Consider the following 288,358-nt stretch of genomic DNA (forward strand, 5'->3'; position numbering starts at 1 on the left):
ATTTCTTTTTTTGGAATGTGATTATGAAAAGTATTTTTTTAAAGAAATGTTTTGGATTGTTTTCTCTGTTACTACACAAATTGAAAGACAGATAGAAATATAATTAGTGAGATAGATAAACAGAGGTTGGAAGAAATAGACAGAGACAATTATATGGAGAGAAAATGAGATAGAGAGAGAGAGAGAGAGAGAGAGAGAGAGAGAGAGAGAGAGAGAGAGAGAGAGAGTTGGCTTTTAAAAATGCCTTTGGATGTAGTTGGATTTGGACAGGTGAGTTGTTTGACAGGATCTGCAGGTATTGTTAGCCAACAGGGTACCGGTGAAAATTCGGTACCCTGGAGAAGTAGAGGAGGAAGACGTCTACAGAGACAGCAGAGAAAGGAAAAGTGTAGAACAGTGGAGGTTTGGGTGGGTTCTTTAAATGTTGGTACTATGACTGGTAAAGGGAGAGAGATAGCTGATATGGTGGAGAGTCAAGTCAAGTCAAGTTTATTTGTATAGCGCTTTTCACAACAGACATTGTCTCAAAGCAGCTTTACAGAAATCAACAGTCAAGGTGAATGGTGTGCATTTATCCCTGATGAGCAAGCCATGGCGACTGTGGCAAGGAAAAACTCCCTTAGATGTAATGAGAAAGAAACCTTGAGAGGAACCAGACTCAAAAGGGGAACCCATCCTCATTTGGGTGACATCAAGAGTTTGATCATAAATCTTTCAACAATACAGAACACTGGAGAGTGAGAACTAACATAAGCACTGGAGTATAAGATTATAAGTAAATGTTCTTTCAACAGTCTTTGGTATAAAAGTAGGAGCTACTGAGCTCAACATTTGTGATCATCACAGATCCAGCATCAGCTTCTCCATGCCAGAGCCTTTAAACACTTCAGGAAGTCCAATGGCAAACTCCACACATGCAGTGGGATCCAATTGGCACTGGTACGTCTCTAGATGGTTCAGGATGTTTGCGAGTTTGGCATCTACTTCTTTAAAGTCCATAATCTTCTTGAGGAGGGACGTGACTGGAGCTGGCCAAACCTCAGGAAGCCTCGGGATGGGGAGAGAAAGAGAAGCAGTGGAGAGGAATTAGCGTAGCTGCTGTTCATGATATTAACAGCACAAGTTGATAATGTGCATGTGATCAGATGTTCTGGAGCACAAGGTTATGATGCAATGTGTGTTATGTGTAGGCTTTGCTAAAAAGATATGTTTTTAATCTGCACTTAAACTGGGTGAGTGTGTCTGAGCCCCGAACACTGTCAGGAAGACTATTCCAGAGTTTAGCAGCTAAATGTGAAAACGCTCTACCACCTTTAGTGGACTTTGCTATTCTAGGAACTACTAGAAGCCCAGAGTTTTGAGATCTCAGGGAGCGTGACGGATTGTAGCGTGTTAGAGGACTGGAGAGATACATGGGAGCCAATCCATTTAGTGCTTTATAAGTGAGTAGCAGTAGTTTGTAGTCTATTCGAAACTTAACCGGAAGCCAATGTAGGGACGATAAGATCGGGGTTATGTGGTCAAATTTTCTTGACCTTGTCGGAATTCTGGCTGCCGCATTCTGAACTAACTGAAGCTTGTTTATTAATGACGCAGGACATCCACCTAGTAACGCATTACAGTAGTCTATTTTGGAGGTCATAAACGCATGGACAAGCTTCTCTGAATCGGAGAGGAGAAATGTAGATATGTTGTGTGTTAGGAAGACCAAGTGGAAAGGGAGTAAGGCCAGAGTAAAGGAGTAAAGGCTTTGGAGATGGGTTTAAACTGTTCTTTCATGGTGTGGATGGAAAGAGAAATGGTGTAGGGGTGATACTGAAGGAAGAGTATAGTAAAAGTGTAGTAAAGGTGAAGAGAATTTCTGATAGGGTGATGAACATGAAGCTGGAAGTTGAAGGGGTGATGATAAATGTCATCAGTGCTTATGCTCCACAAGTGGGTTGTGAGATAGAGGAAAAGAAAAATTTCTAACATGAGTTAGATTAAGTGGTAGAAATTGAACCTAGGAATGAAAGATTGGTGATTGAGGCAGACTTTAATGGGCATGGAGGTGAAGGAAAGAGAGGTGATGGGGAGATGATGGGTAAGTATGGCCCTAAGGAGAGTAATGTGGAAGATGGTGGTAGATTTTGCTATAAGGATGGAAATGGCAGTGGCGAATACTTATTTTAAGAAGAAGTAGGATCATGGGGTGATGTATAAGAGTGGAGGAAGGGGCACACAGGTGGACTTTCTATGCAGGAGATGCAACCTGAAAGAGATTGGAGACTGTAAGGTGTTGGCAGAGGACAGTGTAGCTAGACAGCATCAGATGGTGGTCTGTAGGATGGTTTTGGAGGTGAAGAATAAGAGGATAGTAAGGAATAAAAGAAGAATAAGATGGTGGAAACTAAAGGAGGAAGACTGGTGAAGGTGGTGAAGAGGTGCTGGATGATTGGGCAACTACTGCAGACGTGATAAGGAAGACAGCTATAAAAGTACTTAGTGTAACATCTGGAAAGAGAAACAAAGAAAAGAGAAACAAAGGAAAGAAATGTGGTGATGGAATGAGGAAGTGCAGAAATGCATAGGTAGAAAGAGGTTGGACAAACAGGATTTTGATCAACAGAGAGATGAGAAAAGCAGACAGGGGTACAAGAAGATAAAGCAGCAGCTGAAGAGGGATGTGGCGAAAGCCAAGGAAAAGGCATATGAGGAGCTGTATGAGAAGTTCGACACTAAGAAAAGAGAAAAAGATGTGTACCGATTGGCCAAGCAGAGGGACTGAGCTGGGAAGGATGTGATGCAAGTTAGAGCAATAAAGGATGGAAATGTGTTGACTAGTGAGGAGAGTGTGTTGAGAAGATGGATTGAGTTTTTTTAAATGAGTGAGAGAGAAGGTTGGGTAGTGTGGATATGGTGAAGCAGGAAGTGTATGGGATTAGTAAGAAAGAAGTGAGAACAGCGATTAAGAGGATGAAGAGTGGAAAGTCGGTTGGACCAGATGACATACCAGTAGAAGCATGGAGATGTTTAGGAGAGATGGCAGTTGACTTTTTAAGCAGATTGTGTAATAAGATTCTGGAAGGATCTTATTCTGGAAGGATTCTGGAGGATGCCTGAGGAATGGAGAAGGAGTGTGCTGGTACCGATCTTTAAGAATAAGGGAGATATGCAGACCTGCAGTAACTACAGGGGAATAAAACTGTAAATTAATTAAACTGTAAATCTATTTGTTACTTAAAGAGACCTGTTTAAAAGATTGCTTTAATTCTTTGTCTTTTTTGAAAGACTTGTTTGGCATACTTTTTTTTAATGAGTTACATGGTGGTGAAGTATAGGAAAAGAAGTCATGTTGGTTCATTAGGCCCATTGACTGCTTGCATACGAGAGGCAAGGTGGTGGTTTACTAATCAGCAGGTCCCCACAAGATTAGGGGTTCAAACCCATGCAGCGCCGAAGTTACATTTTTATTTCTCTTTTGAAATCTAATAGTTTGTCTACTTTCTGAAATTAAACTGTAAATCTATTTGTTAATTAAAGAGACCTGTTTAAAAGATTGCTTAATTTCTTTGTCTTTTTTGAAAGACTTGTTTGGCCTACTTTTAACTCTTTAGGCTTCGTTGTTGCATGAGCGCAACAAATAGCCTATTGTACTCAGGTGTTAATGTTTAGCAATAGATTAAATAAATAGGGAGAAGAGTAACCATGACTAAATATACATCATTCTAAAGCTCTAAATCTCAACCAGCGATTTCATATTTCACTGTTTTTCAATGGAAAACATAAAACAAATGTATTTGCTGAATTTGTGTGAGCAGTACACAACAAAATGCATTAAAAAAACGCACTACTTACATTATTATTGTAATAACGAGTCACAAACACATCCACTGCTGTTAATCCCGGTTTATTAGGAAAGATAAGGGTCCAGTGAACAACATGCTGTAAAGCATTTCTGCTCCAAACAAACAAAAGTGTTGTAATTTAGATGTTGATTGCTTTGTTTACGTCACAGAACTTCGGCTGGTGTTTGTGTTTATATATTTCCAAATAACTTTCACATAAAAAACATCTTACTGGTAAAAAAAAAAAAAAACTAATATGGCTGGTAGAATATAGTGTTAAAAAAATGGTTGAGACCACACAAAAAAAAAAAAAAAAAAGTAAAAAGTAAAAGAGGAGAAATCTTTGGTTGAGTCTCTACTCTCTCTGCAGGTGTCGTAATGTTTTTTTATGCGTCGCCTCTCATTTCAAACCTTTTCTTTCCAGCCAGTAGCATTATGGAAACAAAATGATTGATGGAAAATGTAGCCAATAAGTGCAGGATTCTAACGATATACAGTGAGGAAAATAAGTATTTAAACACCCTGCTATTTTTTCATCGTAGGTGCATGTCAACTGTGAGAGACATAATATTAAAAAAAATCCAGAAATCACAATGTATGATTTTTTAACTATTTATTTGTATGATACAGCTGCAAATAAGTATTTGAACACCTGTCTATCAGCTGGAATTCCCTCAAAGACCTGTTAGTCTGCCTTTAAAATGTCCACCTCCACTACATTTATTATCCTAAATTAGATGCACCTGTTTGAGGTCGTTAGCTGCATAAAGACACCTGTCCACCCCATACAATCAGTAAGAATCCAACTACTAACATGGCCAAAATTGTACACCTCCACAAGGCTGAAAAGGGCTACGGGGAAATTGGCAAGCAGCCTGGTGAAAAAAGGTCCACTGTTGGAGCAATCATTAGAAAATGGAAGAAGCTAAACATGACTGTCAATCTCCCTCGGACTGGGGCTCCATGCAAGATCTCACCTCGTGGGGTCTCAATGATCCTAAGGAGGGTGAGAAATCAGCTCAGAACTACACGGGAGGAGCTGGTCAATGACCTGAAAAGAGCTGGGACCTTCGTTTCCAAGGTTACTGTTGGTAATACACTAAGACGTCATGGTTTGAAGTCATGCATGGCACGGAAGGTTCCCCTGCCTAAACCAGCACATGTCCAGGCATGTCTTAAGTTTGCCATTGACCATTTGGATGATCCAGAGGAGTCATGGGAGAAAGTCATGTGGTCAGATGAGACCAAAATAGAACTTTTGGGTCATAATTCCACTAAACGTGTTTGAGGAAGAAGAATGATGAGTACCATCCAAAAAACACCATCCCTACTGTGGAGCATGGGGGTGGTAGCATCATGCTTTGGGGGTGTTTTTCTGCACATGGGACAGGGCGACTGCACTGTATTGAGGAGAGGATGACCGGGGCCATGTATTGCGAGATTTTGGGGAACAACCTCCTTCCCTTAGTTAGAGCATTGAAGATGGGTCGAGGCTGGGTCTTCCAACATGACAATGACCCGAAGCACACAGCCAGGATAACCAAGGAGTGGCTCTGTAATAAGCATATCAAGGTTTTGCCATGGCCTAGCCAGTCTCCAGACCTAAACCCAATAGAGAATCTTTGGAGGGAGCTCAAACTCCGTGTTTCTCAGCGACAGGCCAGAAACCTGACTGGCTAGAGAAGATCTGTGTGGAGGAGTGGGCCAAAATCCCTCCTGCAGTGTGTGCAAACCTGGTGAAAAACTACAGGAAACGTTTGACCTCTGTAATTGCAAACAAATGCTACTGTACCAAATATTAACATTGACTTTCTCAGGTGTTCAAATACTTATTTGCAGCTGTATCATACAAATAAATAGTACATACATTGTGATTTCTGGATTTTTTTTTTTTTTATTATGTCTCTCACAGTGGACATGCACCTACGATGACAATTTCAGACCCTTCCATGATTTCTAAGTGGGAGAACTTGCAAAATAGCAGGGTGTTCAAATACTTATTTTCCTCACTGTATGTCAGGCTTTTATTCTTCACGTGTGTGAATCTTAGTTTTATTACTCTTTACACACTTAGATTGGTCGAAGCAGCACGTGCGTAGTGACGAATCAGGAAGTGATGCAGCTCTCAGGTCAACACAAACTTGCTAACTGGACTTTGTTTACAAAAACCAAAGAAAACAAGGGAAAAAATGGACAATCAAAAAAGTTGTTTTATATGTGTGTATTGTTGAGATTGGAATGGCCACACATCAATATAAATGGCCATGACTGTAAAACAATAGCTTGTCTGGCTACCTGGCCATCAATATGAATGCAAAATCAACATCAATAGCCCCAAACATGTATAACAAAAGCCTTTAATGGTCGGCAATTCATTAATATGCAGACTGTTTGAATAGAGTATGAATGGCCACCTGAGTTTAGCGGGTGACAGTATGACGCTGCAGTTTCAGGATTTCTTGATATAAATCAAATCAAAATCAAATCAAATTTTATTCATCACATACACATACATACAGGGTACGACATGTAGTGAAATGTTTTATACGATGGTCCGGCATGAGGGAATAGGATGGGGGAAAGAAAAGGAGGCAGATAAATAAGTATAAGGTATAAGAAAAACTATTAAAATAAAATAAAATAAATAAAATAAAATAAAAGAATATAAGGTATAAAGATATATAAAAGGATAATGTATGAAACAAATATACATATAAACAGTAAACAATGTGTAGTAAAAAATGTAAACAAAATAAAAATGTAAACAATAGGCAATTTGTGGTGGGTTGTCTAAAGTGTCCGTGCGCGGTATGGTGTGGTGTAAAGGTCCGTAAAGTGTCCATGTGCAATATGGTGCAATATGGTCCATGTGGTATGAATAAAATAAAAAGCGCGCTGTGCAAGTCCAGAGTTTAAAGTGTCGTGGTGCGAACGGTGAGATATGTTTAAAGTGACGTGGTGCGAAGGTGAATATATGTACAGAGAAGTGTGATGATGATGGTGGAGAGAGTGGGCCAGTTCTAGATCCTGGGTGTTTCCTGGTTTAAACACCGGATGGCCTGCGGGAAGAAGCTCCTCCTCATTCTCTCTGTGTTCGCTTTCAGGGAGCGGAAGCGTTTTCCTGAACGCAACAGAGAAAAGAGTCCATTGTTGGGATGGCTGAGGTCCTTCATAATCTTCCTGGCTCTGGTCCTGCACCGCGTGCTATAGATGTCCTGCAGGTTAGGGAGCTCAGTGTGGATGGTACGTTCAGCTGAACGCACCACCCTCTGGAGGGCTCGTCTGTCCTGCATGGTGCTGTCCCCGAACCAGGAAGTAATGCTACCCGCTCCCGCTTTGTGCTGTAGTCCACGATCAACTCCTTAGTCTTGCTGACGTTCAGGAGAAGGTTGTTCTCCTGGCACCATCTCTCCAGGTTTTTAACCTCCTGTAGGTAGGCCGTCTCGTCGTTGTTGGAGATCAGACCCACCACAACAGTGTCGTCAGCAAACTTGATGATGGTGGTGGAGTTGGATGTGGCCACACAGTCATGTGTGTACATTGAGTAAAGCAGGGGGCTCAGAACACAACCCTGGGGGGCGCCAGTGCTGAGGGTGAGGGTGGATGAGGTGTGTTTTCCCACCCGTACGGCTTGTGGTCTGTCTGTCAGCGGCTGGCTGAGTCCCAGGACCTCCAACTTAGAGGTGAGTGTGGAGGGAATTATGGTGTTAAACGCTGAACTGTAGTCCACGAACAACATCTTTGCATAATTCCCATTTCTTTGGTCCAGGTGGCTCATCGTGGTGTGGAGAAGATGAGCAATGGCGTCCTTAGTAGAGCGGTTCTGACGGTACGCAAACTGTAGTGGGTCCAGTGTGTCTGGTAGTGATGCAGTGATGAAGTCTCTGACCAGTCTCTCTAAGCACTTCATCACTACTGAGGTCAAGGCTACAGGGCGGTAGTCGTTAAGGCAGGCGGGCTGGGGTTTCTTCGGGACAGGAACAATGGTGGACTGTTTGAAACATGAGGGGACAACAGACTGTTCCAGTGAGAGGTTGAATATCTCAGTGAACACCGGTGCTAGCTGGTCAGCGCAGGCTTTCAAAACCCGGCCTGTAATGCCATCTGGTCCTGCTGCCTTCCTGGTATTCACTCTCTTGAAAGCCCTCCTCACGTCATGCTCCGAGATGGTGAACGTGTTTACCTCTCCGGCTCTCTCGGCGTGCACGCTGGTTTTGCCGCTAGCGTGATTAGCTGCAGCCTCGAAACGAGCGTAAAAGGTGTTTAGCTCGTCTGCCAGAGAAGCGTCCGCATTCACCATTTTAGAAGATGGTGTTTTATCGTCTGTTATTGTTCTTAGTCCCTGCCACAGGTTCCTAGAGCCACCATGTTGAAACTGTGACTCTAGTTTCCTCCCGTAGCGCCGTTTTGCTTCCTTCACCGCTTAAGTGAGACGCAGCCTTTGTACTCGTCCATGTCCCCGGTGGTGAGCCCCGTGTTGTAGGCAGCGGAGCGGGATTTTAGAGCGTCGCGGATGGTTTTATCCACCCACGGCTTCTGGTTGGGAAACGTTCTGATAGTGGTTTTCTGCACTGTATCATCAGCTAGTTTCCCGATTAATCCCACAACCGCTTCCGTAAACATGTTGACGTCATCAGAGCTGCGCCGGAACATGTCCCAGTCTGCGTCATCCAAAGCGTCCTGCAAAGCGGCCACCGATTGGTCAGTCCAGCGCGCGACCTCCCTCTGAACCGGAGCTTCCTGTTTCAGCCTTTGTTTGTAAACAGGCATGAGGAAGATGGCGGCATGGTCCGATTTCCCAAACGGTGGACGTGATTGTGCCTTGTAGCTGTTCTTGAATGGCTTGTAACAGTGGTCCAGTGTTCTTTCGCCCCTGGTAGGGCAGGTGATGTGCTGATGAAAGTTCGGTATTGCGCGCTTGAGGTTGGCACTGTTAAAATCTCTGACCACAATGAGCGCAGCGTCCCGATGCTGTGTTTGGTAAAGAGTTATTGTCTCATGTAAATCCCATACTGCAGTGTCCGTGTCCGCTTGAGGTGGAATATAAACGGCACTGACAATGACCGAACTGAATTCCCGAGGTAGATAGAAGGGCCGACATTTGATGGTCAGTAGTTCCAGATTTGGTGTGCAGGAGCGTGAAAGAGGAACGATGCTCACGCTGTCGCACCAGTGGTTGTTCACCATCAGACACACTCCACCTCCTCTTGACTTCCCCGACTCCAGTGTTCTGTCCATGCGGTAAACCGAGAAGAACTCGGCCGGCTGGATGGCGTGGTCCGGTACCGCTGGGTTCAGCCATGTCTCGGTGAAGCAGAGAAGGTTGCAGTCCCGAATGTCTCTCTGGAACTTGACCCTTGCCCTGAGGTCGTCGAGCTTGTTCTCCAGTGACTGGACGTTGGCTAACAGGATACTAGGTAAGGGAGCGCGGTGTGCGCGTGCCCTCAGCCTGTTCCTGACGCCGGCTCGTTTCCCTTTAGTGGACGCCGGTACAGGTCGCGTCCTTTGTTCACCCTCAGGATCTCGCTCGGCCAGCATGGGTCCGGGTTTAAAAAACGGCGAAAGGTGAGTGCATTGTACACCAATAGATATAAGAGTGTCTCTGTCATATCTAATGATGTCCATCTTGTGTAGATGGAAGTGTAACTACTTAAATAAAAGTATAAAATAAACAAAAAAAGAGAAAACGTAGCCGGAGCAGTCGTGACGGCAGCCGACCTCACCGGCGTCATCTTGAATCTCTAAACTATAAACTATGGTTTGGATTGCAGTGATTAAAAATGCACAAAATTTACTTCCTTCTGTTTGACATCTATAAATTTCAGCAGCACAAATGTATTTATTTGACTGCATATTTGATTTATATTGAGTACAAGAAACTAGACAGGATTCACACTTTTACAGTGCTGTACTAGTGTTTGTTCATTTCCTGTTTGTTTATCCATTTTCAGAATGTATAATTTTTTGTTTTGCTCTGTCTGTATAAACCCACCAATTAAAGGTTCATAAGATTTACCTTTGACCTGTTTTAGAGAACTAGTTAGTAGAGAATAGAAATTTTATATGACAGATGATGACCACGGGTTTAACCATTTTGCATTCAATGATTTATACGATGAACAGATTATTCATGTGAAACCAGTACAATATATTTTGATCAACATGAACATAAACAACTGATAAATGTAGGAAACAGCAGACACTTGAACACGATCGATTGAATTAATGTACAAAAGCGTTTGCAATTTGATCAAAGCAACAAGAAATATGCTTATGATGAGCACAAATGACTTAATGATGTGGAGACTGAACAAGTAGTTTAGAGAATTTCATTTATGATCTGAGAAATGCTCCAAAGCAACTGAGAAAAACTTTAAATGCCTAAATTAATGCATATGCATACCCATATTATATAATTGTAAGCATTTTTTAAGCATTACCACAACAGGATCCAGAGCTTTATTAGCATATTTTTAACTTCCTGCAAAAATAAAATAAAACTATTTATACTGTACTTGAAAACTCAACTTTTAAAACGAGGGTCCAACAATGAATCAGGTCAATGATTCGCTCAGGAAAAACAAACCCGCTGCTGTCATAAATAGGGGAGGACATGGCTGTGACATGTTTCCTGTATCAGCGCTGCTTAGAAAGCCATGATGTAATCCTGCTTACATGTAATTGCTTGTGATTATCTGTTGCTATGACAACAACTCCAGGCTGAGTTTCAAAGAACCAAGCAATCGTGGATCATGTCAAACCATCAACAATAAAATTTAGTGAATTAAGTAGTTCATGTACAAAAAAAAATGGTCCACAGGTAAAAAAAAAATCAGAAAAGTACAATCTGGGGGGAAAATTGCTTCCTTTCAGTGCTTTATTTCTTTAAATATTAGAACCTGAATTTAAATGAGTGTGAGGTTTATTCAGGGTCTTGGAGAACGAGACATTTTTACGAGATTTAGCACTTTATTATAATTTTTTTTATTTATCGTACAGCTGCTGTTATTTCCTCTCCAACAGTCAGCCAGTCACAAGATTAACAGAAAGAAAGAAAGAAAGAAAGAAAGAAAGAAAGAAAGAAAGAAAGAAAGAAAGAAAGAAAGAAAGAAAGAAAGAAAGAAAAAAAGAGCTGAACAAGTAAATCTGTTACACAGGCATCACTGTAACTGCACCACTGATGAGATGAAAATAAATCCTAATCAAGCTGCACTACATGTACAACAATACAAACATTTACAGACACTCAAAAGAGAAGATACACAGATACATTAAAGAGAAAGAGAGAGTCTAAAAAGGTATAAACAATATACACTGATACAGTACAAGCTAGTTAAGAGAAATATTTACACTCTCCAGAATAAATTAGGCATGTGGCTTTCGTACAGTTCTTTCATATATTCATGTTATGTACAACAAAAACACGTAGCCAACCCGGGCTATGGTTTTTTCATAAATAATAATATTTATAAAAAATAAGAATAATAAGGAAAAAGAAAGAAAGAAAGAAAGAAAGAAAAGTTATGTTTCCAATCTTCATGCAGAAGATTTTTACATTTAATAAGCAGTAAAAGGTTGAGTACATTAGATTAGAGAACAGGAAAGTGTTATACTTTAAGGCTCCACGAGTTAGCAGAGGTAGTCAAATGTACACGTGGGGAGTTGACTTAAAAACGAGGGAGTAAGTGCAACGGACACGTTTGTGCAACATGCAAAAACATTAAACACGATCAAGAAATAATGTGGAAATCTTTAAGGGAACAAATGTATTTTTTTCCACAAATGATCCCACAAGCAAATTCATGTAATTGACAGTAAAGTATTTGTACTTACTGGTGTCATAAAATTAAATAAGTTTAATTGTTAAAAAAAAAGAAAAGAAAAAAAAAGCATTAATAAGAAAAATACAGAAAGGAAAAAAAAATTGCACGAAATATAAAGTGAAGTGGAAATCTGTAGTGCCTTTTCGGTTGGTCGTCTAAATAAACGTAGGAAAACTGTACCTTTCAAAACCTGGCTGTGTTTACTTCTGAGACCGAATAAAACCAGAGCAGCCATTTAAACATTTGGACAATAAATATACTTCTATTAATCTACTCCTATTATTAAAAGCATTTTTTTCAAAGAAAAACCAATGTAGCGTTAGTGTGATGTCAGAGTGTGCTACTTTTCTGTCTATTCAACTGCATGTTAAACAAAAGAAAAGTCAAATAAATATGAATTAAATAAGAATACATGGTGACCAAAATCCAACTGTAGTAGAATAAAAAAAAAATGTGCAAAATATCATCATGCAGTACATAAATATGCGTTTCTCGAGGACAGTACTGTGAAAGATCAGAACTTCAAGATAAACGATTGAGCGACACCAGCGACCACATGCTCACTTCAAGGGTTTAAGCGGCGAAGAGAAAGTAAAGGTGGAGACGGAAGTGGCCCGGAGGTAGTGCGCTTTAATCGATCGTTACACGTCCTAGAACCAGTGTGGACCCTGCTGCAGTGCTCCGTGTTCTGCTCGGTCACTGTGGGCTTCGTGCTGTATACACTCCAACAGCTTGGAGCATAACAGGTGCCTCTATCTGTCCCATGATGCTCATCACTCAGTGTGTGAGAGGTCAAGAAAGGTCAAAGCATGTCGTTTCAGGCTTGATGCTCATTTCGGCAACTTCCGGTTCCACAGCAGGGGAAAGGACCAGGCCGAGGGGGCCGGTGGGGACACAGGGGCAAAACCCAGACATGCCTCTGCCACCCAGGCCTTCAGTCCCAGCGCCAACACAGAACCTGCGGGCACGCACCCACACACACACACACACACACGCATGTTATGTAATGATAAAGAGCACTGCACTTTCTTCAGGGTTTCATAGCACAGAATGTAGGTTATTGGCTCATATTTCATATCGGAGCACAATTACTGTTCATTAATAAGATTAGCGTTGCATCACAAATGTGCTGCAGGGTTAAACATACATCACTCTTTACTCAAGACTTCTGAGGGGTGAGTTAGAGATGCAGTCTGTCTTTTTTATACCATGGCTTTGTTAAATTCTCGATTCTGATCCAGATGGGAATATTTCAGTCAGTATATTTGAATATAATTATATATTAATATTATTTAATTTTATATAATTTTAGTCCAAGGTTATTATTTTCATAGCAACAACCAATAAGAAATGCTGAACTGTGGCCACATAAGTGACGTTTTAAAAAAGTGTAATTGTCGACATGCTTCCTGTGAAGGAATCTGTATGTAATCTAATTATTTTTTATGCATTTATTATTTTTTTGTGTGGAAAAAAAGCATTTTGAGGTAAAGCTGTCATGTTTTCACTCTTCGAGATTGGACTTATTTGTGCTTTCCGTTTTCTCAGTAACTTGACAAGCTGCATATTTCTGTCTTATTTAAAGGAAGAGAGTCTGGTACATTATACTTACTAACTCTTCCCAGAAAAGTGGAGGTTACAATAACAGCAAATAAGGACTAGATTTTAATGGAATGTTCATAAAGCTGCTATGGTCAGGTGTCCACAAATAATTTTTTTTTAAATTAGGGGTTTTTTTTTTTTATAATTTTTTTATGCGATTACCCTAAACTCAAGATCAAACTAACCTCAAGTTATGTTTTTTTTTTTTACAGAACTTAACAAGTAAAGTTCAGCTAATCAAGTTGTTCCAATAAAAAGCACAAAGAAAAGAAAAAAGTAGCTACTAAGCTGTTTGATCTGTGCCTGGTGTCGACGTTCTGAAGCTGCCCTACCTGGCCAAGACTCCATGCACTGCACACACAAACACACACACATCGTCAGGCGTGCGTTCAGTCCAAGGCATCAGGTGGAGGTGGAGCACCGCGCTCCTCCTTACTGTGTGCTGCCTCACTCGAGGCGGGCCCGTTCATCGTCACGCTGCGACTGCGGCCCGTCAGCTTCCAAAGCTCGCTGGCGAACGACACGCACTTCCTCTTGTCCTCACGCCCAATCTAGATCACACACACCCACACATATATACACCCCAATCAGTAAAGAGAAAGAGGAAAAAGCTCTTACATGTATATAATTGACCATGCCATTTGAATTACTTATAGTGAAAGTCATAAAGTGTAATAGAGTACAGGTCAGCAGTATAGTCTCTTGTTTTATACCTGCTCCTTAAGTTTGAGGATGAACTTGCCAGGGCCCTTCCACTTGCTCTGGGCCTGGAACACACACTCATGATCAGGCAGCACTCGCTGAGAGGGTTTAACTGAAGACACCTTCTTCCCAGGAGCTTCACGACCCACCTCCTCCATCAGCACGTAATCGCTGGGGTTCGGGTTGCTCAAGATGCTGACCGAGTACTTTGCTTTGCACAGTGCCTGTGATCAGAGATGCAAACAACAGAGTGCAGATAGGTTTAAAACAGAGACAGAGAATTGACTAAATAATGAATTGACAGGGTCTTTACTATATGTGGAACTCGCAAACCAACCCACATTCTCATTATAGTGCACTAAATTTACATACAGCTATTTCTAATAAGAGCGTAGAAATAATATATTGAACTAGTACAGTCGGCCAGCACTTCTTTTTTTAAATCGCTGATCAACTTATGAACAATAGCCTACAAAAAAAACGTATTCTCTTACAAATAGAATTATAAACCATTAGCTGTTTACCATTATAAACATATTAAATGGTTTCCATTATTATTAAGCCAAATACACTAATGGACACTAATAGGGACCATCTTCACATCTTAATGGTCCCTATTAGGTGTCCAGTAAATGACAAATATGTGAACTAAAAGTTGTCAAAAGATATCAAACATTCCACCAATTAAAAGCAACAAATTATCAGTAGGGACCCACAGAGTTACACTATTACAGTTTCCATTAAAACCAATATAATCTCATATTTGAACCATTACAAATTCTATGAGGTTTTTTATCGTTCTTTGGTTTCAGGAAGGGAGTTCTGACCTGCTGGATGATGTCCTGTGAAGTGCTGTAGCGTGGTGCTTTAATGACCGTTCGCGGTTGCTCTGGAGAAACATCATGAACCTGAACAAAGAACACGTCCTCGTCTCCTCCGCTGTTCACTTCCTCTGCTCTGTCCATTACTGAATTCTTCTCATTCAAGTTCTGTCAAATACAGCACGTTTTATTCACAGCAGGGGCAGTTTGTAATTCAGTAACCATCCAGCAGGGGGAGCAAATAAAGCACTAGTCACAAATAAACCGCAGACAGATAAACAAATACTTCTTACGTTTTCCCCCAGTTTAAACAAATACAAATTATTTTTCCCTTTAAATTTAAATGTAACTAAAAATGTAATACTTATTATAAAAATGCAAGGAATATCTGGTCTTTTTAATGAGCGAATATGAGGAGATTTCCGTGTTGCTCATGTATCAATGCTGAATTATATGTATCAATGCTGAATTATATGATGAAGAACTTTCATTTTTAATGTTACATCCCAGCTTAGTTAGGCCACACAAACAACTCAAATTCTCATTTTCAGATCTACAGCAAAAGCAAATTCCTCAATAGAGTTTTTCTCTTCTCATTTAATATTTAATGAAACAATATTAGATGATATTGAATTAATGAATAGAATAAATCTATTCTGCATGTATTGTATTGTTGCTTATACTAGTAAACATTGTAAAAACACTGTTATAGTTCAAATATACATGTAAATTATCCTTTTTTTCTTCTAATCGGCACAAGAGACACTCTAGTCAGCAGATTTTTTTAGAACAAAGCAAAGATTAAGGGGAAACTAATTAATACCTTTTAATAGACATCATTGTATCTTTAATTATATAGTGGTCCTAAAACTACCACATTTCTTTTTTTTATTTCAGGGTATCATGATCATTTGATATGTGCCGTGAGTCTCCTGAATGAATACAAAGAACCATACTGGAGTGATGCTATTTAAGTAATCAGAAATAAATTCACAGATAGTGCCACAGAGCTTGATTTAGTCAAGTCAAGTCAAGTCAAGTTTATTTGTATAGCGCTTTTCACAACAGACATTGTCTCAAATTTAGCTACAACCTTCTCACACTTTCACCTCAAACCTGCATCTATAAGGGACTATACAGAAAAGGGAGAATATTAAATGTTCATTGGTCGTTAATCATTAATACCCCCATTCACAACTCCAAACTTGTGCATTATTAATGTTTTATAAAATACTGCTATTTGACCGGTTTCAAGCTAATTATTCCATTGATTTGTGCAATTTTTCTAATTGCTTATGCTTTTAGATAGAGTTATTACTTTGCCTAGTGGTCACAAATGAGAACTGCAACAAGAGCTACTAGAGCAGGGTTCCCCAACCACTAAGCCGCAGACCAGTACTGGGCTAGAGAGCAAATAATAACTTGTTTTTGTATTTATTTCATTTCCATTTTATTCACTATCACTGTCTGCAGGGTGTTTTCATTTTAAAAATGACCACTTCTGCCTATGCCAATTTCCCCCATTCATTTCAATTGCAGTTTTTTTAATGCATCAATAACGAAAGCCTCCAAAACCACCCCGTCTCCTTTCGTGAAAAAATTGTCTGCTGTGAAACTGGTCCATAGTGATTGCGTTCCCAAATATGCTGTGGTTAATACCTTCCAAAAATCGTCCAAAAAAAAAAAAAAAAAAAGACAGCCGGAAAAACAGTGACAGTTGAGCTAATTTACAAATACTCCATAACTCCATGTCTTTTAGAGCAAAACAATAAAAATCTGAATTCAATGTAATATGTTTAGCAAACAAAGCCATTAGCTGTCTATGATGTGCTGTATGATCTAAAATGACTGGGCGAGAGAAAGGGAGATTATGGAGTGAATAATAACTGTATATCAGCTATGCTTCTCAAGCCAAGTCTGAGGAAAGAAATGTCTCACTTTTCCAATGCTTGATTTTTTGGGGCTAGATTAGGGCCTTTTTCAAGATGGAAGAACACCAGCTGGATCAAACACGGTTGAACTGAGGTAAGTTTAAACCCACTGAAAATGAGCTACAATCATAAGTTGTCATATCACAGCTGCCATTTATCAGGGTTAAAATTTTGCTTAAAATTGCCAATATCATAGGCACGGCACATGGAGGCACGGCACACTAATTGGCTAAAGCATAGGAAAATAGCGTTCCTTAAATAAAATTAGTTCAACATCGATGTCATGGTTATCATTCTGTCCCACCAAAATCTATAGTGATCAACCTCTGTTCAGTACACAGTTCCACTAAAATACATTAAACATTACTATGATAATGTAAAAAAAAATAATTGTCTTTTATCTAAATTAAACCTTTGTTTACCTCCTCCTTGGCTTTCATGCATATACGGCCCACAAAGCCCTCCTCAGGTTGCCAGCTGTGCAGAACTTTGAGAACCCTCTCGTCAGAAACTAGAGGGCGTTGTTGAGGAACTTTCTTTGCATCACACTTTTCCTTTGACAATGGTATCTTCTCTTCCATCAAGATGTAGTCAGCAGCAGCATTTGGAACCAGCTGGTGGAAGAAAATAAAAGAAAAAAACAGTTATTGTTTCTAGATATCTATACATGAGTCATCCATTCATCCATCTGTGTATGTGTATGTGATTCACCATGTTCAGCAACTGCTTTGCTGTAGTGTGCTCTTTCACGCTGATCACAGTAAAAGGTTCGGGTCCTGGAGCTCCGTGCACGGTCACTTTGTGCTGCTGTGCCGCTCGCCGCTCCTCTGAGCTAAACAGCTGAGGAAAAACAAGTGAACGGCAATAGTTCATTACCAAACACCTCACTGCTAACTTAAAAGGACAGATTGAGCTCAGCAAAGCAATAACAGTGTGAGGAATGCGGAATTATTAGAGCACATGCCATGCAGGTCTTTATGACTTCCTGTTTACATTCAGGCACAGTCATGTAATAATGGGGATTTGGGGTTAAGTCACGTTCGTAAGATGTTAAAATCCAAACACACCGTCCTGTCCCCTGGACATGTTCCATGGCCCTAGACACTAGAGCTCTGACTTCAGTGAGTTGAACTCCACTAATACACAAAATGAATGAAAACCATTTCAGGAATTTTGCTGGTTAAAATTAATGCGCATTAAGGCCTATTGACTTACGCTACTTCTGCTTTTACTACATAATTACCACTTAAACTGTAAAGAGACGAGGTCAAGCAATTGCACCCAGTAAAGGAAAATAATAAGGGCTGTAAATAGGAACGTAATTTGTAATAATTAGTGGAAAGGGAATTAATTGAAATAAGGATTAAACAAAAAATAATTTTCAGGATGCATGTTACACTTATAGAATAAACTCTCTTTCTTACCACCGCCGCCGGTCGTGCTCCACCATCAGGACTCTCCTCCATCCTGCGGCTAAACAGGAAGAGAGTGGAGACCTCCAGTGCCTCATTGTGCTGATTCCTCAGCTGCAGGTGTCTGTAGCCTAAAGCAAAAACGCATGAGGAGAGATGTCACAAGTTAATGCTAAATCTGATTTGGATTTTCTGGAGCCATTTGTATTGCAATAACATTTTCCATCCTGCATCATTATATAAAGCAAACTAATACGGAAGCTCTTGCGACAACCTTAAAAAAATAATAATTAAAAAGGCGCTCTGGTAGAGGTGGTGGAGTTCCTGACCAGGTTTGAGTGCCTTCAGTGGCAGGATCCTCTGCGCGGTGACCTGCGAACTGTTGTTCTCCACTACAGCCAGACGTAGAAATGCCAGGTCTTCAAAGTGCACCTGGAAGGTGAAGCTCTCATTCCACATCGGGTTAAGTGTGTTCCGGTGGATGGGTTTAGTGCGGAAGTGGCAATTGTCAGCTGGCAAGCCGAATACCTCGACCTCCAAGCACGGGCTGCCACTGCTGTTCCCCGGGCACACGTTCTGCCCAGATACCACCTGATAAACAGGAAAGGACAGCAAAAGTGAAGTTACTGCCCACAGCTGTGGACGACAATGTTAAATAAACATAAACAAGTGCATTGCCCTTATGTGCCTAAGGAATAACACAGAACGATTCTAAACTGTAGAGCTTCATATGCATAACCGTGTTTACACAAACTAAAATGTGTATATGGCACCACATAGAAAATCCCATTAGTATTCCTCATTGGTGAGAGAGTGATGGACTGGTTTGTATTCATACTACCAAATAAGTCCAAGACAATCTAGCAGAGGCACCATTATCTTAAATGATAGCTAAACTAAACAACCCTGGATAAATACAATAGAATTTTATACAGTACTACAACTGCCTAAAATTACAAGCTAAGCTGCTTTGAATTTAAATATTATTGTGTGCATGTTACACGTCCATCCATCTATAATACCCTTAACCCAAGCCAATATCACAGCACTAAAAACTATTTGGCCTGAGTCTCGAAAATGATTGTGAAACTAAGATTATTAGCAATAGCAGAGCGGGCATTACAGGAAACACTCTACCAGATGTATCATGATATAGTCTACCAGATGATAATGATCAGTTGTTTGACAGTGTTGTGAGGAAACCATATTAGTACATGCACACTAATTAGTTAAGGTTATTGTTTTTTGTATTATTACAAGATGTATTTTGTAAAAGAAAAAAAAGCACATTTTGACATACGGACAGATCCATAAATATTTGGAAACAAAGTGTTATTTTATGTGTTATGTGCATTTTGGAGATAAAATTGAAGGGACCATTGAAGGGACCAAAAGTCTAGAATTATAAATTCAATTGTCAGTAAAAGTTGGAATACTGTGTAAAATGTAAATTAAAATACTATTATTAGTAAATAATTATATTGTAATTTCAATAGAACACAAAAAAATAGCAAATGTTAAAACTGAGTAAATGTACAATTTTAAGGGAAAAAAGAGGTTAATTTTGAGGATTAAATGTGTTATTCAAATTAAACAGTTGGAGAAACATTTTACAACTAATTCGGTTAATTAACAAATATTGTATCTTGGAGAGGCCAAGTCGTCAGCCGAATCAAAATATTGGAAACAACGGACACCACATCCTTCAGACTAAAGAGGAGGGGGACCATCTGGCTTGTTATCAGTGCCTAGTTCAGAATGATTGTATGGGATTGCATTATTGCCTGTGAAATAGGCGCCTTTCCTATTTGGAAAGGCTCCATCAATGCTAAATGTTATATACAGGTATGCTTCCATCCAGAAAACATATTTTTCAGAGAAGGCTTAGTATATTTGAGCAATGCTAACTGCAGACTTCATCTATAATAATAGCATTACTTTGTAGTAAAATAGTCTAGGTGCTGAACTGGCTTGCCTGCAGTCTAGACTTTTCACTTTTAGGTGCATCATGTCATGTAAAATACAATAAAAGAACACACAGCACTGTTAAGCAGTTAGAATCCTGTATCAGACAAACATTCCTCTTCCAAAACATCAGCAACTGGTCTCCTCAGTTCCCAAATCTATACCGATTGAAGACGTGATGTTATGCAGTGGTAAATATGGCCCTGTCTCAACTTTTTTGAGAACTGTTGCATCCATCAAATTCAAAATGACCTTTTCGCTCTCTAAAATGGTGTGTATTCTCTGTTTTAACTTTTTCATGGCAAACAAGTGGAATAAAAATGGCTAAGTCAGTCACCTGTCCAATGTCAAGTTGAGCTACATTTCACTGAGCTACTGTGTCACAGACATTACCAGACACTGTCTTTAGTTCCTGCTTGTTTTCATTCTGCTATCAGTGTTATGTTTAGCAAATAAAATCTAGCTCAACTTGACATAGGTCAGGTGACTGACAGCCATTTTTATTGCACTTGTTTGCCATAAAAAAAAAGTCGGGTTGCATTTGAAGTAGGATTTAGTTAAATGTACATCTGCACTGTTAAGCTGATGAGTTGAAGCATTTGGCTGATTTTCAAGTAGATAATACATCGCTATGCACTTCAATGTCAACATTTACATCAGTTAATACGAGAATAAGTCAAATTTGCAGCCATACATGGTCATGCATGCTTTACATCATGAATATTTCACTCCCTTCTCCATATTCTTCTGTCTTATCTGTCTATATGAGGTTCTTTCAGAACTTTTTTGGAAACTCTAAACTGGTCTTTTTGTTTGCTTCTTAATGGTTTACAATTTGTGGTAAGCCCTCAATATTTACTCTAATAAAGTTTTTATTGTTGACTTTGACAGATATTGTATAACAGATATTTAATGGACATTGTACCAAAGTAGGTTTACTGAAATACATAGATTACAAATATAACAAGAATTCACCACATGTATAATCATATTTTAGACCTTATTATGACATCTTTTAGTAAAAAATACAACTAATGAATACATTTAGTTACCAATGTTAAGGTTAGGGTTAGATTTAGATGTAGAATAGTGTGTGTTCTTACAGTCAGTGAGTAGAATGTAGGGCTGATATGCTCCAGGTCTCGCTCCAGTGGGCTAAACTGCTGGTACATATGGCAGGTGCGATCCCATAACACAGGTGGCTTCAGGACAAAGCCACAGTGACCATTCACCTCGAATAGAGCAGTGTTCAGCTGCATGGGCAGATCTGCAATTACAATATTTGAATTTACAAATTTTGTCATTTGTCAGTATACACCCCCTGGCTAGATCTCCCCTATTGCATGAAGATTACAATCTGGTGAGAGTAAAGTCTAGTACAAGTCTAGCACATGTTTGTTCTAAGACACACGTCAGCCATTGCATCTTATCTTACTGTTCATGTGGAATCACAGCATAGAGGGAAATTTTAATGGCCCTCTTCCACATACAAGAGCTCCAAGACTGCTACATCCGGTTACTGTTGCTGTCATTGACAGTGTTGAGAGTAACGCCAACATTGCCACCCCAGATCATTGTGCTTTCTTGGATTCCTAGACGTGTTCATGATAAGGTAAAGATCCCACCATTCTCTATTTCACAAATTTTCATTGCGGGACTTTAGATTCTTGAGGAACCCGATTGCATCATTCACTTCTAACCCAACTACATTCCTGCTGGTAATTGCAAATTATAGCTACTAAACATCAATTCAGTAGGCAGAAAGATTTTTAAAAAGGACATAAATGTTCTACCCAGACCTGTTAATATTTCAGCAGTTGTAAAAAGCTCATTGATCAAGAGTGAATTATTAATAATAGTCAAATCTCAGAGTTTAATGTCTGATATAATGTCTGATACTTTTAGTTAAAAAAAAAAAAAAAAAGAAAAAAAAAAGTCATTGCTACGAGTGTGTCAATTTACTGTAATCCTGTTTAAGGAGTAAGATTTTTGTGGTAGGTGGGTCGCTTACCATCAGTCTGATAGTTAAGGGCGACGAGTTGGATGCCGTGCAGCCAGAAGTAGAGGGGGTTGGGGTTTGCGGAGTCGATGCGTGTAGCAGCAGGGTAGGTACGCAGCAACTGGCGCTCTGTATGGCCAATCAATTTGGCCGAATATCGACGACACAAACGCTTAGCAGCGTTCTCGTTCACCGACGAGATGTGGTAACACTTGGGTGTGCGAATAATTGCGCTCAGTGAAGGTGTTGTGCCTGTTGCTGGCATCGTCTGGTCCTCCCAACTCGCCCTTGTGCCATCCATGCCAGCTGCAAGGAAACGTGACGCAGAAAAGAGTTGTAATGAAATTATAATTCTAGACTTTTGGTCCCTTCAATGGTCCCTTCAATTTTATCTCCAAAATGCACATAACACATAAAATAACACTTTGTTTCCAAATATTTATGGATCTGTCCGTATGTCAAAATGTGCTTTTTTTTCTTTTACAAAATACATCTTGTAATAATACAAAAAACAATAACTTTAACTAATTAGTGTGCATGTACTAATATGGTTTCCTCACAACACTGTCAATTCATTATCATCTGGTAGACTATATCATGATACATCTGGTAGAGTGTTTCCTGTAATGCCCGCTCTGCTATTGCTAATAATCTTAGTTTCACAATCATTTTCGAGACTCAGGCCAAATAGTTTTTAGGGCTGTGATATTGGCTTGGGTTAAGGGTATTATAGATGAATGGACGTGTAACATGCACACAATAATATTTAAATTCAAAGCAGCTTAGCTTGTAATTTTAGGCAGTTGTAGTACTGTATAAAATTCTATTGTATTTATCCAGGGTTGTTTAGTTTAGCTATCATTTAAGATAATGGTGCCTCTGCTAGATTGTCTTGGACTTATTTGGTAGTATGAATACAAACCAGTCCATCACTCTCTCACCAATGAGGAATACTATGTAACGTATATACCATTCCTTTGGTCAGATTTTCCATTATATAGCTCTAAAAACTGTGGAATTTCCTGAAATAAAATGCTTCAAAATTATATGTATGTAATGTTTGGTTTTCCACAGATATGTGAGAGGACAATTTGGCCATTCATGTATATGAGTGCTACAGTAAGTTGCTCCCTTTCTGCTATGAACAGCTGAAGCATTTACGGAACACTAACATGTTTGATAAACTATAAATCATATCAACACAATCCTTTGCACTCCTGGGTGCAAAGCTGAGCTGGCACTACGCAGGTCAAGTGGTTAACTACTGCGTTGTAGTCTCCTGAGCACATAAACGGACTGAATGCTGATGTCCAAAACAGGATCAAGTGCATCTGAATTCCTATCTGCGCGTTCACTCGTGCCAAGAACCACTTCCTGGAGCATGCTGTGAGAGAAGACTTTTTTTAATGTGCTTTTGGGGGACTTTTAAAGGGGTGGAAAAGTTAAGCGGCCTTTTCCCAGGAGTGTTCTAAGTGGGTGTTCTGTTTCCTGTGTGAGCCGTGTACAGAGCTGCACTACCTTTCCCCGAGCCGCGCACCAGCGTCACCGGTTCACCAGGGCTCCCACGAACTGGGGCGTTGCCAAAGATGGATTTTCGACTTTTGCGCTCCTTTCCTCTGCTAGAGCCCGAAGGGGAGAGAGTTGATAGGCCTGGTTCCCACACACACAGACACAGACACAAACACACACACACACACACGCACACACACAAGAATTAGGGTTTGGGCTGAGGGCATTGGTCTCCTCAGGCTCCCACTAGATCGGAGCTGCTTATTTGTTTAGCCTGTGCTCAAGGGATGGATGATATTTCCATTCAAAATGAGCACCTGATTCTAATTTACAATTATGGGAGACTCTACTGTCTTAACATGCTCAATGTGCAGCCAGGGTAAAGGCAATACCAGAACTTTACAGTCTTTGCACAGTGGCTGTTTTCTTAAAATCCGTGCCTCCTATATATAGAAAGAGATCATGTCGGAAATATAGTGTGACATGGAACGTCATTTCTTAATCATTGGGAACATTATTGTGTTTGTTGTCGATAAGCACTCTGACTTTACTAAAAACTATCACTGTAAAGCCTGTGATAGTGATTTTGGTCAGAGTGCTAACTTCCACAATGATAAGTTCAAGACTCTAAAGCTTGTGGCCAGAAAAGTGTAAATATATGAAATGCTCAATAGCCTGAGGCAAATCTCAACATTATGATGCTTCTTGGTATTTCTATTGCTCCAGATAAGTTTTTTCTTTATCATTTTCTAAAGCCTCTATCATTTTGAGAGGTCAAGTGTCAGCAAGTGGGCATTATGACAGTCGAACAACAGAGAGTTACGTTTACATAAGGACTTATTCCAACAATGCAAATACCTGGGAATTTTATTGCCTGGCAGTAGATGACAAGGTCAGAGAGTTCCTGTGCAATCTGCCTGCTTTCTTTCTCATTCTGCGGCAGATAGAACTCCTCCCCCAGCTCCATGTCGAACATCTGCTCAAGCACAGTATAGAAACAGACCGCATGTCATTTTTCACATAAAAAGACTGCAGAATCAGAGAGAGAGAGAGAGAGAGAGAGAGAGAGAGAGAGAGAGAGAGAGAGAGAGAGAGGCTGAAGCTCACCTTTCCTTTACTCCCTGCTTTCTTAACTCTTTTCGGCATCTCGTCATTGGACTCGTATTGGAGCTTTTCGGTCGAAGACTTCCCCTCAGGTTTGTCATCCAGGATGTTATCTGTGCACAAAGACCGAAGATATAACTTGGCATGTCTGCATCACTTAAGCCTCACAAAGGTGCTCTGACACAGACGCAGAAAGCGTAAGCACTGATTACCCTACAACTTAGGAATTGAAGCAATAATGACAGATAAATAACAAAAATTTTTTTTATTTTATTGTGACCGGGTTGCATGCTGGATCAGGTCCCTGGGGTGCGCTGGATGGGAATGGGCAACGTGAAAGGAAAGAATCCCTCATCTCTTTTTCAGAGAAGGAGCACAGAGGGGCCTGAGAAACCAGATGGCTTTGTTTTTTTTCTCAGATGAGCCAGTGCCGCTAGCAAGGTCACATAATTTTCAAAAGAGTGTGGACAGAGGGAAAGGGGAAAGAGAAGGAGAAGGAGAAAGGGGGGTTTAGGGGCAGCTTTATGTTTACACACCACACCAGCCGTTTTAGCGTAGTCACAACACTGCTCTAGCCATTAAACCAAACATACAGGCAATGCGCTTCATTTCATCAGTGACGCAGTTCAGATATACCTTCACCTGCACATATCAAGAGCGAAGCAGACACAGAGTGTGTTAAAAAACTAAGATGCACGCACATGCATTCTCTCTTTCTGACACCAGCACACACACACACACACACACACACACACACACACACACACACACACACGGTTTACCTTCCTGGCTATAAGAGGCAGTGGAAGCATTGAGGACATCAGCTACAAGAAAGGAGAGATGAAAAGAAAGGGAGAAAAAGGAAGGCAGAAAGGAAGACGATTAAGATGAGTAAATCCACATGCTTTGGGTTATAAAGATGTTCTATGTAACCCAGTTTTTAACATGGGAAAGATGGAAGGAAAAAGGAACGGGGTTAGTCAATTCTAAACAATCAAATCAAATCAAATTCTACTCCTACTCTGCTAATTAAGGTTCAGACCAAAAGCCTACCATCAGACAATGACTCATAGTCGTAGTCGTAGTCGTCTTCCTCCTCTTCTTCCTCTTCGTTGTTGCCAATAGAACCAGTGGCAACTGTACAGTTATTGGCTTGAGCTTGCATGTGTGCTAGCTGGAGTGCCTAAAGAAATTAAAGGAGGAGAAAATTAAACACCTTATTGCTCTCATCTATCCTTTTCCGGCGTATCCATGGTCCAAATATTCCTGTGGATATTAAAATTATATTACCAAGTATTCAATTCAAGTCTGAACCTGACTTTACAATTAGCATTCATGAAGCAATTGATGAGCTTTGATTATAGTACTGCTTTGAAAGACAGACGGCGCTACTCAAAATGAAGAATGCCGCATTTCTTAAACTGACTCCTTACATAATATGATTTTTTACAGTAAAATTAAAAAGAGCACAATGTATATTAGAAGAAGAAAGAAATTGCTCAAAACACATTAGCAGCAGTGATGTAAGACAAGACCTCCACACATACATATTTCCAGAAACTACCATCAATCTGAACAGTGCACATATCTCTCCACCTTTTGCTTGAGAATGTCCACAGGTGCTTGATGTGCCTTCAGTTTCTTGTTCTTCAGTAAGATCTTGCCTCTTAGCTGCCATGGGGAGGGGAGCAGCGGGTCATCAGAGAAATCGCTCTCAAAGAGAAATTTAGTTACCAGCTTGTCTCCGAACACCACCTTCAAATCACATAGGAATACAAGTTGGAATTTGTAATATATATATATATATATATATAAACACATATATTAGGCATGATTGTCATGAGATTGTCAACTTGTGATTAATTGCAACTTAATTGCTCATTTTTATCTGTTCTAATTTGACCTTAAATTAATACTTTAAGTTGTTAATACTCTTTTCAACATGAGCATGGACAAATATGGATGCTTTATGAAAATGTATGTTTTTTATTAGTGAAACGATACTCAACATAGAGCATGAAAACTAGACATGTCAAAGGTATGTCTAGGTCACTACTGAACTCTACATTACACCGCTAAATCACCACAAAACAAACACAAAAAAACAAAACAAAACACTGTATATAACCTCTGTACTATACATGTACATATTACATAGTATATCTTTTACTCCTCATTACATTTGCACTATTTTTATCTATATGTATCCTTATATCATTACTGTACATTCTGCCCAACATTTCATTCATTTGTGTATATAACCTGTGTGTATATATATATTTACATATATATATATTTACATATACATTATATATATATATATATATATATATATATATATATATATATATATATATACACAAATATTCAGTAATTGAAAATAATTTTTCGGTAGAATTTTTTTTTATATATATATCTGAGTAATGAAAGGACATCATGAATAAATGTGTTGCGTTAAATTTTTTATTTCGCCTCTTTCATATTTATTTATTCATTTTTTTAAAGAAATTGTCAAACAGAAATGCGCGCTGCATTAAACGTGCGTTAATAAAATTAGTTTTCACAGCGAGATGATGACACACCTTGAAGATCTCGGCCATTTTGCGCTGCTGAGGCAGAGAGCAGTGGTTCTCGATAGACAGGATCACAGGCATCTCGGAGTTCACAAACGCAGAACGATTGATGGCTTCTACCACATCCTTTAGCAGCAAAAAGAGAATTATCAAAAAAGAGTCTACCCAGAATTTCAGACTTTAAGGGGGAAAAAAAGCTAAAAAAAAAAGTTTCCTAAATACAGACCTTGAATGGGATTTTGGTGGTCAGTGTGTGTCCATGGTAAATATCTGGCATGCCATCATCGCCGTCCCAGCAGTCTAACTCGACGCTCCTGCATCCCTGCAACAACACCTGCAAAGAAAAAGCTGTAACTTTTACTGCATGCACAAAGGATTATATATAAATAATATATTCTCATAGTGGGGTCAGAGTGGTGTTCTCATAGTGGGGGAATTTTTGATAAAAAAAAACATAACCTGCCATAATTTTTGGACATCTTATAGTTATTATTAGATTTAAACTAAACCTATAAATGTGAACTTTATTCCTAAAACAATAAGAATATAAATGTGTTTAGTCAGCAAAAATAACACTTATTTCTGAATTATGTAATATTAGAAAATAATATTAGATATTTAGAAAATACATTTGGGCATATGTATTGAAGGATTCCAGCTTTCCAGCATAAATAAACCTCCTTATTTGTTCTCAACACAAACCCAGTAACAGTGATGCAGGCGTGATCTCGTGATTGGTCTTTAAATTGACAGCAATTATCCAGAGTTAAGTCAAATGCATAATATAATGCATGGTCAAAAACGATGCAGACACCTAACACCTATAGTTTTAGTCCATGCCCTGTTATAATAGCTTTTACTCTTCTTTTAGATTGAGGCAGTGTGTATTTAAGGTCATTCAGCCATAAAAGCAATAGTAAGACCTGGGCTGCATTCACTGTTCCAATTCAGCCCTATGGAATTCAATAGTGAGGTCAGTGATCTATAAATCAGTCAAGTTCTTCAACACCAATCTTGGTAAACCATATCTTTATGGAGCTCGCTTTGTGCACAGTATCAAGCATAGTCAGGTTTGGGCCTCTTAGTTCAAGTGAAGTACACAAATTACAGTTCTGTGCTTTCAACCTTGGGAAAAGGTGTATGGTTTGGTAAAGAGCCACACACGGATGTGATGGTCAGGTGTCCACAATCTTTTGGCCATATAGTGTATTTCAAATTTCTTTACGTTGGTCATTTCTTCGTGTACATGCATCTATATCAGTGTACAACAAGATTATACCTTAGCAGTTGATTATATTGGGTGTAATAATAGGGATGATGCAATGCATTACATAAAATGCGCTAGATGTTTCCAGAAATTCCAAAAACAAATCAGCACACTGATCATATTTTAAGCATTGTGTTATACAATAAGGCGTCTAGAAAAAAGCTGATCTCATCCTTCAGAGAGGTTCTTATTTAACAGCAGCTCTGACCTGGCTGTAAAGCTCCACAGAGGACTCTCCTTTCAGCTGGTGGCCGGTGAGGTATGTGTTGTGTGATGATTCAATGTAGTAGTATGAAAGTGGGTATTGCAGCTCATCAGAGTTCACTTGAGACTCTTCGTTTTTGCAGGCAAAGTTTTCCTTATCCATGAGAAACCTTAAATAACAAAACGTCACAATGCATTACTCTGCTTTGGTTTTTGTTTTTTATACACAAGACTGACTTGTAAGTGTTTGGGTTCAGCAATTTTTAATTCATTAGTTATTTCATTTCTGAAATGAGATCGTAAATCATGTGCAGTGTGTGCTGAATTTTTTTTTTAAGTGAGCCAGAGAACAAGCCACAAACCTGGCAAAGCCCTCAAAGGACATCCAGCCCATCTGGCGCATGCTCGAAGAAGGCTCAAATTTCTACAGTTAAAAACGGAAAGAAATTACACTTGCAATGACTTTAGTGTTTAGGTGTTTCGTGTTCCCTAGAGCTTTCTAAAGTAGTGAGAGATTAGTCTAACTGCCAATCTCCTCTATGAAGAGAAAGGCAATAGAACACGATGGTTGAGCATTAAGTAGTATTAAATAGGAGTACTTTCTTCGGTACAGAGTGTTCCTGCACACAATTTCAAAACATTGTGTACGTGTGCTCATTCACATTTAGCTTTCTAACTCATGATTTAAACAGTTTATATTTTAACTTTATCTGCGATGCCCTGAAGAATGCAATTATTCATTCGATTATGATCTTCTTAAAGGTGATCTAGTATTAGATTACCTGGATGATGGTCAGGATCTCATCGTAGGTAAGGTGCTCTCGCTGGCAGTTGACCAGGAAGTCATTAAGTTGTGGGATGGCGAGGCCCAGCACACCTAATGAAGAGTGTTCGACGCCTGTGCCGTTGGTCACGATGCTAGCAGCGGCAATGGCATCGGAAATCTGCTTCTGGTTCTCGGACATCTGCTGGCGAGTGCGGATGAACAGGCCGAGATCGGAGCCATTGCGGGTCAGCAGGTCTGCAGGTGAGGATTGTGCATTAATCAGAGTCAGTTGCCAAATATATGATTATTAATCATGTTTCAAGATTAATAATACAAATAAAATAAGAAACTACAAGCTTGAACAATGTCCAGAGATAGTTTTAATGATCTTAAAATACTATAAACAAGATATTTTCACTTGCAAACATGGCTGTTTTTTTTGCAGAGTGCAATAGATGAGTAATCACAAAAAGGAAAGATTACAGACATTAGCAAAACAAGCAATACATCAGCACAAACCTAGGTCAGGCTGAAGCCCTGTTATTTTGTCATCGATTCTCAGTGTGGTGTAGAGAGGCACCGAATCCGGGCCCGAGCGGATGCAGGGCACGGCGTATGTGTCAAACAATTCTTTTATATCCTTGCGACTACGAATGCTGTGAAATCGATATGTACAATACAAAAATGTATGTATTTATAGTTTTTATGACACTGTAATACTTGTAATAATGTAACACCTCAGAAGATAGGAATGCTCTCACACACCTGAATGACTTAAAGAGCTCCACAAACTCGACAAAGCTCATTATGCTGTCTGAGATCATGAGGTTCTGGAAACCACGGAAGCAGCCTTTTCCCCGACCATGCCAACTTCTGCTGCTCCATGTTCTGAGGAAATAAAAATGCAAAAAAAGTAAAACACTTTATTCCAAATTGAATTCACCTATTGTCTGTTTTAGGTGGTTTATAATTCTGTTTATGCTATGATGCAGAATAGGACCTAAAATAAAATAGGATAAAATAAAGTTACACCTATGTTGTCTTCTTTTTATTACTAAACAGTGAATAGTTTTATGAAATCAACTTAAGCCATGACTTATAACACTTAAATAAGCTCAATGGAATCAGTCATACCCAGGTTGGCCTTTGGCGGTGCAAGGGAGGACAGGGGAGGAGTGTGGACGAATGGGGGTGGAGCTGTTTACAGAAGACGAGCAAGAGGGAGAGGAGAAGGAGGAAGTTCCAGGGGAATGGGTTTTTGTGCTAGATGAGAAGGAGGATCCAGGGGTTCCACTGAGACTGGAGTCATCTGCAGATGTGTACAAGACCAACATCATTTTACCATTATTTCTTTCTTGCACGCTACACTTTTCTGAAGGGAAAAACTTCAACCAGTGTTCTATAAAACTATATGACCTGAAGAACAATGTAATTTAAAATCTGTTTTTCTGAAATATAAAAAAGTAATTTGATTTGTAATTCAGTTAGCATGTAGTTAATAAAATATAAGATTTACATATCGTTAACTTAATCTTTAAACGGCCTGTGCCTGCTGAAACCTATGATTCCTGTTTTTATCAGGATGGCTAATCTGGTACCAAACAACATGCCACGCAAATCAAATACATTTTAATCCAAACCTCAATTTTTAAATTTTAATATGAAATCAGCTGTACATATAAACAATAAACCTGATGCATTTGATATCAGCTAAAAAGTCCTACTTTTCTCACCATTCTCCTCCTGCTCCACACTGTCTAATGGATCAGAAGATCTCCGGCTCAGAACTTCCTTGCAGCTTTTTGTCTTGCGTGAGATCATCTCATCATCAGTTCCATCCCCACTATCTCCCTGAGCACATTATAAAAAAGATTAGTGCCAGCTTAAGCAGTTACATACACAAGAAACGTGCACTGTTACATCTTACCCTCACAAGGGCTTTTTTCTTCTTCTTTGCATTGGAGGTGATGCCCAATGGGCTGTTCTTCTGAGTGGTGGTCTTCTCTGTGCTTCTACTGCCTGAGCTCATGTTCCAACGTCGACCCCCAAACAGCTCTATTGCCTGAGCCAGCGTTGGTCCTTCAAATTTACTATCCTCCTAGAAAGCAATGGAGAAAGAGATTAACAAAAGCAGACAAATACCACAAGCTATTACAAACAGGAGCAAAAAAAACATCCAATCTGTAATAATCTGTGGCAAATTTAATGTTTCTCGAGTTTCTTTAAATTTTACACAGAACACTGCCTTTTCGGTATGAAAAGCACAAAAAAAATCTGCTAATAAAGAGCTATAAAAACCCAATCATATTTTCTAAAATTATATGTCTATTTGGCAAAAGTGAAAAGTACTCAAGCAGTTGAATTATTTTTACTATACTATAAGTTTCTTATTTAAGTACTTATTCAAAAATCCAAAGAATTCTGACTGTTCTGAGCAGATGCGTTCCTTTGCATTTTAGCGTTATTTATTAACAGCCAATCAACACTGACACCTGGAAATCACACCCATTTGTGGTTCTTATCCAAACAATTACAACAAAGCTGGAAGCTCGGAATGGTGTAGAATGCCTTTATATGCTGTAACATTACAATTTTCCTTCACTGGAACCAAGACCCAATCCTGTTCCAACATGATGATTTTGCAAGCTTCATGAAAACATGGTTTAAAGAAGTTGAAGAACTAATGTCCTTGTGCCGTTTATGTTATACCCATTATAACACACTTATTATTTGTTATTTTTCTGCTTTAATTTATTTATTTTGCAACTAGGATTTACACTTCAAATGCAATTCAACTTTAAATGACCTTTTATTCGGGTGCGATTTTTCTTCCAACATTTTTCACTGGAGTTATATGAACTACCAGCAAGTTTATTTGCATAATAATGCCAAATATAAGGTTAAGAATAAGCATAACCATCTAATGTTGTGGTTAAAATGAGACGAACAGGCCCAAATTTGCTAACAATGTCCAAAATGTAGCACCGAAAATAACAGTTAGCAACAGGATTTGAAATTTACATTACGCTGTATAACTCGCTGTTTGCACATTCCTACTACAACCAGCAATGAAAGCTATTCAGCGATCTCACAAATCTAGATCACATTCATACATTGCGGGCAACAAGATTTACGAGAACAAGCTACACTTGTTTAAAGCACAACAAGTGCTTCTGTTGGTATCATACCTGGTAGAGGCTGACATACTGCCTACGCAGCCACTGCAACCTTTGGTCAGGGAAACTCTTCATCTTCCTGATGGCACTGATCAGCTCCTGCAGGCCCTCGTACAGCACAGAGGCAGTGTGCCGCGGTGCCACAAAGTGCAGCAGCCTGTTGTCGGTGGTGTGCAGCCCATAAAGCAGTGTAACTCCATTCTCTTCAGCACTTAGACCACACAGCTTGTGCTGTAGACGTACTACATTGATATCAACCCCTGAATGGCCCATAAACACGGCCTTGACAGCACTCAAGTCAAGGACTCCTTCACTGAGGCCACACATAACTGCCTGGCCCTGAAGCAGAGAATCGGGTACGTTGCCCCTGCTCCGACTACTCGGGGGTTTGATCCATGTCAGGGTGCAGTTGTCAGGTTGTAGGCGCAGCAAGCAGCGGGCAGTAAGGTGACTCTCCTGCTCGTAGTGGATAACTGTGGCACCTTGCAGCAGAAAGCGGTGCATATCAGCAGATAGCGAGAGCACGTACCAAGGAACCAATTCTGTGCCATGACTGAAAGCACCTTCAGGTTCCTCCGGGCTCTGCAGGTCAGACTCTCGTGGCTGCTCGGACAAATCCCCTTCGGAATCGGAAAGGTCCCCAACTACAAATCTATGTGAAAATAGAAATAAAATGCAATTTAGACAAGATGTACGGTCTAGTGGTTAAGATGCAGCGCTCCCACCGCTGCGACCCGGGTTCGATTCCCGGTCAGGGAACCATCCCCAGCCACTCTTAGTGCCGGTCCCAAGCCCAGATAAATTGGGGAGGGTTGCGTTAGGAAGGGCATCCAGCGTAAAACATGTGCCAAATCAAACGTGCAGAGGATCCGCTGTGGCAACCCCTAACGAGAGAAGCCGAAAAGAAAGTACCTCGAAAAAAAAGGAAACAGACATTTTTATCAACTGCTCTCACTAGATTTGTTATATGACATGACCTGCAGATGTGTTAATTAAGGGGAAAAAAAAAGATTAATATAATATCATATGTTGTGTGGACACCCCAAGTATTACACCCCAAGTTGCCACCACTTTTTTTTTTTAAAGATAAATATTAACTTTAAGTTATATTATATTTTAGTTAATATTAAAATATTTATTAATATTAAAATATTAACTAAATATTAACTTAAGTAGCTCGGAAGCAGCTTCAGAAAGATTTCAACACAACAAAAGGTAAATACTCTAACACAAATTTTTATGCATTATAGCAGAACTGTGTGACAGTCTGCCAAAAAAGTGCCCACAATCTTAAAAACACTCAAAAGTACAACAACTTACAGGACATGGCCTGAGTCAGAGGCTCTCCCTACAGGTGCAATGGTGCAACAAGAAGCCAGGAAAAGTATAGAAGAAAAAAAAAAACAATAGTTCATAATCCTCAGCATTAAAGTACCTCGCCTTACACTGCATTTCCACATGGATGAAAGTACAAAGACAGTAAACTTGAACTTAGACATCATTTTTGTCTGCAAGGGAGGATAAACTGTTCTTTAGGAAGAAACGCCAAGACACATAACACACATTTTACAGCAGAGCAAGATGAAGCTCAGTTTAGACCGACACCTTAAGATTGAATTAAGACCCTTTCCTGTGATTTCACAATACCAGGAGCAATGCAACAAACACAAGGAATGACAAAATCCAGCCAGAGCCCCATTCTGACACCACATTAATAACCAGGGTGCACTTCTTCCTCCTAAAGACATGTGAGTATCAGTCCTGAAGACAAACAGAGAACAAACACCAGGGCTCTCTTTTACTGCTGGAGAATAAGATACCTTATAAAATACACTTTCTGTAAAATTATATATTTACTCTTAAATATAAATAATTATTATCATGGACAGCATGATACATTCTCAATTTAGCGTCAGTCACATCTGAATAAAAAGCGTACCTACTTAAAATTGCATGTGTTCTACTAGTTCTGGATCAGCAAACAGTTCAACATGGTAAATGTCAAGCATCCAGGGACGGCGAAATGAATGCACAAACCACATGGCGTGAATGGATGATTAAAATCTAAACAAATGTCCTTTTTTGGTGCCACAGTTTGCAGAGTAGACAGTAGTATACCTATGTCTAGAACTGACAGTAATATTGCAGACACTCACTGGTTCTTGCTCCTGTCCCGAAAGGCGTCCTCTGGCTCGTCGGCCTCCAGGCTGCGATTGCAGCTTCGGATGGTTTGCAAGATGTTGCTGACAGTGGCCTCCTTCTCGGAGTTGTGCAGCCCATCAGCTCCCACTCTCTGCAGGAAATGTTGCTGCCCGTTGTAATCAGACACAAACTATAAACACAGACAAACAAAGTCTTTATTTTATAACTAAAATTATTTGGTATTTTGACAATAGCGTAAAGGCATTTGATTTTGGTGAGGTGAGGACAGCAATAGTTATGACATAGCCTCGCAATATTATAGTCAAAATGCTAAGGCTTGATATATGCTATAGACTGGTATCTAGTTCATATTTAGAGTGACTGGCAGATCACACGTTCATCCAGTATGTAAGTCTAGAAGCACTTTTTGAGCAACTTTAGTCGTAAATTGGTTCCACTGTATTTGATACACCAGGAAAGTAACTGACTATAAACTTTCCATCCCAACTACATCTCAAAAGCAACATCTAAAACGAGCCTAAAAATATGTGCACTGGACAGGGTTAGGGTTACAAGCAACATATCTTACATTATACTCTGTCTGAATACTCGAATCTGATTGGCTGGAAGGTGTCAGTTCTAACAGTTAAAGGCACAGGTAGTTCCAGGCTGTTTAATGACAGTTCTATTATTAATGCACCCTATTTGGTTGTTTATAGAGGTAATCATGTTAACATATAGGCACAGTTACATAGAGACAGAGAGAGCAAGCTACTGTAATGACATGATCTAATGACCATACTGAGCTAGCATTACTTTTGCATGGTAATTAACATGGTGAATATGGCAATTTTGACAAATAGCTATACTAGCAAAGCTAACATAAAAATCAGAAATATGGTGAATAACAGCACCAAGAATGAACCTCAACAGCTTCATTAACAGTAGAGACACACCGCAGACGAATGTATATGATTTACAGTAGGCAGAATTCTGGAGCCTCATATAAAAGAACTAATAAAATGGAACAGTTACTTTTATTAATTAAAACATCAATTGCAGCTTAAACTTGTCAATGCTGGCAAATTACTGTGGTATAAGTTAGCTTATCCAAAGCTAGGTGGGCATTACACAATTTTAATGCACAGCCTTTCACTAATTCAAATCCCACAACCTGCAGTAAAATTGTCCAACGCACCCATAGCTGTGGATTAGCTCTTCAATAAAAATGGTTCTGTAAATTATAGACACACTGACTGCACTTACAAATTGCCCCATTTGTGGCATATTATATTATTATTCAATTCTGACTATTTGCAATATAATTAAATCTTGCTTGTCACAGAACATTTTCAAAACCATTTAAAAACCTATGACCCTGAAACCCCAATCAGTATTTTGCTCTTTTCAAACCACCCCTATGGCTAAGCTTCCTACCAGATGATCATGGCCAAAGCACACTTTGGATGACCAAGTATGTGTTTTTCGGCTAAATAAATTTGGCGGCTTTTAGCTTTATGAACGTGGTAAGAAAATCATCTCTCAACCGCAGCCAGCCATAACAACATTAAGCACTGTTTGATAATGGCTATGGGCTGTTCAGACATTAATTTCATGCAGAGAGATAAAATTTCTTCGAACAGTCATTAACCAGATGAGCCCTTACCTCGATCGAGTCCTCATGAGAATCAAAAGCAGGGCGCAGTCCAATCAAGCTAGCCGCTCCATCAAGAGCTTCGCTAAGCTCCCTGAGGAACACTCCACAAAAGGGCACTACTTTACAGCCGGGAATGTTGAGGGCACGATTCACCACCTTCTTGTATTCTGAAGAGGACTCGTGCTGGGCCATGGCATCTTTTAGGCTTCGCATGGTCTCGATGTCTGCTTGGTCCATGAACTGCCACATCTTCAACACTTTGCGAGATCTAGATGACAGCAAAAATGCTTCTCTTCATATCTTGGCAATTATCATTATTGCAAAGAACAATAAGGAATGTACCTCACTGTACTAAACACCGTGAAGCCGTACCTAAGACCTGCCAGAAACTCCATCACTGCATTGTAGTTGCCCATATTCCAGCAGGATTTGGCTACATGGACAAGGTATGAAAAGACTTCTCTCTTTTCTTCCATTGAGCCAGCAGTCAGGACTAGCCAGGTCACCCACGAACTGACCTACAAACAAACACACAAACAAACACACAAACAAACACACAAACAAACACACAAACAAACACACACACACACACACACACACACACACACACACACACACACACACACACACACACACACACACACACACACACAGATTTAAGTGCATTGCTCTAAACAAAAGAGGTGACATAACTGTAGAGAAGAATGTTTAAACATCTCATCCCTGATGTGCAATCATACCTTAATTTTCATTTTGACAATGACATTTAAAGAACTGGATCATCGTATATTTTTCCCTACTCAAGCTGAAAATCCTCTATTAAATGCCACAAAGGAAACAAGTATAAAAATTAGACCCATTTGTTTTGTAATTGGTGTTCTAAAAGCCATGTTAAAAAATAAATACAGCTAAAAGATGGACAGCTTGTCTGAGAGCTGAAGTGCTTTTCTATCTGATGCTTTATGAGGGAGAAACTTAATGAATGTCTATTGTGCATTTATCTGCCACTGTGGTGCACTGCACATTCCTCAAATATGCTGTTATGAATGTTTGTTGGTTTAGGATACAAATTTGTTGTTCGGTTTCCTGAAAAGAATCTGACGAAACTCCACAACGTCCCTCAAAATGTGAAAGACTAAACTAAAAGTTAATAAAGTTATGACATTCTAGATATCTCTTCAGCTAAAACATCAAATCTTCCATTAAACAGACAAAAAGAGTCAATAAATCAAGCAGCCGCACCAAAAAGTGTAATCCCTTTGAATATTTCATGCGTTCCAAAATATATTAGAAAAATTTAACAAATTCGCTCCCTGGTTACATACAGTTCCGTGGGTGCTGCTTGATGGGAGATGTTTAACCAGGGAGGACCGAGGCAGTCTAAGATCATATTGCCTTAGCAGCATTCCTCTGTTCAGACCCTGCAAGTCTTCAGTTATACCAGAAAATAGTGAAACCTCCCTGACATGCTTAGGATTCCAACTCAGAGGACATAAGCTGCTAGTTTGGAGAGGACATAAGGGGTTTCTGGCATGAAGACTTACTATCATTAAGTGATCTGGCAGATTATTCAGTTGTGCCAATGTTTCACAGGGAGGCTTGTGATTCGGTTCAGTGAGCTTTTATGTCCTGGGTGATATTCAGGAACTCTGGCGCAAGCCTGATTGACAATAGCGTTTTGGGACTGATATACTTTTTATTTTTTTATAAATCTATGTTTAGATTATGGTTTTAAAATCTAAGCAGACAAGGAAAAAAATTGCAATATTTAACCATGACTCGGCTTTTAGCTTTAGGTATAATCTTATATTTAAATTAATATAATTATGACAAAGAAAAAGATTTACCTCCTAAAAACATAGATATAAGATATCAAAGAATATTACAGAACAAAAAATGGGACAATATATCGCTTTTTTGCCTTTCCTACACTTATACATATTTAATGCGCTATATCTGTCATCTGATACTACTGATATTGTTCTGCTTGGATTTTAAAACAATAATCAAACAACAGCTTATGTTTTATTGTTCTATTTCTGCTATGGACAGGGGAAAAAAAATCACCACAATGCACAAAAATTATTTTAGTGCCTAAAAGTCGCTAGTATTTATATTAATTATTAAGGACAATCTGACTAAAATGAAGCAAGATGCTGATTGCCCTGGTGTATATTTTGCTGCCTGGGTTTGTAAGTCCAGCAGCAATGATATGCAATAGAAACTCCTTTTGCTTTGGTTATATTTTAATGAACCCCAGCTGATATACAGGTTTGCAACTTACCCATGATGTCACTCCCACTTCTTGCATGTCCAGATAAAAAATTGAGAGCCCCATTTCTTTGGCCAACACCTTTAACACTTGCCAGTGTTTATAAATGTAATGAATACATGTTTGGATTTATTTGGTGTAAAGAGACTAGGAACAGTTGCCTAAAAATCCAGTACTTCTAGCTCATTTCCTCAGTTACTGCATGCTAGTTAAATCACATTTTCTTAATCCAAACATGCCTGAAACTAAGCTAACTAACAAGCCATTATATTTGAATGTTAAAGCAAAGCTATGCAGACTAAAGAAATATTCAGAGGATCCACTTTGTAGTTGCTGCCACTGGGTTGAAATCCTGCAGAAGCTGTGCTGTATGATGTTAAGGGTCATATTTATGCACAAATATAGAACACTAGAAAGCACTACTTTAAAAACTACTGACATTCAACCATTTATTCGTGAGATATTGCATTACCAAGACTGTCTGACTGACAGACCACCTGAAAACCTGATCATGCCTCCCTCCAGTCCGTGGTAGAGGTTTGTGTGATACATTTTTTTGTTTTAGAGTGTAGGATACACGCTAGGCCTAATGTTAGCTTGCACACTTGCAGAACATGTGAACATGGCAGATCAATACAGATTTGTGTCTTCAGCACTGCACAGGCTCATGTAACACACTTCACTTAAGACAAAACAGCATGAAGAACTATTTCTGCACTGTAGTTACTGCATACAGATGAGGACAAATGTATTGGGAACCCTAGAAAAGAAATGTAAATCACTGGATAGTGATTCAGACTAACTGTGAGTAGTACTTCAGTGGTTGAGATGTTAGATTTTGGATTAAAAGACCATGGGTTCAAATCACTGCATAATCCAGGTGCCACTAATGCTCTGGGTAGGGCCTATATCAAATTCTGCAAATGTAATTAGTTTTTATAAAATTTTGCTAGAATGCATAGTGGCAAGCTACAATATTTCAGAGGGAATGCAATTTGTACAGATTAGACAACATTGCAGCTTTTTGGCAAGATACATCAACTGAATATTTATGGATGCAAGAATTCTTGTCACACCTTGATGATCTCTTATCTTGAACAAAATTCTATGACATAAAAACCTATTCTCCAGGATTATGAACATCCTTTAATTGTAAATTTGAGGTTCATGCAGGAATTAAAATCATAAAGCACATTACCCTCTACTACATTTTTAACAGTCCTGTGAGCTTTTTGTAATCTCTCATCCTCCTGTTGGTGGCTTTAAATAAAAGTGGTAGTGGTAGTTACAGAGTTACATAGATTTTAATCAATCATTCCTGACCCTGGAGGAAATTTCTCATTTGTCAAAACAGCACAAAGCATGCCTCTCAGGGTTCATTTCAACTCGCCAACAAAGAACAGCAAAATCACATTACATCGACCCGACATTTCAACGTTAGCAAAAATTAAGATCTGACCTCGTTGAAGCGTGCAACTAGGTCCTCTACAACATTGTGCTGGGAATTCTGGGTAGGCATGACGGGTGCTGATAGTGAGGCCTTAAGATGCGGGTGGCTCTTGTGGCACTCGGGGCTAGCCAGATCACGAGTGAGAAAACACAGGTAATCGAGTGGGAGCACACGACGGTAAAGCTGCTGTTCTTGCTCAGTCAGGATGCTGGCGATCTCCTCTGGAAACTGAATTAGCTGCCGCAGGTCTGCCAGCTCCTTACTGGTCCCAGTCACACCAGGCGAGAGCAAGCCGGAGCTGGCCATGGAGCCACACAGCTGCCGTTCTGGAAAGAGAAGAGAGAATATCAAAGAAGGTGCACATTACTTAGAAAGAGTACATAGACAGAGACAGAGAGAAAGAGAGAGAGAGAGAGTGAGAGCGAGAGAGAACGAGAGCGAGTATTTTTTATTCCTTGTCCATTAAAAGTAAGTACAGGCAAATGGATCAGTGGTTAAATAATACAAAGGATTTTATTGGTTCTTCTCAGACTCTAATAAGCCTCAGGTTTATATCCTTATATGTGTGAATCCTACTCTTTTCTTTTTTAGTATATCTGATTAAAATCCTTGTACAAACTGTAATTATAAACACTAGTCACTTTGATTCACTACTTCTACTGGACATTTTATAAAAACCTGAAGGACTAGACAGTGTTTAAACAAACGTACTTGACAGACTTTTTTTATTAAATGAAAAATGCATCAAGCGATTTGGATGACTTAAGTAACCGATGCGAATTTTTTTAAAAAGAAGAAGAAAAAAAAAAGCAGGACGAGGCACAACCCTTGTTTATTATGTGCTCTAACAAAACACTGACATTGATGAAGCATTCATAATGTCTCTGCACATAAACATTCTTCATTATGGCATGGGCATATTTACATATCTTCGCTCCTTCCTGCATTTCAGACTGGAGATTAGGATCCCAGAGTTGTTTTGTTGGTATGGTCTGCCATAGGCGACAAAACGGAGCAGGAAAGAAAATAAAACACACACCAGCATGAGATGCCTGGTCAGCATCAGCTGTCATGGTGTACACTGCAAGTTCTTCCTGTAGTATGCAGAGCCATGGAGACCGGAAAAGCAGGTGGAAAATAATGCACAGAGACTGATTTGTGCATCCTCTGGCAGACGTACAGATGTGAGGAAACAAGCAAAACTGAAGAATAAGTATTAAAAAAAAAAAAAAAAAAAAAAAAAGTAAAACAGGTAGGTGGAGCTTAATGCCCATTTATCCTGTGGAGCTTTTTGCTGATCGATATTATGATCTTAGCATAATTAGCTCTTAGCGCTATCATCAGATTGCATTTTATTCTATTAACAATAATCCAATAATCAGCAAATTACATGAATCAGGCATAAACTACCTGTTTGGCACTATAGCCCTTAAAATTGAGCCTCTGCAGAATAAATATATTATGAAATATAGTATGCCCCAAAAAAACAGTCCTAAAAGGCTGGTGTGTAGCCGTCAAGGCACTGCTTAAACACATCATTGAGGTCTTGTTAGCAATCACATGCAGCTGCCCTGTGCTCCACTCCATCTCCGCATGGCACCTTTTGATGTGAGCCAAATGGTCTGGAACTAAACGTGCTTCATTAAACTACATAAAGCAGCGAGCACCATCTTTATTCATGTTCTTTCCAGGGGCATCAGAGAGGGCTCATGGCTTGAAAATCCTGATTTTGTAATAATCAGAGCTGCCTAAGATGGTTTCCTGCTAGGAATTAGGTCTTGGTGTGTGCACATACGGTACATACAATAAAAGAAAATGCACACACATGCACACATAATGCAGTGGCACGATCTGCATATGTTTAGTCATCTAAATGATCAGATCTGTATGTGGATTTATATCTGATGTGGGTGTTTTTTTATTTTGGACATAGTGACATGTAGAAATAGTAATTTTTTTAAATCCTGTTTAAAGAGTTATCGTTTGCACTTCATTGTGACATATTCTAACAAATTCAGATGCCTCTATTTCTTTTTTAATCTGTTAAATCGCTCACATGAAAGTAAAAAAAGTGATATAAATCTCCTGTATCCTGTGCTAAACATTTATCTATTCGATCAGAATAATGTATCCAGTCACAGTTGAACTATACACTTTAAAATTTTCCATAGTAGCAGAAAAAAAAAGCATTTTTACCTGATTTTTATTTACTTTGTTTCAAAAATGTAACACCCAATCAGAGGAATCAGGAGTTGGATTAGACTGTGCTACAATGACCTAAAAAGAAACTAACCAAACTAACCGGCACAATATATTTTGCGCCGTGCATCAAAGACACGTCTAACATCAAGCCACACACAATCATTACCAAATGCCATTAAACGAGAGCATTATGTCGGAACAATAAGATAGCATTATGATAAGTCCCGGGTACAAGCGGCACAAATGACTTTTTTTCCTCCTAAATCATCGACTATTACGCAGAGGTCAGTGTATCTTTCTGTACTAAAGCCTCAGTATAAAAATATGTACTACACTCTGTGTCAGCATCAATTCAACGTGTAGCTATATATTTTTTAAAAAGGTACAGTAGAAAGTGGTGAAATGATCAGGGATTGTTTGCTCTAACACGTATAAAGAAAAACACATCAAACTAGTCAGTAGGGGTCGCGAGGGTCTTGTCTCGACATTCAGGTATCCTAGGAAACACTGACGCCAGATTCTAAATGAATATGTGTCAGCTGAACACGAAGCATTTGAGCTGCGCCTGCAGCGTGCTGTAAGAGGATCTCTGTATTCGGCAGCGAGTGCTTCCAATTCTTAACCTCAAATTAGTCAATGCTTCACACGTTCCTATCCGGCTGTAAAGGCAATACACAGTGGGCTATGACGCAGCACAATCAAACTATTCTCTCTGCACATCATATATATATATATATATATATATATATATATATATATATATATATATATATATATATATATATATATATATATATATATATATATATATGCATATGTATGTTCATTGAGAGAATCTGATTTGGAGTTATAATCACTTGCTATATCATGGATTACAAATTAATATACATAAGGTTAACTGGTAGGTTATCTTCTATGATGTACAAAAACTCATTATTTTTAAAACAGCATATGAATAATTTTTTTCTGTTGACAGTAGTGGGGAGGTGGTAGTTTAGTGTTTAAAGCAAAAGACATTGTATATGAAGGTCAAAATCCAAGCCCACCAAGCTGCCAGTCCTGGGCCCCTAAACAAGGCCCCCTTAACATCATAGATGTTTAGTTGTATGAATGAGATAAATGTAAGTCGTTCTGGATAAAGGCGAATACCATAAATGTTGACAGTTAGAGAAGTCTATCCCACAACTAAACAAAATGTATATGCCACATACTAAATTATATGCCTATAGCTAAAATATACTTCTCCCATAATGTTTGATAATATAAGAAAGATAAAGTATTATGAGACATGCCTCACTAAAGATTCTGTCTACATCTTCCAGTGTTCACCGGTGAACTCTCCTCTTCCGTTTTTTTTTATGCGGTTTCCCACAGAAGATTGCAATGGCCACAATGAACTTGTAGCTTCTAGGCACAGGCAACAAGATTTTAAATCTGATTTAAAATCTCCTGGTACTTCATGGAATTTATGATGCCCTGTAATATAACATGAGAATCTGGAACAAAAACTTAACATTACAGATCCTTATTTAGCACACTTAACATTGCTGATGAGGATCTTTGCTGCATGGTCTTCTAGCTACACAAACTCCACCTTGAGTGTTTGTTGTCAAACTGATCTATTATCTCTAACACCTGTCCAAAGTTCCAGCTACATAAAGTAAACTCAGAGCACACATTTGCGTTTAGAGGGCAGAAGAAAAGGCTTTCTTTACATCCACTCAAAAATATTTTCTTGCTCTGCAACCTCTGCAAGTTTTTACCATGTTGCCACTATAGCCATCTAATAACTATTACGCTTATTAACTACTTTAACCTTAAAAAAAATATATAATAATAATTCAGGTTTTTTTTCCATTGGTATGAATTGTATCAGTGTAAAAGGACCATCTCTGACCAGATATTATCACACCAAAAAAAGCTAAACTGATATTCACAGGAGTACAATTAAGCACTAGCTACACTAGAAGATGGATTGTTACTTAAACAGCCAGTGTCTACGGTTCTGTCTTAGTGAATTACTAGGGTTTTGAATTTGCTATGTCAGAGTCAATGAGAATGGTCCACCACTCCAATCTCATCTGGTCTGTAGAGGTCATGTTATGATCCTGTTCTAATGATTGACGGAGACAGACTGTGCATTGCAACATGCGGGGTAGCATCAAGAACCGTGGCAAAGTTTGTTTACCTGACGAATTGGCCAAAGAGTACAGCTATAAAAAATGTATTTAGTACATTTCTAGTGTAATTCAGTTAGGTATGTACAGCATAAAGTGCCCAGAGGAACAACGTTTTGAACAGTTGTTTTTTTCCTTTCCTGGCTGTATGATGTGTAACCAGCTGATTAGTTTTTCATAAATATTTAAAGCAAAACCATTATTCTACTGATGTATAAAGCCTTGAGAGTGCTAATGAGATTTCTCCTTCATTATTATTCTTTAAATAATCCCTATCAACAGCCAGCAATGCAAACAGAGAACCTACTAATGTTACTTCCATCTGTGTTATGACAGATTTTATGTTTAAATCCACATGTCAATCTTGTGTATTTTCTTCAGGAGATGTAATAAACCTTCATGTGGTTGTTTTAAATACATTTATATTGATCCTTCAGGGTCTTCGATTTCACCATGGGGGTTAATAGATTCAGAGGCGTGCAGCACTGCTCTAATTATTTGACAGATCATTTATTTCACTCTTTCAATGATGTCCAATCGGTGTAAAAAAAAAATATATATTTTATGCAATCTGCTAACTCTGAATATAAACTGCTTCACCTGCCATATTATCAACAGCCTTTTGCTTGAACAGCTGGTGAACCTTTGTTTTCATGAAAACTTTTGCCTCCATTTACACCTTGCAGGTTTTCATGATTGGGTAGCATGTGTCGACATTGAAAACAAAAGAAAAAAAGCATTGGGGTGGACTGTGAATGGAATGCAACTGGATAAGCCAGTGCACCTCTGCACGTCTGTTTTCCATTGTAATCTGACAGGTGTAAATGTACAGTGTGAACATATCGGGCTGGCATTAAAAGAAAAATATTGATTGATCTTATTATTCCTAAAAGCATACACAAAAAAAACTAAATGACCCCCATTCCCTGATGGGTATGTATTAGGCAATTACAGAGGCTCTAATCTTGATAGCTGTTAACAAAAAAAATTGTTTTGTTGTTGAAACAGATGGCATGCACATCAGTGGATGAAACACTTATTCAAAGCAGACAATAAAAAGCAGCCCAATAGGGACATTTATATTAAGAAAGAAACAGCAATCGTTAGTCAATAATGTCTATTGCTAATGAATTCTCTCCCCATTGTAGCAAGAAGTAATAAATCTCCCAACCTCATGGTACAGCTCTGTCTTTCTCTCATCACACACAGAGTATATATATATATATATATATATATATATAATATGTTTGTGTGTGTGTGTGTGTGTATATACACATATACATATCTAGAGTGAATATACACAAGTATATATAATGTATATTCATCTTCACAATAACATATACCACACATCTCAAATAGAGTATAATTCTATTATAAAATGCAATAAATCAGCAGCAATGAACCACACCGAAAGCAATACAAAACTAATTGTAAATAAAGAGCCTATTTATCTTAATGCAAGCAGAACGAGAAATGAAAATCTACACACTCTGATCAGGTGGGGGAACAACGAAAAACATCTAAACCACCAAACCCATGTGACACTTAATTTTTCTCTAGTAGGTTAAAGTCAAGTGCCCTTACTCATCAGCCTGTAGTCCATGGTGTGCGAGTGTGAGTGCTTCATGGTGACGGCTGCTGTGGCTCCAGCTCCTTTCTTGAAGCTGCACCGGCGAGAGTCACTTAACCACATTTAAACTACAGCTGCTCAACGCCTCACTGCCAGCGAATTGACGTGCTGCACTGCTCTTACACACTACATACACAGGCTTGATACTCCAAAACCCCCTCCCTGTTCGGCTCTATCTCTCTTCAGTCGTGTACACGTTCATACCGCACTTTTCCTGCTCGTCTTCTAGATTAAAGCAACAGGGACAGAGCAAAGAAGGGAGGAAGAAACCAAGATCCAAACAGACTCCCAGCGCAAGAGCTGATGGACATACTATAAGCTCTACATGGACAGGAATGACATCCAAACAACAGGTGGACCCTGATACATGTGTTTAAAACGCTCTGACTTTTGATAGACATTATCCAGACTGGTTCCAGAGGCTCATGTAAAACAGTATTCAAGTGCCAGTACTCGAAATATCTTCATTTTGGTCCAAATCCAGGTTTAAACATTTAACAGAGTTGAATGTTTATCATGATCTGTTATGATTACAAAGGGAGGCACCAAATGTATTTCTAAAAGTGATATAATTATAATAGAAATTGATTTCCTATATATTGGATTGATGTATATGTATACAATTGTTTTATGGGGGTTAAATATTTTTATATACATAAAAAAAACATTTCATCAATGGACAAGCCAGACGTGTTTCACATCTGACACACAATTTTGGCATGAGCAGTAGCAAAGGGCCTCACATTCAGAACATAGTAATAGAAAGACAAATTCCTATGACTTGACCTGACCTTTGCTATTCCTGTCCACTTAATGATGTATTGTCACTCGTGCACACACCAGGAGACACAACCAAACAATGTAGACAATTAAAAGGGAAATGTCCAATTGAAACATGAATTATGGACATAGATCAGAATGTGTCCTGTGAAGAGCACCAGCTTCATATTACAATTACTGTTGAGACTATATAGTATATTATATATAAGGGATGTAATTTAATACAAATAGATTATTTGGCTTAAACAAATAATGAGTCATATTTCTTTTCTTTTTTTTAAAAAGCTTGCTAGAATGTTTTTGGGGCCTGGGATCCTGCAGGATGCAAAAAATAGTAACTGAAAATGTTTGTTTTTAACTTCAATGGACAAAGACCAGTCCTTAGCAACTGCATGTTAAGGGCAACACGGGTGAAATAAGCATACTAGTTTGTGTAGATTTTGTAAAATAGAATGCACCAATTAATTTGTTCGAAAATATTATTAGAGAATACATTAAAAAAAAATAATAACCTTAGTGAAAATGGATAAATGTCAGGTGATTAAGAGTTCAAATATTGACAATACCATAGCCATCAGTGGCCAGGAGCCAAATCAACAGAATTAATCTCTCTCTGTTCTGTCAATCACAGTGACACTAGCCAACTGTGGGCATGTGTAAAATCAGGTATGCAAAAGAAGGCAGACCGCATATTCTTTCAAGCATAGGATGCTAGCTTTGATGCATAATGTAGTTGGCTAGCTTCATGTAGTAAGAGTATACTTTAAACAATGAGCATTTTCAAGAACTGTTCCACTATTGCATGTCGGGTGTGTTCTGGCAGCACACAATAAATAAATCTCACTTAATAAATCCAACAGACAATGACAGAGACGAAATATGTGAAGCAAGTAAGACACCCAATTCACATTCACGGCTCATTCTTTTGCAAAAGCCATAAAAGGTAATAAATAAATAAATAAATAAATAAATAAATAAATAAATAAATAAATAAATAAATAAATAAATAAAGGAGCAACGTCCATTAAATAAGCCCATGTTTTGGCTGTGGAGTAAAGCATTTCCCGCAGCACGAAAGTGAAAGAATGCTCTGTAATTAATATTTGGAAGACGGGGATAGCACTGTGAGTGACTCAGCCGGTCAGCTCAGAACTGGAGACGCCACGTCATTTGGCCTGATGCCAGACGACTGGCTGCTATGCTGCCCAAAGGATTGATTTACAGAGCTCAAAGCTCAGCCTGCTAGGGCACATGGCACCCGGGGACACCTGAAGGTTACATCATGCAGGAATCTTATTAAAGCAAGACAATCGAGAGAAAAGCATGTGTTGTGCTGCTCTTCATTTCAGGTTCCAAACAGAGTGACAGCATGCATGTGTATATAGCAAGGACAGGAAAGCTAAGAAATGCCTACCCCTCCTCCCAGACACACAATTCCCCAAAACACAGTGTGATGTCATCATGTGAGATTTACACAAGGTTTTTCTTGGGTTTTTTTTGTTTGTTTGTTTTTTTTTTTACAGTTTTTACTATGCTATCATTAGGATAAAAAAATTTTTTAGACACTGACTAATTTAAAATCTCTTGAAGCAGTCACTTGCTTTTGTTCAACAGTAGTTTTCTGCATTCTCTCATCAAGTCATTGTGATTTTGCATTCCACAGGACAATCCTAGCAACATCTTGGTTAAACTTAACAGTGTGTGTGAGAACATGTTTTCCATATTACAATACATGATGCACGCTACAATACAATACAATAGAAAAATTACTACTATGTCATCATTCAGTGCATTCCGAAATCATGCATTTGAAATAGGGCAGAATAAACAGAAACATAATTCAGTAAGAATTCAGTGAAATTTGAACTAAAAATCTCTTTGTTTTTAAGCTAACTCTAGTTGTAATAAAACTATATTTAGCTAAGCTTAAATCTCAACTAAAGATTTTTTTTATACTATGTGCATCAAAAAATATTAGCCCATGACCTAGTAACTTTGGTTTCAATGGAGATATTTCCATGTCTGTAGCAACAAAATTGATGACAACTTTTTAATGAATGGAAATAGAACATTAGCATTCTCACATTAAAGTTTTAATTTTTATTTATTTTTTGTCTTGTTCTATCGTTACCCATCGGTCAGTCCCCTACGATTTAAATGCCGTCAACTTCACCCATGAGCACACAGATACCAATGATCAGGCAGTCGATGTTAAAAAATCAAAATAAAATAAATCATGGGCATCTAGTGTTACTGTAATTGAAAGTGGGAAATATGATTTAAAAAACAAATTTTGCCCTCTTCAACTCCTGACCACAAATAACTGGGAAATCTATGGGATTTAAACTTGTAATCTCTCAAAAACTGTTCAGTCTCTTGACCTACAATGGATGCAGACAGGTTTGAGTTTGTGTTCCATACCTTTGAACATGGGTGTGCTGCTGCTGATGGCAGCCGTGGCTTCCAGCAGGGCTCCGCTCAGGTGGGCTGCTAAGCTAGTCCGACAGTAGCAGGCACGATATTCAATGTGCTGCACAGCGACTGGCAGACATTCTACTGCCCGAGCCAGCAGCTTCCTGGAGGGGTGCAGGAGGTAAACCTCAGGGTTCAAAGCAGGAAAAGCATGCTGGAGCTGTAAGAAAACGGAGAAAATTGATTAGTAAACCCATAAACAATGTGCCAGAATAGTCTTCTGAGGGAAACATTTTCATGTTGCACTGAATGCACTTTCACTGCTAACTTCCTGCAGCTTGCAGGTCATGTCAATAATTCATATTTTAATGTGCATATCAGGCCCAGCTGGCATGTAATGATAATCTGTGATGTACTAGGATGTTTCAACAGTGGTGTTGTGGATACATTATTACTACCCCAAGTGTGTTTCTAGGGATAGCTGCCTAGTTGGAGAGTTTTCTTTTTTTTTTTTGCCAGAATAAGCACATTCCTAAGACATCATCACAGAGTTGTCTAGCTTAGAGTTAGTTGAAAGTTAGAAAATGGCAACAACAACTGATACAATACTTTATTGTAGGCAAATAACCATATGTTCACTGTCTGAACTTAACCATCTGTTTAGTTCTTATAGATGTCTAATAGTCATTTGGCTGTTTGTAAATGAAATTAATGTCAACCAAACCATTCAAATATAGCTATATTACAGCTGGTCAAGAGACAGTTATAAGCAACAAGTAAACAATGCAAACAGCTACAGCTTTCTAAAGGTTGTGAGGTATAATGGACTCTGTAGAAAGTACCACATATGATGCCTTGCCTGGCTCATTTCCCAAAAAATTGCAACAGAGACCATTAAAAGCATACCACTCGATTTCTTAGTGAAATAAATGTTGATAAAGCATCAAGAAATGCTAAAAAAATTACCTACAGTAAATAAATGGATAAAACATGCAATAAACTGCTCCTGATATTGGAGGAGATCCAGTTAGGATGCTTCCTGTCTACTGCTACAGCTCAAACATCTGCATTCATTATATTTCCTACCAAAGTCAAACCACTTCTGCAGGTCAGTTTCAGGAAGAGTAATTACGCTATGCAGGTGGCATGCTCTTTAAAAGCACTTTGAACTGGGAAAATCAATTTTAGCATTGCTGCATTTTATATACATGGAACACTTTCATTTTCACCATTTCTGATTAATCAGCACAATTATAACATTTATAAAAAGGGATTTAAAAAAAGCTGTATATTATTCATTTATTTTTGTAATACCTTCTAGGAAACAGATTCAATTCTTATTAATTTCCTTATTGAAGCCCATGAAAGTAACAAACTCATCAAGACCGAGTACTCAATGTATTAATTGTGCACAAACATTAGCCAAGATAATAGACCTCTTGAGGCGTTATTTCTTTTAGAAGTAATCTTGGCCTATGAACACCTTTAATGAGTGTGAAGCTGCACATCAAGGGCACAAACAAAACTCATCAGAGATTTCAGCAACATGGTAATGCAAACCATCAAGAGTTTTTGAGGTCTAACTACAGCTGAAAGCCTGGCCATGTCTTTCAGACAAAGCATCGTTTTTGTCTGTGTGTCATGCAAGGGCGGCTGGAATCAAGGAGCAACCCAGGATGAAAGATTCTTATTAGTACTTAGCAAGTCAATTGCATAGTACTCAATCTTTCTCATTTAAAAAAAGGTGGCAGATACAAAATTAGCCAAGGTCACATCTACAATAAAAAAATAAATGTTTGGAAAAATTGCTGTATAAACATATTGATGTTGTTGATTGTTTTATTAATCAGGGCTTAAAATAACACATTTCGTGGTCCTCCCCTTACTTCTATAAAGAAACAAATAACCTCAGGTCACAAAAATATATATATATTTTTAAATAAAGCAGATTAAAATTTTAATAACTGTAAAAGAACATTCAGAAACCAGGTTGGAAAAAATATTAGAACAATTCAGTTTAAGAGGTTCGACAAATTGAGTTGATATTTGTCTACAAGCCGAAATCATTACCATTATACAGTTGCTGTGTAGTGTTTGTAGTGATACGCGGTGCTTGGATTTAACCAAACATGGCCCTGCACATGATGACAAACGTCTCCATCTAGACCTCTTCAGTCCAAATAATATTTTTCTAGAATGTAATTTTGCAAACTTAAAACATGCTGCCATATTCTTTCTAGGGAAAAGGGCCAGTTTCCTAAGTACCATTCCATAAAAGCCTTACTTGTTTAACTATTTTTCTGATGTGCTCTCATAAACAAACATTTAATATGCTGACAAAAGGCCTACAAATTATGTAGGTACTGGGTTTAAAGACTATCTATTTGTAAACAGTCCTTCTTAATTAAAAAAATTATGCATTTTAAATTGTTTGGAGATGGCCTTATAACCATAACTCAATTCAATTCATTTTTATTTGTATAGCGCTTTTAACAATGAACATTGTCTCCAAGCAGCTTTACCAGATACATGAACAGCAACACATGCATCCCGGACATCTTGGCTAATGTTCTTAGAATGATGTAGACACTTAAATGAGTTCTTCAGACATATACAATTATGAAGGTTGTCACACTTTTTATTGATTAACTAATAATGCATTTGGCTGCTAATTGCCCTCTTATTGATTGTGAAATGGTATATTTATTTCCCCGCCTGTTTTATAATTAACAAATTGGAAAGTTAATGAACAGAAGAGAAATCCAAAACAAATCAATATTTAGTGTTTTGAATCAAAACAGCATCAATTATTCTTTCTGTTTGTAGGTACACTTGCACAGTTTTTGAAGGAACTCAGCAGGTAGCTCTTTCCAAACATGTTCTGTAAACTGCTTTAAATACCGCTGTCTCTTCATGTAACCCAAAACAGACTTGACATTGAGATCTGTGGCAGCCAAAACTATCATTTCCAGAACTCCTTGTTCTTCTCTATGCTGAATATAGTTCTCAATGACAAATGTATTTTTCGGGTGGTTTTTCTGCTGCAAAATAAATTTAGAGCCAATCAGATGCCTCCCTGATGGATATTGCGGAATGGATAATTATCTGAACGTATTTTTCATCTTCGAGGGCACTACAAATACTGACCTAATCTCCAAGTCCATTTGCAAAAATGTAGCACCAACCTTACAGGAAAACTCTATGCTTCACTGTTGACTGCAGGCACACCTTATTGTACTGCTCTCCAGCTCTTTGGCAAACAAATCGCATTTTGCCACAGCCAGATATTTAATATTTTGACTAATCAGTCCAGACAAACTGCTGCCATTTTTTTTGCACCCCAGTCCCCATGTTTTCAAGCATTTTTGAGTTTCTGGTGGTACTGCTGGACATCTTCCGATGTCAAAGGAAAATAAGCATGATGTGTCTTTTATCCGTGGCATTAGGTTTCCTTAGCCGACCACTGCATCTACGGTCCTCAACATTGAGTTGCTTTGGCTTCTTTAATAAAGCTTGAACACACATCTTAAATCCTCAGTCTGCTTTAAAATCTTTGAGACCTTGTTGACCTTGCATGTCCTGTGCCATGAAACTAGTTGGAGACTCTGGCTGTTCCTTCACCAAGGTTTCAACCTACATATGAAATTTATGACTATTAGCACCTTATGGTATAATTGGTTAATCATAAACCTGACTCTGATCCCTGAATTTGTGCAAAATGTGTACATGGTGTGCAAAAGTAAGAATTGAAAGCGAAAGAGTGGTCAGACCAAATACTGATTTAATTTGGATTTCTTCTGTTTATTTGCTTTCCATGTTGTAAATAGATAAAAATAACCTTTTATTTTTGAAAGCATTACCACTTTACAAAATTTTATTTCACAAATACCTAAAGCTGTACACACAATTCACTTTAATAGGAATACCTTTATATGCATGCAGGTACTGAATCACTCAAAGATGTCATTTAGATAAAAGGCATGAGCTTTAATCATTGATTTCATTTAATCATTGAATCATTTATTGAATCATTCTTTAACCATGGCGTCTTTTTTTTTTATTTTATTTTTTTTATTCCAAACCAAAAAATGTTTTTGATGTATAGCAAAAAAACTAACAAAAAATATTGTCCTTGATCTGAATGTGGATGTATAAGTACAATACTATATTTGTGGTGCAAAGAAATTTTGAGCTGTAATTTGTATTTGGACCAATCCACTTTCTTGAAACTTAGTCAGATTGATCGAAGTCTTGAGTCAAAATGTTGCCTTAAAATCTAATAAACCAAAAGTGTCTGTTCAGAATATCCAGCTCTGCACTGCATACGTTCTTTCCTTTTATTTAGACTTGTTTTAATGGGATGGGTTTCCTGTTGAGTTCACCATAAAAGCTTGACATCTCCTTGTCAGATTTTAAAATGCTCTACAGGGACCCTAAACACCCTGTGTGCATGTTTGCCCAATGTATTTTGCCCTGCCCCTGCCCACTGCTTTGCTTATAAGATGAAAGTCTGCTGGTTAGGTTTTGCAAATGACTGCATACAGCTCTACTCGGTTTGCTGAACGCAAGCCCTTGGTGCCAAATGAGCTCTGGCCAAAATCCTGTAGAGACAGAGTAGAGCCAGACTAATAAACAGACAGTAACATCACTAAACACTGTGTACAAATGCTAAAGCCAAGCACTGGGGAGGATCATACAGACAGGAACACAGAACAGGTACAGTGTGCTTAACTCACCATGATTCTTAAAGGTTACATCAATTTAAAGGTAATCAACCATGTTCTGATCAGATAAAACCTGAGGCATTAGCCAGGGCAATTAGAAAAGTGCTGCAGTGGAAGAATTAAACTCTAGTAACACTAATCCCACCTGGTTCACTTCTTTAGCCACTTTGTTATGTAAATAATTTAAATATTTCAATTAAATTTAATGGAATTTTTTTGTTTAAAAAAGTAAACTTTTCGGGAATGCTTTTTTAATAACACTATTAGTAAAATAGACAATCAACAACCCTTTGAAATCTGTGCCATGATTGAAAGGTCCTCACAAATCTTGGTCAGTAAATTAAACAAATGCACTCCTGAGACCTTCCGTGCCACCATTTGCTCATTTACTTTTGCTGAAGTAAACTTGTTGGGGGAAGCTAAGAATAGGCAAATTCTCTTATATAGTCTTCTTGTACAAAGGGAAAAAAGATATTGATCAAAATATTGAATGCAAAATCAAAACACGTTTGACTGTACAAATTTGTCCAAAATATTGAATGCAATTATGCTAATTATTGAATGAATAATGAAATTATTTATCTTATGTTATGGTTATTTACATAAATATAGACAAGTTGTGTGTGTGTGTGTGTGTGTGGGGGGGGGGGGTATTTATCTAATTGCTGATTTCTAAAACAATAATTTAATATTAAGACAATTAAAAGCTTAATATTTTGCCATTTAGGACTTTTATGGTCTAGAAGTGTGGGGTCAGTGATGCAACTCTGTATAAACCCTACTAAAAACTGCCAACTTTAATGGCAGTTTCTATGCAAATCCTTAACCAAAATAAATGCAGCAACAGAGGGCCTTTTTAGCATCCTGCATGCATTGCTATCAATCATGAGTGTGGGTGGTAGCCTTTCAGTGAAATAAATGCCCCCGGCAGTGGCAGGGTCAGTGTTACAGGTCTTACAGCAGGTATATATAAAAGCCTTGGTTACTGGGCAGAGCTTACATTTTTGGCTGTGGAAATATTTCTAGGAGACAAAGTACACCATCGTAATGACCAAAAATGAATATTTAATACTTAATATCTTATATAATGTATTGTGCATAATGTTAATGTATTTTTTAAATTTTTCAGCAGCACTGTAAAATGTACAGATCCAATTACAATATGATTAAAAAGCATAATGAACCCTTTAACACATGGGTATTAGAACCATAAATCATTATTTAGCGATTTTGCTTTCCCCAATGCTGTTGCAATAGCAAATACAATAAAACAGCACTTTTAGTTTAAAAAATAGGTTTGTGTCTCTAAGGGAAACTATAAAGAGTCCATGTAGATATTAAGGTTTTGACTTTCTGGAAAGGTTTTCAAATAAAGCCTTTAAAAAGGCACAAAGGAAAATTAGATCTGTTAACAAATTCAAGATTCTTTGCAAAACCTTCCTGATTTTTATTTTTTATTTTATTTTTTTTTGGTTTGATTCTGGATGTGGCAAATGTATCTGTAGTCTTTTGTTTTTTGTCTTTCAAACATGAGACCAAATAAGTGTTTCTGCAAGTAAACAGGTCATCATGAGGAGGGAAATCAGAATACTATCAATCAGGGGCAAAAGCAAAACATTAGGTGTGCCAAAATCAACTGTTTAGTTTAATGTTAACATTATTAAATAGCTCGATCACACGAGTAAGCTTAACTGTGTCAAACAATCTGACAGGCCATAGAAGACCACAGGGAGAATAACTAAAAAATGCTTTCGATCTTGAAGAATGTTGAACAAAAAAAGTAATCAAGACCAAAGCAAGCAGGAACTGGGAATGGGTGCATTGCAGGGTGGCCAAACACTACTAGGACAGATGTGTAGTGCCCATCCAAAAAAAATACTAAGCTGCTGCACTAGGGCAGATACCCACCGCCCATATTGAGGCAAATAACCAGCCCCCCCCCCATGGCATGGCAGATCTCCAGAGCCTGTACCAAGGCAGACCACCATCCCCTGCAGTAGATCTGACTCCCAGCACCCACACTGTGGCAACCTCAGCTCTCAAACCAGGCCAGACCTTTAGTGCCTCTGCGCCCACAACAGGGACACCCAAACATCCATACTATGGGAAACTGCGCACACAAAAGCAGATACTGTGTGTCTGAGAGTTTTACAATAAAACAGACTTTCTCTAATCCTTACCCTCATCTCCAACGGTAAAATAGTTACTTCAGGTACCCTAAAGTTATAGTATTACTTTTTGGACTGTAACAGCAACAGTTTCCTAAAAAAAAAAGGAATAAAAGGTAAAAGTTCTAATATCAACAAGTCTCTAATAGTTATTCTTGTAATGTTTCAGCAGAAACAGCAAAAATAAAAATTACTTTCCTAGTTTATTGAATCCATTGTTGATCAAGTCCCAAATACCTAAAGACATCAAACCAATACATGAATAAGAAGTGACCTGCATCAAGACTGAACCCTGAACAACCTACATTAAAGGGTAAAAACAAACAAAAAAAAGGGCTTTGTACAGTTGTCGGTTTCTCGGCACAGTTATAACGATTATTTCTCAGCGGGGACTAAAGACTACAGACAATTTACAGGAATGAATGAATCACTCCTTTAGAATAAGCCTGAGCACATACTGTTTAGTAAAAGACACATTCACTATCACAGACAGGTTTTCCAAAGGTTTTAAATATACTGAAGGAAACGTGAGTAACAGTGCACCAAAATCAAAATTACATTACTTTCATTTTTCTCCCCCAAAAAAAAGATCTTTTCAAGCTAAGGTGAAGAATTAGAAAAAAACACATTACATTATTTGACCTTTCTAATAGTCTGTTATGAAAAACTATACTGAAAAGGCACTACTTTTTATTTGTTCACTAAATCACTATAATGATTATTTGCTTTTTTGTTTTACGTAAACCACCGTAATGAACAGAAGTTCAGCGTTATCAAGGGTGCGCTTTACTTAGCGTCATTGTGTGTGTGTGTGTGTGTGTGTGTGTGTTTGAGAGAGAGGGGAATGGACACTGGGCAGTTGAGTAAAGTGATCCAGTGAAGTAAATAAACAAACATATGCACATACAAATGCACACAAATATACACACAAACAAGATGATAAATGCATCCTCCATGACGCTACTTTCACAAACTATTTAATTACCTTATTGCCCTGAAATCTAGCAACTGATTGATGCCACGGTATTTCAAATAACCCATAAGCCCTACTTTTAAAATAATTACGGGTTAGCATAGAACAAATTGGCTATAAAAGAAGCCACATCCTTATTCAACAGACTGATTGGACACCAAAAGCAAAGTTTGCATAACAATTTGCTGAAATTTGCATTTTAATTAAAGTTCCTTCTTAGAGATCCCATCAGCGCCTCCCTCCCAGCGTCAACCGATGAGAGTGTGAAAGATCAGAGCAGCACATCTAAAAACAGACCTGGCTCCTGGCACTTGCTTTTATCTCATTCGTTCATTGACAGTAAATGGCATCGCACCTCAGACGTGACTTAGCGCACTAATCCAGCGCTAATGGAGCGCAACCATGTGGATCCTTCCAGCACTCGGGGTCACATGATGCAAACAGCTAGCAGCTGTCAAAAACATGCTCAGATGAAAGGGTGGGATGAGGTGGAAGTGCCACGAGCATGTTTGGCAATAGATTTACAAGACAAATCTGGACCAGAGTTCATTTTATTTCAAAATGATAAATGGCGATGCTTTCAATTCCAGTTAATTGGCATCATATTTTGTATTAATTAACATTATTAATTAACATTAACATTTCCAAAAGCAAGTAATGTTAATGTAGCTACATGTTTTTGAATAAAACCAAATAAGCCAAATAATGTACAATGAACAAATAATAGGCATGATCTGTTTAATGAGAAAAAATAAAATATGTAATGCTGTGAATCTGATATATATATATATATATATGTGTGTGTGTGTGTGTGTGTGTGTGTGTGTGTGTGCGTGTGTGTGTGTGTGTGTGTTTTAATAATTTAAATGTATTTGAATTATGTTTGAAATACAAACTCGATTCCAATAAAGTTGGGACACTGTACAAATAAAAACAGAATGCAATGATGTGGAAGTTTTAAATTTCAATATTTTATTCAGAATACAACATAGATGACATATCAAATGTTTAAACTGAGAAAATTTATCATTTTAAGGGAAAAATAAGTTGATTTTTAATTTCATGGCATCAACACATCTCAAAAAAGTTGGGAAAAGGCCATGTTTACCACTGTGTGGCATCCCCTCTTCTTTTTATAACAGTCTGCAACTGTCTGGGGACTGAGGAGACAAGTTGCTCAAGTTTAGGAATAGAAATGTTGTCCCATTCTTGTCCAATACAGGCTTCTAGTTACTCAACTGTTGTTAGGTCTTCTTTGTCGCATCTTCCTCTTTATGATGCGCCAAATGTTTTCTATGGGTGAAAGATCTGGACTGCAGGCTGGCCATTTCAGTACCCGGATCCAGCCATGATGTTGTAATTGATGCAGTTTGTGGCCTGGCATTGTCAAAGAGACGACGTCTGGATGGGAGCACATGTTGTTCTAGAACTTGGATATACCTTTCAGCATTGATGGTGCCTTTCCAGATGTGTAAGCTGCCCATGCCACACGCACTCATGCAACCCCATACTATCAGAGATGCAGGCTTCTGAACTGAGCACAGATAAAAACTTGGGTTGTCCTTATCCTCTTCAGTCCGGAAGACATGGCGTCCCAGTTTTCCCAAAAGAACTTAAAATTTTGATTCGTCTGACCACAGAACAGTTTTTCACTTTGCCACAGTCCATCTTAAATGAGCCTTGGCGCAGAGAAAACGCCTGCGCTTCTGGATCATGTTTAGATATGGGTTCTTTTTTTACCTATAGAGTTGTAACCGGCCACAGGAATGGCACGGTGGATTGTGTTCACCGACAAGTTTCTGAAAGTATTCCTGAGTCCATGTTGTGATTTCCATTAGAGTAGCATTCCTGTATGTGATGCAGTGCCGTCTAAGGGCCCGAAGATCACAGGCATCCAGTATGGTTTTCCGGCCTTGACCCTTACGCACAGAGATTGTTCCAGAATCTCTGAATCTTTGGATGACATTATGCACTGTAGATGATGATAACTTCAAACTCTTTGCAATTTTTCTCTGAGAAACTCCTTTCTGATATTGCTCCACTATTTTTCGCCACAGCATTTGATGATCCTCTGCCCATCTTTACTTCTGAGAGACACTGCCACTCTGAGAGGCTCTTTTTATACCTAATCATGTTGCCAATTGACCTAATATGTAGCAAATTGGTCCTCCAGCTGTTCCTTATATGTACATTTAACTTTTCCAGCCTCTTATTGCTACCTGTCCCAACTTTTCTGGAATGTGTAGCTGTCATGAAATGCAAAATGAGCCAATATTTGGCAAGACATTTCAAAATGTCTCACTCTCAACATTTGATATGTTATCTATATTCTATTGTGAATAAAATATAAGCAATTGCATTCCTTTTTTATTCACAATTTGAACAGTGTCCCAACTTTTTTGGAATTGGGTTTATATATTCCAATTGATATTAAAAGAAAATATCTTACACACATTTATATAGAGACATAACAATGGAAAAAAACAAAACCCTTATTAGGGTAGTTATACTCTTTGTCCTGTTTTGTCCTGCTGTTGCTAGACTCTGTCAGGCCTGGAAAATATAACCGAAGAAAATCAATCAGAAAATAATTGATTGATTTTCTTCAGTTATCATAACCTTTATATAATTTTTTTAGTCATGTGTAGGGGTGTGCTCAGAAATGTTTTTTTTTAATCCCACTTCAGCCCACCACCCAAAAGATTTTGAATCAATCTCATGTACTGGATGTATTTTTGTGCCTTTTATAGCTAAATAAAATGTTTGTGACTAGTGCTCCATGCAGTTAGTTTAAAGCCCAGCTGACACAGATCGATCCAGAATTGTTTTGAGATCCTACTAAGGTGGAGTGAAACACAACGTTTTGACTTCTTGGATACTGTCAGCCTGAAAAAAACTCCCAGGCGTTGCTATAGCATCCTCCATGCAATTAACATAGTTCATAAATTACAAGGAGCTTGCTAATGATGGACATGAGTTTCTATGCTGTGCAGTTTCTGTTTCAGAATCAACCATTACAGATGAACTACATCATACATGACTGCATTTGTAAATAATATTTAAGTAGATTATTAAATTACATTGCTGTGCAAGTCACAACATATCAAAGAACATAAATACATTTCATTTTTAAACAAAGGTCTTGTTTAAGCAATCATATTGTTAACCTAGGTACAGTATACGTGTTGCTGCATACACCTTACAAACGTGCAGAAAACACTAAAAAACATGAGGCTTCTAATAAATGAGTTCATTGCTATGATCAAAATGGCTCAATCAATGAATTTTGATAATGAACATCACATTTTGGCATGCTACAAGAGTATTTACCAGAAATGGCTTTAGTCATTACTGGCATGGGGCTGGCCCAGATTCAATTTGTATTTGGAGTTTTAAAAATCACACACAGATAATTACCAGGAAATTGAACCAGATTAAATATTTGCCATTAAGTACAATATTCACAGTAAAAACAAGAATGTTCCAGCATTCCAAAGCCGGTTTTTAAGTCACCCACCAACCTAGATGACTTCAGCTATGCAGTAAGCGCTCTGATAAATCTCCAGGAGAATGAGCTCATAGTTAAGGCTATATAAGCAGTTAGCTGCAAAGACATATGATGTAATGACTCAAGTGCAGCTCCAAAATTCTCAAAGTAATCTGATCCTGCATTTTGAATACATTCATTTTTGTTTTCTCTCATTTAACAGTAGTTTTTCTTATATTTCTCATTTGCCTGAATTTAACCAGGCCTCATTTATTTTGGAGTGAAACTGATGAATAAAATTCAATGGCCTGTGTGTTTGAAAGAATTTATTGGCTAAATCTGAAAAAAGGGCAGATTAAATCTAATATGGATCTTTAATGTCCTATTTAAAAACAGCAAGAAGATGAAGGTCAAATAGAGCAACTGAAACGGTCAACAGGATTTTTCAGCCACTGCAATTTCAAAATATTTAAATCATAAAAATAAAAAATAAAAATCATCAGAATAAGGTTCCAGGAAATGCCTCTTAAACAAAGAATTGCAGATGGATTAGCCTATATGTTGCTTAATTTCCCATTTTGTTGATAGATACATCAATAAACTCCTTTATTTCTGCAAAAAATTAAAAAAAGATACATGGGCTGCATTTTAAGGCTGTAATATTGCCCAGATTTTGAGGATGCTGAAGTCGTGCAGCATTCACTGATGCTGCTCAGTGGAAGCTGCAGTAATATTGGCTGTTGCACAGCCACTGCACAAGGACATTCTGTATTCAAGGCCTGCAGTTATTTTCAGCTATTATGCTTAGTAACATACCTACTGTAGTCTGTGTTCTGGAGAACAGAACATGTCTGTACACACAGTCCTTTCAAATGCATAGAGGATAACTAGAGCCTGCAGAATGCAATCCTTACTCTTATAAATCATTACACAGGTCACTGTATAGCTTCCTTCCAATCTAACAAAAGCAACACATGGTCTGTACAGATAACGCTTGAATTTTATACATTGTGTGTTTCCCGACTGGGATCAATAAAGCTATATATCGGTGTCTGTCGGTTTGTCTGTCTAGAAGGCGCAGGATGATGCAATCAACGGTCATTAAATTATCATTTCCATATCAAACTGTGTTACATGAGATTTATCAGTGTGGAAAAAGTAATAAATTAAAGTTTATGTCTTATAGAAAGAGGCACCACAAACTATTAAGAGCTTTACAAAAAGTCACACCAGCTATCTTGAATACATGAATCAGTAGAACATGAAGGAAATTAGTGGAATAACTGACTTTCACTAGTAAATCTACGCTAAAAGGCAAGTTTAAAATTGCCAGCTTGATTAGTTTTGTCATTGGATTTCTGATTGGAAGTTCAAGAGTTGAGACCAAAGCACCCTGGTTTGGAATAAAAAAAAGATGCCACTGCGATCTCTGGGTCAGAGTCAAATACAGCAACTGGTTGTTCTCTGTAAAAATGGTACTTTTGCTTGCCCTTGCAATGCTAAAGACAGTAAGCAATTATCATTATCAGTAAGCCCATGTATGGGGAAAAGGAAGGATAAAGCTTTCCTAAAAGTATGTTCAGCTCAGCTGTGATAGTGCAGTTCGAAAAGGCTTTACTGTGTCAAAGGAAGAATGTGCACAATCAAGGGATACCTTTAGAAATTTCATGTATTCAAAAATCTGACTTAAAAACTACACCACAATGGCTACAAATCAGGTACATCTGTGCAGTTTTTTTCCTTGTAGATTGCACTTTAGTGCAATAAGCAACACTGAATGTGTTGTATGCACCAAACTGCTTTCCAACCCTTTTTATAGTAGACAAATGTTTATTATGTGGAACGTTCACTTCAGTTTTTATTCGCTGGTTTAGTGAATATATAATGCAAACAGCAGTACCGACCATCATATTATTAAAAATAGGCATAGTCACTGTAACCACAACGTGGGTTAATCCAATAAGACAACCTTTAACTCAAACAATCTTAAGAAGTTTGGATTTGAACAGATGTCAGATTGTGTACTGCTGCAGTAGGAATTCTGGCTGAGTATCAATCTGACATTCAGTAAAGCTTTTGCTATGTACTTGAAGGAAAATGTGATATTTGATAACACCACATTAAAGGCACTTTTCTTCCTTGAAATTTTTTTTTACTGAATATCTGCACATTAAATTAAGTGAAAGGCACATACAAGTTTTCAAAAACAGAAGGGCCCATCCAAACACATGCTCTAACACAAAACCTTTACATGGTCAATTCTAAATCCTTCACCTCAATTAGTTTGAACGCCTGGGCTTTTTCAGAACTGACTAAACACTGACAAACAATCTGGACTAAAGGTGAGGCAGCAGAGTTTATGCTTGATCTAACAGAGCTAGAGCGACATAGCTAGCACTCGTAGGAAGGTAATAAGCTTCTTTTCAGCCTGTGAATATGTTAGCATTGAAATCCTGCATCGTGGCTCCAAAGGCTACAGTAGAGAAAGAAGTGCCCCATAAGGACGATCATTATAATGGAATTAATGTATTTAATTATATAGCAGGTTCACAACGGCATAAAACACAACACCAAAGAAACATCACAAAAATACACAACAAAACAGGCACAATGCACTTGATTCCTTTCTAAATGAGTTTTAAATTGCATGCAATAAAGCAAATATTTTGTTGCATTCTTTTGTTGTACTCCAGAAGAACAAACCTTTTTTTATTGTTTTAAACAGTTCACAACACGGCACAAAAAATTGGTGATCAAAATAGATTTTTCTAGCATTGACCCTTCACATAAATGTACAAACAAAACTGGGAGAGAAACATTTCAGAAAGACCAAGTGTGAAGTGGTCTGTCGAAATACACACTTACAAACCTAAACAAACCTACATTCTAGCAGAGGCAGTCTATAGCAGGAGAGGTAAAGAGCTAAATAGAAATTCACCAACATAGATATAAAGCAATTTATAATATTTCTTATTAAAATCAAGTCTCCTGAAAGAGGTTTCTGCCCCACTTTTATGTCAGTACACCTGACATGAGGAGCAGAGCACCACTGAGGCATGGTTGAAAGATAAGTGCTTGGGACTGGCACCTACTTGACAGACCAAACACACAATAAAACTGAATGCTCACAAAGAACAAGAGCTTTCTAACAATATATATATAAAAAAAAGAAATAGCAACCAAAAAAAACAAAGAAGAAATGCCAACTGTGTCACTGTGAGCAAAATCAAACAACTATTGCTGACAAGAGCAACAATGCAAGGGTTTGTTCCCACAATTCAAGCGAGTCACTAGGGGACTTTAAACTGGTCAATGAATAGCACATGTAACAATGATTGCTGAGAGTGTGGCCCATTTTTTTCTGTCAGACAAAAATGTGATAAAGTCTTGTTTAGCCCCTAAAGTCATAAAATACACAGTGTAAACAAATGGCATTTGCATAGAATCTGGACTATACAGTACTACAGTACTGTACATTACAGTACAGTTTTCATTTAAAATTTTACTTTGTGTAGTTTGCATTGAAAAAATAATCTGAAAAATAAATAAATAAATAAATAAATAAATAAATAGATAGATAAAATGAAGAGTCTCAAATATAACAAAAATAAACAGCTAAAACAAAGCAAAGCTTTACTTACGAAGCCAAACCAGATTTGGTCTTTTGTCAGCAAAATCATCTACAAATCCAGCTACATTTGCAAAAACACTAGTGGGTATCCTTCGGAGCTGATGCTTAAAGAGAGCTGAAGCACACATAGACAAACATGACCACACACACGTGCACACACACACACACACACACACACACACACACACACACACACACACACACACACACCTACACACAGGTTCTTAATCTCCTGTTGAATTTCACAATAGACTGTCTCACTAGAGCCCCAGAGTGTACATATACACACTCTACACAGTCTAGCATGGAAACTAAAAGTTAAGGAAAACTCAACAAGCACGCACATGGTGTTTGTGATGCTCACACTCGGAAAAGTCAAGAAGGCCATGGGAAAACAAAACAAACAGAGTTGCAGGAGAGTGCGGGAAAGATACAGAGTTTAATTCGAAGGAATCAGAGGGCGGAACATGGAGCCGAGAGTGACAGAGCAAACCTGGAACCCATTAAAGGAAAAAGTGTTAGGGCAAGTGGAAGACACAGAGGAAGATACTGTTTTCTCATGATGTCACGATGTATTAAATCACTACTTTATCAACCAAAAACTGAATCTATGCTTAATTTTCACAGAATACAAAACATTTTTTATAAGAGGGTTTATATTATTATTTAATATTATTTACTATTATTATCATAATAATCATCCTAATGCAGGTAGTCCCTGACTTATGATGATGATGCTTTCTGATGACCGCATCATAGTAAGTCAATACATGGCCTAACCTTAAAGAATGTATGGGGTAGAATACTGTAATTTGTTAATAATTTAACAAATTAGTACATAATTTAGCAGAACAAAACAGAGCAATTTAATATGTATGTGGCAGCAGACGCGTGGAGAAGGAGCTGCATACATCCCGCAGTGTCCCATCATATCATATGTTTGCCTGCTGAGTGAAACTTATTTTGTGGCATCTTTATTGTCATTGTAAGATCGAAAATTGTATGTAGAACCATCTTGACTCTTGTACTACCTGTATTATAACAATATATTAGATCAATTATATATAATTACATATAATAAATAATTATAATCAGCATTTTAATGTTTATATAATGTCTATGAAGCCAGTGGACTATAAGTTCTATAAGTAGTACTATAATTTAATACAAAACATGAACTTGAGTTTGAACCAGGCCTGAAATTTAAACTAGCAAAGATCTGGCATCCAATCATAGCATATGTGATGAGAACATTTACCAGATATTTTGATTCATTTCACTCCAACTCCATGGCACCTGAGCATGACCGATAACCAACAAACACTTGTTCAAACCCGAGTGACACTGAGGTAACTGGTCAGGTCCTGTCAAGTACAGACCACTATCTGATGCTCTAAATCGCACACACACACATATACAACACACTGATGGATAACAAGCTAAAAGTAGGATAACAACAGTCAGTAAAGTGTGCTAGGATGCTTTTAACCAAAAACTGTTACTACATACATACTGTAGAAAATAATACAGATAATACAAGATATAACTTGGAGGAAATGAGACTCTTTGACAAATTATATTTGACCAAACAGCTTATTGCTACATTTATAATTAATAACCAAGAATAACCAATACCTCAGATCTGTGGTTAAGGGCAAAGCAGTTGTTCATATTAAATTATTTCAGTACTTACTATGTTTAGCCATCAGTATGCAGGCCATAAACTGCAGTATAGAGCTCAGTAGTGTAGTCTCTTAGTGTTCCTCCTCTAGGAGTGAAGATATGTCAATTGCAGAGGCCGGGGGAGTGAAGCAGAGGAGGGACTTGGGGGAGCTCTTAGTCTAGCTTTTGGGCGGGCTCCCCTTATTTGGCTATGAGGCAATCATACAGGGGAGATGCAATCTTGCCCAGGAGTAATCTCTAGACGGCCTCACTGTGGCCTTTATCGACGTTCACATTCATCTAACTTTATCAGCAAAAAAAAAATTAAATGGCTGAAAGATTTGGCCATGACAGCTTTCCTTAAATGTATTATAAGGACGTGTCCCAAAACCTGTCTGAATAAGAGTGTTAGGTTTCAGAAGATATAGTGCTGTTTATAAACCTGACTATATTTAAATCTGTGACAAATAAACCATTCTTCTTATGTGCATGAACTCCTTGGTTAGTTGCCTTATGATCACATTCATTTTTGCTTTATTATGGCTTAATTAAGGGATTAGACCAGTGAGAATTACAGATGAGGACAGCAGCCTGATCCACATCGTTAGCTGTGTCAATCTTTGCTGTTGCCATGCCGGTCATAAGTATAATGAGTACAGATAAACCTCGCTAATACTCAGTGTTATATAATATCTTCACTTACTTTTTACAGTTTCATTGCATTTGTAAAGACCTGTTTGTCTTTTCAACAAAACACATTTTTTATATCATAAAATAACTTTAAATTTGAGTCAACCAGCAACAGTATATTTTTATCCAGGTTATTTTGTTGGTTTACCCTATCGCACCAGAGCTCTGAGGTACATTTGACTGTACACGAGCAAATTACATAAAGAAGCCAAACCCCAACCACCACCACACACGCACAAACACACACACACACACACACACACCCCTTTTAGAAAAGCAACAGCACTCATGAAGAGAATTTAATGAGTAGGACTATTACAAATGCAAAAGACACTGCAGTAAAATCTAAATGATGGCTACAGACAGAGAAGGTTAGCTCAAAACAGGGAAGAGTCAATAACCTTGACTCTGTTTGGATCAATTCCTAAATTGAATCAGTTCATCAGCTGGTTGCAGATCATAATTCCATAGAAATCCTAAAAAACATTGAACCAATCATTCTTATTAAATCATACTAACAAAAATCTCTCAGACAACACAAAAGCATAGTGCCTCCACCACTCAATGGCCTAAGCACAAAATATGTGTTTATTATTAATGTGATAGTTTCCTGTGGGTTCTCCAGTTTCCCTTCACCTCCCTATAAAATAAATATAAGTTGACTAGCTATGCTCTGGGCATTAAAAAAATGTGTGAATGGGTGTGTGAATGTTGCAAGTAAAAAAGTCTTGCTCTGAGAATATAAATAACCTACAAAGTGCTCATGAAGTTTGTAACTGCTATTGGGCGACCCAGTGACTCAGCGGTTAATACATCGGCCTTTGGCTTTCTGAACGGAAGGTCATGAGTTCAAATCTCAGCATCAACAAGCTGCCACTTCTCCACAGTTGTATAAATAAGATCATTCTAAGTCACTTTGAATAAACATAAATGCATTGTACCACATTGCCTCCTACTGGGACAGAAAGAAAACTGCAGCCTAAATGTTCTATGATCTTTGTTAAAAACAGCAGTGTTTCTGGAACATTCTCTACTTTTTAATCTAAAGAGTAATCACTCACTTTAGCCCAACAAGTGATAGGTGTTCTCACAGTAAAGGTAATATTGGCATTAAATCTGTAGTAACTAATACACATGTTTAAATCCTTCTTTGAATGCATGTTGACATTCTTGCTAAAAAAAAAACCCAAAAAAAACTTCCATGCGTTTCAAACCTTCTTGCCACTTACAAATAACAAATATAAGAAACAACACGTTATACCTAATAATATTGTTTTACCAGATAAATGTGCTAACATAAAGTATAAAGATAATTGGAGAAGAATCAAGAGTTTCGAGGAGTGACAAAATCACATCCTTGTGAAACGATAATATAAATACTTTCATAGTGAATGAGCCAAGTGCTGTTGCTTATTCACCATCAAAGCATAACTGGCATTTCCTGGTTTTCGTGTGAAACAGTTGGTTATCAAAAAAATGCAGAGATTTTTATCTATCACTAGTATCAACTTCTTCGTGTCAGGAATACTTTAAATAATCACCTGAGATGGTTCACATTAATTGCATCCCTACATTTTCAGTGTTGCTGTGGGTTCCCCATTCTAGCACATCCCAAAGGTGTTAGATTCAGATCCAGTGAATAGGGAAGGCAAGTGAGAAACAATCAACCCATTGTCATGATCACGAAAACCCTTTGAGACAACTTTCGCCCTGTAGGCATGAGTAGGTGTACAGATTTCTTGAGCACATTCTTAGACAAACACACACGTACTCAGATACTTTACTTTAAGTAGATGCCAACTCTTCATTCCTTATTCAGGATACAGTAAAAGGATCTGTAGATATATAAACTAGATACCGGATATCCTTGACATCCTTTGAGTCTATGGAATCTGGAAAAGCTCCAGCTGTGTAGACAGATCAAACGCTTGGAATACCAACCATTCCTCAGCAGCTTTTTAGAGTCTGAGAGACTAATGTGTAACATGAGATCAAAAGGGGGCAGAACTGAGCAGCATTCACAGTTCTTTAAGGATTATTCATTTCTTTACTATGGAGGTCTTTACATTATGTTACTGCTAAATCAGGTATAATAATCTGAGACGAGCATATTAAAGTATAAATAAAGAACAAGTAACATTACAACTATGTTTACCTTGTTATTGCACTAATGGACTGTTTACACAAAACTATGCTCATTTGCACAATGCTCTTCTTTGTATTGCTGCTCACCATCACCTTATTACAATTGTGTATATATATATATATACATACACACACACACACCTTATGTAATATATTATGTAATATGTAGTGTAATATACACCTACAGTAATATATGTTCACCGTTTACATCCTTCTGCAAATTTCTGCTATAGTAATAGGCATCGGTATATCATGTTCATAGTACATATATACTCATCTGTATATTATTGTTCATAGTACATATATATTCATCTGTACATTATATTCATAGTACATATACATCTGTAAATTACTGTTTATAGTCCTATATTACCATTCTATTTAACTTATGTAAATCATGTAAACACTGTATATCCTGCATTTGCTGATATTGCACTCTGGTTAGACCCAAACTGCATTTCGTTGCCTTGTACATGTTTAATGGCAATAAAAGTTGAATCTAATCTAATCTAATCTAACGTCCACTCAGGAGGACTCATCTGTTCAAACAGACCACAGTATAATATTTTAGAATAAGCCTATCCTAAAATGATTTTCAAATAATTTACAGCATTATATGTATCTTATATTACATACAGTGAGGAAAATAAGTATTTGAACACCCTGCTATTTTGCAAGTTCTCCCACTTAGAAATCATGAAGGGGTCTGAAATTGTCATCGTAGGTGCATGTCCACTGTGAGAGACATAATAAAAAAAAAAAATCCAGAAATCACAATATATGATTTTTTAACTATTTATTTGTATGATACAGCTGCAAATAAGTATTTGAACACCTGAGAAAGTCAATGTTAATATTTGGTACAGGAGCCTTTGTTTGCAATTACAGAGGTCAAACGTTTCCTGTAGTTTTTCACCAGGTTTGCACACACTGCAGGAGGGATTTTGGCCCACTCCTCCACACAGATCTTCTCTAGATCAGTCAGGTTTCTGGACTGTCGCTGAGAAACACTGAGTTTGAGCTCCCTCCAAAGATTCTCTATTGGGTTTAGGTCTGGAGACTGGCTAGGCCATGCCAGAACCTTGATATGCTTCTTACAGAGCCACTCCTTGGGTATCCTGGCTGTGTGCTTCGGGTCATTGTCATGTTGGAAGACCCAGCCTCGACCCATCTACAATGCTCTAACTGAGGGAAGGAGGTTTGGTCCCCAAAATCTCGCATTAATTCTCTCCTTAATACAGTGCAGTCGCCCTGTCCCATGTGCAGAAAACACCCCCAAAAAGCATGATGCTACCACCCCCATGCTTCACAGAAGGAATGGTGTTCTTGGGATGGTGCTCATCACTCTTCTTCCTCCAAACACGTTTAATGGAATTATGACCCAAAAGTTATATTTTGGTCTCATCTGACCACATGACTTTCTCCCATGACTCCTCTGGATCATCCAAATGGTCATTGGCAAACTTAAGACGTGCCTGGACATGTGCTGGTTTAAGCAGGGGAACCTTCCGTGCCATGCATGATTTCAAACCATGACGTCTTAGTGTATTACCAACAGTAACCTTGGAAACGGTGGTCCCAGCTCTTTTCAGGTCATTGACCAGCTCCTCCCGTGTAGTTCTGGGCTGATTTCTCACCTTCCTTAGGATCATTGAGACCCCACGAGGTGAGATCTTGCATGGAGCCCCAGTCCGAGGGAGATTGACAGTCATGTTTAGCTTCTTCCATTTTCTAATGATTGCTCCAACAGTGGACCTTTTTTCACCAAGCTGCTTGGCAATTTCCCCGTAGCCCTTTCCAGCCTTGTGGAGGTGTACAATTTTGTCTCTAGTGTCTTTGGACAGCTCTTTGGTCTTGGCCATGTTAGTAGTTGGATTCTTACTGATTGTATGGGGTGGACAGGTGTCTTTATGCAGCTAACGACCTCAAACAGGTGCATCTAATTTAGGATAATAAATGTAGTGGAGGTGGACATTTTAAAGGCAGACTAACAGGTCTTTGAGGGTCAGAATTCTAGCTGATAGACAGGTGTTCAAATACTTATTTGCAGCTGTATCATACAAATAAAAAGTTTAAAAATCATATATTGTGATTTCTGGATTTTTTTTTTAGATTATGTCTCTCACAGTGGACATGCACCTACGATGACAATTTCAGACCCCTCCATGATTTCTAAGTGGGAGAACTTGCAAAATAGCGGCGTGTTCAAATACTTATTTTCCTCACTGTATATAACCATTTGGAAGATCCACTGGTTTCATTACAGCCTCAGACGCCCTCAGTTAAGGCTGGTGATGAGGAATTTATATCAGTTCTTAATGATTAAATTGTGTTTTTACAATGGTTAATTTATAATAAAATGTCACACGGGCCTAATAAACCACTGTACATACAGGCTTAATAATCATCTCTTATTTAGTTGCTGTTGTCACGTTAATCAAACTCAAAGATCAATCAATATCAATATCAAAATCAATATCATCTCCGTTGTGAGATAGTAGTCAGCAGTCTGTCAGCTTGAATATGATGACATTGCATGATTGATTGCACAAGTGGCTGGTTTATTATATTAAGTTTATCTGCTTATTTAATCTGGATGTTTGTTTATCATGTATCTATATAAATCGAGGACAACACAGCAGTAACAAATGGTTGTACATCACAGAACAACTCATTTACCATTACTGCCTACAGCATATAAATAATTACATTAAAACATTTTGTAATTTTGCTTATAACAATTTAGCTATTTTATGACATTTTATTAATACAGTGCCTTTTTTTAAATTTTTTTTTTTTCATTTTTTACATACTGTATGGGAACTAATTAGCCTTTAGGGTTGCACAAGCCAGTGCACTCTTAGTGCCGGTCCCAAGCCCGGATAAATGGGGAGGGTTTGCTTTAGGAGGGGCATCCAGCGTAAAAACGTGCCAAATCAAACATGCGGATCATGAATACGGATGATCCGCTGTGGCGACCCCTAACGGGAGAAGCCGAAAGAAATTTTTATATGACTTATGCCATATGGGACTTGGAACAAAGGGCAAATTATTTAACAGAACTTTCATCCAGGTATACATACTGTGCAATTAGGAATGCAATAAATACATCTACAAAGATATTTTCACACACACACAATTTTACTGTAATGTGTATGTTTTGTGTGCATTTGTACAAATTTGCATTCTTGTACCCTACATTAGGTATTAAATAATCTTAAAATTATTCACTCAAAAAAGCCTTGTGATTCTGAGCTCTGTATGGCATGTTTTACTGTTGCTCTGCTCCAACACACCCACACTGACTCAGACATGACATATTAACTAGATGATTAGTTGGATTATAGCAGGAGTGATTTGTAGCAGGGAAAACAACATATGCTAAGAAGGGATATCTGGGTTAGAATTTACTAGCCTAGTCCTAAATTTGTTACATGGTTTAGAATTGGAGTTTTTATGTTTAAAATTATGGTTTTAAAATATTATTATTAATAAGAATGACGATTATGATCATAATGATTATTATTGTTTAAATAACCACATCGTAGATGACAAATGTCACATCATTTCAGTGCATTTTAAATAGGACAGAATATATGACGACATTCATTTTTATATTCAGTCATGTTCAATAACTACTTTTTTCCTGGTCAGTTTTCCCGAAATTAGTGGGCATATAATTACACTGAATGGCATCATCAAGGATCTACACTACAGGCTTAATACATATAGGCTTAATGATCATCTTTCTTTCACTTAATGCCGTCACGTCAATCACAAGGTATATACAGTGTATATGTTCAAAAAGGCTTGATTTTGATTGTTTAGATTACTTTCACGACCTGTACAGCAACTAATGTGTTATAACATACAAAGATGTACTATATAGCAGATATGCCACAGTAATGATTTTTAGATACATTTAAATATACATTTAGATAACTATCTAATACAAACAAGGTCCTACACAATAATCCTTGAAATACCATACAAATAAACAGGTAAATTAGCAGCACATAGCAAGAATAAATAGTGAGGTCATATTCATTGTGCGATTTACTGTTATCACTTTCAGATCGGGCTGCACGATTTGGGGAAAATGTCATGTTGCGATTATTGTGGTCAATATTGCGATAACGATATAATAAACAGTATAATGACTGGTTATCAAGAAAAGTGCAAACAGATTGTTGATAATGCTGAAATGTGTATGTATATGTATGTAAAACTAAAGGTTTTCAAATGAAATTTTATTTGCATTATTGTAAACATTTTTTAACTCCAAATGTACAGCTGAATTAAATAAAACAAATAAAAACATACATTGTCATAAAAAAAAATAATAATAAGATATTCGAAACATTATGCCCAAACAAACAGGTAATTCCCTGCCACTGTCCATCCCCATTTCAATTATTTACATGATTTTCTGCTGAAGTTTAAGATGCAGTTTATGTTTTCATACTTGATTTTAGGCAAATTTGCAATCATTATTATTAAATATGTTTAACCTTTTTTTTAATGGAAGATTGTTATTGACGTGTATAGTGTGGGAGTGGAGAATTGTGGTGGGATGGCAGAGTCATGGGGGAGCCATGACAATTGCAATCTTGCCCAGGGTTCAAAAAGGCTAGAAACGGCCCTGTTTACGCAGGATGTAATAGACACCGGAGAGAGAGAGAGAGAGAGAGAGAGAGAGAGAGAGAGAGAGAGAGAGAGAGAGAGAGAGAGAATAGGCAGAACTGACAGCGCGTATGTGGATGTGTGTGGGAAAGCGGAGGTTGCCAGGTGAAGGCGCGCCAATCCCCAAGTGCGCACAGGTTAAGCGTTACCACGAGTGGGTGTGTGTTCCGGAGTGAGTACATTCAAGTGAAAGCGGCAGGGCAAAAGTGAATGAATAATAAAAGAAAGCTCTGTCTGTTGAACCATCGCCTGTCGTCTCTTTCTTCCAACCCGAATCAGTGAGATCTGTTACAGATTTGTCATATTGCCACGTCATGTATCAACTTGAATTGAGCAAATCTTGCACAGTTCTTCTCTCTGCTCAGTGTTGGTGATCTTAAAGCTAAACTTTTGACGTATAACAGAGGTAGCGTTTTTGGGGCGCCAGTTCAGTGTCGGTCTGCTCAGCATCCACCTTCACCTGGTCTCCACTCTGCGCACCAGAATGTCACGTGACCACACACACCACACGTGCACTGCCTAAACCGAGACTATCTGGTCTTTGTTGTTGTTATCGGTGCGGAAAATCTGCAAACTGTTCTCAGAAAGTATGTGTCCAAACATGCACTTATTTATTTTATTAAATCGCAACTTTTGCCGTCATATAATCGCCTAAGCTGACATCAAGATTGCGATACAATTAATCGTGCAGCACTACTTTCCGAAAAATCGTAATGACAATTCCTGGGTGTACCCCCGTAGTACAAACCTCTACTGATCCCTTTTGACTGGTCATGTTGTTCTTAACCAAGCAACACATGCTCCATTAGCTAAAAAGCTTAGAAAATTCCACTCGTCTTCCAAAAACAGTGCATTGTCTTACAGGGCATAAGAAAAGTTTTGTGCTTTAAAAAAAATTTTATTATAAAATTCCATCAACTACCAATAAAACTACATGTAGTTTGTAGAAGCAGATTTTTTAACAGATAAAGCTCAAGGGTGTGCTACATATTGCTGTTGATTTAAATTGAATAAACAGCTAATTTTGGCTTCAGTGGTGACCTAATGTAATCTCTAATGCTGTTTGCTTTCTGTGACACATGAACACACATCCCAGAGAAACCACTTCTGGGAATACTCCATGCCTCAAGGGAATTCGGCAGGGATGTTGCTCTGAACCCTTTGCCTTTTCCCAGGATCCTAGACCTAACCGTGCTCAAACACCATCCTCAAACACTCAAATATCAAAGGCAGAAAACATAGTTTCCTTCACTGCAATGCATTTCTATCTTACTCTTATTAGGCATGTGAGGCCAAAAGTGATTAAAAAGGTCTGAAGCACATTCGGCTGACTACTAGGCAAGTAAACAAATTAGGACATTCAATATTTCCCACATGGTGGCATTATGTTTATGTAAAAGCTTCTGTAGCGTTTGAAAGACTCCCTGCTTTTGGTTTGTCTGTTTAGGAGGGTTTTGTCTTTCCAGAGGATTTTGTGAAAAGCAGCCGGCTAGGCACATTCCTCGACATTCACCACCCTGCACAATAATGCTCATTAGACAACAGTGTCTGAAGTGCTGTTGATTTTAACCAGCTATTCCCATGAGCCTATGCTCGGCATATTTCTGTGATGCCACTGTATTAACTCACTTGATTTGCTTCATCAGCTAATTTTTAACCTCTCCAAAAATAAAGATGAATGCCATTTCAATATAGAAGTAACACTTTAAGCTACACAAAAGCTGCTTCCATATGGTTAAATTATATATTGTTTTAACATGTCATGAGAGGACATGTCTGTTCTTGATGGTAGCAAAATAAAAAACAGATTTCAGCATACCTGATTGAGCCACTCAGCGTCTGGAGAAGCGCCTGAATATCAAATCCAGGTGTGTTCAATTGGTTTGGAACTGCAAACCTGCAGGATGGTACGCTCCCATGAGCAGGGATAATCCTTGGCAACTCTTTTTTTTCCATTTTAACATTAAATGTTCTCCCTTCATTATTTTGTTGTTCTTGACTGCATTATCACTTCTTATTAAGATGACAGTTAATTATTTATGAGGTGATCCCTAAAAAAGATGCAAGCAGCACTTGTATCATTATATTCGTCCCGCAAGCCATCAGGCTCCTCAATACACAGAACTGAAATGGAACTCTCACACACACATAACTGTGTGTTACCGAACTGTACAACCTGAACTTAGCACATACTCATTACTCATCTCATTCCATTCCACCACCATTTATTTATTATATTTATACTTAACCATATCACACTGTTTACATGCTGGTTTTTTGCACCTCTCGACTGCTGCTACTGCTGTTTTTGCACTTCATTGTGTTTGTTTACATAGAATTCTTGGTTATAGTTTTTATAGTCCTCTTTGCACAGTATCAAAGTATACAGTAGGTTTACTGGTCTGTCTGTCTGTACTGTCTGTCTGTACTGTTTTTCGTCTGCACTGTTTGCACTAGGTTGCACGCGATGCACTTTATGTAGCTTTTGTTGTAGCTCTATGTTGCTTAGTGTAGCAACTGGGTTTCTGGAGGAACGTTGTCTCGTTTTTACTGTGTAATGTGTACCACTGTGTATAGTTGAAATGACAATAATAGCCTCTTGACTTGACTTAGTCATTCATTCGTTTATTTAATATATGATTTTTCGGTTTGAGTTTGGGTCAATCCAGGACGTTTACAGCTCCTCCTGGAGGATCCTAAGACATTAACAAGGCAACTGTGAGATATAATCTCTGCAGTAGGCCTTGGGGCTGTTTTGGGGTCCTCATCCAGCTAAGAGCCAAACAGGTAGCATACCCAAACAACCTCAACTGGGGCAACAAGTCTGCTGAAAAGTTCTCCCGGATTGCCAAGCTTCTCACGTTACACACCTTAAATGTACAGGTTAAACTGGTGTGTTTTGTATTTCATTATTCTTATATCTGTGGTGTCTCCAATGCTGACACACAGTGCCCTCAGCTCATAAGGCACCTGAAAGTCCATATAAACAATGCCTTTCCTATTTACAAATTATTGAAAGCAGCTTTTCAAAGAGACATCTGAGTCTGCTCTTCTCATTACCATTCTACCAAATAAACAGTGGTTAATCTCTGCTAGAAAAAATTTAACAGCAGCACAATAAATGGGATGGAGACACGTCTGGCTCCACAAGACCCTTCCAAGAGCACTAGAAAGCTACTGGTTTTTAAAGGATTCTACCCTTTTGATCCATTTTTTCCCCTCAATTTGTTATTTTGGCAAGAGAACTAGCTTTTCAATCACTTCATCACTCAACCAGATACATGAACTGGCATGCCTTCTCTCTCCAGAATTGTTTATAATCGGTGCTGTCCTGCCACGATGACATCCACTCACACATCTGACACACCTCACGTGTGTTTTACATCGTAGCGGATATTTCCCACCGTTTACTAGAATTGAGTCATAGTCTTTCAGTAATGTATTGTTTTAGGGTATTTTCAGATTTGTAATAGAGAGATTTGCTTGGTTGCACACTTCACTTAGCATACAGTGCATGCACAGTTTCCGGGCCAATCATATATAGGGAAAAGAAACAATTTAAAGTAGAGCATAGATATATGTACCTTTGTTCATGCTTCTACAAAAAAATCCAACTAATATACTTCTGTTAAGATGAACTTTCATACCTTACTCACACTCTGTTGAAATGTGCATTGCTGCAGAAAAGGCCAGGAAAGTACTATAGGAACAGCAATTTATATGTTCCATTGACCATAAATATATCAGCCCGTGTTAAATATAAATATTTGCAATTGATCTCATCAAAAGTAAATTGAGCAGAAGTTCACATTTAGTGTGGTCATTACATCACAACACAAGTATACAAAATCTCAAAGTGTCTTACAGACATCATCACCTGAACCATCATTAAGCAAGCCAATGATGACCTGTGGATGGAAGCAAGGAGAGCAAAGAAACTTTGAAGAGAAACTTTTGTAGAAATCTGCAAGTAATGATATATCGTATAGTTTAATATTTCTGCTGCAGCTATTGATTATTTTAGTATTCTACCGATTAGTCTATCGATTAATCGAGCAATCGGATAAGAACTACCTTTTTCTTTATTAAAGAGCAATACTAAATAAACAAGAGAAAATACGTCAGGTCTCTAAAAATGAATGTTTCCTTTTTTTTTTTTTTTTGAAAATTTTTTATTTTTATTTTTTTTTATAATTGCAATCTGTCAATACTAAACCCATTTTGTGCATTTAATTGCCATAATTACATCTTAATGCAAATACAAATATATAAATATATAAAAAATCTATTTAAAATGACTTTAAAAACGGGTAAACACAATGTGTGGTGTTTTCTGTATGTTTTAGTTTAAAATGATCCCAAACTTTCTGTTGTGTACTTTGGCCTGAAACTTCTCCTCACACCTCGCTGTTTTCTCCCATTCATCCATTTTTCATTCTGCAGCGTCTCCTGTGTTTACCCGTCCAGTGGCGTACGCACGTTTTCAGCCTCGTTTTGTGCGCATGACATTGTTCAGGTAAACACAGAAGACACAAGACTTTCATGTATGCCACGTTCCACGCAAAGGTTGTGCACGCTGTGACAAGTTTAATAAGGATACCCAAGAGTGGTCCAGAGTTAAGCGGGTGGTGCGTCAGTAATAATGGTCCATGGAGCGATACAGTGCTTAATGTGTAAATTTTATATAGACTAAAACAAAACAGGCTATTTTTTTGTATTTGAATTATTCAAGCAATCGTTTTAACCCTAATTTCTAAGTTTCATAAAAAATAATTCAGTGCCAATTTAAAACTTAGTTCCCAAGCCTGGTCCTGGAGTACCGTCATCCTTTATATTTAATTTTATTGTCGCTGCTTGCAACTAATCAGCTAATTAACAATGAACTGAGAAGGCTGTGCCTTAGAGCAGGGAAAATATTTAAATGTTCAGGAAAGTGGGTAATCTAGAACAAGGTTTAGGAAACTAATGAAGGTAAAGCAAACATGGTAGTCAAAGAGGGTTACAGATATCAGTTCATGGGTTTACTGATCTCAAAAGAAGGATCTACTTATAAGCATGAGCTACAGTATAAAGGAGAAAAGTTCAAGGGAGACAAAGCATACTCTGTTAATGGATATTGTGGTCCCCACGGTGCCCCCTGTCCTGTCCAATATTGTGTTTGGCACAGAGGTAGCAATGAGTTGTGTGCCCTAGTTCAAATAAGATCAGTCTTATCAACACAGGATGTGACATGGCTCAAGCTGGCAGGTCTGTGAAATTCAAACTGTCGATTATCATATAGTGAGGGATTTGAAAGTGCTGGAATAGTAAAGAAAGTTAAAGGAGCAAATGACGTTCGGTCTTACCTGAATGAATCGTGATTTTACAAATAAAAAGATCATTTAAATACAACCTCCAGTTTTAAAAACTAAGACGGTTCACACCCCTCAAAGGTTCCAGAGACAGCACAGATCATGTAGATGAGTTCAAGTGTGTGAGTTAATCTCAATTCACAACAAAATATTCTGGATTTGTGTCACCTCCTGGGTTTCAGTTTTAATCAGCATTTCTACACACGGGAACTTACTGAGACAAACAACTGAAAAAAATTCCCCAAATCATCCTGCTGCATTTTTATAATTACACAAAGTCCATTTTTTTTCACATGCACAAACACCTGAACTAAGACTATTGTTGTAATTTAAGTCAATTTGATATAATGTATATACTGTTTTAACATTAAGCACTGTCACAAAACAGCTGTACAAAACACAGTCAACAAGAAAAACTTCCTGAGACAACATTGAGGAACCCATCCTTATCTTTGGGATACCAGATATCCTGATTAGGAACTAGAAGATCTTACTGCCATAAGACAAAAAGGAAAAAACTAACACAAATGTGCAGTTTGTTTAAGTATATATTTTTAACAGGCTGTAATAGCTGGCCCCACCCCCATGTTTTACTATCTCACAGGAAAAGCCAAAGGCCTGGACATCTGCTCAGATAGGTCATAGATGTAGCATGTATATGAATTCTGGGTTATGGACAATTTTGGGGGTCATGTATTACAGAAATGTACATTTTTTACATTTCTCAACCTCTTACTAAAAAGTTTAAATTAAGGCGAGTTTCCATTAGGTCAAAAGAAAACTTTGATAATACTGCATTGTAAAATATGCATTGAATATCTTAAAGAGCCATCTTTAAAAAGGTATTTTCTCTGAAATGACAGTTATAAATACATTTCTAATGTTTCTATTTATATTAGATTTCTTAAGCATACACTTGTTGATAGAAACCCTATAACCAAATAGCTAACAACTATACTATAGTTTGGAATAGCGGTTCATGACCTTCCATTGTTGACCATTGTTCATCAAGTTACTGTTAGCATTAAAACTCTCCAACTACCATCACGATCAGCGGCTGCTGATGACGATAAAAAAAACTCTTATCATGCCAGTCATTACTCATTACCTGTTTGGAGAACTATGTCAAAGCTGCCACTGTATAACAGTCACTAATCAGGGAATCGCATACCACTGCTTCGCCTGGGCTGTATTTATCTTCCTGCACTCATTTCCTCTGATGACAAGGAAAGTTACAGAGGTCCCCATTCGGCAGTTTTTTCAGTTCACCCATACTATTACAATGAAGTAAACCATTAGCTACAATCCAGTTGCAGAATACGAGGATTGTTTTGGCATTGTGTTGCCTTGGCTAATTCTAGTCCTTGTAGTCCCATAAGCCCTGCCGAGAAAGCAGGAGAGAAAAAGAATCCCCATGCGTCTTGCTCTGTGCGCCGCTGGGAATGTAGAATAGAGAGCCACGGGCAGGATAGGTCTAGGCTTGAACTCTGTACTTCCTCTCCTATGGCTACTTTATGAGATAGACAATTAGCAGACGCTTCTCAGTTGTGTGTCAAAGGACTTCCCGTTAACACTGAGCCGGAGAGGAGGGAGGTTTGGAGTTGGCAAACATCTGCTGACGGCCAAGTCAATTACTGAGAGCAAACCATGGAGTGGACTAGGCAAACATCTCACGGCCAAATTGAAAGGATGGTTGTCAAGCTAATTGGACGAAGAGCTGTGGGGTTTCATTAAAATGCCAGGTGTGCAATAGTTGAAGAGGTGAATAAAGTAAGTGTGTGTGTGTGTGTGTGTGTGTGTTAGAGAGAGAGAGAGAGAGAGAGAGAGAGAGAGAGAGAGAGAGAGAGAGAGAGAGAGAGAGAGAGAGAGAGAGAGAGAGAGAGAGAGAGAGAGAAAGAAACTGACCTGGACCATCCTCACCAATTAAATCACTTAATAAAAGGCAAGATAAAGCCAAAACCGGGGTAGCTGTAGAATCACTATTTGTTCTTCTACCAGGCAGGAACAGCAAACAAGCCTATAATTAAATTGCACATAACATAAGACAGGCCACATAAATAACAATGTGTCTCACATTTATTCTCCAGTTAAAGGTGATCTGCAAAAACCAACAGGCCAAATCATGTCAACAAGAGCACACAAAGAACCACATTATGGAAAAGCAGCCCGCATAATTTCGGCTGCCCATTAAATTATGTGAATTATTCTGGCCTGGAAACAGCAGGGCTTGTGCGCAATACAACCACCCTAAGCTCACATGGAAAGAATGCTGGCTTGTGTGCACCTTCACTATTGAACTGGAGTCTCTGGAGGCTTCGCATTGGCCTAGTGGAACAGAGCAAATCTCTTTTTCCTTTGGCACGTCCCCATTTCTATCTCTCCCCTTTGTTGAATATGACCTCTTATTGCATCACCACAACAAAAATCGTAAACCTTCAAGACCATGCAGGAGACGCTTGTGATATTTACATCAAGCATCTTTTTGGTATTATTGAAAAACTAATGTCATTGGAATACGTATAACAAAATAGACTTTGCACTTAACAGCACATGGTTGATTTTACTGGTCTCACTCTTACATATGTTAACAATCATGCAATTCTCTTCTTATTTTAATACTATTTAGATAACATATTCCTTGTTCTAGTTACAAGCAAAAAAAAAAATAAATGAGCTTAGTAGTAAAGTATACCACAGTCTGGTGCCACAACGGAGCAATAAAAAACTAATGTGTTTAACTAGTGCGGTGCCACAGCAAGGTCTTAAACAAGGGCCTCCACTGTCTGTAATGATCCTAAGCACAACAAGAAGCAGATTTTACAAGGTCAAAGATCTGCTTCTGCTTATGACTCTGACCTACTACAAAACTTAATGGCACTTTAATGAATCATAATCCTCTATTTTGTGCACCTAAATAAATGGAATCATGTATTGTCTACTCACAATGGGCTTGACACTTATTAGAGGACTGCAAACATATCACTGACTTGTCATATTAGGGGAAAAACCAAGTTGCTGTTTTTCCATTGGGCACTGGATCCACAGACTCACTGTTCCTGTGCCTGTTCCTAATATTCAAATAGTACTGCCAACCATGGAGACAGTATGCTGGAAAAAAAGTCAATGTTTTATAACACTTCATAATGTAGTTATTGAGGGAATAACATCAACTGAGAACAGGCATCCAGGATGCAAGACTATATCATGGGTACAAATGTTCTCATTGTGTTAAACAAGCTGTTTTCCATTGCAAATATACATGAAATCACTCAAAAAAACAAAACTGATGAGTCGCCCACAGTAATACGCCCTATGTGTTACTTACGCAGAGCAAATTAAGACTAAAACTTAAGACAAGGCAGCAAAGATAGAAACATGTCTTCTCTTAAATTGTAGTAGCAGAAACATCAAACCTCAGCAATATTTAGCAATTTTTTTGCATTTATTCGAAATTGAAGACCGGCCCACAGTGCAATCACATAATGTCAAATATCCCTGAAAGTTTCGTTTACTGGTCAGTTTGTGAGTGATTATAACATGCAGTTAAAATAACATGCAGTTATAATCCTTGTGGACCACAGTTACTAAAGCGAAAGCACATTAAACAGCATATTCATCAAAATCAGTTCTGTCTCTATTCACAGTCAAAGAGTTCTGTTCCTATGCATATACAGTATGAAAAATTTTCATTCCTACTATTAATTAGGATGATATTCCAAACGGCATTCTTCTAAGAATTTAGTCACATTAGATTTTATACTGAAAATGCATATTTTCCAAGGTATTTTTTGATTCATCAATAAAGTTGATTAAAAAAATAATGATTATACTCTAGCTTTCAATGGACAAAACCTGACTGTGATGTCTACTTTTTTATTTTCACTTGTAGTGTCTTGCCTAAAATAAACTACTATACACAATATAGTGAACTTTACACAGTCTATGATTAAACTAAAAAAATACAGCTGCATTTGCTCAAAAATGAAAAGCACCTTAATTCAGCTGTGAAAAGCTATGTGAGAGAGGCCTATTCATAATACTCATAACTCCCTGATCACAAAGAAACCATTCATCCTACATGAAGCTATACTATACAGAGCAAACAAATCTTACCTGCTCCAGTCTGACCCCTGAATAGGAGAGAAGAGCTTTGGAGACCTGCATCTGAATGGCCTGGAGCACTCTGCTGTATTCTGTGTCTACAAAGGCCTTGTTTAGCCGACATCTTCTTAGATAAGCAGTCTGCCATGCTCTGTCCGATATATGTCCGGTCCTTACAATCGCTCTGGTACCAGTGCACACCTTTTTCAAGACCTTCTGGTTGTTCTTCAGGTACCGCCGGACAAGTACAGTGGACCGCTCCTTCTTCTGAGCAAACTCGGAAGCTGTAGCCTCGCCATCACTGTGTTGGTAAGCCATAGAAGATTTTGAGGTTGTGGAATCCTGGCAGGGCATCCTCAGGCATTTGACTTTGGACCTCTTGTTGAGCCTTCCCAGGTTTGAGAAGCCCCTGTTGTGGCAAAGGGCTGGACTAAAATTTGCCCGGTCCTGCGTTCCAACCTCCTGCCTTGCAGCACAGGCACACGTGCAGTAAAAGCACGACATAAACGGCTTCGGTAAGCCGATTCTCCTGGTGCCGAGCCTTTCCTCATCCAGGCTTGGCGACTCTCCAGAAAGCCTCGTCGCAGCAGAAGAAAACCCCTCTGTTCTCCTCGGAAACCCTGTTTCCCAGCCTCTACTTTGAAAGGAGGCCTCTTGGCAGCACCCGTCTGTTTCCAATGGTCCACATGTGCTGCACGGCTGGCTGCAACACAATCCCTCCACCCGGCAGCAAGAAACTGTGCTGCAACAACAGTCTTTGTGTACATAGTCCAGGCTGTCCAAGCTCTTAGATCGGGCACTCAAAGGTTTTCTTGCACCACAGTCCACAGGTATCTTATCAGACGATATAGAGTCACAAGAATCCTCTGCTGGATGTAGACGATGTGAATAAGAACAAGGGATCAGAGGCTCGGAGTTCCTTCTCTCGTGTGCCTCATAACCAAGAGATAACATCTGATTTCTGTATTTTGTCAATGAAGAAGAAACTTCTCTTGCCTCCATTCTGACCCCTAGAATCACAACAGCCTTCTCCAAAGGAATTGAGATGCTAGGAAGTCCAATTCCTACCTGTTTCTTCACACAAACCTTCATATCATAAAACACTTAATCACAGACCTTTGGCTGTCAAAGTTGGATAATAGATTTTTTGAAAAAATAGGCAAAAAAAATAACGTTTCAGTTACAAAAGAGTCACTTGTGCTGGAAGTAAATGGAGAATTTTGTTCCAAAATGTAAGCGCCGCTCCCAGGTTGCGTAATGCTCAGTCCGTCTTCTTAAACCATTTCTCTCAAGATTTGATGGTCCTCAAAAGCTAAAAGAGATAGAAAAAACTATTAACTCTAGTATGCCATTAAAGAACATTGTACAAGACCGGTAAAGCAAGGCCTCCAAACAGGTAACACTGTAGGAATCCTGCAGACATTCAATGATATTCTGGCTGTTACTTTGCACCAGGTGAGATTTTTGTGTGTATGTGAGAAATTTTTTTTTTCTGAGAAAATCACAGTTAGCCAAAAAAAATTCTAATTCCTGTATCCCCAGGAAAAATAAAATTGCACTTTAACAATGCGTGGGTCTCTGGAATGTGGGGCCTTGTTGGGGGCAGCCCAAACTAACTAAAAAAGTGTGTGTGTGTGGGGGGGGGATTAGTTCTATTGATTTTGTGTCTCCTTAGCCAGTCAAGGTTCACCACTATAGTTACACCCACATGCATGATTATAAATCTGAGCTAATTTTTTTTTGTATTCAGTGTCTGAGTCATTTAATTTTAATGGCAATGGAAGGACTGTGGGGCCAAGGGGGTCCAGAAGGAAAGTGAATTGGCACCATGATGAAAAATGCCACAACTACTACACAGCAGAGCCACACAGATCAAAGGTCTGTCTATCTAGACCAAGTCAATTCTTACAAGCTTCTTTACTACAATATCCACACCAAAAAAACACATTATCATTTATTATTTCATTAATTTTAACCATTGCCTAGCCTCATCTTTAATATGTAAATCATAACAGTTGTGTTTTGTAAAGTACCTTACCAGTTGTGTGAACAAAGACACACCCTTAGTCTAACAAATACAGTTGACAGGTAACAGTCTTTTACATGACACAAACACAAAAAAAAAGAAAGAAAAAAGTGTCTAAATCTGAAATCTAATTAAAAGAAAAAATTTGCATATTAGAGCTCGATCAGGAACAGATCATTCTATTAGCAATTGTTTTTTTTTTTTTACAAATAAACACTAACATATCACAGTTAAAAGATTGGATACAAAAAATCCCCCTAATACATTTTGAGCCTATTTAAATAGGTGAGAAGTTAATCCTGATTCCATTCTTTTCACCAACATTTCTACCTTCATCAACAGCAACCTGTTTCAACTGTTTCCAGACTGGTGGTGAGGGAGGGTGTGAAGCTGCGTGATTAGCCATGGAAGTTTGGGAATTACGGGAATTTCCTCCCTTCTCCCAAATCCCCCTCAATCACGCACACCCACAAAACACATACAACTAGGCTGAGGCCAAGATTCGAGAGACCACACAGGCTAAATAACTAGAGCAGAGTTCTATCCATGACTAAACCAGGCAAGCAAATCAAAACTGAAAATCAAAACTGCTTTTTATAGAAAACAATTGACATCAAACAACTGACTGTAAAAAAAGACCTGAGAGTCCAAAGTCCAAACAAGACCTTGATCTTGCTAATAAACACAACTTGGTGTAGATGATCATTATTAGTAGAAACTATAGAAGTTCATTCTACAGAATGTACATGTTTTATATTGAAACCTGAATTAATAACTGCATGTGTAGTGATCACCAGGGCCGTAATTTCATTCTGATTTTCAAGCTGATTTTATGACTATGGGTGTGCCATGTGTTGGCCTGATAACTCAGAGCGACCAGTTTTACCACATTAAATGAGGTGTGTGCAAGTTTCATGCATTTATTTTCATGTGTCTTAGCATGAGTAATGTGATTTAATCATTGACTAGGACTTTACACATCACCTCTTTTAGTGTCTGAAAACCAAACTGTCAGTGTAACATGAACATAATATGCTTTACAGCATTTCTGTATCAGTTGAAAAAAAAAATGGACTTGGGTTTGTTTTAGTCCAATTTGTAAAGATAACAACTTGTAGTCAGACCTAAAGTGAGCTGAACCAATTTCTGCCTTTAAAACTGGCAGCAATGGCTTGATCTTATATCCAAAAGGTTCATTGAAGGTCTCATAAGCATGATGTCCTGTGACATCTATTTCCATTGGATCAAATCTTCCATGATGCCACTAAAACCTTGAATGACGATCAGCCCAACTCCAAAACAAAAAAACCAGCTAAATCTCAGCATAATGATTTGCATCACCAAATGTGGACAATTCACAACTCTAGGTTTAAGCGACCTACACACATTTCATCAAGTTTAAAGTTTCAAGTGGTCAATATACTCTATACTGCCTCACACACTTTCTACTGTTCAGACTTCAGCATGCAGATGCCTGTAAATGCATTAAACACAGCCAGGGTCTAATAAACTTATGGTTCATGAACCCCTTAAGGGTTCAGTGGTGGTGGCATTGTAGACCATGTCGCAATGCCACCATACCGGTATCTTTGTTTTGTTGCATTAGAAAATGAAGATTAAGAAAATGTTTTGCCATTTATTATTTAATTGTAAGTATACTGAAAGGAAGGGGTTTGGGAAACCCTGAGCACTAAATTTCTAGAGCATCATCTTTCTATACAGTTTAATCCAATGCAGTTCATTCAACCAAACAGACCAGCCTTATGCATGAACGTCCAAAACAAGGCTTTCAAAAATGAAAACAGCAGATCACTAAAGTTTACTTCTGAAATGTAAAAGTAGCGCGTGCAACAAAAACACAAACACAGAAAACAAAAACAAAGTGTGTGCATTGCAAACACCTAAGAAATACAAACGTGGATCATAAAACAGCGCAGTATTCAGCACGTGGGTATGTATCAGTTTTGCCATATCAGCACCCGGTTTGCAAATAACACTCACCATACAAATAGACGTTTTCTCTGCAAGGCATCCTAAAGCGTCTCCCTGGCGTTCACCTTATGGACCGCTCGAGCGACTTTTACAAAGTTTCACACGACTTTCAAAGTTGTAAAGCGTGCAAGCGAACAGCTAATGGACCAGAGAGCACAGCCTGGAGAGCACACTGCATGCACTGAGAGCGACGTCTGCAGACTGAGAGCCTTTGAGGTGTCACATCATAGGAATGCAGGGAAACAGGCACAACTCTCTCACGCGCGCGCACCGTCAATCCCACCTTCCAGCCTTTGGTACAGTTCTGCGCCATTTTCTTTATTTTTTTTTCTTTTTAAAATGAAAAGTCCTACTGATATAATCTCGATTTATCAACAGTTAATTTGTTTTTATAGCTAAATGACTCAAAACATAATATTTGGTTAAACAATATTAGCAATCCACGTAACCTCCCGAGTCTCGCGCTTATATCCTTCATCTGACGTCACCACCCTCGTTGAACTATCAAAGCGGTTTCCAGCACTGCACACTACTGTATTTATTACACTAGATGGAAAAGTCTCATGGTTTTCACTAAACATGCCTTTGTTGACGTGGTTACTTTCAAAACATTTTACCAAATAGTTTCAGTGTGTCATGTGTCTTTAGAAATTACATTTAAAAAAAGGATGTTTAATTGGGATGCTTAATGATGTCTTAATGGTCCCTATTGGTGTACAGTAGATAACATCATGTGGTCTTCAAGTTGCCAAAAGCCTTCTACTGGTCCTTAATGGTTTCCACTAGGCATAACCTACAGGGACCATTGCATTTTTCAGCAAAAACAATTCCTATTAGAATCATATTAACCATAAAACTCAACAGAGTTGTAGATTTATCTAAAATTTGTAATCTAGCGTACCAGTGTAGATTTATTTATTGCTACAGACTCAAAGCACATTTGTACAATGGCATCTGCTAAATGCCACAAATGAATATGTACATGTACATTTCAAATTCGATAAGGGTCTGTATTAGTCTTCTCAGCAGGGTTGTACATGTAAATGAAATGATGACTTTATTAGAAGATACTATTTATATAGAATGATGTTGGGTAGAACACCAGTACATCATTTTTTTTAGAAGTACATCTTTTTTTTTTTTTAGAGTCATTTAGAGTGAAATCAAGGCAGCTAACAACATGTTTTTGTGCATTGTAGGAGGAAACCAGAAAACCAAGAGGAAACCTCATAGTAACAACAAGCAAAACAAGCAGTTACTCAAGGTCAGGATCAAACTGGGGACCAGGGCTGTTTCTCTCCTCCTTACGCCCGACCTCCCCCACCTTCAAATGACTCCGCCCTCTCACCACAATGCTCCACCCCAAACCATCCAAATAATTTACAACCTTTCTTAAAAAAAGTTAAACATTTTTAATAATCATTGCAATTTTTTTCTGAATTCAACTATTTAAGCATATACTATTTATTAAAATTCAGCAGAAAAACAGGTAAATAATTTAAATGAGCAAGGGCGAGGACAGCGGTGGGGCAGAGGGCGTTCAATGGTGCCCCCCCCCCCATCTGATTGCGCCATAGGCAACCTTCTAGTTTGCCTATGCAAAGAAACGGTGCTGCCGGGGACCCTATATTGGTGATGTTATGCCATTCTGCCAATTCCTTATTATTTGTACCTTTACTATTTATGTTTCACCCAGGAATTGGAATATATTATAACTAAAAAAGATTTAAGGTACATAACTGCACCCTTGTCATCTTTTAGAGTAAAGCATTATAGGTACACGTTGCACAAGTAAATTGCTAAGAAATTTCTAAATAGCACCTCTTCTTGAGAGTATACGGTCACAAGCAGTTTAGAGACAAAATACTTAAATGTTAAACAGCATACATAGCAAAGGTCTAAATTATCATACATTCATATTACAATTAAATTCCTTTTTTAGCCCCTGTTTTGAAACATCATGCTTCCCTAACAGGTCTCAATAAAACCATGTTGTATCAAAATGCTATCCAAATCGTTTCAAAACAAAAACTCACGACTCACCCAGTGACACAAATGAAGCAGACATGCCAGTTCTTCTTTTTTATATTTGTTGCTTAATTATCACCTCTGCCAGCACATTTTTAAAACAGTGTCTCATCTATTGGAATGCCACTTGTCATTCTCAATCGAGGTCAAAGTCAGTTACAGGAACAATCTGTCCCCTTTTTTTGTTTCAGAGTCACTTATGTAGTCTTTTTCTTAATGAGGTCGAGCTTTCAATTTGTTATTTAGGCAGCTGATTGTTTTGATTTTTTTATTAATTAAAGCATAATGTTACAACATGAAGTTTGGATCAATTTGTTTATGGTACAGCAAGGTTTGTGTGAGTTTTGTGTGTTTTAGCATTGGAACTATGGTTCCACAAACAGTTTAGATGTAGTTACAAATTGTAACAAAATTCTCTTTAAACAGTTGCTTCTACTTCTAGAATTGCCTATATCTCTTGTGTTGCAGTGAGTAGGGTTAACAGTTCAATCAAAGGTTTAAATTTCAATCTGTTTGAAACATTGCATGTTTTTCCAAGGTTGCCAGGTCTTCAGAGTTTCTTCCACCTTCCAACTTGTTCATTGGTGACTCTAAATTAACCCTAAATGTGTATGGTGTCCTACATTAAACTGGCACCCAGTGTTTCTATGATAGACTCCGGATCTGGATCAAAACTGGAAAAACATATAAGTATTTACTAAAGAGGAACAAACTAATAAAGAACTGGCTATTCAATTTGCATAGAGTGATTACCACTGAGTAGTTTTGTTTTTCTTTTCTAGGCAATGGACACAACAGCCAGTCAAGTGCCAACAATACAAAACAAAAAAAGGAAAAAAATCATATGGAATATTAAAAGGAAAGTGTTTTATTATTTGCAACATGTACATTAGCACATCCATTATACAGTGTATTTAATGAAATTTAAATATAGTAACTCTATACAATGTAGCTTTATGCTTTATTGTGGTGTATTTATACTTTTTTTTAGCTGTATTTATCATATGTAAATTTCAGTCAAGTTGTAGAAACATCACAACAAAAAATCTAAGAAAGTCAGGAGCTCAGTTTTAAGCCATCAATAGGCAGGTCCTTCTTTTTTGCACAGTGTTAGATTAGCCACAGCAAGCAAAATATTTTACTAAAGAGCCTAATAAGCCTGATCAAATACTTGTACAGTAATATGTAGTTGGCACATTTAATTATTTGTAGAACACTGTTAAGTGCATACGTTTTATCCTGATGCATGCATTAAATGATTTCAGTTTAGTTAACAGTCCTGACCCTCTGCCAGGTAAAATAAATAAATGAAGTGCATGTTAAATATTCAGTGGGAAATTTAAATACATGTGAAATGCATACTCTGTGCCAGTCATGTGCTTTGGGCAGAGTTGTAATGATTTTTCCAAATCCCAGTCCTCCCTTAAATGAGTCTTTATGCCATTCAGAAGGAATGTATGAGTCCAATTGAAGCCAACCTGTTACATTGCATGTATTCCAACAGCATTTATGGGTTTTCCCTCTTTTATACATTTTTTTTAACACTTTAGGAAATATGAGCTTTTACATATTTACTTGACCCCAATCTTTTATGATCGTCCCTTAAAACACAAATGTTTTTTTCTAGGCCTCATTGGGTCTGCCCTTTATACCCATTGGCTGGTGTAATAATTTCAATTTTTACCCCGACCCTGATGCCCTGTAGTTCACATACATACAGTATCTGAGGTCCTGTATGTAAGTTTTAAGGAATTTTACAAGACGTCTTCACTGAGCAGTGTTCATTTTAACAGCTGGATTGAACTTAATTTATTCGTCTTGGCCTGGTAAAAAAAAAAATCACTATCGTTAGTCATATTTGACTTATTTGGTCATTTCTAGTTTTAGACAACTACATTTTTAGCCCTTAAATTTCATTAACGTTTCCAAACCACAATGCAATGATTTTCTAAATTTGAATTCCTTCTTGAATGAAATACCAGATTGTTATATAAATGCATATTGCCATTGCAGGCCTCACTAAAGCCATTCTCCTTCTCTTAATCAAATGAATGTTCTGAAGAGGTGCAAACACTATGTGTCTATCACAGAATCTCCAGTATGCAACAGCTCCCTAAGCAAAGTGCATTTTATAATGTTACTCTAATGTGCACATTTATTTAACTTATACACTTCATAAAAGTACATTTATTTAGTGTATTGAGTAAATGTCATCAGGTATACATTCATATTATCATATCATATCATTATCATATTACTAGTTATAGATGCTATAATGCATATCACAGATTCTCTGATCTAATCTTGGAAAGGATTTCATCAATGAACACTGCTACAGACTGCTAACATAAATGTTTATGTTTCACTTGTTTACAGTAATAGTCATTATTGCTGACAGCTGTTATTTAAACAGAATTGTGGGTTTTACAATAAAAACACTGACACAAATTGTCTTCTTTTTGATTGCACTCATTTTTTGCCGCATTTTACTTGTACTCAGGTGTGTAAAATGTTTAATCTATGGAAAGAATTTAGATTATTTTTGTACTTGTCAGTTTAAAGTTGGGATTCAGATGCCGTGTTCAATATGACATTAAAATCTACATTTACTCTCATTATTTAGAAGTATTAAAGAAATGTTTAAATCTTGGCATATCTGCTAAACCAAAGCAACATTCACAGGCGTCTTCTGCCACCTACTGGTATACAACGCGTAGTGTATTGCAATTTTTCTCGATACACCACAATGAAAAGCAAGTTTTTTTTGCTCAAGCCCTGAACTCAAAGTGCTAAAACAATTTTACAGCACACCTTTTTTATTCGTTATACTCCATTTATTTAGATATTGCATTGGAGAGTAATAAAAATAATCAAATTCTGATTGTAGCACGGGGGAGTGGTGGCTCAAGCGGGAGAAAATGAATGAATGATTGTAGCACTTTTTATAATAACCATCATCAGAAAAGGTGATTTACAGAAATACATCATCATGGATATACATCAGAATTTTTTATACACATTGATCTAATAAGCAAACCGTGATAGGAACCAAAGTGAGAGGGAAACGTCCTCATTTGTGTGACACTGGGTAGCGTTATTATGAATCATTTCTCTTCTATAAATTCCATGGTATATACTGTAGATTTCCTTAAAATAGTAGGTAATCTACAGTATATACAGGATGTAAGCATTCTCAAATTAAGTATAAGTCATTGAGGTTAACAAAAGTCAACAGTGATTTGAGGTAGAAGAGATCTTTCACAATTTAAAGATGTGGTTGCAAGAATCAACCATAGCTCTGTTTAGTTAGAACTTTTTTTTTTTTTACGTAAAGATTACATAAAGTTTTTGTATTCTGTATTGTATTTTTTCTTTTTATTGCTACTTGATGTAAAAGTCTGGAACATAAGCATTTGTTGACCATTGCTTATGCTATATGGACAAATGCTCAGTCCATTTATAAATGATTAAACTGCTATGACTTCTTATTTAAAACACTATAAGAAATTCAGCGACACTAAGTACATTCCAGATGGCTGTTAATTTTGATCCTGAATATAAAGGATGAAGCCGCTGAAGTTAGGCTTTGAAACGACCACTTAAGAAGCGTGATTTCTGATCACTACACTGATTTCACTTGCACACTTGTTTATCTCCTGATCCATTTCCACACCTCAACACAGCCACTTTTTTATTAAGGGTTGTTAATGGCCCTGTGCTTAAATTGGATTTTGTCTCACTTGTAATAGAGAGGAGAGAGAGAGAGAGAGAGAGAGAGAGGAGAGAGAGAGAGAGAGAGAGAGAGAGAGGAGAGAGAGAGAGAGAGAGAGAGAGAGAGAGAGAGAGAGAGAGAGAGAGAGAGAGACTGTATATAAAAGTGCTTTTAAATGTCTTTTATTTAAGACCTTTATATTTATGGTTAACAATGTTTTATGTAAATATGTAAATATAGTTCTACTGCCCTACAACAGTTAGGTAACATTTAGAAGTCGCTAGTGCAGAATAAACACACACACACAATTTGTATACAGTGCCTGAAATTCTTGAAAGTCTTTTGTCATTTTTGAGAGACTTGTGCATGTTTCATTTGTTTATTTGTAGCAAACTAGGCATTTAAACAGTTTGTAGATTTACTTTGTAGATTAACAAATCACATATATAAATGTACAGATGGAAAATTTTATTTTCATTGAAAAATCCTCCCTTAGTATGAATAAAAGCTTTACACACTCTTGGGACCCAGACAGTTTGTTTCTCCAAACATTCAGCTGAAATTTTTTGGCATGTCTTTAAGTAAATAGCTTATAGAGCTTGGATGTATATTTCAGGACATTGATTTGTTTCTATAGTGAAGTTGGTTTCACTCAGAATATGTCTCTAATTTAATAAGTCTTTAATAAGTCTCTTTCCCTGCTTCAAAACAAATCCAAACCATTGAGCTTTCACATTCATGATTGACTGTGGTTGTGAGAAAGGAGAAAGTATGGTAACATCTCATACATATATACATATACATATATATATATATATATATATATATATATATATATATATATATATATATATATATATACACATACACATACACACACACACACACACACACAGAGAAGAGAGAGAGAGAGAGAGAGAGAGAGAGAGAGAGAGAGAGAGAGAGAGAGAGAGAGAGAGAGAGAGGAAGTACAGATATTGCATCTATCAGTGCTTTTTATTACTTTGATTCAGTCAATGCCATGTGCGTCTGTCACAAACATGATAAGCTTTCTTACATCAGAAAAATCCAGAAGAGAATATTAACATGGAGCAACATTGGAGCAAATGGGGAAAAATAGGTGATATAAACAAAGTATATATATATATATATATATATATATATATATATATATATATATATATATATATATGTATGTATTTATATATGAAAAATTGCTTTTTTGTCTTAAGTGCAATACATTTTTTTCATGTACATAAATAAATTAATAAATAAAAGCATAAATCAATTTTTGTCTAGTTAATGTTTGTGCACTAAAATGTCCTACATAAAACTGGGACAAAGTTTATTTCAAGGTTTAAATATTTGTTTAAAGAAATGCTGCCTAAGATTGAATCCAACTTGTACAGTATATGTTAGAATATAGTATATGGTCAATTAAATCAACTTCTTAATGATAAAAGACACCAGGTGTGTCCATGACATTTGATGCCACTTTTTTGTTTGTCTCCAACAAAATAAAATAAAATAAATAAATGGCAACTCAGTAATTGAGTGCAGAAGCACTCTCCTGGTTCACCTTTCAGATTCTGTAGTCTATAATAAGTATTTCTATAAATATACTATATCTTTTTTTATTATATTAATTAAATATAAAAATAAATATACATAAGTATACCTAAATAGAAAGTTAATTGAAGTAGATAATCAAGATAAAGGTGTAATGTATAAAAGTTCTAGAAGCAAAATCTATAGTAATGTATAAAAATGTTCTAAGTCCAGGATCTTTGGTTTAACAGGTACCAAACAAACTGGTGCATAGTATATCATAGTAAACCTCTTTTAGGATACTCAAGCAGAGTAGGACACTATAAAGAGTTGCAGGTTTGTTGCACACACCTAAACCTATAAAAACCTGACTTATAAACTCAAAGTGTACAGAAATTAGAGTTTTGTTGCCAGTGAATAAAGTACTAGAAAGGTGTATGTAATAAAACATCAACTCTGTGTCCTGAGGCATTTTTGCGTGGTATTCAACTTTTATGCCTTGTGCTGTTGAACCATTTTCTGATCGCCACTCCGGTGGTACTACTAATCACGCACAGCGCTCCGCAGATGCTCCACCATGTCGGCTTGCGACTGAGGAAAAGGAATTGCAGTATGAAGGCCAACACCACATCTGTGGTCCTCATGAGTGCAACGGGACCAGCCTTTTCCACCTGTAGTGCTTTGGTAAGGAATGTCTGGCCACCGATGCCCAGCACCCCGATGGCCATCAGGTTCCACCTATCCCAACCGCATGATGGTATTGCCCACTCATCTATGATGAACAACACCACGATACATTCAATAAACCCCAGGACAGCATAATACCACACAGCGAGGTAGTAATGAACATTTTTGCCCATCTTTCTCAGGATAACCATGGTGCATGCTGCCGCAATGGCGCTTGAAAAGGCAGCTATGGCGCCCTTTACATGGTTGCTGTAGTTGCCCTCGATGCCAGAGAGCTCACCTCCAAAGAGGAAGGGTGGCCTCGCTATTAAGACAACTCCGGTGAGGGTGAAGATGGTGAATATGACGTCCCATATAGTGCAGCGCTCTTTGAGGAAGATCCAGGCCAGCAATGATGTGAAGACAGGGTTGCTAAATGTAATGACGGTGGCATCAGCCAGCGGCATCTGGAGCACGGCGTAGTACAGCAGGATCATAGCGTTGGAGCCGAGGAAACCTCGCAGAAAGAGGTACACCCGCATACCTCGAGGTCCCAGGAAACCGATTCTGTAACAAAATTATTTTTTTACAATATTTTTTGAGAAAAGTTATAGCAAAATATATGTTTATACAACATATAGTTACAGTCCACTAATCTGAGTGGATCATTAAACATGTTCCAAGAGTGCTTCTATTTACTATAAATCACACTGGGATGTTTCACTGACAATACTATACAAACACTTGGCTTGTTTGTGTTCACAGCCTAAAAGTTACTACAGTAGTGTTAGAAACATCATCAGATGACATGGCAATGACCCACCACCATGCACATTTGGGTGCATTACAGCATTTACAGTAACAAGCAAAAAAAAAAAAAACTTTCTTAAGGTCCCCGGTTGTGATTTCAGTTATTTCTATTTGTTACTAATTATACTATAACAACTAACGTTTCTCATAAAGACAGAAGCAGCACCTACACCGTTACAAGAGACAAATTACAAGTGACACGTATCACCTCTAATGTAAACGTTGGGTTGTAATTCACAATTCTTTAAATTTTCTGCAAATAAAGTAATCATGTTTTTGATCTGTACTGACTGGAACTTACTTGTAATAAATCATGGCTGGCATGACAAACAGCATCTGAAAAAAGCACCGGATTGCACTGATTTCCACAGCGTGAATCCCATCGATTTTCTTCACAAGTAGAGCAGCAACTGAAAAGAGGACTGAGGCCAGCAGAGTGTAGATGAGGCCCAGACCAGGACAGGCTTTCTTCTCTGATGGAAAACAAAAATTTTAAGAATCAAAACCAACTTAGCTGAACACTGAGCACCATCCCTGAAGAGAATTCAATTTATTCATTGCCTCCTCCAAAACAATAAAAACAGTGACGCAAAAATTCTTTAAATGAACCACAAATAATCATATAGGCTTTGTTAGTGCGTTAATACGGTAAATAATATTTGTCTTTATAGAACAGAAAATCCTGAATTGTGCAATACTTGGCCCACTTTCTGTAAAGTAATCATGCTTGGGGATTTCACTGTGGGATTTGGCTTTGACTCAGTAAGAGGTGTGTGACCAAACAGAGGTATCAGGTGTTATTAAACAGCGGGGTTCACTTGACTACCTGTTTGGTGAGTACACAACTTATCAGGTTCGGGTAATGGGAAAGCCTAGACAAGACACAGGCAAAGTGTATCAACTCTTCTGATCTCATACGAGGCCTGGAAAATAATCTGGTACTGTAAATACCAAGGTCAAGGCTTGGAGCTTTCAAAACAGAGAAATGAGCAGTATTGACTCTTGCATCAGCTTTAAAGGAAATTACTATCAGGAAATACTTGACTGGTACAAACACGGTTGCTTGAAGGAAACGTACAGGAATGGATGATCTGGTGTAAATACATACTGTAATTTCCGGACTATAAAGCGCCCCCTTATATAAGCCGCACCCACTGAATTTGACAAAGATTTTTATTTTAAACATAAATAAGCCGCACCTGTCTATAAGCCATCTACACTGAAACTAATGAACTTTACACAGGCTTTAACGAAAGACAGTGTCTGTTACACGGTGTAATGGGTAAAATATGTTTTGGCTCCTTTAAGAGCAGAGCAGCATTTTGGGAATAGCCTGCCACCGCAATTTTTCCGGTATTACTGCATGTGTGCAAGACCGAGGAATATGTCCTTACTATTTTCTAAAGCTCATTTCTAAGTTTCTTTGACTAACCCGTAACGCTGTTGCCAAGGAAAATAAAAAAGCACGAGTTTTGGAAACCTTTTTTTTTTTCATTCATTCATTTTCTCCCACTTATCCGTAATTCGGGTCGCGGGGGCAGCAGTCTAAGCAGGCCCCCGCCTTCGACTGCTGCCCAATCCTCACAGCACCGTCCCTTACGGTCCCTCCTGCAGGTGGTGAGCCCACAGGAAGGCGGCCCTACGTCACGGACCTTGGTATTTCCCTCGTAAGGGACCCCCGGAGCATAGAGGGTTAAGGACCTTGCTCAAGGGCCCAAGAGCGGCATGGCGATACTGGGGCTTGAACCCCAGACCTTCCGATCGGCAACCCAGCGCCTTAACCGCTGGAGCCAACACTCCCCAGTTTTTTTTTTTTGGAAACCTGTCTGTGCTTATATGATTTCTGTTGCAACTGGAGTTAGTGAGTGAGCAGCAGGTCAAACGTCAGAGGAACCTCATCCATATTTATGATGTGGTGCGGTCTGATTCAGTGGGAGCACGTCTGATTTAATATAAAGAGTTTCTTTGGTTCACCTGAACCTGTTCCGCAATTTCATTGGTCTAATGTTATGGGTCCGAGTTTTTTGGCTTTGAAGTTTGTGAAACCGGGAAAAACCCAGGAAAAATCCATAATCCATAAAATTAGCCACTTAGTTGTTTAAGCCGCAGGGTTCAAAGCGTAGGAAACAAGTAGCGGCTTATAGTCCGAAAAATACAGTAAGATGATTTAAAACTATGATTTTCTGTAGATCACAGTATCTTCATAATAACTGTTAATATGTTTGTGAAAATAATAATAGATATTACATATTATGAAAAGAAGAAAAAAAACACTATAGCAAGAACAAATTAATTATTTAGTGTAGGACTGCTTGAATATAACAGTCTGGTGGTATATAAAAACTCTTTTATTCATCATTTGAATAATTAACCAGTTATTCTTCAGCATATCACACACAGGAAAACACCTCCATGTGGAAACTGCAGAGTCATACTACATATAATGAGTTGCTGGGATTAAGCCATGCAGGCTAAATCTACTTACCTGTGGTCTTATCAGTCTCACAGTGGTATCATACTAATCACTACATATTAAAGTAGAACTGTATGATGGAAAAATAAACAACAACCTGCTTAAGGGACCATGTCCACATAATGATTATTAAGAAAATGATAAGGAATTGTAGGAGAAGATTTTTGGCTGTGTTTCTGTCTAACCCAAAAAGGGGAATTCCAGAAATTCTGCTATAACAATAAAACCTTTTACAAAACTGAAAGCCATAAGTATTTTGGATGGTCACCTTAGAAGTAAAACAAACAGGTTCTGCAATCTACACATTCGTGTTCAAATCACACCATCCGTATCACCGGCCTCTGACTGATCTATTGCAATCAAAGGTGACTCACAGAAAGTTACTCCACTCCACACTAATTATTGACTGGTCGAAGCTATTCGGACATGTCAGTGTTGTCCATTAGATAAATATACTCCATGAGCAGCATATTTAATTCCAGGGAGATAGTTAACCCTTGTGATGAAACAAAATACCATTTAAAATATGGTTACTGCATTCACACAAACCACATGCCAATATCACTGTATAGGTCTTGTTGTTCAGGAAGCTATAAGAAATAACAATCTATACTCTTATGAAAACTCTTATGAGAGTTGATTTCAGTCATTACTGAATTATGCACAAGAGAGAAAAATACTTTTTGGGACAGCCCTGTAGACCTCATCATATGAACAGATGCCTCCTGTTGTGTAAATCTTGGTAATTATTTGCCTATCGAAGCTATTCAGACATGTCCGTTTTAGCCATTGGATAAATATACTTGACAGATGACAGCTTTAATTCTCAGTCGCTGATTAACCTGATTAAAAAATGTTTTGAGGTTCTTCAGCTGTAATGTCTCTCTTTCACATGGTTTTATCACAATGCTAATTGTATTAGTTATATAAACCTGGGTTCTGGCTCAGACCCTAGAGATGCTATAGGAAAATCTGTCATTTTATTAAACATATGAATGGTGCGAAAAATGACAGGAACTGCCTCCTTTGAACTCCAGGCTAGTCAGCGTCAACCAATCAAAATCCACAATTTTAAAACCTGATGTCTCTTTTCCACCTCTTTTTTACCATAGACAACTTGCATATATTTGCTCACAGTGAGAGAACATTTGCCTAATAAAGAACAGTGTAAAGACTGGTGTGAATGAGCTGTGAGTCACGTAAAAAGCCTGAACTGGAAACTATCGGATGGTTACCATGTCTCCATTTCTTAGAACGAAGGAGACGGCTAATGCAGTTCACTGTGTTCTGGAAAATAAAACAAACCTATTAAAAAAAACAGAAACCAGGGCCACATGTGCAGCAGCTTTGCAAAAAATATGTTTAAGACATACGGTTGATTTGAAGTTTTCCACTACAGTTATATAAACAGGATTTAAAATTAAAAACATAATTATAGTCTACGGAGAAGCCACCCACCACTACCTGATCTTGAAAATTAGTGTCAGGTAGTGGTTGTGTTTGTGTGTCGGCATGGGAGTAAATACATGAAATTACAGTCTTTAACTCTCAGGCCAACTGCCTTTCTTTCTTTTTCTTTTTTTTTTTTTTTTTGTAAAATACACTAATGAAAGTTTTCTTATGCTTCCATGGTCGACATAAAGACATTATTAAACAAAATGCTGTTTTAAATACAGCTACTGAAAACAATCTCTCAAACCACACACTAATGTCACTATATAGGCCTTAATTTTCAGGAATCAATATGGAATAACAATCTGTACGCCTCATACGAAATTTAGAAGGTTGATTTCAGTTATAAGTGTTTAGTGCACAAGGGTGAAAACGTTTCAGGACCACCCTTGTAGATCTTAGCATATGAACAGATGCTTCCTGTTTTTTTTTTTTGTTGCCTTGCAACATTTGGTCACGAGCTCAAACCGTGGTTACTCGTGCTGTATGTCAGGTTTGCAAGGTTTATAATGAATATGCTTGTTTTGCTGATGCTCCACATAACCTGAATAATTAGTGTTGGATTACCCTTGATCAGATGATGGAATCTTGGGAAGCATTTTTTTAACCATTATAGACATTTTATGCCACTTGGAGAATATTCAAGGAGAGAAAAGCAAAAGAGAAAAAGAAGAAGAGAGAAAGAAGTGTGATAATAATAATAATAATAATATTAATAATAATAATAAATCAACATCTTTTAACCAATTCGATTCGAAAATACGGCCCGATTGATCGTTACTTACATTTTCTTCAATTTCTGATTTACCGCCTCCTTTGATCTCCAGGTACTCCGCGCTAGCCACTCAGAATCCACAATTGCAAGCATGCATGCTTTTGATTGGTCGGTCTGACTAAAAGGGCGGGGCCTAAACGCTATCAATCGAACTCCATCCTTTACTTTTATGCGCGCAGCTTATCAGTGGATGGTGTTTAAGGAGGAATACAATAATTATAGTATCCGAAATATTGTTCAGATGAAAAAAAAAATTATTTACAATTTTTGAGGGTGTTTTTGGACTTGTTAGTATCTGTTTCAAATGAAAACGAAATAACGGAGGAAGTTCATTGAAGTTGAATATCTCTATATTTTATTTATTAATGTCTGGTTTCCTGAAGTTACCGGTACCATGTGGTCGCTCAGATCCGCTTACCTCCGCGAAGTGCGGCGGCGCGTGACTCCGTGCCGTCCTCGGGCTCGTGTCCGATTCTAAAGCACCAGCACTCCGTCCATTTGCGCGAGTTTTTCCGTGAAATGCGGGAACCTCCATTATCTTCCTCGCCTACTAGGAAACTGCCTCGTAGCTGACTTTCTCCGTCCTCCTCTTCCTCTTCCCCCTTATTGTCGGCAACTTCGGTTAACACCGCGTCCTCGTCTCTGAAGGGGACAACCGACACACCGTCTTCTTCATTTCCCTCTGTTCCATCCCTGCTTCTGAAATCGTCCATATCAAGATGCAACAGGTGCTCATCTCTCTCTAACACTCTTCCCCTGAGCAGTACAAGTTAGTTCAATGATTAACCTTGTACACGCTGACTGTCAACCACTATGTCCTACCACTAGATGGCGAGAGCGAGAGCTTTCGTTCCTGTCCCAATCCACACTCCCCCACACACTACCACTACACACTACCACTACACACACTCACACACACACCACTCAGTAATGTCCATAACTACGAATCAACGTAGTAAACTGCCCATGTTGCTGTTTATTAATCTTTCACAAAAAATACTAGCAAGTACGTGATTTTATGAGTGGATAATAAAGAACACTTAACATGGCGACCGGGTGGATTTTGAAACACGACCTTACCTTACGACCATGGAGAAGACAGTAATAAAGGTGGCCATCCATTGACTTTCCCTGCGTTTTATCACTAATATTCTCTCTTTGCTTACTCATTATGACCTTTCCAATAAGTAATAACACGTGATTCTAAGTGACACGTGAGTATGAATTCTACAATGAAAATGGTTATAATTATAAATACATTTAATGTAATTTTTTAAAAAATAAATACAAGCATTTAGCTTGTATGAGGCCCATGCTGAATGTAATAACGGATATCACATTTATAATAAAATGGTTTATTAGGTCTACACAATCAAGACAAAGAATAAACAATTACATGGCTAAACCTTCTGTCTAAAATGACATACCTACAATATACTGTCACGTCTAAATTCGCTGCATCAATTCACAGATTAGCCTAAACTGAATTATAAAATGCAAAATTGTCCATTCAGTCTACCATAACTAGCATAAAAAATCAACTGGATTAACTTTTTTTTTTGTATAAAAAGTTACAAACTGCTTAGGACCACAGTAAAAATCTGTCAACAATTTCCCGCCCAACATATTACGGTGTCAGTAGTTAATTATTCACTTTGCATTTTTGCATTTTTTATTATATTTCTCAAATGTCCCACTAACTTTTTGTTTGCAGGGAAATAATACATAAACAACGGCTTTTGTTTAGAGGAGAAGAGGTTAAAAAGAGTAAAACTAAAAAGTGCAGACTAGATGATGATAACAATGGTGAAGGACACAAAGGACTTCTAGAGAGGGCGGTCAACTGGAAGCATCATTAGTCCTCTAGATAACGCATGTGAGTTCTGACAGCAAGCTCATCTCCATCGGTCTGTCCCACTGCATTTTCAGCAAAAGCCTTTAAGCAATGCTTCAGTTACTCAAATCAATGATGAGGTGCTCGTAGATCTGTGTCCTCCCTTTGAAACTGGAGGCGAGTAGGAGCTCATGGTTGTCAATGGAAACCAGGGAGAAAGCCCTTGGTGCTTGGACGTTCAGCTCCTGGAAGTGTACAAAGTGGCCCTTCTTGGAGTCCCACTGGTAGACCTGCGTGAGGGAGTAGTCACTGCCAAGGATGGCGTACTGCCAGCTTCCAACTGTCACTGGCTGGAAGACCATAGAGCCACGCGATGGCATACTCTGCACCTCAGTGAACATGGCACCATCCCACCGCATCACCTTCGAGTCACCAATGAAGCGTGTCAGGCAGATATACAGCTCGCCTTTGTCTCTGAAGTGCTTGACTGCATATACATCCTCTGTCTCTGGGATGTCTGTGCGCCGCTCAAACCTCTTCTGCCCCCGGTTCCACTGATACACAACGGGCCGCTGAGAGCTGCTGGACAGAATTAGGTGGGGTTTGCCTCCGATTTCCAGGTACTCCACATCTGTGTCACGGTGCCAAGGGTGTAGAGACTGATGTGAGTAGAAGCCATTGCCATTCCACTTGTACACAGTAGTGGAGCCTGCTTTAGAGGTGTCAGCAATCGCAAAGAACCACTCGCCATCCAAGCGGAACGTCTCAACATCGTTAGGCTTGCGGATCTTCAGAATATCAATGTCTTGGATCTTGATAAACTTGTGGGCTGATGTGTCCCGCTTATAAATGTGTGAGCCACCAAAAAGTTGTGCTACAATAATGAAAATCTGGTCATCAATCACCAATGGCTTACAGACAACGGTTGAGGTGCCTACGATAAAAACAGAAACAAAACCATTTATAAACAGCATCACGTTGTGAGGTGTTAAATAAAGTATCATTTTAATTATCTCAATACTAATTCCAACAAAATGTTTAGTATGTATACAGTATTATCTGGCTCTTACTCTCTATGCTGTCATAAGGTCTAAACTCCATGTTGACGTGGTCCCATTCCATGAAGCTACATGTTCCTGAAAAAGGCTGTGCAAACACTGCATACTGATCGTTCCCAATGGTGAAAGTCTCTACTGAAATTGACTCAAACTTCAGAGTTTTCTTTGAAACGAACTCTATAAAAGAAAGATGATTTTACTTTTTTTTGGATATTTCAGTTTTAAAAGGCAGTTTCAAGTATTTGCTTTGACTGGAGATTTGTAAAATCTTGATTTGGCTTTTTTTTTTTTCGGGATCATAAAATTAATTCACAATCTTGTCAGATTTTACAGTATTACAGTATTAATTCACCTGCAGTTATGCAGTCAAACGCCTGAGGGATCAGCTCATTGATCTTTTTCCCTTGATAAAGTGGTGGCCCACTACAGTGTATCTGGTCCACTGTTGCATTTGTGTTGTGCATCCACTCAACCAGCCATTTAAGTTTACAGTCACAGATGAACATGTTTCCTCGAAGGTCCCTGGTAGCACATATATTTCCAGTAAATATCAATCTTCATCTGGTTATCATAAACTTCCTCATGTCATGATCATTAAATAGATATATTATATTTGTGAACTATATTATAGTTGTGAAACATACACTTTTGTTAAGGCATCCATCCCCTTGAAAACCTCTTTGGGTAATGTCTCAAGGTTATTATATGCAAGGCTCCTGATTAGTGAAAAAAAAAAAAAATATTAACATGTAAACCATTTCACATCCTTTACACATAGTTAATCATTTGTTCTCCCATAATAAATGACACTCTGATATACTCACAGATGGAGCAGAGATTTCAAACCTCTGAAGACCAAAGGTGACATGGACTTGATTTTGTTGTTCTCAATAAACCTGCAATCAGATGCCACCTTTAGTATTAGATGTTGCATTTATTTACTACATTAAAAAATAACAAAGGGCTACAGAACTTACAGGTACTCCAAATGTGGCAGGCCTTGAAATGCATCTTCATCAATAGAATCAAATGTGTTGGATGTAAACAAGCTGTAAACCAAATCAGCATTTTAGTGCCACACACACACACATTTGTGATTGTTTCACTTTTCCCATAACAGCTTGGCATACCACAGTGCTTATCTTTTGCATCTGTAGAGTATGATTACTACAAACAATACTTTCGTCTTGAAGTTGTTGGGGCATCAATAAACATGTCTATTTAAAATATACCTTTTTAGAAATGGGGCTTTTTTGTGTGGAGGTGTAAGAGCGCAAGAACACGTGGTTTGTTGTAAATGGAATAGCCAAAGTACCCATATGCATGCATTACCTAACCACACGAGAGGAAGTGTGAATAACTATTTGTCCTGTATTGCTACACAAGCATTCTCTAATTCTCTGAAGTATAGTTAATCCTAAGTAATTCACTGTAAAATGTTCACAGCTGCAGTTTTAAAATATGCCTGACCAGGTAATGGTATGGTAAATATTAACAAAGACATTTCAGTTGTTGTCCAGTTGTTACTGCAACACAAACACCCATATCCCATATAATAGATAGAATCTTAAATAGATCTTAAAATATCAATTTCAATTTAATATTTTTTCGGTGAACCAGTAATTTTTGCTACTTCTTTCTGGATTGAGTCCTGATTATATTTTACCCCATGCATTTAAAACGTCAAATTTAAGAGTCCTGTGTTACAAGTCATTAATAAGATAGATGCTGCAAAAATCTTCACTTGCTGACATTTGAAAACATCACTTATTGCTACTGATTCTGGGTGTCAAATGTGACTTGAGGGAGACTTATGCACATAGACATATACACTCACCATGTGGCTAAAATGTGCATCAGACCATCTCCTGAAGTGGTTTCAACAAACAGTTTTAAATCTGTTGCAGATGTGTCTTGGATGCATTTACTCATTTTTAATAATCTCCGAATCTGGATATAGTCCTGACACTAAAGGTGCATTAAATAATCAAATGTAAATGTAGTTGCAAAGTCATAGTAATCTGCAATATTTAGTTTTCGCAGCAACTCCGAATGGTTAATGTAATATAAATGTAATGCATAATGGTTGAACAACTCCCATAAATTGCCTGTGCAATTATGATTACTGTTAAAAGTAATCAGGTTTACCTAAAAATCTAATAAATAATTATTCCTTTTATGCAAGATGTACAGTCCTAGGCACTGGGAAAGAAACCTATTAACAACACTGACTGATGTTAAACCATAAAATTTAGAAGACAAGGCCAACAGAGCAGCTGCAATGCATAATTTATATACCACAACACACTGCAGCATTGCCAGATTGGGCAGTTTGTCTTTACTAGAAGTATTTTAATCACATTGGGTTAAACAAAAAAAAATGTAGGCAGCGGTGTATTATAATTTATAGGAAATGGTGGCACTGACTACTTTCAGTCATTATAAAGGAATGTTTGTTATAGTTTATATGTTCCTTGGGGGATTTTGTATGCACATGTGGTTCACTTTATCCCTCATACATTATTTTGGTTTCAGGAACCCTAAAGCAAGCAAATATACTGGAAAATAGAATAATAGACAGACAGAAAGTAAAAACAAAACAAAAAACACAGAAAAAACTACTGGGTCTGAACAATTAAATAAGTTATTTCTAGCCTAATTATTATTTCATTTTAACAAATAATATATTCAAGATTTACTATTTGTCATAATTGTGTTAAAATTGTCTTTACTGGTGCAATTGTAGTGATGGTTCAGAAAATATCTCTATCACAAAACTTGCTATACAGTTCAGGAGCTTTTTTTTAGAGCAAAGAAAACCAATAGTTTAGACTAATCTCTCTATCTCCTTTCTATGACTCATATGTGGACCTTCCTCGAGATATAAGCACACTGTAGTCCAGGAGGACTTGTATATGCTCTATTTTTAACAATTTATCTTCCCTGGAACTAATGGATTAAACCCTGCTTCAGGAACAATGTCCAAAGTGAGCACCATGAAGACATAGTTTGTCAGGGTTGTAGTTGAAGAATTTGAGTGTCCTGTATTAAGACCCAACTTTACCCTAGTATAAAATAATTCATTAAACACAATTCTTTTTGTTGAACCAGGTTTTCAGTGGTTCCCCACACCTCCTCACTTGATAAAATTGCCTGTAACAAATCCTCACAGACACGTGGAAACCAGTGGAAACCATAGTGGGAAGCTTTCTGAGAAGATTAAAGGTTACTGTAACAACAAAGGAGGAACTACAACCAGAAACGTGATGTTCCAATTTGTGTAATGGCCATTTTCGAGCTCCTGTAGTTTAGAGTCTGGTCTAATTGTACTGTTCAATCTGGCAACCCTATTTAAGAGTTTAAAGTAATTAGATACGGAGCTTAATGGTTCCCTTAATATCGCAGTGTTCTGTTGAAGGGACACACAGTACTGGTTTACGGACATTTGCATCGCCAACATTACAATCTAGTCCTCAGTGATAAAGAGCAGACACAAAGTAACACACAGGGCACGCAGTGAAAGCCAAATAAGCATGTTTCAAAACTGGGTTGCCGCTCGTCCGAGCCTGCGTGATTCCCCCCCCCCATTAGAACTGTATCAACCCAGCAGCAGGATTCGAGATTCACATGGATAATAGACAGCTCACAGAAGCTGAAGAGACGGCGTGTGCAGGAAGCTTCCAGGGGCAATCTCAGTGAATCCAGACTTAACAAACGATCTGTTTGGTGAGACAAGGGAAAAGTGCATCAATGTTTTTGTTTGTTTGTTTGTTTGCATGCATGCATAGCCACTTGGTAAATCTCATAAACCCAAACTTACAAGGAGACGACATCGGGAGGGAAGGTGTGCGGAACAGTCCTGATGTTGTCGCACAAGGCGTTATCTTTGGTGCACGTGCATCCAGCCGGGCAACGGGACTGCTTATTGCCCCTGCGGCTCTCCGCCGAGAGAAAGAATGCGGCGGCGCACAGAAGCGTCACCGTGAACCCCAGCGTCCCGCAGCCGCCGCGTCCCATCCTCATCCTGTGCTGGTTCACTTCACAGCCTTGCAGGGAGGAATTACACTCAGTGCAAGAGCTACTCCTGAGAAAAACACGACTGGTGCTGTTGTGAGCTGGACTAGATAGATGAATAAGGCGGGAAAAAAAAGCAAAAGAGTCTCAGAAAGGCATCCAAGCTCCTCGATACGAATATAAAGACGCGCCTGTGCACATCCAAGTCTTCCAAAATGTAAAGCACCCAAGCAGCCTCAATAAAATAAGACAAAAATCACACACACACACACACACACACACACACAAAAAAAGCCCGTCAGCCTTGTGAGACCATGGCACCCCACCAAGGCGACACTGATACAATAAATAAAGATGTGTGCAGGGTCTCAGCCAATGATCTGCTTTCTGGGTTTCCCCCCCTGCGATTGCGCATGAGCGCATCCTGGGAATTAAAGCTCATCAGAATATTCATGAGATAAAAATAATAATAAAAGAAAGCCATGCACCTGAGTCCCAAGCTCGGAGAAAAGGATGCTACTAGGCTTTGAGGCTTCCCTGTGTTTTCTATGACAAATGATGCAAGAATAAATAAGGGGTTTTATTTATGCTCATTGTTATCATATTATTGTAGTATCGTTTAGACACGTTACAATTAATTTTAGATGAATTATCCTGCAAGGGATTGTTATATTATAATAACCTCATGTTATTTGCGCTATATATGCACTTCAATATTTCTGTAAATAAATCAATTTACCATGCAGTAAAGAAATTGACATTTATGGTGAAGTCTGTATAGCTGTGTCATTTTTGTTCCCCTCACTGGGTCTTTTCTTTTTAAAAAAATAATTAAAAACAGTCACTTTTTTGTTTCAGTGTTTGGCTGTTTCAATAAGGCTGACCCTCTCTTCAGTTAATTCATTTTCTTGTTGTTTTTTATTTTAATTTTTTTATAGTAATAGTAGTAGCATTTAGACTCATGACAGTGAATTTGTAATGATTTGTCTTGCGTTTGATATTAATAAACGTATAATAACATGATATAATGATATAATAATTGTTTGTTATTTCTGCTATAAAATGCACTTTAACAGATATTATAAAATGCAGCCATGTGTTGACATTAATGATGTAAGTAAATAATAGGAAGCAACCTTGTCACAAGGTAAATACAAACCAAATTTATATCTAATCTTTATAATCCCTGTTACTGGTATTTCCAAATAGGTAACTATGGAATATGGAATGGCGATTGTTTAATTTATTACGAAAGATGAGCTTGCTTCATTATGTTTATTTAGGATTAATAATTTTCAGATGAGTGTCATTGAGTGATGCTTGAATAACAGGTGTAGGTACCACATACCAGAATAACTATAACAATAGATATTACAGTATTATTATTATTGTTGTTGTTGTTATTATTATTATTATTATTATTATTATTATTATTAATATTATTATTATTATTGTTATTATGATTAAACTGTATTTCCTTTCTACCAGGTGAAAGAAATGCTCTATCAGATTAATCAGTCTGGCCTGTGTATTGACAGCTGGTTCTGGTATGCTGGGTTTTTCCAGCATGGGCACAGGAACCTAAATATTTCTGTTTATTAATCCATTAATCATGCAGTAAATAAAAAATTACTTATAGTGAACTCTGTATGGCAGTGCCATTTTTTGTTCCCTTCCCTGGGGCATTCTTTTCTCAAAAAGATTTTAAAACAGTCAAGTTTTTGTTTCACTGTTTGACCCGCTGCTCCTCTCTGCAGTTCATTCATCTAGAACATTTCACAGAATAACAGACTGGTTGTTATGGCCTGAGGGAAAAAACTGCATCCAGTCCTCCTCCTCTTTCTCCTCTCTGAATATTTTCATTTAGTGATGAAAACAAGGCGAGTCTATGTGGCCATGAGACCTTCTCTTCACATCTTCACAAAGACAATTCCCGTTTGTATATCAAACCAAAGATGTGATATTTATAATTAGGAATAATCATATTTATATGGTTGAGGCATTGGTATTGTTCAAGGAAACATAGGACGTGCTAGAACGAAATCTTCTCGAATAATTATGAGGAAACAACAATGAAGGGTATTAACTGAAATGTAAAAGTGACCCCTTTCCGGAAGTTGTGGGTGGATACAACATGTAGATCAGAGGATGCACACGCTTTGTGGCATGGTCATACGTCATCACTGCGCGCCTCGAACAAATTGCTAACGCTGGCGCGTAAACACAGATGAGGCATGGATCAGAGTGGTCTCAACCTCGTCAAGGTGGTTATTAATGACCGTTAAAGCGTTTACAAGTCATTAGGAAACAACATTAGTATTTTATAAACTGTTTGCTATACATAGGTTTGTGTTTCTTATTGTCTTTGTGTTTCTCGCTACGATTCCCAATTTCCTCTTTACAGATGCTTGGAATATTATAATGGCTTATCTATTATTTAATTTATTTATCTTTATTTCTGCAGTGAAATGAAATACTTTTGAACGTGATTCAAATTGATCCTTGATTGGCTTTTATGCTTCTGTCAAACCCTGTAGTAATTGTTCTGCTACAACACTACTTGCAGCCATTCTTTCATTCATCTTTTGTAGCCACTTTATCTCTTTTAGACTGGTGATAAATCTAGTGTCCATTTTAGAAACACTTTGTGCAGGGCTGCTGATACACCCTGGATGGGATGCCAATCCAGATGCACAATGCGTACAGTCTATAACATCTTAGTGCAATTTAGAATAGGTAAACTAGCCAGCATGCCATTCCTCTTATTAAACCATCTCATGTTATATTCATTTTGGAAAGCAGAACTGAATTTCGGGAATAGACATGTACATTGTTGTTATTTGTAAGTTATGTGTTCTATGTTCAGATATTAGTATTTATTTCCTTCTGACTCAGAATTGATTGCCCTTCACTTTACGCAGATACTGTGCGTACAGTTTCAAATGACAAGGATCAGGTGAACGGTACTTTGCTGAATTGGAGCTGACACTCACTTTTTTTTAAAGATGACGAAGCCTTTTAGCTCATTTGCATTAAATGCAACCCCTTTGACTCCTTCTGTGGATGATGCATATGTCATAAATGATAAATGATCAGGGTACAACAGTTAAGCTGTAAATAAATGACAGATAACTTCATTATTTTTTGTTGCATACAGGAGTCAAATGTCATGTGACATTGCTATTCCACCACTTGTTTAAATTGTCTTGCTATATAGGTTCATGGAGGCGGTGGTTACGACTCAGATTTTAGTGATGATGAGGGTGGAGGAGGGTCATCCCAGCATGGAGGGAAGAGGTGAGGTGTTTTTGTTCTATTTACATGTTGGACAATGATATTTTTGAACACATTTATATTATTTTGCACATATTTATCTATACATGTTTGACATGAAATATACTAAACTTATAGTTATTTTTACATCTGAAACTCTATCTATCTATCTATCTATCTATCTATCTATCTATCTATCTATCTATCTATCTATCTATCTATCTATCTATCTATTTCTATTGAAATACCTACACCTTCAAATCATTTTTAAAGAGAGAAAGAAACAAGTTTCTTGACCTTCAGCATAGTGGTCATAGGGACATCAAACTATTTATTCTTGAATCAACCAATAAATATGTCTTTAAGGGTTAATCAGGATTAATTTCATCTTCTTATTAGAGCCCGTGAAGATGAGCTGCTTCAAAAACCATTCCAGAAAGGGAAACAGTGTAAGGTTGCTCACAGACATGTGGCTACGGATGAATGCGACAGGTACAGGAGACATAATGCAAAGTGTAAAGTTTTGGTTTGTGGCTATGCACTAATGCTGTTTTCTGTTGTGCTACAGAGAGGAGGCCAGAAATCGTCGCCACCACCTCATATCAATGAATGCTGTATCCTTTCAGCGAACTTCTTGTTCTTCATCTTTCAGCTTCTCCCATTAATGGTCTCCACAATGGATCAACCTTCTTCATACCCCCCTGTCCTGTACATCTGCCTCTTTCACCTCAACCACCTGCATGTCTTCCTTCACCACATCCATAAATCTTTTCCTTGGTCTTCCTCATTTCCTTCCTCAGCATTCTCCTACCGATATACACTATGTCCCTCCTCTGCACATGTCTAAACCATCTCAATCTCGCCCCCCTTACTTTGTCTTCAAAACGTCCTACTTGCGCTGTCCCTCTAATAAACTCGTTTCTAATCCTGTCCATTGTCGTCACTCCCAACGAAAACCTCAACATCTTCAGCTCTGCTACCTCCAGATCCACCTTCTGTCTTTTACTCAATGCCACTGTCTCTAAACCGTACAACATCGCAGGTCTCACCACAGTCCTATAAACTTTCCGTTTTACTCTTGCAGACACTCTTCTATCACAAAACACTCCTGCCACTCTTCTCCACCCACTCCACCCTGCCTGCCTCTTTTCTTCACTTCTCTAACACACTCTCCATTACTTTGCACTGTTGACCCCAGGTACCTGAACTCCTCCACCTTCTCCACCTCTTCTCCCTGCAACTGCCCCACTCCACTGCCCTCCCTCTCATTCACACACATGTACTCTGTCTTACTCCTACTGACTTTCATTCCCCTTCTCTCCAGCATATACCTCCAGCTCTCCAGGCTCTTCTCAACCTGCTTCCTACTCTCACCACAAATAACAATATCATCTGCAAACATCATAGTCTATGGAGACTCCTGTCTGACCTCGTCCGTCAACCTGTCCATCACCACTGCAAGGAAAGGGCTCAGAGCCGATCCTTGATGCAATCCAACCTCCACCTTAAACCAGTCTGTCTTTCCTACTGCACACTTCACTGCTGTCACACTGTCCTCATACATGTCCTGCACCACCCTCACATACTTCTCTGACACACCTGACCTACTCATACAATACCACAACTCCTCTCTCGGCACCCTGTTGTACGCTTTTTTTAAATCCACAAACACACAATGTAACTCCTTCTGATCTTCTCTATACTACCCCATCAACATTCTCAAAGCAAAGAATGTGTCTGTGGTGCTCTTCCTCGGCATGAAACCATACTGCTGCTCACAGATGGTCACATCTTCTCTCAGCCTGGCTCCCACTACTCTTTCCCATAACTTCATGGTGTGACTGATCAACTTAATTCCCTTGTAGTTACTGCAGGTCTGCACATCTTCCTTATTCTTAAAGATCGGTACCACCACACTCCTTCTCCATTCCTCAGGCATCTTCTCACCTTCCAAAATCCTGTTAAACAATCTTGTTAAAAACTCCACTGCCATCTCTCCTAAACATCTCCATGCTTCTACAGGTATGTCATTGGGTCCTAACGACTTTCCACTCTTCATCCTCTTAATTGCTAATCTCACTTCCTCCTTACTAATCCTATCCACTTCCTGCTTCACCATCTTCACACCATCCAACCTTCTCTCTCTCTCATTTTCCTCGTTCATCAGCTGCTCTAAATACTCCCCACATCTTTTAAACACACTCTCCTCACTAGTCAACCCATTTCCATCTCCATCCTTTATTGCTCTAACTTGCAGCACATCATTCCCAGCTCGGTCCCTCTGCCTGGCCAATCAGTTTAAATCCTTTTCTCCTTCCTTAGTGTCCAACCTCTCATACAGCTCCTCATATGCCTTTTGCTTGGCTTTCGCCACATCCCTCTTCACCTGCTGCCGCATCTCCTTGTACTCCTGCCTACTTTTCTCATCACCCTGTCGACCCCAATTCTTTTTTGCCAACCTCTTTCGCCTTGTGCTTTTCTGCACTTCCTTATTCCACCACCACGTCTCTTAGTCTTCTTTTCTATTTTCAGATGTCACACCAAGTACCTTTCTAGCTGCCTCCCTTATCACTTCTGCAGTAGTTGCCTAGAATTTAATCCAGCACCTCTTCACCACCACCGAGCCCCTGTCTGACCTCTTCCCTGAACCTCACACTACAGTCTTCCTCCTTCAGTTTCCACCATCTTATTCTTTTTTTAGTCCTCACTCTCCTCTTCTTCTTCACCTCTAAAACCATCCTACAGACCACCATCCGATGCTGTCTAGCTACACTGTCCCCTGCAACACCTTACAGTCTCCAATCTCCTTCAGGTTGCATCTCCTGCATAGAACATAGTCCACCTGTGTGCACCTTCCTCCACTCTTATACGTCACCCTATGATCCCCCTTGAGCAATTCTTAACCAGATATGTTGTGGGTGATGCTTATTATCTTGTTTATAATTCTAAACAATTGGTGTTTATTATTTCAGTAAGCAACCTTGGGTTTACACAAAAAAAGTTCTCTATGTTATCTGAACTGATGATTATCACTTAATATATATGATCATGCAGTTTGATTTTCTCTTTTAAATAATCATTGATTGGTCTTACAGAACAAATTGGTGCAGATCACAGATTAGTGTTTAGAGTCTACAGTGATATAACCTGATATTACAATGTTCCTACACAAGCTGTTGATCCTTGATGTTGTCTTAAAGTTTGACCGGCATAACAAGTTTGTCAGTGATTACATACTTTACTATGGAGGGAAGCTGGAGGACTTCAGAAGATCCACGTGAGTTTGGGACAATCCTCTTTCGCATTAGTATGCCTGTGTCAGTGTTTATAATACAACTGTTTTGTTTTGTTTATTTGTCCTACACTGTCTTGTGTTGTCTACTCTCTTGTCTGTCTTGACTGTTTGCACCAGATTGCACACGATGCACTTTAGCGAGGACACTTCAGCTCTGTGTTTTCTGTTATGTAGCTTTATGTTGTCTATGTAGAACCAGGGTTCAGGAGGAACGTTGTTTCATTTCACTGTGTACTGCGTCAGCTATATATGGTTGAAATGACAATAAAAGCTTTTTGACTTCAACTGCACTAATTCAGTATTGGGTATAAGGAAGAAAATCTGGGTTTGGTTATTTTAAAACACCAAAAGTAAATTAATTTGCTCTTTACCCTGTGCTTGATCCCATTGTTAGGAGTTACCTCTGAGCAATAGGAACTATTTCTCAATAAGGCTATGTGATATGACAATATAATCTTAAACTTGGATAGATTTTAGAATGTATTAAAATAGAATAGAATATATTCCTGTAAAATTACAAACTCATTGGAAGTTGTTAATTTAATGAAACAGAAACATTTAAAAATATTTGACAGATTTTTACTTATACATTTTAGTGTTAAATCATTTCTTTTGTCGACACCAAATAAAAATATTTTTGTCTCATCTCCACCTCCTGTTTAAATGTAATTGTGTGCAGAGTTTATAACATATTGAATGCAACTCAATTGTTTTGTTGCAAGTTTATCTAGTCTTGCATGAATGTGCTCTGTGTACAGAGCAAAAGACAAGAGAGATCTGGACGTGGTGAGAGAAAATCACCGCTTTCTTTGGAGAGATGAGGATGAGGAAGATATGACATGGTACAGTTTCAAATACCCAGCTTATTTGTAGATAAATTGGTTCCTTGGTCACATACATTAATACAATTGGTTATTTCCTCACTGTGGGACTAATAAAGGGTTATCTTCGATCTTTATTTCAGGGAGAAGGAGCTTGCAAAGAAGTACTATGACAAGCTATTCAAGGAGTACTGTATTGCTGACCTCAGCAAATACAAAGAAAACAAAGTAGGTCCCTTTATGACAGTGATGCACTGTCTGACTCACCATTTCAGGATGTGTTGTTATTAACGTTCATCTTTTCACCTTGTAGTTTGGCTTCAGATGGCGCATTGAAAATGAAGTGATATCTGGAAAAGGTCAGTGTATTTTATATTCCTATTTACACTGTCTGGCCACAATCTTGTCCCTGATGTTCTTTGACAGCTCTTTGGTCTTTTCCATGGTGGTGAATAGGTTGAATCTGTGAAGGGTGTCTTTAATACACATAATGAGTTGAGATTTGCAGTTCTTTCTTGAAGGGACACGACTAATTTGGGTGTGTGGGAGTCAGAATTCTTGCTAGTTGGTAGGAGATCGAATAATCACTCGAACAAATACAAATTAATTTTTATATAATATATATAATTTTCCTTGTAAGGGGTAAACTCACAAAATCAGCAGGGATCAAACAATTATTTCCCCAAAATGTTAAATCCTGCCTTCAAAGCTGCCTAGGACAAACTATCAAGTGTAGTTCTGTAATTGTTTTATGTTTCAGTTTAGGATCTGTGTGCCATTATTGTTTAACATTTTATATAACTTCAAACAGAAACGTGTTTTAAATAAATTTGGCATAGGCCTAATTAATATTACCACTAGATGGAGATAGAGCGTCGGACTCCATGCTGTCTCCAAGCAGAAGCAATTAAGTTCAGGGCTGCTTAAGTAATATATATATATATATATATATATATATATATATATATATATATATATATATATATATATATATTTTTTTTTTTTTTTTTTTTTTTTTTTTTTTTCCCTGCCGAGTTACCATCCTAATATCCTAATTTACCTAACCTGTCCAATCCTATTCACACACAAAAATTTTAATTACTGAAATTATATGTTGTAATGATTTGGGCACAGATAAATGAAGAATGGAGATGTATAGTGTAATATACACTGACTACATTTGGATTAAAACACTTATTGGGATTAACCATATTTTATAAATCAGTTTACATGCATCATGTCTCTAAGGTAAACAAAATGATAAAGTGACTACCTGTTTAAGTTCAAGTGAGCTTTATTGTCATTCTGCTATATGTAGAGACATACAAAGTATATGCCTCACAGGACCATGGTGCTACATCTGTTAAGATATATGAGCAAACACAGGAATGTAAATACATGAAAATATAAAGAGGTATATTAACATATAACCTATATAAAGCTATATATTTCTATATAAACACACTATATAGACCTACATATACAACCTACACTTAACTAACTGATTAAAGGAAGTTATCTTACTATACATGTACCTTATATAAATACTTTACATAAAATAGAAACATTCAGGGCAGAACAGTGCAAACAGGGACAGTGCAGGATAAAAGAAAAATAAAGGTGTCCAGTGCACATTGGGGGGAGATGAGTATTACCGAGATATATGGTTTGTAAAGCCCACTCATCCACCTATGCATATTCTACTTTCTCACATAGTGTTGCCCTTACAGGCTACTAGTTTGAATTCCCCTGTCTGCATTTTTTCACTTCAGCTATTTCTTCATTTACTGCTTAAATGGTTGGCTGCATGAATTCTGGATCTCTGGTAAAATGCCATCTTTTGACTTTCAGCCGTCTAGTATAAACAACAGAAATAGTAGGTGGTGCCTGTTTTTGTTGTGTTCCATTTATTTAGGCCCTATGTTCAAGACCATCTGTTGTTAAACTGGGAAAAGCTAGAGGATTGATCTGGCATAAATCCCTCCCCCACCCAATACACACACATGCACACACCATAAAACAAATCATAATGCTTACAAGCACAAACAGAATCTATGGAATAAAACCAGCTGTAAGTAGTTTAGGTGAGATTGATGGTTTGTTCAATTGTGGACCATTGAAGCAGAATACAAAGGAGGCTTATCATAATGTGTTTTTACTTTTCCCTCAAGATGCTTTTTTGTCAAAGCTTTAACAGCTTGATCGCAGCTCACGTGAGCTTAAAAAAAGGGGAACCATGTCACAAACACGTCACTGCAGAGATGAGATAATCCGTGCAACACGAGGATTTGCAGTTAGCTAAGTTACTCTCACTACCTGAAAATCATTGATTAGTTACCAAAGGTCAGCAAGTGAAAGTCAATATGAATACCTGGCCCATATAAATGGAGCCTCTCTGTTTTCCACATGGCCAGTTAGAGTGAGATAGAAGGTTAGGAAAATGTTGACAATATGCAGGCTAAGATAAACACCTCCCTTGGATCACTTTTAACGATGTCAGTCTGTAATCATCCACTCCAAGCTTACATAATTCATATCTATACCAGACCCCTGGGCTGTCTTCTTTCATGTTAGCTTGCCTTAACATGACAACGGTTTCTCACAGGTATCATAAACAAGACTCTTCAGATCCATACTCCTAATGTGTGCAAAACATGCAAGAGTTACTACAATACATCAGCTAGGACTTTGCCTACAGTGATCAGATAGCCATGTGAACAGTAAATGAAAGTCAAGTGACCTTTAAAGCTGATCAAGACGTTTGGGAAAGCCCAGCAGTGGTGTTCTCCCTTATGACGCACTTTGCCCAGCAGCAATCCAGAGGATCCCCTGTTAAGCCTCGTGCAGCTAAAGCCAGCCTGCTGCTGCACTTGGCGTAAAAAAAAAGCTCCAGGGGTATTCAACTAAATTTTGGAAAGGGCCATTTATATAAAAATGTATTTCTGCTAAATATATAAGTATATACCAAATATTATTTTATTGCCACTATTGCAAAAAAAAATCTGTTTTTGTTTATTATTTTGTTTCTATTCCTTTATATTGTAAATTCTTTTATTCCTATAATCTATTTTTATTCTGCAACTTTGGAATTTTACCCTTTAATATATATATATATATATATATATATATATATATATATATATATATATATATATATATATATATATATATAAAAATAACATTTTGTAATAGAGCATTCATAAAAATACAAATAAAAATTCATTGCATATCATATTGTGTATGCTTTTGTATGTGGCAAATCAAATTGGAATTTTCTTCTACCAGCGATCATGACCAAATAGTGACAAGGTTATGTTTGAATCTACTTGTAATTTGTAATTCGCATTGGTGTTCATTATTATCATTTTTGACTTGTGCAGATTCTGAATTGGAAGTGTTTTATCGGATCCTTCCTCAGCAATTTACCCAAAATCAAAACAGCATGAATTTAAAATTAGATGTTTTTTAATTAAATGTATAATATATGTAAATTAACTTCGACCATCTTTTTCCCCCAGTCATCTGGGTTTCCCAATTATTTGTTTGATTATGTATGTATTTATTGTATATTTATTTTTACTGTATCTAATATTATTTAAACCCTATTGCCATTTTGCTGTCCAGGCTTTAAAACACCAAATGAGTAAAGTTATGGTTGGTTGGTTGATTGATTGATTGATTAATTGATTGATTTATTGATTGATAGACAGACAGACCTTTATTGTCATTGCACAGATCCACCGCAACTAAATGCAGATAAATATGTAATAATATAATGTTTATGTTGTTGTTGCTGTGCATACGCATTTTTTTCACAGTGTGTATCCTTATGCATTGCAGGCCAGTTTCTTTGTGGGAATAAGCGCTGTGAGAAGAAGGAGGGCTTGAAGAGCTGGGAAGTAAATTTTGCTTATGTGGAACAGGGCGAGAAGAGGAATGCTCTGGTGAAACTGCGTAAGGCGGCAACCCCCACTGTTTTTAATTTTCCTCTGTGCCATTCTGCTCAGCAGGTCCCACAGTAAACCTAAGCTTATTACATTAGAGGTATAAAAAATAACCCATGTCTGATAAATTACTTTCATACAGACCAACTTTTTTTTTCTTGCAGTGCATTTGAAATTACATTTTAAATCAAGCTATATTAGACTCCAAGCAGAACCTTATTTGTTCAGTTTTATCCACATAGGGTTGCCATGGTTGCAGGTTTAATTGCAACCAGTCAGCTGCTTGATGTAGCCTGATTAGACATCTTACCAATTAAAAAACAAAGAACAATACAAAGAATTCTTGAGAATTTTAATAAAGAACATTGTTTTTGGATGTAAGTGATGTTTTATGTATTTGTTTTTATTCATATTTTGGCTCATTTGCCACTGTGATTCTTCATCTATAGGTCTCTGTCCAGAATGTTCCTTCAAACTTAACTACCATCACAAGTAAGATCTTGCTTATGTAAAAGTCTAAACCTTTTCTGCTATGTGACCTTTATGTTGTGATTATAAATGCTGACATGGCGAATATGGAATGCCAGATTTATCACAATGTAAATGTTTATTTTTGGTTGCAAAGTAATGTTCTTGAAAAAAATGTTTTTATCTGTTTCAGGAGGAAAGAGGTCAAGGTTAAAAAGAAACCCGGACCAAATGCGAATGGAGATGAGATGCAAGCCAAGAAGTTCAAACGGAAAACCAAACAGAAACGCAAAGACAAACCCAAACACAAAAAAAGACGAAAAGGCAACACATTTTTATTTAACAGAGTTGTACATGTGTCACTGAACTTTGAGTCATTGATTGTTCTTGTTCTCAGTAATGGAATGGCATAAGGGTTTGGTACCTGATTTCCAAGGCACACAGTATGAAATGCCTCAAGGGAAGAACCCACAGAGGATTGCATTATAGTTCAGAGCATTCTTTTAAATAATTATTTGAAAAACACTAGCAAGAAAGCATTCCTTTACCTGTCTGTACTTGACGTTCAACATGTTTGCTTGGAGATACAGCTTTCTGGAGCATATTGCTGAACTGCTATTGCATAATGTTATTGCATTCCAGTAATTCAGCAGTATATTATTTCCTAAAATAATATTTAGTTCCTCAAATATTAATGTATGATTCACCAACTAAACTAATTGATAAATTAAACTGATGATCAATCATTCATGTATTGCTTTTGTCAGACATCTATTATGTAACACACTTGTTTGGTTTTTCGTCTCTCCACAGAATATTCTTCTTCAAGTTCTGAGGACTCCAGTGAGTCTGAGAAAGGTTTGTGGTCTTTCTGTTTTACTTGCTACTAAACGCAAATGTTGCAGTGTGTCTTTAGCTAATTCGTGCACCTAGTAAACACGTACGGCATTCACCTTCTACCGTTTTACAATGGGTTGGGTTTGAATCTGTCCATTGTCTTATTGTCAGACTTGGAAAGTGAAGGGGAGGCTGATGGCCCATCAGAGTCAGAGTACTGGAAAGGTCCAGCCCCTGCTCTGGAGGAGAAATCAAGGTGAGCTTACAAGTTCCATTAAAGCTTCCATTTACAAAAAATCTTTCAGAAAACCTTTCATTCTGCAACTTAATGTGTGCATGTAAAAAGCCTGATTGTTTGCCTGTAAATAGTGAACAGGGTCACAGTGATTTTTTTTTCTTCTCATTTCCAGGGAAGAGGAGTTTGATGAATACTTTGAGGGCATGTTTCTCTGATCAGGGGATTCGACCGGCAATCCAATGTTTGTTCCAACAATGCTTATGAGAATAAAATGCTGACTGCTTGGTTTGACAGCCTATGGTCTTATGTAGTTTAAACAATTTAAGATTACAGTGTTCAAAGAATGTCAATTTATACATAATGATGTAATACCTCCACGTTCACCGATTTTGTGTGCTGTAAATATGCTACTAATGTCATGTTAAATGTTCTCTGTTTTATATATTTTTTTTATAATTATTGTTTATTTTTATAAGTAGTAACAGGCTGGAAACATTGTAAAGGGCCACAGTGTCAGATATTTCTCTCATTGAACAGTCAAGAACATCGTTTCTGGTTACACACATTCAAGGTGCTTTTTTAAAAATAATTTTAAATGTCCAGACAACAAACAGACTACATTGAAAGCATTTGCATGGTAATGATTTGTGATTGGAACGGCAAATCTGACCTTTAGAGTAAGAAAGTTTCAGGGTTTGACTAAAACACGCTGCTACAACTCTCGGCCACCAGCCACATGAGCCTCTTTACTGTGAGATGATCCAGCTTTACTAGATAATCCCTGTGAATATAGAGATCTCTTGGTACCTCCCAGGTCTCTGTGTCCTTTAAAGAACCTGACAGAATTAGCTAAGTATACAGTATTTATGAAACGATAAGAAGAATAAGTGGCATAAGTGTCAGAGCGGATTTTATCAGACATCTTTCAATCAGATTTTATATAAAGAAATGATGTGTCAGTCTGTAATATAAAGGGGCATTGGATGTAAATTCTTTGAATATTGCATTGGTTGATCACGTGTTCTGTTCAATCTGGTTTAAGTTCTATTAAAAGCAGTGTTTGAATGTATTCTTGTAAAGGCCTTTGTAACCAAAAGCAGCTTATATAACACAGGTATAGCTCAGGTGATCTGTTTTATATAAGCAGAAACTTGAGGATTAAACTTGAATGAACTCAAGCCCAGCCCAGTATGATATTTCCACATTATTTTGGTTTTGTCAGGACTTGCATCCTACATCCTACTGGGTTTTTTTGCTTTTTCTAAGTAGATCATAAGTCACATACAGACAGGTTCATGAGTATTTGGACAGCAGCACTTTTTTTTTTTTTTACTTTGCTGCTGGATTTAAAAGGAACCACAGGAATTAACCAAATGTATTGCATAATTTGGTTAGCGATTACAGCTATTTATTTACATAGGCTCTCCATTTTCAAAGGCTTAAAAGTAATTCCCCACTTGACTGATTTAAATCATATCACTTATGCCACGTACCAGCTGTTAAACATGGAGGCAATATTATGGTAGTATTGCTGCCAATGACCATTGCCAACTTCTTAAAGAAGTAGCACCAAGAAATGTGGAGCGTAAAAAATTATGCATTTTGCCCAATATGCATTCTGTCAAATACGGCAAAACTGGTAGGATGACGCTTCAAACCATAGGATGATGAGCCAAACCACATTGTGAAAGCAATCAAAGAGCTTCTTAAAGAAAAATATGACAGATTTTTCAATTACTTAAGACAATGCAGTAAAGCATCTAAAAAGGGAAACCCAGCATTTGATGATATCCATGGGTTGCAGATTTTAGGGAGTCATTAACAGCAAATAGTTGAATAGTTAATAAAATATCTTGAATTATAGTGAAGGAAAAAAAACCTAAACATTTCCATTACATCATTAATGCTTGCGTTTAAATGCACGTTGTGGTTTATAGAAGCAAAATACAAAAATGTGTTTTTTCACAATTCAACTACTTAGGTGTATCTGTGTGTGTGTGTGTGTGTGTGTGTGTGTGTGTGTGTGTGTGTGTGTGTGTGTGTGTGTGTGTGTGCGTGTGTGCGCGTGTGTGCGCGTGTGTGCGTGTGCAGTTCAAATAAATGCATATATTTTATATAAATAAATATTTAATATATAAATATGATTGACTTACTATATAAGCATTATTGACAGCTTTTTTATTCAAGCTCTTAAACAATTCCACGTAATAATTTTGCTGCTATACTGCAGCCTTTGCAAAAGTTACTGGAAGAACTGAAATATTTCCATCTTAGTTAAAAACTAAAGAAACATGAAAGAAACAACAAAACAATCACCAGACTGTACATTATATTCAAGTTGTGCTGGTGTTCCTCGTTGACACCCTTCAAAATTTGTTTTCAGAATCAGCCTTTTCTTCAATAGTAGATTTAGAGTGAATCCTGAGGTCCAAAAAGACCTTCCACCGACTTCACTTATAACTAATTGGTCAGACTCTTTTTTTTCCAATGGTTCTTTTTAAAATATGGTGCATGTTTTAGACTTCCCTCCTTCAGTAACTTCGGGTACTGAGAAAGATGGACAGGAAAAAAGAGGGGATTTATTAGAGCAAAAGAATTACGTGCTCTACTATCACACAGAAGCCGTTTGATTAAAAGTATTTTTATGTTTAACCGATACTTTAAAAAGAATTCAATAAAATCATTGGTATGCTGTTAACATGGTGGGCTATTATTTATTCATTGCCACTAAATGAATCATGTTTTTTAGGATTAATCAGTGGCTTTAAACAGACCTTTTTTGTCCTCCTGTTTCTTCTTTTCATTCTCAATCGCATCTAGTTTAGCTTGATATGCATCTGCCAGCTCTTTCCAGTGTGATCTATTGTTGTTCAGTCCATCAAACATGGGAGTGATCTCTTTATGGAATCTAGAAAATTCCTGTATGAGCAAAAAAAAAATTTCAGTTACTCCACAAGCTTTTTTTTTTTTATATATAAAAGTTAATAATAAGCAGGTATTTTAAATGTAGTTTTGCAAGCCTTAACTGAACTGAGACTGCCCAATTTACCACTGAGCAAAAAAAAAAGGCAAATTCACCTTGTACACAAATGAGCAGACAAAATCAATAAAGCCACACTGCATCTTGGGCAGCTCATCTGCCTTCCTCCGATCCATCATGGGCTGAGGAAATATTTTTCAGAAACAAATATTTATGCTGGATAAAACCTGGATAAACTATCCAAATTGAGCTTTTAGTTTTAATATACTTTATAAAATAATGATAACAATTAGGTGGAAAAAAAACATTCAAATTACTCACAATAGGTTCTTGATCAAGTACAGTCCTCTCTAGGTCTCCCTGCTCCCAGAATTCAGCAGCCACCATTAGGGCCACCTTCATAATGATCAATAAAACTATTTATAAAGTTGTTGATAAAACAAGTAAATAATTGGAGTGTATATTATCAGTGACATGCCTTGCTTTGGACCTCCCATGGTTTTGTGATGGCAGACAGGTCACACCCAGTCATCATCATTGCCCTAAGTTTAATCAGAAAGAACAAGATTATTAGCATATGTTAAAATTAATGCCCAGTATATAATATTCAATCCATTCCCAAAATATCTAGCTTTCGGCTTGAACGCAGAAGAAATGTTATTTACATGATGATTTCTTTCCTGATAGGATTGTTGGCAACAAAGTTAATGGCATCTTTTTCATCTGTCATTCCTTCTGTGGCATCAACAATCTTCTGGAACATTGTTCTTTTTCTGTGAGGTATAGAATCATCAGCACATTTAGACTAACCAATTATATTTCGGACAGACTAATGCAAATCATATTAAAAGGAACAAGACCTACTTAAAATACAATGCCAGATCAGTGGCAATGATGCAGACATCGTGTAAATGCTGTACTGTTTCAAACTGCCGTTTCTGTAGACTCTGAAATATGTTTAGGTTCTGCAGGCGAATAAAAAAAAAACATTGAAATGGATCTACATAAATATATTGCCAAACTTTGCCTCAAGGTATGGAGCACACAGGATGGTACTGCTGACTGTAGCATTATAATTTATTTTCAATATAGAGCCTAAACCTGTTCTGGCATGACAATGTCTCTGTGCAAACAAAGTGAGGTCAAAGAAAACATGGAAGAACTCTTTGACCTGCAGGGAATCCTGAACTAAACACCACTGATCACTTTTGAATGAATCAGAATACTAACTGCACCCTAGGCCTTCTTGCCCCGACATCTCACAAATCCCCAATTTGTTAGAAAGCTGTCACAATGGAGTGTTAATAACATTAAAGTGTGATTTAAATTAAGTGTGGACCACAAACCTTTGGCCACAGTGTATATAAATCTTACATTAGCTTTATATACAGAATGTGTAATACATTTTGTGTTTCCAAACCTCGTCTGCCATAAGAGTCTTGCTATATTCAAGGTGGTGCCTCTCCAGAATTGATGATCCATGAAGTCTGGCCAAAGGTGAAGCACTCCTGCAATGGAAATCGTATGATTGTGAGTGAGTCTGTGATAAAAACGGTACATATTTGTGATTAAAACAACATTCAATTTCATACTTAGTCTGATAGAGATTGTTGGTACCCCTGTGGTCAATATCATGGCAAAAAGCAGCCGCCACCATTGCAAAGGCATCAAGGTCTGAGTAATATTTTCTCAGCTTTCCGGTCTGTTTGGAGCCGACAGGTAAAGGACAAAATGACAGTGTCAGAACTAAAAAAAACAATACTTATGTAATTCTACTTAATTTAAATGACCCACCTTATCTTTTAAACTATATTTTATAGATACATCAGGGTGACAGTTTCAACTGATCATTTGAGTACACATTTGCTTGTTCTGACACAGTGTTCTGTACTCATTGTGAACTTGCACCTACTGGGATGGCCATGTGTTTGATGAGATCAAGGTTAACCTTATCCTGATAGTGTTTACATGTCTATTATACTCTGAGAGCTAGGTGGCTGATGCAGCATGACATGACTGACCTTTCTTTTGAAACTAAATAATTGTTTAAATAACACTCCTCAGTAATAACCAAACAATTTAATAAGAACATTTAAACCTGGTCATTGATGCAATTATCCTATCAGCTATTAATTTGGCAACAGCACAATGTGCAAAATCATAGAGATACAGGTAAACAGCTTTAGTTAACGTTCACATCAAACGAATGAGAATTAGGAAAATGTTATCTCAGTGACTGTCATATGTTTGTTAGTGCAAGACAGAGTAGTCCGAATGTATTAGACACTGGTGTTCTTCACACACAGTCTCTACACTTATCTAGGATGGTGTGAATAAACTCACTTAGTGATATTTCTATAAGTGAAAAATAGAAGATACAGAAGTTAAAGTAGTTCAAATAGACTTCGTTAAGCAGATCTGGTACAGCAATAATGGACCACACCAGATTCTTTTCCTATTTGCTAACAACACAAATCTGAGGTTACTATACTAAAGATGGTCTCTTTAGAATTATACAGTTACCTGGTTTGATGAAATTTAGATTTCTTCTCTGACAAAAAAATTAAAGATAAAAATTTGAACAACAGCATTAATCCATTTGATAAATATGTGCAAACCCCTTTAGGGTCACAGTTTAGCCAATATACTTATAGCACTATGTGCACCATGTTACAAAGCAAAATGCATCTAAAACCGTTTCCATGAGCCTGACTATTAGTTCAGTATTCTTCACTGGGCCTTATATTTATTAAATCTAAATACATCTTTTGGATGTGGTTGAAAGCGATTTACATTCAATACTTTTGCTGCAACTGTGTATTCAATCATGTCAACATTGACAAAAATCCCAGAGGAATGTTTTCAACACCTTGTGAAATCCATGCCATGAAGAACTGAAATATTCTGATACCAAATATGATCTTAACACAGTGTAAATAATAACTGGGGAGATAATAAATGGGGAGATTAGGGAATGTATTAAACCAGAGATTATAGAGGTTATATAACTTACCGTCTCTCAGCTGTTAAAGTACAGGTCCTGAAACAAATTAAATCTAACACTGAAAATGAATAAATATTTCTCACCTGCAGTAAACAAAACATTGTCTGACCCACATTGAAGCCATGCCTCCAGTTATGGTAAGTGATGTCTCTGTATCCCTTTCTGACTGTGTACATCCATCTAGTTAGAACCTGTGGTACGTTTTGTGAAACAAGTTACTAGGTGATACAAGCTAGATCTTCTGATTTAAGAAAAAGGAAGAAAATGTAATTCTAAGGATGTTATATAAATCTAACTAGTACAGACTGTACAGCAGTTAAACTTAATTTACTTAAAAATAAATTTAGTATTAAATACGTATTTTGAGCAAATAATCACATGCAATTACTGCTAGTTCATTTACAATCTTTGAATTTGTTCATTACAAAGTACTATGTCACTGCTGTTTTATATTAGATTGATATTATTAACAAAATAATATTATACTTATAATTCCTAACTATCCATATAACCAATTCATAAAGCAGCATGCATTTTTTAATTGTCTTAAGCGGTAAAGTGTGCATGATATTTGGAAATTTAGATTATGTGAAAATGTAACTGACCTCTGGTGGAACTTTGAACTTCTCCACCACACCAAGTTCAAAAAAACAGCGGATGCCACACTTGATAAGATCAACTTCAGACAGAGGAAAGTCACTAAAGTGAAACTCCAGCAGGTCAACATCCTTGGCTTCTGGTATGTTTGCCCTCTGTTTAAGATTATGTACAATATTTTAAACCCACTTCTGAAAATATCGCAAACTACCTTATAATCATGCTGATGAGAAACTGTTGACTAATTATAAGATGCTATAGTGAATGCTATTACTCATTTACTCAATGTAGAAAGACAAAAAAAAAAATTATTTACCAAGAGTTTGTACATTTCTTTTTGATCACATTCCTCTGGTATTTTGTTGAGCTTCTCCTTTGTGTTCTACAAAGCAAGAACAGTGCATGTAAAATGGGAACGAGTTACACTGAACTTTATTGAAAAAAAAATGATTGTACATTTCATAATGTAGTGGGCTCACCAAGATCTCCTGGACCTCATTCATGGTTGCACGCGTTTGATACAAAACCATCTCCTGAGCAATGTCTTTCTTCCACTCCATTCTGTTCAACTTATCATAAGTGTCACAGCTGAGTACAGACCATCCCAGGAATTGTGTGAGGGCCTGTGTTAGAAGATGCTTGTAAGATGAAACCTCAAAACACAGCCCTTTATCTACCAATGTCTGAAGCATTTAATTAATTGAATGGTAATGGTAATGGTAGTGTCTGTTTACCTCAGTGATTTGCTCATCTTGCTCCTCAAATGGCTTGCCATCTTTTCGGTTGAAGAAAGTGGCAATGCCTACAATTTCCTCTTTTTTGTTGACAATCGGAAGAGACAAGACATTCTTAATGACAAAGCCTGTTTCATCCACTGCTGTTTTCTGAGGTCAGAATAAGCAGGCAAAGACATTAGGAAAGTAGATCCAATTTAATAGTAAACCTCATGAGCATGTCTTTCTGTGTAAATAACAATGATCTGGCTTGAGGTTAACGTGGCATGTTTTAGATGACCAATGTCAAGCTTAGGTCAGAATGGCATGCACTGCCTGACGTATTTTGTCCAAAGTCAAAATGATATTAAAATATGCTCAATACCTCAATACCACTGCACACCTGCACTTTTTAAAACTGTATGAAATCCTTTTTATTGTGGAATCAGATGTTGCAAATATTTAATATAATCCCTGTCCCAAAGCGCATAAAGCACAATAGACGTCCCCAAAGCATAACAGAGTCTTGTTTTTGTTTTGTCACACATCTTTATATGTTCTTGTATAGACACTCAAGTATTTCATGTTATAGTTGATACAACTATTATTGTATTCACATCTATTGTGTAATTATAGTATAACAGCTGATTCTGTTCACCATACCTGGAATGTGAAGTACTCATCAGCTGCAACATTCATCATGTTACAAATCTGCAAACAGCAGCAATTTACTATTTTTTTTATTGCACAACACATTCACTTTGCACTATACACCACAGACAACCAAAGATTTTAATATTTTGAACTGTAGATTTGCGGTGATAGACCAAATGGTTACTAACATTTTTAAGAAGTTTGGTGAGTATCATGTGCATGATGTGCATGACAGTGTTGTTTTATAAGATGTGTACTTACAAAGCCATTTTCAGCTACATAGGTAGGGAGTCCACTAACAAGGGCCCAGTGATCTGCAGGAGGTCCCCTGCAAAGAAATTGAAATGCATCACAATACAACTTGGTAGGCAATTCATAGCAGAACACGTTCAGTATGCAGGGTGTACTTTGTTTTTGTTTAAATACAAATAGTACTTACGGTATGACTTTGATTTCTTCCTTAGCTTCTAAAAGATAATCAATGATTTTGTAGAAGTTTATTTCCTGTGAAGCACACAAATAAATATTTCAGTCATACTGACTGCCTAAATCTACATTTTACGTTTTAAATAAGATAAAACTGTAGTGGAAAGACACATACCCTCCCATCAGGTGTCTTGGGCCCCTTGTATGGTTCCACATCTCCCAATTTAATTGGCCACTCATCATAGAATTCCTAAACCAGATCAACACAAAGGTTGGGTTAGAAGAATATTTCAAGACTGGGAAAGATCTATGACAGCTGAGTGATGTGTGTCTGCTATGAATGACATGCCTTTTCTTTGGTCATATCCAGTAGCCCCACAGAGTATCTTTCACACTGCAGGTAGGTTCTTACAGTGTACAACACTTTGTGAAACTGTCTCTCAATGTCTGTCAATTCTTCAAATACTTTGCTGGCAGACCAGAGAAGAACCTGCAATATCAGTTAAAAAGCAATACGTGTGAGGCCTTGCCATTGACTTTATACATCATGGAAGATTTACAGGATGTTCTTGTCCACTGACGAGTTACCTGACTTCTTCTGGATTCCACATTCCACATATAATTGGTGTAATGCTGAATAACAATGACTGAGGCAAAGTTTAGGTACTTGTTGAAGAGCTTTAAAGAGAGCAAAATGTATGTTTTAATAGATTGTCTGTTTATGGCAACTGAAATAACATAAAATCTTATGATAAATGTTTAAATTGGTTTCATTTTACTAACTTGAAAAAACATAGGGAACATTGCAGCATCCCTGAAGACATTTGGTAAACAGTGCAATTGGTGAAGTATGACCGGAAACGTTTAACGGTACTGAATGCATTTCTGAATGCAGCCTGCCCGGAAAATGAGTAAGCAACTTTCCAGTTCCTAGCCTTTAAATAAACGGACTATTGTGTAGGGATGAGGTCATTTCCCAAATGAAATGTATATGACCATTTAGAACAAAGGAAGCTGTAGTTGCAACTGAATCTTCACAATCAATATAATTGCTGTCATATCAGTGTGATCATTTGATTGCAAATAATATATACTGGTGTATCTTTATACCATTAATTACTCCTACTACAATTTTCCTTGCAATTTAGCTTTGTGACAGTAGTGGGACCGTAGCACGCTAGTGTTTTTTTGCGTGTCCCTCAGTTCTTCTTACAAATGTAATATAATGTCAGCTTTGTAATGTGTAATTGTGTGACTGTTCCCAGTGCATAGTACAAACATTTCACACTTACATTTTCATCTGCTTTGGAGAATTCTGTTTCATCGACTTTGTTTATTGCCATGATAATCCCCAGCAGATCCTTTCCACACATGATGGGGGCAGCTATCATGTTTTTGGTGGTGTAGCCTGTTTGTTTGTCTACAAAGTCACTGAACCTGGGATTCTTGTTAAAAGAAAATAGTCAGATGATCATTTACTGAACATAACTGATGGCTTTATCATCACCAGACAGCATACTCAGGTGTTTCTTGTTTGAATAAAACGAATTGTAGTAAATAAACAACTAAATAAATAGAGGAATGAATAATGTGAGAACATTTATTTAACTTTCATAATAATAATTTTTTTAATTTTGATTTGTAAAACAAAATTGTTGTTGCATGCAGTCTACTTTGTTTAATGAGACATATATTGAAGACCATAATCTAAATCAAAGATCTAATGACTATTATTTATGGCTTAACATTGTAAACTAAATAAAATTTCTATTTATATCTTTTAGGATCTATTGGCTATATATGTCCAATTATTGTCTGTAGCTCAAGTAGTGTTTAATATAATTAGCTTTGGCCATTTAATGTTAAAATATTTAAAACATTTTCTAACTTAATGCTTTTATGGGTGGTGTTATATATTATTTTTTATATTTTATAGCAAATAAACATTCTCTAATGCTTTAAAGCCTTATACACTCTTCTACAAGAGTCATTTATTTGTAAAAAATAAAACAAAAAAAAGACCTCTCTAAACGTTGATATTCGAAGTTGATATTACTTCGTAAATAGCACTGTCCTAAAAGTAAAACACACTTACGTATAAGACAAAAACTTCATTTTAATTATGACAATATTTTAACAAAAGCTAGTATCTTCTAATTTTATTCTGAAATTGGAATCCATGGATGTGTAAGAGCTTGGCTTTATTTGAATAGTTTTTTCCTCAACTGGACCTTTACCAGTACAAATAGCATCTAAATTTGATATTAAATGTTCTCACCTAAAATTGCTTCTATTTTTATTTATAAACAAATAGATAAATCATATAACACTATATGTATTTGGATTTAGGTAGTAGACTTTTTTTTCCCTTTTTATGCTATAACACAATTTGTATGTTCTTTTGTTTGGCAAATTACAATCTTATGCTTGCAATTAAAAAATTATAATAATCATTGTTATAAGCATTAAACATCATGGTCAACAAAAAAGAACATTATTTTTATTTTTTGATCCTGCACTCACCTGCTTCACATCAGGTATGTTAACTCCCTTCTTGTTTGTCGCTATTTGCCCAACTATACCGATGTCAGTGGGGAACACAATTTCAGAAGATGGGTTGACCAAATTGCTCTCATATTTGGAGGTAGAAGTAATGTCAAAAAGACATGTGGCCAGCTCTGGGATTCCATTCCTAGCTCGACATATAAAGTAGCTGCATCTATCTGCATTCACTAGCATACATATTCTCTGGAGGACTGTGTGCAAGCTCTTTTCCATTACTGGTTCGCTCTGTAATTCCCTGACCAGATCAAAAATGATGGCCGCTTCTTGGATCTGAGATACATCTTTGTAGGAGGCTGGATCTTTAATATCTAGCTTCTCTGTGAAAGCAGCGGTGATGACCTCAGGCTGCATCTTCTTATCGAAATACTCTTTTGCAAACTGCGGGTTATTCTCCAAGTATTTTTCCACACTGTCCTTGTCTGCCATGTTGTATCAAGTATAATGATGTCCTTAAAAGAGATGCATCACCTGCAAGAATCTAGAAGAAGAAGAAGGAACAGTATTGCTTTCCTAATTGGACCTCTACTTCACCTAATCGCATCCTATACTATAGTGATGAATAAGGAACAAATGGCTCCTGGCCTCCTCTGTCAAGCTGGAAGACTACAGTGGCTTAGAGGCTGAAGGGATCAAAGCAACTGCTAATTAAAGTGACGTCATGACATTAAACCACTTAAGCTTTCTTAACCTACAAATCCCCATACTGATCATTTTACATTTTACAATCCAATCAGTGGCAAGTCTTCTGTTTTTGCAGTAAATGTCATGATGTGGTATGTTACACATCAACAATTTCTCTGGAATAAGGCTTAAATAGTAACAATGATTATACTTAGACCAGGGAAATTAACCTGCTTAAACCAGTTCCTCATTCTATTTCTCTGATCCTACAGGTATGTTCATAACATGTCTGAAATGAGCAATCACAAACAGGAATGCCGTTGAATTTCTTTATTTATCCTGTTAATCACAGCTAACAGTCTTGAATTTATACTAAACATAAAACTAAATCTATTATTTACTATAGAAATTTTTTCCTGGTTTAATATTAATAATTGAAGCAAAATCTGCATTCCTTTAAAGAATTGTAACAATAAAGTTAGTGTACCGTTTTGGCTTTTGCACTACCTTCATAAAAGCCTGCTGTAATTATTCCTTTTGCGCTCAAGGATTAATTTCCAACAATAGGACAAAGACTGACTCCTTATGCTTCTGATTGCAAAAATAAGGGTCGAAACGTTTTTCTATTTTTGAGGGAGGGAAAGAAGATGCTCCAAAATCAGACAGCAGAAAGCTTTGCAACTTTGGTACTTGGCACAGAAAATCCAGGATTAAACAAGAGGTGATTACTAGGATGTCCTTACTTGAATAGGTTTGAACTGGCAATTGGTTACACACTGAATTTACAGGCTGGAGCTACCAAAAATGGTCTAGCATATAAACCAGCATAGAAAAGATTTTGATTTAGGTATTTAATACCTTTCACTATTCTGATGGTCAGTACTGTAATATTAAGGTTTTTGAAAGTTGGACATAGACAATAGCTAATATAGCTAATCAGTGTCTATTGCTGTGTAGACTCCAAATGTCTCCTTTGAAAACTCTGTCTTCCATGCATCATCATTGTTCATGTTTTAGTGTAACAAATTATTCTTTTGTTTCCTTCTATTCATGCTAGTTTTATAGCAATTAAAATGCTAGTACAGTAAACAGCCATGCAGCTTTTGCACCTACAGGTGATTTCTAAAGAAAAACTGCTTAAAACATGTACAAAGCCCATGCAGCAATTACTTGTCTCTGTAATTTGTTTCTTACTTTATTACTGCTGAAGACATATAATGATACATCCCAAAATATTTTTCCCATATTTCCTCCAATAATTTCAGCGTTTGTTTGCCAAACTGCTTTTGTCTTATATCTTGTTACGTATTGCCTGTAAAGTAGTAAGGTGAATTTGACAGTTACTTTAGTACAGAGAACAGTTGGTAATATTATAAATATTTTAGAAAGTAGAACTGCAGTGGATAGCATTGTTGTCTCAGCTCCAATAGCCCTTGTTTGATCTTGTGGTTGGGCTACCATCTGTATGGAGTTCTCCCTGTGTCCAGATGTTCTCTGATACAACCCTACATCTGAAAAACATGTTGGTATGTAAATCAGCTACACTAAATTACTACATCTAATAATTACTTTTTGGTCCTTAATTACATTAAACGTTAACGTACATTAATACGTTTAAAATGTTGTGAGCACCCTTTTGATCTAATACAGCCATGAGTCTTTTTGGGAAAGATGCAACAAGTTTTTCACACCTGGATTTGGGGATCCTCTGCGATTCCTCCTTGCAGATCCTCTCCAGTTCTGTCAGGTTGGATGGTAAACATTGGTGGACAGCCAATTTTAGGTCTCTCCAGAGATGCTCAATTGGGTTTAGGTAAGGGCTGGGCCATTTAAGAACAGTCATGGAGTTGTTGTGAAGCCACTCCTTCGTTATTTTAGTTGTGTACTTAGGGTCATTGTCTTGTTGGAAGGTAAACCTCCGGCCCAGTCTGAGGTCCAGAGCACTCTGGAGAAGGTTTTCGTCCAGGATATTCCTGTACTTGGCCGCATTCATCTTTTCATTGATTGCAACCAGTCGTCCTGTCCTTGCAGCTGAAAAACACCCCCACAGCATGATGCTGCCGCCACCATGCTTCACTTTTGGGACTGTATTGGACAGGTGATGAGCAGTACCTGGTTTTCTCCACACATACCGCTTAGAATTAAGGCCAAAAAGTTCTATCTTGGTCTCATCAGACCAGAGAATCTTATTTCTCACCATCTTGGAGTCCTTCAGTTGTTTTTTAGAAAACTCTCTGCCGGCTTTTCATGCTTCCATCAGGCCACTCTGCCATAAAGCCCCAACTGGTGGAGGGCTGCAGTGATGGTTGACTTTCTACAACTTTCTCCCATCTCCTGATTGCATCTCTGGAGCTCAGCCACAGTGATCTTTGGGTTCTTGTTTACCTCTCTCACCAAGGCTCTTCTCCCCCGATAGCTCAGTTTGGCAAGACGGCCAGCTCTAGGAAGGGTTCTGGTCGTCCCAAATGTCTTCCATTTAAGGATTATGGAGGCCACTGTGCTCTTAGGAACCTTAAGTGCAGCAGAAATATTTTTGTAACCTTGGCCAGATCTGTGCCTTGCCACAATTCTAGTCTCTGAGCTCTTTAGGCAGTTCCTGAGTTAAATATATGAGTGTCACAGCAAGGGGTCTGAATACTTGAATACTCTTTTTTAATAAATATGCAACAATGTCAACAATTCTGTGTTTTTTCTGTCAATATGGGGTGCTATGTGTACATTAATGAGAAAAAAGAAATTAACTTAAATTATTTTAGCAAATTGCTGCAATATAACAAAGAGTGGAAATTTAAGGGGTCTGAATACTTTCCGTACTTTACGAATACTAGCTCACCTGGTTTGAGAACAGGTAATAACGTGCGTGCACCTACATTCCACCACGTAGGTTTCACCATTGTTTAGACACCCTAGGTAGAGGGCAGGTGCCACCCATTGTATTTTTATGACAGCGTAGCCTAGTGTAGTAAGCTAGTCTGTTGCTGTTTGTTAGTTAGGTTAAGCTTCCAAAATACAGTCTAGAGTAGACCTTTTTATTATGTTCATTTCATTGGCACTGTCCATTTCCCCCCCAGCAAATTAAATAAAATAAACTCAGCAATGTTCTGAGACTGCTTGTAAGTATATATGATGTAAAGTAGTCATGAGAAATTTGATTCCAGTATACTTGCAAAGTCTGTAAAACTGGTGTATACAAATGTACATCTGGGGATTTTTGTGCTGGTGGACTGCTGGTGGTCTGCTTAACAACAAGAAAAGACAGTTGTCCCTTCATTGCTTTATGTGTTCCAACATGTTTTATCTTAAAAGGAGGTAAGTATAAGAAATAATATCAAATAAATATAGGGATCATATGTGCAGGAGCGATGGTTAATACATAGTGTTGTTTTTCTAGATGCTTATTACACTTAATGTTTCGTAACAGGGTTGTGCAAGTTCTCCTGGGAGGGACAAAATGAGCAAACATTTTCTTGGATATATGAGACTCTTGCAGTTATGCAAAAAAAAACTGTCCAATGAACAAAATGCTTGGAGTGTGGGTTTTCAGTTACTGGGTGGGATTGTGAAATTCTCTGCAAGTTTGCCTTATATAAGCTCAGTGTGTAACAGTGTTGCACAGATTCTCATCCTGTACGTCTGCTAAGGTATGGTCTTGTCTAATTAATTTTCGTGAAACATCTGGAAAACATCTGCTTGGCTATTTCTTTACTGTTAGAACAAATTGGAAAGAATGTGTATGTAAAATGTTTGTTAGTTATTTAAAAAAAATCTATTTTGTCTTATCTGTCATGCTGCAGATTCTACAAACAGCAATATGCTGAGGTTCACTATTGCCCTTTGTGTCCTGACCATAGCCTGGGCACAAGACTGTCAAGTTAGCAATATCCCAGTAAAAGAGGACTTTGACAGGTACAGGGTAAGCAACATTTTACAGCTTTTAATCTACTCATTGTTTATGTGTTTATGTTTTTTGTTCGATTCTTGCCATTCTGTGGTCACAATTACCTGTGCATGTTACAGTTCCAAGGAACATGGTATGCTGTAGCCAAGAAAGACCCAACAGGACTTTTCCTTTTGGATAATGTTGTGGCAAATTATAAAGTGGAGGAAGATGGAAAAATGACAGCCACTGCATATGGCAGAGTCATCATTCTAAAGTTAGTTAAAGATACTTAAAGTTAAAGGTTACACCTAAAGGAAACATTTTTTTCCAACATTTCAAATGCCATCAATCACTCTTCTAAATTCTCTCTTTATTATTTCACATTTTAGCAACTGGGAGACATGTGCCAACATGTTTTCCACATTCGAAGAAACTGAAAACCCTGCCAAGTTGAAAATAAGATACTGGGGTGCAGCTGCATATCTCCAGAGTGGATGTAAGTGAAACTATAGCTTTTCACTTTGGGGGGAAAGAATCCTATGCAAACAGTCAGAGTGACCGTGTGCAAATGTGTGCAATGTCCAGAAAGTACAAGTGTACACAATGTATGTGTGTACACGTGTACATTCTGGACAAGTGTACACAATGTATAAGTGTGCACAATGTCCAGTGTGTAATATATAACAGAATGGATGGATGTCTATGGTAAACAGTAAGTCCAAAAAATGAAAATGCCTATAGATATGCTGCAGTGACCAATGTGCATTTTGCTCAGCGCAGTGGCTGAATGCGAGTCCAAGGATGTCTGGTATTAGGACTTTTTTCAGTAGAACAAACAAAAAACTTTGACTTTAACCCTATTCTTGGCTCATAGTGAAACTCTTGTCTTGTTTTTGATTGTCCTACAAGATGATGACCACTGGGTCATTGACACTGATTATGACAACTACGCCGTGCACTACGCCTGCAGAGAGCTGGATACAGATGGCACCTGTCTGGATAGCTACTCCTTTATCTTCTCCCGACACCCAAGTGGTTTAAGGCCTGAGGACCAAATGACTGTGACACAGAAGAAGCAAGAAATTTGTCTTCTTGGCAAATACAGGCGGGTTGCCCACACCGGTAAGTGATAGCTTGTGAATGCTGTGACATTGACTTTAAAAATAAAATGCACTCCATAACCTCACACACCACTTAAAGTTATATGTTGCAAATCTACTTGATGACTGCAATTTTCTTTATTTTGCAGGTTTCTGTGATGCCTGATTCCATGATTCTCAAGGCTATTGCCAATAGCTTTTTGTTGCATTTCAATGTCAATACAAGTGTAAATAAACCCAAATATTATTCTGAACATAATTCATTAACCAGAATAGAACCACAGAACTAAAATGAGTGAATAATGACTCTTTTACAATGATTGTTGTATTACATAACCTGAATATTTTTCAATAAAATGTTTAAATTGGATACAGTGAGTCTTATTGCAGATATAATCAACATATAGCACTATGACTTAAGCGATGAAGACTTTAGACAACATTGTCCCTTCAAACCAGAAGTTTATTATAATAAGGTAAGGCTTAGTATATACATTGCTGTTTATTGACTGATTTTCTTATTACATGAATCCCTGAAGTTCTGAACATAATGTTTTAATGTAAATGTTGTGAAGGAACAACAATCAGAAAAAGCATACACAATAGCAAATGGCATCAATTAATGTTTTTGTCAACATGAATACTTTACAAGTAGTAACAGGTTGAGTTATAAAAAATAAAATGTAATAAAAAGGCTTCTTCTGCTTCTTTAACCTTATTTGACAGTTATATACACCCCACCTGGGTGTGTTTTCTAAATTGAGACATCCTAAACCTCCTTCCCCCTGCAGTCTCACTAATCTCCATGCTTTAAATAGGTCTAATACAAGGATTTAATTGCATGTAGCCTAATTCAAGACAGATCTGATTTCGAAAATAAGGACAGAATACTGAACGCGAGTTTATCCTGTGCCACTTCAACACCTTTAAGGCATTGTCATGATAGGAAGGTAAACCTGCCACTGGAAAAATAAGACAACGTGAGTTGAATGTTTTCAAAACAGTTTATGCATAATTAAAAATAAATGAATGAATTGGTACGTACATTTGAGTTAACCCAAAAGAACTAGCATAAATAAAAATTTCCCTTAAATAAGCTTCACATTAATAAAAAAAATATTCAAAATCCACCCAAGCACACAACTAATTAATTCAAAACTCAATGTATTAAACAGTGGAAATATTATTTGAAATAAAAAAATAATCTGATACAAAGATATAAAATGGGGAAGTAAAACAAACAAAAAGATCTTAATGAAAGCAGTAGTCAAGATGTGCAAGAAGCTCTCTGTGTTGACTTGTAGGGTATGAGGTCCTGCAGTTGGGACACTCCAGAAAGCTCTCATCCAATGTGTTGGAGCTTTTTAATGGAGACGTGGGGTTCAGGATGCGGTCCTGAATGGTCATCTTATCCAAATCCAGCCTTGTGTATGAGCTTGGCTCAGAGAACCGAGTTTCTCGCTGTCTCTAAAATAAATAAAAATTTAGATAGATTAAATAAAATTTTTGATTCATTTGTAAAGCAAATTTTACACAAAAAAAAAAAAAAAGGATAGTGGATATAAATGTACACAAAGAAACAACTAAAAAGTTAAGGATCAAGTGTCTTGCTCAAATGACTAACACTGACTTTATTTCTGTCCGATTCAGAACAACTGCTACATTCTGATTAAAATAGCAGATTAACTATTCATCGAATATTTCATTGCTATTCAGCTATGATGTCCTAATCAATTATTTGCATTGAAAAAACTTACGGTCGACTCCAAGCGTGTGATTTGATCTCTAGCCTTGCGAAGCTCTTTAAGCACTTTGTGAAGCTGGTGCTGTAGACTTTGATGGTCTAGTTTCTCATTCTCAAAGTCTCTAGAGGACAAATTAATCTGCCAGATAAATTAGGAAATGTTTTTTAGAAATCATTCCAACATCTTTCTGGTAGTATGAGGTTCATTAAATTTTATACCTGTTGCTCTAAAACAGCAATTCTTTTCTGATCTTCATGCTGAGTCAGTAGAGATTTCTGAAGAAGGTTCACCTTTCAAAAGAGAAAACATCACACTTGTAAGTGAGACAGGGACAAAACAAAAGGTGTACAGCATGGACTGAAAAAATGCTAGAATCCAATGATTGTTTTTCAAACCATTTTAATTTAATAAAATAAATTCTGACTATATTTACAACCAAAAACTGTATTTAGTGCAAATAATAAAAAAAAAAATTTGCCAACATTAACATTACTGTACTTCCCATGCTGCCCTGCCTAGCATACCTGCAGTAGCAGCTCGGCCGCTCTCTTCCTTTCCTCCTCAAGCCTAACATCAGCGGCATCTATCTCACACTGCAGTCTGGCTACTCGCTCCATATTTAGCTTCCGTTCCTCTGCCACAGTCTGTCGGCTGCTTCTCCGCTCCTCTTGTAGCTCCTCCTGGACTCGCACCACCTCACGGCTCTTCTCTTCATACCTGGCCTTGAGCTCTTCAAGCTCGGCCTGTAGGCGGCTCGCTCTTTTGCGTTCCTCCACCCTCTCCCTTTGGCTGTCTTGTAGCTGCTTCTCCTGCTGCACTGATGCAGATGATGGACCTGGACCACAGTTTAAAACATGAACCACCCATTAACCTTAAAAGAAAGGCTTGCGGGTGCTAATGCGATGAACATGCAAGATAATTATGATTAAGTAACATGTTCTTGTTTGTGTATGGCTAACTATTGTGTTTAGATATAGTATGGAATTTTAACATAAACAAATACAGGTCAAGTCTAAATGCCTAATTATACCACATTCCCCATAAGTCCTAGTACTGTCCACTATATCAATTCCATTGATGTAGATGCATGCAAAAAGATACATTTGTCTAATGTTAGCGCAAGTAAATGTCTTTGTTGTACTCTCTGTACCAGCTGAATTGATCTGAAGTTAACATGCTAAATGATCTTTGTGGACCATGTATATATGACAACAGTAGAAAAACAAAAGTAAGTTGAGATGTCAGCTAGAATAATTTATTAACTGACAATGCATTTAAAGAGAACATGGTCACTGCTCACATGACAGATGTAGCAGTGGATGTTTAAAAGCATCTGTGTAGAGTGTAGAGTTTTTAGTGTTCTGTAAAAGAGGTGGATACACTCCAGTGACATCATTTCTTTCTAAAGTATATTTGGTGTGGCCCTACCTTCTGAATTGCCCTCTTTGTGCTGTTGTTGGAGTGTTTGCTTGGCTTGGTTTAACTGCTGCTCAAGCTCTGCAACTCTGGCCAGAATCCCTTGAACAAAGGCCTCTCGTTGTTGGTCATAAAGAAGCCACTGCTGATTTTTTTCCAGAGCCTTGCATTGGGGGAATAAAAAAATAAGTCAGCAGGTAATGCATTTGCCTTTAAAAGTCTCATGGCATTTTTATTAATCTAGTTAATCTATTGATTCTTGTTCATGGACACAAATTTCCCTATCGTTTCGTGTTACTCAGCACGACTGGCTTAATCTGACTCCGTTTGCATAACAGAGACTGAGGATCATGGGTAATGCCGACAGAAATGCCAAACGTGTTTATTTTTCCCCGTTTTTTTCCCCCCGGAGAATAGGCAGAATATATTGGGTTAGAGTTATACTGTAATATCTCCTTAATTAACCGGGAGAATATATTTACTGCATTTTGGAATTAACCAGTGATGGTTGTTTATTGTAGCGAGTAGCTTACAGAATATAAAGCAATTAAAACAAGGATCAAATCTCCTGATTAAGTGTTGAGTAATAGTGCTTAAAGGTTAAAAAAAAAAACAGTTCATTGTATGTGGTACCAAGTAGGCAGAAAGAAAAATGTGGTGGACCCACTGAAAATACTCCCTATTGAAATACATTACCTGGAAAATTGTGCTCAGTGTCATGATAAAAGAGGGAAATTTGTGTCCATGAACACGAGTCAATAGATTAAATTTAATGACTATTACGAAATGCTATGAGACTGGGCTCAAAAGTTATGCTGAAATCAGAGGATTGTGGATTGTGCTTTTGTCGACTCACATCTCGTAGTTGCTCCTGGATCATGGCAGACTCACCTGAAGGAACCTAATGAATACATTACTCATGTAAATCTTCAACTAATGCATAAAAAAAATACAAACCACATATTAAAACATTTTATTTACAATGCTGTTGTATGCTCAAATCTGATCTACAGTCTTAAATGTTCTAGCAAATTTTAGTTGCCACCATGAAAATTCATTCCTCTCCTAAAAACCTACTCAGTCAGAATTATTTACTATCCAGTGGGCTAACCTCTGGAAAAGGGTGAAAGGTTTATGACACAAGGCCTGCTGGCCTCCAATAAGAGTTTAAGTATATTAGTTAAGAGATCAGTTATTTGGATCTGTTCCAGTCATTCACTTTTCTAGCACTATGAGGTACATTTTTTACTTTCTTATTTTGCTGAATTTTATTTATTTAGTCCCACTTCAGAACTCTTATGCAAAGTATTCACCTGAGCATTTAACTCTGCCCTGGGACACTATCAAAGAAGTGAAATTGCTGAGCTACCCCACATATTTAAATCAGATCATACCATCTGGTGATTTGTATTGCATATAGCTGAGTGAAAGCTATACAATTATTAATACAGTTTAGAAACTTTGCTTGTGTACACTGACAAACAGGAACCAAGAAGGGCATGTGTGGCGTTGAAAATTTGTGAGCATTTCTGAAAACACACTACCATCTAGTGGAAGGAAGCTCTACAAAAACCTGAAAAAACTTTGAGCAGCTGCTATTAGGCAAGAATTTGGCATTTGGTAAATCGGTATTTAGAGCAGTGGTCCCCAACCCCCAGACCGCGGACCCGCACTGGTCTGTGGGTCAATTGGTACCGCCCACACAGAAAGAATACATAACTTACATTATTTCCGTTTTATTTACAATCTGATTCTGAACAATGTTTCATTTTGGATTATTACAGCTGTCTATGACTCACTCTTGATGCATGTCATGATGCTTAGCTCGGTCACATGTCTTACCTACATCCGCTACCTTCTTAAAGGGGCTGCTCCGGCTGCTAACACATAATACATTACTGCTAAATTAAAACCCAAAGCTAGCAAAATTGTCTGACATTAAACTGGTCTGTGAAAATATTGTCCGACATTAATCCGGTCTGTGGCTCAAAAAAGGTTGGGTACCACTGATCTAGACATCACACCAAAAACTTTTTTTAGGGGACCAATAATCAGGATCATTTGAATCTGTGAAGACTGAGCAATACTTATTTCTTTTCAATAAGCCTACAAAACATTTTTTGTACAACAACATATGAATTATGGGAAACCTATAAAGTCCATGTATACTGTGAAATCTAGAACTGTTCCACACATGCATCTTCCATAAAATCTGCATATAATTGGCTACCAACAATACCCACACAGAGTCCTTATTTGGTGTAGGTGAAATTTACAAATTTAGTCGTCTTGTCCTCTGTAAGCTGAATTTGCAGGTCAAGCAGGAAGTGTGAGTCCCAAGTCATCCAAGGCATGGGAGCATTTTATATTAAACACAACAAAGACTGTAACTTGCAAGTTATGCAAAGCGGAGTTTATGTGGCATGGAAGTACCACAATGCTGCACGAGCACATGAAATGAAAACACAGGAATGAAGGTGGAACATCAGCAAGGTAAGCAAAATCTGTATAATCTTCATCATGTGAAAATGGTGTAGTTTAATAAAGTGCTATTGTGTAAACTGTTTGTTTGTAACTTCAGGATAGTCGCACTGGATCTGTTCCGTCAGGACTCGCGAGCATCAGGCTGCGCAATCAGTTTGCTTGTGACATTGTGATGGATTCAATTAAAACGGTGCGAACAAACACTACAGCAGTAAACTTCTGACTTCAAATGTGATGTACTGTGGCTTTACAACGTTCAAATGCTTGTTTTAAATGTTTGTATAGTTAATTTATGCATATACAGTATGGAAAATAAGTATTTGAACACCCTGCTATTTTGCAAGTTCTCCCACTTAGAAATCACGGAGGGGTCTGAAATTGTCATCGTAGGTGCATGTCCACTGTGAGAGACATAATCTAAAAAAAATAATCCAGAAATCACAATATGATTTTTTTAACTATTTATTTGTATGAGACAGCTGCAAATAAGTATTTGAACACCTGTCTATCAGCTAGAATTCTGACCCTCAAAGACCTGTTAGTCTGCCTTTAAAATGTCCACCTCCACTACATTTATTATCCTAAATTAGATGCACCTGTTTAACCCAGCCATTAGGGGGGCACAAGCCAGTGTACTCTTAGTGCCGGTCCCAAGCCCGGGTAAATGGGGAGGGTTGCGTTAGGAAGGGCATCCAGCGTAAAACATGTGCCAAATCAAATATGCGGATCACAAATGAGAATTTCATACCGGATCGGTCGAGGCCCGGGTTAACAACGACCGCCACAGGTATCGTTAGCCGACAGGGTACCGGTGGAAATTGGGCTACTGTTGGCCGAAGGAGGAGAAGGAGAGGAGGAAGGCGTCTACAGAGACGGCAGGAAAAGGAGCAGTGTAGGAGAGTAGAGGTTCGGGTTGGTACTTTAAATGTTGGTACTATGACGGGTAAAGGGAGAGAGATAGCTGATATGATGGAGAGGAGAAAGGTAGATGTGTTGTGTGTTCAGGAGACCAAGTGGAAAGGGAGTAAGGCCAGGAACATTGGAGGTGGGTTTAAACTGTTTTATCATGGTGTGGATGGGAAGAGAAATGGTGTAGGGGTGATTCTGAAAGAAGCATACAGTAAGAGTGTAGTGGAGGTGAAGAGAGTTTCTGATAGGGTGATGATCGTGAAGGTGGAAGTTGAAGGGATGATGATAAATGTCATCAGTGCCTATGCTCCACAAGTTGGCTGTGAGATGGAGGAGAAAGAAAGATTCTGGAGTGAATTAGATGAAGTGGTAGATGGTGTACCTAGGAAAGAACGATTGGTGATTGGGGCAGACTTTAATGGGCATGTAGGTGAAGGGAACAGAGGTGATGAGGAGGTGATGGGTAGGTATGGTTTTAAGGAGAGGAATGTGGAAGGGCAGATGGTGGTAGATTTTGCTAAAAGGATGGAAATGGCAGTGGTGAACACGTATTTTAAGAAGAAGGAGGATCATAGGGTGACGTATAAGAGTGGAGGAAGGTGCACACAGGTGGATTATCTTCTGTGTAGGAGATGCAACCTGAAGGAGATTGGAGACTGTAAGGTGTTGGCGGGGGACAGTGTAGCTAGACAGCATCGGATGGTGGTCTGTAGGATGGTTTTGGAGGCGAAGAAGAAGAGGAGGAAAGTAAGGTTTGAAAGAAGAATAAGATGATGGAAACTGAAGGAGGAAGAGTGTAGTGTGAGGTTCAGGGAAGAGGTCAGACAGGGGCTTGGTGGTGGTGAAGAGGTGCCGGATGATTGGGCAACTACTGCAGGAGTGATGAGGGAGGCAGCTAGAAAAGTACTTGGTGTGACATCTGGAAATAGAAAGCAAGACAAGGAGACGTGGTGGTGGAATGAGGAAGTGCAGGAGAGCATTAGGGGAAAGAGATTGGCAAAACAGAAGTGGGATCGACAGAGTGATGAGAAGAGTAGGCAGGAGTACAAGGAGATGCGGCAGCAGGTTAAAAGGGATGTGGCGAAAGCCAAGGAAAAGGCATATGAGGAGCTGTATAAGAGGTTGGACACTAAGGAAGGAGAAAAGGATTTATACCGCTTGGCCAGGCAGAGGGACCGAGCTGGGAAGGATGTACTGCAAGTTAGAGCAATAAAGGATGGAAAGGGAAATGTGTTGACTAGTGAGGAGAGTGTGTTGAGAAGATGGAGGGAGTATTTTGAGCAGCTGATGAATGAGGAAAATCAGAGAGAGAGAAGGTTGGAGGATGTGGAGTTGGTGAAGCAGGATGTAGATAGGATTAGTAAGGAGGAAGTGAGAGCAGCGATTAAGAGGATGAAGAATGGAAAGTCGGTTGGACCAGATGACATACCGGTAGAAGCGTTTAGATGTTTAGGAGAGATGGCAGTGGAGTTTTTAACCAGATTGTTTAACAGGATTCTGGAAGGGGAGAGGATGCCTGAGGAATGGAGAAGGAGTGTGCTGGTACCGATCTTTAAGCATAAGGGAGATGTGCAGACCTGCAGTAACTACAGGGGAATTAAGTTGATCAGTCACACCATGAAGTTATGGGAAAGAGTAGTGGAAGCCAGGCTGAGAGAAGAGGTGACCATCTGTGAGCAACAGTATGGTTTCATGCCGAGGAAGAGCACCACAGATGCCTTATTTGCTTTGAGGATGTTGATGGAGAAGTATAGAGAAGGACAGAAGGAGCTGCATTGTGTATTTGTGGATTTAGAGAAAGCGTACGACAGGGTGCCGAGAGAGGAGTTGTGGTATTGTATGAGGAAGTCAGGTGTGTCAGAGAAGTATGTGAGGGTGGTGCAGGACATGTATGAGGACAGTGTGACAGCAGTAAAGTGTGCAGTAGGTACGACAGACTGGTTCAGGGTGAAGGTTGGACTGCATCAAGGATCGGCCCTGAGCCCTTTCCTGTTTGCAGTGGTGATGGACAGGTTGACGGACGAGGTCAGACAGGAGACTCCCTGGACTATGATGTTTGCAGATGATATTGTGATTTGTGGTGAGAGTAGAGAGCAGGTTGAGAAGATCCTGGAGAGGTGGAGATATGCGCTGGAGAGAAGGGGAATGAAAGTCAGTAGGAGTAAGACAGAGTACATGTGTGTGAATGAGAGGGAGGGCAGTGGAGTGATGCGGTTGCAGGGAGAAGAGGTGGAGAAGGTGGAGGAGTTCAGGTACCTGGGGTCAACAGTGCAAAGTAATGGAGAGTGTGTTAGGGAAGTAAAGAAAAGAGTGCAGGCAGGGTGGAGTGGGTGGAGAAGAGTGACAGGAGTGATTTGTGATAGAAGAGTATCTGCAAGAATGAAAGGGAAAGTTTATAGGACTGTGGTGAGACCTGCGATGTTGTATGGATTAGAGACAGTGGCATTGAGTAAAAAACAGGAGGTGGAGCTGGAGGTAGCAGAGCTGAAGATGTTGAGGTTTTCGTTGGGAGTGACGAGGATGGACAAGATTAGAAATGAGTTTATTAGAGGGACAGCACATGTAGGATGTTTTGGTGACAAGGTGAGGGAGGCGAGATTGAGATGGTTTGGACATGTGCAGAGGAGGGACATGAATTATATTGGTAGAAAAATGCTGAAGATGGAGCCACCAGGTAGGAGGAAAAGAGGAAGGCCAAGGAGGAGGTTCATGGATGTGGTGAGGGAAGACATGCAGGTAGTTGGTGTAAAAGAGGCAGATATAGAGGACAGGGTGGTATGGAGACGGATGATCCGCTGTGGCGACCCCTAATGGGAGCAGCCGAAAGAAGAAGAAGAAGAAGAAGATGCACCTGTTTGAGGTCGTTAGCTGCATAAAGACACCTGTCCACCCCATACAATCAGTAAGAATCCAACTACTAACATGGCCAAGACCAAAGAGCTGTCCAAAGACACTAGAGACAAAATTGTACACCTCCACAAGGCAGGAAAGGGCTACGGGGAAATTGCCAAGCAGCTTGGTGAAAAAAGGTCCACTGTTGGAGCAATCATTAGAAAATGGAAGAAGCTAAACATGACTGTCAATCTCCCTTGGACTGGGGCTCCATACAAGATCTCACCTCGTGGGGTCTCAATGATCCTATGGAAGGTGAGAAATCAGCCCAGAACTACACGGTAGGAGCTGGTCAATGACCTGAAAAGAGCTGGGACCTTCGTTTCCAAGGTTACTGTTGGTAATACACTAAGATTCACGGTTTTGAATTAAGACATGTCCAGGCATGTCTTAAGTTTGCCAATGACCATTTGGATGATCCAGAGGAGACATGGGAGAAAGTCATGTGGTCAGATGAGACCAAAATAGAACTTTTGGGTCATAATTCCACTAAACGTGTTTGGAGGAAGAAGAATGATGAGTACCATCCCAAGAACACCATCCCTACTGTGAAGCATGGGGGTGGTAGCATCATGCTTTGGGGGTGTTCTTCTGCACATGGGACAGGGCGACTGCACTGCATTAAGGAGAGGATGACCGGGGCCATGTATTGCGAGATTTTGGGGAACAACCTCCTTCCCTCAGTTAGAGCATTGAAGATGGGTCGAGGCTGGGTCTTCCAACATGACAATGACCCGAAGCACACAGCCAGGATAACCAAGGAGTGCCTCTGTAAGAAGCATATCAAGGTTCTGGCGTGGCCTAGCCAGTCTCCAGACCTAAACCCAATAGAGAATCTTTGGAGGGAGCTCAAATTTCGTGTTTTTCAGCGACAGGCCAGAAACCTGACTGATCTAGAGAAGATCTGTGTGGAGGAGTGGGACAAAATCCCTCCTGCAGTGTGTGCAAACCTGGTGAAAAACTACAGAAAACGTTTGACCTCTGTAATTGCAAACAAAGGCTACTGTACCAAATATTAACATTGACTTTCTCAGGTGTTCAAATACTTATTTGCAGCTGTATCATACAAATAAATAGTTAAAAAATCATCTATTGTGATTTCTGGATTTTTTTTTTTTTAGATTATGTCTCTCACAGTGGACATGCACCTACGATGACAATTTCAGACCCCTCCATGATTTCTAAGTGGGAGAACTTGCAAAATAGCAGAGTGTTCAAATACTTATTTTCCTCACTGTATCATTAAATTATTATATACAAAATGTAAGCAATTATATATTCAAGATGCTTATATCTTCACAACTGAACAAAATGTCTGTCTATTCTTTAAACAAAAATTGTCAAAACAATGTTTTATATTTTATATTGATTTTGGTACTTTATATTGAGTATGGTTGTCAACTTGCTATCTGCAATTATCATTAAAAACAAATTGCTCTATTTTACTCAAATGATTAAACTTAATATGTGGCATTAGCATTTTTTAAAGTACATTTTATACATACATACCCTGAATTGAGTTGTGTTATATAGGTATAATAGGCAAAACATCTACATGGAAAAAAATTATTTGTAGTCTCTTTCAAAAGCATATCCCTGAAAGATAAAAACATGTTTGAGAGGAATTTATACAGATAAGTAGCGCTGCAACTAACGATTATTTTGATAATCAAATCATCAGATATGTATATACACACACATATACATAAACATACACATACATACACACATTATCAAAATAATCGTTAGTTGCAGCCCTTCTTCTTCTTTTTTTTTTCATTTTGCTTCTCCCATTAGGGGTCTGTATAAATTCCTCTAAAACATGGTTTTATCTTTCGGGGATATGCTTTTGATAGAGACTACAAAGCACCTTCTGGTAATTAGGAAAAAATGTTAAATAAAACTACATATAAATCAAATATATAATTATTATAAAATATCTTAATGCTAGTTCAGTAATTTATCGGTTCGGTGTTTACATATTTTGTTACATGCTACAGATAAAGTATAATTTCTTTAATCAGAAGCATATGTGGCGAGACAGAAAGTCACTCACCTGCATGTCCGCACTACGTTTTTCGAGTGCTTGACACTTCTCAGTGAACGCCACCAATTTGTTTTTTAGGTCCTCAGTCTCCTGCGATACGCTCTGTAAGAGTTTCTCTCTCTGTTCTGCCTCGTGCCTTTTCTGATCCAGCTGGTTCTGCAGCGAGGCAACAAGCTCTCCACCTTCAGCCCGCAGCTGTTGCCTCATAATGTCGATCTCCTGTTCTTTAGCCAGCAGCTGCTTTGTGTTCCTTTCCCTCAGTGTCTCCAATGACAAAATCCTCTAACACACACAGACACAAAAAAAAAAGATTCAGGTGTGTGTGAGAAAAAAAAAAAAAAAAAGTATGGCTGATTAAGTTAGTGCATCATTTACAGTCTGATTAATGAAAAGAGACTTACCTCCAACAGCTTGTCTTTATCTGCATCTGGACATGCAGGAGGATGCCTTAGCTTTCGCTTTGAAAGTTCATCTACAGTCTTCTTCAAATGGGCGTTTTCCTTCTTCAGGTTTTCAAGTTCAGCTTCTAAAGCCTTTGAGCCACTGCTTTTAAATCCTAGTTTATTTGCAAAAGTTTCCTTGGCTCCTTTAGATGCCATTTCTGAATTGTTCCCTGAAAAATAAAAAGTACACAGTATGCAAAGTATTAAATAAGACAGATAAAGATATAAACAAGATTGGATAAAGAGATAGAAATTATTTTATAGATATACAGAAAAGATGATAGCTGCAATCTAGATTAATTGGAAATGGCTACATTTATTAATCTCAGATGATTGAAGGATACACAATATAAATTACGTATTATAGCAACATATGAGTCAGAAGTATAAAAGTGTTTAGCATTATACATTCATTAAAAGTATTACTAAGTGTTTTTACGATGTTATGACCTTTAAAGTTGAAAGGTAACCTTTTTATTATGTAATTTTCTATCAGACCTCCCTACTAGAGAGTAATAGGTTAAGTATATGTTATAGCTCGATAACATAGCTCTCTAACTCACTAGCTTCACTGCTAAAGCTAATGATTTACCCTAACTCAATCTTAAATACCAACAAATAAAAAAATATACATATCACTTACGACTGTGGGCTTTATTTCAGGATTTGTAGTTAATTACAGCATACCATAGCTCACTAACACAAACGGTCTCTCGCTGTCACACTTCCGTGTTGAGAACAAATTTTTAAACGCGCCGCGTCCTGCGTCACTTCCGTATATTTAAATTTCAGGTGTGTTCGAGTGAAGTTTTTTTTTTTTCCCTACCCATATTCCACCAAACTCCGCCTCCTCTCCCAAACAGGACCTTATACCACTTATTTTCTTTTCAGTCCGATGTCAAGTACTTTCAATACCAGTATTTGTTTATATTCATATCAATACCGATACAAATACCAGTACTTCTAAAAGCCATGGTTACTAATATGTAATAAACTACAGCGAATTGGACATCTAATTGAATTACTCATTCATTTATATTAATATATTTTCATGTTTTTTTATACAGTTTATACTTTTTATTTATCTACTTTTTTTGTTTGTTTGTTTGTTTTATAGCCTTTATTCAATTCCTTTTTATGCTTAAATGCTGTTTTTTTTTTAAAACAGTTGTAAAAAAGCATTTTACTGCATGTCGTACTCTGTATGTACTGTATGTGTCATAAAATTTGATAATTGATAATTGATCTATTTATTATTTAGATCTAGAGATAGATAGATAGATAGATAGATAGATAGATAGATAGATAGATAGATAGATAGATAGATAGATAGATAGATAGATAGAACTTTGTCATTGCATAATGAAGGTCCACATCAACAAAATATAATAACTGTTGCCACTGTACTGTTATTGTGCCTTTGGTGATAAAGTTTTCCTGGATGGTATTGCGTAGATATATGTGCTACTGAACTGAGATCCTTAGACGCATTATTGGTTTTATTTCACAATAAGTTCTGTTTGTGCATGTGCATAAAATGTGCAATGTTTTGAACAGTCTACAATTGTAACAAAAGCATGTGTTGGAAGTATTTAGCATAGGTTCAGCAAGGGCAAGTGTAGAAACGTTTTTCAATAAAGTAAAAGTATACATAGAACTGCACAGTAAGCCATAACAACAATATTATAATATTATAATAATTATAACAATAATAACTGTAATTGTAGCTGCTGTTGTCAACATATTTAAAGTATTGTTTCTACAAGGAATTAAACAAAATAAGGTGGAGTTAATAGGGTCAAGTTAAAAGGACAAACAACAAGGACAACAATTTGGAATACTGAAAAGCAGAAAGTCAGTTTATGACTGTCATGGAAACTTCTGGTAGAAAAAAGGTTTCCTTTCTTTTTCAGTTGCCACCCAGAAATGGCACAGAAAAACTGTATACATTATTATGTACACTTATAATGAGAATATATAAAGCAAGGGTGTAGATTGTTCTGACATAAAAAAAAAAAAGAATTGACAAGAAAATCACCTTACATTTTTTTATGCTTTTTATACATTTATGCTTTCATGGTACCTCTAAATATTTCCCCCACCTATGCCATTCATCTATATTTAAAAATTGGTGCAGGATAAAAATGTACTGTTGCTGTCTGCATTAAAACTCTTTCCTCTCTCCAGGTTTTTGTGTTCTGTCCCTTTTTTTTATGCTTCATTGGTAATGACAGGCAGCCTCACCTCCTCCCTTCTGCACCTACCTTGCCCACAATCTCGTGTGTATTCCTACTCTCATGTAAAATCTCCCGAGAGGCTTTTCTCTCCATCCCGATGTGAAGCCTGCTGTGTTTGTTATGAATGTTTTTTTTTAGGTCTTTACTATTTCATTCCCTCTAAAACATATAAAGACATAAAGACTCACACATGCAAACTGACACTCTCCTCTGCTGCCACAACTTCATGTCACTAATATTATTAAATAAACCAACACTTTTTCATCCTCTTGGCAAGTTCTACATGTCAATGTTAAATTTGTGAACCTACACATCTTAACAAAATCTGACAGCATTCCCAGCAAACAAAAAAATTCGATCAGGCAGTCTCAGCATAAGAGAAAAAAAGCAAACAAGAAACAGAAAGACAGCTTCTTAGGCTTAATAACGGATATACACAGCAGTTTATTTATCTTTTCCTTCAGAAACACACTTTCAGGACTTACAAAAAAAGGCCATGCACATATAAGTGCCATGCTTGTTTTATGCAATGCAAAAAAAGAAACAGTTCTACCACACAGACTTCTTAAGCCAGACAGTTACTGCAAGTTAAACAATCAGAAATGTGGGAAAAATACAGCCAGGTCATCAACTTTGTGACTACTCATACTGTTATTTTCATCATACTCATACATTTTAGTCAAATTATCTGTTTATCTGCATTGTCTACTTACAATATTATAACAAAAAATACCACAGTACAGATATGGTTTAAAAAAGACAATCAAATCTCTAATATTAACTGCATCAGGAATTCAACAGTTCCACTGCAGGTAAAGAAAGGGATAAATAATTATTAGCAATGCAATATATAATGTGAAACATGAGGTTTCATTGTTAGTCCACAAGTTTAATATTAAAGGTTACACAGTGCTTATATGTAAATCCTACAATACCTTTTAATACAAAAAGATCACAGCATATAAAGTCTATATACAATGGGTGCTTAACCTGTACGAGACATTGTGTCCTATGAAACCATCCAAAATTTTCTTCAAACCCTTGCATACAAACACGCTACATATGAAGGTTTTTTTTTGTAAGAAAAAAAAAAAGTGGAATTTGTGTAACTGCATTATTGCATTTATAAGGGCCATATTTATGACACTGATGTTTTAAATGATTACAATGATCATTGATAATCAGGTAAAAGCTAAGAAGACACAACGCAAAACATATGATAACCTGACAACGTACAGCAACATACTGTGTGATTGTACAGTCATTACAATTTGTGAACATTGTGTATAAAAAAAAGTGAAATAAGTTAAATTAAATAAGTTAATAAAAAAATAAAATATATTTTTCACCATGTAAAACAACCTATAAACATTTTCTATGACATAAACTTTGTATTAATAAATGAGCTGCCTTCTTTCTGCTTGTACTCCAGCAATGACTCTTCAATGACTACTCAATGATTTTTCACATTTAAACGTTCAGTTTTCATTTTCTGCCAATGTGGCCGTATCGTTTTACACTCTAAAAGTGCAATGTGTATTCTCCTCCTCTTCACATGACAAGGGAAAGTCTCAGGACCTATGGTGCATTTTTCTCACGCAGATTCTCATAAATGTTTTGCATGAAGTGCATTTCTCACAGATGATCTTAAACGTGCATCTTGACCAGGCCATTTTTTTTTTTTTTCCATAATATAGATTGTGTGCGGGTAAGAGCTTCATCATTTTCAACACAAGCACCAAGTGCTTTAAGTTATTTGGCTTTAAAGGTCCAATGCAAACACTGATTCAAACATTCATGCATTTCTTCTTTATTTCTAGTGAAGGGGTTTCAGGTAGAATAAAGACTGCAATTAGTTTTATTGTGTTAGAGAGGAACAAGGTGTAAGCTTATGTATTAACCACCTAGCTAAAACTGTAATCAAGGGAACAAATAGATAGAAGCATGGTCTTCTGGTCAGTAGTCTGATGTGATGCTGAATTTAAGAGGAAAAATCTCAGCTTAGGATTTCACATTAACTGCAAAACACAAAAAATAAAAACAGTTTAGAGGATCAATCCTGCTGAATACCACTGCATATTTTACTTAAAGAAAGCATTAAAAAATGAAAACAATGCCAATAGGGAAAAGCACTTACATAAATCAATATGAAGCCAAACAGTAAATACAAATAGCCTCTCAAAAAATAATCAGATTTCTACTTTAATATTTATGAATGAGTTTTTTTATATACAGTGGGTACGGAAAGTATTCAGACCCCCTTAAATTTTTCACTTTTTGTTATATTGCAGCCATTTGCTAAAATCATTTAAGTTCATTTCTTTTCCTCATGAATGTACACACAGCTCCCCATACTGACAGAAAAACACAGAATTGTTGACCTTTTTGCAGATTTATTAAAAAAGAAAAACTGAAATATCACATGGTCCTAAGTATTCAGACCCTTTGCTGTGACACTCATATATTTAACTCAGGTGCTCTCCATTTCTTCTGATCATCCTTGAGATGGTTCTACACCTTCATTTGAGTCCAGAAATTTTTTTATTATACTGATTGGACTTGATTAGGAAAGCCACACACCTGTTTATATAAGACCTTACAGATCACAATGCATGTCAGAGCAAATGAGAATCATTAAGGTCAAAGGAACTGCCTGAAGAGCTCAGAGACAGAATTGTGGCAAGGCACAGATCTGGCCAAGGTTCCAAAAAAATTTCTGCAGCACTAAAGGTTCCTAAGAGCACAGTGGCCTCCGTAATCCTTAAATGGAAGACGTTTGGGACGACCAGAACCCTTCCTAGAGCTGGCCGTCCGGCCAAACTGAGCTATCGGGGGAGAAGAGCCTTGGTGAGAGAGGTAAAGAAGAACCCAAAGATCACTGTGGCTGAGCTCCAGAGATGCAGTCGGGAGATGGGAGAAAGTTTTAGAAAGTCAACCATCACTGCAGCCCTTCACCAGTGGGGCTTTATAGCAGAGTGGCCCGACGGAAGCCTCTCCTCAGTGCAGGACACATGAAAACCCGCATGGAGTTCTCCAAGATGGTGAGAAATAAGATTCTCTGGTCTGATGAGACCAAGATAGAACTTTTTGGCCTTAATTCTAAGCGGTATGTGTGGAGAAAACCAGGCACTGCTCATCACTTGTCCAATACAGTCTCAACAGTGAAGCATGGTGGTGGCAGCATAATGCTGTGTGGGTGTTTTTCAGCTTCAGGGACAGGACGACTGGTTGCAATCAAGGGAAAGATGAATGCGGCCAAGGACAGGGATATCCTGGACGAAAACCTTCTCCAGAGTGCTTTGGACCTCAGACTGGGCTGAAGGTTTACCTTCCAACAAGACAATGACCCTAAGCACACAGCTAAAATAACGAAGGAGTGGCTTCACAACAACTCCGTGACTGTTCTTAAATGGCCCAGCCAGAGCCCTGACTTAAACCCAATTGAGCATCACTGGAGAGACCTAAAAATAGCTGTCCACCAACGTTTACCGTCCAACCTGACAGAACTGGAGAGGATCTGCAAGGAGGAATGGCAGAGGATCCCCAAATCCAGGTGTGAAAGACTTGTTGCATCTTTCCCAAAAAGACTCCTGGCTGTATTAGATCAAAAGGGGGCTTCTACTAAATACTGAGCAAAGGGTCTGAATACTTAGGACCATGTGATATTTCAGTTTTTCTTTTTTAATAAATCTGCAACAGTGTCAACAATTCTGTGTTTTTCTGTCAGTATGGGGTGCTATGTGTACATTCATGAGGAAAAGAAATGAACTTAAATGATTTTAGCAAATGGCTGCAAAATAAAAAAGAGTGAAAAATTTAAGGGGGTCTGAATACTTTCCGTACCCACTGTATATCACAACATAATGCTAAGTTTTTTTGCAGACAAACAGTCATAGATATACCACACAAACTGCTGCATATTATTGTAAGAAACAAATGTCACTTACTTGATAAATTGACAGCACATGCCACAATGATGACAACCCCACCCACAATTGACACAATGGAAAGTAGCTTAGCTACCCGACCCAGACGTATGGCTCCATCAATATTTCCCTGTTCCAAGCTGTTGCGGGACTAGAGATAGAAAAAAGAAGTCACAGAGTATGTCGATTACTCGTTCTGGCAGACACAAATAACAAGTAAGGCAACAACTAATAATACTGATATCAGATCTGTATATACTCATTGGGCATAAAAATACGGATCTGCTTATGTTAATTTCTGGATTTTAATTTTATTTTTATCTCATGATAAAAAGCAGCAAACAAAAAAAATCAAAAAATGTTCAGCTTCCCATCAAAGTTAATTCTCAATTCTGCTCACCATGACAGAGTAGACAAATCCCACGATGTTAATTGGCCAAACAGGGCAGAAGCAGGCGATAATAGCCAGAATGAGGTAATCTTTGGGTTTGGAGCGATCCAGTGGTGGGTTGGTTGCCAAGCTGGAGTGGCGGGAGATTGAAGGCCGTGGGGAAAATGCTGTGTAAGCAATAGAGCTTGATCTGCTACCTTTTCTCGTGCGTCCAAAATGAGGAGGGTGCGCATGAGGCATGGAATGGTGACGGCGAGGTGGAGAGGAAAGTCTAGGAACTCCTGTTTTTGCTTCAGGAGGAGAGGAGTACACTCCATGACCTGCTGACAAAGATGGAGGTTTCAATAAAGATTACAGATTAAATTTAATTTCTTGAAAAAAATCATTTCTTCCTCATTTTATGAATGGTGCAATGGTTTAGCTGATCTCAATCGACAGATAATAATAAATCGAGACAAACTTTTTCCCTGTATATTTGAATAGATCAAAACATATATCAGTAGCCACAGCTAGCCATTAAAAGGCAGAACTGGAAGCAGTCTGGGTTGATTTAAATGACCCCTTTCCCATGTGACAGTGACAGACGTCTGCACTGGCAGTCCTTGATCATTAAACAAAACTACACAAACAAAACCTTTAATTAATTAGTGCTTTTATAACATTAGGATCTCCCTTGCTAATCATGACAAGACAATCTTACAGCCATTTTTAATTAGAATGCATGAATTTAATTACATTAAGTGTATACACTCAAGGTAGAAAAAAATATATATCTTGCTTTTCCTCAAAATGACCTTATAAACTATGTCTTACTGGCCTTCTTAATAATGAAAATGCTTAACTCAGCAGCCTGTCAAGCTACCACAAACCATGTAAATAGACAGTGGTTCTTTACAATAGATTGTTACTTGGAATGAATGCTGAACTATTTATAGGATGCTACATTGATTTAACAGTTAACCACTGGTTCCATCAGCCTTGACATAAAGTGCTCCCTGAGTAAATCACTGTTGCTTTCAGGTATAAAAAAAAGTGCTTTTGTGGTCAGTCTGGCACGATAATTTATTGCTCGTCTAAAATATGCCTTTTATATAATATTTATCTTTTTCACCAATTTACTGAGAATAAAAGCTTATTGTGGTGGCAAGTATTTATAGATAATTCCAAAATTACATCCTGGGTTCATCAAACTGCCAACGAAACAAGGTTAATGTGAAAAAAGAAAAACAAAAAAAACAATTTCATACACCCCAGACCTAACAATAAAGATCAAACTACTACCATTTGCAGTCTTCGGTTTGATGACTACAACGACCTCTCCAGACTCATGTACCTCTCCCTGGGTTTGCTGGTGCAAAGAGAGGGGTTGCAGGCAGGGGAATGAGTCAGATTTGTGGGCAGAGAAGGCTTTCTCCGTTGGCTGAATTGTAACAGGGCCTGGAGTCTGGCTGCCTGATGGTTCTCTATCTTGGGGTCCAAGCAATGAGTCGGTCAGCGCTTGGTGGTTGTCCATTTTTATGGAAAAAGATGTCAGAATGTCCAAATTGAAGATCGGTGAGGTTTAAACAGGGATAAGATAACCACCTGAAACATAGAACATAACTATATAAGCTTTTTTCTTTCATTAGCACTGATCCGGTCAGAAATGTGAAATGAGTTGCATCATTACATTCTTGGGCTCTGGGTTATTAGGGGAAGAACAACTGGCAAAAAAAAAAAAAACAACAACAACAGCAAAAAACACTTCCTTTATTTTCATTTTCACATCAAAATCCTTTAAAAATTTTTTTTTAGATGATATCAGTTAATGAATTATTTTTCTGTTTATTTTATAGTTCACTGCTTAAAACAGATTCAGATTAATTAAAGCTACAAAATAAAATTAGCAGTAGAATACATGCAATAGAGCACATGCTGACTGGATCGAATAAAGACATTTATTTCTGAGGACCTGAGAACATTAGGGCAAAAGGAACAAAGCCACAGAGATGGAGAGAACCATTTCCAATCAAAATGAGAAGCAGATAGAGCACAAAAAAAAAACTGAAATATTAGGAAAAATAATTAGGTTCTTGAATCAGTAACACCACAGGTAGGTTTCACCTTAGCAGCCTGCAAAACAAGACAAAGAGCCCCCTCCCCCATTACACACACACATACGCCCTCCCCAAAATTCATTTACATTATCCATATGTATTTGATCCTAAAGCTGTTATTAATTGCAGTAAGGGATACAAACATACCTCATTCACATTCTCCGATTGAAGCCCCTCTTGAATTCTCCTGTGTGCGTTTGTTTCTAATTGATATTCGTTAAATATGCGTTAAAACAAAGAAATCACACGTGGTCGTATTTCTCCGACTAGCATATTTTTTCCCCATAGGATCTGAAATTGAGACATGCACAAAGGCAGCATCCATCCCATAGTCAACTAACAGAATGGGAGAAATGGGGGGGGGGGAGAAGACACCAGGGCTACGTCCCATTTCACAGACTCCCTTACTAAGCAGCCTGACAAAGCAGTGCTCCATCACAGCATGCGCACTATTTATGCAGCACAGGAGTGTGCGGTTTGAGACTTAGCCACAAGAGTTGTTTATTTACTGTAGTGAATGATATGGAAGGGCATCTGGTTGATGCCCATGTCACGTGGTTTGCAAAAATACAGCGTGTTGTGCTGTGAAGAAAGGGATCTCTTTGTCCTGTTTGTAATTAATATCCAAATAAAAACATTGCACAACTTTGCAGTATTTAAAATGCCAGTATACAATTTCCCTTTCTCGCCTTGATACTTTGTGTATACATACTGTGCAACACTGTTTAATTCACTTAAATTTCGTTTTATTTGTGTAACGCTTTTAACAATGGACATTTTCCCACTGCAGCTTTACAGGTACCAGAATACATCCTAATTTTGTTCAGTGATCTCGTGCCATGATTTGATTTATTTATTTTTTTTACCTCATCATAAATGCATATCCATAAAGACATCTAAGTGATTTGAGCTCAGTAACAAAATGTATTTTCACTGCAGAAAAAAAAAAAGTATTGTAAGACCAACACCGCCTCTCATGGTGTTTTCCTAAACCCTAGTCCCAAATTGCATGCAAGATCAGTGCGGCAAGGAGCTTGACAACAGACAAGCAAGCACATGCCTATTTAAAAGTAGTTGTAATTTTACGCCCCCCTATGGACACAAATAGTAAACGTGCAGTATGACACGGTCGTCTTTTAATCACAAACATTCCTGAGCAAAAAAAAAAAAAAAAAAAAAGGGAGTTAAAAAAAATTGCAACATTAATCTGTTAATGGTCTTAACAAAAACATCGACATTTCAAAACACAGATTACATCTTTCCACTCATACATCCATACATATATTGCATGTTATGACGACTCGAGGAGGAGGGGGGTGCCATACAATTCTATGCTCTATAATCTTCCATGGGGTTGAGAGGTGTTAACAGCCATAGCAAGTAACTCATTCGTCTGTTTATTGAGCCCTTCTGTTCTACGGAATAAGGTGGGGTTATCATGGAAGAAGCCACACAAATCAGGATATATATTACACATAACAGATTGAAGGTGATTAATAAGTAGTGCTTTGCATCAGGTTTGCATTGACTCCAGTGGATCGAACATACTCAATATCAAGTAATTACAATAATAAATACTCCTTTGATGCATTATTACTTACAGTAGCTTTATGCAATGCTTTGCTGAATTGTATCAAATAAGTCTACATGCTACTTTTTGAATGCTGAATGACAATTTAAAGTTTTTCAGGCTAAAGGCTTCAGCTAGACAGCAAATTACAAACAGTCATGCCTTAAACAGGTGCAAACAAATGTCATGTTAATAAAACAAACAATTTAAAAAATAAAGCAGACAAGGGTAGAGTGGCTGTTCAGCAGCTTTTATTAAAGCAGCATCTTTATCGCTGGATAAAATCAAACCATAAATGTACAGTTAAATACAAGCCCTAAATGCAACAAAATGTACAAAAATACATGAAAAAAAAAAAAAAAGAAAGAAAGTTCTTCAGAAATTCAGTCTGCCTCCCTTTCTCTCACCCACATACACAATCACTTTCCCATCGAACTTAGAATATTGGCCTGTGAAGGAGAAAGAGCACATTTTATAAAAATAAAGTAATGTAATAGAAACAAAGCAATCTTTATTCGTTTGCTGTGGTGTATGATCACCATAACAATGCTTAGTCTTACCTTTATAAAAGACAAAAAGCGTTTATCTGTAATGCCTTCGATTTTCTTTAAATCTTCCACCTAATGAGAGAACAACATTTTCTTAAACAATAATGAAACATGAATTAAAAAACCTGTGTTAACTCTTAGCTTTTTATCTCTAACCTGTGTAAAATTCCCATTGATTTCCCTCCAGCCAAGGATAAGTTTGGCCTTCTTGTCACCTATAAGTTGCAGACTCTTCAGCTCTTTGTGTGAGCCAGAGTTGAGTGTCTGGAGAATCTTTTTCTTTGACTGGTCTAACAATGACGAGTCCAACCTTGACTCCCAGTTGGCTTCTTCCTTGCAGGTTGACTCCAGACTGCTGTTCTCCTTGCCCTCTGAGATCTGGACAGTGAAAAGAACAAAGAAATTTGAAGAAAATTCTTAATATGTACACAGACATAATAAAATAAGACACCTGCCATTTTAAGAGAGAGAAAGATATTCGTATTAAACAAGTTATTGATAATAGTCTGATCCTTTCAGTATTAAGAGTGTGTCAAATTTTGCAATGGCAACTATAACTTCAACAAATTGCCTATGGGATCAATAAAGTATTCTGATTCTAAAAACAGGAACTGAAGGAACATTTGCAAAAATCTGGTTCACTCTGAATTGTGCCCATTCCAGGATGGACAAGAACAGAAGACTGACTAGTTTCTATTCATCACTGCACCTATTGAAAAGGTCATTGCACAAAAATAAATAAAGAAAAAATATTCAAGTGTCAAAAACCCCGAACATTTTGACTTTTACAACAAATGACCAATAGCTAAGCATCCAGATCAATAGAAGTGACTTGCTGCAACCCTCCTGTGAAATCTTCAAGGTGGTGGACAGAAAACAATTAACACACTAATGCTAGTTGGTCTGCATTTGGTCAAACATTAGCATTAGATGGAGAAAGCATGGTTTCAAACCAGGAACCATGTGTATTTTTCCACTCAGCAGGGTGGCCACACACAGCGAGACCACACTCAAACAAGATATGAGCAGCTAAGTTTTTTTTTTTTTTAAATCATGGTCGAAAAAAAAAAAAAAAAAAAACCCACAAAATGCTGACCTCTGTCTTGTGTTTTTTCTTCTTGTGAATAATTTGTGATGTTTTACAGACCACAGCACACTCCTGCAGAGGTTGCATTTGGGACACTAGGCATACAAAAGACAAATATGAATAAACGAAGGACAGAGTTTCACAATAGCGCCACAAACAAAAATCAATTTATGCAGATTATCAGGTTTAAAAGTTTAATAAATAAATATTAAAGTATAGGTCTTACGGACAAATTACATAATTCTACCATGTTATATTTATATTTACACTTTTAGTGCATACATAATTATGACTGTGTGTGTATCTTACCCTGTAATGGGGTGACAATTGCCTGTTGTTTCCTGGGTTTTGCTGAAACTGACTGTTTTCGCTGGAGAGGGGGCAGATCTGTTTTAAAGAGTGATAAGCTGCTAGCTGTGTCCTCACTGTCATCTTTCACTCCACTTTGACCTCCGGTTATTTTGTTCAACATCTCTGCCTTCTCCTCCAGCTCTTTTTGTTTCTCCTTTAACATCTTAAAAAAAAATAAAAAATTTCCGAGGGGACTTTGAGTAATACTACATCTAAGCAATATCAATCTGACTATGTCATAAAGGAATATTTATTAATCAGCAACCTGTATCTCCTTGCGAGACTGGGCAACTGTTTTGAGCAACTTGAGTCTCTCCCTCTCTGGGGTGCCCATCATCAATTTCTCCAGAGCCATAAGTCTATCCAAAACAGAGGAATCCACTGGGCTGAAAAACAAGATTACAAGAGGGAAATGTTATTCTAACTGGAAGTAGTATTACATTATTATACCTTATTATTAATTGGAATAATAATCCCTTAACCCTCAACTATCCTTGGCCAAGTTGTATAAATGAAAACCACAAGTTTTCCACCCTGGATAAGACCATCAGACAAATGGCATAAACATAAATGTAATAATAAAAAGCAACAATAAGCTTCAAGATTTTCTTCCCCACCACAAAGCAGAAATCACTTTGATTGCAGATTAATACATAGTTGTTCAGAGGCAAGCAGACCACACGTTTTGCATGCTTGATTATAGCAAATATCACCAAATGACACTGATGTACCCAGACTCACAATTATTGTAATTGCGTCTTTACGGTTTGTTCTCTGTAATTAACTAATAATGCTATATCATGCCAACTATTAATATAACTTTTGCCAACTGCTTCATATACAGAAATGAATCTATATTCTGTGATAACCACATAAAAAATATGTCTATCCCCATAATGAGCCAAAAGGTACGAAGAACCTCTGGTTTTTCGCAATGGGGATATTTGTTTTAAGCACTAGCTACCAAATCATGGCCTACCAGACAAGGCCAGGACCTGTTAAAGTGCTATCTTTACAATTGAGCTCGACAATCTGCTACAACAGTGGCCACAAACAGGACTGCATTGATCATGGTTTGCATAAAAAAAATAAATAAATAAATACTTGAATAATAGCACATCTGTGTTTAATCTGTTTTACACTTAATCAGGCCTTTCAGAAAAGCAGAAAGAATATACTTGTCCAAATAAACAAGGTTTGATGTGCCCTAATAGGTTAAATATAGTTGTACTCAGTTTTTAAATTTAGTATTTACATAATATTTCCATTTTAGTGCCAATGGCCTGCAATGTACTGTTTTATTTCACCCTTTAAACCCACAAGGATCTACACATCATTACCTATTAGGGTGCGTGAGTGGGGGTGATGATTGCTCTACATTCTTGCCTTCCTTTATCTTCTTATTCTGGTGTTCTCCAGATCCCCCAGCATCTTGCTCCTCTCTTGATCTCTTACCTACAGACATAATAAAATAAAGTCCACACATTATACAATATATAAACATTACACATATATAAAACACAAATGTATATTATATATTAATATCTGACATTTGAAAAAGCTCACCATTCATTGGGGCCAACACTGTCTCTCTGACAAATGGCCTATTTATGATTTGCTTGGATTTGGCAGCAAAGTTAAGAGCAGTGAATGTATCGAAATAGTACGTATATTCAGGGGCAATGTTTGTGATCATGACTGAATGAGCTGAACCACCTAGCGAATCCTGTAAAAGCCGAGTGAGCTTGCTATCCCTGTAGGGTACACGCCCCCCAGTCCCTGTGTTTAGACAGTCCACAACTTTGCTGAGGGTGAAAAGAGACAAGTTGATGGCACCGCTTTCCTTTAAGCGAATACCCTGGTTTCCCGTACGTCTGTTGTCCTCAGAGCCAGCAAGGTCGACAAGATATAGCTTCCCTGTCTGCTGTCGGTGAGGAGGAACACGCTGGCATTTCACTACCTGAGGTAAAAAAACAAGTTTTAATCTGTAACCTTCATACTGGTCACTGCTCCAGAGGGTTTACAAAACTAAATGGTTTTTAAAACAGAAACTGCTAATTATTAAATAATACTATATTTCATTTATAACCAAAAATGTAAAAGTAGAACAGTGAGATTAAAAATTTTTTTTTTGACTAAATATATAGACCATTATTACAGTTTTGAGTAACAAAGCTATTTGCCATTTGGTATTTCAGTGCAAAATTGTTATACCATTTATGTACATTTTCTGATCACAATACTTCGACAATCTTGAACGAGGAAAGAAGGATATAGCAAGAAATGTTTAATTAACAGACAAGTATGTAAAAACATCCTGTATTTTTCCACCCAATTTTTTCCCAGCAGGCACACTAATAGCCAGTGGGTTTTTGTTTTGTAGGGAAAAAATTTATTTCAGCACCAGCTACCAAATCATGGTCTACCACACAGAGACCACAACCTGTTAAGATGCTTTAAGCAAAATCAGCATGCAGCTACAGAAGTCTGATGGTACCTTCATGAGTAGGATTGCATGACTGCGACTGGAACGCTGGTTTAGTTTGGTGGAGGCTGTGGTGCGGTTCAGACTGGCTGGCACAAAGTGGGTGTGAAAATCGGAGAAAGACGAGAGAGGAGTGTGAGTCAAGCCTGGAATGATTATATTTTTATCCTTGTCTTCACGAATTGGCAGATCCTGGGATTTAGGGGACAAAAGGTCCAAAACCTGCAACCGCAAGAGACCTCAGCAGTTAAAACATGATTATAAAAACAATAATATTTAGATATGATATGGTTATCTGTAGGTACATGCTGTATTAGGAGGGTAGGGTAACAATATTTATTTTTACAGGATCAATGCACCATCTATTCAACTGGGCATGAGTGAATACGTGGCAGGTGTGGTTATAATTGATATAAAAGAAAAACAAATATTGGATTCCAGGTAGCTGTAAATCAAACAGAAATATAGGCAACATTACCTTTTCATTGTAGATTTCTAGATAGGACATCCCTACAGAGAATTCCCATTCATTCTGTTCTTTCACTTGTGTGCGCACCAGTTGGAAAACCTCACGAACAGCTCTGGGGATCACACCTGGCCGTTCCTGACTGCCCAGCATTGTGTGTGTCTTTCCTATATTGTAATATTGAAGAGGCAAACATTAGTTTATAATTACTTAGCTTATTATTAAATTTTTTTTACCAATGTTGTCCATCTTGACCTCTTTAACAAATAATTTCACATATACATGAAAACATGGCTTACAAAGATATTAATAGGAAAAGTGCACTTATTTTTGGTGGTGGTGGTGGGGGTGTAAATGTACTGACTTTATAGAAGTTTAAACATTTTGTTCAATCTTTGAATAGACTTAAGCATTTGTCAGACACCTTTATGCTGAAACTGAAATACAGAAATGTGTACATTTATACAACTGAACAGTTGAGGTTTGTTTTTGTTTGTTTATTAAGCTTTAATTTTATGTTAGCTAGCAGTTGAGGGTTGAAGACGGTTACAAATTCAGCAGTGGCGGGTGACTGGGATTTCAACTCAACCTTGAGACCACTAATTCCCTTGAGTGAGCGCTAACACATTATAGCCTATTGCATATCTAACAGAATATCTTTTTATACCATTTCTATTTTTTACCATTATGATGCTGTAACAAACACAGGAGCAACATATTTACATTTTCAGCATTTAGCAGACACCTTTGTCCAGAGCACATAACATTTACACAAACAAATAGTTGAGGTGTGTCACAGATGGGTTGAGGACCTTTTATTGGTGCTGGGATTTTGCTTCTGATCAGAAGTATAACCAATTAGCCTAACCTAAAATTACTTTCAGCTAAAATTGTAGTGTAAAATATTTAAATAATAAATATGCATAATACCAGCTCCAGTAGGTCCATATGCGAAGACACTTGCATTTTGGCCATTAAGAATGTGGGGTATAATTGGCTTTACAGAAGACAAGAAGACTTCCTGTTGAGTGGTCTGCTCTCCATGGAACACATCAAACCTAAAAAAAAAAAAAAATAGAAAAGCATAACAAAATAAGAACCTCAGAACTCTCCAAGAGTTGAGACAGAGAATGCTTAAATGCCAGAAATCCAGCAAAAACAGATTATGTGTTTTCTCCCCTGCTTTCACCAGAAGGCACAGTAAGAACCAGCAGGTTAAATACAGGGAGGAATTTTGATCTCAGCACCAGCTACCAAATCAGGGCCTACCACACAGAGACCAAGACCTGTTAAGATGCTTCAAGTGACAATGACCAGAAGGAAGGTGTGGGAAAGAGAAATAACTAAAATGTAATATATAAATCTCGACTAACTGATATTGCAGTGTCTCTGTCGCATTTCTCCAGTTTACAATTTCTAGAGTTTGAGGTCCAAGTCCACGGACGCAGGGGCCTTCGCTTTTCTCGTCTTGCTTGTCCATGTAGGGCCGAAGCCGCACCGCTACTCGAACCCTGGCGGTCCGTTTGGGTCCAGCGGCATCATTCACGGCAGCACGCTGTGCCATTTCTTACAAAAAAGAGAGAGAAATTTCTAGTAGAGATTTTATCATTTATGTATACAGTGTAGAAGTTGGCATTTACAACAGCTAGTTAGTTTGCTCAAACTGTTTGTTGGCTAACTTATTGTAACGTTACACACCATTGTTACAAGACAGTGTCTGTATATAAACATGCATTTATATATATATATATATATATATATATATATATATATATATATATATATATATATATATATATAGGGATCTTTAAAAAAATAAAAAAGAAACCGCAGCATCCTTTACACTTCCCGGAACAATTATGTCCAATATCAAACCTTTCAGCTAAATTGATATCATAAAAGCAAGGTTTTTTTTTTTTGTAGTATGCTAAGCTAAGCTAGCAAATGTAGCCAGTTTTCCCCACGCGTTTCACGGTACAACATCGAGGTTTAAGGCAATTTCATTCAAACTTACCTTTTATCCAGGACAACTGCGTCTCCAAACTGCAAACAGTCTTAAATGAAATCAGTGAAACTTATTTTATGCATTTATCAGATGAAACGATTTAACCTCCGTAAACTTAATGAGAGGCCGCTATCGCGCGCGCGTCCCCGAACAACAGTTATTTTCAAATCTCGAGTGCCCGCCTACTTCCTGTAAAACGGACCAATAAGCTACCGAGTAACATGCACGCTTACTTCCTCCATTCATGTAATGTGGTTAATATGGATCCATCTGCAAAGAAATAGCGCCAGCTGAAGTATTAGAAGAGCATTGTAATTTTTCCTGCGTCATCATCATCATTATTATTATTATTATTATTATTATTATTATTATTATTATTATTATTATTATTATTATTATTATTATTATGTAGCTTCTACTTTACTGATTACAGTGCCATGCCATGCTTAAATAACAAAAATAAAAAATAGACAGTAGACAATAAAATATAAGAAATATATAAAAAATATATTAGTATATATTAGTATCTTAGTATCTAATAATTATGACTTAGTATCTCATAATTATGACTTAGTATCTCATAATTATGAGATAAGGATCTCATATTTATGACTTAGTATCTCATAATTATGAGATCCTGGCTGTGAATTATTATTTTTTTTTTGTGAATGCAATGCGCTTTCTTAATATTTTTATATTTTTTATATATTTCCTGTATTTTATTGTCTACTGCCTATTTTTTAGTTTTGTAATTTTTTACTGGAAAGTGCCTTGTGCTTCCGTATCTCATAATTATGACTTAGTATCTCATAATTACGAGATCCTTATCTCATAATTATGACTTAGTATCTCATAATTATGAGATAAGTTGGGGCAGTCTGTGGCAAGGGAGCGTTTTAGCGCATAACACTGGATCTAACGTTACTGCATTTTTTGCCCGGAAGCACCTCATTGCGCAACAATGGAGACTCTCTTCCCCATTGTGCAGGCAATCAATGTGCCTAATGAACCAAATTGGCTTCTTTTCCTCTACTTCAACAAAAAAAGAAAAAACTTTCATCGGCGATGCAGGGAATTGGACCCCTAACCGTGTGGGGACCTCCTGATCAATAAACCAACACCTTACCAATTGAGCTATCTCTTCACCGTTGTGCAAGCAGTCAATGTGCCTAATGAACCAAATTGGCTTCTTTTCCTTCAAAAGAGAAAGAAAAAAAATCTTCGATGGTAAGGGGGGGGAATTGAACCCCCAACCTTGTGGGGACCTGCTGATCAATAAATTAACACCTTACCAATTGAGCTATCTCAACTCCTTTGTGCAACTAGTCAATGTGCCTACTTAACCAAATTGGCTTCTTTTTTCTATACTTCAAAAGAGGAAGAAAAAATTTCCATTGGTGATAAGGGGGAACTGAACCACCAACCTTGTGGGGACCTGCTGATCAATAAACCAACACCTTAACAACTGAGCTATTTCTACTCCCTCGTGCACGCAGTCAATGTGCCTAATTACCCAAATTGGCTTCTTTTCCTCTACTTCAAAAGAGAAAGAAAAAACTTTCATCGGCGATGCAGGGAATTGGACCCCTATCCGTGTGGGGACCTGCTGATGAATAAACCAACACCTTTCCAACTACACTATCTCTTCTACCTTACGCAAGCAATCATTGTGCCTAATGAACCAAATTGGCTTCTTTTCCTTCAAAAGAGAAAGAAAAAATCTTAATTTTACAAAGTAGACAAACTATTAGATTTAAAAAAAAAAAAAAAAAAAAATATATTACTTGCCAATGCCTGGGATTGAACCACCAACCTTGTGGGGGCCTGCTAAACGATAAACCAACACCTTACCGACTGAGCTATCTTTTCTCCCTTGTGCTAGCAGTCAATGGGCCTAATGAACCAAAATGGCTTCTTTTCCTATACTTCAACACCATGTAACTCATTAAAAGTAGGCCAAACAAGTCTTTTAAAAAAGACAAAGAAATAAAGCAATCTTTTAAACAGGTCTCTTTAATTAACAAGTAGATTTATAGTTTAATTTTACAAAGTAGACAAACTATTAGATTTAAAAAAAAAAAAAAAAAAAAGTTACTTGGCAATGCCTGGGATTGAACCCCCAACCTTGTGGGGACCTGCGATCGATAAACAAACAACTTACCGACTGAGCTATCTTTTCTCCCTTGTGCAAGCAGTCAATGGGCCTAATGAACCAAAATGGCTTCTTTTTCTATACTTTAACACCATGTAACTCATTAAAAGTAGGCCAAACAAGTCTTTCAAAAAAGACAAAGAAGTAAAGCAATCTTTTAAACAGGTCTCTTTAATTAACAAGTAGATTTATAGTTTAATTTTACAAAGTAGACAAACTATAAGATTTAAAAAAAAAAAAAAAAAGAATTTAATGGCAATGACTGGGATTGAACCCACCACCTTGTGGGGACCTGCGATCGATAAACAAACAACTTACCGACTGAGCTATCTTTTCTCCCTCATGCAAGCAGTCAATGGGCCTAATGAACCAAAATGGCTTCTTTTCCTATACTTCAACACCATGTAACTCATATTAAAAGTAGGCCAAACAAGTCTTTCAAAAAAGACAAAGAAATATAGCAATCTTTTAAACAGGTCTCTTTAATTAACAAGTAGATTTATAGTTTAATTTTACAAAGTAGACAAACTATTAGATTTAAAAAAAAATAAAAAATGTTTGCTTGGCAATGCCTGGGATTGAACCCCTAACCTTGTGGGGACCTGCTGATCGATAAACCAACACCTTACCGACTGAGCTATCTTTTCTCCCTTGTGCAAGCAGTCAATGGGCCTAATGAACCAAAAGAACTTCTTTTCCTATACTTCAACACCATGTAACTCATTAAAAGTAGGCCAAACAATTCTTTTAAAAAAGACAAAGAAATAAAGCAATCTTTTAAACAGGTCTCTTTAATTAACAAGTAGATTTATAGTTTAATTTTACAAAGTAGACAAACTATTAGATTAAAAAAAATAAAATAATAATTTATTTGGCAATGCATGGGATTGAACCCCCAACCTTGTGGGGACCTGCTGATCGATAAACCAACACCTTACCGACTGAGCTATCTTTTCTCCCTTGTGCAAGCAGTCAATAGGCCTAATGAACCAAAATGGCTTCTTTTCCTCTACTTCAACACCATGTAACTCATATTAAAAGTAGGCCAAACAAATCTTTCAAAAAAGACAAAGAAGTAAAGCAATCTTTTAAACAGGTCTCTTTAATTAACAAGTAGATTTATAGTTTAATTTTACAAAGTAGACAAACTATTAGATTAAAAAAAAAATAAAAAAAAATTAACTTGGCAATGCATGGGATTGAACCCCCAACCTTGTGGGGACCTGCTGATCGATAAACCAACACGTTACCGACTGAGCTATCTTTTCTCCCTTATGCAAGCAGTCAATAGGCCTAACGAACCAAAATGGCTTCTTTTCCTATACTTCAACACCATGTAACTCATATTAAAAGTAGGCCAAACAAGTCTTTCAAAAAAGACAAAGAAGTAAAGCAATCTTTTAAACAGGTCTCTTTAATTAACAAGTAGATTTATAGTTTAATTTTACAAAGTAGACAAACTATTAGATAAAAAAAAAAATAATAATAATTTTTTATTAGGCAATGCCTGGGATTGAACCGCCAACCTTGTGGGGACCTGCGATTGATAAACAAACACCTTACCGACTGAGCTATCTTTTCTCCCTTATGCAAGCAGTCAATAGGCCTAACGAACCAAAATGGCTTCTTTTCCTATACTTCAACACCATGTAACTCATATTAAAAGTAGGCCAAACAAGTCTTCCAAAAAAGACAAAGAAGTAAAGCAATCTTTTAAACAGGTCTCTTTAATTAACAAGTAGATTTATAGTTTAATTTTACAAAGTAGACAAACTATTAGATTTAAAAAAAAAAAAAAAAAAAAAAAATATTACTTGCCAATGCCTGGGATTGAACCACCAACCTTGTGGGGGCCTGTTACACGATAAACCAACACCTTACCGACTGAGCTATCTTTTCTCCCTTGTGCTAGCAGTCAATGGGCCTGATGAACCAAAATGGCTTCTTTTCCTATACTTCAACACCATGTAACTCATTAAAAGTAGGCCAAACAAGTCTTTTAAAAAAGACAAAGAAATAAAGCAATCTTTTAAACAGGTCTCTTTAATTAACAAGTAGATTTATAGTTTAATTTTACAAAGTAGACAAACTATTAGATTTAAAAAAAAAAAAAAAAAGTTACTTGGCAATGCCTGGGATTGAATCCCCAACCTTGTGGGGACCTGCGATCGATAAACAAACAACTTACCGACTGAGCTATCTTTTCTCCCTTGTAGAAGCAGTCAATGGGCCTAATGAACCAAAATGGCTTCTTTTTCTATACTTTAACACCATGTAACTCATATTAAAAGTAGGCCAAACAAGTCTTTCAAAAAAGACAAAGAAGTAAAGCAATCTTTTAAACAGGTCTCTTTAATTAACAAGTAGATTTATAGTTTAATTTTACAAAGTAGACAAACTATAAGATTTAAAAAAAAAAAAAAAAAGAATTTAATGGCAATGACTGGAATTGAACCCACCACCTTGTGGGGACCTGCGATCGATAAACAAACAACTTACCGACTGAGCTATCTTTTCTCCCTCGTTCAAGCAGTCAATGGGCCTAATGAACCAAAATAGCTTCTTCTCCTATACTTCAACACGATGTAACTCATATTAAAAGTAGGCCAAACAAGTCTTTCAAAAAAGACAAAGAAATAAAGCAATCTTTTAAACAGGTCTCTTTAATTAACAAGTAGATTTATAGTTTAATTTTACAAAGTAGACAAACTATTAGATTAAAAAAAAAAAAAAAAATTTTTGCTTGGCAATGCCGGGGATTGAACCCCCAACCTTGTGGGGACCTGCTGATCGATAAACCAACACCTTACCGACTGAGCTATCTTTTCTCCCTTGTGCAAGCAGTCAATGCGCCTAATGAACCAAAAGAACTTCTTTTCCTATACTTCAACACCATGTAACTCATTAAAAGTAGGCCAAACAAGTCTTTTAAAAAAGACAAAGAAATAAAGCAATCTTTTAAACAGGTCTCTTTAATTAACAAGTAGATTTATAGTTTAATTTTACAAAGTAGACAAACTATTAGATTAAAAAAAATAAAATAATAATTTACTTGGCAGTGCATGGGATTGAACCCCCAACCTTGTGGGGACCTGCTGATCGATAAACCAACACCTTACCGACTGAGCTATCTTTTCTCCCTTGTGCTAGCAGTCAATGGGCCTAATGAACCAAAATGGCTTCTTTTCCTATACTTCAACACCATGTAACTCATTAAAAGTAGGCCAAACAAGTCTTTTAAAAAAGACAAAGAAATAAAGCAATCTTTTAAACAGGTCTCTTTAATTAACAAGTAGATTTATAGTTTAATTTTACAAAGTAGACAAACTATTAGATTTAAAAAAAAAAAAAAAAAGTTACTTGGCAATGCCTGGGATTGAATCCCCAACCTTGTGGGGACCTGCGATCGATAAACAAACACCTTACCGACTGAGCTATATTTTCTCCCTTGTGCAAGCAGTCAATAGGCCTAATGAACCAAAATGGCTTCTTTTCCTATACTTCAACACCATGTAACTCATATTAAAAGTAGGCCAAACAAGTCTTTCAAAAAATACAAAGAAATAAAGCAATTTTACAAAGTAGACAAATTATTAGATTTAAAAAAAAATTGTAAAAAAATTTTACTTGGCAATGACTGGGATTGAATCCCCAACCTTGTGGGGACCTGCTGAGTGATAAACCAACACCTCACCGACTGAGCTATCTTTTCTCCCGTGTGAAAGCAGTTATTGGGCCTAATGAACCAAAATGGCTTCTTTTCCTATACTTCAACACCATGTAACTCATATTAAAAGTAGGCCAAACAAGTCTTTCAAAAAAGACAAAGAAGTAAAGCAATCTTTTAAACAGGTCTCTTTAATTAACAAGTAGATGTATAGTTTAATTTTACAAAGTAGACAAACTATTAGATTTAAAAAAAAAAAAAAATATTACTTGGCAATGCCTGATATTGAACCCCCAACCTTGTGGGGACCTGCTGATCGATAAACCAACACCTTACCAACTGAGCTATCTTTTCTCCTTTGTGCAAGCAGTCAATGGGCCTAATGAACCAAAATGGCTTCTTTTCCTCTACTTCAACACCATGTAACTCATATTAAAAGTAGGCCAAACAAGTCTTTCAAAAAAGACAAAGAAGTAAAGCAATCTTTTAAACAAGTCTCTTTAATTAACAAGTAGAATTATAGTTTAATTTTACAAAGTAGACAAACTATTAGATTAAAAAAAAAAAAAAAAAAATTTTACTTGGCAATGCCTGGGATTGAACCCATAACCTTGTGGGGACCTGCGATCGATAAACAAACACCTTACAGACTGAGCTATCTTTTTTCCCTTGTGAAAGCAGTCAATGGGCCTAATGAACCAAAATGGCTTCTTTTCCTATACTCTTTAATTAACAAGTAGATTTATAGTTTAATTTTACAAAGTAGACAAACTATTAGATTTAAAAAGAAAATAAAAAAAATTTATTTGGCAATGACTGGGATTGAACCCCCAACCTTGTGGGGACCTGATAAACAATAAACCATCACTTTACCGGCTGAGCTATCTTTTCTCGCTTGTGCAAGCAGTCAATGGGCCTAATGAACCAAAATGGCTTCTTTTCCTATACTTTAACACCATGTAACTCATATTAAAAGTAGGCCAAACAAGTCTTTCAAAAAAGACAAAGAAATAAAGCAATCTTTTAAACAGGTCTCTTTAATTAACAAGTAGATTTATAGTTTAATTTTACAAAGTAGACAAACTATTAGATTAAAAAAAAAAAAAAAAAAAAAAAAAATTTACTTGGCAATGCCTGGGATTGAACACCCAACCTTGTGTGGACCTGCTGATCTATAAACCAACTCCATACCGACTGAGCTATCTTTTCTCCCTTGTGCAAGCAGTCAATGGGCATAATGAACCAAAATGGCTTCTTTTCCTATACTTCAACACCTTCTTCTTCTTCTTTCGGCTGCTCCCATTAGGGGTCGCCACAGCGGATCATCCGTCTCCATACCACCCTGTCCTCTATATCTGCCTCTTTTACACCAACTACCTGCATGTCTTCCCTCACCACATCCATGAACCTCCTCCTTGGCCTTCCTCTTTTCCTCCTACCTGGTGGCTCCATCTTCAGCATTTTTCTACCAATATAATTCATGTCCCTTCTCTGCACATGTCCAAACCATCTCAATCTCGCCTCCCTCACCTTGTCACCAAAACATCCTACATGTGCTGTCCCTCTAATAAACTCATTTCTAATCTTGTCCATCCTCGTCACTCCCAACGAAAACCTCAACATCTTCAGCTCTGCTACCTCCAGCTCCACCTCCTGTCTTTTACTCAATGCCACTGTCTCTAATCCATACAACATCGCAGGTCTCACCACAGTCCTATAAACTTTCCCTTTCATTCTTGCAGATACTCTTTTATCACAAATCACTCCTGTCACTCTTCTCCACCCACTCCACCCTGCCTGCACTCTTTTCTTTACTTCCCTAACACACTCTCCATTACTTTGCACTGTTGACCCCAGGTACTTGAACTCCTCCACCTTCTCCACCTCTTCTCCCTGCAACCGCATCACTCCACTGCCCTCCCTCTCATTCACACACATGTACTCTGTCTTACACCTACTGACTTTCATTCCCCTTCTCTCCAGCGCATATCTCCACCTCTCCAGGCTCTTCTCAACCTGCTCTCTACTCTCACCACAAATCACAATATCATCTGCAAACATCATAGTCCAGGGAGACTCCTGTCTGACCTCGTCCGTCAACCTGTCCATCACCACTGCAAACAGGAAAGGGCTCAGGGCCGATCCTTGATGCAGTCCAACCTTCACCCTGAACCAGTCTGTCGTACCTACTGCACACTTTACTGCCGTCACACTGTCCTTATACATGTCCTGCACCACCCTCACATACTTCTCTGACACACCTGACTTCCTCATACAATACCACAACTCCTCTCTCGGCACCCTGTCGTACGCTTTCTCTAAATCCACAAATACACAATGCAGCTCCTTCTGTCCTTCTCTATACTTCTCCATCAACATCCTTAAAGCAAATAAGGCATCTGTGGTGCTCTTCCTCGGCATGAAACCATACTGTTGCTCACAGATGGTCACCTCTTCTCTCAACCTGGCTTCCACTACTCTTTCCCATAACTTCATGGTGTGACTGATCAACTTAATTCCCCTGTAGTTACTGCAGGTCTGCACATCTCCCTTATGCTTAAAGATCGGTACCAGCACACTCCTTCTCCATTCCTCAGGCATCCTCTCCCCTTCCAGAATCCTGTTAAACAATCTGGTTAAAAACTCCACTGCCATCTCTCCTAAACATCTCCACGCTTCTACCGGTATGTCATCTGGTCCAACCGACTTTCCATTCTTCATCCTCTTAATCGCTGCTCTCACTTCCTCCTTACTAATCCTATCTACATCCTGCTTTACTAACTCCACATCCTCCAACCTTCTCTCTCTCTGATTTTCCTCATTCATCAGCTGCTCAAAATACTCCCTCCATCTTCTCAACACACTCTCCTCACTAGTCAACACATTTCCCTCTCCATCCTTTATTGCTCTAACTTGCAGTACATCCTTCCCAGCTCGGTCCCTCTGCTTGGCCAATCGGTATAAATCCTTTTCTCCTTCCTTAGTGTCCAACCTCTTATACAGTTCCTCATATGCCTTTTCCTTGGCTTTCGCCACATCCCTTTTAACCTGCTGCCGCATCTCCTTGTACTCCTGCCTACTTTTCTCATCACTCTGTCGATCCCACTTCTGTTTTGCCAACCTCTTCCCCCTAATGCTCTCCTGCACTTCCTCATTCCACCACCACGTCTCCTTGTCTTGCTTTCTATTTCCAGATGTCACACCAAGTACTTTTCTAGCTGCCTCCCTCATCACTCCTGCAGTAGTTGCCCAATCATCCGGCACCTCTTCACCTCCACCGAGCCCCTGTCTGACCTCTTCCCTGAACCTCACACTACACTCTTCCTCCTTTAGTTTCCACCATCTTATTCTTCTTTCAAACCTTACTTTCCTCCTCTTCTTCTTCGCCTCCAAAACCATCCTACAGACCACCATCCGATGCTGTCTAGCTACACTGTCCCCCGCCAACACCTTACAGTCTCCAATCTCCTTCAGGTTGCATCTCCTACACAGAAGATAATCCACCTGTGTGCACCTTCCTCCACTCTTATACGTCACCCTATGATCCTCCTTCTTCTTAAAATACGTGTTCACCACTGCCATTTCCATCCTTTTAGCAAAATCTACCACCATCTGACCTTCCACATTCCTCTCCTTAAAACCATACCTACCCATCACCTCCTCATCACCTCTGTTCCCTTCACCTACATGCCCATTAAAGTCTGCCCCAATCACCAATCGTTCTTTCCTAGGTACACCATCTACCACTTCATCTAATTCACTCCAGAATCTTTCTTTCTCCTCCATCTCACAGCCAACTTGTGGAGCATAGGCACTGATGACATTTATCATTATCCCTTCAACTTCCACCTTCACGATCATCACCCTATCAGAAACTCTCTTCACCTCCACTACACTCTTACTGTACGCTTCCTTCAGAATCACCCCTACACCATTTCTCTTCCCATCCACACCATGATAAAACAGTTTAAACCCACCTCCAATGTTCCTGGCCTTACTCCCTTTCCACTTGGTCTCCTGAACACACAACACATCTACCTTTCTCCTCTCCATCATATCAGCTATCTCTCTCCCTTTACCCGTCATAGTACCAACATTTAAAGTACCAACCCGAACCTCTACTCTCCTACACTGCTCCTTTTCCTGCCGTCTCTGTAGACGCCTTCCTCCTCTCCTTCTCCTCCTTCGGCCAACAGTAGCCCAATTTCCACCGGTACCCTGTCGGCTAACGATACCTGTGGCGGTCGTTGTTAACCCGGGCCTCGACCGATCCGGTATGAAATTCTCATTTGTAATCCGCATATTTGATTTGGCACATGTTTTACGCTGGATGCCCTTCCTAACGCAACCCTCCCCATTTACCCGGGCTTGGGACCGGCACTAAGAGTACACTGGCGTGTGCCCCCCTAATGGCTGGGTTCCTATACTTCAACACCATGTAACTCATATTAAAAGTAGGCCAAACAAGTCTTTCAAAAAAGACAAAGAAATAAAGCAATCTTTTAAACAGGTCTCTTTAATTAACAAGTAGATTTATAGTTTAATTTTACAAAGTAGACAAACTATTAGATTTAAAAAAAAATAAATAAATATTTTACTTGCCAATGCCTGGGATTGAACCCCCAACCTTGTGTGGACCTTCAATCGATAAACAAACACCTTACCGACTGAGCTATCTTTTCTCCCTTGTTCAAGCAGTCAATGGGCCTAATGAACCAAAATGGCTTCTTTTACTATACTTCAACAAAATGTAACTCATATTAAAAGTAGGCCAAACAAGTCTTTCAAAAAAGACAAAGAAATAAAGCAATCTTTTAAACAGGTGTCTTTAATTAACAAGTAGATTTATTGTTTAATTTTACAAAGTAGACAAACTTTCAGATTTAAAAAATTTTTTTTTAAAAATTTTACTTGGCAATGACTGGGATTGTACCCCAAACCTTGTGGGGACCTGCGATTGATAAACAAACACCTTACCGACTGAGCTATCTTTTCTCCCTTGTGCAAGCAGTCAAACGGCCTAATGAACCAAAATGGCTTCTTTTCCTATATTTCAACACATTGTAACTCATATTAAAAGTAGGCCAAACAAGTCTTTCAAAAAAGACAAAGAAATAAAGCAATCTTTTAAACAGGTCTCTTTAATTAACAAGTAGATTTATAGTTTAATTTTACAAAGTAGACAAACTATTAGATTTAAAAAAAAAAAAAAATGTTTTACTTGGCAATGGCTGGGATTGAACCCCCAACCTTGTGGGGACCTGCAATCGATAAACAAACACCTTACCGACTGAGCTATCTTTTCTCCCTTGCTCAAGCAGTCAATGGGCCTAATGAACCAAAATGGCTTCTTTTCCTATACTTCAACACCATGTAACTCATATTAAAAGTAGGCCAAACAAGTCTTTCAAAAAAGACAAAGAAATAAAGCAATCTTTTAAACAGGTCTCTTTAATTAACAAGTAGATTTATAGTTTAATTTTACAAAGTAGACAAAATATTAGGTTTAAAAAAAAAAATTAAAAAATTTTTACTTGGCAATGACTGGGATTGAACCCCAAACCTTGTGGGGACCTGCAATCGATAAACAAACACCTTACCGACTGAGCTATCTTTTCTCCCTTGTGCAAGCAGTTATTGGGCCTAATGAACCAAAATGGCTTCTTTTCCTATACTTCAACACAATGTAACTCATATTAAAAGTAGGCCAAACAAGTCTTTCAAAAAAGACAAAGAAATAAAGCAATCTTTTAAACAGGTCTCTTTAATTAACAAGTAGATTTATAGTTTAATTTTACAAAGTAGACAAACTATTAGATTTCAAAAGAAAATAATAAAACAAACTTACTTGGCAATGCCTGGGATTGAACCCCCAACCTTGTGGGGACCTGCAATCGATAAACCAACACCTTACCGACTGAGCTATCTTTTCTCCCTTGTGCAAGCAGTCAATGGGCCTAATGAACCAAAATGGCTTCATTTCCTATACTTCAACACAATGTAACTCATATTAAAAGTAGGCCAAACAAGTCTTTCAAAAAAGACAAAGAAATAAAGCAATCTTTTAAACAGGTCTCTTTAATTAACAAGTAGATTTATAGTTTAATTTTACAAAGTAGACAAACTATTAGATTTTAAAAGAAAATTAAAATATGTTACTTGGCAGTGCCTGGGATTGAACCCCCAACCTTGTGGGGACCTGCTAAACGATAAACCAACACCTTACCGACTGAGCTATCTTTTCTCCCTTGTGCAAGCAGTCAATAGGCCTAATGAACCAAAATGGCTTCTTTTCCTATACTTCAACACCATGTAACTCATTAAAAGTAGGCCAAACAAGTCTTTCAAAAAAGACAAAGAAATAAAGCAATTTTACAAAGTAGACAAATTATTAGATTTAAATTTTTTTTTTAAAAAGATTTCACTTGGCAATGACTGGGATTGAACCCCCAACCTTGTGGGGACCTGCTGAGTGATAAACCAACACCTTACCGACTGAGCTATCTTTTCTCCCGTGTGCAAGCAGTTATTGGGCCTAATGAACCAGAATGGCTTCTTTTCCTATACTTCAACACCATGTAACTCATATTAAAAGTAGGCCAAACAAGTCTTTCAAAAAAGACAAAGAAGTAAAGCAATCTTTTAAACAGGTCTCTTTAATTAACAAGTAGATTTATAGTTTAATTTTACAAAGTAGACAAACTATTAGATTTCAAAAGAAAATTTAAATATTTTACTTGGCAGTGCCTGGGATTGAACCCCCAACCTTGTGGGGACCTGCTGATCTATAAACCAACACCTTACCGACTGAGCTATCTTTTCTCCCTTGTGTAAGCAGTCAATAGGCCTAATGAACCAAAATGGCTTCTTTTTCTATACTTTAACACCATGTAACTCATTAAAAGTAGGCCAAACAAGTCTTTTAAAAAAGACAAAGAAATAAAGCAATCTTTTAAACAGGTCTCTTTAATTAACAAGTAGATTTATAGTTTAATTTTACAAAGTAGACAAACTATTAGATTTAAAAAAAAAAAAAAAAAAAAGTTACTTGGCAATGCCTGGGATTGAACCCCCAACCTTGTGGGGACCTGCGATCGATAAACAAACAACTTACCGACTGAGCTATCTTTTCTCCCTTGTGCAAGCAGTCAATGGGCCTAATGAACCAAAATGGCTTCTTTTTCTATACTTTAACACCATGTAACTCATTAAAAGTAGGCCAAACAGGTCTTTCAAAAAAGACAAAGAAGTAAAGCAATCTTTTAAACAGGTCTCTTTAATTAACAAGTAGATTTATAGTTTAATTTTACAAAGTAGACAAACTATAAGATTTAAAAAAAAAAAAAAAAAGAATTTAATGGCAATGACTGGGATTGAACCCACCACCTTGTGGGGACCTGCGATCGATAAACAAACAACTTACCGACTGAGCTATCTTTTCTCCCTCATGCAAGCAGTCAATGGGCCTAATGAACCAAAATGGCTTCTTTTCCTATACTTCAACACCATGTAACTCATATTAAAAGTAGGCCAAACAAGTCTTTCAAAAAAGACAAAGAAATATAGCAATCTTTTAAACAGGTCTCTTTAATTAACAAGTAGATTTATAGTTTAATTTTACAAAGTAGACAAACTATTAGATTTAAAAAAAAATAAAAAATTTTTGCTTGGCAATGCCTGGGATTGAACCCCTAACCTTGTGGGGACCTGCTGATCGATAAACCAACACCTTACCGACTGAGCTATCTTTTCTCCCTTGTGCAAGCAGTCAATGGGCCTAATGAACCAAAAGAACTTCTTTTCCTATACTTCAACACCATGTAACTCATTAAAAGTAGGCCAAACAAGTCTTTTAAAAAAGACAAAGAAATAAAGCAATCTTTTAAACAGGTCTCTTTAATTAACAAGTAGATTTATAGTTTAATTTTACAAAGTAGACAAACTATTAGATTAAAAAAAATAAAATAATAATTTATTTGGCAATGCATGGGATTGAACCCCCAACCTTGTGGGGACCTGCTGATCGATAAACCAACACCTTACCGACTGAGCTATCTTTTCTCCCTTGTGCAAGCAGTCAATAGGCCTAATGAACCAAAATGGCTTCTTTTCCTCTACTTCAACACCATGTAACTCATATTAAAAGTAGGCCAAACAAATCTTTCAAAAAAGACAAAGAAGTAAAGCAATCTTTTAAACAGGTCTCTTTAATTAACAAGTAGATTTATAGTTTAATTTTACAAAGTAGACAAACTATTAGATTAAAAAAAAAAAAAAAAAAAATTAACTTGGCAATGCATGGGATTGAACCCCCAACCTTGTGGGGACCTGCTGATCGATAAACCAACACGTTATCGACTGAGCTATCTTTTCTCCCTTATGCAAGCAGTCAATAGGCCCAACGAACCAAAATGGCTTCTTTTCCTATACTTCAACACAATGTAACTCATATTAAAAGTAGGCCAAACAAGTCTTTCAAAAAAGACAAAGAAATATAGCAATCTTTTAAACAGGTCTCTTTAATTAACAAGTAGATTTATAGTTTAATTTTACAAAGTAGACAAACTATTAGATTAAAAAAAAAAAATTAAAATAAATATTACTTGGCAATGCCTGGGATTGAACCCCAAACCTTGTGGGGATCTGCTAAACGATAAACCAACACCTTACCGACTGAGCTATCTTTTCTCCCTTGTGCAAGCAGTCAGTAGGCCTAATGAACCAAAATGGCTTCATTTCCTATACTTCAACACCATGTAACTCATATTAAAAGTAGGCCAAACAAGTCTTTCAAAAAAGACAAAGAAATAAAGCAATCTTTTAAACAGGTCTTTTTAATTAACAAGTAGATTTATAGTTTAATTTTACAAAGTAGACAAACTATTAGATTTTAAAAGAAAATTAAAATATGTTACTTGGCAGTGCCTGGGATTGAACCCCAAACCTTGTGGGGACCTGCTAAACGATAAACCAACACCTTACCGACTGAGCTATCTTTTCTCCCTTGTGCAAGCAGTCAGTAGGCCTAATGAACCAAAATGGCTTCTTTTCCTATATTTCAACACCATGTAACTCATATTAAAAGTAGGCCAAACAAGTCTTTCAAAAAAGACAAAGAAATAAAGCAATATTACAAAGAAGACAAATTATTAGATTAAAAAAAAAAATGTAAAAAATTTTTACTTGGCAATGACTGGGATTGAACCCCCAACCTTGTGGGGACCTGCTGAGTGATAAACCAACACCTTACCGACTGAGCTATCTTTTCTCCCGTGTGCAAGCAGTTATTGGGCCTAATGAACCAAAATGGCTTCTTTTCCTATACTTCAACACAATGTAACTCATATTAAAAGTAGGCCAAACAAGTCTTTCAAAAAAGACAAAGAAATAAAGCAATCTTTTAAACAGGTCTCTTTAATTAACAAGTAGATTTATAGTTTAATTTTACAAAGTAGACAAACTATTAGATTTCAAAAGAAAATAATAAAACAAACTTACTTGGCAATGCCTGGGATTGAACCCCCAACCTTGTGGGGACCTGCAATCGATAAACCAACACCTTACCGACTGAGCTATCTTTTCTCCCTTGTGCAAGCAGTCAATGGGCCTAATGAACCAAAATGGCTTCTTTTCCTATACTTCAACACAATGTAACTCATATTAAAAGTAGGCCAAACAAGTCTTTCAAAAAAGACAAAGAAATAAAGCAATCTTTTAAACAGGTCTCTTTAATTAACAAGTAGATTTATAGTTTAATTTTACAAAGTAGACAAACTATTAGATTTTAAAAGAAAATTAAAATATGTTACTTGGCAGTGCCTGGGATTGAACCCCCAACCTTGTGGGGACCTGCTAAACGATAAACCAACACCTTACCGACTGAGCTATCTTTTCTCCCTTGTGCAAGCAGTCAATAGGCCTAATGAACCAAAATGGCTTCTTTTCCTATACTTCAACACCATGTAACTCATTAAAAGTAGGCCAAACAAGTCTTTCAAAAAAGACAAAGAAATAAAGCAATTTTACAAAGTAGACAAATTATTAGATTTAAAATTTTTTTTTAAAAAGATTTCACTTGGCAATGACTGGGATTGAACCCCCAACCTTGTGGGGACCTGCTGAGTGATAAACCAACACCTTACCGACTGAGCTATCTTTTCTCCCGTGTGCAAGCAGTTATTGGGCCTAATGAACCAGAATGGCTTCTTTTCCTATACTTCAACACCATGTAACTCATATTAAAAGTAGGCCAAACAAGTCTTTCAAAAAAGACAAAGAAGTAAAGCAATCTTTTAAACAGGTCTCTTTAATTAACAAGTAGATTTATAGTTTAATTTTACAAAGTAGACAAACTATTAGATTTCAAAAGAAAATTTAAATATTTTACTTGGCAGTGCCTGGGATTGAACCCCCAACCTTGTGGGGACCTGCTGATCTATAAACCAACACCTTACCGACTGAGCTATCTTTTCTCCCTTGTGTAAGCAGTCAATAGGCCTAATGAACCAAAATGGCTTCTTTTTCTATACTTTAACACCATGTAACTCATTAAAAGTAGGCCAAACAGGTCTTTCAAAAAAGACAAAGAAGTAAAGCAATCTTTTAAACAGGTCTCTTTAATTAACAAGTAGATTTATAGTTTAATTTTACAAAGTAGACAAACTATAAGATTTAAAAAAAAAAAAAAAAAGAATTAAATGGCAATGACTGGGATTGAACCCACCACCTTGTGGGGACCTGCGATCGATAAACAAACAACTTACCGACTGAGCTATCTTTTCTCCCTCATGCAAGCAGTCAATGGGCCTAATGAACCAAAATGGCTTCTTTTCCTATACTTCAACACCATGTAACTCATATTAAAAGTAGGCCAAACAAGTCTTTCAAAAAAGACAAAGAAATATAGCAATCTTTTAAACAGGTCTCTTTAATTAACAAGTAGATTTATAGTTTAATTTTACAAAGTAGACAAACTATTAGATTTAAAAAAAAATAAAAAATTTTTGCTTGGCAATGCCTGGGATTGAACCCCTAACCTTGTGGGGACCTGCTGATCGATAAACCAACACCTTACCGACTGAGCTATCTTGTCTCCCTTGTGCAAGCAGTCAATGGGCCTAATGAACCAAAAGAACTTCTTTTCCTATACTTCAACACCATGTAACTCATTAAAAGTAGGCCAAACAAGTCTTTTAAAAAAGACAAAGAAATAAAGCAATCTTTTAAACAGGTCTCTTTAATTAACAAGTAGATTTATAGTTTAATTTTACAAAGTAGACAAACTATTAGATTAAAAAAAATAAAATAATAATTTATTTGGCAATGCATGGGATTGAACCCCCAACCTTGTGGGGACCTGCTGATCGATAAACCAACACCTTACCGACTGAGCTATCTTTTCTCCCTTGTGCAAGCAGTCAATAGGCCTAATGAACCAAAATGGCTTCTTTTCCTCTACTTCAACACCATGTAACTCATATTAAAAGTAGGCCAAACAAATCTTTCAAAAAAGACAAAGAAGTAAAGCAATCTTTTAAACAGGTCTCTTTAATTAACAAGTAGATTTATAGTTTAATTTTACAAAGTAGACAAACTATTAGATTAAAAAAAAAATAAAAAAAAATTAACTTGGCAATGCATGGGATTGAACCCCCAACCTTGTGGGGACCTGCTGATCGATAAACCAACACGTTATCGACTGAGCTATCTTTTCTCCCTTATGCAAGCAGTCAATAGGCCTAACGAACCAAAATGGCTTCTTTTCCTATACTTCAACACCATGTAACTCATATTAAAAGTAGGCCAAACAAGTCTTTCAAAAAAGACAAATAAATAAAGCAAACTTTTAAACAGGTCTCTTTAATTAACAAGTAGATTTATAGTTTAATTTTACAAAGTAGACAAACTATTAGATTAAAAAAAAAAAAAAAGAAAATATTACTTGGCAATGCCTGGGATTGAACCCCCAACCTTGTGGGGACAGCTAAACGATAAACCAACACCTTACCGACTGAGCTATCTTTTCTCCATTGTGCAAGCAGTCAATGGGCCTAATGAACCAAAATAGCTTCTTTTCCTATACTTCACCACCATGTAACTCATATTAAAAGTAGGCCAAACAAGTCTTTCAAAAAAGACAAATAAATAAAGCAAACTTTTAAACAGGTCTCTTTAATTAACAAGTAGATTTATAGTTTAATTTTACAAAGTAGACAAACTATTAGATTAAAAAAAAAAAAAAAAGAAAATATTACTTGGCAATGCCTGGGATTGAACCCCCAACCTTGTGGGGACAGCTAAACGATAAACCAACACCTTACCGACTGAGCTATCTTTTCTCCATTGTGCAAGCAGTCAATGGGCCTAATGAACCAAAATAGCTTCTTTTCCTATACTTCACCACCATGTAACTCATATTAAAAGTAGGCCAAACAAGTCTTTCAAAAAAGACAAAGAAGTAAAGCAATCTTTTAAACAGGTCTCTTTAATTAACAAGTAGATTTATAGTTTAATTTTACAAAGTAGACAAACTATTAGATAAAAAAAAAAATAATAATAATTTTTTATTAGGCAATGCCTGGGATTGAACCCCCAACCTTGTGGGGACCTGCGATTGATAAACAAACACCTTACCGACTGAGCTATCTTTTCTCCCTTGTGCAAGCAGTCAATGGGCCTAATGAACCAAAATGGCTTCTTTTCCTATACTTCAACACCATGTAACTCAAATTAAAGGTAGGCCAAACAAGTCTTCCAAAAAAGACAAAGAAGTAAAGCAATCTTTTAAACAGGTCTCTTTAATTAACAAGTAGATTTATAGTTTAATTTTACAAAGTAGACAAACTATTAGATTTAAAAAAAAAAAAAAAAAAAAATATTACTTGCCAATGCCTGGGATTGAACCACCAACCTTGTGGGGGCCTGTTACACGATAAACCAACACCTTACCGACTGAGCTATCTTTTCTCCCTTGTGCTAGCTGTCAATGGGCCTGATGAACCAAAATGGCTTCTTTTCCTATACTTCAACACCATGTAACTCATTAAAAGTAGGCCAAACAAGTCTTTTAAAAAAGACAAAGAAATAAAGCAATCTTTTAAACAGGTCTCTTTAATTAACAAGTAGATTTATAGTTTAATTTTACAAAGTAGACAAACTATTAGATTTAAAAAAAAAAAAAAAAAGTTACTTGGCAATGCCTGGGATTGAATCCCCAACCTTGTGGGGACCTGCGATCGATAAACAAACAACTTACCGACTGAGCTATCTTTTCTCCCTTGTAGAAGCAGTCAATGGGCCTAATGAACCAAAATGGCTTCTTTTTCTATACTTTAACACCATGTAACTCATATTAAAAGTAGGCCAAACAAGTCTTTCAAAAAAGACAAAGAAGTAAAGCAATCTTTTAAACAGGTCTCTTTAATTAACAAGTAGATTTATAGTTTAATTTTACAAAGTAGACAAACTATAAGATTTAAAAAAAAAAAAAAAAAGAATTTAATGGCAATGACTGGAATTGAACCCACCACCTTGTGGGGACCTGCGATCGATAAACAAACAACTTACCGACTGAGCTATCTTTTCTCCCTCGTTCAAGCAGTCAATGGGCCTAATGAACCAAAATAGCTTCTTTTCCTATACTTCAACACGATGTAACTCATATTAAAAGTAGGCCAAACAAGTCTTTCAAAAAAGACAAAGAAATAAAGCAATCTTTTAAACAGGTCTCTTTAATTAACAAGTAGATTTATAGTTTAATTTTACAAAGTAGACAAACTATTAGATTAAAAAAAAAAAATAAAATTTTTGCTTGGCAATGCCGGGGATTGAACCCCCAACCTTGTGGGGACCTGCTGATCGATAAACCAACACCTTACCGACTGAGCTATCTTTTCTCCCTTGTGCAAGCAGTCAATGCGCCTAATGAACCAAAAGAACTTCTTTTCCTATACTTCAACACCATGTAACTCATTAAAAGTAGGCCAAACAAGTCTTTTAAAAAAGACAAAGAAATAAAGCAATCTTTTAAACAGGTCTCTTTAATTAACAAGTAGATTTATAGTTTAATTTTACAAAGTAGACAAACTATTAGATTAAAAAAAATAAAATAATAATTTACTTGGCAGTGCATGGGATTGAACCCCCAACCTTGTGGGGACCTGCTGATCGATAAACCAACACCTTACCGACTGAGCTATCTTTTCTCCCTTGTGCTAGCAGTCAATGGGCCTAATGAACCAAAATGGCTTCTTTTCCTATACTTCAACACCATGTAACTCATTAAAAGTAGGCCAAACAAGTCTTTTAAAAAAGACAAAGAAATAAAGCAATCTTTTAAACAGGTCTCTTTAATTAACAAGTAGATTTATAGTTTAATTTTACAAAGTAGACAAACTATTAGATTTAAAAAAAAAAAAAAAAAGTTACTTGGCAATGCCTGGGATTGAATCCCCAACCTTGTGGGGACCTGAGATCGATAAACAAACACCTTACCGACTGAGCTATATTTTCTCCCTTGTGCAAGCAGTCAATAGGCCTAATGAACCAAAATGGCTTCTTTTCCTATACTTCAACACCATGTAACTCATATTAAAAGTAGGCCAAACAAGTCTTTCAAAAAATACAAAGAAATAAAGCAATCTTTTAAACAGGTCTCTTTAATTAACAAGTAGATTTATAGTTTAATTTTACAAAGTAGACAAACTATTAGATTTCAAAAGAAAATTTAAATATTTTACTTGGCAGTGCCTGGGATTGAACCCCCAACCTTGTGGGGACCTGCTGATCTATAAACCAACACCTTACCGACTGAGCTATCTTTTCTCCCTTGTGTAAGCAGTCAATAGGCCTAATGAACCAAAATGGCTTCTTTTTCTATACTTTAACACCATGTAACTCATTAAAAGTAGGCCAAACAGGTCTTTCAAAAAAGACAAAGAAGTAAAGCAATCTTTTAAACAGGTCTCTTTAATTAACAAGTAGATTTATAGTTTAATTTTACAAAGTAGACAAACTATAAGATTTAAAAAAAAAAAAAAAAAGAATTTAATGGCAATGACTGGGATTGAACCCACCACCTTGTGGGGACCTGCGATCGATAAACAAACAACTTACCGACTGAGCTATCTTTTCTCCCTCATGCAAGCAGTCAATGGGCCTAATGAACCAAAATGGCTTCTTTTCCTATACTTCAACACCATGTAACTCATATTAAAAGTAGGCCAAACAAGTCTTTCAAAAAAGACAAAGAAATATAGCAATCTTTTAAACAGGTCTCTTTAATTAACAAGTAGATTTATAGTTTAATTTTACAAAGTAGACAAACTATTAGATTAAAAAAAAAAAAAAAGAAAATATTACTTGGCAATGCCTGGGATTGAACCCCCAACCTTGTGGGGACAGCTAAACGATAAACCAACACCTTACCGACTGAGCTATCTTTTCTCCATTGTGCAAGCAGTCAATGGGCCTAATGAACCAAAATAGCTTCTTTTCCTATACTTCACCACCATGTAACTCATATTAAAAGTAGGCCAAACAAGTCTTTCAAAAAAGACAAATAAATAAAGCAAACTTTTAAACAGGTCTCTTTAATTAACAAGTAGATTTATAGTTTAATTTTACAAAGTAGACAAACTATTAGATTTAAAAAAAAAAAAAAAGAAAATATTACTTGGCAATGCCTGGGATTGAACCCCCAACCTTGTGGGGACAGCTAAACGATAAACCAACACCTTACCGACTGAGCTATCTTTTCTCCATTGTGCAAGCAGTCAATGGGCCTAATGAACCAAAATAGCTTCTTTTCCTATACTTCACCACCATGTAACTCATATTAAAAGTAGGCCAAACAAGTCTTTCAAAAAAGACAAAGAAGTAAAGCAATCTTTTAAACAGGTCTCTTTAATTAACAAGTAGATTTATAGTTTAATTTTACAAAGTAGACAAACTATTAGATAAAAAAAAAAATAATAATAATTTTTTATTAGGCAATGCCTGGGATTGAACCCCCAACCTTGTGGGGACCTGCGATTGATAAACAAACACCTTACCGACTGAGCTATCTTTTCTCCCTTGTGCAAGCAGTCAATGGGCCTAATGAACCAAAATGGCTTCTTTTCCTATACTTCAACACCATGTAACTCAAATTAAAGGTAGGCCAAACAAGTCTTCCAAAAAAGACAAAGAAGTAAAGCAATCTTTTAAACAGGTCTCTTTAATTAACAAGTAGATTTATAGTTTAATTTTACAAAGTAGACAAACTATTAGATTAAAAAAAAAAAAAAAAAAAAAATATTACTTGCCAATGCCTGGGATTGAACCACCAACCTTGTGGGGGCCTGTTACACGATAAACCAACACCTTACCGACTGAGCTATCTTTTCTCCCTTGTGCTAGCTGTCAATGGGCCTGATGAACCAAAATGGCTTCTTTTCCTATACTTCAACACCATGTAACTCATTAAAAGTAGGCCAAACAAGTCTTTTAAAAAAGACAAAGAAATAAAGCAATCTTTTAAACAGGTCTCTTTAATTAACAAGTAGATTTATAGTTTAATTTTACAAAGTAGACAAACTATTAGATTTAAAAAAAAAAAAAAAAAGTTACTTGGCAATGCCTGGGATTGAATCCCCAACCTTGTGGGGACCTGCGATCGATAAACAAACAACTTACCGACTGAGCTATCTTTTCTCCCTTGTAGAAGCAGTCAATGGGCCTAATGAACCAAAATGGCTTCTTTTTCTATACTTTAACACCATGTAACTCATATTAAAAGTAGGCCAAACAAGTCTTTCAAAAAAGACAAAGAAGTAAAGCAATCTTTTAAACAGGTCTCTTTAATTAACAAGTAGATTTATAGTTTAATTTTACAAAGTAGACAAACTATAAGATTTAAAAAAAAAAAAAAAAAGAATTTAATGGCAATGACTGGAATTGAACCCACCACCTTGTGGGGACCTGCGATCGATAAACAAACAACTTACCGACTGAGCTATCTTTTCTCCCTCGTTCAAGCAGTCAATGGGCCTAATGAACCAAAATAGCTTCTTTTCCTATACTTCAACACGATGTAACTCATATTAAAAGTAGGCCAAACAAGTCTTTCAAAAAAGACAAAGAAATAAAGCAATCTTTTAAACAGGTCTCTTTAATTAACAAGTAGATTTATAGTTTAATTTTACAAAGTAGACAAACTATTAGATTAAAAAAAAAAAATAAAATTTTTGCTTGGCAATGCCGGGGATTGAACCCCCAACCTTGTGGGGACCTGCTGATCGATAAACCAACACCTTACCGACTGAGCTATCTTTTCTCCCTTGTGCAAGCAGTCAATGCGCCTAATGAACCAAAAGAACTTCTTTTCCTATACTTCAACACCATGTAACTCATTAAAAGTAGGCCAAACAAGTCTTTTAAAAAAGACAAAGAAATAAAGCAATCTTTTAAACAGGTCTCTTTAATTAACAAGTAGATTTATAGTTTAATTTTACAAAGTAGACAAACTATTAGATTAAAAAAAATAAAATAATAATTTACTTGGCAGTGCATGGGATTGAACCCCCAACCTTGTGGGGACCTGCTGATCGATAAACCAACACCTTACCGACTGAGCTATCTTTTCTCCCTTGTGCTAGCAGTCAATGGGCCTAATGAACCAAAATGGCTTCTTTTCCTATACTTCAACACCATGTAACTCATTAAAAGTAGGCCAAACAAGTCTTTTAAAAAAGACAAAGAAATAAAGCAATCTTTTAAACAGGTCTCTTTAATTAACAAGTAGATTTATAGTTTAATTTTACAAAGTAGACAAACTATTAGATTTAAAAAAAAAAAAAAAAAGTTACTTGGCAATGCCTGGGATTGAATCCCCAACCTTGTGGGGACCTGAGATCGATAAACAAACACCTTACCGACTGAGCTATATTTTCTCCCTTGTGCAAGCAGTCAATAGGCCTAATGAACCAAAATGGCTTCTTTTCCTATACTTCAACACCATGTAACTCATATTAAAAGTAGGCCAAACAAGTCTTTCAAAAAATACAAAGAAATAAAGCAATTTTACAAAGTAGACAAATTATTAGATTTAAAAAAAAATTGTAAAAAAATTTTACTTGGCAATGACTGGGATTGAATCCCCAACCTTGTGGGGACCTGCTGAGTGATAAACCAACACCTTACCGACTGAGCTATCTTTTCTCCCGTGTGAAAGCAGTTATTGGGCCTAATGAACCAAAATGGCTTCTTTTCCTATACTTCAACACCATGTAACTCATATTAAAAGTAGGCCAAACAAGTCTTTCAAAAAAGACAAAGAAGTAAAGCAATCTTTTAAACAGGTCTCTTTAATTAACAAGTAGATGTATAGTTTAATTTTACAAAGTAGACAAACTATTAGATTTAAAAAAAAAAAAAAAAAGAAAATATTACTTGGCAATGCCTGATATTGAACCCCCAACCTTGTGGGGACCTGCTGATCGATAAACCAACACCTTACCAACTGAGCTATCTTTTCTCCTTTGTGCAAGCAGTCAATGGGCCTAATGAACCAAAATGGCTTCTTTTCCTCTACTTCAACACCATGTAACTCATATTAAAAGTAGGCCAAACAAGTCTTTCAAAAAAGACAAAGAAGTAAAGCAATCTTTTAAACAGGTCTCTTTAATTAACAAGTAGAATTATAGTTTAATTTTACAAAGTAGACAAACTATTAGATTAAAAAAAAAAAAAAAAAAATATTACTTGGCAATGCCTGGGATTGAACCCATAACCTTGTGGGGACCTGCGATCGATAAACAAACACCTTACAGACTGAGCTATCTTTTTTCCCTTTTGAAAGCAGTCAATGGGCCTAATGAACCAAAATGGCTTCTTTTCCTATACTCTTTAATTAACAAGTAGATTTATAGTTTAATTTTACAAAGTAGACAAACTATTAGATTTAAAAAGAAAATAAAAAAAATTTATTTGGCAATGACTGGGATTGAACCCCCAACCTTGTGGGGACCTGATAAACAATAAACCATCACTTTACCGGCTGAGCTATCTTTTCTCGCTTGTGCAAGCAGTCAATGGGCCTAATGAACCAAAATGGCTTCTTTTCCTATACTTTAACACCATGTAACTCATATTAAAAGTAGGCCAAACAAGTCTTTCAAAAAAGACAAAGAAATAAAGCAATCTTTTAAACAGGTCTCTTTAATTAACAAGTAGATTTATAGTTTAATTTTACAAAGTAGACAAACTATTAGATTAAAAAAAAAAAAAAAAATAAAATAAATTTACTTGGCAATGCCTGGGATTGAACACCCAACCTTGTGTGGACCTGCTGATCTATAAACCAACTCCATACCGACTGAGCTATCTTTTCTCCCTTGTGCAAGCAGTCAATGGGCATAATGAACCAAAATGGCTTCTTTTCCTATACTTCAACACCTTCTTCTTCTTCTTTCGGCTGCTCCCATTAGGGGTCGCCACAGCGGATCATCCGTCTCCATACCACCCTGTCCTCTATATCTGCCTCTTTTACACCAACTACCTGCATGTCTTCCCTCACCACATCCATGAACCTCCTCCTTGGCCTTCCTCTTTTCCTCCTACCTGGTGGCTCCATCTTCAGCATTTTTCTACCAATATAATTCATGTCCCTTCTCTGCACATGTCCAAACCATCTCAATCTCGCCTCCCTCACCTTGTCACCAAAACATCCTACATGTGCTGTCCCTCTAATAAACTCATTTCTAATCTTGTCCATCCTCGTCACTCCCAACGAAAACCTCAACATCTTCAGCTCTGCTACCTCCAGCTCCACCTCCTGTCTTTTACTCAATGCCACTGTCTCTAATCCATACAACATCGCAGGTCTCACCACAGTCCTATAAACTTTCCCTTTCATTCTTGCAGATACTCTTCTATCACAAATCACTCCTGTCACTCTTCTCCACCCACTCCACCCTGCCTGCACTCTTTTCTTTACTTCCCTAACACACTCTCCATTACTTTGCACTGTTGACCCCAGGTACTTGAACTCCTCCACCTTCTCCACCTCTTCTCCCTGCAACCGCATCACTCCACTGCCCTCCCTCTCATTCACACACATGTACTCTGTCTTACACCTACTGACTTTCATTCCCCTTCTCTCCAGCGCATATCTCCACCTCTCCAGGCTCTTCTCAACCTGCTCTCTACTCTTACCACAAATCACAATATCATCTGCAAACATCATAGTCCAGGGAGACTCCTGTCTGACCTCGTCCGTCAACCTGTCCATCACCACTGCAAACAGGAAAGGGCTCAGGGCCGATCCTTGATGCAGTCCAACCTTCACCCTGAACCAGTCTGTCGTACCTACTGCACACTTTACTGCCGTCACACTGTCCTTATACATGTCCTGCACCACCCTCACATACTTCTCTGACACACCTGACTTCCTCATACAATACCACAACTCCTCTCTCGGCACCCTGTCGTACGCTTTCTCTAAATCCACAAATACACAATGCAGCTCCTTCTGTCCTTCTCTATACTTCTCCATCAACATCCTTAAAGCAAATAAGGCATCTGTGGTGCTCTTCCTCGGCATGAAACCATACTGTTGCTCACAGATGGTCACCTCTTCTCTCAACCTGGCTTCCACTACTCTTTCCCATAACTTCATGGTGTGACTGATCAACTTAATTCCCCTGTAGTTACTGCAGGTCTGCACATCTCCCTTATGCTTAAAGATCGGTACCAGCACACTCCTTCTCCATTCCTCAGGCATCCTCTCCCCTTCCAGAATCCTGTTAAACAATCTGGTTAAAAACTCCACTGCCATCTCTCCTAAACATCTCCACGCTTCTACCGGTATGTCATCTGGTCCAACCGACTTTCCATTCTTCATCCTCTTAATCGCTGCTCTCACTTCCTCCTTACTAATCCTATCTACATCCTGCTTTACTAACTCCACATCCTCCAACCTTCTCTCTCTCTGATTTTCCTCATTCATCAGCTGCTCAAAATACTCCCTCCATCTTCTCAACACACTCTCCTCACTAGTCAACACATTTCCCTCTCCATCCTTTATTGCTCTAACTTGCAGTACATCCTTCCCAGCTCGGTCCCTCTGCTTGGCCAATCGGTATAAATCCTTTTCTCCTTCCTTAGTGTCCAACCTCTTATACAGTTCCTCATATGCCTTTTCCTTGGCTTTCGCCACATCCCTTTTAACCTGCTGCCGCATCTCCTTGTACTCCTGCCTACTTTTCTCATCACTCTGTCGATCCCACTTCTGTTTTGCCAACCTCTTCCCCCTAATGCTCTCCTGCACTTCCTCATTCCACCACCACGTCTCCTTGTCTTGCTTTCTATTTCCAGATGTCACACCAAGTACTTTTCTAGCTGCCTCCCTCATCACTCCTGCAGTAGTTGCCCAATCATCCGGCACCTCTTCACCTCCACCGAGCCCCTGTCTGACCTCTTCCCTGAACCTCACACTACACTCTTCCTCCTTTAGTTTCCACCATCTTATTCTTCTTTCAAACCTTACTTTCCTCCTCTTCTTCTTCGCCTCCAAAACCATCCTACAGACCACCATCCGATGCTGTCTAGCTACACTGTCCCCCGCCAACACCTTACAGTCTCCAATCTCCTTCAGGTTGCATCTCCTACACAGAAGATAATCCACCTGTGTGCACCTTCCTCCACTCTTATACGTCACCCTATGATCCTCCTTCTTCTTAAAATACGTGTTCACCACTGCCATTTCCATCCTTTTAGCAAAATCTACCACCATCTGACCTTCCACATTCCTCTCCTTAAAACCATACCTACCCATCACCTCCTCATCACCTCTGTTCCCTTCACCTACATGCCCATTAAAGTCTGCCCCAATCACCAATCGTTCTTTCCTAGGTACACCATCTACCACTTCATCTAATTCACTCCAGAATCTTTCTTTCTCCTCCATCTCACAGCCAACTTGTGGAGCATAGGCACTGATGACATTTATCATTATCCCTTCAACTTCCACCTTCACGATCATCACCCTATCAGAAACTCTCTTCACCTCCACTACACTCTTACTGTACGCTTCCTTCAGAATCACCCCTACACCATTTCTCTTCCCATCCACACCATGATAAAACAGTTTAAACCCACCTCCAATGTTCCTGGCCTTACTCCCTTTCCACTTGGTCTCCTGAACACACAACACATCTACCTTTCTCCTCTCCATCATATCAGCTATCTCTCTCCCTTTACCCGTCATAGTACCAACATTTAAAGTACCAACCCGAACCTCTACTCTCCTACACTGCTCCTTTTCCTGCCGTCTCTGTAGACGCCTTCCTCCTCTCCTTCTCCTCCTTCGGCCAACAGTAGCCCAATTTCCACCGGTACCCTGTCGGCTAACGATACCTGTGGCGGTCGTTGTTAACCCGGGCCTCGACCGATCCGGTATGAAATTCTCATTTGTAATCCGCATATTTGATTTGGCACATGTTTTACGCTGGATGCCCTTCCTAACGCAACCCTCCCCATTTACCCGGGCTTGGGACCGGCACTAAGAGTACACTGGCGTGTGCCCCCCTAATGGCTGGGTTCCTATACTTCAACACCATGTAACTCATATTAAAAGTAGGCCAAACAAGTCTTTCAAAAAAGACAAAGAAATAAAGCAATCTTTTAAACAGGTCTCTTTAACTAACAAGTAGATTTATAGTTTAATTTTACAAAGTAGACAAACTATTAGATTTAAAAAAAAATAAATAAATATTTCACTTGCCAATGCCTGGGATTGAACCCCCAACCTTGTGTGGACCTTCAATCGATAAACAAACAACTTACCGACTGAGCTATCTTTTCTCCCTTGTTCAAGCAGTCAATGGGCCTAATGAACCAAAATGGCTTCTTTTACTATACTTCAACAAAATGTAACTCATATTAAAAGTAGGCCAAACAAGTCTTTCAAAAAAGACAAAGAAATAAAGCAATCTTTTAAACAGGTGTCTTTAATTAACAAGTAGATTTATAGTTTAATTTTACAAAGTAGACAAACTTTCAGATTTAAAAAATTTTTTTTTAAAAATTTTACTTGGCAATGACTGGGATTGTACCCCAAACCTTGTGGGGACCTGCGATTGATAAACAAACACCTTACCGACTGAGCTATCTTTTCTCCCTTGTGCAAGCAGTCAAACGGCCTAATGAACCAAAATGGCTTCTTTTCCTATATTTCAACACATTGTAACTCATATTAAAAGTAGGCCAAACAAGTCTTTCAAAAAAGACAAAGAAATAAAGCAATCTTTTAAACAGGTCTCTTTAATTAACAAGTAGATTTATAGTTTAATTTTACAAAGTAGACAAACTATTAGATTTAAAAAAAAAAAAAAATGTTTTACTTGGCAATGGCTGGGATTGAACCCCCAACCTTGTGGGGACCTGCAATCGATAAACAAACACCTTACCGACTGAGCTATCTTTTCTCCCTTGCTCAAGCAGTCAATGGGCCTAATGAACCAAAATGGCTTCTTTTCCTATACTTCAACACCATGTAACTCATATTAAAAGTAGGCCAAACAAGTCTTTCAAAAAAGACAAAGAAATAAAGCAATCTTTTAAACAGGTCTCTTTAATTAACAAGTAGATTTATAGTTTAATTTTACAAAGTAGACAAAATATTAGGTTTAAAAAAAAAAATTAAAAAATTTTTACTTGGCAATGACTGGGATTGAACCCCAAACCATGTGGGGACCTGCGATCGATAAACAAACACCTTACCGACTGAGCTATCTTTTCTCCCTTGTGCAAGCAGTCAAAACGGCCTAATGAATCAAAATGGCTTCTTTTCCTATACTTCAACACCATGTAACTCATTAAAAGTAGGCCAAACGAGTCTTTCAAAAAAGACAAAGAAATAAAGCAATCTTTTAAACAGGTCTCTTTAATTAACAAGTAGATTTATAGTTTAATTTTACAAAGTAGACAAACTATTAGATTTAAAAAACAAATCAAAATATTTTACTTGGCAGTGCCTGGGATTGAACCCCCAACCTTGTGGGGACCTGCAATCGATAAACAAACACCTTACCGACTGAGCTATCTTTTCTCCCTTGTGCAAGCAGTCAATGGGCCTAATGAACCAAAATGGCTTCTTTTCCTATACTTCAACACAATGTAACTCATATTAAAAGTAGGCCAAACAAGTCTTTCAAAAAAGACAAAGAAATATAGCAATCTTTTAAACAGGTCTCTTTAATTAACAAGTAGATTTATAGTTTAATTTTACAAAGTAGACAAACTATTAGATTAAAAAAAAAAAATTAAAATAAATATTACTTGGCAATGCCTGGGATTGAACCCCAAACCTTGTGGGGATCTGCTAAACGATAAACCAACACCTTACCGACTGAGCTATCTTTTCTCCCTTGTGCAAGCAGTCAGTAGGCCTAATGAACCAAAATGGCTTCATTTCCTATACTTCAACACCATGTAACTCATATTAAAAGTAGGCCAAACAAGTCTTTCAAAAAAGACAAAGAAATAAAGCAATCTTTTAAACAGGTCTCTTTAATTAACAAGTAGATTTATAGTTTAATTTTACAAAGTAGACAAACTATTAGATTTTAAAAGAAAATTAAAATATGTTACTTGGCAGTGCCTGGGATTGAACCCCAAACCTTGTGGGGACCTGCTAAACGATAAACCAACACCTTACCGACTGAGCTATCTTTTCTCCCTTGTGCAAGCAGTCAGTAGGCCTAATGAACCAAAATGGCTTCTTTTCCTATATTTCAACACCATGTAACTCATATTAAAAGTAGGCCAAACAAGTCTTTCAAAAAAGACAAAGAAATAAAGCAATATTACAAAGAAGACAAATTATTAGATTAAAAAAAAAAATTTATAAAAAAATTTTACTTGGCAATGACTGGGATTGAACCCCCAACCTTGTGGGGACCTGCTGAGTGATAAACCAACACCTTACCGACTGAGCTATCTTTTCTCCCGTGTGCAAGCAGTTATTGGGCCTAATGAACCAAAATGGCTTCTTTTCCTATACTTCAACACAATGTAACTCATATTAAAAGTAGGCCAAACAAGTCTTTCAAAAAAGACAAAGAAATAAAGCAATCTTTTAAACAGGTCTCTTTAATTAACAAGTAGATTTATAGTTTAATTTTACAAAGTAGACAAACTATTAGATTTCAAAAGAAAATAATAAAACAAACTTACTTGGCAATGCCTGGGATTGAACCCCCAACCTTGTGGGGACCTGCAATCGATAAACCAACACCTTACCGACTGAGCTATCTTTTCTCCCTTGTGCAAGCAGTCAATAGGCCTAATGAACCAAAATGGCTTCTTTTCCTATACTTCAACACCATGTAACTCATTAAAAGTAGGCCAAACAAGTCTTTCAAAAAAGACAAAGAAATAAAGCAATTTTACAAAGTAGACAAATTATTAGATTTAAAATTTTTTTTTAAAAAGATTTCACTTGGCAATGACTGGGATTGAACCCCCAACCTTGTGGGGACCTGCTGAGTGATAAACCAACACCTTACCGACTGAGCTATCTTTTCTCCCGTGTGCAAGCAGTTATTGGGCCTAATGAACCAGAATGGCTTCTTTTCCTATACTTCAACACCATGTAACTCATATTAAAAGTAGGCCAAACAAGTCTTTCAAAAAAGACAAAGAAGTAAAGCAATCTTTTAAACAGGTCTCTTTAATTAACAAGTAGATTTATAGTTTAATTTTACAAAGTAGACAAACTATTAGATTTCAAAAGAAAATTTAAATATTTTACTTGGCAGTGCCTGGGATTGAACCCCCAACCTTGTGGGGACCTGCTGATCTATAAACCAACACCTTACCGACTGAGCTATCTTTTCTCCCTTGTGTAAGCAGTCAATAGGCCTAATGAACCAAAATGGCTTCTTTTTCTATACTTCAACACAATGTAACTCATATTAAAAGTAGGCCAAACAAGTCTTTCAAAAAAGACAAAGAAATAAAGCAATCTTTTAAACAGGTCTCTTTAATTAACAAGTAGATTTATAGTTTAATTTTACAAAGTAGACAAACTATTAGATTTCAAAAGAAAATAATAAAACAAATTTACTTGGCAATGCCTGGGATTGAACCCCCAACCTTGTGGGGACCTGCTGATCGATAAACCAACACCTTACCGACTGAGCTATCTTTTCTCCCTTGTGCAAGCAGTCAATAGGCCTAATGAACCAAAATGGCTTCTTTTCCTATACTTCAACACAATGTAACTCATATTAAAAGTAGGCCAAACAAGTCTTTCAAAAAAGACAAAGAAATAAAGCAATCTTTTAAACAGGTCTCTTTAATTAACAAGTAGATTTATAGTTTAATTTTACAAAGTAGACAAACTATTAGATTAAAAAAAATAATAAAACAAATTTACTTGGCAATGCCTGGGATTGAACTCCCAACCTTGTGGGGACCTGCTGATCGATAAACCAACACCTTACCGACTGAGCTATCTTTTCACCCTTGTGCAAGAAGTCAATGGGCCTAATGAACCAAAATGGCTTCTTTTCCTATACTTCAACACCATGTAACTCATATTAAAAGTAGGCCAAAGAAGTCTTTTAAAAAAGACAAAGAAATAAAGCAATCTTTTAAACAGGTCTCTTTAATTAACAAGTAGATTTATAGTTTAATTTTACAAAGTAGACAAACTATTAGATTTTAAAAGAAAATTAAAATATGTTACTTGGCAGTGCCTGGGATTGAACCCCCAACCTTGTGGGGACCTGCTGATCTATAAACCAACACCTTACCGACTGAGCTATCTTTTCTCCCTTGTGTAAGCAGTCAATAGGCCTAATGAACCAAAATGGCTTCTTTTTCTATACTTCAACACAATGTAACTCATATTAAAAGTAGGCCAAACAAGTCTTTCAAAAAAGACAAAGAAATAAAGCAATCTTTTAAACAGGTCTCTTTAATTAACAAGTAGATTTATAGTTTAATTTTACAAAGTAGACAAACTATTAGATTTCAAAAGAAAATAATAAAACAAATTTACTTGGCAATGCCTGGGATTGAACCCCCAACCTTGTGGGGACCTGCTGATCGATAAACCAACACCTTACCGACTGAGCTATCTTTTCTCCCGTGTGCAAGCAGTCAATAGGCCTAATGAACCAAAATGGCTTCTTTTCCTATACTTCAACACAATGTAACTCATATTAAAAGTAGGCCAAACAAGTCTTTCAAAAAAGACAAAGAAATAAAGCAATCTTTTAAACAGGTCTCTTTAATTAACAAGTAGATTTATAGTTTAATTTTACAAAGTAGACAAACTATTAGATTAAAAAAAATAATAAAACAAATTTACTTGGCAATGCCTGGGATTGAACTCCCAACCTTGTGGGGACCTGCTGATCGATAAACCAACACCTTACCGACTGAGCTATCTTTTCACCCTTGTGCAAGAAGTCAATGGGCCTAATGAACCAAAATGGCTTCTTTTCCTATACTTCAACACCATGTAACTCATATTAAAAGTAGGCCAAAGAAGTCTTTTAAAAAAGACAAAGAAATAAAGCAATCTTTTAAACAGGTCTCTTTAATTAACAAGTAGATTTATAGTTTAATTTTACAAAGTAGACAAACTATTAGATTTTAAAAGAAAATTAAAATATGTTACTTGGCAGTGCCTGGGATTGAACCCCCAACCTTGTGGGGACCTGCTAAACGATAAACCAACACCTTACCGACTGAGCTATCTTTTCTCCCTTGTGCAAGCAGTCAATAGGCCTAATGAACCAAAATGGCTTCTTTTCCAATACTTCAACACCATGTAACTCATATTAAAAGTAGGCCAAACAAGTCTTTCAAAAAAGACAAAGAAATAAAGCAATTTTACAAAGTAGACAAATTATTAGATTTAAAAAAAAATTGTAAAAAAAATTTACTTGGCAATGACTGGGATTGAACCCCCAACCTTGTGGGGACCTGCTGAGTGATAAACCAACACCTTACCGACTGAGCTATCTTTTCTCCCGTGTGCAAGCAGTTATTGGACCTAATGAACCAAAATGGCTTCTTTTCCTATACTTCAACACAATATAACTCATATTAAAAGTAGGCCAAACAAGTCTTTCAAAAAAGACAAAGAAATAAAGCAATCTTTTAAACAGGTCTCTTTAATTAACAAGTAGATTTATAGTTTAATTTTACAAAGTAGACAAACTATTAGATTTCAAAAGAAAATAATAAAACAAATTTACTTGGCAATGCCTGGGATTGAACCCCCAACCTTGTGGGGACCTACAATCGATAAACAAACACCTTACCGACTGAGCTATCTTTTCTCCCTTGTGCAAGCAGTCAATGGGCCTAATGAACCAAAATGGCTTCTTTTCCTATACTTCAACACCATGTAACTCATATTAAAAGTAGGCCAAACAAGTCTTTCAAAAAAGACAAAGAAATAAAGCAATCTTTTAAACAGGTCTCTTTAATTAACAAGTAGGTTTATAGTTTAATTTTACAAAGTAGACAAAATATTAGGTTTAAAAAAAAAATTTAAAAAAATTTTACTTGGCAATGACTGGGATTGAACCCCAAACCTTGTGGGGACCTGCGATCGATAAACAAACACCTTACCGACTGAGCTATCTTTTCTTCCTTGTGCAAGCAGTCAAAACGGCCTAATGAATCAAAATGGCTTCTTTTCCTATACTTCAACACCATGTAACTCATTAAAAGTAGGCCAAACGAGTCTTTCAAAAAAGACAAAGAAATAAAGCAATCTTTTAAACAGGTCTCTTTAATTAACAAGTAGATTTATAGTTTAATTTTACAAAGTAGACAAACTATTAGATTTAAAAAACAAATCAAAATATTTTACTTGGCAGTGCCTGGGATTGAACCCCCAACCTTGTGGGGACCTGCAATCGATAAACAAACACCTTACCGACTGAGCTATCTTTTCTCCCTTGTGCAAGCAGTCAATGGGCCTAATGAACCAAAATGGCTTCTTTTCCTATACTTCAACACAATGTAACTCATATTAAAAGTAGGCCAAACAAGTCTTTCAAAAAAGACAAAGAAATAAAGCAATCTTTTAAACAGGTCTCTTTAATTAACAAGTAGATTTATAGTTTAATTTTACAAAGTAGACAAACTATTAGATTTAAAAAAAAAAATTAAAATAAATATTACTTGGCAATGCCTGGGATTGAACCCCAAACCTTGTGGGGACCTGCTAAACGATAAACCAACACCTTACCGACTGAGCTATCTTTTCTCCCTTGTGCAAGCAGTCAATGGGCCTAATGAACCAAAATGGCTTCTTTTCCTATACTTCCACACCATGTAACTCATATTAAAAGTAGGCCAAACAAGTCTTTCAAAAAAGACAAAGAAATAAAGCAATCTTTTAAACAGGTCTCTTTAATTAACAAGTAGATTTATAGTTTAATTTTACAAAGTAGACAAACTATTAGATTTCAAAAGAAAATAATAAAACAAATTTACTTGGCAATGCCTGGGATTGAACCCCCAACCTTGTGGGAACCTGCTGATCTATAAACCAACACCTTACCGACTGAGCTATCTTTTCTCCCTTGTGCAAGCAGTCAATAGGCCTAATGAACCAAAATGGCTTCTTTTCCTATACTTCAACACAATGTAACTCATATTAAAAGTAGGCCAAACAAGTCTTTCAAAAAAGACAAAGAAATAAAGCAATCTTTTAAACAGGTCTCTTTAATTAACAAGTAGATTTATAGTTTAATTTTACAAAGTAGACAAACTATTAGATTTCAAAAGAAAATAATAAAACAAATTTACTTGGCAATGACTGGGATTGAACCCCCAACCTTGTGGGGACCTGCTGAGTGATAAACCAACACCTTACCGACTGAGCTATCTTTTCTCCCGTGTGCAAGCAGTTATTGGGCCTAATGAACCAAAATGGCTTCTTTTCCTATACTTCAACACAATGTAACTCATATTAAAAGTAGGCCAAACAAGTCTTTCAAAAAAGACAAAGAAATAAAGCAATCTTTTAAACAGGTCTCTTTAATTAACAAGTAGATTTATAGTTTAATTTTACAAAGTAGACAAACTATTAGATTTCAAAAGAAAATAATAAAACAAACTTACTTGGCAATGCCTGGGATTGAACCCCCAACCTTGTGGGGACCTGCAATCGATAAACCAACACCTTACCGACTGAGCTATCTTTTCTCCCTTGTGCAAGCAGTCAATGGGCCTAATGAACCAAAATGGCTTCTTTTCCTATACTTCAACACAATGTAACTCATATTAAAAGTAGGCCAAACAAGTCTTTCAAAAAAGACAAAGAAATAAAGCAATCTTTTAAACAGGTCTCTTTAATTAACAAGTAGATTTATAGTTTAATTTTACAAAGTAGACAAACTATTAGATTTTAAAAGAAAATTAAAATATGTTACTTGGCAGTGCCTGGGATTGAACCCCCAACCTTGTGGGGACCTGCTAAACGATAAACCAACACCTTACCGACTGAGCTATCTTTTCTCCCTTGTGCAAGCAGTCAATAGGCCTAATGAACCAAAATGGCTTCTTTTCCTATACTTCAACACCATGTAACTCATTAAAAGTAGGCCAAACAAGTCTTTCAAAAAAGACAAAGAAATAAAGCAATTTTACAAAGTAGACAAATTATTAGATTTAAAAATTTTTTTTAAAAAGATTTCACTTGGCAATGACTGGGATTGAACCCCCAACCTTGTGGGGACCTGCTGAGTGATAAACCAACACCTTACCGACTGAGCTATCTTTTCTCCCGTGTGCAAGCAGTTATTGGACCTAATGAACCAAAATGGCTTCTTTTCCTATACTTCAACACAATGTAACTCATATTAAAAGTAGGCCAAACAAGTCTTTCAAAAAAGACAAAGAAATAAAGCAATCTTTTAAACAGGTCTCTTTAATTAACAAGTAGATTTATAGTTTAATTTTACAAAGTAGACAAACTATTAGATTTCAAAAGAAAATAATAAAACAAATTTACTTAGCAATGCCTGGGATTGAACCCCCAACCTTGTGGGGACCTACAATCGATAAACAAACACCTTACCGACTGAGCTAACTTTTCTCCCTTGTGCAAGCAGTCAATGGGCCTAATGAACCAAAATGGCTTCTTTTCCTATACTTCAACACCATGTAACTCATATTAAAAGTAGGCCAAACAAGTCTTTCAAAAAAGACAAAGAAATAAAGCAATCTTTTAAACAGGTCTCTTTAATTAACAAGTAGGTTTATAGTTTAATTTTACAAAGTAGACAAAATATTAGGTTTAAAAAAAAAATTTAAAAAAATTTTACTTGGCAATGACTGGGATTGAACCCCAAACCTTGTGGGGACCTGCGATCGATAAACAAACACCTTACCGACTGAGCTATCTTTTCTTCCTTGTGCAAGCAGTCAAAACGGCCTAATGAATCAAAATGGCTTCTTTTCCTATACTTCAACACCATGTAACTCATTAAAAGTAGGCCAAACGAGTCTTTCAAAAAAGACAAAGAAATAAAGCAATCTTTTAAACAGGTCTCTTTAATTAACAAGTAGATTTATAGTTTAATTTTACAAAGTAGACAAACTATTAGATTTAAAAAACAAATCAAAATATTTTACTTGGCAGTGCCTGGGATTGAACCCCCAACCTTGTGGGGACCTGCAATCAATAAACAAACACCTTACCGACTGAGCTATCTTTTCTCCCTTGTGCAAGCAGTCAATGGGCCTAATGAACCAAAATGGCTTCTTTTCCTATACTTCAACACAATGTAACTCATATTAAAAGTAGGCCAAACAAGTCTTTCAAAAAAGACAAAGAAATAAAGCAATCTTTTAAACAGGTCTCTTTAATTAACAAGTAGATTTATAGTTTAATTTTACAAAGTAGACAAACTATTAGATTTAAAAAAAAAAATTAAAATAAATATTACTTGGCAATGCCTGGGATTGAACCCCAAACCTTGTGGGGACCTGCTAAACGATAAACCAACACCTTACCGACTGAGCTATCTTTTCTCCCTTGTGCAAGCAGTCAATGGGCCTAATGAACCAAAATGGCTTCTTTTCCTATACTTCCACACCATGTAACTCATATTAAAAGTAGGCCAAACAAGTCTTTCAAAAAAGACAAAGAAATAAAGCAATCTTTTAAACAGGTCTCTTTAATTAACAAGTAGATTTATAGTTTAATTTTACAAAGTAGACAAACTATTAGATTTCAAAAGAAAATAATAAAACAAATTTACTTGGCAATGCCTGGGATTGAACCCCCAACCTTGTGGGAACCTGCTGATCTATAAACCAACACCTTACCGACTGAGCTATCTTTTCTCCCTTGTGCAAGAAGTCAATGGGCCTAATGAACCAAAATGGCTTCTTTTCCTATACTTCAACACAATGTAACTCATATTAAAAGTAGGCCAAACAAGTCTTTCAAAAAAGACAAAGAAATAAAGCAATCTTTTAAACAGGTCTCTTTAATTAACAAGTAGATTTATAGTTTAATTTTACAAAGTAGACAAACTATTAGATTTCAAAAGAAAATAATAAAACAAATTTACTTGGCAATGCCTGGGATTGAACCCCCAACCTTGTGGGGACCTGCTGATTGATAAACCAACACCTTTGACTGAGCTATCTTTTCTACCTTGTGCAAGCAGTCAATGGGCCTAATGAACCAAAATGGCTTCTTTTCCTATACTTCAACACAATGTAACTCATATTAAAAGTAGGCCAAACAAGTCTTTCAAAAAAGACAAAGAAATAAAGCAATTTTACAAAGTAGACAAATTATTAGATTTAAAAAAAAATTGTAAAAAAATTTTACTTGGCAATGACTGGGATTGAACCCCCAACCTAGTGGGGACCTGCTGAGTGATAAACCAACACCTTACCGACTGAGCTATCTTTTCTCCCGTGTGCAAGCAGTTATTGGGCCTAATGAACCAAAATGGCTTCTTTTCCTATACTTCAACACCATGTAACTCATATTAAAAGTAGGCCGAACAAGTCTTTCAAAAAAGACAAAGAAATAAAGCAATCTTTTAAACAGGTCTCTTTAATTAACAAGTAGATTTATAGTTTAATTTTACAAAGTAGACAAACTATTAGATTAAAAAAAATAATAAAACAAATTTACTTGGCAATGCCTGGGATTGAACTCCCAAACTTGTGGGGACCTGCTGATCGATAAACCAACACCTTACCGACTGAGCTATCTTTTCACCCTTGTGCAAGAAGTCAATGGGCCTAATGAACCAAAATGGCTTCTTTTCCTATACTTCAACACCATGTAACTCATATTAAAAGTAGGCCAAAGAAGTCTTTTAAAAAAGACAAAGAAATAAAGCAATCTTTTAAACAGGTCTCTTTAATTAACAAGTAGATTTATAGTTTAATTTTACAAAGTAGACAAACTATTAGATTTTAAAAGAAAATTAAAATATGTTACTTGGCAGTGCCTGGGATTGAACCCCCAACCTTGTGGGGACCTGCTAAACGATAAACCAACACCTTACCGACTGAGCTATCTTTTCTCCCTTGTGCAAGCAGTCAATAGGCCTAATGAACCAAAATGGCTTCTTTTCCAATACTTCAACACCATGTAACTCATATTAAAAGTAGGCCAAACAAGTCTTTCAAAAAAGACAAAGAAATAAAGCAATCTTTTAAACAGGTCTCTTTAATTAACAAGTAGATTTATAGTTTAATTTTACAAAGTAGACAAACTATTAGATTTCAAAAGAAAATAATAAAACAAATTTACTTGGCAATGCCTGGGATTGAACCCCCAACCTTGTGGGGACCTGCAATCGATAAACCAACACCTTACCGACTGAGCTATCTTTTCACCCTTGTGCAAGAAGTCAATGGGCCTAATGAACCAAAATGGCTTCTTTTCCTATACTTCAACACCATGTAACTCATATTAAAAGTAGGCCAAAGAAGTCTTTTAAAAAAGACAAAGAAATAAAGCAATCTTTTAAACAGGTCTCTTTAATTAACAAGTAGATTTATAGTTTAATTTTACAAAGTAGACAAACTATTAGATTTTAAAAGAAAATTAAAATATGTTACTTGGCAGTGCCTGGGATTGAACCCCCAACCTTGTGGGGACCTGCTAAACGATAAACCAACACCTTACCGACTGAGCTATCTTTTCTCCCTTGTGCAAGCAGTCAATAGGCCTAATGAACCAAAATGGCTTCTTTTCCAATACTTCAACACCATGTAACTCATATTAAAAGTAGGCCAAACAAGTCTTTCAAAAAAGACAAAGAAATAAAGCAATCTTTTAAACAGGTCTCTTTAATTAACAAGTAGATTTATAGTTTAATTTTACAAAGTAGACAAACTATTAGATTAAAAAAAATAATAAAACAAATTTACTTGGCAATGCCTGGGATTGAACTCCCAAACTTGTGGGGACCTGCTGATCGATAAACCAACACCTTACCGACTGAGCTATCTTTTCACCCTTGTGCAAGAAGTCAATGGGCCTAATGAACCAAAATGGCTTCTTTTCCTATACTTCAACACCATGTAACTCATATTAAAAGTAGGCCAAAGAAGTCTTTTAAAAAAGACAAAGAAATAAAGCAATCTTTTAAACAGGTCTCTTTAATTAACAAGTAGATTTATAGTTTAATTTTACAAAGTAGACAAACTATTAGATTTTAAAAGAAAATTAAAATATGTTACTTGGCAGTGCCTGGGATTGAACCCCCAACCTTGTGGGGACCTGCTAAACGATAAACCAACACCTTACCGACTGAGCTATCTTTTCTCCCTTGTGCAAGCAGTCAATAGGCCTAATGAACCAAAATGGCTTCTTTTCCAATACTTCAACACCATGTAACTCATATTAAAAGTAGGCCAAACAAGTCTTTCAAAAAAGACAAAGAAATAAAGCAATCTTTTAAACAGGTCTCTTTAATTAACAAGTAGATTTATAGTTTAATTTTACAAAGTAGACAAACTATTAGATTTCAAAAGAAAATAATAAAACAAATTTACTTGGCAATGCCTGGGATTGAACCCCCAACCTTGTGGGGACCTGCAATCGATAAACCAACACCTTACCGACTGAGCTATCTGTTCACCCTTGTGCAAGAAGTCAATGGGCCTAATGAACCAAAATGGCTTCTTTTCCTATACTTCAACACCATGTAACTCATATTAAAAGTAGGCCAAAGAAGTCTTTTAAAAAAGACAAAGAAATAAAGCAATCTTTTAAACAGGTCTCTTTAATTAACAAGTAGATTTATAGTTTAATTTTACAAAGTAGACAAACTATTAGATTTTAAAAGAAAATTAAAATATGTTACTTGGCAGTGCCTGGGATTGAACCCCCAACCTTGTGGGGACCTGCTAAACGATAAACCAACACCTTACCGACTGAGCTATCTTTTCTCCCTTGTGCAAGCAGTCAATAGGCCTAATGAACCAAAATGGCTTCTTTTCCAATACTTCAACACCATGTAACTCATATTAAAAGTAGGCCAAACAAGTCTTTCAAAAAAGACAAAGAAATAAAGCAATCTTTTAAACAGGTCTCTTTAATTAACAAGTAGATTTATAGTTTAATTTTACAAAGTAGACAAACTATTAGATTAAAAAAAATAATAAAACAAATTTACTTGGCAATGCCTGGGATTGAACTCCCAAACTTGTGGGGACCTGCTGATCGATAAACCAACACCTTACCGACTGAGCTATCTTTTCACCCTTGTGCAAGAAGTCAATGGGCCTAATGAACCAAAATGGCTTCTTTTCCTATACTTCAACACCATGTAACTCATATTAAAAGTAGGCCAAAGAAGTCTTTTAAAAAAGACAAAGAAATAAAGCAATCTTTTAAACAGGTCTCTTTAATTAACAAGTAGATTTATAGTTTAATTTTACAAAGTAGACAAACTATTAGATTTTAAAAGAAAATTAAAATATGTTACTTGGCAGTGCCTGGGATTGAACCCCCAACCTTGTGGGGACCTGCTAAACGATAAACCAACACCTTACCGACTGAGCTATCTTTTCTCCCTTGTGCAAGCAGTCAATAGGCCTAATGAACCAAAATGGCTTCTTTTCCAATACTTCAACACCATGTAACTCATATTAAAAGTAGGCCAAACAAGTCTTTCAAAAAAGACAAAGAAATAAAGCAATCTTTTAAACAGGTCTCTTTAATTAACAAGTAGATTTATAGTTTAATTTTACAAAGTAGACAAACTATTAGATTTCAAAAGAAAATAATAAAACAAATTTACTTGGCAATGCCTGGGATTGAACCCCCAACCTTGTGGGGACCTGCAATCGATAAACCAACACCTTACCGACTGAGCTATCTTTTCACCCTTGTGCAAGAAGTCAATGGGCCTAATGAACCAAAATGGCTTCTTTTCCTATACTTCAACACCATGTAACTCATATTAAAAGTAGGCCAAACAAGTCTTTCAAAAAAGACAAAGAAATAAAGCAATCTTTTAAACAGGTCTCTTTAATTAACAAGTAGGTTTATAGTTTAATTTTACAAAGTAGACAAACTATTAGATTAAAAAAAATAATAAAACAAATTTACTTGGCAATGCCTGGGATTGAACTCCCAACCTTGTGGGGACCTGCTGATCGATAAACCAACACCTTACCGACTGAGCTATCTTTTCACCCTTGTGCAAGAAGTCAATGGGCCTAATGAACCAAAATGGCTTCTTTTCCTATACCTCAACACCATGTAACTCATATTAAAAGTAGGCCAAACAAGTCTTTCAAAAAAGACAAAGAAATAAAGCAATTTTACAAAGTAGACAAATTATTAGATTTAAAAAAAAATTGTAAAAAAATTTTACTTGGCAATGACTGGGATTGAACCCCCAACCTAGTGGGGACCTGCTGAGTGATAAACCAACACCTTACCGACTGAGCTATCTTTTCTCCCATGTGCAAGCAGTTATTGGGCCTAATGAACCAAAATGGATTCTTTTCCTATACTTCAACACCATGTAACTCATATTAAAAGTAGGCCAAACAAGTCTTTCAAAAAAGACAAAGAAATAAAGCAATCTTTTAAACAGGTCTCTTTAATTAACAAGTAGATTTATAGTTTAATTTTACAAAGTAGACAAACTATTAGATTAAAAAAAATAATAAAACAAATTTACTTGGCAATGCCTGGGATTGAACTCCCAAACTTGTGGGGACCTGCTGATCGATAAACCAACACCTTACCGACTGAGCTATCTTTTCACCCTTGTGCAAGAAGTCAATGGGCCTAATGAACCAAAATGGCTTCTTTTCCTATACTTCAACACCATGTAACTCATATTAAAAGTAGGCCAAAGAAGTCTTTTAAAAAAGACAAAGAAATAAAGCAATCTTTTAAACAGGTCTCTTTAATTAACAAGTAGATTTAAAGTTTAATTTTACAAAGTAGACAAACTATTAGATTTTAAAAGAAAATTAAAATATGTTACTTGGCAGTGCCTGGGATTGAACCCCCAACCTTGTGGGGACCTGCTAAACGATAAACCAACACCTTACCGACTGAGCTGTCTTTTCTCCCTTGTGCAAGCAGTCAATAGGCCTAATGAACCAAAATGGCTTCTTTTCCAATACTTCAACACCATGTAACTCATATTAAAAGTAGGCCAAACAAGTCTTTCAAAAAAGACAAATAAATAAAGCAATTTTACAAAGTAGACAAATTATTAGATTTAAAAAAAAATTGTAAAAAAATTTTACTTGGCAATGACTGGGATTGAACCCCCAACCTTGTGGGGACCTGCTGAGTGATAAACCAACACCTTACCGACTGAGCTATCTTTCCTCCCTTGTGCAAGCAGTCAATAGGCCTAATGAACCAAAATGGTTTATTTTCCTATACTTCAACACAATGTAACTCATATTAAAAATAGGCCAAACAAGTCTTTCAAAAAAGCCAAAGAAATAAAGCAATCTTTTAAACAGGTCTCTTTAATTAACAAGTAGATTTATAGTTTAATTTTACAAAGTAGACAAACTATTAGATTTCAAAAGAAAATAATAAAACAAATTTACTTGGCAATGCCTGGGATTGAACCCCCAACCTTGTGGGGACCTGCTGAACGATAAACCAACACCTTACCGACTGAGCTATCTTTTCTCCCTTGTGCAAGCAGTCAATGGGCCTAATGAACCAAAATGGCTTCTTTTCCTATACTTCAACACAATGTAACTCATATTAAAAGTAGGCCAAACAAGTCTTTCAAAAAAGAAAAAGAAATAAAGCAATCTTTTAAACAGGTCTCTTTAATTAACAAGTAGATTTATAGTTTAATTTTACAAAGTAGACAAACTATTAGATTTCAAAAGAAAATAATAAAACAAATTTACTTGGCAATGCCTGGGATTGAACCCCCAACCTTGTGGGGACCTGCTGATCGATAAACCAACACCTAACCGACTGAGCTATCTTTTCTCCCTTGTGCAAGCAGTCAATGGGCCTAATGAACCAAAATGGCTTCTTTTCCTATACTTCAACACAATGTAACTCATATTTAAAGTAGGCCAAACAAGTCTTTCAAAAAAGACAAAGAAATAAAGCAATCTTTTAAACAGGTCTCTTTAATTAACAAGTAGATTTATAGTTTAATTTTACAAAGTAGACAAACTATTAGATTTTAAAAGAAAATTAAAATATGTTACTTGGCAGTGCCTGGGATTGAACCCCCAACCTTGTGGGGACCTGCTAAATGATAAACCAACACCTTACCGACTGAGCTATATTTTCTCCCTTGTGCAAGCAGTCAATAGGCCTAATGAACCAAAATGGCTTCTTTTCCTATACTTCAACACCATGTAACTCATATTAAAAGTAGGCCAAACAAGTCTTTCAAAAAAGACAAAGAAATAAAGCAATTTTACAAAGTAGACAAATTATTAGATTTAAAAAAAAATTGTAAAAAAATTTTACTTGGCAATGACTGGGATTGAATCCCCAACCTTGTGGGGACCTGCTGAGTGATAAACCAACACCTTACCGACTGAGCTATCTTTTCTCCCGTGTGAAAGCAGTTATTGGGCCTAATGAACCAAAATGGCTTCTTTTCCTATACTTCAACACCATGTAACTCATATTAAAAGTAGGCCAAACAAGTCTTTCAAAAAAGACAAAGAAGTAAAGCAATCTTTTAAACAGGTCTCTTTAATTAACAAGTAGATGTATAGTTTAATTTTACAAAGTAGACAAACTATTAGATTTAAAAAAAAAAAAAAAAGAAAATATTACTTGGCAATGCCTGATATTGAACCCCCAACCTTGTGGGGACCTGCTGATCGATAAACCAACACCTTACCAACTGAGCTATCTTTTCTCCTTTGTGCAAGCAGTCAATGGGCCTAATGAACCAAAATGGCTTATTTTCCTATACTTTAACACCATGTAACTCATATTAAAAGTAGGCCAAACAAGTCTTTCAAAAAAGACAAAGAAATAAAGCAATCTTTTAAACAGGTCTCTTTAATTAACAAGTAGATTTATAGTTTAATTTTACAAAGTAGACAAACTATTAGATAAAAAAAAAAAAAAAAAAAAAAAAAAATTTACTTGGCAATGCCTGGGATTGAACACCCAACCTTGTGTGGACCTGCTGATCTATAAACCAACTCCATACCGACTGAGCTATCTTTTCTCCCTTGTGCAAGCAGTCAATGGGCATAATGAACCAAAATGGCTTCTTTTCCTATACTTCAACACCTTCTTCTTCTTCTTTCGGCTGCTCCCATTAGGGGTCGCCACAGCGGATCATCCGTCTCCATACCACCCTGTCCTCTATATCTGCCTCTTTTACACCAACTACCTGCATGTCTTCCCTCACCACATCCATGAACCTCCTCCTTGGCCTTCCTCTTTTCCTCCTACCTGGTGGCTCCATCTTCAGCATTTTTCTACCAATATAATTCATGTCCCTTCTCTGCACATGTCCAAACCATCTCAATCTCGCCTCCCTCACCTTGTCACCAAAACATCCTACATGTGCTGTCCCTCTAATAAACTCATTTCTAATCTTGTCCATCCTCGTCACTCCCAACGAAAACCTCAACATCTTCAGCTCTGCTACCTCCAGCTCCACCTCCTGTCTTTTACTCAATGCCACTGTCTCTAATCCATACAACATCGCAGGTCTCACCACAGTCCTATAAACTTTCCCTTTCATTCTTGCAGATACTCTTCTATCACAAATCACTCCTGTCACTCTTCTCCACCCACTCCACCCTGCCTGCACTCTTTTCTTTACTTCCCTAACACACTCTCCATTACTTTGCACTGTTGACCCCAGGTACTTGAACTCCTCCACCTTCTCCACCTCTTCTCCCTGCAACCGCATCACTCCACTGCCCTCCCTCTCATTCACACACATGTACTCTGTCTTACACCTACTGACTTTCATTCCCCTTCTCTCCAGCGCATATCTCCACCTCTCCAGGCTCTTCTCAACCTGCTCTCTACTCTTACCACAAATCACAATATCATCTGCAAACATCATAGTCCAGGGAGACTCCTGTCTGACCTCGTCCGTCAACCTGTCCATCACCACTGCAAACAGGAAAGGGCTCAGGGCCGATCCTTGATGCAGTCCAACCTTCACCCTGAACCAGTCTGTCGTACCTACTGCACACTTTACTGCCGTCACACTGTCCTTATACATGTCCTGCACCACCCTCACATACTTCTCTGACACACCTGACTTCCTCATACAATACCACAACTCCTCTCTCGGCACCCTGTCGTACGCTTTCTCTAAATCCACAAATACACAATGCAGCTCCTTCTGTCCTTCTCTATACTTCTCCATCAACATCCTTAAAGCAAATAAGGCATCTGTGGTGCTCTTCCTCGGCATGAAACCATACTGTTGCTCACAGATGGTCACCTCTTCTCTCAACCTGGCTTCCACTACTCTTTCCCATAACTTCATGGTGTGACTGATCAACTTAATTCCCCTGTAGTTACTGCAGGTCTGCACATCTCCCTTATGCTTAAAGATCGGTACCAGCACACTCCTTCTCCATTCCTCAGGCATCCTCTCCCCTTCCAGAATCCTGTTAAACAATCTGGTTAAAAACTCCACTGCCATCTCTCCTAAACATCTCCACGCTTCTACCGGTATGTCATCTGGTCCAACCGACTTTCCATTCTTCATCCTCTTAATCGCTGCTCTCACTTCCTCCTTACTAATCCTATCTACATCCTGCTTTACTAACTCCACATCCTCCAACCTTCTCTCTCTCTGATTTTCCTCATTCATCAGCTGCTCAAAATACTCCCTCCATCTTCTCAACACACTCTCCTCACTAGTCAACACATTTCCCTCTCCATCCTTTATTGCTCTAACTTGCAGTACATCCTTCCCAGCTCGGTCCCTCTGCTTGGCCAATCGGTATAAATCCTTTTCTCCTTCCTTAGTGTCCAACCTCTTATACAGTTCCTCATATGCCTTTTCCTTGGCTTTCGCCACATCCCTTTTAACCTGCTGCCGCATCTCCTTGTACTCCTGCCTACTTTTCTCATCACTCTGTCGATCCCACTTCTGTTTTGCCAACCTCTTCCCCCTAATGCTCTCCTGCACTTCCTCATTCCACCACCACGTCTCCTTGTCTTGCTTTCTATTTCCAGATGTCACACCAAGTACTTTTCTAGCTGCCTCCCTCATCACTCCTGCAGTAGTTGCCCAATCATCCGGCACCTCTTCACCTCCACCGAGCCCCTGTCTGACCTCTTCCCTGAACCTCACACTACACTCTTCCTCCTTTAGTTTCCACCATCTTATTCTTCTTTCAAACCTTACTTTCCTCCTCTTCTTCTTCGCCTCCAAAACCATCCTACAGACCACCATCCGATGCTGTCTAGCTACACTGTCCCCCGCCAACACCTTACAGTCTCCAATCTCCTTCAGGTTGCATCTCCTACACAGAAGATAATCCACCTGTGTGCACCTTCCTCCACTCTTATACGTCACCCTATGATCCTCCTTCTTCTTAAAATACGTGTTCACCACTGCCATTTCCATCCTTTTAGCAAAATCTACCACCATCTGACCTTCCACATTCCTCTCCTTAAAACCATACCTACCCATCACCTCCTCATCACCTCTGTTCCCTTCACCTACATGCCCATTAAAGTCTGCCCCAATCACCAATCGTTCTTTCCTAGGTACACCATCTACCACTTCATCTAATTCACTCCAGAATCTTTCTTTCTCCTCCATCTCACAGCCAACTTGTGGAGCATAGGCACTGATGACATTTATCATTATCCCTTCAACTTCCACCTTCACGATCATCACCCTATCAGAAACTCTCTTCACCTCCACTACACTCTTACTGTACGCTTCCTTCAGAATCACCCCTACACCATTTCTCTTCCCATCCACACCATGATAAAACAGTTTAAACCCACCTCCAATGTTCCTGGCCTTACTCCCTTTCCACTTGGTCTCCTGAACACACAACACATCTACCTTTCTCCTCTCCATCATATCAGCTATCTCTCTCCCTTTACCCGTCATAGTACCAACATTTAAAGTACCAACCCGAACCTCTACTCTCCTACACTGCTCCTTTTCCTGCCGTCTCTGTAGACGCCTTCCTCCTCTCCTTCTCCTCCTTCGGCCAACAGTAGCCCAATTTCCACCGGTACCCTGTCGGCTAACGATACCTGTGGCGGTCGTTGTTAACCCGGGCCTCGACCGATCCGGTATGAAATTCTCATTTGTAATCCGCATATTTGATTTGGCACATGTTTTACGCTGGATGCCCTTCCTAACGCAACCCTCCCCATTTACCCGGGCTTGGGACCGGCACTAAGAGTACACTGGCGTGTGCCCCCCTAATGGCTGGGTTCCTATACTTCAACACCATGTAACTCATATTAAAAGTAGGCCAAACAAGTCTTTCAAAAAAGACAAAGAAATAAAGCAATCTTTTAAACAGGTCTCTTTAATTAACAAGTAGATTTATAGTTTAATTTTACAAAGTAGACAAACTATTAGATTTAAAAAAAAATAAATAAATATTTCACTTGCCAATGCCTGGGATTGAACCCCCAACCTTGTGTGGACCTTCAATCGATAAACAAACAACTTACCGACTGAGCTATCTTTTCTCCCTTGTTCAAGCAGTCAATGGGCCTAATGAACCAAAATGGCTTCTTTTACTATACTTCAACAAAATGTAACTCATATTAAAAGTAGGCCAAACAAGTCTTTCAAAAAAGACAAAGAAATAAAGCAATCTTTTAAACAGGTGTCTTTAATTAACAAGTAGATTTATAGTTTAATTTTACAAAGTAGACAAACTTTCAGATTTAAAAAATTTTTTTTTTTAAATTTTACTTGGCAATGACTGGGATTGTACCCCAAACCTTGTGGGGACCTGCGATTGATAAACAAACACCTTACCGACTGAGCTATCTTTTCTCCCTTGTGCAAGCAGTCAAACGGCCTAATGAACCAAAATGGCTTCTTTTCCTATATTTCAACACATTGTAACTCATATTAAAAGTAGGCCAAACAAGTCTTTCAAAAAAGACAAAGAAATAAAGCAATCTTTTAAACAGGTCTCTTTAATTAACAAGTAGATTTATAGTTTAATTTTACAAAGTAGACAAACTATTAGATTTAAAAAAAAAAAAAAATGTTTTACTTGGCAATGGCTGGGATTGAACCCCCAACCTTGTGGGGACCTGCAATCGATAAACAAACACCTTACCGACTGAGCTATCTTTTCTCCCTTGCTCAAGCAGTCAATGGGCCTAATGAACCAAAATGGCTTCTTTTCCTATACTTCAACACCATGTAACTCATATTAAAAGTAGGCCAAACAAGTCTTTCAAAAAAGACAAAGAAATAAAGCAATCTTTTAAACAGGTCTCTTTAATTAACAAGTAGATTTATAGTTTAATTTTACAAAGTAGACAAAATATTAGGTTTAAAAAAAAAAATTAAAAAATTTTTACTTGGCAATGACTGGGATTGAACCCCAAACCATGTGGGGACCTGCGATCGATAAACAAACACCTTACCGACTGAGCTATCTTTTCTCCCTTGTGCAAGCAGTCAAAACGGCCTAATGAATCAAAATGGCTTCTTTTCCTATACTTCAACACCATGTAACTCATTAAAAGTAGGCCAAACGAGTCTTTCAAAAAAGACAAAGAAATAAAGCAATCTTTTAAACAGGTCTCTTTAATTAACAAGTAGATTTATAGTTTAATTTTACAAAGTAGACAAACTATTAGATTTAAAAAACAAATCAAAATATTTTACTTGGCAGTGCTTGGGATTGAACCCCCAACCTTGTGGGGACCTGCAATCGATAAACAAACACCTTACCGACTGAGCTATCTTTTCTCCCTTGTGCAAGCAGTCAATGGGCCTAATGAACCAAAATGGCTTCTTTTCCTATACTTCAACACAATGTAACTCATATTAAAAGTAGGCCAAACAAGTCTTTCAAAAAAGACAAAGAAATATAGCAATCTTTTAAACAGGTCTCTTTAATTAACAAGTAGATTTATAGTTTAATTTTACAAAGTAGACAAACTATTAGATTAAAAAAAAAAAATTAAAATAAATATTACTTGGCAATGCCTGGGATTGAACCCCAAACCTTGTGGGGATCTGCTAAACGATAAACCAACACCTTACCGACTGAGCTATCTTTTCTCCCTTGTGCAAGCAGTCAGTAGGCCTAATGAACCAAAATGGCTTCATTTCCTATACTTCAACACCATGTAACTCATATTAAAAGTAGGCCAAACAAGTCTTTCAAAAAAGACAAAGAAATAAAGCAATCTTTTAAACAGGTCTCTTTAATTAACAAGTAGATTTATAGTTTAATTTTACAAAGTAGACAAACTATTAGATTTTAAAAGAAAATTAAAATATGTTACTTGGCAGTGCCTGGGATTGAACCCCAAACCTTGTGGGGACCTGCTAAACGATAAACCAACACCTTACCGACTGAGCTATCTTTTCTCCCTTGTGCAAGCAGTCAGTAGGCCTAATGAACCAAAATGGCTTCTTTTCCTATATTTCAACACCATGTAACTCATATTAAAAGTAGGCCAAACAAGTCTTTCAAAAAAGACAAAGAAATAAAGCAATATTACAAAGAAGACAAATTATTAGATTAAAAAAAAAAATTTATAAAAAAATTTTACTTGGCAATGACTGGGATTGAACCCCCAACCTTGTGGGGACCTGCTGAGTGATAAACCAACACCTTACCGACTGAGCTATCTTTTCTCCCGTGTGCAAGCAGTTATTGGGCCTAATGAACCAAAATGGCTTCTTTTCCTATACTTCAACACAATGTAACTCATATTAAAAGTAGGCCAAACAAGTCTTTCAAAAAAGACAAAGAAATAAAGCAATCTTTTAAACAGGTCTCTTTAATTAACAAGTAGATTTATAGTTTAATTTTACAAAGTAGACAAACTATTAGATTTCAAAAGAAAATAATAAAACAAACTTACTTGGCAATGCCTGGGATTGAACCCCCAACCTTGTGGGGACCTGCAATCGATAAACCAACACCTTACCGACTGAGCTATCTTTTCTCCCTTGTGCAAGCAGTCAATAGGCCTAATGAACCAAAATGGCTTCTTTTCCTATACTTCAACACCATGTAACTCATTAAAAGTAGGCCAAACAAGTCTTTCAAAAAAGACAAAGAAATAAAGCAATTTTACAAAGTAGACAAATTATTAGATTTAAAATTTTTTTAAAAAAAGATTTCACTTGGCAATGACTGGGATTGAACCCCCAACCTTGTGGGGACCTGCTGAGTGATAAACCAACACCTTACCGACTGAGCTATCTTTTCTCCCGTGTGCAAGCAGTTATTGGGCCTAATGAACCAGAATGGCTTCTTTTCCTATACTTCAACACCATGTAACTCATATTAAAAGTAGGCCAAACAAGTCTTTCAAAAAAGACAAAGAAGTAAAGCAATCTTTTAAACAGGTCTCTTTAATTAACAAGTAGATTTATAGTTTAATTTTACAAAGTAGACAAACTATTAGATTTCAAAAGAAAATTTAAATATTTTACTTGGCAGTGCCTGGGATTGAACCCCCAACCTTGTGGGGACCTGCTGATCTATAAACCAACACCTTACCGACTGAGCTATCTTTTCTCCCTTGTGTAAGCAGTCAATAGGCCTAATGAACCAAAATGGCTTCTTTTTCTATACTTCAACACAATGTAACTCATATTAAAAGTAGGCCAAACAAGTCTTTCAAAAAAGACAAAGAAATAAAGCAATCTTTTAAACAGGTCTCTTTAATTAACAAGTAGATTTATAGTTTAATTTTACAAAGTAGACAAACTATTAGATTTCAAAAGAAAATAATAAAACAAATTTACTTGGCAATGCCTGGGATTGAACCCCCAACCTTGTGGGGACCTGCTGATCGATAAACCAACACCTTACCGACTGAGCTATCTTTTCTCCCTTGTGCAAGCAGTCAATAGGCCTAATGAACCAAAATGGCTTCTTTTCCTATACTTCAACACAATGTAACTCATATTAAAAGTAGGCCAAACAAGTCTTTCAAAAAAGACAAAGAAATAAAGCAATCTTTTAAACAGGTCTCTTTAATTAACAAGTAGATTTATAGTTTAATTTTACAAAGTAGACAAACTATTAGATTAAAAAAAATAATAAAACAAATTTACTTGGCAATGCCTGGGATTGAACTCCCAACCTTGTGGGGACCTGCTGATCGATAAACCAACACCTTACCGACTGAGCTATCTTTTCACCCTTGTGCAAGAAGTCAATGGGCCTAATGAACCAAAATGGCTTCTTTTCCTATACTTCAACACCATGTAACTCATATTAAAAGTAGGCCAAACAAGTCTTTTAAAAAAGACAAAGAAATAAAGCAATCTTTTAAACAGGTCTCTTTAATTAACAAGTAGATTTATAGTTTAATTTTACAAAGTAGACAAACTATTAGATTTTAAAAGAAAATTAAAATATGTTACTTGGCAGTGCCTGGGATTGAACCCCCAACCTTGTGGGGACCTGCTGATCTATAAACCAACACCTTACCGACTGAGCTATCTTTTCTCCCTTGTGTAAGCAGTCAATAGGCCTAATGAACCAAAATGGCTTCTTTTTCTATACTTCAACACAATGTAACTCATATTAAAAGTAGGCCAAACAAGTCTTTCAAAAAAGACAAAGAAATAAAGCAATCTTTTAAACAGGTCTCTTTAATTAACAAGTAGATTTATAGTTTAATTTTACAAAGTAGACAAACTATTAGATTTCAAAAGAAAATAATAAAACAAATTTACTTGGCAATGCCTGGGATTGAACCCCCAACCTTGTGGGGACCTGCTGATCGATAAACCAACACCTTACCGACTGAGCTATCTTTTCTCCCGTGTGCAAGCAGTCAATAGGCCTAATGAACCAAAATGGCTTCTTTTCCTATACTTCAACACAATGTAACTCATATTAAAAGTAGGCCAAACAAGTCTTTCAAAAAAGACAAAGAAATAAAGCAATCTTTTAAACAGGTCTCTTTAATTAACAAGTAGATTTATAGTTTAATTTTACAAAGTAGACAAACTATTAGATTAAAAAAAATAATAAAACAAATTTACTTGGCAATGCCTGGGATTGAACTCCCAACCTTGTGGGGACCTGCTGATCGATAAACCAACACCTTACCGACTGAGCTATCTTTTCACCCTTGTGCAAGAAGTCAATGGGCCTAATGAACCAAAATGGCTTCTTTTCCTATACTTCAACACCATGTAACTCATATTAAAAGTAGGCCAAAGAAGTCTTTTAAAAAAGACAAAGAAATAAAGCAATCTTTTAAACAGGTCTCTTTAATTAACAAGTAGATTTATAGTTTAATTTTACAAAGTAGACAAACTATTAGATTTTAAAAGAAAATTAAAATATGTTACTTGGCAGTGCCTGGGATTGAACCCCCAACCTTGTGGGGACCTGCTAAACGATAAACCAACACCTTACCGACTGAGCTATCTTTTCTCCCTTGTGCAAGCAGTCAATAGGCCTAATGAACCAAAATGGCTTCTTTTCCAATACTTCAACACCATGTAACTCATATTAAAAGTAGGCCAAACAAGTCTTTCAAAAAAGACAAAGAAATAAAGCAATTTTACAAAGTAGACAAATTATTAGATTTAAAAAAAAATTGTAAAAAAAATTTACTTGGCAATGACTGGGATTGAACCCCCAACCTTGTGGGGACCTGCTGAGTGATAAACCAACACCTTACCGACTGAGCTATCTTTTCTCCCGTGTGCAAGCAGTTATTGGACCTAATGAACCAAAATGGCTTCTTTTCCTATACTTCAACACAATATAACTCATATTAAAAGTAGGCCAAACAAGTCTTTCAAAAAAGACAAAGAAATAAAGCAATCTTTTAAACAGGTCTCTTTAATTAACAAGTAGATTTATAGTTTAATTTTACAAAGTAGACAAACTATTAGATTTCAAAAGAAAATAATAAAACAAATTTACTTGGCAATGCCTGGGATTGAACCCCCAACCTTGTGGGGACCTACAATCGATAAACAAACACCTTACCGACTGAGCTATCTTTTCTCCCTTGTGCAAGCAGTCAATGGGCCTAATGAACCAAAATGGCTTCTTTTCCTATACTTCAACACCATGTAACTCATATTAAAAGTAGGCCAAACAAGTCTTTCAAAAAAGACAAAGAAATAAAGCAATCTTTTAAACAGGTCTCTTTAATTAACAAGTAGGTTTATAGTTTAATTTTACAAAGTAGACAAAATATTAGGTTTAAAAAAAAAATTTAAAAAAATTTTACTTGGCAATGACTGGGATTGAACCCCAAACCTTGTGGGGACCTGCGATCGATAAACAAACACCTTACCGACTGAGCTATCTTTTCTTCCTTGTGCAAGCAGTCAAAACGGCCTAATGAATCAAAATGGCTTCTTTTCCTATACTTCAACACCATGTAACTCATTAAAAGTAGGCCAAACGAGTCTTTCAAAAAAGACAAAGAAATAAAGCAATCTTTTAAACAGGTCTCTTTAATTAACAAGTAGATTTATAGTTTAATTTTACAAAGTAGACAAACTATTAGATTTAAAAAACAAATCAAAATATTTTACTTGGCAGTGCCTGGGATTGAACCCCCAACCTTGTGGGGACCTGCAATCGATAAACAAACACCTTACCGACTGAGCTATCTTTTCTCCCTTGTGCAAGCAGTCAATGGGCCTAATGAACCAAAATGGCTTCTTTTCCTATACTTCAACACAATGTAACTCATATTAAAAGTAGGCCAAACAAGTCTTTCAAAAAAGACAAAGAAATAAAGCAATCTTTTAAACAGGTCTCTTTAATTAACAAGTAGATTTATAGTTTAATTTTACAAAGTAGACAAACTATTAGATTTAAAAAAAAAAATTAAAATAAATATTACTTGGCAATGCCTGGGATTGAACCCCAAACCTTGTGGGGACCTGCTAAACGATAAACCAACACTTTACCGACTGAGCTATCTTTTCTCCCTTGTGCAAGCAGTCAATGGGCCTAATGAACCAAAATGGCTTCTTTTCCTATACTTCCACACCATGTAACTCATATTAAAAGTAGGCCAAACAAGTCTTTCAAAAAAGACAAAGAAATAAAGCAATCTTTTAAACAGGTCTCTTTAATTAACAAGTAGATTTATAGTTTAATTTTACAAAGTAGACAAACTATTAGATTTCAAAAGAAAATAATAAAACAAATTTACTTGGCAATGCCTGGGATTGAACCCCCAACCTTGTGGGAACCTGCTGATCTATAAACCAACACCTTACCGACTGAGCTATCTTTTCTCCCTTGTGCAAGCAGTCAATAGGCCTAATGAACCAAAATGGCTTCTTTTCCTATACTTCAACACAATGTAACTCATATTAAAAGTAGGCCAAACAAGTCTTTCAAAAAAGACAAAGAAATAAAGCAATCTTTTAAACAGGTCTCTTTAATTAACAAGTAGATTTATAGTTTAATTTTACAAAGTAGACAAACTATTAGATTTCAAAAGAAAATAATAAAACAAATTTACTTGGCAATGACTGGGATTGAACCCCCAACCTTGTGGGGACCTGCTGAGTGATAAACCAACACCTTACCGACTGAGCTATCTTTTCTCCCGTGTGCAAGCAGTTATTGGGCCTAATGAACCAAAATGGCTTCTTTTCCTATACTTCAACACAATGTAACTCATATTAAAAGTAGGCCAAACAAGTCTTTCAAAAAAGACAAAGAAATAAAGCAATCTTTTAAACAGGTCTCTTTAATTAACAAGTAGATTTATAGTTTAATTTTATAAAGTAGACAAACTATTAGATTTCAAAAGAAAATAATAAAACAAACTTACTTGGCAATGCCTGGGATTGAACCCCCAACCTTGTGGGGACCTGCAATCGATAAACCAACACCTTACCGACTGAGCTATCTTTTCTCCCTTGTGCAAGCAGTCAATGGGCCTAATGAACCAAAATGGCTTCTTTTCCTATACTTCAACACAATGTAACTCATATTAAAAGTAGGCCAAACAAGTCTTTCAAAAAAGACAAAGAAATAAAGCAATCTTTTAAACAGGTCTCTTTAATTAACAAGTAGATTTATAGTTTAATTTTACAAAGTAGACAAACTATTAGATTTTAAAAGAAAATTAAAATATGTTACTTGGCAGTGCCTGGGATTGAACCCCCAACCTTGTGGGGACCTGCTAAACGATAAACCAACACCTTACCGACTGAGCTATCTTTTCTCCCTTGTGCAAGCAGTCAATAGGCCTAATGAACCAAAATGGCTTCTTTTCCTATACTTCAACACCATGTAACTCATTAAAAGTAGGCCAAACAAGTCTTTCAAAAAAGACAAAGAAATAAAGCAATTTTACAAAGTAGACAAATTATTAGATTTAAAATTTTTTTTTAAAAAGATTTCACTTGGCAATGACTGGGATTGAACCCCCAACCTTGTGGGGACCTGCTGAGTGATAAACCAACACCTTACCGACTGAGCTATCTTTTCTCCCGTGTGCAAGCAGTTATTGGACCTAATGAACCAAAATGGCTTCTTTTCCTATACTTCAACACAATGTAACTCATATTAAAAGTAGGCCAAACAAGTCTTTCAAAAAAGACAAAGAAATAAAGCAATCTTTTAAACAGGTCTCTTTAATTAACAAGTAGATTTATAGTTTAATTTTACAAAGTAGACAAACTATTAGATTTCAAAAGAAAATAATAAAACAAATTTACTTAGCAATGCCTGGGATTGAACCCCCAACCTTGTGGGGACCTACAATCGATAAACAAACACCTTACCGACTGAGCTAACTTTTCTCCCTTGTGCAAGCAGTCAATGGGCCTAATGAACCAAAATGGCTTCTTTTCCTATACTTCAACACCATGTAACTCATATTAAAAGTAGGCCAAACAAGTCTTTCAAAAAAGACAAAGAAATAAAGCAATCTTTTAAACAGGTCTCTTTAATTAACAAGTAGGTTTATAGTTTAATTTTACAAAGTAGACAAAATATTAGGTTTAAAAAAAAAATTTAAAAAAATTTTACTTGGCAATGACTGGGATTGAACCCCAAACCTTGTGGGGACCTGCGATCGATAAACAAACACCTTACCGACTGAGCTATCTTTTCTTCCTTGTGCAAGCAGTCAAAACGGCCTAATGAATCAAAATGGCTTCTTTTCCTATACTTCAACACCATGTAACTCATTAAAAGTAGGCCAAACGAGTCTTTCAAAAAAGACAAAGAAATAAAGCAATCTTTTAAACAGGTCTCTTTAATTAACAAGTAGATTTATAGTTTAATTTTACAAAGTAGACAAACTATTAGATTTAAAAAACAAATCAAAATATTTTACTTAGCAGTGCCTGGGATTGAACCCCCAACCTTGTGGGGACCTGCAATCAATAAACAAACACCTTACCGACTGAGCTATCTTTTCTCCCTTGTGCAAGCAGTCAATGGGCCTAATGAACCAAAATGGCTTCTTTTCCTATACTTCAACACAATGTAACTCATATTAAAAGTAGGCCAAACAAGTCTTTCAAAAAAGACAAAGAAATAAAGCAATCTTTTAAACAGGTCTCTTTAATTAACAAGTAGATTTATAGTTTAATTTTACAAAGTAGACAAACTATTAGATTTAAAAAAAAAAATTAAAATAAATATTACTTGGCAATGCCTGGGATTGAACCCCAAACCTTGTGGGGACCTGCTAAACGATAAACCAACACCTTACCGACTGAGCTATCTTTTCTCCCTTGTGCAAGCAGTCAATGGGCCTAATGAACCAAAATGGCTTCTTTTCCTATACTTCCACACCATGTAACTCATATTAAAAGTAGGCCAAACAAGTCTTTCAAAAAAGACAAAGAAATAAAGCAATCTTTTAAACAGGTCTCTTTAATTAACAAGTAGATTTATAGTTTAATTTTACAAAGTAGACAAACTATTAGATTTCAAAAGAAAATAATAAAACAAATTTACTTGGCAATGCCTGGGATTGAACCCCCAACCTTGTGGGAACCTGCTGATCTATAAACCAACACCTTACCGACTGAGCTATCTTTTCTCCCTTGTGCAAGCAGTCAATAGGCCTAATGAACCAAAATGGCTTCTTTTCCTATACTTCAACACAATGTAACTCATATTAAAAGTAGGCCAAACAAGTCTTTCAAAAAAGACAAAGAAATAAAGCAATCTTTTAAACAGGTCTCTTTAATTAACAAGTAGATTTATAGTTTAATTTTACAAAGTAGACAAACTATTAGATTTCAAAAGAAAATAATAAAACAAATTTACTTGGCAATGCCTGGGATTGAACCCCCAACCTTGTGGGGACCTGCTGATTGATAAACCAACACCTTTGACTGAGCTATCTTTTCTACCTTGTGCAAGCAGTCAATGGGCCTAATGAACCAAAATGGCTTCTTTTCCTATACTTCAACACAATGTAACTCATATTAAAAGTAGGCCAAACAAGTCTTTCAAAAAAGACAAAGAAATAAAGCAATCTTTTAAACAGGTCTCTTTAATTAACAAGTAGGTTTATAGTTTAATTTTACAAAGTAGACAAACTATTAGATTAAAAAAAATAATAAAACAAATTTACTTGGCAATGCCTGGGATTGAACTCCCAACCTTGTGGGGACCTGCTGATCGATAAACCAACACCTTACCGACTGAGCTATCTTTTCACCCTTGTGAAAGAAGTCAATGGGCCTAATGAACCAAAATGGCTTCTTTTCCTATACCTCAACACCATGTAACTCATATTAAAAGTAGGCCAAACAAGTCTTTCAAAAAAGACAAAGAAATAAAGCAATTTTACAAAGTAGACAAATTATTAGATTTAAAAAAAAATTGTAAAAAAATTTTACTTGGCAATGACTGGGATTGAACCCCCAACCTAGTGGGGACCTGCTGAGTGATAAACCAACACCTTACCGACTGAGCTATCTTTTCTCCCGTGTGCAAGCAGTTATTGGGCCTAATGAACCAAAATGGCTTCTTTTCCTATACTTCAACACCATGTAACTCATATTAAAAGTAGGCCGAACAAGTCTTTCAAAAAAGACAAAGAAATAAAGCAATCTTTTAAACAGGTCTCTTTAATTAACAAGTAGATTTATAGTTTAATTTTACAAAGTAGACAAACTATTAGATTAAAAAAAATAATAAAACAAATTTACTTGGCAATGCCTGGGATTGAACTCCCAAACTTGTGGGGACCTGCTGATCGATAAACCAACACCTTACCGACTGAGCTATCTTTTCACCCTTGTGCAAGAAGTCAATGGGCCTAATGAACCAAAATGGCTTCTTTTCCTATACTTCAACACCATGTAACTCATATTAAAAGTAGGCCAAAGAAGTCTTTTAAAAAAGACAAAGAAATAAAGCAATCTTTTAAACAGGTCTCTTTAATTAACAAGTAGATTTATAGTTTAATTTTACAAAGTAGACAAACTATTAGATTTTAAAAGAAAATTAAAATATGTTACTTGGCAGTGCCTGGGATTGAACCCCCAACCTTGTGGGGACCTGCTAAACGATAAACCAACACCTTACCGACTGAGCTATCTTTTCTCCCTTGTGCAAGCAGTCAATAGGCCTAATGAACCAAAATGGCTTCTTTTCCAATACTTCAACACCATGTAACTCATATTAAAAGTAGGCCAAACAAGTCTTTCAAAAAAGACAAAGAAATAAAGCAATCTTTTAAACAGGTCTCTTTAATTAACAAGTAGATTTATAGTTTAATTTTACAAAGTAGACAAACTATTAGATTTCAAAAGAAAATAATAAAACAAATTTACTTGGCAATGCCTGGGATTGAACCCCCAACCTTGTGGGGACCTGCAATCGATAAACCAACACCTTACCGACTGAGCTATCTTTTCACCCTTGTGCAAGAAGTCAATGGGCCTAATGAACCAAAATGGCTTCTTTTCCTATACTTCAACACCATGTAACTCATATTAAAAGTAGGCCAAAGAAGTCTTTTAAAAAAGACAAAGAAATAAAGCAATCTTTTAAACAGGTCTCTTTAATTAACAAGTAGATTTATAGTTTAATTTTACAAAGTAGACAAACTATTAGATTTTAAAAGAAAATTAAAATATGTTACTTGGCAGTGCCTGGGATTGAACCCCCAACCTTGTGGGGACCTGCTAAACGATAAACCAACACCTTACCGACTGAGCTATCTTTTCTCCCTTGTGCAAGCAGTCAATAGGCCTAATGAACCAAAATGGCTTCTTTTCCAATACTTCAACACCATGTAACTCATATTAAAAGTAGGCCAAACAAGTCTTTCAAAAAAGACAAAGAAATAAAGCAATCTTTTAAACAGGTCTCTTTAATTAACAAGTAGATTTATAGTTTAATTTTACAAAGTAGACAAACTATTAGATTAAAAAAAATAATAAAACAAATTTACTTGGCAATGCCTGGGATTGAACTCCCAAACTTGTGGGGACCTGCTGATCGATAAACCAACACCTTACCGACTGAGCTATCTTTTCACCCTTGTGCAAGAAGTCAATGGGCCTAATGAACCAAAATGGCTTCTTTTCCTATACTTCAACACCATGTAACTCATATTAAAAGTAGGCCAAAGAAGTCTTTTAAAAAAGACAAAGAAATAAAGCAATCTTTTAAACAGGTCTCTTTAATTAACAAGTAGATTTATAGTTTAATTTTACAAAGTAGACAAACTATTAGATTTTAAAAGAAAATTAAAATATGTTACTTGGCAGTGCCTGGGATTGAACCCCCAACCTTGTGGGGACCTGCTAAACGATAAACCAACACCTTACCGACTGAGCTATCTTTTCTCCCTTGTGCAAGCAGTCAATAGGCCTAATGAACCAAAATGGCTTCTTTTCCAATACTTCAACACCATGTAACTCATATTAAAAGTAGGCCAAACAAGTCTTTCAAAAAAGACAAAGAAATAAAGCAATCTTTTAAACAGGTCTCTTTAATTAACAAGTAGATTTATAGTTTAATTTTACAAAGTAGACAAACTATTAGATTTCAAAAGAAAATAATAAAACAAATTTACTTGGCAATGCCTGGGATTGAACCCCCAACCTTGTGGGGACCTGCAATCGATAAACCAACACCTTACCGACTGAGCTATCTTTTCACCCTTGTGCAAGAAGTCAATGGGCCTAATGAACCAAAATGGCTTCTTTTCCTATACTTCAACACCATGTAACTCATATTAAAAGTAGGCCAAAGAAGTCTTTTAAAAAAGACAAAGAAATAAAGCAATCTTTTAAACAGGTCTCTTTAATTAACAAGTAGATTTATAGTTTAATTTTACAAAGTAGACAAACTATTAGATTTTAAAAGAAAATTAAAATATGTTACTTGGCAGTGCCTGGGATTGAACCCCCAACCTTGTGGGGACCTGCTAAACGATAAACCAACACCTTACCGACTGAGCTATCTTTTCTCCCTTGTGCAAGCAGTCAATAGGCCTAATGAACCAAAATGGCTTCTTTTCCAATACTTCAACACCATGTAACTCATATTAAAAGTAGGCCAAACAAGTCTTTCAAAAAAGACAAAGAAATAAAGCAATCTTTTAAACAGGTCTCTTTAATTAACAAGTAGATTTATAGTTTAATTTTACAAAGTAGACAAACTATTAGATTTCAAAAGAAAATAATAAAACAAATTTACTTGGCAATGCCTGGGATTGAACCCCCAACCTTGTGGGGACCTGCAATCGATAAACAAACACCTTACCGACTGAGCTATCTTTTCTCCCTTGTGCAAGCAGTCAATGGGCCTAATGAACCAAAATGGCTTCTTTTCCTATACTTCAACACCATGTAACTCATATTAAAAGTAGGCCAAACAAGTCTTTCAAAAAAGACAAAGAAATAAAGCAATCTTTTAAACAGGTCTCTTTAATTAACAAGTAGATTTATAGTTTAATTTTACAAAGTAGACAAAATATTAGGTTTAAAAAAAAAAATTAAAAAAATTTTACTTGGCAATGACTGGGATTGAACCCCAAACCTTGTGGGGACCTGCGATCGATAAACAAACACCTTACCGACTGAGCTATCTTTTCTCCCTTGTGCAAGCAGTCAAAACGGCCTAATGAATCAAAATGGCTTCTTTTCCTATACTTCAACGCCATGTAACTCATTAAAAGTAGGCCAAACGAGTCTTTCAAAAAAGACAAAGAAATAAAGCAATCTTTTAAACAGGTCTCTTTAATTAACAAGTAGATTTATAGTTTAATTTTACAAAGTAGACAAACTATTAGATTTAAAAAACAAATCAAAATATTTTACTTGGCAGTGCCTGGGATTGAACCCCCAACCTTGTGGGGACCTGCAATCGATAAACAAACACCTTACCGACTGAGCTATCTTTTCTCCCTTGTGCAAGCAGTCAATGGGCCTAATGAACCAAAATGGCTTCTTTTCCTATACTTCAACACAATGTAACTCATATTAAAAGTAGGCCAAACAAGTCTTTCAAAAAAGACAAAGAAATAAAGCAATCTTTTAAACAGGTCTCTTTAATTAACAAGAAGATTTATAGTTTAATTTTACAAAGTAGACAAACTATTAGATTAAAAAAAAAAAATTAAAATAAATATTACTTGGCAATGCCTGGGATTGAACCCCAAACCTTGTGGGGACCTGCTAAACGATAAACCAACACCTTACCGACTGAGCTATCTTTTCTCCCTTGTGCAAGCAGTCAATGGGCCTAATGAACCAAAATGGCTTCTTTTCCTATACTTCCACACCATGTAACTCATATTAAAAGTAGGCCAAACAAGTCTTTCAAAAAAGACAAAGAAATAAAGCAATCTTTTAAACAGGTCTCTTTAATTAACAAGTAGATTTATAGTTTAATTTTACAAAGTAGACAAACTATTAGATTTCAAAAGAAAATAATAAAACAAATTTACTTGGCAATGCCTGGGATTGAACCCACAACCTTGTGGGAACCTGCTGATCTATAAACCAACACCTTACCGACTGAGCTATCTTTTCTCCCTTGTGCAAGCAGTCAATAGGCCTAATGAACCAAAATGGCTTCTTTTCCTATACTTCAACACAATGTAACTCATATTAAAAGTAGGCCAAACAAGTCTTTCAAAAAAGACAAAGAAATAAAGCAATCTTTTAAACAGGTCTCTTTAATTAACAAGTAGATTTATAGTTTAATTTTACAAAGTAGACAAACTATTAGATTTCAAAAGAAAATAATAAAACAAATTTACTTGGCAATGCCTGGGATTGAACCCCCAACCTTGTGGGGACCTGCTGATTGATAAACCAACACCTTTGACTGAGCTATCTTTTCTACCGTGTGCAAGCAGTCAATGGGCCTAATGAACCAAAATGGCTTCTTTTCCTATACTTCAACACAATGTAACTCATATTAAAAGTAGGCCAAACAAGTCTTTCAAAAAAGACAAAGAAATAAAGCAATCTTTTAAACAGGTCTCTTTAATTAACAAGTAGGTTTATAGTTTAATTTTACAAAGTAGACAAACTATTAGATTAAAAAAAATAATAAAACAAATTTACTTGGCAATGCCTGGGATTGAACTCCCAACCTTGTGGGGACCTGCTGATCGATAAACCAACACCTTACCGACTGAGCTATCTTTTCACCCTTGTGCAAGAAGTCAATGGGCCTAATGAACCAAAATGGCTTCTTTTCCTATACCTCAACACCATGTAACTCATATTAAAAGTAGGCCAAACAAGTCTTTCAAAAAAGACAAAGAAATAAAGCAATTTTACAAAGTAGACAAATTATTAGATTTAAAAAAAAATTGTAAAAAAATTTTACTTGGCAATGACTGGGATTGAACCCCCAACCTAGTGGGGACCTGCTGAGTGATAAACCAACACCTTACCGACTGAGCTATCTTTTCTCCCGTGTGCAAGCAGTTATTGGGCCTAATGAACCAAAATGGATTCTTTTCCTATACTTCAACACCATGTAACTCATATTAAAAGTAGGCCAAACAAGTCTTTCAAAAAAGACAAAGAAATAAAGCAATCTTTTAAACAGGTCTCTTTAATTAACAAGTAGATTTATAGTTTAATTTTACAAAGTAGACAAACTATTAGATTAAAAAAAATAATAAAACAAATTTACTTGGCAATGCCTGGGATTGAACTCCCAAACTTGTGGGGACCTGCTGATCGATAAACCAACACCTTACCGACTGAGCTATCTTTTCACCCTTGTGCAAGAAGTCAATGGGCCTAATGAACCAAAATGGCTTCTTTTCCTATACTTCAACACCATGTAACTCATATTAAAAGTAGGCCAAAGAAGTCTTTTAAAAAAGACAAAGAAATAAAGCAATCTTTTAAACAGGTCTCTTTAATTAACAAGTAGATTTAAAGTTTAATTTTACAAAGTAGACAAACTATTAGATTTTAAAAGAAAATTAAAATATGTTACTTGGCAGTGCCTGGGATTGAACCCCCAACCTTGTGGGGACCTGCTAAACGATAAACCAACACCTTACCGACTGAGCTGTCTTTTCTCCCTTGTGCAAGCAGTCAATAGGCCTAATGAACCAAAATGGCTTCTTTTCCAATACTTCAACACCATGTAACTCATATTAAAAGTAGGCCAAACAAGTCTTTCAAAAAAGACAAAGAAATAAAGCAATTTTACAAAGTAGACAAATTATTAGATTTAAAAAAAAATTGTAAAAAAATTTTACTTGGCAATGACTGGGATTGAACCCCCAACCTTGTGGGGACCTGCTGAGTGATAAACCAACACCTTACCGACTGAGCTATCTTTTCTCCCTTGTGCAAGCAGTCAATAGGCCTAATGAACCAAAATGGTTTATTTTCCTATACTTCAACACAATGTAACTCATATTAAAAATAGGCCAAACAAGTCTTTCAAAAAAGCCAAAGAAATAAAGCAATCTTTTAAACAGGTCTCTTTAATTAACAAGTAGATTTATAGTTTAATTTTACAAAGTAGACAAACTATTAGATTTCAAAAGAAAATAATAAAACAAATTTACTTGGCAATGCCTGGGATTGAACCCCCAACCTTGTGGGGACCTGCTGAACGATAAACCAACACCTTACCGACTGAGCTATCTTTTCTCCCTTGTGCAAGCAGTCAATGGGCCTAATGAACCAAAATGGCTTCTTTTCCTATACTTCAACACAATGTAACTCATATTAAAAGTAGGCCAAACAAGTCTTTCAAAAAAGAAAAAGAAATAAAGCAATCTTTTAAACAGGTCTCTTTAATTAACAAGTAGATTTATAGTTTAATTTTACAAAGTAGACAAACTATTAGATTTAAAAAGAAAATAATAAAACAAATTTACTTGGCAATGCCTGGGATTGAACCCCCAACCTTGTGGGGACCTGCTGATCGATAAACCAACACCTAACCGACTGAGCTATCTTTTCTCCCTTGTGCAAGCAGTCAATGGGCCTAATGAACCAAAATGGCTTCTTTTCCTATACTTCAACACAATGTAACTCATATTTAAAGTAGGCCAAACAAGTCTTTCAAAAAAGACAAAGAAATAAAGCAATCTTTTAAACAGGTCTCTTTAATTAACAAGTAGATTTATAGTTTAATTTTACAAAGTAGACAAACTATTAGATTTTAAAAGAAAATTAAAATATGTTACTTGGCAGTGCCTGGGATTGAACCCCCAACCTTGTGGGGACCTGCTAAATGATAAACCAACACCTTACCGACTGAGCTATATTTTCTCCCTTGTGCAAGCAGTCAATAGGCCTAATGAACCAAAATGGCTTCTTTTCCTATACTTCAACACCATGTAACTCATATTAAAAGTAGGCCAAACAAGTCTTTCAAAAAAGACAAAGAAATAAAGCAATTTTACAAAGTAGACAAATTATTAGATTTAAAAAAAAATTGTAAAAAAATTTTACTTGGCAATGACTGGGATTGAATCCCAACCTTGTGGGGACCTGCTGAGTGATAAACCAACACCTTACCGACTGAGCTATCTTTTCTCCCGTGTGAAAGCAGTTATTGGGCCTAATGAACCAAAATGGCTTCTTTTCCTATACTTCAACACCATGTAACTCATATTAAAAGTAGGCCAAACAAGTCTTTCAAAAAAGACAAAGAAGTAAAGCAATCTTTTAAACAGGTCTCTTTAATTAACAAGTAGATGTATAGTTTAATTTTACAAAGTAGACAAACTATTAGATTTAAAAAAAAAAAAAAAAGAAAATATTACTTGGCAATGCCTGATATTGAACCCCCAACCTTGTGGGGACCTGCTGATCGATAAACCAACACCTTACCAACTGAGCTATCTTTTCTCCTTTGTGCAAGCAGTCAATGGGCCTAATGAACCAAAATGGCTTATTTTCCTATACTTTAACACCATGTAACTCATATTAAAAGTAGGCCAAACAAGTCTTTCAAAAAAGACAAAGAAATAAAGCAATCTTTTAAACAGGTCTCTTTAATTAACAAGTAGATTTATAGTTTAATTTTACAAAGTAGACAAACTATTAGATAAAAAAAAAAAAAAAAAAAAAAAAAAATTTACTTGGCAATGCCTGGGATTGAACACCCAACCTTGTGTGGACCTGCTGATCTATAAACCAACTCCATACCGACTGAGCTATCTTTTCTCCCTTGTGCAAGCAGTCAATGGGCATAATGAACCAAAATGGCTTCTTTTCCTATACTTCAACACCTTCTTCTTCTTCTTTCGGCTGCTCCCATTAGGGGTCGCCACAGCGGATCATCCGTCTCCATACCACCCTGTCCTCTATATCTGCCTCTTTTACACCAACTACCTGCATGTCTTCCCTCACCACATCCATGAACCTCCTCCTTGGCCTTCCTCTTTTCCTCCTACCTGGTGGCTCCATCTTCAGCATTTTTCTACCAATATAATTCATGTCCCTTCTCTGCACATGTCCAAACCATCTCAATCTCGCCTCCCTCACCTTGTCACCAAAACATCCTACATGTGCTGTCCCTCTAATAAACTCATTTCTAATCTTGTCCATCCTCGTCACTCCCAACGAAAACCTCAACATCTTCAGCTCTGCTACCTCCAGCTCCACCTCCTGTCTTTTACTCAATGCCACTGTCTCTAATCCATACAACATCGCAGGTCTCACCACAGTCCTATAAACTTTCCCTTTCATTCTTGCAGATACTCTTCTATCACAAATCACTCCTGTCACTCTTCTCCACCCACTCCACCCTGCCTGCACTCTTTTCTTTACTTCCCTAACACACTCTCCATTACTTTGCACTGTTGACCCCAGGTACTTGAACTCCTCCACCTTCTCCACCTCTTCTCCCTGCAACCGCATCACTCCACTGCCCTCCCTCTCATTCACACACATGTACTCTGTCTTACACCTACTGACTTTCATTCCCCTTCTCTCCAGCGCATATCTCCACCTCTCCAGGCTCTTCTCAACCTGCTCTCTACTCTCACCACAAATCACAATATCATCTGCAAACATCATAGTCCAGGGAGACTCCTGTCTGACCTCGTCCGTCAACCTGTCCATCACCACTGCAAACAGGAAAGGGCTCAGGGCCGATCCTTGATGCAGTCCAACCTTCACCCTGAACCAGTCTGTCGTACCTACTGCACACTTTACTGCCGTCACACTGTCCTTATACATGTCCTGCACCACCCTCACATACTTCTCTGACACACCTGACTTCCTCATACAATACCACAACTCCTCTCTCGGCACCCTGTCGTACGCTTTCTCTAAATCCACAAATACACAATGCAGCTCCTTCTGTCCTTCTCTATACTTCTCCATCAACATCCTTAAAGCAAATAAGGCATCTGTGGTGCTCTTCCTCGGCATGAAACCATACTGTTGCTCACAGATGGTCACCTCTTCTCTCAACCTGGCTTCCACTACTCTTTCCCATAACTTCATGGTGTGACTGATCAACTTAATTCCCCTGTAGTTACTGCAGGTCTGCACATCTCCCTTATGCTTAAAGATCGGTACCAGCACACTCCTTCTCCATTCCTCAGGCATCCTCTCCCCTTCCAGAATCCTGTTAAACAATCTGGTTAAAAACTCCACTGCCATCTCTCCTAAACATCTCCACGCTTCTACCGGTATGTCATCTGGTCCAACCGACTTTCCATTCTTCATCCTCTTAATCGCTGCTCTCACTTCCTCCTTACTAATCCTATCTACATCCTGCTTTACTAACTCCACATCCTCCAACCTTCTCTCTCTCTGATTTTCCTCATTCATCAGCTGCTCAAAATACTCCCTCCATCTTCTCAACACACTCTCCTCACTAGTCAACACATTTCCCTCTCCATCCTTTATTGCTCTAACTTGCAGTACATCCTTCCCAGCTCGGTCCCTCTGCTTGGCCAATCGGTATAAATCCTTTTCTCCTTCCTTAGTGTCCAACCTCTTATACAGTTCCTCATATGCCTTTTCCTTGGCTTTCGCCACATCCCTTTTAACCTGCTGCCGCATCTCCTTGTACTCCTGCCTACTTTTCTCATCACTCTGTCGATCCCACTTCTGTTTTGCCAACCTCTTCCCCCTAATGCTCTCCTGCACTTCCTCATTCCACCACCACGTCTCCTTGTCTTGCTTTCTATTTCCAGATGTCACACCAAGTACTTTTCTAGCTGCCTCCCTCATCACTCCTGCAGTAGTTGCCCAATCATCCGGCACCTCTTCACCTCCACCGAGCCCCTGTCTGACCTCTTCCCTGAACCTCACACTACACTCTTCCTCCTTTAGTTTCCACCATCTTATTCTTCTTTCAAACCTTACTTTCCTCCTCTTCTTCTTCGCCTCCAAAACCATCCTACAGACCACCATCCGATGCTGTCTAGCTACACTGTCCCCCGCCAACACCTTACAGTCTCCAATCTCCTTCAGGTTGCATCTCCTACACAGAAGATAATCCACCTGTGTGCACCTTCCTCCACTCTTATACGTCACCCTATGATCCTCCTTCTTCTTAAAATACGTGTTCACCACTGCCATTTCCATCCTTTTAGCAAAATCTACCACCATCTGACCTTCCACATTCCTCTCCTTAAAACCATACCTACCCATCACCTCCTCATCACCTCTGTTCCCTTCACCTACATGCCCATTAAAGTCTGCCCCAATCACCAATCGTTCTTTCCTAGGTACACCATCTACCACTTCATCTAATTCACTCCAGAATCTTTCTTTCTCCTCCATCTCACAGCCAACTTGTGGAGCATAGGCACTGATGACATTTATCATTATCCCTTCAACTTCCACCTTCACGATCATCACCCTATCAGAAACTCTCTTCACCTCCACTACACTCTTACTGTACGCTTCCTTCAGAATCACCCCTACACCATTTCTCTTCCCATCCACACCATGATAAAACAGTTTAAACCCACCTCCAATGTTCCTGGCCTTACTCCCTTTCCACTTGGTCTCCCGAACACACAACACATCTACCTTTCTCCTCTCCATCATATCAGCTATCTCTCTCCCTTTACCCGTCATAGTACCAACATTTAAAGTACCAACCCGAACCTCTACTCTCCTACACTGCTCCTTTTCCTGCCGTCTCTGTAGACGCCTTCCTCCTCTCCTTCTCCTCCTTCGGCCAACAGTAGCCCAATTTCCACCGGTACCCTGTCGGCTAACGATACCTGTGGCGGTCGTTGTTAACCCGGGCCTCGACCGATCCGGTATGAAATTCTCATTTGTGATCCGCATATTTGATTTGGCACATGTTTTACGCTGGATGCCCTTCCTAACGCAACCCTCCCCATTTACCCGGGCTTGGGACCGGCACTAAGAGTACACTGGCGTGTGCCCCCCTAATGGCTGGGTTCCTATACTTCAACACCATGTAACTCATATTAAAAGTAGGCCAAACAAGTCTTTCAAAAAAGACAAAGAAATAAAGCAATCTTTTAAACAGGTCTCTTTAATTAACAAGTAGATTTATAGTTTAATTTTACAAAGTAGACAAACTATTAGATTAAAAAAAAAATAAATAAATATTTTACTTGCCAATGCCTGGGATTGAACCCCCAACCTTGTGTGGACCTACAATCGATAAACAAACACCTTACCGACTGAGCTATCTTTTCTCCCTTGTTCAAGCAGTCAATGGGCCTAATGAACCAAAATGGCTTCTTTTACTATACTTCAACAAAATGTAACTCATATTAAAAGTAGGCCAAACAAGTCTTTCAAAAAAGACAAAGAAATAAAGCAATCTTTTAAACAGGTGTCTTTAATTAACAAGTAGATTTATAGTTTAATTTTACAAAGTAGACAAACTTTCAGATTTAAAAAATTTTTTTTTTTAAATTTTACTTGGCAATGACTGGGATTGTACCCCAAACCTTGTGGGGACCTGCGATTGATAAACAAACACCTTACCGACTGAGCTATCTTTTCTCCCTTGTGCAAGCAGTCAAACGGCCTAATGAACCAAAATGGCTTCTTTTCCTATATTTCAACACATTGTAACTCATATTAAAAGTAGGCCAAACAAGTCTTTCAAAAAAGACAAAGAAATAAAGCAATCTTTTAAACAGGTCTCTTTAATTAACAAGTAGATTTATAGTTTAATTTTACAAAGTAGACAAACTATTAGATTTAAAAAAAAAAAAAAATGTTTTACTTGGCAATGGCTGGGATTGAACCCCCAACCTTGTGGGGACCTGCAATCGATAAACAAACACCTTACCGACTGAGCTATGTTTTCTCCCTTGCTCAAGCAGTCAATGGGCCTAATGAACCAAAATGGCTTCTTTTCCTATACTTCAACACCATGTAACTCATATTAAAAGTAGGCCAAACAAGTCTTTCAAAAAAGACAAAGAAATAAAGCAATCTTTTAAACAGGTCTCTTTAATTAACAAGTAGATTTATAGTTTAATTTTACAAAGTAGACAAAATATTAGGTTTAAAAAAAAAAATTAAAAAATTTTTACTTGGCAATGACTGGGATTGAACCCCAAACCTTGTGGGGACCTGCGATCGATAAACAAACACCTTACCGACTGAGCTATCTTTTCTCCCTTGTGCAAGCAGTCAAAACGGCCTAATGAATCAAAATGGCTTCTTTTCCTCTACTTCAACACCATGTAACTCATTAAAAGTAGGCCAAACGAGTCTTTCAAAAAAGACAAAGAAATAAAGCAATCTTTTAAACAGGTCTCTTTAATTAACAAGTAGATTTATAGTTTAATTTTACAAAGTAGACAAACTATTAGATTTAAAAAACAAATCAAAATATTTTACTTGGCAGTGCCTGGGATTGAACCCCCAACCTTGTGGGGACCTGCAATCGATAAACAAACACCTTACCGACTGAGCTATCTTTTCTCCCTTGTGCAAGCAGTCAATGGGCCTAATGAACCAAAATGGCTTCTTTTCCTATACTTCAACACAATGTAACTCATATTAAAAGTAGCCCAAACAAGTCTTTCAAAAAAGACAAAGAAATATAGCAATCTTTTAAACAGGTCTCTTTAATTAACAAGTAGATTTATAGTTTAATTTTACAAAGTAGACAAACTATTAGATTAAAAAAAAAAAATTAAAATAAATAATACTTGGCAATGCCTGGGATTGAACCCCAAACCTTGTGGGGACCTGCTAAACGATAAACCAACACCTTACCGACTGAGCTATCTTTTCTCCCTTGTGCAAGCAGTCAATGGGCCTAATGAACCAAAATGGCTTCTTTTCCTATACTTCCACACCATGTAACTCATATTAAAAGTAGGCCAAACAAGTCTTTCAAAAAAGACAAAGAAATAAAGCAATCTTTTAAACAGGTCTCTTTAATTAACAAGTAGATTTATAGTTTAATTTTACAAAGTAGACAAACTATTAGATTTCAAAAGAAAATAATAAAACAAATTTACTTGGCATGCCTGGGATTGAACCCCCAACCTTGTGGGGACCTGCTGATCGATAAACCAACACCTTACCGACTGAGCTATCTTTTCTCCCTTGTGCAAGCAGTCAATGGGCCTAATGAACCAAAATGGCTTCTTTTCCTATATTTCAACACATTGTAACTCATATTAAAAGTAGGCCAAACAATTCTTTCAAAAAAGACAAAGAAATAAAGCAATCTTTTAAACAGGTCTCTTTAATGAACAAGTAGATTTATAGTTTAATTTTACAAAGTAGACAAACTATTAGATTTAAAAAAAAAAAAATAATTTTTACTTGGCAATGGCTGGGATTGAACCCCCAACCTTGTGGGGACCTGCAATCGATAAAAAAAAACCTTACCGACTGAGCTATCTTTTCTCCCTTGCTCAAGCAGTCAATGGGCCTAATGAACCAAAATGGCTTCTTTTCCTATACTTCAACACCATGTAACTCATATTAAAAGTAGGCCAAACAAGTCTTTCAAAAAAGAAAAAGAAATAAAGCAATCTTTTAAACAGGTCTCTTTAATTAACAAGTAGATTTATAGTTTAATTTTACAAAGTAGACAAAATATTAGGTTTAAAAAAAAAAATTTAAAAAATTTTACTTGGCAATGACTGGGATTGAACCCCAAACCTTGTGGGGATCTGCGATCGATAAACAAACACCTTACCGACTGAGCTATCTTTTCTACCTTGTGCAAGCAGTCAAAACGGCCTAATGAACCAAAATGGCTTCTTTTCCTATACTTCAACACCATGTAACTCATTAAAAGTAGGCCAAACAAGTCTTTCAAAAAAGACAAAGAAATATAGCAATCTTTTAAACAGGTCTCTTTAATTAACAAGTAGATTTATAGTTTAATTTTACAAAGTAGACAAACTATTAGATTTAAAAAAAAAAATAAAAATAAAAATTACTTGGCAATGCCTGGGATTGAACCCCAAACCTTGTGGGGACCTGCTAAACGATAAACCAACACCTTACCGACTGAGCTATCTTTTCTCCCTTGTGCAAGCAGTCAATGGGCCTAATGAACCAAAATGGCTTCTTTTCCTATACTTCCACACCATGTAACTCATATTAAAAGTAGGCCAAACAAGTCTTTCAAAAAAGACAAAGAAATAAAGCAATCTTTTAAACAGGTCTCTTTAATTAACAAGTAGATTTATAGTTTAATTTTACAAAGTAGACAAACTATTAGATTTTAAAAGAAAATAAAAATATGTTACTTGGCAGTGCCTGGGATTGAACCCCAAACCTTGTGGGGATCTGCTAAACGATAAACCAACACCTTACCGACTGAGCTATCTTTTCTCCCTTGTGCAAGCAGTCAGTAGGCCTAATGAACCAAAATGGCTTCTTTTCCTATATTTCAACACCATGTAACTCATATTAAAAGTAGGCCAAACAAGTTTTTCAAAAAAGACAAAGAAATAAAGCAATATTACAAAGAAGACAAATTATTAGATTTTTTAAAAAAAATGTAAAAAAATTTTACTTGGCAATGACTGGGATTGAACCCCCAACGTTGTGGGGACCTGCTGAGTGATAAACCAACACCTTACCGACTGAGCTATCTTTTCTCCCGTGTGCAAGCAGTTATTGGGCCTAATGAACCAAAATGGCTTCTTTTCCTATACTTCAACACAATGTAACTCATATTAAAAGTAGGCCAAACAAGTCTTTCAAAAAAGACAAAGAAATAAAGCAATCTTTTAAACAGGTCTCTTTAATTAACAAGTAGATTTATAGTTTAATTTTACAAAGTAGACAAACTATTAGATTTCAAAAGAAAATAATAAAACAAACTTACTTGGCAATGCCTGGGATTGAACCCCCAACCTTGTGGGGACCTGCTGATCGATAAACCAACACCTTACCGACTGAGCTATCTTTTCTCCCTTGTGCAAGCAGTCAATGGGCCTAATGAACCAAAATGGCTTCTTTTCCTATACTTCAACACAATGTAACTCATATTAAAAGTAGGCCAAACAAGTCTTTCAAAAAAGACAAAGAAATAAAGCAATCTTTTAAACAGGTCTCTTTAATTAACAAGTAGATTTATAGTTTAATTTTACAAAGTAGACAAACTATTAGATTTTAAAAGAAAATTAAAATATGTTACTTGGCAGTGCCTGGGATTGAACCCCCAACCTTGTGGGGACCTGCTAAACGATAAACCAACACCTTACCGACTGAGCTATCTTTTCTCCCTTGTGCAAGCAGTCAATAGGCCTAATGAACCAAAATGGCTTCTTTTCCTATACTTCAACACCATGTAACTCATTAAAAGTAGGCCAAACAAGTCTTTCAAAAAAGACAAAGAAATAAAGCAATTTTACAAAGTAGACAAATTATTAGATTTAAAAAATTTTTTTAAAAAGATTTTACTTGGCAATGACTGGGATTGAACCCCCAACCTTGTGGGGACCTGCTGAGTGATAATCCAACACCTTACCGACTGAGCTATCTTTTCTCCCGTCTGCAAGCAGTTATTGGGCCTAATGAACCAAAATGGCTTCTTTTCCTATACTTCAACACCATGTAACTCATATTAAAAGTAGGCCAAACAAGTATTTCAAAAAGGACAAAGAAGTAAAGCAATCTTTTAAACAGGTCTCTTTAATTAACAAGTAGATTCATAGTTTAATTTTACAAAGTAGACAAACTATTAGATTTCAAAAGAAAATTTAAATATTTTACTTGGCAGTGCCTGGGATTGAACCCCCAACCTTGTGGGGACCTGCTGATCTATAAACCAACACCTTACCGACTGAGCTATCTTTTCTCCCTTGTGTAAGCAGTCAATAGGCCTAATGAACCAAAATGGCTTCTTTTTCTATACTTCAACACAATGTAACTCATATTAAAAGTAGGCCAAACAAGTCTTTCAAAAAAGACAAAGAAATAAAGCAATCTTTTAAACAGGACTCTTTAATTAACAAGTAGATTTATAGTTTAATTTTACAAAGTAGACAAACTATTAGATTTCAAAAGAAAATAATAAAACAAATTTACTTGGCAATGCCTGGGATTGAACCCCCAACCTTGTGGGGACCTGCTGATCGATAAACCAACACCTTACCGACTGAGCTATCTTTTCTCCCTTGTGCAAGCAGTCAATGGGCCTAATGAACCAAAATGGCTTCTTTTCCTATACTTCAACACAATGTAACTCATATTAAAAGTAGGCCAAACAAGTCTTTCAAAAAAGACAAAGAAATAAAGCAATCTTTTAAACAGGTCTCTTTAATTAACAAGTAGATTTATAGTTTAATTTTACAAAGTAGACAAACTATTAGATTAAAAAAAATAATAAAACAAATTTACTTGGCAATGCCTGTGATTGAACTCCCAACCTTGTGGGGACCTGCTGATCGATAAACCAACACCTTACCGACTGAGCTATCTTTTCACCCTTGTGCAAGAAGTCAATGGGCCTAATGAACCAAAATGGCTTCTTTTCCTATACTTCAACACCATGTAACTCATATTAAAAGTAGGCCAAACAAGTCTTTTAAAAAAGACAAAGAAATAAAGCAATCTTTTAAACAGGTCTCTTTAATTAACAAGTAGATTTATAGTTTAATTTTACAAAGTAGACAAACTATTAGATTTTAAAAGAAAATTAAAATATGTTACTTGGCAGTGCCTGGGATTGAACCCCCAACCTTGTGGGGACCTGCTAAACGATAAACCAACACCTTACCGACTGAGCTATCTTTTCTCCCTTATGCAAGCAGTCAATAGGCCTAATGAACCAAAATGGCTTCTTTTCCAATACTTCAACACCATGTAACTCATATTAAAAGTAGGCCAAACAAGTCTTTCAAAAAAGACAAAGAAATAAAGCAATTTTACAAAGTAGACAAATTATTAGATTTAAAAAAAAATTGTAAAAAAAATTTACTTGGCAATGACTGGGATTGAACCCCCAACCTTGTGGGGACCTGCTGAGTGATAAACCAACACCTTACCGACTGAGCTATCTTTTCTCCCGTGTGCAAGCAGTTATTGGGCCTAATGAACCAAAATGGCTTCTTTTCCTATACTTCAACACAATGTAACTCATATTAAAAGTAGGCCAAACAAGTCTTTCAAAAAAGACAAAGAAATAAAGCAATCTTTTAAACAGGTCTCTTTAATTAACAAGTAGATTTATAGTTTAATTTTACAAAGTAGACAAACTATTAGATTTAAAAAGAAAATAATAAAACAAATTTACTTGGCAATGCCTGGGATTGAACCCCCAACCTTGTGGGGACCTGCAATCGATAAACAAACACCTTACCGACTGAGCTATCTTTTCTCCCTTGTGCAAGCAGTCAATGGGCCTAATGAACCAAAATGGCTTCTTTTCCTATACTTCAACACAATGTAACTCATATTAAAAGTAGGCCAAACAAGTCTTTCAAAAAAGACAAAGAAATAAAGCAATCTTTTAAACAGGCCTCTTTAATTAACAAGTAGATTTATAGTTTAATTTTACAAAGTAGACAAACTATTAGATTTAAAAAACAAATCAAAATATTTTACTTGGCAGTGCCTGGGATTGAACCCCCAACCTTGTGGGGACCTGCAATCGATAAACAAACACCTTACCGACTGAGCTATCTTTTCTCCCTTGTGCAAGCAGTCAATGGGCCTAATGAACCAAAATGGCTTCTTTTCCTATACTTCAACACAATGTAACTCATATTAAAAGTAGGCCAAACAAGTCTTTCAAAAAAGACAAAGAAATAAAGCAATCTTTTAAACAGGTCTCTTTAATTAACAAGTAGATTTATAGTTTAATTTTACAAAGTAGACAAACTATTAGATTTAAAAAAAAAAATTAAAATAAATATTACTTGGCAATGCCTGGGATTGAACCCCAAACCTTGTGGGGACCTGCTAAACGATAAACCAACACCTTACCGACTGAGCTATCTTTTCTCCCTTGCGCAAGCAGTCAATGGGCCTAATGAACCAAAATGGCTTCTTTTCCTATACTTCCACACCATGTAACTCATATTAAAAGTAGGCCAAACAAGTCTTTCAAAAAAGACAAAGAAATAAAGCAATCTTTTAAACAGGTCTCTTTAATTAACAAGTAGATTTATAGTTTAATTTTACAAAGTAGACAAACTATTAGATTTCAAAAGAAAATAATAAAACAAATTTACTTGGCAATGCCTGGGATTGAACCCCCAACCTTGTGGGGACCTGCTGATCTATAAACCAACACCTTACCGACAGAGCTATCTTTTCTCCCTTGTGCAAGCAGTCAATAGGCCTAATGAACCAAAATGGCTTCTTTTCCAATACTTCAACACCAAGTAACTCATATTAAAAGTAGGCCAAACAAGTCTTTCAAAAAAGACAAAGAAATAAAGCAATTTTACAAAGTAGACAAATTATTAGATTTAAAAAAAAATTGTAAAAAAAATTTACTTGGCAATGACTGGGATTGAACCCCCAACCTTGTGGGGACCTGCTGAGTGATAAACCAACACCTTACCGACTGAGCTATCTTTTCTCCCGTGTGCAAGCAGTTATTGGGCCTAATGAACCAAAATGGCTTCTTTTCCTATACTTCAACACAATGTAACTCATATTAAAAGTAGGCCAAACAAGTCTTTCAAAAAAGACAAAGAAATAAAGCAATCTTTTAAACAGGTCTCTTTAATTAACAAGTAGATTTATAGTTTAATTTTACAAAGTAGACAAACTATTAGATTTAAAAAGAAAATAATAAAACAAATTTACTTGGCAATGACTGGGATTGAACCCCCAACCTTGTGGGGACCTGCAATCGATAAACAAACACCTTACCGACTGAGCTATCTTTTCTCCCTTCTGCAAGCAGTCAATGGGCCTAATGAACCAAAATGGCTTCTTTTCCTATACTTCAACACAATGTAACTCATATTAAAAGTAGGCCAAACAAGTCTTTCAAAAAAGACAAAGAAATAAAGCAATCTTTTAAACAGGCCTCTTTAATTAACAAGTAGATTTATAGTTTAATTTTACAAAGTAGACAAACTATTAGATTTAAAAAACAAATCAAAATACTTTACTTGGCAGTGCCTGGGATTGAACCCCCAACCTTGTGGGGACCTGCAATCGATAAACAAACACCTTACCGACTGAGCTATCTTTTCTCCCTTGTGCAAGCAGTCAATGGGCCTAATGAACCAAAATGGCTTCTTTTCCTATACTTCAACACAATGTAACTCATATTAAAAGTAGGCCAAACAAGTCTTTCAAAAAAGACAAAGAAATAAAGCAATCTTTTAAACAGGTCTCTTTAATTAACAAGTAGATTTCTAGTTTAATTTTACAAAGTAGACAAACTATTAGATTTAAAAAAAAAAATTAAAATAAATATTACTTGGCAATGCCTGGGATTGAACCCCAAACCTTGTGGGGACCTGCTAAACGATAAACCAACACCTTACCGACTGAGCTATCTTTTCTCCCTTGTGCAAGCAGTCAATGGGCCTAATGAACCAAAATGGCTTCTTTTCCTATACTTCCACACCATGTAACTCATATTAAAAGTAGGCCAAACAAGTCTTTCAAAAAAGACAAAGAAATAAAGCAATCTTTTAAACAGGTCTCTTTAATTAACAAGTAGATTTATAGTTTAATTTTACAAAGTAGACAAACTATTAGATTTCAAAAGAAAATAATAAAACAAATTTACTTGGCAATGCCTGGGATTGAACCCCCAACCTTGTGGGGACCTGCTGATCTATAACCCAACTCCATACCGACTGAGCTATCTTTTCTCCCTTGTGCAAGCAGTCAATGGGCATAATGAACCAAAATGGCTTCTTTTCCTATACTTCAACACCTTCTTCTTCTTCTTTCGGCTGCTCCCATTAGGGGTCGCCACAGCGGATCATCCGTCTCCATACCACCCTGTCCTCTATATCTGCCTCTTTTACACCAACTACCTGCATGTCTTCCCTCACCACATCCATGAACCTCCTCCTTGGCCTTCCTCTTTTCCTCCTACCTGGTGGCTCCATCTTCAGCATTTTTCTACCAATATAATTCATGTCCCTTCTCTGCACATGTCCAAACCATCTCAATCTCGCCTCCCTCACCTTGTCACCAAAACATCCTACATGTGCTGTCCCTCTAATAAACTCATTTCTAATCTTGTCCATCCTCGTCACTCCCAACGAAAACCTCAACATCTTCAGCTCTGCTACCTCCAGCTCCACCTCCTGTCTTTTACTCAATGCCACTGTCTCTAATCCATACAACATCGCAGGTCTCACCACAGTCCTATAAACTTTCCCTTTCATTCTTGCAGATACTCTTCTATCACAAATCACTCCTGTCACTCTTCTCCACCCACTCCACCCTGCCTGCACTCTTTTCTTTACTTCCCTAACACACTCTCCATTACTTTGCACTGTTGACCCCAGGTACTTGAACTCCTCCACCTTCTCCACCTCTTCTCCCTGCAACCGCATCACTCCACTGCCCTCCCTCTCATTCACACACATGTACTCTGTCTTACACCTACTGACTTTCATTCCCCTTCTCTCCAGCGCATATCTCCACCTCTCCAGGCTCTTCTCAACCTGCTCTCTACTCTCACCACAAATCACAATATCATCTGCAAACATCATAGTCCAGGGAGACTCCTGTCTGACCTCGTCCGTCAACCTGTCCATCACCACTGCAAACAGGAAAGGGCTCAGGGCCGATCCTTGATGCAGTCCAACCTTCACCCTGAACCAGTCTGTCGTACCTACTGCACACTTTACTGCCGTCACACTGTCCTTATACATGTCCTGCACCACCCTCACATACTTCTCTGACACACCTGACTTCCTCATACAATACCACAACTCCTCTCTCGGCACCCTGTCGTACGCTTTCTCTAAATCCACAAATACACAATGCAGCTCCTTCTGTCCTTCTCTATACTTCTCCATCAACATCCTTAAAGCAAATAAGGCATCTGTGGTGCTCTTCCTCGGCATGAAACCATACTGTTGCTCACAGATGGTCACCTCTTCTCTCAACCTGGCTTCCACTACTCTTTCCCATAACTTCATGGTGTGACTGATCAACTTAATTCCCCTGTAGTTACTGCAGGTCTGCACATCTCCCTTATGCTTAAAGATCGGTACCAGCACACTCCTTCTCCATTCCTCAGGCATCCTCTCCCCTTCCAGAATCCTGTTAAACAATCTGGTTAAAAACTCCACTGCCATCTCTCCTAAACATCTCCACGCTTCTACCGGTATGTCATCTGGTCCAACCGACTTTCCATTCTTCATCCTCTTAATCGCTGCTCTCACTTCCTCCTTACTAATCCTATCTACATCCTGCTTTACTAACTCCACATCCTCCAACCTTCTCTCTCTCTGATTTTCCTCATTCATCAGCTGCTCAAAATACTCCCTCCATCTTCTCAACACACTCTCCTCACTAGTCAACACATTTCCCTCTCCATCCTTTATTGCTCTAACTTGCAGTACATCCTTCCCAGCTCGGTCCCTCTGCTTGGCCAATCGGTATAAATCCTTTTCTCCTTCCTTAGTGTCCAACCTCTTATACAGTTCCTCATATGCCTTTTCCTTGGCTTTCGCCACATCCCTTTTAACCTGCTGCCGCATCTCCTTGTACTCCTGCCTACTTTTCTCATCACTCTGTCGATCCCACTTCTGTTTTGCCAACCTCTTCCCCCTAATGCTCTCCTGCACTTCCTCATTCCACCACCACGTCTCCTTGTCTTGCTTTCTATTTCCAGATGTCACACCAAGTACTTTTCTAGCTGCCTCACTCCTGCAGTAGTTGCCCAATCATCCGGCACCTCTTCACCTCCACCGAGCCCCTGTCTGACCTCTTCCCTGAACCTCACACTACACTCTTCCTCCTTTAGTTTCCACCATCTTATTCTTCTTTCAAACCTTACTTTCCTCCTCTTCTTCTTCGCCTCCAAAACCATCCTACAGACCACCATCCGATGCTGTCTAGCTACACTGTCCCCCGCCAACACCTTACAGTCTCCAATCTCCTTCAGGTTGCATCTCCTACACAGAAGATAATCCACCTGTGTGCACCTTCCTCCACTCTTATACGTCACCCTATGATCCTCCTTCTTCTTAAAATACGTGTTCACCACTGCCATTTCCATCCTTTTAGCAAAATCTACCACCATCTGACCTTCCACATTCCTCTCCTTAAAACCATACCTACCCATCACCTCCTCATCACCTCTGTTCCCTTCACCTACATGCCCATTAAAGTCTGCCCCAATCACCAATCGTTCTTTCCTAGGTACACCATCTACCACTTCATCTAATTCACTCCAGAATCTTTCTTTCTCCTCCATCTCACAGCCAACTTGTGGAGCATAGGCACTGATGACATTTATCATTATCCCTTCAACTTCCACCTTCACGATCATCACCCTATCAGAAACTCTCTTCACCTCCACTACACTCTTACTGTACGCTTCCTTCAGAATCACCCCTACACCATTTCTCTTCCCATCCACACCATGATAAAACAGTTTAAACCCACCTCCAATGTTCCTGGCCTTACTCCCTTTCCACTTGGTCTCCTGAACACACAACACATCTACCTTTCTCCTCTCCATCATATCAGCTATCTCTCTCCCTTTACCCGTCATAGTACCAACATTTAAAGTACCAACCCGAACCTCTACTCTCCTACACTGCTCCTTTTCCTGCCGTCTCTGTAGACGCCTTCCTCCTCTCCTTCTCCTCCTTCGGCCAACAGTAGCCCAATTTCCACCGGTACCCTGTCGGCTAACGATACCTGTGGCGGTCGTTGTTAACCCGGGCCGACCGATCCGGTATGAAATTCTCATTTGTGATCCGCATATTTGATTTGGCACATGTTTTACGCTGGATGCCCTTCCTAACGCAACCCTCCCCATTTACCCGGGCTTGGGACCGGCACTAAGAGTACACTGGCGTGTGCCCCCCTAATGGCTGGGTTCCTATACTTCAACACCATGTAACTCATATTAAAAGTAGGCCAAACAAGTCTTTCAAAAAAGACAAAGAAATAAAGCAATCTTTTAAAAAATAAATAAATATTTTACTTGCCAATGCCTGGGATTGAACCCCCAACCTTGTGTGGACCTACAATCGATAAACAAACACCTTACCGACTGAGCTATCTTTTCTCCCTTGTTCAAGCAGTCAATGGGCCTAATGAACCAAAATGGCTTCTTTTACTATACTTCAACAAAATGTAACTCATATTAAAAGTAGGCCAAACAAGTCTTTCAAAAAAGACAAAGAAATAAAGCAATCTTTTAAACAGGTGTCTTTAATTAACAAGTAGATTTATAGTTTAATTTTACAAAGTAGACAAACTTTCAGATTTAAAAAAAAATTTTTAAAAAATTTTACTTGGCAATGACTGGGATTGTACCCCAAACCTTGTGGGGACCTGCGATTGATAAACAAACACCTTACCGACTGAGCTATCTTTTCTCCCTTGTGCAAGCAGTCAAACGGCCTAATGAACCAAAATGGCTTCTTTTCCTATATTTCAACACATTGTAACTCATATTAAAAGTAGGCCAAACAAGTCTTTCAAAAAAGACAAAGAAATAAAGCAATCTTTTAAACAGGTCTCTTTAATTAACAAGTAGATTTATAGTTTAATTTTACAAAGTAGACAAACTATTAGATTTAAAAAAAAAAAAAAATGTTTTACTTGGCAATGGCTGGGATTGAACCCCCAACCTTGTGGGGACCTGCAATCGATAAACAAACACCTTACCGACTGAGCTATCTTTTCTCCCTTGCTCAAGCAGTCAATGGGCCTAATGAACCAAAATGGCTTCTTTTCCTATACTTCAACACCATGTAACTCATATTAAAAGTAGGCCAAACAAGTCTTTCAAAAAAGACAAAGAAATAAAGCAATCTTTTAAACAGGTCTCTTTAATTAACAAGTAGATTTATAGTTTAATTTTACAAAGTAGACAAAATATTAGGTTTAAAAAAAAAAATTAAAAAAATTTACTTGGCAATGAACCCCAAACCTTGTGGGGACCTGCGATCGATAAACAAACACCTTACCGACTGAGCTATCTTTTCTCCCTTGTGCAAGCAGTCAAAACGGCCTAATGAATCAAAATGGCTTCTTTTCCTATACTTCAACACCATGTAACTCATTAAAAGTAGGCCAAACGAGTCTTTCAAAAAAGACAAAGAAATAAAGCAATCTTTTAAACAGGTCTCTTTAATTAACAAGTAGATTTATATTTTAATTTTACAAAGTAGACAAACTATTAGATTTAAAAAAAAAATCAAAATATTTTACTTGGCAGTGCCTGGGATTGAACCCCCATCCTTGTGGGGACCTGCAATCGATAAACAAACACCTTACCGACTGAGCTATCTTTTCTCCCTTGTGCAAGCAGTCAATGGGCCTAATGAACCAAATTGGCTTCTTTTCCTATACTTCAACACAATGTAACTCATATTAAAAGTAGGCCAAACAAGTCTTTCAAAAAAGACAAAGAAATATAGCAATCTTTTAAACAGGTCTCTTTAATTAACAAGTAGATTTATAGTTTAATTTTACAAAGTAGACAAACTATTAGATTTAAAAAAAAAAATAAAAAAAAAAATTACTTGGCAATGCCTGGGATTGAACCCCAAACCTTGTGGGGACCTGCTAAACGATAAACCAACACCTTACCGACTGAGCTATCTTTTCTCCCTTGTGCAAGCAGTCAATGGGCCTAATGAACCAAAATGGCTTCTTTTCCTATACTTCCACACCATGTAACTCATATGAAAAGTAGGCCAAACAAGTCTTTCAAAAAAGACAAAGAAATAAAGCAATCTTTTAAACAGGTCTCTTTAATTAACAAGTAGATTTATAGTTTAATTTTACAAAGTAGACAAACTATTAGATTTCAAAAGAAAATAATAAAACAAATTTACTTGGCAATGCCTGGGATTGAACCCCCAACCTTGTGGGGACCTGCTGAGCGATAAACCAACACCTTACCGACTGAGCTATCTTTTCTCCCTTGTGCAAGCAGTCAATGGGCCTAATGAACCAAAATGGCTTCTTTTCCTATATTTCAACACATTGTAACTCATATTAAAAGTAGGCCAAACAAGTCTTTCAAAAAAGACAAAGAAATAAAGCAATCTTTTAAACAGGTCTCTTTAATGAACAAGTAGATTTATAGTTTAATTTTACAAAGTAGACAAACTATTAGATTTAAAAAAAAAAAAAAATTTTTTACTTGGCAATGGCAGGGATTGAACCCCAAACCTTGTGGGGACCTGCTAAACGATAAACCAACACCTTACCGACTGAGCTATCTTTTCTCCCTTGCTCAAGCAGTCAATGGGCCTAATGAACCAAAATGGCTTCTTTTCCTATACTTCAACACCATGTAACTCATATTAAAAGTAGGCCAAACAAGTCTTTCAAAAAAGACAAAGAAATAAAGCAATCTTTTAAACAGGTCTCTTTAATTAACAAGTAGATTTATAGTTTAATTTTACAAAGTAGACAAAATATTAGGTTTAAAAAAAAAAATAAAAAAAATTATACTTGGCAATGACTGGGATTGAACCCCAAACCTTGTGGGGATCTGCGATCGATAAACAAACACCTTACCGACTGAGCTATCTTTTCTCCCTTGTGCAAGCAGTCAAAACGGCCTAATGAACTAAAATGGCTTCTTTTCCTATACTTCAACACCATGTAACTCAATAAAAGTAGGCCAAACGAGTCTTTCAAAAAAGACAAAGAAATAAAGCAATCTTTTAAACAGGTCTCTTTAATTAACAAGTAGATTTATAATTTAATTTTACAAAGTAGACAAACTATTAGATTTAAAAAACAAATCAAAATATTTTACTTGGCAGTGCCTGGGATTGAACCCCCAACCTTGTGGGGACCTGCAATCGATAAACAAACACCTTACCGACTGAGCTATCTTTTCTCCCTTGTGCAAGCAGTCAATGGGCCTAATGAACCAAAATGGCTTCTTTTCCTCTACTTCAACACAATGTAACTCATATTAAAAGTAGGCCAAACAAGTCTTTCAAAAAAGACAAAGAAATAAAGCAATCTTTTAAACAGGTCTCTTTAATTAACAAGTAGATTTATAGTTTAATTTTACAAAGTAGACAAACTATTAGATTTAAAAAAAAAAATAAAAATAAAAAATTACTTGGCAATGCCTGGGATTGAACCCCAAACCTTGTGGGGACCTGCTAAACGATAAACCAACACCTTACCGACTGAGCTATCTTTTCTCCCTTGTGCAAGCAGTCAATGGGCCTAATGAACCAAAATGGCTTCTTTTCCTATACTTCCACACCATGTAACTCATATGAAAAGTAGGCCAAACAAGTCTTTCAAAAAAGACAAAGAAATAAAGCAATCTTTTAAACAGGTCTCTTTAATTAACAAGTAGATTTATAGTTTAATTTTACAAAGTAGACAAACTATTAGATTTCAAAAGAAAATAATAAAACAAATTTACTTGGCAATGCCTGGGATTGAACCCCCAACCTTGTGGGGACCTGCTGAGCGATAAACCAACACCTTACCGACTGAGCTATCTTTTCTCCCTTGTGCAAGCAGTCAATGGGCCTAATGAACCAAAATGGCTTCTTTTCCTATATTTCAACACATTGTAACTCATATTAAAAGTAGGCCAAACAAGTCTTTCAAAAAAGACAAAGAAATAAAGCAATCTTTTAAACAGGTCTCTTTAATGAACAAGTAGATTTATAGTTTAATTTTACAAAGTAGACAAACTATTAGATTTAAAAAAAAAAAAAAATTTTTTACTTGGCAATGGCAGGGATTGAACCCCAAACCTTGTGGGGACCTGCTAAACGATAAACCAACACCTTACCGACTGAGCTATCTTTTCTCCCTTGCTCAAGCAGTCAATGGGCCTGATGAACCAAAATGGCTTCTTTTCCTATACTTCAACACCATGTAACTCATATTAAAAGTAGGCCAAACAAGTCTTTCAAAAAAGACAAAGAAATAAAGCAATCTTTTAAACAGGTCTCTTTAATTAACAAGTAGATTTATAGTTTAATTTTACAAAGTAGACAAAATATTAGGTTTAAAAAAAAAAATAAAAAAAATTATACTTGGCAATGACTGGGATTGAACCCCAAACCTTGTGGGGATCTGCAATCGATAAACAAACACCTTACCGACTGAGCTATCTTTTCTCCCTTGTGCAAGCAGTCAAAACGGCCTAATGAACTAAAATGGCTTCTTTTCCTATACTTCAACACCATGTAACTCAATAAAAGTAGGCCAAACGAGTCTTTCAAAAAAGACAAAGAAATAAAGCAATCTTTTAAACAGGTCTCTTTAATTAACAAGTAGATTTATAATTTAATTTTACAAAGTAGACAAACTATTAGATTTAAAAAACAAATCAAAATATTTTACTTGGCAGTGCCTGGGATTGAACCCCCAACCTTGTGGGGACCTGCAATCGATAAACAAACACCTTACCGACTGAGCTATCTTTTCTCCCTTGTGCAAGCAGTCAATGGGCCTAATGAACCAAAATGGCTTCTTTTCCTCTACTTCAACACAATGTAACTCATATTAAAAGTAGGCCAAACAAGTCTTTCAAAAAAGACAAAGAAATAAAGCAATCTTTTAAACAGGTCTCTTTAATTAACAAGTAGATTTATAGTTTAATTTTACAAAGTAGACAAACTATTAGATTTAAAAAAAAAAATAAAAATAAAAAATTACTTGGCAATGCCTGGGATTGAACCCCAAACCTTGTGGGGACCTGCTAAACGATAAACCAACAGCTTACCGACTGAGCTATCTTTTCTCCCTTGTGCAAAGAGGTCAATGGGCCTAATGAACCAAAATGGCTTCTTTTCCTATACTTCAACACCATGTAACTCATATTAAAAGTAGGCCAAACAAGTCTTTCAAGAAAGACAAAGAAATAAAGCAATCTTTTAAACAGGTCTCTTTAATTAACAAGTAGATTTATAGTTTAATTTTACAAAGTAGACAAACTATTAGATTAAAAAAAATAATAAAACAAATTTACTTGGCAAATGCCTGGGATTGAACTCCCAACCTTGTGGGGACCTGCTGATCGATAAACCAACACCTTACAGACTGAGCTATCTTTTCACCCTTGTGCAAGAAGTCAATGGGCCTAATGAACCAAAATGGCTTCTTTTCCTATACTTCAACACCATGTAACTCATATTAAAAGTAGGCCAAACAAGTCTTTCAAAAAAGACAAAGAAATAAAGCAATCTTTTAAACAGGTCTCTTTAATTAACAAGTAGATTTATAGTTTAATTTTACAAAGTAGACAAACTATTAGATTTTAAAAGAAAATTAAAATATGTTACTTGGCAGTGCCTGGGATTGAACCCCAAACCTTGTGGGGACCTGCTAAACGATAAACCAACACCTTACCGACTGAGCTATCTTTTCTCCCTTGTGCAAGCAGTCAGTAGGCCTAATGAACCAAAATGGCTTCATTTCCTATACTTCAACACCATGTAACTCATATTAAAAGTAGGCCAAACAAGTCTTTCAAAAAAGACAAAGAAATAAAGCAATCTTTTAAACAGGTCTCTTTAATTAACAAGTAGATTTATAGTTTAATTTTACAAAGTAGACAAACTATTAGATTTTAAAAGAAAATTAAAAGATGTTACTTGGCAGTGCCTGGGATTGAACCCCAAACCTTGTGGGGACCTGCTAAACAATAAACCAACACCTTACCGACTGAGCTATCTTTTCTCCCTTGTGCAAGCAGTCAGTAGGCCTAATGAACCAAAATGGCTTCTTTTCCTATATTTCAACACCATGTAACTCATATTAAAAGTAGGCCAAACAAGTCTTTCAAAAAAGACAAAGAAATAAAGCAATATTACAAAGAAGACAAATTATTAGATTTAAAAAAAAAAATGTAAAAAAATTTTACTTGGCAATGACTGGGATTGAACCCCCAACCTTGTGGGGACCTGCTGAGTGATAAACCAACACCTTACCGACTGAGCTATCTTTTCTCCCGTGTGCAAGCAGTTATTGGGCCTAATGAACCAAAATGGCTTCTTTTCCTATACTTCAACACAATGTAACTCATATTAAAAGTAGGCCAAACAAGTCTTTCAAAAAAGACAAAGAAATAAAGCAATCTTTTAAACAGGTCTCTTTAATTAACAAGTAGATTTATAGTTTAATTTTACAAAGTAGACAAACTATTAGATTTCAAAAGAAAATAATAAAACAAATTTACTTGGCAATGCTTGGGATTGAACCCCCAACCTTGTGGGGACCTGCTGATCGATAAACCAACACCTTACCGACTGAGCTATCTTTTCTCCCTTGTGCAAGCAGTCAATGGGCCTAATGAACCAAAATGGCTTCTTTTCCTATACTTCAACACAATGTAACTCATATTAAAAGTAGGCCAAACAAGTCTTTCAAAAAAGACAAAGAAATAAAGCAATCTTTTAAACAGGTCTCTTTAATTAACAAGTAGATTTATAGTTTAATTTTACAAAGTAGACAAACTATTAGATTAAAAAAAATAATAAAACAAATTTACTTGGCAATGCCTGGGATTGAACTCCCAACCTTGTGGGGACCTGCTAAACGATAAACCAACACCTTACCGACTGAGCTATCTTTTCTCCCTTGTGCAAGCAGTCAGTAGGCCTAATGAACCAAAATGGCTTCTTTTCCTATATTTCAACACCATGTAACTCATATTAAAAGTAGGCCAAACAAGTCTTTCAAAAAAGACAAAGAAATAAAGCAATATTACAAAGAAGACAAATTATTAGATTTAAAAAAAAAAATGTAAAAAAATTTTACTTGGCAATGGCTGGGATTGAACCCCCAACCTTGTGGGGACCTGCTGAGTGATAAACCAACACCTTACCGACTGAGCTATCTTTTCTCCTGTGTGCAAGCAGTTATTGGGCCTAATGAACCAAAATGGCTTCTTTTCCTATACTTCAACACAATGTAACTCATATTAAAAGTAGGCCAAACAAGTCTTTCAAAAAAGACAAAGAAATAAAGCAATCTTTTAAACAGGTCTCTTTAATTAACAAGTAGATTTATAGTTTAATTTTACAAAGTAGACAAACTATTAGATTTCAAAAGAAAATAATAAAACAAATTTACTTGGCAATGCCTGGGATTGAACCCCCAACCTTGTGGGGACCTGCTGATCGATAAACCAACACCTTACCGACTGAGCTATCTTTTCTCCCTTGTGCAAGCAGTCAATGGGCCTAATGAACCAAAATGGCTTCTTTTCCTATACTTCAACACAATGTAACTCATATTAAAAGTAGGCCAAACAAGTCTTTCAAAAAAGACAAAGAAATAAAGCAATCTTTTAAACAGGTCTCTTTAATTAACAAGTAGATTTATAGTTTAATTTTACAAAGTAGACAAACTATTAGATTTTAAAAGAAAATTAAAATATGTTACTTGGCAGTGCCTGGGATTGAACCCCCAACCTTGTGGGGACCTGCTAAACGATAAACCAACACCTTACCGACTGAGCTATCTTTTCTCCCTTGTGCAAGCAGTCAATAGGCCTAATGAACCAAAATGGCTTCTTTTCCTATACTTCAACACCATGTAACTCATTAAAAGTAGGCCAAACAAGTCTTTCAAAAAAGACAAAGAAATAAAGCAATTTTACAAAGTAGACAAATTATGAGATTTAAAAAAAATTTTTAAAAAGATTTTACTTGGCAATGACTGGGATTGAACCCCCAACCTTGTGGGGACCTGCTGAGTGATAAACCAACACCTTACCGACTGAGCTATCTTTTCTCCCGTGTGCAAGCAGTTATTGGGCCTAATGAACCAAAATGGCTTCTTTTCCTATACTTCAACACCATGTAACTCATATTAAAAGTAGGCCAAACAAGTCTTTCAAAAAAGACAAAGAAGTAAAGCAATCTTTTAAACAGGTCTCTTTAATTAACAAGTAGATTTATAGTTTAATTTTACAAAGTAGACAAACTATTAGATTTCAAAAGAAAATTTAAATATTTTACTTGGCAGTGCCTGGGATTGAACCCCCAACCTTGTGGGGACCTGCTGATCTATAAACCAACACCTTACCGACTGAGCTATCTTTTCTCCCTTGTGTAAGCAGTCAATACGCCTATTGAACCAAAATGGCTTCTTTTTCTATACTTCAACACAATGTAACTCATATTAAAAGTAGGCCAAACAAGTCTTTCAAAAAAGACAAAGAAATAAAGCAATCTTTTAAACAGGTCTCTTTAATTAACAAGTAGATTTATAGTTTAATTTTACAAAGTAGACAAACTATTAGATTTCAAAAGAAAATAATAAAACAAATTTACTTGGCAATGCCTGGGATTGAACCCCCAACCTTGTGGGGACCTGCTGATCGATAAACCAACACCTTACCGACTGAGCTATCTTTTCTCCCTTGTGCAAGCAGTCAATGGGCCTAATGAACCAAAATGGCTTCTTTTCCTATACCTCAACACCATGTAACTCATATTAAAAGTAGGCCAAACAAGTCTTTCAAAAAAGACAAAGAAATAAAGCAATTTTACAAAGTTGACAAATTATTAGATTTAAAAAAAAATTGTAAAAAATTTTTACTTGGCAATGACTGGGATTGAACCCCCAACCTTGTGGGGACCTGCTGAGTGATAAACCAACACCTTACCGACTGAGCTATCTTTTCTCCCGTGTGCAAGCAGTTATTGGGCCTAATGAACCAAAATGGCTTCTTTTCCTATACTTCAACACCATGTGACTCATATTAAAAGTAGGCCAAACAAGTCTTTCAAAAAAGACAAAGAAATAAAGCAATCTTTTAAACAGGTCTCTTTAATTAACAAGTAGATTTATAGTTTAATTTTACAAAGTAGACAAACTATTAGATTTCAAAAGAAAATAATAAAACAAATTTACTTGGCAATGCCTGGGATTGAACCCCCAACCTTGTGGGGACCTGCTGAGCGATAAACCAACACCTTACCGACTGAGCTATCTTTTCTCCCTTGTGCAAGCAGTCAATGGGCCTAATGAACCAAAATGGCTTCTTTTCCTATATTTCAACACATTGTAACTCATATTAAAAGTAGGCCAAACAAGTCTTTCAAAAAAGACAAAGAAATAAAGCAATCTTTTAAACAGGTCTCTTTAATTAACAAGTAGATTTATAGTTTAATTTTACAAAGTAGACAAACTATTAGATTAAAAAAAATAATAAAACAAATTTACTTGGCAATGCCTGGGATTGAACTCCCAACCTTGTGGGGACCTGCTAAACGATAAACCAACACCTTACCGACTGAGCTATCTTTTCTCCCTTGTGCAAGCAGTCAGTAGGCCTAATGAACCAAAATGGCTTCTTTTCCTATATTTCAACACCATGTAACTCATATTAAAAGTAGGCCAAACAAGTCTTTCAAAAAAGACAAAGAAATAAAGCAATATTACAAAGAAGACAAATTATTAGATTTAAAAAAAAAAATGTAAAAAAATTTTACTTGGCAATGGCTGGGATTGAACCCCCAACCTTGTGGGGACCTGCTGAGTGATAAACCAACACCTTACCGACTGAGCTATCTTTTCTCCCGTGTGCAAGCAGTTATTGGGCCTAATGAACCAAAATGGCTTCTTTTCCTATACTTCAACACAATGTAACTCATATTAAAAGTAGGCCAAACAAGTCTTTCAAAAAAGACAAAGAAATAAAGCAATCTTTTAAACAGGTCTCTTTAATTAACAAGTAGATTTATAGTTTAATTTTACAAAGTAGACAAACTATTAGATTTCAAAAGAAAATAATAAAACAAATTTACTTGGCAATGCCTGGGATTGAACCCCCAACCTTGTGGGGACCTGCTGATCGATAAACCAACACCTTACCGACTGAGCTATCTTTTCTCCCTTGTGCAAGCAGTCAATGGGCCTAATGAACCAAAATGGCTTCTTTTCCTATACTTCAACACAATGTAACTCATATTAAAAGTAGGCCAAACAAGTCTTTCAAAAAAGACAAAGAAATAAAGCAATCTTTTAAACAGGTCTCTTTAATTAACAAGTAGATTTATAGTTTAATTTTACAAAGTAGACAAACTATTAGATTTCAAAAGAAAATAATAAAACAAATTTACTTGGCAATGCCTGGGATTGAACCCCCAACCTTGTGGGGACCTGCTGATTGATAAACCAACACCTTACCGACTGAGCTATCTTTTCTCCCTTGTGCAAGCAGTCAATGGGCCTAATGAACCAAAATGGCTTCTTTTCCTATACTTCAACACAATGTAACTCATATTAAAAGTAGGCCAAACAAGTCTTTCAAAAAAGACAAAGAATTAAAGCAATCTTTTAAACAGGTCTCTTTAATTAACAAGTAGGTTTATAGTTTAATTTTACAAAGTAGACAAACTATTAGATTAAAAAAAATAATAAAACAAATTTACTTGGCTTTGCCTGGGATTGAACTCCCAACCTTGTGGGGACCTGCTAAACGATAAACCAACACCTTACCGACTGAGCTATCTTTTCTCCCTTGTGCAAGCAGTCAATAGGCCTAATGAACCAAAATGGCTTCTTTTCCTATACTTCAACACCATGTAACTCATTAAAAGTAGGCCAAACAAGTCTTTCAAAAAAGACAAAGAAATAAAGCAATTTTACAAAGTAGACAAATTATGAGATTTAAAAAAATTTTTTAAAAAGATTTTACTTGGCAATGACTGGGATTGAACCCCCAACCTTGTGGGGACCTGCTGAGTGATAAACCAACACCTTACCGACTGAGCTATCTTTTCTCCCGTGTGCAAGCAGTTATTGGGCCTAATGAACCAAAATGGCTTCTTTTCCTATACTTCAACACCATGTAACTCATATTAAAAGTAGGCCAAACAAGTCTTTCAAAAAAGACAAAGAAGTAAAGCAATCTTTTAAACAGGTCTCTTTAATTAACAAGTAGATTTATAGTTTAATTTTACAAAGTAGACAAACTATTAGATTTCAAAAGAAAATTTAAATATTTTACTTGGCAGTGCCTGGGATTGAACCCCCAACCTTGTGGGGACCTGCTGATCTATAAACCAACACCTTACCGACTGAGCTATCTTTTCTCCCTTGTGTAAGCAGTCAATACGCCTAATGAACCAAAATGGCTTCTTTTTCTATACTTCAACACAATGTAACTCATATTAAAAGTAGGCCAAACAAGTCTTTCAAAAAAGACAAAGAAATAAAGCAATCTTTTAAACAGGTCTCTTTAATTAACAAGTAGATTTATAGTTTAATTTTACAAAGTAGACAAACTATTAGATTTCAAAAGAAAATAATAAAACAAATTTACTTGGCAATGCCTGGGATTGAACCCCCAACCTTGTGGGGACCTGCTGATCGATAAACCAACACCTTACCGACTGAGCTATCTTTTCTCCCTTGTGCAAGCAGTCAATGGGCCTAATGAACCAAAATGGCTTCTTTTCCTATACTTCAACACAATGTAACTCATATTAAAAGTAGGCCAAACAAGTCTTTCAAAAAAGACAAAGAAATAAAGCAATCTTTTAAACAGGTCTCTTTAATTAACAAGTAGATTTATAGTTTAATTTTACAAAGTAGACAAACTATTAGATTAAAAAAAATAATAAAACAAATTTACTTGGCAATGACTGGGATTGAACTCCCAACCTTGTGGGGACCTGCTGATCGATAAACCAACACCTTACCGACTGAGCTATCTTTTCACCCTTGTGCAAGAAGTCAATGGGCCTAATGAACCAAAATGGCTTCTTTTCCTATACTTCAACACCATGTAACTCATATTAAAAGTAGGCCAAAGAAGTCTTTTAAAAAAGACAAAGAAATAAAGCAATCTTTTAAACAGGTCTCTTTAATTAACAAGTAGATTTATAGTTTAATTTTACAAAGTAGACAAACTATTAGATTTTAAAAGAAAATTAAAATATGTTACTTGGCAGTGCCTGGGATTGAACCCCCAACCTTGTGGGGACCTGCTAAACGATAAACCAACACCTTACCGACTGAGCTATCTTTTCTCCCTTGCGCAAGCAGTCAATAGGCCTAATGAACCAAAATGGCTTCTTTTCCAATACTTCAACACCATGTAACTCATATTAAAAGTAGGCCAAACAAGTCTTTCAAAAAAGACAAAGAAATAAAGCAATTTTACAAAGTAGACAAATTATTAGATTTAAAAAAAAATTGTAAAAAAAATTTACTTGGCAATGACTGGGATTGAACCCCCAACCTTGTGGGGACCTGCTGATTGATAAACCAACACCTTACCGACTGAGCTATCTTTTCTCCCGTGTGCAAGCAGTTATTGGGCCTAATGAACCAAAATGGCTTCTTTTCCTATACTTCAACACCATGTAACTCATATTAAAAGTAGGCCAAACAAGTCTTTCAAAAAAGACAAAGAAGTAAAGCAATCTTTTAAACAGGTCTCTTTAATTAACAAGTAGATTTATAGTTTAATTTTACAAAGTAGACAAACTATTAGATTTTAAAAGAAAATTAAAATATGTTACTTGGCAGTGCCTGGGATTGAACCCCCAACCTTGTGGGGACCTGCTAAACGATAAACCAACACCTTACCGACTGAGCTATCTTTTCTCCCTTGTGCAAGCAGTCAATAGGCCTAATGAACCAAAATGGCTTCTTTTCCTATACTTCAACACCATGTAACTCATTAAAAGTAGGCCAAACAAGTCTTTCAAAAAAGACAAAGAAATAAAGCAATTTTACAAAGTAGACAAATTATGAGATTTAAAAAAAATTTTTAAAAAGATTTTACTTGGCAATGACTGGGATTGAACCCCCAACCTTGTGGGGACCTGCTGAGTGATAAACCAACACCTTACCGACTGAGCTATCTTTTCTCCCGTGTGCAAGCAGTTATTGGGCCTAATGAACCAAAATGGCTTCTTTTCCTATACTTCAACACCATGTAACTCATATTAAAAGTAGGCCAAACAAGTCTTTCAAAAAAGACAAAGAAGTAAAGCAATCTTTTAAACAGGTCTCTTTAATTAACAAGTAGATTTATAGTTTAATTTTACAAAGTAGACAAACTATTAGATTTCAAAAGAAAATTAAAATATTTTACTTGGCAGTGCCTGGGATTGAACCCCCAACCTTGTGGGGACCTGCTGATCTAAAAACCAACACCTTACCGACTGAGCTATCTTTTCTCCCTTGTGCAAGCAGTCAATAGGCCTAATGAACCAAAATGGCTTCTTTTCCTATACTTCAACACAATGTAACTCATATTAAAAGTAGGCCAAACAAGTCTTTCAAAAAAGACAAAGAAATAAAGCAATCTTTTAAACAGGTCTCTTTAATTAACAAGTAGATTTATAGTTTAATTTTACAAAGTAGACAAACTATTAGATTTCAAAAGAAAATAATAAAACAAATTTACTTGGCAATGCCTGGGATTGAACCCCCAACCTTGTGGGGACCTGCTGATTGATAAACCAACACCTTACCGACTGAGCTATCTTTTCTCCCTTGTGCAAGCAGTCAATGGGCCTAATGAACCAAAATGGCTTCTTTTCCTATACTTCAACACAATGTTACTCATATTAAAAGTAGGCCAAACAAGTCTTTCAAAAAAGACAAAGAATTAAAGCAATCTTTTAAACAGGTCTCCTTAATTAACAAGTAGGTTTATAGTTTAATTTTACAAAGTAGACAAACTATTAGATTAAAAAAAATAATAAAACAAATTTACTTGGCAATGCCTGGGATTGAACTCCCAACCTTGTGGGGACCTGCTGATCGATAAACCAACACCTTACCGACTGAGCTATCTTTTCACCCTTGTGCAAGAAGTCAATGGGCCTAATGAACCAAAATGGCTTCTTTTCCTATACCTCAACACCATGTAACTCATATTAAAAGTAGGCCAAACAAGTCTTTCAAAAAAGACAAAGAAATAAAGCAATTTTACAAAGTTGACAAATTATTAGATTTAAAAAAAAATTGTAAAAAAATTTTACTTGGCAATGACTGGGATTGAACCCCCAACCTTGTGGGGACCTGCTGAGTGATAAACCAACACCTTACCGACTGAGCTATCTTTTCTCCCGTGTGCAAGCAGTTATTGGGCCTAATGAACCAAAATGGCTTCTTTTCCTATACTTCAACACCATGTGACTCATATTAAAAGTAGGCCAAACAAGTCTTTCAAAAAAGACAAAGAAATAAAGCAATCTTTTAAACAGGTCTCTTTAATTAACAAGTAGATTTATAGTTTAATTTTACAAAGTAGACAAACTATTAGATTTTAAAAGAAAATTAAAATATGTTACTTGGCAGTGCCTGGGATTGAACCCCCAACCTTGTGGGGACCTGCTAAACGATAAACCAACACCTTACCGACTGAGCTATCTTTTCTCCCTTGCGCAAGCAGTCAATAGGCCTAATGAACCAAAATGGCTTCTTTTCCAATACTTCAACACCATGTAACTCATATTAAAAGTAGGCCAAACAAGTCTTTCAAAAAAGACAAAGAAATAAAGCAATTTTACAAAGTAGACAAATTATTAGATTTAAAAAAAAATTGTAAAAAAAATTTACTTGGCAATGACTGGGATTGAACCCCCAACCTTGTGGGGACCTGCTGAGTGATAAACCAACACCTTACCGACTGAGCTATCTTTTCTCCCGTGTGCAAGCAGTTATTGGGCCTAATGAACCAAAATGGCTTCTTTTCCTATACTTCAACACCATGTAACTCATATTAAAAGTAGGCCAAACAAGTCTTTCAAAAAAGACAAAGAAGTAAAGCAATCTTTTAAACAGGTCTCTTTAATTAACAAGTAGATTTATAGTTTAATTTTACAAAGTAGACAAACTATTAGATTTCAAAAGAAAATTAAAATATTTTACTTGGCAGTGCCTGGGATTGAACCCCCAACCTTGTGGGGACCTGCTGATCTATAAACCAACACCTTACCGACTGAGCTATCTTTTCTCCCTTGTGCAAGCAGTCAATAGGCCTAATGAACCAAAATGGCTTCTTTTCCTACACTTCAACACAATGTAACTCATATTAAAAGTAGGCCAAACAAGTCTTTCAAAAAAGACAAAGAAATAAAGCAATCTTTTAAACAGGTCTCTTTAATTAACAAGTAGATTTATAGTTTAATTTTACAAAGTAGACAAACTATTAGATTTCAAAAGAAAATAATAAAACAAATTTACTTGGCAATGCCTGGGATTGAACCCCCAACCTTGTGGGGACCTGCTGATTGATAAACCAACACCTTACCGACTGAGCTATCTTTTCTCCCTTGTGCAAGCAGTCAATGGGCCTAATGAACCAAAATGGCTTCTTTTCCTATACTTCAACACAATGTAACTCATATTAAAAGTAGGCCAAACAAGTCTTTCAAAAAAGACAAAGAATTAAAGCAATCTTTTAAACAGGTCTCTTTAATTAACAAGTAGGTTTATAGTTTAATTTTACAAAGTAGACAAACTATTAGATTAAAAAAAATAATAAAACAAATTTACTTGGCTTTGCCTGGGATTGAACTCCCAACCTTGTGGGGACCTGCTGATCGATAAACCAACACCTTACCGACTGAGCTATCTTTTCACCCTTGTGCAAGAAGTCAATGGGCCTAATGAACCAAAATGGCTTCTTTTCCTATACCTCAACACCATGTAACTCATATTAAAAGTAGGCCAAACAAGTCTTTCAAAAAAGACAAAGAAATAAAGCAATTTTACAAAGTTGACAAATTATTAGATTTAAAAAAAAATTGTAAAAAAATTTTACTTGGCAATGACTGGGATTGAACCCCCAACCTTGTGGGGACCTGCTGAGTGATAAACCAACACCTTACCGACTGAGCTATCTTTTCTCCCGTGTGCAAGCAGTTATTGGGCCTAATGAACCAAAATGGCTTCTTTTCCTATACTTCAACACCATGTGACTCATATTAAAAGTAGGCCAAACAAGTCTTTCAAAAAAGACAAAGAAATAAAGCAATCTTTTAAACAGGTCTCTTTAATTAACAAGTAGATTTATAGTTTAATTTTACAAAGTAGACAAACTATTAGATTTTAAAAGAACATTAAAATATGTTACTTGGCAGTGCCTGGGATTGAACCCCCAACCTTGTGGGGACCTGCTAAACGATAAACCAACACCTTACCGACTGAGCTATCTTTTCTCCCTTGTGCAAGCAGTCAATAGGCCTAATGAACCAAAATGGCTTCTTTTCCTATACTTCAACACCATGTAACTCATTAAAAGTAGGCCAAACAAGTCTTTCAAAAAAGACAAAGAAATAAAGCAATTTTACAAAGTAGACAAATTATGAGATTTAAAAAAATTTTTTAAAAAGATTTTACTTGGCAATGACTGGGATTGAACCCCCAACCTTGTGGGGACCTGCTGAGTGATAAACCAACACCTTACCGACTGAGCTATCTTTTCTCCCGTATGCAAGCAGTTATTGGGCCTAATGAACCAAAATGGCTTCTTTTCCTATACTTCAACACCATGTAACTCATATTAAAAGTAGGCCAAACAAGTCTTTCAAAAAAGACAAAGAAGTAAAGCAATCTTTTAAACAGGTCTCTTTAATTAACAAGTAGATTTATAGTTTAATTTTACAAAGTAGACAAACTATTAGATTTCAAAAGAAAATTTAAATATTTTACTTGGCAGTGCCTGGGATTGAACCCCCAACCTTGTGGGGACCTGCTGATCTATAAACCAACACCTTACCGACTGAGCTATCTTTTCTCCCTTGTGTAAGCAGTCAATACGCCTAATGAACCAAAATGGCTTCTTTTTCTATACTTCAACACAATGTAACTCATATTAAAAGTAGGCCAAACAAGTCTTTCAAAAAAGACAAAGAAATAAAGCAATCTTTTAAACAGGTCTCTTTAATTAACAAGTAGATTTATAGTTTAATTTTACAAAGTAGACAAACTATTAGATTTCAAAAGAAAATAATAAAACAAATTTACTTGGCAATGCCTGGGATTGAACCCCCAACCTTGTGGGGACCTGCTGATCGATAAACCAACACCTTACCGACTGAGCTATCTTTTCTCCCTTGTGCAAGCAGTCAATGGGCCTAATGAACCAAAATGGCTTCTTTTCCTATACTTCAACACAATGTAACTCATATTAAAAGTAGGCCAAACAAGTCTTTCAAAAAAGACAAAGAAATAAAGCAATCTTTTAAACAGGTCTCTTTAATTAACAAGTAGATTTATAGTTTAATTTTACAAAGTAGACAAACTATTAGATTTCAAAAGAAAATAATAAAACAAATTTACTTGGCAATGCCTGGGATTGAACCCCCAACCTTGTGGGGACCTGCTGATTGATAAACCAACACCTTACCGACTGAGCTATCTTTTCTCCCTTGTGCAAGCAGTCAATGGGCCTAATGAACCAAAATGGCTTCTTTTCCTATACTTCAACACAATGTAACTCATATTAAAAGTAGGCCAAACAAGTCTTTCAAAAAAGACAAAGAATTAAAGCAATCTTTTAAACAGGTCTCTTTAATTAACAAGTAGGTTTATAGTTTAATTTTACAAAGTAGACAAACTATTAGATTAAAAAAAATAATAAAACAAATTTGCTTGGCTTTGCCTGGGATTGAACTCCCAACCTTGTGGGGACCTGCTGATCGATAAACCAACACCTTACCGACTGAGCTATCTTTTCACCCTTGTGCAAGAAGTCAATGGGCCTAATGAACCAAAATGGCTTCTTTTCCTATACCTCAACACCATGTAACTCATATTAAAAGTAGGCCAAACAAGTCTTTCAAAAAAGACAAAGAAATAAAGCAATTTTACAAAGTTGACAAATTATTAGATTTAAAAAAAAATTGTAAAAAAATTTTACTTGGCAATGCCTGGGATTGAACCCCCAACCTTGTGGGGACCTGCTGAGTGATAAACCAACACCTTACCGACTGAGCTATCTTTTCTCCCGTGTGCAAGCAGTTATTGGGCCTAATGAACCAAAATGGCTTCTTTTCCTATACTTCAACACCATGTGACATATTAAAAGTAGGCCAAACAAGTCTTTCAAAAAAGACAAAGAAATAAAGCAATCTTTTAAACAGGTCTCTTTAATTAACAAGTAGATTTATAGTTTAATTTTACAAAGTAGACAAACTATTAGATTTTAAAAGAAAATTAAAATATGTTACTTGGCAGTGCCTGGGATTGAACCCCCAACCTTGTGGGGACCTGCTAAACGATAAACCAACACCTTACCGACTGAGCTATCTTTTCTCCCTTGTGCAAGCAGTCAATAGGCCTAATGAACCAAAATGGCTTCTTTTCCTATACTTCAACACCATGTAACTCATTAAAAGTAGGCCAAACAAGTCTTTCAAAAAAGACAAAGAAATAAAGCAATTTTACAAAGTAGACAAATTATGAGATTTAAAAAAATTTTTTAAAAAGATTTTACTTGGCAATGACTGGGATTGAACCCCCAACCTTGTGGGGACCTGCTGAGTGATAAACCAACACCTTACCGACTGAGCTATCTTTTCTCCCGTGTGCAAGCAGTTATTGGGCCTAATGAACCAAAATGGCTTCTTTTCCTATACTTCAACACCATGTAACTCATATTAAAAGTAGGCCAAACAAGTCTTTCAAAAAAGACAAAGAAGTAAAGCAATCTTTTAAACAGGTCTCTTTAATTAACAAGTAGATTTATAGTTTAATTTTACAAAGTAGACAAACTATTAGATTTCAAAAGAAAATTAAAATATTTTACTTGGCAGTGCCTGGGATTGAACCCCCAACCTTGTGGGGACCTGCTGATCTATAAACCAACACCTTACCGACTGAGCTATCTTTTCTCCCTTGTGTAAGCAGTCAATACGCCTAATGAACCAAAATGGCTTCTTTTTCTATACTTCAACACAATGTAACTCATATTAAAAGTAGGCCAAACAAGTCTTTCAAAAAAGACAAAGAAATAAAGCAATCTTTTAAACAGGTCTCTTTAATTAACAAGTAGATTTATAGTTTAATTTTACAAAGTAGACAAACTATTAGATTTCAAAAGAAAATAATAAAACAAATTTACTTGGCAATGTCTGGGATTGAACCCCCAACCTTGTGGGGACCTGCTGATCGATAAACCAACACCTTACCGACTGAGCTATCTTTTCTCCCTTGTGCAAGCAGTCAATGGGCCTAATGAACCAAAATGGCTTCTTTTCCTATACTTCAACACAATGTAACTCATATTAAAAGTAGGCCAAACAAGTCTTTCAAAAAAGACAAAGAAATAAAGCAATCTTTTAAACAGGTCTCTTTAATTAACAAGTAGATTTATAGTTTAATTTTACAAAGTAGACAAACTATTAGATTAAAAAAAATAATAAAACAAATTTACTTGGCAATGACTGGGATTGAACTCCCAACCTTGTGGGGACCTGCTGATCGATAAACCAACACCTTACCGACTGAGCTATCTTTTCACCCTTGTGCAAGAAGTCAATGGGCCTAATGAACCAAAATGGCTTCTTTTCCTATACTTCAACACCATGTAACTCATATTAAAAGTAGGCCAAAGAAGTCTTTTAAAAAAGACAAAGAAATAAAGCAATCTTTTAAACAGGTCTCTTTAATTAACAAGTAGATTTATAGTTTAATTTTACAAAGTAGACAAACTATTAGATTTTAAAAGAAAATTAAAATATGTTACTTGGCAGTGCCTGGGATTGAACCCCCAACCTTGTGGGGACCTGCTAAACGATAAACCAACACCTTACCGACTGAGCTATCTTTTCTCCCTTGCGCAAGCAGTCAATAGGCCTAATGAACCAAAATGGCTTCTTTTCCAATACTTCAACACCATGTAACTCATATTAAAAGTAGGCCAAACAAGTCTTTCAAAAAAGACAAAGAAATAAAGCAATTTTACAAAGTAGACAAATTATTAGATTTAAAAAAAAATTGTAAAAAAAATTTACTTGGCAATGACTGGGATTGAACCCACAACCTTGTGGGGACCTGCTGAGTGATAAACCAACACCTTACCGACTGAGCTATCTTTTCTCCCGTGTGCAAGCAGTTATTGGGCCTAATGAACCAAAATGGCTTCTTTTCCTATACTTCAACACCATGTAACTCATATTAAAAGTAGGCCAAACAAGTCTTTCAAAAAAGACAAAGAAGTAAAGCAATCTTTTAAACAGGTCTCTTTAATTAACAAGTAGATTTATAGTTTAATTTTACAAAGTAGACAAACTATTAGATTTCAAAAGAAAATTAAAATATTTTACTTGGCAGTGCCTGGGATTGAACCCCCAACCTTGTGGGGACCTGCTGATCTATAAACCAACACCTTACCGACTGAGCTATCTTTTCTCCCTTGTGCAAGCAGTCAATAGGCCTAATGAACCAAAATGGCTTCTTTTCCTATACTTCAACACAATGTAACTCATATTAAAAGTAGGCCAAACAAGTCTTTCAAAAAAGACAAAGAAATAAAGCAATCTTTTAAACAGGTCTCTTTAATTAACAAGTAGATTTATAGTTTAATTTTACAAAGTAGACAAACTATTAGATTTCAAAAGAAAATAATAAAACAAATTTACTTGGCAATGCCTGGGATTGAACCCCCAACCTTGTGGGGACCTGCTGATCGATAAACCAACACCTTACCGACTGAGCTATCTTTTCTCCCTTGTGCAAGCAGTCAATGGGCCTAATGAACCAAAATGGCTTCTTTTCCTATACTTCAACACAATGTAACTCATATTAAAAGTAGGCCAAACAAGTCTTTCAAAAAAGACAAAGAAATAAAGCAATCTTTTAAACAGGTCTCTTTAATTAACAAGTAGATTTATAGTTTAATTTTACAAAGTAGACAAACTATTAGATTTCAAAAGAAAATAATAAAACAAATTTACTTGGCAATGCCTGGGATTGAACCCCCAACCTTGTGGGGACCTGCTGATTGATAAACCAACACCTTACCGACTGAGCTATCTTTTCTCCCTTGTGCAAGCAGTCAATGGGCCTAATGAACCAAAATGGCTTCTTTTCCTATACTTCAACACAATGTAACTCATATTAAAAGTAGGCCAAACAAGTCTTTCAAAAAAGACAAAGAATTAAAGCAATCTTTTAAACAGGTCTCTTTAATTAACAAGTAGGTTTATAGTTTAATTTTACAAAGTAGACAAACTATTAGATTAAAAAAAATAATAAAACAAATTTGCTTGGCTTTGCCTGGGATTGAACTCCCAACCTTGTGGGGACCTGCTGATCGATAAACCAACACCTTACCGACTGAGCTATCTTTTCACCCTTGTGCAAGAAGTCAATGGGCCTAATGAACCAAAATGGCTTCTTTTCCTATACCTCAACACCATGTAACTCATATTAAAAGTAGGCCAAACAAGTCTTTCAAAAAAGACAAAGAAATAAAGCAATTTTACAAAGTTGACAAATTATTAGATTTAAAAAAAAATTGTAAAAAAATTTTACTTGGCAATGACTGGGATTGAACCCCCAACCTTGTGGGGACCTGCTGAGTGATAAACCAACACCTTACCGACTGAGCTATCTTTTCTCCCGTGTGCAAGCAGTTATTGGGCCTAATGAACCAAAATGGCTTCTTTTCCTATACTTCAACACCATGTGACATATTAAAAGTAGGCCAAACAAGTCTTTCAAAAAAGACAAAGAAATAAAGCAATCTTTTAAACAGGTCTCTTTAATTAACAAGTAGATTTATAGTTTAATTTTACAAAGTAGACAAACTATTAGATTTTAAAAGAAAATTAAAATATGTTACTTGGCAGTGCCTGGGATTGAACCCCCAACCTTGTGGGGACCTGCTAAACGATAAACCAACACCTTACCGACTGAGCTATCTTTTCTCCCTTGTGCAAGCAGTCAATAGGCCTAATGAACCAAAATGGCTTCTTTTCCTATACTTCAACACCATGTAACTCATTAAAAGTAGGCCAAACAAGTCTTTCAAAAAAGACAAAGAAATAAAGCAATTTTACAAAGTAGACAAATTATGAGATTTAAAAAAAATTTTTAAAAAGATTTTACTTGGCAATGACTGGGATTGAACCCCCAACCTTGTGGGGACCTGCTGAGTGATAAACCAACACCTTACCGACTGAGCTATCTTTTCTCCCGTGTGCAAGCAGTTATTGGGCCTAATGAACCAAAATGGCTTCTTTTCCTATACTTCAACACCATGTAACTCATATTAAAAGTAGGCCAAACAAGTCTTTCAAAAAAGACAAAGAAGTAAAGCAATCTTTTAAACAGGTCTCTTTAATTAACAAGTAGATTTATAGTTTAATTTTACAAAGTAGACAAACTATTAGATTTCAAAAGAAAATTAAAATATTTTACTTGGCAGTGCCTGGGATTGAACCCCCAACCTTGTGGGGACCTGCTGATCTATAAACCAACACCTTACCGACTGAGCTATCTTTTCTCCCTTGTGTAAGCAGTCAATACGCCTAATGAACCAAAATGGCTTCTTTTTCTATACTTCAACACAATGTAACTCATATTAAAAGTAGGCCAAACAAGTCTTTCAAAAAAGACAAAGAAATAAAGCAATCTTTTAAACAGGTCTCTTTAATTAACAAGTAGATTTATAGTTTAATTTTACAAAGTAGACAAACTATTAGATTTCAAAAGAAAATAATAAAACAAATTTACTTGGCAATGTCTGGGATTGAACCCCCAACCTTGTGGGGACCTGCTGATCGATAAACCAACACCTTACCGACTGAGCTATCTTTTCTCCCTTGTGCAAGCAGTCAATGGGCCTAATGAACCAAAATGGCTTCTTTTCCTATACTTCAACACAATGTAACTCATATTAAAAGTAGGCCAAACAAGTCTTTCAAAAAAGACAAAGAAATAAAGCAATCTTTTAAACAGGTCTCTTTAATTAACAAGTAGATTTATAGTTTAATTTTACAAAGTAGACAAACTATTAGATTAAAAAAAATAATAAAACAAATTTACTTGGCAATGACTGGGATTGAACTCCCAACCTTGTGGGGACCTGCTGATCGATAAACCAACACCTTACCGACTGAGCTATCTTTTCACCCTTGTGCAAGAAGTCAATGGGCCTAATGAACCAAAATGGCTTCTTTTCCTATACTTCAACACCATGTAACTCATATTAAAAGTAGGCCAAAGAAGTCTTTTAAAAAAGACAAAGAAATAAAGCAATCTTTTAAACAGGTCTCTTTAATTAACAAGTAGATTTATAGTTTAATTTTACAAAGTAGACAAACTATTAGATTTTAAAAGAAAATTAAAATATGTTACTTGGCAGTGCCTGGGATTGAACCCCCAACCTTGTGGGGACCTGCTAAACGATAAACCAACACCTTACCGACTGAGCTATCTTTTCTCCCTTGCGCAAGCAGTCAATAGGCCTAATGAACCAAAATGGCTTCTTTTCCAATACTTCAACACCATGTAACTCATATTAAAAGTAGGCCAAACAAGTCTTTCAAAAAAGACAAAGAAATAAAGCAATTTTACAAAGTAGACAAATTATTAGATTTAAAAAAAAATTGTAAAAAAAATTTACTTGGCAATGACTGGGATTGAACCCCCAACCTTGTGGGGACCTGCTGAGTGATAAACCAACACCTTACCGACTGAGCTATCTTTTCTCCCGTGTGCAAGCAGTTATTGGGCCTAATGAACCAAAATGGCTTCTTTTCCTATACTTCAACACCATGTAACTCATATTAAAAGTAGGCCAAACAAGTCTTTCAAAAAAGACAAAGAAGTAAAGCAATCTTTTAAACAGGTCTCTTTAATTAACAAGTAGATTTATAGTTTAATTTTACAAAGTAGACAAACTATTAGATTTCAAAAGAAAATTAAAATATTTTACTTGGCAGTGCCTGGGATTGAACCCCCAACCTTGTGGGGACCTGCTGATCTATAAACCAACACCTTACCGACTGAGCTATCTTTTCTCCCTTGTGCAAGCAGTCAATAGGCCTAATGAACCAAAATGGCTTCTTTTCCTATACTTCAACACAATGTAACTCATATTAAAAGTAGGCCAAACAAGTCTTTCAAAAAAGACAAAGAAATAAAGCAATCTTTTAAACAGGTCTCTTTAATTAACAAGTAGATTTATAGTTTAATTTTACAAAGTAGACAAACTATTAGATTTCAAAAGAAAATAATTAAACAAATTTACTTGGCAATGCCTGGGATTGAACCCCCAACCTTGTGGGGACCTGCTGATTGATAAACCAACACCTTACCGACTGAGCTATCTTTTCTCCCTTGTGCAAGTAGTCAATGGGCCTAATGAACCAAAATGGCTTCTTTTCCTATACTTCAACACAATGTAACTCATATTAAAAGTAGGCCAAACAAGTCTTTCAAAAAAGACAAAGAATTAAAGCAATCTTTTAAACAGGTCTCTTTAATTAACAAGTAGGTTTATAGTTTAATTTTACAAAGTAGACAAACTATTAGATTAAAAAAAATAATAAAACAAATTTACTTGGCAATGCCTGGGATTGAACTCCCAACCTTGTGGGGACCTGCTGATCGATAAACCAACACCTTACCGACTGAGCTATCTTTTCACCCTTGTGCAAGAAGTCAATGGGCCTAATGAACCAAAATGGCTTCTTTTCCTATACCTCAACACCATGTTACTCATATTAAAAGTAGGCCAAACAAGTCTTTCAAAAAAGACAAAGAAATAAAGCAATTTTACAAAGTTGACAAATTATTAGATTTAAAAAAAAATTGTAAAAAATTTTTACTTGGCAATGACTGGGATTGAACCCCCAACCTTGTGGGGACCTGCTGAGTGATAAACCAACACCTTACCGACTGAGCTATCTTTTCTCCCGAGTGCAAGCAGTTATTGGGCCTAATGAACCAAAATGGCTTCTTTTCCTATACTTCAACACCATGTGACTCATATTAAAAGTAGGCCAAACAAGTCTTTCAAAAAAGACAAAGAAATAAAGCAATCTTTTAAACAGGTCTCTTTAATTAACAAGTAGATTTATAGTTTAATTTTACAAAGTAGACAAACTATTAGATAAAAAAAAATAATAAAACAAATTTACTTGGCAATGCCTGGGATTGAACTCCCAAACTTATGGGGACCTGCTGATCGATAAACCAACACCTTACCGACTGAGCTATCTTTTCACCCTTGTGCAAGAAGTCAATGGGCCTAATGAACCAAAATGGCTTCTTTTCCTATATTTCAACACATTGTAACTCATATTAAAAGTAGGCCAAACAAGTCTTTCAAAAAAGACAAAGAAATAAAGCAATCTTTTAAACAGGTCTCTTTAATTAACAAGTAGATTTATAGTTTAATTTTACAAAGTAGACAAACTATTAGATTTAAAAAAAAAAATAAAAAAAATAATACTTGGCAATGACTGGGATTGAACCCCAAACCTTGTGGGGACCTGCGATCGATAAACAAACACCTTACCGACTGAGCTATCTTTTCTCCCTTGTGCAAGCAGTCAATGGGCCTAATGAACCAAAATGGCTTCTTTTCCTATACTTCAACAAAATGTAATTCATATTAAAAGTAGGCCAAACAAGTCTTTCAAAAAAGACAAAGAAATAAAGCAATCTTTTAAACAGGTCTCTTTAATTAACAAGTAGATTTATAGTTTAATTTTACAAAGTAGACAAACTATTAGATTTTAACAAAAAAATTTAAACAATTTACTTGGCAATGCCTGGGATTGAATCCCCAACCTTGTGGGGACCTGCAATCGATAAACAAACACCTTACCGACTGAGCTATCTTTTCTCCCTTGTGCAAGCAGTCAATGGGCCTAATGAACCAAAATGGCTTCTTTTCCTCTACTTCAACACCATGTAACTCATATTAAAAGTAGGCCAAACAAGTCTTTCAAAAAAGACAAAGAAATAAAGCAATCTTTTAAACAGGTCTCTTTAATGAACAAGTAGATTTATAGTTAAATTTTACAAAGAAGACAAACTATTAGATTTGAAAAGAAAATTTAAATATTTGACTTGGCAGTGCCTGGGATTGAACCCCCATCCTTGTGGGGACCTGCTGATCTATAAACCAACACCTTACCGACTGAGCTATCTTTTCTCCCTTGTGCAAGCAGTCAATGGGCCTAATGAACCAAAATGGCTTCTTTTCCTATACTTCAACAAAATGTAATTCATATTAAAAGTAGGCCAAACAAGTCTTTCATAAAAGACAAAGAAATAAAGCAATCTTTTAAACAGGTCTCTTTAATTAACAAGTAGATTTATAGTTTAATTTTACAAAGTAGACAAACTATTAGATTTAAAAAAAAAAAATTAAACATTTTACTTGGCAATGCCTGGGATTGAACCCCCAACCTTGTGGGGACCTGCAATCGATAAACAAACACCTTACCGACTGAGCTATCTTTTCTCCCTTGTGCAAGCAGTCAATGGGCCTAATGAACCAAAATGGCTTCTTTTCCTATACTTCAACACCATGTAACTCATATTAAAAGTAGGCCAAACAAGTCTTTCAAAAAGACAAATAAATAAAGCAATCTTTTAAACAGGTCTCTTTAATTAACAAGTAGATTTATAGTTTAATTTTACAAAGAAGACAAACTATTAGATTTGAAAAGAAAATTTAAATATTTTACTTGGCAGTGCCTGGGATTGAACCCCCAACTTTGTGGGGACCTGCTGATCTATAAACCAACACCTTACCTACTGAGCTATCTTTTCTCCCTTGTGCAAGCAGTCAATGGGCCTAATGAACCAAAATGGCTTCTTTTCCTATACTTCAACAAAATGTAACTCATATTAAAAGTAGGCCAAACAAGTCTTTCAAAAAAGACAAAGAAATAAAGCAATCTTTTAAACAGGTCTCTTTAAGTAACAAGTAGATTTATAGTTTAATTTTACAAAGTAGACAAACTATTAGAATTAAAAAAAAATATATAAAAAATAATACTTGGCAATGACTGGGATTGAACCCTAAACCATGTGGGGACCTGCGATCGATAAACAAACACCTTACCGACTGAGCTATCTTTTCTCCCTTGTGCAAGCAGTCAATTGGCCTAATGAACCAAAATGGCTTCTTTTCCTATACTTCAACACCATGTAACTCATATTAAAAGTAGGCCAAACAAGTCTTTCAAAAAAGACAAAGAAATAAAGCAATCTTTTAAACAGGTCTCTTTAATGAACAAGTAGATTTATAGTTTAATTTTACAAAGAAGACAAACTATTAGATTTGAAAAGAAAATTTAAATATTTCACTTGGCAGTGCCTGGGATTGAACCCCCAACCTTGTGGGGACCTGCAATCAATAAACAAACACCTTACTGACTGAGCTATCTTTTCTCCCTTGTGCAAGCAGTCAATGGGCCTAATGAACCAAAATGGCTTCTTTTCCTATACTTCAACAAAATGTAACTCATATTAAAAGTAGGCCAAACAAGTCTTTTAAAAAAGACAAAGAAATAAAGCAATCTTTTAAACAGGTCTCTTTAAGTAACAAGTAGATTTATAGTTTAATTTTACAAAGTAGACAAACTATTAGAATTAAAAAAAATATATAAAAAATAATACTTGGCAATGACTGGGATTGAACCCTAAACCATGTGGGGACATGCGATCGATAAACAAACACCTTACCGACTGAGCTATCTTTTCTCCCTTGTGCAAGCAGTCAATTGGCCTAATGAACCAAAATGGCTTCTTTTCCTATACTTCAACACCATGTAACTCATATTAAAAGTAGGCCAAACAAGTCTTTCAAAAAAGACAAAGAAATAAAGCAATCTTTTAAACAGGTCTCTTTAATGAACAAGTAGATTTATAGTTTAATTTTACAAAGAAGACAAACTATTAGATTTGAAAAGAAAATTTAAATATTTCACTTGGTAGTGCCTGGGATTGAACCCCCAACCTTGTGGGGACCTGCAATCAACAAACAAACACCTTACTGACTGAGCTATCTTTTCTCCCTTGTGCAAGCAGTCAATGGGCCTAATGAACCAAAATGGCTTCTTTTCCTATACTTCAACAAAATGTAACTCATATTAAAAGTAGGCCAAACAAGTCTTTTAAAAAAGACAAAGAAATAAAGCAATCTTTTAAACAGGTCTCTTTAAGTAACAAGTAGATTTATAGTTTAATTTTACAAAGTAGACAAACTATTAGAATTAAAAAAAAAAAAAAAAAAAATTATACTTGGCAATGACTGGGATTGAACCCCAAACCTTGTGGGGACCTGCGATCGATAAACAAACACCTTACCGACTGAGCTATCTTTTCTCCCTTGTGCAAGCAGTCAATGGGCCTGATGAACCAAAATGGCTTCTTTTCCTATACTTCAACACCATGTAACTCATATTAAAAGAAGGCCAAACAAGTCTTTCAAAAAAGACAAAGAAATAAAGCAATCTTTTAAACAGGTCTCTTTAATGAACAAGTACCTTACTGACTGAGCTATCTTTTCTCCCTTGTGCAAGCAGTCAATAGGCCTAATGAACCAAAATTGTTTCTTTTCCTATATTTCAACACATTGCAACTCATATTAAAAGTAGGCCAAACAAGTCTTTCAAAAAAGACAAAGAAATAAAGCAATCTTTTAAACAGGTCTCTTTAATTAACAAGTAGATTTATAGTTTAATTTTACAAAGTAGACAAACTATTAGATTAAAAAAAAAAAATTTAAACATTTTACTTGGCAATGCGTGGGATTGAACCCCCAACCTTGTGGGGACCTGCAATCGATAAACAAACAACTTACCGACTGAGCTATCTTTTCTCCCTTGTGCAAGCAGTCAATGGGCCTAATGAACCAAAATGGCTTCTTTTCCAATACTTCAACACCATGTTACTCATATTAAAAGTAGGCCAAACAAGTCTTTCAAAAAGACAAATAAATAAAGCAATCTTTTAAACAGGTCTCTTTAATTAACAAGTAGATGTATAGTTTAATTTTACAAAGTAGACAAACTATTAGATTTAAAAAAAAAAAATACAAAAAATTATACTTGGCAATGCCTGGGATTGAACCCCCAACCTTGTGGGGACCTGCAATCGATAAACAAACACCTTACCGACTGAGCTATCTTTTCTCCCTTGTGCAAGCAGTCAATGGGCCTAATGAACCAAAATGGCTTCTTTTCCTATACTTCAACACCATGTAACTCATATTAAAAGTAGGCCAAACAAGTCTTTCAAAAAGACAAATAAATAAAGCAATCTTTTAAACAGGTCTCTTTAATTAACAAGTAGATTTATAGTTTAATTTTACAAAGAAGACAAACTATTAGATTTGAAAAGAAAATTTTAATATTTTACTTGGCAGTGCCTGGGATTGAACCCCCAACTTTGTGGGGACCTGCTGATCTATAAACCAACACCTTACCTACTGAGCTATCTTTTCTCCCTTGTGCAAGCAGTCAATGGGCCTAATGAACCAAAACTGGCTTCTTTTCCTATACTTCAACAAAATGTAACTCATATTAAAAGTAGGCCAAACAAGTCTTTCAAAAAAGACAAAGAAATAAAGCAATCTTTTAAACAGGTCTCTTTAATTAACAAGTAGATTTATAGTTTAATTTTACAAAGTAGACAAACTATTAGATTTTAACAAAAAAATTTAAACAATTTACTTGGCAATGCCTGGGATTGAATCCCCAACCTTGTGGGGACCTGCAATCGATAAACAAACACCTTACCGACTGAGCTATCTTTTCTCCCTTGTGCAAGCAGTCAATGGGCCTAATGAACCAAAATGGCTTCTTTTCCTCTACTTCAACACCATGTAACTCATATTAAAAGTAGGCCAAACAAGTCTTTCAAAAAAGACAAAGAAATAAAGCAATCTTTTAAACAGGTCTCTTTAATGAACAAGTAGATTTATAGTTAAATTTTACAAAGAAGACAAACTATTAGATTTGAAAAGAAAATTTAAATATTTGACTTGGCAGTGCCTGGGATTGAACCCCCATCCTTGTGGGGACCTGCTGATCTATAAACCAACACCTTACCGACTGAGCTATCTTTTCTCCCTTGTGCAAGCAGTCAATGGGCCTAATGAACCAAAATGGCTTCTTTTCCTATACTTCAACAAAATGTAATTCATATTAAAAGTAGGCCAAACAAGTCTTTCATAAAAGACAAAGAAATAAAGCAATCTTTTAAACAGGTCTCTTTAATTAACAAGTAGATTTATAGTTTAATTTTACAAAGTAGACAAACTATTAGATTTAAAAAAAAAAAATTAAACATTTTACTTGGCAATGCCTGGGATTGAACCCCCAACCTTGTGGGGACCTGCAATCGATAAACAAACACCTTACCGACTGAGCTATCTTTTCTCCCTTGTGCAAGCAGTCAATGGGCCTAATGAACCAAAATGGCTTCTTTTCCTATACTTCAACACCATGTAACTCATATTAAAAGTAGGCCAAACAAGTCTTTCAAAAAGACAAATAAATAAAGCAATCTTTTAAACAGGTCTCTTTAATTAACAAGTAGATTTATAGTTTAATTTTACAAAGAAGACAAACTATTAGATTTGAAAAGAAAATTTAAATATTTTACTTGGCAGTGCCTGGGATTGAACCCCCAACTTTGTGGGGACCTGCTGATCTATAAACCAACACCTTACCTACTGAGCTATCTTTTCTCCCTTGTGCAAGCAGTCAATGGGCCTAATGAACCAAAATGGCTTCTTTTCCTATACTTCAACAAAATGTAACTCATATTAAAAGTAGGCCAAACAAGTCTTTCAAAAAAGACAAAGAAATAAAGCAATCTTTTAAACAGGTCTCTTTAAGTAACAAGTAGATTTATAGTTTAATTTTACAAAGTAGACAAACTATTAGAATTAAAAAAAAATATATAAAAAATAATACTTGGCAATGACTGGGATTGAACCCTAAACCATGTGGGGACCTGCGATCGATAAACAAACACCTTACCGACTGAGCTATCTTTTCTCCCTTGTGCAAGCAGTCAATTGGCCTAATGAACCAAAATGGCTTCTTTTCCTATACTTCAACACCATGTAACTCATATTAAAAGTAGGCCAAACAAGTCTTTCAAAAAAGACAAAGAAATAAAGCAATCTTTTAAACAGGTCTCTTTAATGAACAAGTAGATTTATAGTTTAATTTTACAAAGAAGACAAACTATTAGATTTGAAAAGAAAATTTAAATATTTCACTTGGCAGTGCCTGGGATTGAACCCCCAACCTTGTGGGGACCTGCAATCAATAAACAAACACCTTACTGACTGAGCTATCTTTTCTCCCTTGTGCAAGCAGTCAATGGGCCTAATGAACCAAAATGGCTTCTTTTCCTATACTTCAACAAAATGTAACTCATATTAAAAGTAGGCCAAACAAGTCTTTTAAAAAAGACAAAGAAATAAAGCAATCTTTTAAACAGGTCTCTTTAAGTAACAAGTAGATTTATAGTTTAATTTTACAAAGTAGACAAACTATTAGAATTAAAAAAAATATATAAAAAATAATACTTGGCAATGACTGGGATTGAACCCTAAACCATGTGGGGACATGCGATCGATAAACAAACACCTTACCGACTGAGCTATCTTTTCTCCCTTGTGCAAGCAGTCAATTGGCCTAATGAACCAAAATGGCTTCTTTTCCTATACTTCAACACCATGTAACTCATATTAAAAGTAGGCCAAACAAGTCTTTCAAAAAAGACAAAGAAATAAAGCAATCTTTTAAACAGGTCTCTTTAATGAACAAGTAGATTTATAGTTTAATTTTACAAAGAAGACAAACTATTAGATTTGAAAAGAAAATTTAAATATTTCACTTGGCAGTGCCTGGGATTGAACCCCCAACCTTGTGGGGACCTGCAATCAACAAACAAACACCTTACTGACTGAGCTATCTTTTCTCCCTTGTGCAAGCAGTCAATGGGCCTAATGAACCAAAATGGCTTCTTTTCCTATACTTCAACAAAATGTAACTCATATTAAAAGTAGGCCAAACAAGTCTTTTAAAAAAGACAAAGAAATAAAGCAATCTTTTAAACAGGTCTCTTTAAGTAACAAGTAGATTTATAGTTTAATTTTACAAAGTAGACAAACTATTAGAATTAAAAAAAAAAAAAAAAAAAAATTATACTTGGCAATGACTGGGATTGAACCCCAAACCTTGTGGGGACCTGCGATCGATAAACAAACACCTTACCGACTGAGCTATCTTTTCTCCCTTGTGCAAGCAGTCAATGGGCCTGATGAACCAAAATGGCTTCTTTTCCTATACTTCAACACCATGTAACTCATATTAAAAGAAGGCCAAACAAGTCTTTCAAAAAAGACAAAGAAATAAAGCAATCTTTTAAACAGGTCTCTTTAATGAACAAGTAGATTTATAGTTTAATTTTACAAAGTAGACAAACTATTAGATTTGAAAAGAAAATTTAAATATTTCACTTGGCAGTGCCTGGGATTGAACCCCCAACCTTGTGGGGACCTGCAATCGATAAACAAACACCTTACTGACTGAGCTATCTTTTCTCCCTTGTGCAAGCAGTCAATAGGCCTAATGAACCAAAATGGCTTCTTTTCCTATATTTCAACACATTGTAACTCATATTAAAAGTAGGCAAAACAAGTCTTTCAAAAAAGACAAAGAAATAAAGCAATCTTTTAAACAGGTCTCTTTAATTAACAAGTAGATTTATAGTTTAATTTTACAAAGTAGACAAACTATTAGATTTAAAAAAAAAAATTTAAACATTTTACTTGGCAATGCCTGGGATTGAACCCCCAACCTTGTGGGGACCTGCAATCGATAAACAAACAACTTACCGACTGAGCTATCTTTTCTCCCTTGTGCAAGCAGTCAATGGGCCTAATGAACCAAAATGGCTTCTTTTCCTATACTTCAACACCATGTAACTCATATTAAAAGTAGGCCAAACAAGTCTTTCAAAAAGACAAATAAATAAAGCAATCTTTTAAACAGGTCTCTTTAATTAACAAGTAGATTTATAGTTTAATTTTACAAAGTAGACAAACTATTAGATTTGAAAAGAAAATTTAAATATTTTACTTGGCAGTGCCTGGGATTGAACCCCCAACCTTGTGGGGACCTGCTGATCTATAAACCAACACCTTACCGACTGAGCTATCTTTTCTCCCTTGTGCAAGCAGTCAATGGGCCTAATGAACCAAAATGGCTTCTTTTCCTATACTTCAACAAAATGTAATTCATATTAAAAGTAGGCCAAACAAGTCTTTCAAAAAAGACAAAGAAATAAAGCAATCTTTTAAACAGGTCTCTTTAATTAACAAGTAGATTTATAGTTTAATTTTACAAAGTAGACAAACTATTAGATTTAAAAAAAAAATTTTTAACATTTTACTTGGCAATGCCTGGGATTGAACCCCCAACCTTGTGGGGACCTGCAATCGATAAACAAACACCTTACCGACTGAGCTATCTTTTCTCCCTTGTGCAAGCAGTCAATGGGCCTAATGAACCAAAATGGCTTTTTTTCCTATACTTCAACACCATGTAACTCATATTAAAAGTAGGCCAAACAAGTCTTTCAAAAAAGACAAAGAAATAAAGCAATCTTTTAAACAGGTCTCTTTAATGAACAAGTAGATTTATAGTTTAATTTTACAAAGAAGACAAACTATTAGATTTGAAAAGAAAATTTAAATATTTCACTTGGCAGTGCCTGGGATTGAACCCCCAACCTTGTGGGGACCTGCAATCGATAAACAAACACCTTACTGACTGAGCTATCTTTTCTCCCTTGTGCAAGCAGTCAATAGGCCTAATGAACCAAAATGGCTTCTTTTCCTATATTTCAACACATTGCAACTCATATTAAAAGTAGGCCAAACAAGTCTTTCAAAAAAGACAAAGAAATAAAGCAATCTTTTAAACAGGTCTCTTTAATTAACAAGTAGATTTATAGTTTAATTTTACAAAGTAGACAAACTATTAGATTAAAAAAAAAAAATTTAAACATTTTACTTGGCAATGCGTGGGATTGAACCCCCAACCTTGTGGGGACCTGCAATCGATAAACAAACAACTTACCGACTGAGCTATCTTTTCTCCCTTGTGCAAGCAGTCAATGGGCCTAATGAACCAAAATGGCTTCTTTTCCAATACTTCAACACCATGTTACTCATATTAAAAGTAGGCCAAACAAGTCTTTCAAAAAGACAAATAAATAAAGCAATCTTTTAAACAGGTCTCTTTAATTAACAAGTAGATGTATAGTTTAATTTTACAAAGTAGACAAACTATTAGATTTAAAAAAAAAAAATACAAAAAATTATACTTGGCAATGACTGGGATTGAACCCCAAACCTTGTGGGGACCTGCAATCGATAAACAAACACCTTACCTACTGAGCTATCTTTTCTCCCTTGTGCAAGCAGTCAATGGGCCTAATGAACCAAAATGGCTTCTTTTCCTATACTTCAACAAAATGTAATTCATATTAAAAGTAGGCCAAACAAGTCTTTCAAAAAAGACAAAGAAATAAAGCAATCTTTTAAACAGGTCTCTTTAATTAACAAGTAGATTTATAGTTTAATTTTACAAAGTAGACAAACTATTAGATTTAAAAAAAAATTTTTAAACATTTTACTTGGCAATGCCTGGGATTGAACCCCCAACCTTGTGGGGACCTGCAATCGATAAACAAACACCTTACCGACTGAGCTATCTTTTCTCCCTTGTGCAAGCAGTCAATGGGCCTAATGAACCAAAATGGCTTCTTTTCCTATACTTCAACACCATGTAACTCATATTAAAAGTAGGCCAAACAAGTCTTTCAAAAAGACAAATAAATAAAGCAATCTTTTAAACAGGTCTCTTTAATTAACAAGTAGATTTATAGTTTAATTTTACAAAGAAGACAAACTATTAGATTTGAAAAGAAAATTTTAATATTTTACTTGGCAGTGCCTGGGATTGAACCCCCAACTTTGTGGGGACCTGCTGATCTATAAACCAACACCTTACCTACTGAGCTATCTTTTCTCCCTTGTGCAAGCAGTCAATGGGCCTAATGAACCAAAACTGGCTTCTTTTCCTATACTTCAACAAAATGTAACTCATATTAAAAGTAGGCCAAACAAGTCTTTCAAAAAAGACAAAGAAATAAAGCAATCTTTTAAACAGGTCTCTTTAATTAACAAGTAGATTTATAGTTTAATTTTACAAAGTAGACAAACTATTAGATTTAAAAAAAAAAATTTAAACATTTTACTTGGCAATGCCTGGGATTGAACCCCCAACCTTGTGGGGACCTGCAATCGATAAACAAACAACTTACCGACTGAGCTATCTTTTCTCCCTTGTGCAAGCAGTCAATGGGCCTAATGAACCAAAATGGCTTCTTTTCCTATACTTCAACACCATGTAACTCATATTAAAAGAAGGCCAAACAAGTCTTTCAAAAAAGACAAAGAAATAAAGCAATCTTTTAAACAGGTCTCTTTAATGAACAAGTAGATTTATAGTTTAATTTTACAAAGTAGACAAACTATTAGATTTGAAAAGAAAATTTAAATATTTCACTTGGCAGTGCCTGGGATTGAACCCCCAACCTTGTGGGGACCTGCAATCGATAAACAAACACCTTACTGACTGAGCTATCTTTTCTCCCTTGTGCAAGCAGTCAATAGGCCTAATGAACCAAAATGGCTTCTTTTCCTATATTTCAACACATTGTAACTCATATTAAAAGTAGGCAAAACAAGTCTTTCAAAAAAGACAAAGAAATAAAGCAATCTTTTAAACAGGTCTCTTTAATTAACAAGTAGATTTATAGTTTAATTTTACAAAGTAGACAAACTATTAGATTTAAAAAAAAAAATTTAAACATTTTACTTGGCAATGCCTGGGATTGAACCCCCAACCTTGTGGGGACCTGCAATCGATAAACAAACAACTTACCGACTGAGCTATCTTTTCTCCCTTGTGCAAGCAGTCAATGGGCCTAATGAACCAAAATGGCTTCTTTTCCTATACTTCAACACCATGTAACTCATATTAAAAGTAGGCCAAACAAGTCTTTCAAAAAGACAAATAAATAAAGCAATCTTTTAAACAGGTCTCTTTAATTAACAAGTAGATTTATAGTTTAATTTTACAAAGTAGACAAACTATTAGATTTGAAAAGAAAATTTAAATATTTTACTTGGCAGTGCCTGGGATTGAACCCCCAACCTTGTGGGGACCTGCTGATCTATAAACCAACACCTTACCGACTGAGCTATCTTTTCTCCCTTGTGCAAGCAGTCAATGGGCCTAATGAACCAAAATGGCTTCTTTTCCTATACTTCAACAAAATGTAATTCATATTAAAAGTAGGCCAAACAAGTCTTTCAAAAAAGACAAAGAAATAAAGCAATCTTTTAAACAGGTCTCTTTAATTAACAAGTAGATTTATAGTTTAATTTTACAAAGTAGACAAACTATTAGATTTAAAAAAAAAATTTTTAACATTTTACTTGGCAATGCCTGGGATTGAACCCCCAACCTTGTGGGGACCTGCAATCGATAAACAAACACCTTACCGACTGAGCTATCTTTTCTCCCTTGTGCAAGCAGTCAATGGGCCTAATGAACCAAAATGGCTTTTTTTCCTATACTTCAACACCATGTAACTCATATTAAAAGTAGGCCAAACAAGTCTTTCAAAAAAGACAAAGAAATAAAGCAATCTTTTAAACAGGTCTCTTTAATGAACAAGTAGATTTATAGTTTAATTTTACAAAGAAGACAAACTATTAGATTTGAAAAGAAAATTTAAATATTTCACTTGGCAGTGCCTGGGATTGAACCCCCAACCTTGTGGGGACCTGCAATCGATAAACAAACACCTTACTGACTGAGCTATCTTTTCTCCCTTGTGCAAGCAGTCAATAGGCCTAATGAACCAAAATGGCTTCTTTTCCTATATTTCAACACATTGCAACTCATATTAAAAGTAGGCCAAACAAGTCTTTCAAAAAAGACAAAGAAATAAAGCAATCTTTTAAACAGGTCTCTTTAATTAACAAGTAGATTTATAGTTTAATTTTACAAAGTAGACAAACTATTAGATTAAAAAAAAAAAATTTAAACATTTTACTTGGCAATGCGTGGGATTGAACCCCCAACCTTGTGGGGACCTGCAATCGATAAACAAACAACTTACCGACTGAGCTATCTTTTCTCCCTTGTGCAAGCAGTCAATGGGCCTAATGAACCAAAATGGCTTCTTTTCCAATACTTCAACACCATGTTACTCATATTAAAAGTAGGCCAAACAAGTCTTTCAAAAAGACAAATAAATAAAGCAATCTTTTAAACAGGTCTCTTTAATTAACAAGTAGATGTATAGTTTAATTTTACAAAGTAGACAAACTATTAGATTTAAAAAAAAAAAATACAAAAAATTATACTTGGCAATGACTGGGATTGAACCCCAAACCTTGTGGGGACCTGCAATCGATAAACAAACACCTTACCTACTGAGCTATCTTTTCTCCCTTGTGCAAGCAGTCAATGGGCCTAATGAACCAAAATGGCTTCTTTTCCTATACTTCAACAAAATGTAATTCATATTAAAAGTAGGCCAAACAAGTCTTTCAAAAAAGACAAAGAAATAAAGCAATCTTTTAAACAGGTCTCTTTAATTAACAAGTAGATTTATAGTTTAATTTTACAAAGTAGACAAACTATTAGATTTAAAAAAAATTTTTTAAACATTTTACTTGGCAATGCCTGGGATTGAACCCCCAACCTTGTGGGGACCTGCAATCGATAAACAAACACCTTACCGACTGAGCTATCTTTTCTCCCTTGTGCAAGCAGTCAATGGGCCTAATGAACCAAAATGGCTTCTTTTCCTATACTTCAACACCATGTAACTCATATTAAAAGTAGGCCAAACAAGTCTTTCAAAAAGACAAATAAATAAAGCAATCTTTTAAACAGGTCTCTTTAATTAACAAGTAGATTTATAGTTTAATTTTACAAAGAAGACAAACTATTAGATTTGAAAAGAAAATTTTAATATTTTACTTGGCAGTGCCTGGGATTGAACCCCCAACTTTGTGGGGACCTGCTGATCTATAAACCAACACCTTACCTACTGAGCTATCTTTTCTCCCTTGTGCAAGCAGTCAATGGGCCTAATGAACCAAAACTGGCTTCTTTTCCTATACTTCAACAAAATGTAACTCATATTAAAAGTAGGCCAAACAAGTCTTTCAAAAAAGACAAAGAAATAAAGCAATCTTTTAAACAGGTCTCTTTAATTAACAAGTAGATTTATAGTTTAATTTTACAAAGTAGACAAACTATTAGATTTAAAAAAAAAAATTTAAACATTTTACTTGGCAATGCCTGGGATTGAACCCCCAACCTTGTGGGGACCTGCAATCGATAAACAAACAACTTACCGACTGAGCTATCTTTTCTCCCTTGTGCAAGCAGTCAATGGGCCTAATGAACCAAAATGGCTTCTTTTCCTATACTTCAACACCATGTAACTCATATTAAAAGTAGGCCAAACAAGTCTTTCAAAAAGACAAATAAATAAAGCAATCTTTTAAACAGGTCTCTTTAATTAACAAGTAGATTTATAGTTTAATTTTACAAAGTAGACAAACTATTAGATTTGAAAAGAAAATTTAAATATTTTACTTGGCAGTGCCTGGGATTGAACCCCCAACCTTGTGGGGACCTGCTGATCTATAAACCAACACCTTACCGACTGAGCTATCTTTTCTCCCTTGTGCAAGCAGTCAATGGGCCTAATGAACCAAAATGGCTTCTTTTCCTATACTTCAACAAAATGTAATTCATATTAAAAGTAGGCCAAACAAGTCTTTCAAAAAAGACAAAGAAATAAAGCAATCTTTTAAACAGGTCTCTTTAATTAACAAGTAGATTTATAGTTTAATTTTACAAAGTAGACAAACTATTAGATTTAAAAAAAAAAATTTTAACATTTTACTTGGCAATGCCTGGGATTGAACCCCCAACCTTGTGGGGACCTGCAATCGATAAACAAACACCTTACCGACTGAGCTATCTTTTCTCCCTTGTGCAAGCAGTCAATGGGCCTAATGAACCAAAATGGCTTTTTTTCCTATACTTCAACACCATGTAACTCATATTAAAAGTAGGCCAAACAAGTCTTTCAAAAAAGACAAAGAAATAAAGCAATCTTTTAAACAGGTCTCTTTAATGAACAAGTAGATTTATAGTTTAATTTTACAAAGAAGACAAACTATTAGATTTGAAAAGAAAATTTAAATATTTCACTTGGCAGTGCCTGGGATTGAACCCCCAACCTTGTGGGGACCTGCAATCGATAAACAAACACCTTACTGACTGAGCTATCTTTTCTCCCTTGTGCAAGCAGTCAATAGGCCTAATGAACCAAAATGGCTTCTTTTCCTATATTTCAACACATTGCAACTCATATTAAAAGTAGGCCAAACAAGTCTTTCAAAAAAGACAAAGAAATAAAGCAATCTTTTAAACAGGTCTCTTTAATTAACAAGTAGATTTATAGTTTAATTTTACAAAGTAGACAAACTATTAGATTAAAAAAAAAAAATTTAAACATTTTACTTGGCAATGCGTGGGATTGAACCCCCAACCTTGTGGGGACCTGCAATCGATAAACAAACAACTTACCGACTGAGCTATCTTTTCTCCCTTGTGCAAGCAGTCAATGGGCCTAATGAACCAAAATGGCTTCTTTTCCAATACTTCAACACCATGTTACTCATATTAAAAGTAGGCCAAACAAGTCTTTCAAAAAGACAAATAAATAAAGCAATCTTTTAAACAGGTCTCTTTAATTAACAAGTAGATGTATAGTTTAATTTTACAAAGTAGACAAACTATTAGATTTAAAAAAAAAAAATACAAAAAATTATACTTGGCAATGACTGGGATTGAACCCCAAACCTTGT

General features: G+C 36.8%; 9 protein-coding genes and 1 long non-coding RNA gene across 18 annotated transcripts; 2 read left to right on the forward strand and 8 right to left on the reverse strand.

The window, feature by feature from the left end:
- Positions 1-10,675: 10,675 nt before the first annotated feature.
- Positions 10,676-87,516, reverse strand: plce1 (phospholipase C, epsilon 1). Of its 8 annotated transcripts, none has more exons than XM_083555671.1 (34): positions 87,046-87,516; positions 83,031-84,330; positions 49,413-49,623; positions 40,212-40,528; positions 36,853-36,998; positions 36,490-36,748; positions 34,838-35,013; positions 32,694-33,333; positions 31,439-31,603; positions 31,239-31,356; positions 30,640-30,814; positions 30,271-30,393; positions 30,025-30,161; positions 29,522-29,760; positions 29,102-29,163; positions 28,744-28,909; positions 27,495-27,602; positions 27,278-27,394; positions 26,292-26,450; positions 25,749-25,878; positions 25,478-25,519; positions 24,699-24,808; positions 24,450-24,567; positions 23,601-23,732; positions 22,095-22,388; positions 21,187-21,350; positions 18,448-18,709; positions 18,131-18,249; positions 17,418-17,546; positions 17,129-17,320; positions 14,782-14,943; positions 13,966-14,178; positions 13,689-13,803; positions 10,676-12,608 (listed from the first exon to the last, which is right to left on the reverse strand). In XM_083555671.1, exons 2-34 carry the CDS (start codon positions 84,108-84,110, stop codon positions 12,481-12,483), a joined length of 6,708 nt encoding a protein of 2,235 aa, XP_083411797.1. In that variant the 5' UTR covers positions 84,111-84,330; positions 87,046-87,516; the 3' UTR covers positions 10,676-12,480. The 8 variants fall into 8 exon arrangements, 6 of the variants coding, with proteins under 6 accessions (XP_083411797.1, XP_083411796.1, XP_083411798.1 ...); XM_083555670.1 differs by having other exon boundaries at positions 31,433-31,603; XR_014535961.1 differs by having other exon boundaries at positions 12,481-12,608; positions 13,585-13,803; positions 31,433-31,603.
- On the reverse strand, positions 68,877-77,720 carry LOC310734121. Its single transcript, XR_014535971.1, has 4 exons — positions 74,047-77,720; positions 71,097-74,005; positions 69,065-69,505; positions 68,877-68,927 (listed from the first exon to the last, which is right to left on the reverse strand). It is a non-coding gene; the product is annotated as an uncharacterized lncRNA (long non-coding RNA).
- Positions 87,517-94,762: 7,246 nt separating the features above from the next.
- On the reverse strand, positions 94,763-101,374 carry slc35g1 (solute carrier family 35 member G1). Its single transcript, XM_083557656.1, has 3 exons — positions 100,919-101,374; positions 96,102-96,273; positions 94,763-95,557 (listed from the first exon to the last, which is right to left on the reverse strand). Exons 1-3 carry the CDS (start codon positions 101,211-101,213, stop codon positions 94,810-94,812), a joined length of 1,215 nt encoding a protein of 404 aa, XP_083413782.1. The 5' UTR covers positions 101,214-101,374; the 3' UTR covers positions 94,763-94,809.
- A 465-nt stretch (positions 101,375-101,839) lies between these two features.
- On the reverse strand, positions 101,840-107,839 carry lgi1b (leucine-rich, glioma inactivated 1b). The gene is made up of 8 exons (XM_083557691.1): positions 107,213-107,839; positions 107,040-107,111; positions 104,370-104,441; positions 104,217-104,288; positions 104,037-104,108; positions 103,745-103,914; positions 103,405-103,569; positions 101,840-103,268 (listed from the first exon to the last, which is right to left on the reverse strand). The coding sequence occupies exons 1-8, from the start codon at positions 107,413-107,415 to the stop codon at positions 102,451-102,453; spliced, it is 1,644 nt and encodes a 547-aa protein (XP_083413817.1). The 5' UTR covers positions 107,416-107,839; the 3' UTR covers positions 101,840-102,450.
- Positions 107,840-109,542: 1,703 nt separating this feature from the next.
- On the forward strand, positions 109,543-121,460 carry fra10ac1 (FRA10A associated CGG repeat 1). The gene is made up of 14 exons (XM_083555754.1): positions 109,543-109,670; positions 110,624-110,703; positions 111,079-111,171; positions 111,248-111,293; positions 113,880-113,956; positions 114,733-114,816; positions 114,939-115,023; positions 115,109-115,154; positions 118,636-118,749; positions 119,189-119,231; positions 119,401-119,531; positions 120,021-120,065; positions 120,216-120,300; positions 120,455-121,460. Exons 1-14 carry the CDS (start codon positions 109,641-109,643, stop codon positions 120,495-120,497), a joined length of 1,002 nt encoding a protein of 333 aa, XP_083411880.1. The 5' UTR covers positions 109,543-109,640; the 3' UTR covers positions 120,498-121,460.
- A 1,267-nt stretch (positions 121,461-122,727) lies between these two features.
- pde6c (phosphodiesterase 6C, cGMP-specific, cone, alpha prime) lies at positions 122,728-131,812 on the reverse strand. Its single transcript, XM_083555775.1, has 22 exons — positions 131,180-131,812; positions 129,949-130,101; positions 129,245-129,334; positions 129,006-129,146; positions 128,832-128,906; positions 128,670-128,734; positions 128,492-128,558; positions 128,240-128,287; positions 127,598-127,747; positions 127,343-127,486; positions 127,180-127,245; positions 126,872-127,018; positions 126,350-126,457; positions 124,855-124,964; positions 124,683-124,770; positions 124,127-124,227; positions 123,928-124,035; positions 123,741-123,804; positions 123,584-123,658; positions 123,361-123,444; positions 123,057-123,201; positions 122,728-122,829 (listed from the first exon to the last, which is right to left on the reverse strand). Exons 1-22 carry the CDS (start codon positions 131,645-131,647, stop codon positions 122,780-122,782), a joined length of 2,547 nt encoding a protein of 848 aa, XP_083411901.1. The 5' UTR covers positions 131,648-131,812; the 3' UTR covers positions 122,728-122,779.
- A 3,546-nt stretch (positions 131,813-135,358) lies between these two features.
- On the forward strand, positions 135,359-137,192 carry rbp4 (retinol binding protein 4, plasma). The gene is made up of 6 exons (XM_083556101.1): positions 135,359-135,483; positions 135,637-135,755; positions 135,860-135,996; positions 136,112-136,218; positions 136,632-136,844; positions 136,972-137,192. The coding sequence occupies exons 2-6, from the start codon at positions 135,654-135,656 to the stop codon at positions 136,986-136,988; spliced, it is 576 nt and encodes a 191-aa protein (XP_083412227.1). The 5' UTR covers positions 135,359-135,483; positions 135,637-135,653; the 3' UTR covers positions 136,989-137,192.
- A 75-nt stretch (positions 137,193-137,267) lies between these two features.
- Positions 137,268-149,529, reverse strand: cep55l (centrosomal protein 55 like). Its single transcript, XM_083556100.1, has 9 exons — positions 149,402-149,529; positions 148,717-148,928; positions 148,325-148,597; positions 140,840-140,884; positions 139,996-140,146; positions 139,092-139,402; positions 138,786-138,857; positions 138,580-138,705; positions 137,268-138,289 (listed from the first exon to the last, which is right to left on the reverse strand). The coding sequence occupies exons 2-9, from the start codon at positions 148,912-148,914 to the stop codon at positions 138,074-138,076; spliced, it is 1,392 nt and encodes a 463-aa protein (XP_083412226.1). The 5' UTR covers positions 148,915-148,928; positions 149,402-149,529; the 3' UTR covers positions 137,268-138,073.
- A 1,880-nt stretch (positions 149,530-151,409) lies between these two features.
- Positions 151,410-157,802, reverse strand: prrt2 (proline-rich transmembrane protein 2). Of its 2 annotated transcripts, none has more exons than XM_083556249.1 (5): positions 157,556-157,802; positions 156,594-156,896; positions 155,322-155,632; positions 154,943-155,072; positions 151,410-153,013 (listed from the first exon to the last, which is right to left on the reverse strand). In XM_083556249.1, the coding sequence occupies exons 2-5, from the start codon at positions 156,823-156,825 to the stop codon at positions 152,997-152,999; spliced, it is 690 nt and encodes a 229-aa protein (XP_083412375.1). In that variant the 5' UTR covers positions 156,826-156,896; positions 157,556-157,802; the 3' UTR covers positions 151,410-152,996. The 2 variants fall into 2 exon arrangements, with proteins under 2 accessions (XP_083412375.1, XP_083412374.1); XM_083556248.1 differs by having other exon boundaries at positions 155,322-155,635; positions 157,556-157,754.
- Positions 157,803-159,212: 1,410 nt separating this feature from the next.
- kif22 (kinesin family member 22) lies at positions 159,213-166,104 on the reverse strand. Its single transcript, XM_083556250.1, has 13 exons — positions 165,930-166,104; positions 165,289-165,481; positions 164,846-164,973; positions 163,928-164,082; positions 163,462-163,671; positions 162,531-162,924; positions 162,305-162,419; positions 161,230-161,350; positions 160,923-161,127; positions 160,623-160,708; positions 159,683-159,904; positions 159,539-159,598; positions 159,213-159,427 (listed from the first exon to the last, which is right to left on the reverse strand). The coding sequence occupies exons 2-13, from the start codon at positions 165,477-165,479 to the stop codon at positions 159,398-159,400; spliced, it is 1,917 nt and encodes a 638-aa protein (XP_083412376.1). The 5' UTR covers positions 165,480-165,481; positions 165,930-166,104; the 3' UTR covers positions 159,213-159,397.
- Between the last annotated feature and the right edge of the window lie 122,254 nt (positions 166,105-288,358).

The sequence above is a fragment of the Silurus aristotelis genome (genome assembly GCF_946808225.1).
Source record: "Silurus aristotelis genome assembly, chromosome: 12".
Taxonomy (NCBI): domain Eukaryota; kingdom Metazoa; phylum Chordata; class Actinopteri; order Siluriformes; family Siluridae; genus Silurus; species Silurus aristotelis.

What these genes read in the sequence shown, in the direction of transcription:
- plce1 (XM_083555670.1), bottom strand. Translation starts at nt 84,110, where the DNA reads ATGAAGGTTTGTGTGAAGAAACAGGTAGGAATTGGACTTCCTAGCATC. An exon ending in AGGGCTTCAGCCTGACCTAG is followed by an intron (nt 29,761 to 30,024) that starts GTTTGTGCTGAT and finishes CCTCACCTGCAG; the next exon opens with ACCTGCTGACCCGCAATGGC. An exon ending in TGCCTCTTATAGCCAGGAAG is followed by an intron (nt 24,809 to 25,477) that starts GTAAACCGTGTG and finishes CTTTGTGCACAG; the next exon opens with ATAACATCCTGGATGACAAA.
- slc35g1 (XM_083557656.1), bottom strand. Translation starts at nt 101,213, where the DNA reads ATGGACGATTTCAGAAGCAGGGATGGAACAGAGGGAAATGAAGAAGAC. An exon ending in CGCCGCCGCACTTCGCGGAG is followed by an intron (nt 96,274 to 100,918) that starts GTAAGCGGATCT and finishes GTTTTCCATCAG; the next exon opens with AGAAGAAAGCCTGTCCTGGT. An exon ending in CCAGCCATGATTTATTACAA is followed by an intron (nt 95,558 to 96,101) that starts GTAAGTTCCAGT and finishes ATTTTGTTACAG; the next exon opens with AATCGGTTTCCTGGGACCTC.
- lgi1b (XM_083557691.1), bottom strand. Translation starts at nt 107,415, where the DNA reads ATGAGGATGGGACGCGGCGGCTGCGGGACGCTGGGGTTCACGGTGACG. An exon ending in ACGCCGTCTCTTCAGCTTCT is followed by an intron (nt 104,442 to 107,039) that starts GTGAGCTGTCTA and finishes TTTGGTTTACAG; the next exon opens with CTTGTTTACATCCAACACAT. An exon ending in GTTTGACTGCATAACTGCAG is followed by an intron (nt 103,570 to 103,744) that starts GTGAATTAATAC and finishes TTTCTTTTATAG; the next exon opens with AGTTCGTTTCAAAGAAAACT.
- fra10ac1 (XM_083555754.1), top strand. Translation starts at nt 109,641, where the DNA reads ATGGATCAGAGTGGTCTCAACCTCGTCAAG. An exon ending in ACCTCATATCAATGAATGCT is followed by an intron (nt 111,294 to 113,879) that starts GTATCCTTTCAG and finishes GTTGTCTTAAAG; the next exon opens with TTTGACCGGCATAACAAGTT. An exon ending in CTCCAGTGAGTCTGAGAAAG is followed by an intron (nt 120,066 to 120,215) that starts GTTTGTGGTCTT and finishes TCTTATTGTCAG; the next exon opens with ACTTGGAAAGTGAAGGGGAG.
- pde6c (XM_083555775.1), bottom strand. Translation starts at nt 131,647, where the DNA reads ATGGCAGACAAGGACAGTGTGGAAAAATACTTGGAGAATAACCCGCAG. An exon ending in CAATGTTTTGTTTACTGCAG is followed by an intron (nt 124,965 to 126,349) that starts GTGAGAAATATT and finishes GGCTCCAAACAG; the next exon opens with ACCGGAAAGCTGAGAAAATA. An exon ending in ATCAGGAAAGAAATCATCAT is followed by an intron (nt 123,805 to 123,927) that starts GTAAATAACATT and finishes GATTAAACTTAG; the next exon opens with GGCAATGATGATGACTGGGT.
- rbp4 (XM_083556101.1), top strand. Translation starts at nt 135,654, where the DNA reads ATGCTGAGGTTCACTATTGCCCTTTGTGTCCTGACCATAGCCTGGGCA. An exon ending in GGCAGAGTCATCATTCTAAA is followed by an intron (nt 135,997 to 136,111) that starts GTTAGTTAAAGA and finishes TTCACATTTTAG; the next exon opens with CAACTGGGAGACATGTGCCA. An exon ending in TGCATATCTCCAGAGTGGAT is followed by an intron (nt 136,219 to 136,631) that starts GTAAGTGAAACT and finishes TTGTCCTACAAG; the next exon opens with ATGATGACCACTGGGTCATT.
- cep55l (XM_083556100.1), bottom strand. Translation starts at nt 148,914, where the DNA reads ATGGCATCTAAAGGAGCCAAGGAAACTTTTGCAAATAAACTAGGATTT. An exon ending in TCCAGGAGCAACTACGAGAT is followed by an intron (nt 140,147 to 140,839) that starts GTGAGTCGACAA and finishes CCCCAATGCAAG; the next exon opens with GCTCTGGAAAAAAATCAGCA. An exon ending in TCACACGCTTGGAGTCGACC is followed by an intron (nt 138,290 to 138,579) that starts GTAAGTTTTTTC and finishes TATTTATTTTAG; the next exon opens with AGACAGCGAGAAACTCGGTT.
- prrt2 (XM_083556248.1), bottom strand. Translation starts at nt 156,825, where the DNA reads ATGGACAACCACCAAGCGCTGACCGACTCATTGCTTGGACCCCAAGAT. An exon ending in CAAACCGAAGACTGCAAATG is followed by an intron (nt 155,636 to 156,593) that starts GTAGTAGTTTGA and finishes CATCTTTGTCAG; the next exon opens with CAGGTCATGGAGTGTACTCC. An exon ending in GATTTGTCTACTCTGTCATG is followed by an intron (nt 155,073 to 155,321) that starts GTGAGCAGAATT and finishes TTCTATCTCTAG; the next exon opens with TCCCGCAACAGCTTGGAACA.
- kif22 (XM_083556250.1), bottom strand. Translation starts at nt 165,479, where the DNA reads ATGGCACAGCGTGCTGCCGTGAATGATGCCGCTGGACCCAAACGGACC. An exon ending in AGTGTTGGCCCCAATGAATG is followed by an intron (nt 162,420 to 162,530) that starts GTGAGCTTTTTC and finishes TTATGTCTGTAG; the next exon opens with GTAAGAGATCAAGAGAGGAG. An exon ending in AATTGTCACCCCATTACAGG is followed by an intron (nt 160,709 to 160,922) that starts GTAAGATACACA and finishes TTGTATGCCTAG; the next exon opens with TGTCCCAAATGCAACCTCTG.